Source organism: Mus caroli, unplaced genomic scaffold (assembly GCF_978045245.1).
Source record: "Mus caroli unplaced genomic scaffold, Mus_caroli_1 scaffold_3, whole genome shotgun sequence".
In the NCBI taxonomy this organism is placed as follows: domain Eukaryota; kingdom Metazoa; phylum Chordata; class Mammalia; order Rodentia; family Muridae; genus Mus; species Mus caroli.
In genome coordinates, this window is record NW_028227258.1 from 27,224,516 (window position 1) to 27,512,873 (window position 288,358).

Sequence of the window (288,358 nt, forward strand, 5' to 3'; positions counted from 1 at the left end):
TCTAAAACCCATTAGTTCTGCTTGTGTCCTCTTCGCTGGTCATGCTCTCCAGGTTTAGGTCTGCATAGGATGGAAGAATAAAGGGAGATAGATTCATGGCTTCAACAACACAAACTCCCCCCCCCCCTGCACTCCCCCCCCCCCCCACATCAGTTTCCATCCTGAGGATGCTTCATGAAGAGACCTTGTTTGTAGAACTCAGGGTCCCAGCCAACAGCCTCAGATGAATCTTCAAGTCCAGTGGAGGCTGTTTCAGTTCTCCTTTCAGAGTCTTCTAGCATCCTATCTTCTACTATGAAAGGCCAAAGAACTATCTGGTCACACACACACACACACACACACACACACACACAAAGTGATTATTACTATGTTAGTTTGTTTTAAACGACTGTTTCCTCCTCTTTCGTCCACTATCATTTTTGCGCATGGGTCTGCCATTAGGCAGTGCAGGACATCCTATTTCGTTCCACGTTTGCAACATGTCAAGTGCTAAGATAAGGCTGAGGAGTCCAGAAAGAAAAAGTCTCTCTTTTTTTTTTTTTAATATTTTTATTACATATTTTCCTCAATTACATTTCCAATACTATCCCAAAAGTCCCCCATAGCGCCCCCCACTTCCCTACCCACCCATTCCCATTCTTTTGGCCCTGGCATTCCCCTATATTGGGGCCTATAAAGTTTGCAAGTCCAATGGGCCTCTCTTTCCATTGATGGCCGACTAGGCCATCTTTCGATACATATGCAGCTAGAGACAAGAGCTCCAGGGTTCTGGTTAGTACATCATGTTGTTCCAACAATAGGGTTGCAGATCCCTTTAGCTCCTTGGGTACTTTCTCTAGCTTCTCCATTGGAAGCCCTGTGATACATCCAATAGCTGACTGTGAACATCCACTCCTGTGTTTGCTAGGCCCCGGCATCGTCTCACAAGAGACAGCTATATTTGGGTCCTTTCAGCAAAATCTTGCTAGTGTATGCAATGGTGTCAGCTTTTAGAAGCTGATTATGGGACGGATCCCTGGATACAGCAGTCTCTAAATGGTCCATCCTTTCATCACCGCTACAAACTTTGTCTCTGTAACTCCTTCCCTGGGTGTTTTGTTCCCAATTCTAAGAAGGTGCACAGTGTCCACACTTTGGTCTTCATTCTTCTTGAGTTTCATGCGTTTATCAAATTGTATCTTATATCTTGGGTATCCTAAGTTTTGGGCTAATATCCACTTATCAATGAATACATATTGTGTGAGTTCTTTTGTGATTGTGTTACTTCACTCAAGATGATGCCCTCCAGGTCCATCCATTTGGCTAGGAATTTCATAAATTCATTCTTTTTAATAGCTGAGTAGTACTCCATTGTGTAAATGTACCATAATTTCTGTATCCATTCCTCTGTTGAGGGACATCTGGGTTCTTTCCAGCTTCTGGCTATTATAAATAGGGCTGCTATGAACATAGTGGAGCATGTGTCCTTTTTACCGGTTGGGACATCTTCTGGATATATGCCCAGGAGAGGTATTGCTGGATCCTCCGGTAGTACTATGTCCAATTTTCTGAGGAACCGCCAGACTGATTTCCAGAGTGACTCTAACTAAGGAAGTGAAAGATCTGTATAATAAAAACTTCAAGTCTCTGAAGAAAGAAATTATAGAAGATCTCAGAAGATGGAAAGATCTCCCATGCTCATGGATTGGCAGGATCAACATTGTAAAAATGGCTATCTTGCCAAAAGCAATCTACAGATTCAATGCAATCCCCATCAAAATTCCAAATCAATTCTTCAACGAATTAGAAAGTGCAATCTGCAAATTCATCTGGAATAACAAAAAACCTAGGATAGCAAAAACTCTTCTCAAGGATAAAAGAACCTCTGGTGGAATCACCATGCCGGACCTAAAGCTCTACTACAGAGCAATTGTGATAAAAACTGCATGGTACTGGTATAGTGACAGACAAATAGACCAATGGAATAGAATTGAAGACCCAGAAATGAACCCACACACCTATGGTCACTTGATCTTCGACAAGGGAGCTAAAAACATCCAGTGGAAGAAAGACAGCATTTTCAACAAATGGTGCTGGCACAACTGGTTGTTAACATGTAGAAGAATGCGAATCGATCCATTCCTATCTCCTTGTACTAAGGTCAAGTCTAAGTGGATCAAGGAACTTCACATAAAACCAGAGACACTGAAACTTATAGAGGAGAAAGTGGGGAAAAGCCTTGAAGATATGGGCACAGGGGAAAAATTCCTGAATAGAACAGTAATGGCTTGTGCTGTAAGATCGAGAATTGACAAGTGGGACCTCATGAAACTACAAAGCTTCTGCAAGGCTAAAGACACCATCAATAAGACAAAAAAACCACCAACAGATTGGGAAAGGATCTTCACCTATCCTAAATCAGATAAGGGACTAATATCCAATATATATAAAGAATTCAAGAAGGTGGACTCCAGAAAGTCAAATAACCCCATTAAAAAATGGGGCTCAGAACTGAACAAAGAATTCTCACCTGAGGAATACCGAATGGCAGAGAAGCACCTGAAAAAATGTTCAACATCCTTAATCATCAGGGAAATGCAAATCAAAACAACCCTGAGATTCCACCTCACACCAGTCAGAATGGCTAAGATCAAAAATTCAGGTGACAGCAGATGCTGGCGAGGATGTGGAGAAAGAGGAACACTCCTCCATTGTTGGTGGGATTGCAAGCTTGTACAACCACTCTGGAAAAGTCTCTCTTTTACAGCCTGCTTTCTAGTCAGCCCTCTTCCCTATCCCAAGCCAGGGAATCTAAAACTTCATTGTTTCCTTCGAGTCAGCCTCAGCAACCCTCCTCCTCAAGTTACAGAGAAACCAGAGACTAGAATTTATTCAAGTGGATGCCACGCCCCCATCTTTCTGCCATTGGCCAGGTTGTTCCCATCCTTCCTCAAATCATGTTCTGGGACCTTTGATTTTTTTCTTGCTACAAATGTGCAAATCTCATTATTTCTACAAGCTAACAAACTATTGTAATCTTCCTCACCCCTAAATTCTCTCTGTGGCTTCTACTTCCTTTCATTTAACCTTCATAATTACATCTCTAGACTGCCTGTTTTCACTCCCAATGTACACCTCGATCCATTGCAACCTGGCTTCCACGCCAGTGAAATCACGCCCATCAAAGTCTGGGCATCTAGTGCAGTGCCAGTGCCACGCACTGGGCTAAGCAGCTAAGATGCAGAGGGGCCATGGTACTCCCAGCACCCCTGTAATTTACAGTCTAGTTGGAGAGGCAGTTTTTGAAGCAAATTAACTCGGATACCGATACACAGTTGGAAATGAAGCTATTGTGAAGGAGAATAGAAAATAGATATTGACTTTTAAGTGTCCACAGACAGGGAGTCTGGGGGTGGGGGAGAAGAGGGGAGTGATGCTTGAGTTGATAGAATAACCAACCACTTCTAATCCCTTGAACCTTCTGCTGCTTTTAGTACTTCTGACCGCCTTGTGCTAAACTCTAGACTCTTGTCTAGGTTTCTTGCTTCATCATCTCCCAACTCATTGGTGTCGTTCCTGACCTCCTCATTTGGCACTGTTTGTGACTTTGTCATTAGCTTCTTGTCTCACTCAAGTCAGTCTCAAAGCATCCACAGCTTCAGGCTCCTTTAGGCTCTGAGCCGTCCTTCACATTAGATGCCCTTCCCAGGTGGTTTCCTCTAAGCCTTGGCCTTTATCTAAGCTGCCTTCTGGCAGTTCCATGTGGATTTCTACTAATCGTTGAAGTCTAGAGTGTAAGAGAATCTATCTGCCTCTTCCTAGTCCACATCACAGGTGCTGAAGCTTCCATCCTGTCGTAACCAATCAGACTCCACCCTCTTCCAGTTTGTGTTCTCACCCATGTACAGAGCGTTTTAAAGATGCTGCTGAGCATGGTAGATCCCACGTTCTGAAGAGCATGGCTTCTCTGCTTTCACGTGTAGCCCCATATTGCAAATGACAGCCCAACCCAGGACAATAACCACTCAGTGCCCTCTTAGCCCCACTCCCTCATCTTTTGAATGCTCTATTCCACCATCGGACGGAAGCTAATGTTTAAATAGTGGTGCTGCTCAGAGTTCTCCAGTGCAGTCTGTTTAGGTCCTGCTTAGTTCTATCCCTGCCGCTTGCTCACCCAGTCTTCTTTTGGGGTAGGAGGGTATGTCCAAACTGAGCCTTTATCTCTGCCCCTCCACAGCCACCCAAATCCAGGCACCTGTAAACTTGGGTTCCCTTGCTCACAGGCTGAAGGGTTATGGAATTCTTGCACAGCCCAGGCCAGCTTCTCAGTGCATTTCTTCATGTTGCTCATCTGCAGCTGGGGTTTCTTGCTTCTAGTTGCAGTCCTCTTTTACAGAGCAGAGTAAAACCCGTAATCCTAATTAAGTCTCAGGAAAAGTCTCCCATCTGTTCCCTGACTCTTCAAGGACTTCACTGGTATCCTCCCCGCTTTCCTTGAATTTCATAGCCCATCATTACCATTTAGACACCAATAAAGGAGGTGACCTCTACAAGCCAGAGAAACATATGTCTCACTTGTGACTGCAGCCATGGCTTGCACTTTGATGGCGGCAGGAGACTCCAGGAGCAACTCAGCCCAGACGTGGGGATGCAGAGGATGACCAGGGTCAGCCAATTCTTCCCTCTGTGACAGTTACCTGTGAAGCAAAGTCATTAAAGCAATAGCACAGAAGTGAACACTGATGTTCAGCCAGATTAAATTACATGCCTCAAGCCACAAGACCAGGAAGAGACAAGCCAAAGTCCCCATCTAATGGCTGGTGCATAGGCTTTTCAACTGCATGCTGCAGTAGAGTCAGCTATCTGTGTGAAAGGTATAATCAAACCTCTTTCCAACCACTGCAATGCATAAACAAACAAACGAACAATTTAGAAGGCCAGGCATGGCCATATGTCTTTAATCCTAGCATTGAGAAGCAGAAGCAGGCAGATCTTTTGTTGTTACAGGCTAGCCTGGTCTAGACACCAAATTCCAGGCTTGCCAAGGCTGGGGAACAAAAGGAAAGTAAAAGAAAGAGAACGAGAGAGAGAGAGAGAGAGAGAGAGAGAGAGAGAGAGAGAGCTAGAGAGAGAGAGAGAGCGAGAGAGAGAGAGAGGAGGAAGGAAGGAAGGAAGGAAGGAAGGAAGAAAGGAAGGAAGGAAGAAAGGAAGGAAGGAAGGAAAGAAGGAAGGAAGAAAAAGAAATAACCCAGAAGTGCTCTTGGAGCAAATGCCATTAGTCCTTAAGATATTTAGAAAATATCTGAAGTAGCATTATAGATAAACAACTATCCTACCAGATTTAACTTCTAGTTTTAGCTAGTATAAGCATTTGTAATAATACACATGTTTAAAGTAGTTTTAAAATTGGAAGCTCAAATGGAAAACTTGTTATCTTAAGACATTGTTTTGGTTTTGGTGTTGGTTCTTGGTTCGGGTTCCTTCCAGGAAGGATTGCCACCACTGTGATGTAGACCGATAAGCTTGTGAATTCTCAGATACAGCAACTCATTCATTACTAGCAGCAATACTGGAGCAGCAAGGGAAAGACTTATTTGTGCTTAGTGGCAGGAAAATAACTTTATTATCTTTGCATTAAGGTGGAGCTTTTGCTGAGGCTGAGGGTCCCCGAAGACATCACCGCCGCCGATAGCCGTGTTGACTGTGGCATAGGAAACATGCAAAAGGACGAAGCACCCTCTGAGGCAGGGCAGGAGAGAGTGCTGACGAGAGGCAGGCGTTGAAAGGGATTTCAGCTGGCATCTCCATAAAGTAACTCAAAACAGGACTCAAAAGGAGGTGGTGCGGGTCTGCAGCCATCACGTCGCGGCTCTTTGCAGTAGCAGGGTAGAATGTTGCGCACAGAGTTGGAGGAGCTACAGCAGCTGGCCAGAGTCCCGCAGCTGTCAGGATATCTGGCAAATAACCCCGGCAATGAGGTGCCATTTCCTAACTGTTCAGCAAGGATCAGACAGGATTACACAGTGCCCACCCCACTAGCGTTTCTGTGCCTGGCAGCCTGGATTCAGGGCCAGCATCAGAAAGGATGGGCCCAGTTTCCTTCTTTCTGGCTCCTCAGACGCCTGCTGTGAGCCTGTGCCCTTCTGCTTCAGCTGGTTAACTTCTACTTTAATGGGTGGAAAAAGACCTGAAGCGTCGAGAAGTTATGAGGTTTACTGGGCCTTTAAGGGTGAGCCAATAATTAGGTGAAAAGCTCTCCTCTGGGAGGTTAGTTATACATAACACAAAAACAGCTCTTTTTTTCCCCCCTGTCATTACTAGTGCGTTCCACAGTGTGCCTCTAACCTAGTTTCTCCCTTAGACTTCATGCCAACCCTGCAAAGCAGGCCTGAATCAATCCCATTCAACCCGAAAGAAAACTGAGGCTGACTGGGACAGAGCAACTTGTTTGTCCTCCTAAGAAGTGGTCCCATTAGGAGCAGCCTTGGCCCACAGCTTCTGTTTGTCTGTGTAGATTTAAACAACATCCACAGGCCTCACTATCCTCTACCAGGGGTCCGGCCTAATGCCTACTACATTCAAATAACTTCCCCAGGGTCCAGTTAGACAGTGTTATCAACACGCAGTCTGTCCCTTATGACAAGTGCAGAGGTAGATTTCATTTTGAATTTTTAATATGATCACACTTGATAGCATTTTAACTTTATATATCAAATATTAGGACCTCTGTAAAATACTGGTTATTATATCTGTATCTGGATGTGTTCTACCCCTTTAGAATAGATATCATTGTTTCTGGATTATGCCTTCTTTGTACATAATTGATCCTCTAACTCCTCCCCTCCAGTTCTAACTCCCCCCGCCCCACATACACCTTTGTTCTAACTTACCCTCTCCTGTCTGCCTCACCTCCCCCTACCTGCTCTGTGCAGAGTGACCTTCAGCAGGTGGAGATAAAGACAGCTGCCTTTCATCTCCCATTGATTTCTCCAAGGGGAGCCACAAAGCTGCTTTGAAGTGCAGGGGGGAGCTTCCAGGTGGATAAAACTGAAGGAAGGAGTGGATTTGACATAGAGTTTATCTCTGTCATGGAGGTGTAGATGTTTATGGGGGGTGGGGAATAAAAATGGCCAGATTTTATTAGGGCATCAGAGATTGTAAAGAGATCATGTTTTAAGTTTGGAAACTTGGGTCTAGGTTGGTGGTGTGAGTTTGAAAGGATCTTAGGTCAAGCATCAGTTTAGCATGCGCACTGCAGCAAGCAAGTGGGGCAGGATCGCCGCTCCACCCTCCCGGGCAGCCTTCCCTTGGGTGTATGCTGCAGAGGATGAGCAAGTCCATGAGTTGTGAGAGGATTTATCTGGGGTGTCTATATTTATTGTTTAGAACTTATACAGTTGGTGTTAGACTGTTTGGCTTTACAGTTTGTCAGAACAGTATCATATTTGTATAACCTTTTCCAATTAAGAAATGCTTTCTATGAGTTTCCACATTGTATCAGGAGATGGGTTGGATAAATGCCATCACCCACTTCTGGGCCATGAGGACCCCCTGAAAACTACCCAGGAACAGACAGGAGAGCAGCACAGAGGCAGTAGAGGAATCTAGACTCAGTGGGGGCTTTCTTTCCCTACAGGCAACCTCCTGTGTCCCCCTCTCTCCCTCTCTCTGTCCTGATGCATGTATCGTTTTGTTTTGTTTTGTTTTGTTTTGTTTTGTGTGTGAGGGTGGCAGTTTTCACATCAGGACCCTGAAGCAAAATCATTTGCAAGGAAGGTGTTTGAAGGTACAGTGCTAGAAGCCTGGAGGCCTGGTTATGCACTGAGGGTTGTAGCTTAAGGAGAGATGGTCTGCCACAGTTTCAGAGAGCTGCCCTGAAATGAAAGATCCTTGAGAAATGTCAGCCCTTCTCTCAGGCATGAGAGCTAATCAAATGGCAGTCAGAAACCCCGGGCTAGAGTCCATCCCAATTCCAGCCCCACTCCCAGATATAGATGGAACAGAAGACACCCATGCCCTTAAGGGCCATGGCTTCAGGATGGGTGAAGCTGAATTGGCACATGATCCCAGAGAACATGGCAAATGTGAGGGCCTGGAGTCAAGGCAGATCAGGAGGAGGCCCCTTTACATTTCTCTAGTTTCATTCCCTCCTTCCAATAATATATACCAGTTGTATTTAATTTAGCCCTTTGTTCAAATCTTTAGAGCGATCATTTTGTTTTAGGTGTTGATAAAGTATATACCCAGTGTTATGTGCTTATAAAACCCAGCCAGGTTCACAGGAAATGCCTAGTGGCCTCCCTTTTCATTTTCCTTTTTCTAAAGGTTTAGTCAATAAGAGTGGATCAGTGAGCAAAGACACCTCCTGCCAAGAATGACAATTGGAGTTGGATCTCTGGGACCAACTCACCCTGACATCCACACGCCCTTGGTGGCATATTTGCTGCCAAACCCCATACAATGAATCTCTGTAATTTTAAAATGGGCTAAATAATTATAATAATTAATATCCTCATTAATTTATTCTTTTTGATTTAGCTGAATTTGCCTGGCAATTAAATTTAATGTCTGTTTTTGATAGTGTTTCACTTAATCAAGAGGAACAAATTTAAAATCCATTGCAGAAAGCCATGTGCTTGATTATTTACAGAAAACAGCTTGTGCCTGGATCTGGTGCTGTCTGATGAGATGGCTTCAGTGTGAAGATTTGCTCACTAAATCCCACAAGTCTGAAATGTTGGAGTTGCTACCATTGTAAAGGATTCAGATTAAAACAACAGGTCCAGATTTGTAATGAGACGGACGGGCTAACGTACCAAAACCATTCCTTTTAATTTCACTTACATATATACATGAGTTTTACAGGCAAATGCTTGGAAAATGCTTGCTCACTGGTTTTATAAAGTATTAACTACCAATAGAAGCTTCCCATTTTCTGTCTTTTGAGAGATAATGGCAAACATCTTTATATACATCTCTGTCTGTGCCTCTGTCATCTCAGATGCTGTGGGACTCATCTGCTTGGAGTTCTTGTTAAGGAACTTAATGGAGGAGAGGCAGGGGCCTTGGATATTTTCCTGGCCACTATGGAAGTACCCCTCTCACGCCACTGATTTGTGACTGACTGATTAGCACAAACCAAGTAACTATCAGACAATGATGCCATTTTGGTATAAAAGCAAAACAACTTTTTTTATAAGCAGACAGACTACCAGCTAGGAGGACTATACCAGTGTGCTGCTTGATGTGGGATTCCAGCAGCTCAAAGTGGAATGGAAACTGTTGAACAGCGGTCAGCATCTACAGTCTAATTTAGTAAGTTAATTAGATTTTCCCTCCTCACTCTGATTTAGTACTTGTGGTATTTCTTCTGTGAAGACACAGTGGATGAATCCCTGGAAGGATTCAGTACTGGTATGGGTTGCACAGGGTGGCCCCTTGTCTGGCCCCTGGAAGGATTCAGTACTGGTATGGGTTGCACAGGGTGGCCCCTTGTCTTCTAGACCTTCATGCAGGGCCGATGAGGGCTAGTGAGGAACAATCCAGGGAGGAGAACTTCTGGTGTGTCAGAAAAGGTGGAACAGGTTCACAGTAAGGAGATTAAATGCTCACACTGGAAAGAATACTTAGTAAGGTTTCTCCAAGTCAAAAATGGTGATTGCATAAAATAACTAGATCATGGTGACATTCCTTCTAACGCAGCTCAGGCCTCACCCTGTTCTCATCTTCCTTTACCCCTGCCCCAACCTGTTAGCCTTTTTCCTTTTCTTTTTTTTCCTTTTTCCTTTAATGGTTTTCCATAAATTTTTTATTAAGGGAAAAATCGTGGTATTTGTTCAAGGTTGGCTCACTTTATGTAAATAACATAATGACTTTCATTTCCATCATTTTTCTGCAAATGATGAAATATTTTGTGGATGGCCATATTTTCTTTTTCCTCATCTGTTGATGGGTACCTAGGCTCATTCTATAATGTGGTTATTGTGAACAATTATACAACAAACACAGGCATCCAGGTATTGTATCCTGTTATTACTGTAGATGACTTAGAATCCTTTGGGTATATACACAGGAGTGGAAAAGTTGGACCAGATGGCAGCTATTTTTTATTCTGAGGGAGACTCTTTAGGCTGATTTCCATAGGCTGTGAAAATATACATTTTTCATCCTGTCATGTTGTCATACTTACAAATAACTCATGATTACCAAAAAATCATCTTAAAAACAACCCCCTACTAGCCATTCACAATGGTTTGAATGGGAAATCCCCCATAGGCTCACATACTTGAATCCATTGTCCTTGTCTGGTGGCACTATTTAGGGAGATTTTTGGAGCCTTGAGCTGGTAGAGCATTGCTAAAGAACGTCACTGGGGGATGTCTTTGAGATTTTTATAGCCTTGTCCCAGGTGCAGCTCATTCTCTGCTTGTATTTGTGGTTAAAGCTAGGATCTCTCAGCTTCTTGCTCTGTTCACCTGCTGCTGCCATGCCTTCCTTGCCATTGTGGACTCTCCCTCTGGAATCATAATCCAAAATGAACTCTTCCTTCATGCGTGGCTCTTGGTCACTGTGTCCTATCACAACAACAGAGAAGTAACGAGTGCACCCCTGAAAGCCGAGATTTGCTTCCTGATGTGCATCACTCTCCAAAGCATCCTTTGCCATCTGCCCTTAAGAAAGGGACATATTTCTTTCTAATCTTCAATGATTGTAAATAGAGATCATGGTATGGATGCAATCTATATGCATTTATTAATGATCTGATAATGATTTCAGAAGAAATATGGCATCTCACAAGTAATACATTATCTAGATAGCTTATCTCTGAGCATAGAGACATCTTTAAGCCATCAAATTACCTAAATTGTGACTATTTCTTCCATGATTAATAGACCCAGCAACTAGCCTCCCTCTCCACCAGTCTCCTTTCATATCTGACTGGAGACTTTCCAATCCCTTGAACCTGGTCCATGGGCAAGATACAAAGAATGACTATGGGCCAACTTTTGTGCTAGACATAAAGGATTTAATTGCTGACAGTTTTCTGGAAAATACTCTCTTGAAATTGAAGGAAGAACCGGAAGAATCTCCTTTTAGACTGGCATATCAGTTACACTCCACACATACATTCTGTTTGACAAATATCCACTTTAATTATGTAGGGGGAGAGACATGGGCACCCTCTCTAAGATGATAATGAATGGCATCACCATGTCATAGAGTGGGGAGCCAGATCAATTTTCAGTGCTTCAATTTTGTAACCAATATAGTATATAACATTGATGCTGTCCCTAAGTTGACTAGACATAATAGAGTGTCATTTTCTTTGTCTATCTGTATATGATAAACAGAAACTAGGCTAGGATTCAGGGAGGTAGAGCAATAACTTTGCATCTGTTCCCACCAGCTCCATGATCTCTGTTTATAGTCATCTTTAAAATTCCCTTCTATTTTTACTTTAATGATTTAGAATTTATAAATAATATGACCCAAGGATGGTTGAAATCGATGTGCTGGTAAATGTTACTGAGTGGCTCGCAAAAAAGAGAAAGCTCCAAATTGTGACAGTTGTCCATTTTCATGATGTGAATAGTCATGAGATGGCTGATTCTGGGCTACCAATGTGAGATCCCTACCAAAGGCATTTGGAAGAGATTGACACAGGTATCTTCACCTACTAGTAACTAGTTCCTGCATAGTGTAGAACTTAAGTTACTAAGGTTTTCTTCCCCAAATGACTGAGATGTATGTTGATATAATTGAGAAAAAAATAGTAGTCAAAAAAGTATTCAAATATAATGAAAAAAAAAGTCACTTTTGCATCCTTTTCTTAGGACTTCATGTTATGGTCACACTAATTTGCTGCTTGAAAGGCTGGTAGTCCATACTCTGTCTTTTAAAGAAAGCTTTATCCATATGGTAATATTTTTAAATGGTAACTCCCCTTTGTCTGAAACAGTATTTATAATCTGACCTAATACTTTAAATGCTTTTGTTGTAGTTCCAACAGCAATTTTGAGCCAAGATAGGGCAGCAGTTTTAACCCCACCACCCAGAGGATTAATGTGTATATCCTGGAAAGTTGGCAGTGTAATGCCTGGTACCCATCCATGCTGTTTGTCATCAACAGTGGGCAGTAGAGCAGAATTATTGCAATGCTGCAGACAATGCCAGCTAAAAGTATACTGACCTAAAGGGATGTGACATTAAGCAATTAATCATCTGAGGTACATCTGCATTATTCACAATTGAGAGGTAGTGGGTGGCCAACGGCATATACTGTGCATGGCAACCATAGGACAGGTAAGGGTTGCAAGTCTTCTACATAAAACCCAAGTGCTTGTAAAGCGTCTTTAGTCTCCATGGTGAACCTCTAAACAGAAAGAAATATTAAATGCCATCTTGTTTCTCTTCTTTATACAAGTCTTTATCAAGAAAAATGACAAGTTTGAGTAATGGTAGATACATTTAGAGGCAGCAAACATAGCTGTGGGATTGCTGCTCATGACTGACAGGAGTACAGAGCCAATCCTGTGGGGGCAATGCAAAGGTCTTCTTGCCTTAGTGAATTCCAGGGCAAAAGACCACCGTAGAAACTCCTCAGGGAAAACTCTCAGTAGAAACCTTAAAAGAGGTATCATTTTTATTATTATTTGGAAGAGGAAAAGGGATGGGCCAAAAAGAGGTTTGGAACTGTATTGCCTGTTCTAAATCTATCAGACTACAATGGGTTGATTTCTCCACTTTGAGAATCTCAATGTCAGTCTCCTCTGTAGCTTCTCTCTTCAGTGGACAATTCTTTCTAATCAGTGCATGAAGCAGAGTTTTATGAAGTTGTCACTTTAAAGTCTTAAATGAACTCCCTTTCAGGACAATCAAGGTGATGTCATGTGCTACACATCAATTACTGCATACATACTCTGCTGGTACCTGCTACACAATGAACCTCTTAGGTTTCCCTCCCTCTAGTTCTCCCTCCTTCCTTCCTTCCTTTCTTCCTTCCTTCCTTCTTTCCTTCCTTCCTTCCCTTATATAAAGTGGCATCTTCTTAATTTTGCATACTTTTAATTTCAAAGTAAAAATAAACACCCTCACAATACATAAGACCCAACCCTGCTATTTTGTGGGAGGGTAATTTTCTGTCTTAGACACAAGGACAGGACAGAAGAGATCCTATAGACATGAGCAGAGCCAGGTGGGTAAAGGCTCGTCAAGGCTTCTGGGGAAGTCTAGTCTAGTCTACTTTTTTGATGCAAGAGGCATCCTTTTATTTTTATTTTTTATGTGAGTACACTGGCACTGTCTTCAGACATACCAGAAGAGGGTATTGAATCCTATTACAGATGGTTGTGAACCACCATGTGGATGCTGGGAATTGAATGCAGGACCTTTGGAAGAGCAGTCAGTGTTCTTAACCACTCTCCAGCCCTGGCAAGAGGCATCCTTATCACCCTCAAGTGGGGAGAGGAACTGGGCTCCTCTGCTGTCACCCCATATTCATCACTGCCCAGGACTAGTGTGATCATGAGGCAGATGGAGTTGGAGTGGGTTTGGGGATCCTCATGTGAGTAACGGGGGGGGGAGAGGGGGAGGGAGGGAGGGAGGGAGGGAGGGAGGGAGAGAGAGAGAGAGAGAGAGAGAGAGAGAGAGAGAGAGAGAGAGAGCGAGAGAGAGCGAGAGAGAGCAGAATAGTTTCAAACAGCAGCACCACGAGGTCCTTGACAGCTTTGTCATTTTGGTCCACCTCAGCCTTCTGAGGGTCTCCACAATTGGGTAATCAGGATTTGTCTCTAGGTCCTCTTTGTTCATCATGTAGCCCATTGTAGAGTTGTCTTGAAGTGCCTGAATCTTCATGATCTGCTCCACGTTTGCTGTCCTGCCACAGGTTCTCATCACAATGCAGCAGGGTAAAGACATAAGCCTCATGGAGATTGTCCCCTTCTTAATCTTATCCAAGATCTCCTTCATGAGTTTGCAGAGATTCTCAAATGTTTCCTTGCTCTCCTCCATTTTCTTCTACTTTTCCTCATTTTCTGGAAGCTCCAGGCCCCCCATAGTCATTGAGACCAGGGTCTTTCTAATTTCTTGAGCTACTGCATACAGTACTTGCCAATAGGATCAGTTAGATACACCACTTTAAGGCCCAATCTCTGCACATACTCCTCAGGGTTGGCCACCTACTCCTTGCTCTCATCAATGATATAGCAGATGGACTTCTGTGTCTCTTTCATATGAGGCACATACTTTGATAGGGAAGTTATCTTATCTCCAGACTGAGAGGTGTAATAGTGGGGGAGCTCAGAGAAGGGCTGATGGTTAATAGAATCATCATGGACTCTGAGCTTTAAATTCTTCAATAATGCCTCATAAACTTTCTTGAAGATCTGTTTTCAACCAAACACTTCAGTGTTTTTGTGGATGGCTTGCAGGATCTTGCTCTGCTAGAATATATCTTGGGAGATATTCAGGGGCAAGTCCTTGAAATCAACCATAATATGCATAAAGTTGAGGTATTCAGGAATCAGCTCCTCACAGCTACCCATAATGAACACACAAAAGTCATACAGTTTGATGTCATTTTTGTTCTCAAAAAGGTCACAGGGAGCTCAATAAGGAATGAAGAGCAACACCCTGAACTCCAGTTGGCCTACAGAGAAGTACTTGACTGCCCAGTGGTCTTTCCAATCATTGGTAAGGCTCTTAATAGAATTTACCACATTTCTCTTGAGTGATTCATCGGTGTTTCTTGACCAAATCGACAGTCTTATTAAACTCTACCTGATCAATATGTTCTCCTTAATCTTGTTTGTTTTCCTTTTTTTTATTTTTGCCACTGCCATCCTCATCTGATCCTACATTTTCACTCTTAGGCTTCTCCACATCATCCTTATCTTCCTCCTCTTTCTCACCTTTCTCTTCCTCTGCCTCATCATCACTGACTTTCTCTTGTTCCTTTTCCAAATAGAGTTGATGGAACAGCCTATGGACCACGAGTGTTTCTTCACCACTTCCTTGGTTCTCCTCTCCTCTAAGTACTCTGGTCTTCTTTGAGATAAAGGATCACTTTGGTGCCCCCAGCCAACGGGCTGACTATGGTCTGTACAAACTGAAGGATCCACCAGCAGAAGACGCCCAGGCATACTGCTTATCATCATTGTTCTCTGTGATCACAACTACTCTACCACTAGATAGACTGAATAGAATCCAATACCCAGCTACCAATCATGGAGATGCCTGCACCAACCTGGAGAGCCTCCATGAATGCGTTTGTGCCAGACTTCGCAATAATTTCTAAGTTATGAACGAGGTCAGCCACAATCATGCCAATGCCTGTGTCCACCAATGTCAGTGTGTATTCCTAAGGATTGGGCATGGTGTCGATTTTCAGCTTTAACTCTGTCTAACTTGCAAGGGTCTGTGAGGCTCTCAAAGTGAATTTTGTCTAAAGCATCAGAAACATTAGAGATCAACTCCTGAAGGAAAATTCCGTTGTTTGAATAGAATGTCTTGATGATGAGGGACATGAGCGGAACAGTTTCTACCTGAAAGGCAAAGGTCTCCACCTCTTCCTCTCCATGGCGCACTTCCTCAGGCATCCTGACAGGAAAGCTAAGTAGTAATACAGAGCAGGGTAGACCTGGACTGCATCGGACTTCATGCCACGCCTAGGCTGCACAGGGTTTACTCAGGAGCTTGTTTTCATTTCTGGCATGCATATTTCTTTGTCAATCTTAAGTATTAGGTATTTTATAAATTAAAGATGTCATGTGATTCTGTGTTTTGGAAAGTGGATGGAACTCATTTAACTCACCATGTTGGAGGTTACCTGTTCCAACTTACAGAATTATCAAAGAGCTGAGTGGAAACTCATACTTAGTAAAATGAGATGCCAATTTAGTCATATGCCATTGGGCTCTAGATCAGTTTAGAAGGAAAACACACTTACTATGGGGTGGTTTTTCTCCTTCGATATACATTTTTTAAAAAGCCCCAAAAGTTGAGCTCAGTGCTATCCTGCCGGAGTGTCTCTAAGGCGCTGTGGTGCTAAAGCTCATTATCACTGACCTGAAAGGAGCTCCTGTTTTACCATGGAACTCAAATGTGAACAGGTAAGAGCAAAACGGTGCAATGTCTGTCTCTAGAAACATGAAAAGAATATCTGGTCAGACTCTAGGCTATTAATAAATCACAGAGGGCTGAAGAGACACCACTATTGTTGGATCATGAAGAATAAATAAATGTGTGGCTGCTGATGGTGGTAAGGGCACCGTGGATAGACGAGACTACAGGTACCAGAAGTGGCTTTAATAGTGACAGAGTAGGGGTCAATAATATACCATAAAGGACTCCTACACACCACAGGTTTACTTTAAGAAACACTTGCTAAGGTCCACTTTATTGAGATGATCTGCCACAGGTCAGCATGCTGTATTACTTGTTCTGTTTCTGGGATAAAATACCCTGACAGAAACAGCATAGGATAGGGGGTATTTTTGCTCACAGTTTTAGAATACAGAATATCACAGAAAGTTGTAATAACAGAAGCTTAGGCTTGTTGGTCACATTACATCCTCAGTCAGGACACAGGGAGATGAATGATGGTGCACAGCGTTCTTTCTCTCTTTATTCCATTCTGAACCCCAGCTACTGGAATAGGACCACTCATAGTTAGGATGGGGCATCCCATTTCAATCAACCCAATCTGGCAACTCCCCCATAGAAATGCCTAAGAGGAGTGTCTCCTAGGTAAGTGTAGACCCTGTCAAGTTGACAATATTAACCATCATAGACACCTTGAATGTTGTAGTTGAGAATATTAAATATTACTTAAAATTTATATGTTAAAACATTTCCCCATCATTTAGAACAAGCCTAAATGTGTTGTTTTAAGAAAAAAAAATCACATGAAAGATCCTGATGGAGGTGAACCACATCTCTCCCTTATAGTTTTCTTTACAACGCTCATGTCTTCACCCTCTTCCATCTGTCACTCTGACCAGTCACACCTGGGCCACTCTGAGAAAGGTAAGAGGGGGAGCAATTCTGAGTTGATTATCAGTGCTACAGTCTTCCTGTGGAGACAGTCAAACCACCAAAGACCGAAGAAAACCAGGAGCACTGACGAGGTTCATGTTGGTCAGAAAATGGGGTTAGACAATGGTAGTCATTTTTTTTCCTAATCCTCTTTGTTTTCCTTTACAAACTATGTAAAAATCACAAAATGATAGTTATTGGTCACATTAGTATCTTGCACAGTAACTAATTCAAAAGATATTTGGTGAATAACCAAGTATAATTTAATTGACCTGGTTATCTTTACGCAAAAGTGAAGTTAGGTCCTTGTTTTACTCCAGGCACAAAAATGAAATCAAAGACCAAGTAGAGGCAAAATGGCTGCAAATAAATACAATATTTTGGTTTGGGGTCATGAAAATGTTCTGGAATTAACTACTACCAGGAACTACAGTACAATGTTATGAATATAACAAGTCACTGAATCACCTAGGATAAAAAGGCGAATTTTATGGTTTGCAAAGTATAGTTTTACATAGATGTAAGCTGAGGAGATGGCTCAGTGGGTAGAGTGCTTGTCTTTCAAGTATGGAAACCTGAGTTCAGATGCCCAGAACCCAACTAAGTAGTTGGGCGCGGCAGTGGTGTGTAATCCTAGTGTGGAAGGTTGGATACAGCACGACCCCAGGAGCTTGCTGGCCTACTGCTGAGCTATTAACATTCTAGTCTACAGCCCCAAACAAAAATAACAAAGAAAAGTTGGAGAATAAGTAGGTGACACCATAGGTGTACCACCATAGGGTACCTGCACCCACACCTGTGTACTCATAAGATTAAAAACAGATCCAAGTAAAATAAAGGCAGCAACAGTTGCAGAATGAAGTCCAGGCCCAGACGCTTGAGGTTTTTGTACAGATGTTCAGAGTAGACAATCTTCACACTGACGGAGAATGGAAGGTACCAAGAGTGGACACTTTTGAAACAACATCCAAAATAGTCAAAGGATGTATTTCAGAAATATGTTCCCATTTCAGAAATCTGAAAAAAAAATGTTCCTCTTACAAATGATGAATGTCTTTGTCTTTCTGACTCCATATTGTGGTCTCACACAATTGTGGAGTTTTAGATTCGGAAGAGCTCAGGACCTAACTTTTCCAACCCTGGGGCCGAGGCTGCTGCTGGCTCTCCGTACACGTTCTCGTTCTCTTCTCCTCACACTGCAGTCAGGCTTTCAGAGCTGGGGAGCTCTGGCAACCCAGAGGCTGCCATCCCAGCTTCCTTCAGCATTCCCTGGGTGCCGCCATGCGAGTCCAGGCTGGTCACTGGTGAGGCAGTGGAGGGAGTGTGCAGCATCAGCTTGTGCCTTTGAAGGGAATGCAATGCCTCTTCCTTCTCTTTCCTGCTCACCTTTTCTTCCTGATTTCTTCCTACTTCTGCCTTCCCTGTCTTGCCTTCCCACTTTCATTTCTTTCCTTCTAGACTGCGGATATAATGATGGAAGCGGAGGAGCCTTTTTTTTTAAATTGAAAATAACTTCTCATTTAATATGCTCTGCTCAGTTTCCCTACCTACCTGTCTCCCAGCTCTTTCCCACCCTTCCAACGCCACCCTTTTTCATCATTTAGAAAACTTACCAGAACAAAACAAACAAAAACAGCACAAAGAAATACACACATATACATATACACACAAATAAAACCAATAAAACCACAACATCAGAAACAATACCACGTAAGAAAAAAATAAAGGTAAAAAATGCCAAACAAAGCAATATCAAACAGAAAAAAAATCTAAAAATACAACTGAGTTCCTATTTTGTTGGCCATCAACTGCTGGGCATGGGGTCCAACTCTGTGTGGTTTGTATCCCCAGGGAGATTGCTCTGCAGAAACTCATTTTTCTTTGTGAGTGGTTACCAACTGGCTTCTTGGTGAGGGACGGGCTTGTGTCCATTTCCCCACTCAGCACTGGGAAACCACCTGGCTTAGGCCTCTGTGTGCTGCCACAGTCTAAGGAGCTTTCGTGTTCACAAGAAGAAAAGCGTTCTGTGGTCAAGCAGCAGAAGCTATCAGCTCTGTACCACTGTGCAGGCAAGGAAGCAGTCGCTGTCCGTGAAGACTTGAGTGTGTTAGATCAGAAAAGCTGTTTGAGTCATTCTTTGAGTTTCTTGCTATAGAAGTGGACAAATATGTTACCAAATATGACCGGTCTCTGAAGGTCCATTCTCTGAGATTGCTGCTACCACAATGGTCTAAACACATACACACACATGCACATATACACATGTACACATACACATGTACACACACACACACACACACACACACACACACACACACCTTGTTTGTGAGTTAACAAATGCCACATTTACTGTGACTAGCTTTCTACTTTCTGCCATAAGGAAGAGGTGGTGAAACACATATTTTCTAAACACCTTTGTTAAGACAGTCTGCTCAGTGCACTGGACGGCAGCTTTCTCAGTTCATTGTGGATTCTTGAGAGTGCTAAATTTGCCCTGTCAGCTGAATTCCTCTGGCTTTATATGGCATGATCGGATTTCACTATTAAGGAAAGTCTTTTAGCAATCAATAGATGAGCAATCAAATTTCTTGCCTAGATATGCGATGATTTGAGTCATGATTTCCAAAAGCATCTCATGAGAAAACTTCGAAATGCAGTGGTCTGATGTCCACTTGTGTCTCAGTGTGACAGGCTGTGAGGGGGTGATGGCACTCTGTCTTGTCAGCCATGTACTTGGTCCTTCATATCTGAGGAGAGGGGACGGTGAGGAGGCCTGTTGGCCTGATCTTGTTAATGCCGCCGTCTAGAATGCAGACTCTTGGGTATTTCATCTTCACCAGATGAGCTGCAAACTGCCAAGAGAGGACAGACAGTGTTACAGGGATCACCCAGAGTATTGCTTTCACGTCCTGTGTGTATCAGGCGGGGAGAGACAAAGGCATTTTTATAGCAGTAGTTTATTGCTGTCACTTTTGCATAGCTCATTCATTTGTCTTTTAGTATAAATTAAATCATATATTTATTTCTAACAAAAAAGCTTTGTTATGAAGATAAACATGTCTCTTTGTTACCTTATGTGCTTTAATAAGTAGCCACTGTAAATAATTTCCATGCAGTGTAAAGGCTGTAGAGATTAAGCTCTTCCTAGTTGGTTAGCCTCTCTCCCAGGGATTTACTGCTATTCCTTTCTGTTGTTACTCTGAAACCTTCCATGAAATCTAAGCAGTACCAAATATATTTTGAAGAAGTTTTGATTATATATATATATATATATATATATATATATATATATACATATATATATGTGTGTATATATATATATATACATATACATACACACACACACACACACACACACAAACACAAACACACATACCTTAAACCTCTCTAAATGAGTCTAAGGCAGGCAATTCAGGGACAATTGTACAAAATAGTGTCTTAAGACAAAAGGCTAAAGGTGTCAGTGTGTAGGCAAAGTATATGCTGATGGACTGCGATTGCAGCGTTCCTTACTGCAAAGAGACACAGATAAATGGATGTCAGTACTGCTGGCCATGCCTCTTTCTCCACCATGCTCTGTAGGCCCCCAACAGTCAAGTGGCCATTTACAGATGGGGATCTTTAGTCCTAAGCAGTGCTGGAGAAATTGTGCTACTGCACGTTGGAAGCTGTCAGGCATCTCCCTGCCCTGCTGGCTCACTAATCTTTGGAACTTGGTCCTCAAGAACAGTGGCAGCAGACTCATCCACCTGAATGCACAGGCAGCACTGCCTCTTACCGTATGATTACTGACACAGCTGCATTTCCCACATGCAGCTGTACAATTACCATGGAGCTTGGAAATCCAAGACAACATAGCATTACCAAAAGGGCCTTGTGGGTAAGCCCTCAGCTTTCAGCACTCAAGAACACTCTGGAAGTAAGAAAATGAGTGAGTAGAGAAGGACCACTGCACCCTTGACTAATCTCTTAACGAGTGCTGTCAAGCTGGAAAGACGTCTATTGTAGATGACAAACACGGGGTTGCTATAAAGCTGAGACACTGGGATGGCAAAAGAGGCAGAGGGGAAATCTCAAACAGGTCTGAAAAGGCAAGCAGAATGGTGAGCTCCAGGAGACAGAGCAGTTCAGATTGCCATGACAGGATGCAAGCTGAATTTCAGTAGAAGGGGGAAAAAAAAATAAAGCAGCCGTTGGATTTCCATGTGAGGTTGGGAGTTCTGCTCTGAATCTTTGTGGTTCCAATCATTCATGTTTAATACTGGTCCTGTAGCAGAACCATAGTGATATTCCTCCATCTTTTCCAACTCTAGCTTTCTTTTCCATCTGCTCATTTACTTGTTCATCTACTAGTTATACATTTCCCTGAGTGTCTAGTCAATACTCTACACTGTTCTAGGCTTGGGGTGTTTATGAACGGAGGAAATGGTAAGGAAACAATTAATGGAATGCAGTATGGGATTACAAGAGCAGCTGTTTAGGGCACTTAAGAGTTTCTGAATTTAACAGGTGTTGGGGAAGCTGTCTCATCCCCCTTCATACTTCATCACTCTTTCATTACTGACTCCTGAAGTGAGTAGGAATTCAAATTTGACGGTGAAAATTGCTACACTGATGATACAATATTTTGGTGATTGCTTGAGGTAAGAGAGAAAAGAAAGGGCTTTGAAGCTGCTGGGTGTGGCTCTCAGTTTGATACAAAGTCAAACCCCCACGAGGATCTGTAGTGAGACAGAAAAACCACACAAGTAGGCAAATGTTTCTATTCTTCCCTCTTCTCTGGGCAGACCTTCAGCAGCATCAGCAAATGCTGGAGGGACTGGGCACTGGAGGTGAAGTCTGGAGATTGCAGACTTCACAGGAGAACAACACAGCTGGACATATTGAGCAGTACCCTCGATGGAAGTTCAGGGTTCTCCAGTGGGTTGAGGATAACAACAGCCCAACTGTCTGGGTGCTGTCAGTAAGTAGCAGTATCTAGGTCCATGCCAGACTAATAATAAGTTTCTGAGGCTGAACTTCAACAGCAGTTGTTTGCTTAGAGCCTACCCTAGCTGATGCCAATGACAGCCAGTATTGAGAAACCAGTACTGAATAATGGGATCCATTAAGGTTGGTTAGTCTGGGACCCAAAGCTCCAATACTTAAGAGTACAGTCCTAGATGGAAGAATGGGGCTGTACAGCCAAGGTCTGTTATGCAAGACAGATCTGGACATGCTGGGAGAAGGTTTAGAGACGTTTAGACTGCATGGATGAAGGTCTTGTGTTTTTATCCTAACTCTTGTGGGTACTCCTGGGTACTGGTATGCACTTCTAGAGCTTGGGTAAGCACACTTCAAACCATACTGTGTGCACAGAGCAGGCTTTTGTAGGTACCATTCTATTTTGTTATCCTTTTTTATCTTGCATCTTAGCTTGGATTAAGAGATAGGCATGTTTGTCCAAAGGAAATCAAGTTCTATGAGCAGGAAAATGAGTGAAATGAAAGTTTTGAGTAGCCAGAGTACTTGAGGTTAACTAAGGCCAGGGCATGCTGAGCTGAGGACAGATAAGGTGCAAGAGAAGCACTGAATTCCCACTTCCTGCAGAGAGCTGAATGGCAAGCGAATGAGCAGAGCAAGCAAACAGAAAGCCCAGGTTCAGCAAGATTTAGGCGAGGAAAAGATGGGGGCCATGCTCATTCACACCACCACAGCAGGACAACTACGCTGCCTGATTTAACCTTTGGCTTTATGAGTTCCAAGTTCATACTGGAGACAGGCCAACTAACACACTGCTCAAAACCAGAGAAACCTTGTCTTATCCACTTGACCTGCCCCATCCTGACTTCCCCAACAATGCTACTTCTGGATAGACATGGTACTGAGCTCAGAAGAACACTGTAGTGAAGAGCTGGGTTATGTACACATTTGAGTGGAGGCTGAAGCTGTGTTAGTCGTATGAGTCCTCCTGGCACTCTGAAACGCTGAAAATATGGCACACATTCAGTATTGCAATATGAGGTCATGGTACATTGGTAATGCATGCGAATTGTTTAACCAATTTTGAAGAATTTGTCAAGATCCTAAGTCATGCAAGTCTGAGATGAGAAAAAGATTTCTCTGGGTCAGTTGTGGTATTGGCTAGAGATAATTTATAGCAGCATGCTGTGGCCATGAGTCCTGCCTATGAGCCTATGACACTGAGAATCACCTCGATTAAACACATTTCTGCTTGTGTCCACGAGGGTACTTCCGTAGATGACTGAGGAGTGGACCTGTCCTGAAAGTGGCCAGCAGTACCCACAGACTGAGGGTCCAGGAGTAAAAGGGAACACTGACATTCCTTCTCTCTGCTCACTGGACTCTGTGCTGAGTGGCTCTGTTCAGCCAATGCCCTTTCATGATAGACCCACTCCTGCATCTATGAGCACAGCTAAGGAATTCACCCTTTCTCTCAAGTCTTCATCACAGCAGCAGCAATTCTGACTAGCACCATGTTGTCTTGCCTGGATCATTGAAGACATTTCTGGGACAGTTCCTGAAGGTCTTGGTCAGTAGACCTGGACATCTTATGAACAACAATGAGAAGCATATGAGATCTGATAAGGGTCAGAGCAACACACTGGAATGACGCATCAAATACGGCACTGACTTCTTCCCATCACCACACAGCCAATGCAATTCTGAATGCGATTCTTCAGTCAAATCCTTCCTACGTTCTTCCTGTAACGGAGGCTAATATTCTCTCCCTGTTATTTTTGTATTCGTGTATTTCATTTTACTTACTGAAGTTCAATTGTACTTTATAAAATGTGAAGTGAGTTTTGCAGAAATGATGCATAGTGACAACTAAGAGGTGGCTACTTGTTCTTCCTTTGAAAGTTACTCAGAGGGCTGGAGAGATGGCTCAGCAGTTAAGAGCATTGACTGCTCTTCTGAAGGTCCTGAGTTCAAATCCCAGCAACCACATGGTGGCTCACACCCATCCTTAATGAGATCTGATGCCCTCTTCTGGTGTGTCTGAAGACAGAGACAGTGTACTCACATACATAAAATAAATAAATAAAACTTAAAAAAAAAAAAAAAGAAAGAAAGAAACTCAGAGCTGAAAGCAGTGACTGCAAAGCCAGGACTGGGAGGCTATGGCCTGGGAGTCACATCATACCCTGCCACAGACATCTGTGAAAGGCACAGGACATAGCAGGGACCCCAGGAGTGGTCCTTCTGCTGCTATGTCACAGTACCACAGATGAGGTACTTTGTGATAAGATTACTTTTAAACAGTTCTGGAATAGGGGAAGTTCAGTAGTCAGTTCAATACTGAGGAATAGGGAAAGCTCCACATCAGGTGAGAACCTCTTGTGCATCTTAACACGGCAGAAAGTCCAACTTCCCTTCTCTCAGGAGCCTTCTGTCATGATACCCAACCCAACACTAGTGCACTTTCTCATGATGAGCACCTCCACACACATACCAATCTGTCTTAGATTAAAGCCATTTAACTCTCCACCGTCTTTCCTGCTTTGACCCCATCCATCCCTTATGGTCTAATCCCCATATGCTGGGGGTAACCTTAAAGGTTCTACATGTCATAATGTTAATAACAAGTGATTTTCAACAGGAATTTGGGCAAGGATGCTGAAACCACAGTTAACAGAAAATTATAATTCTTCATTTAAAAAGGTGAAAGTTTATAAGAAACTTTATTACACAGTTTTATAGACAACTATTCTAATAGTGTCTACGAGATTCCAAATCCTTAATATGGTATACATTAGGGTGACAGCAAACTTTTAGGCATTGTTTCTGGCTTTTAACAATTACTTTTGGGAGCAGAAAAATCTGATAGTACTAGGAGTCTGTCTTAAATAGTTTTTAACATGTTGACTTACATAGAGAGTTACATGACTAACTATAATGAATTAAATCTAAATATTTCTATATTTTAACTTTCTTTTTCTATAGTTGCTACCTTGACTTAATTTCTTCTCATTTCTCATGGTAAACATGTAAGAACAGACCAGAATGGCAAAATTCATTAATCCATAGCTCGGCTTAATGATAATAACTTACACTGGATTTATTTCATTATTGCTCCCATATACTATTGTCCCACTTTTATCTCTTTGATGCAAATTCTGGACAGTGTAATATTTAACACATAAACTATTTAAAAATAAAAAGACTTATAATATATAGAATGACAGTAGTCTTATTACACTTGAAAACTTCAATGGCCAGGTTTGGAGGGTCATCCCTGGAGGTTACAGCTGGAGACTGTTACAAGTTTGAGCCAGCTTGGGCTACACACAGGTTATCTTTAAAAATAAAGAGTGCACCCTCCACACACACACACAGACACACACAGACACACACACCCCAATCTGTCTTAGATAACAGCCATTTAACTCTCCACTGTCTTTCCTGCTTCTGCCCCGCCTCTTACAGTCTAATCCCCCAGTATAATACAATTATACATATAATTAACAAGCCTCTTTTTCAAGATTGCTTTCATTGCTCTGGTCTATAGAAATTCTGGAACCAAATAGTTTCTTTCCTCTTCCCTTTCCTTATTTACTTTCTAGATAGAAGAATTTACATTTACAACATATACAATTCAGATTTAAGAAGCAGACAAATGAGATAGAAGACTGTACTTGGTAAACGCCTGGAAGCACCCATGATCTAGGCCCATAGCCAGTGAGTCTTAATACTTACTAGGTCATAAATACCCTTTTGCCAATCATAGGATAACTGTATTTCTCTCAGGGATAGCATACATGTAAACATATTTTTGTATATTAAATATTACATTAATATTAAATTAAATACCACATCTTAAAAGATTTAAGTCCCACCAGTGATCTCTGTAGAGCAAAAATTTAAAAAGCAAATATGATAGCGGAGTTATTTGAAATAGTTCTTATTTCTAAGAAAATGCACACTGGCTCGTGTTAGAGAATAGCATTTCTGATAAAATTCCATCATCTAATAACACTGTGTGTCAGGAGGCCCAAGGAGTCTTCTGGTCTATTTCCCTTTGATCTGTATATTTGGGAAGTGAATTTCAGCAATAATCATTTTTCATCTTTTGTTTATACTAGACAACTGACAATGGTAAACCCACACTGTGTGCCAGCCCTGGCCCTATCGTGTGGTGTGGACTATGCATAGAATGTATATGGTAAAAACTCAGATTCAAAAGATTTAGGGCTGTGATGGAGCACAGCCAAGTTCCAACCTCTGCAGGTCAGGCGAGAGGGCCCCTGTGCTTGTTGAGCCGCACACATCCCTGTGGGGAGGAGTAATTACGTGGTGGGAGGCAGAGCAGGCAGGTAGAATAACATACTGGGACAAGATAACTTTTCTTCTTAGCAGGGCAAGCAAGTAAGTGCCCAGAGGATGGATTGACATTTGTTATGGAAAACAGATATGAGCTGGCTGTAGAGCTGACCATACCTTAAAGAGAATAATACTTCTAGTAAACATGGTAAGTAAATGGTTGAACTCTAGACTAGTGGGTCAGGGTCTCCTTTACTACATTCCTATATAGATGTGATGACGTGTTACTCGATAGGACTTTGAGGATGGAAAAGCTATGAGGATAAGTGGCTCCTGAATAGGACAGGGCAGTTTTCAGTTCATAGGTCTATCAAAGTAAGCACTGCTCACCATTCAGTCAGCCAGAAGAAGAGTTTTCACTGTTAACATTTATGCAGTGTTCAACACTACACAGTGTTCAAGATGCAATATTAAAACCTTCCTTCTCATATGATATAAACCCACAGACTGAAATGTTCAGTGACAGGAACAGCATGGGGAGACAGGAGGAGTCCAAGGCTGGCCACAGTAAGGGCAAACAGGCTGACAAAGTGGGAAGGGAGTACCTGCAAGCCAACAAAGGATGCTGCCCATTCTCTATCTACAGGTTTGAAAGCAATGATAAAGACATATACTCCACTTTCTAAAAATATAAAAGACTGCATAGGAATTATGATAAAATATATGAATTTGAAGAATTAAGTAGCTATTATCTTGAATTACAGTGGTTTCTATAGAGACAATCTGTATGCTCAATTGGCTTTAAGTATTTTAGGAATCATTTATTCTTTTGAGCATGCAGGTGTAGTAGGATAATCTCCTCAAGACTAGTAGGAAGAGCTTGAGCAAAGGAGGAAGACAGTACTAATAAGAGAAGAGTGCAACGGCCTGGGTCTCTATTGTTCTTATTAAATTCACATTTCGATAGCCATAGTAATAACATTATGAGGACAGGCTTAGGATAGGTGATAGGAGTCTGAGGGTAGAACCCTTATAAATGAACGGTCTGTCTGCTCACATGCCCACCCATCCTTCATCTCCCCCAACCCCATCCTAGACATTGAACACAGGGCCTCATTCACACTTGGCAAGGGGTCTGCCACTAAGTTATATCCCTAGCCTTGGTGCCCTTATAAAACAGTCTCTGGAGAGTTTCCTTACCTCTTTGCCATGGGAAGGCATAGCGAAAAGATGGCTATCTATGAACCAGGAAGCAGGGCCTCTCTAGACACTGAATCCACAGAATCTTGGGAACTGTTTAATTTGGCGAGCCAAACCAGAACTGAGAAAATAAATCAATTTCAATCTCTCTCTGCCTGTCTCTGTCTCTGTTTCTGTGTGTGTATGGGTGTTTCTGTCTGTATCACCCTGGCTGTTCTGTGTAGACCAGGCTGGCCTCAAACTCACAAGAAATCTGTTTGCCTCTGCCTCCCAAGTCCTTTGATTAAAGCATGTGACCCCACCACCTGGTGAAAAATCTCTATTTTTAAAGCCCTACTACTCAATATTTTGTTATAATGGATGGAGTGTGCAGTTTTCACCATTTCTCAAATCATTAATTCCTTGTCATTGTTTTCCAAAGTAAATATTTTAAATGAGTTTTAATCCATATATAAAAACAAAGCATGAATATATTAATGAACAGTGTCTCAACATTTGTAAAGATTGTGTAGTGTTTAGATCTGATTATAATATCTAGTTCATTACACATTTATTATCTCTTTATGATAAGAAAATCTTCAAATCGTTTCTTCTAGTGTTTGGACTCTATATGATGCTATCTACATTCACAGCACACTTCACCTTGATGTGTAACTGTCAGTATATTCACTTCAACTTCTGGCAACCACTATTATACATTCTACTTCATACAGTCCAAGGTTTTTAGATTCCAATCTGAGGGAGATCACAATATTTGGCATTCTATGCCTAGCACATTACGCCTAACATAATAAACTCCAGTTTAACCACACTGTCAGCAATGGCAGGATTTCATTGTTCTTGTGGCTAAATCTACTGTAGGTATTTAGCACATATGGTTCACCCATTCATCAGCTGGTGGGCATTGAGGCAGTTTCTACTTCTTGACTATAACGAACAGGGGTGTGTTTCCTTGGCATATTGATTTCATGTTTTTTGATGTGCACATGTGTGAATATGTGTATGGAGGGCAGATTTGACAGAGGGTATCTTCCTCAGACACCTCTGATTTATTTTTTGAGACACGGTCTTTCTCTGAACCTGGAGAACTAATTTAGCTAGAATGTCTGGTAAGCCAGAAGCAGATTCTCCCATCTCTGAATCACCAGTGCTGGGCTTAGAGAACACTACTGTATCCAGCTTTCTTTACATATGATCTGTGGGGAATTGAACTCAGGTCCTCAGGCTTTAGCAGCAATTACCAACTGGAGTATCTCCCCAACCCTGATTTCATTTCTTTGGCTATAATAGATTGCATGCTTGATTTCTACTTCATATTATTTGCTATTGACAAACAGCATTACTACTGATTTTGTGTCTGTAACTGATGATTTCAGTAGTTATGGTACATTCTTTTGTAGGTTGGGTGTTTTCTGTACAAATCACGTCAATGTCAAGCAGTAATAATTTGGCTTCTTTCTTTTGTGATTTTGACACTTCCAGCATAAGGTTGAATAAGTGTGGGCAACGTAGTCTTGTGCCAGGTCTTAGAAAAAGCCCTCAGATGTGCACTGCTCAATATACTGCTAGCTGCCTTCTTAGCTGCCGTCTCTATTATCTTTATACCTAGTTTGCTCAGCACCTCTGTTACACAGAAGATGCTGCCTGCTGTCAAATGCTCCCTGTGCAGCAGCAGTGAGGTGATCATATGGTTCGGCACTTCATTCTGTTGTGTGGTCTTATCATATTTGTTGATTTGCATACACTCAATCATTCTTGCATCAATTCAGTGAAGTACACCTAGTCCTATATGCTTTGGTATATTGTAGTACCACGTTCATTTATTTCAAGAATTTAAAACTTTCTTAACATCATTAATCCATTGGTTATTCAAAAATAAGTTAACTCATAGGCATTTGTGGTTTATAAAACTTTTTTCTAGTATTGATTTTTATTTTTTGAACTGTTAACAAAAATATGTGATATTACAGTTTTTAAATTTTTGTTGAGAATAATTTGTTGCTTATTACATACTCTATGTTGGAGAATGTTCTATGTTGGGTTAAGAGGAATGTATATTGGGCAGCTGTTTGATGAATTGTTCTGCAGAAATCTTAAGTCCACTTGGTCTAGGGTATAATTTAATTCCACTGTTTATTTCTTTACATTGTTTTGTACTCTGGTATTGAGGACCATACATACACACATAAGATTGTCATTCTGTTTTTAGTTGACTCCTTTATCATCCAATGACTGTGCTTGTTTCTTTAGACTGATCTGTGGGGGAATGGTTGCCTTATCAGTCTACGGCCACACCACCCTGAGCACAGTGCATTGTCTGAGCTCTGAAGCTGGGCAGGGCTGGGCTAGTTAGTACCTGTTTTGTTGCTATGCTCCTAAACTCAAACTCCAGATCTTCTACAAAACTCATGTATAAATATAGTGAGCACTATTATTAGGTTCCTCAAGAACTTTACATATCTTGTTAAAAACCTTTACATTAATTCTGAAGTTGAAACTGTTTTATTCATTTTGTAATTGAACAAATGGTGACTTGAAGAGGTAAATACTTATCCAAATTAACACAGCTAGTAAAGTTAGCATAGCATCAAAGCTAGGCTTACAAATTCACATATTTTAAATACTGTCCTATGACAGCTTGGGTTCTAACATGTCCTCAGCATAATCTGAGGTAGAGAGAATTACAGAGCAATGGGGGAGTGTGTATTGGAGAATTATCATTGGCAGTGCTAACCAAGGCTGGCAGAAGAAAATTTACCATTCCTGGAGACAAAGAACCCAGGGGCTCATAAGAGATTCATGGCGAGAAGCCTTCCAGGAGAGAAGGCTTCATGCCCTTTAACCCATAACTTCTCAGAGCTTCTCACTGGATAAACAACTAGGATTTAGAAGCCACAGGCATTTTCTTTTGTGGGCTAGAAAGAAGTGTGAAGACGGGCAGAGAATGGATCTGCAATGGGCAGTAGAGTGAGGAGAAGATATTCAGCGCAAACAGACACGCAGTGGAATTTCAATGCTTCAAAATGACATGCATTTAATTCAGTGGCTATGAGGGAAGCACCTATACTGCTGTGCAGGTCTGGGTAGCAGAGGAAAATACGAAACAGTACCAATAAGTGTCTGAAGTTGTCTTTGACCTTTGCTGGGAAACATCATTAAAGATATATCTTTATCCCAATTTAAAACTATCACAAATGAGCTACTGGTTACTGGACTGAAGCATTGGTAGCTGTGCGTATAATTTGTTTAATCTTTACTGCCTATAAATGATACGGCAAAAGGGATGTAAAAGGAAATTAATAGTACATGACTTCTACTAACCATGATGCTAATTTAGAATAAGATGGTTCATTGGTTACCGATCCTATACCACATGTGAGTACGCATTTTTTCTGTATTTCCTTAATATTTTGAACTTAGATTTATTGGTTTGTACATAACAGATTATTGATGTCTTAACAGAAATAATCTATGTATTGACAGATATGTTTTACCTTATGGCAAAATTAGATAAATGACACAGATTAATATGATCAGGATGTTTGGAAGCAGTTGGCAGTTTAAAGAGTTTTTTTAAACCTATTAGAAACTGTTGAATGGTGGTGACTACTTAATGAAAATGGGACCATAATCTGCTAAAGTGTACTTAAGGTTTTGGTTTGGTGCACTGGGATGAACTGCTGTGCTGTGCATGAAGTCAGAATGAGCTAGTTTTAAAGCCTGGGCACATGGCAGCATTCAGACGCACAAGGCTCTCGAGCTGAGCTAAAGGCAGCACTTCAGAGTGAGAAGACGTATCGTGATTGGTTGGGGCTCTGCGTAGGCGCATTAGGTAAACTGAACCCAAATTTCTCTCAGTTGAAATGGATAGAATAATTCTACCTTGTCTTAGCTACTTTTGCTTTTGCTATGATTTTATCTATCTATCTATCTATCTATCTATCTATCTATTTATTTATTTTTTATTAGATATTTTCTTTATATACATTTCAAATGCTAACCCGAAAGTTCCCTATACCCTCCCTCCGCCCTGCTCCCCTACCCACCTACTCCCGCTTCTTGGCCCTGGCATTCCCCTGTACTGGGGCATATAAAGTTTGCAAGACCAAGGGGCCTCTCTTTCCAGTGATGGTCGAGTAGGCCATCTTCTGCTACATATGCAGCTAGAGACACGAGCTCTGGGGGTACTGGTTAGTTCATATTGTTGTTCCACCTATAGGGTTGCAGATCTCATTAGCTCCTTGGGTACTTTCTCTAGCTCCTCTATTGGGGGCCCTGTGTTCCATCCAATACCTGACTGTGAGCATCCACTTCTGTGCTTTCGCTATGATTAAAAAAACTTGACAAAAGCAACGAAGAAGGGATTTTATTTTACTCACAGTGCAAAGGTATATAGCCTATCATGTCACGGTGGCAGGAGCTGGAAGCAGCTGTTAATACAGGATGCTCAGCTTCTTTTGTCCATTTTCATAATCTAGGTGTGGTACCACGCAGTGGATGGGCCTTGTCCGGTACAGACAAGACAATGCTGAAAAGGCATACACACATTCCACACACACACAGACACACACAGACACACAGACACACAGACACACACACACACACACACACATACGGAAGTCAGAGAACAACCTGTGGCAGTCCTTTGCCCACTATGTAGATCTCAGAGACTAGATTCACCTCGTCAGACTTGGAGGAAGTACCTTTACCCACTGAGCCATCTTTACCACCAAGTTTTGGATAAAGACTATGACCAAAATTCTTCACATTCTCATATTGCCCACATTAAAAAACAAACAAACAAACAAACAAAAGCCCAACAAATTTAAAGTTTGTCCCTTTAACAGAGACATAAAGGAAATTGAATGGGAATACTTTTAACTCCACTCCCAATTTTCCAACAAATGTTGCTCTTCCTTGACTCTTCCTTGGTCTCCTTATTCATTCTGCCCTAGCACCATGGGGTTTGTTTGATTGGTAAATCTGGGACAGCTCAGCCTGTCTTCCCTAGCACCTAGTAACTGCTACTTTCCTGGGGAAGATTCTTTTACACCTTCTGGAGAGGCTTGGATGGGTCAGGCTCTGCACCAGCACAACAGTTATGTTCTCTACTGACTCTGAAGATGTCGTCTGCAACCCTGCCCTGCTTGGCTTTTGTATGCTGTAGTCTCTAATGTCTTTTTTTTTTTTTAAAGTATAGAATAGAGTTTATTCAGGGCATGGGGAGGGGGAATTGAGAGGGTAGTAGAGAAAGGGAGAGAGAGAGAGTGAGAGAGGGAGTGGAGGCGGGAGAGGGAGAGAGAGAGAGAAATGGAGCAAGCAAGCAGAGGCCGGCCATAAGCACATGGAGACAGAGAGAGTAAAGGGAAAAAGAGAATAGTTAGAGCAAGAAACCAAGAGCCATCTCTGATGTCTTGTCTTGTCTTTCCTTCCTTTCTTTTTCTCTTTCTTTTGAGGCAGGGACTCTCTACATAGCCCTGGCACTTGCTGTTTAGACCAGGCTGTCCTTGACCTCAAAGAGATCCACTTGTTTCTGACTCACAAGTGTTTGGATTAAAGGTCTGCCTCACCAATCACAGCAGGCTCCATTCTCATTCTCTCTCTCTCTTCTCATTCATATTCTCTCTCTCTTCCTCCCTCCCTCCCCCCCCCCCTCTGATGGTGGCAGTTTTGGTCATCACATGTACTTTTTATTTGCCAGTTTGCTTAGAATTATTCAGCAGTTCCTCTCTCAATATGCTCAACTCTTGTTTCACGGTCTGACGGACACTTGGCCCTTGAGTTTCTGGGTAAAGAAGTCTCCCAAGCCCAACAGGCCCCACCAAGGTGGCTTCAGAGCCTGCGCTCAGCCTTGCTGCTCTCACAGAAGTTCTCTCTGTGCTTCTGAAATGTCAAAAACCAGTTAGGAAAAAAAAAAAACCCGAAAACCTATGCCGTCATATTAATTTATATTTCATATAACATAATACTGTTGGTAATGGAGGCAGCTAATTTTATAAATAAAGGAGGTGTAATTGCTCATAGTTGCAAAGGCAGGGAGCCCAAAGGCCTACAGTCAGTGCCCACTGCGGATGGTAGTACTGTAGAAGTCCCACTGGTGTTCACACTGGGTCCCACAGGCACTTACATAGGCAGACCTCCACTGACCACAGGACTTCCCACTGGGGCTCACTCTTAAGTCCCACCTTTAAGTATTACCCAACTTACAACTAAGGTCTTAACATGCAGACTTTTGACAAACAACATCAGAAGCTACCATTGGGGTTTCCTAAGCTTCCTACTATTCATCCTGATGCTGAAAACTGGAGGCAGGAGTGTGTGTGTGTGTGTGGGGGGGGGGGGGGAAGGCTTCCATAAGAGGCCTGCTCCTCTTGGTAAGAATGCAGACAGATCCATACAGTTAGACTTATCTATGACTAACTCTGAAGAAACACATTTTCGACAACCTAGACAGTAGGCAAGAACAGTTGAGGACATCTCTGGGGACACTTACCTCAGTTGTTTGCTTAGCCACGTGGCCCACAACCACAATGACTTTCCCCTTGAAGTTGTGCAGCATGGTGGTGTAAGGGCTCTGGCTGAGCTCTCCTTCTGCCGTGAATGCTGCGCTGAACGGGATGTTGATGCTGCCTGCAATGTGCCCACGAAGGAAGCTGACAGGGAGCTTAAGGAAAACTGTTTTTCTAAAAATTTCCATGTTCACCTGAGTATTTTATTTGAACAAAGTGAGATTCTCTAAGGAGGAAGAAAATTAAATTTCAAAATAAAGTGGAACAGAGAAAGGAAGAGACGTACTCATCAGTGGAAACTGAAAGCAACCCTGACCCAGTTAAGCCATGGTCCTCAACTGGCTACAGCCTGTGTGCTATCAAGTTCACCAGCACAACCGGGCATAGTTCAAAGTCCACTGTCTCAGGGCAAATTTGATACTGAAAAATATTTGCAAAGTAGATGCTAACTCAGACTCCATTTAGAACTGTTAGAGGTCACCAGCCCCAGCTGGAAACTGTTCTGTTGCAGGTTAATGTGTCCAACAAACTCAGCTGACATATCCATTATTCTGAGTTTATATCCTCCAGAAGGCGCCATATCTTATGCTTCTTATACTTTATAATTCTGATGCTCTAAGTGACTATCACTGTTAGTTTAGGAAATAAAGTCATCCATTAAGCAGGAACTTACACACACATTCACACACACACGCGCGCTTTACTAATTAGAGTATGATCAGATGAATTAATTAAAAATAGAACTTTGGAAATTAAAAGGACATGGTTATACCCAGAAAACTGTAAAAGAGATGTATGAGCTGCTGCTGTGATAGATTACATTGGTTTGAGAGGATGGGGTGGGGGGGTTGCTGAGGGAGTGAAATCCTGAAGAATGGATAAAAGTTAGGACAAAGAAGTGGAAGGAAGTGGAGGAGGGATGGAGAGCTGAGGTGGAGATTTTGTAGTCACAGTGGGGAGGAGGGAGCATATACCCAGCTAAGGCAGGGAAGGACAACACCGTGGAATTTAAGTCTGAGATAAAGGGAGGTGGAGGCTGGACTGTGCCTGTGCTGTTTATGAGAACGATATTTTTTCTGCCAGTAAGGAAAACCCATGTATTCTAAGCAGAAAAGCAGCATACTGGATTTGCATTTGGGTGCTGTTGTGGGGAAAAGCACAAAGGAAACTGTGCACCTAGTTAATGAGAAATTTGGGTTATAGCTCCTTTCTTAATAATCACTGTTGACTACCATGAAAGGCCATCTCTGTATTCAATAGAGCCCCCTCCCCTAAGTGTCACATAAGGGACTAAGATAAGTGATAGTTTAAAAGGCTATGATCCGAGCAAGTACTGTTTCCCCTCTGCATGTCTCAGTGTGGGAGGGAAACATCCATGTTGAAACAGTAGTTATCAATGAGCTCAGGCTGCAGGCTTCCCCGCTCCTCACTCAAGGAGAGAGGACAGATCCTGGCTCCTCCTTTCTAGAAGGTAGCAGGCACAAGAAAACATTTAATACGAATATTAAAAGAAATAATCAAATGCATCCTGAGAAAATGATGAGAGATACAATTCATGTTGGAATCTCAGTGGACTTGCTTAGAGAAGTGTAGAATGGGGAGACTCTTTATAAACACAGGTCGAGGACCCTTAACCTTCAGGTGTGCATCACCACTGCCCGGGTGGTATTAGTCTCTCAAAAACAATTATCCTAGATCTCAATGGTGGTCTTCAGGAACAATGGGCTCTTTAAAAATAAGAACCCTGAAAATACTTAAAAATATTTAAGCGCTTTTGTTTTCAGTAGATACCTTAAAAGTGGTATTTAAAATGCCAACCAGGAGCTCATTTCTTCTCAGCAGGCCTGCAGCAGCTGCCAGTAAGAACTTGTGTTTTTCAGCCAGCGCTTCTGGACTGTAATCCACCTGACTTTTAGCAGGTTTACAGCAGCAAAATCAATGCAGATCTATCCTAGCTAAGCGCAGGGACAGGCATGTCCACACAGCCCACCTGTTCCTTCTTTCCTGTTTGAACAGCCTCAGACATGCCCTTAGGGAAAGGGTGCCCCTTGGCCATGATGTTTGTGTTAGATAATCCTACTACTTTATGCTATAGCTGGCAGAGAAGATGGTGTGGAGGGCAGAGCTAGGTACTTGATGAAAACTTGGATTAATCTTATTTTCTTTCTCAAAAACGAGAAAAGACAATGCTTAGAAGTGTTTAGAACATAAAAATCACATTTGAATGCCTCTATATAGAATAATACAATACCATATAATAAAAAAACTAGAATCATCTACTTTAGAAGAAAAACTGCTCAAAGTTAAATTCTGTGAATATATGGTTTTAAAAGTAATTCATCTGCATATAAATGTTCAACATCATTATCTAAAATCAAAGACACATAGGAATAATTTTTATATGATATTTAGTATATACTTTTCAAGGAGACTTGTCTATATTGCCTTTTAGTCACTAAAATTATGTTATAAACTTGTTATTTCCAGAATTTTCTGTTGTTATGCTTTATGGTTTGATTTTTTAAAATGGGGATTAAATGTCAAAATGCTTGACAAAATATGATGAGTTTTGGAGAAGAGGAAAGTTCTGTCCAAACCCCAAAATACTTCAAGTCTTTCTTCCCATCATGCTTTAGGAGACAAAACACAAAGGAGCAGAGCCTTAGACCACAGTTTCCTCATGTAGTGCAGTCCTGGAAACCATCTAAGGACACCCTTCCCAGAACACTGTCAAGAGGCAGACACTGAGTGAGCACAGATGTTTGGACACACAGGACTGTCGAGCCTCCCCATCTCCCACCCATAACTGCATTACTGGCAAACAGCAGAGGAGAAAGAGCCAGGCCTAGTTACAGTCACTGCAATTACAACAAGCAGTCTCTTTTGTCTTAGTATGTTTGACAAGGAAGAAAACAATTTTGGTTACTTACGTTGGTCCTCGGTAATTATGTTCATTGTTCACAACACAAATCCTTATCTGGGTGGCAGTAAGATGTATTGGAACTTCTGGACACCGTAGAGGTGATCACATACTGTAACAGGATGTAGCTGAATGTGTTTTGTAAAAACTGTAGATTCAAAATCACAAATACTGAGTATCTTAGTTTTTTGTTTGGTTGTTTGTTTTGTTGTTGTTGTTGCTGTGGCAAAATATACTGGGGAAAAAGCAGCACAAGAAAGAATGGGCTTGTTTACCTCCTAGTTCAATCTACCATGACAGAAAATCAAGGCAGCAAGACGTTGAAGCAGCAGGTCATACTGCACCAAGATCAGGAAACAGTCATGTGAACGCCCATGCTCAGTGCTCAGATAACGTCTTCTTTTTCATGTAGCCCAGGACCCAAGCCCGAGAAATGGTACCACCCACTTTTAGCCTCGTTCCCTCTCAATGTGATGTCATACAGGCATGCCTAGAAACGAATCTCTTACAGATCTGTCTGGAGCTTCGTTTCCTAGCTGATTCTGGATAAGCTGACAACAATATCATACTGAACACATTTTGTATTGTGAAGATACAAATACAAGAATATACTTAAGTGTATATGTACACATACACACACATAAATATATGTACACACATATATGTAAGCTTTTTTGTTTGTTTGTTTTGTTGTTGTCAAGTGTGCTGAGATAAACTCTCTAATGCTTTAAGCACTCTGGATTTTCTGCTGTGAAAGATGAGTTTGTATGGGATTCTCTAGCACTGTGGTCTTGGAGCTGAACATACATACTTCTGTATGTAGTTAGGAAAATAATGAGATGCACTGCTTTCCTAATATAGGCAAATACCTATATTTTCTGCATTTAACTATTAAGGTTAAGAATGCCACTGCATGTCAGCTAACTCACAAATATGGGGTAAGTGATTTTCACATTCAGAGATGTGTTATAGTGAGTGTACCACCCCACAGGCAGCTGTCTTCCCTTTAAGTTGCTTCTTGTCAGGTATTGGGTCACAGCAAGGATGAGGGTAGCTAACATTGCCTATACAACAATATACAAAAGTAGTTAAAAAGGATAGAAAAAAAATGAGTCCCGTGTATTATGCGATTATATCATATAGGTAAATATGTGAGTGCTCATAGTAACAGTGTTTTATTAGGCACTGCACTCAGGGGTACTAAGCCTCTCCATCAGACCATACCAACTTCACCGCTTATAAAATCATAGATATCTCTGTGCTGGCCTGTTTTCTGTGCTAACTAGTTTAGAATTATTTATTTTTAAAATGTATATAAGTACACTGTAGTTGTCTTCAGACACACAAGAAGAGGGCATCAGATCCTGTTATAGATGACTGTAGGTACTGTGTGGTTGATGGGAATTGAACTCAGGACCTCTGGAAGAGCAATCAGTGCTCTTAACCACTGAGCCATCATCTCCCCAGCCCATGCTAACCAATTTAAATAATGTAAAAAATGAGCTCCTTAAGCTCATTTGAAGGCTGTACCTATCTATACCAATAGCCAAAATTGAAAACATAGCTAAGCTGTGGTTTCTCCATCTATAACTGAGTAGTATTAACTGAAATGAAAAATGCTGTTATCACTTTTTTTTAGAACTCTCTTATTACATGAACTGGGATCATGAGTGCCCTGTAATCCAAAGTTAACATCTCACTTTTAGCACCTCCTTAGTGGCCTCCACTGACGCAGTGTCCATTTCAGTGATTCTCATCCTCCTATCTCTCCTGTAACAATCCGCCAAGACACCAGTTACCTTGAGCTCATAGTATTGCTGAGGAAGCTTTCTAAACGTTTCCATTTTTTCCCACCAAGAAATCCAGTCTATTCACATTCTTCCAAGTTAAAAATCTAAACAAGTAACAAAGTGGCCAGGTGACCATATTCCTGCTGAGGAATCTGCCATGGTCCAGAGTGCTCAGTATAGCCTCATGACCCAGGACCTAATAACCTCCATTCCAGGTGGAATCATTCAGCTGCCTCTGCTCGGGTCCCTGTAACTGTTCTCTGCCTAAACACTTCCTTTCCGTAGACAGGGCCTCGGCACCTGCGAGCTCCTTGTGCCTGCTTCCCGAGTACTAAGGTTACAAGTCAGGAGCTACCTGTTACTTGTACTTCAGTGCTCATTCACTTCCTCTGGGAAGCTATTTCCCACAGTAGACATCTGTGTATGGCTCATGACAGCAATGTGACCTTGTACTAAACATACTGAGCATGATTTCCATCAAAACTCTAAACAGCTTAGAGGAAGGACACATACTTCTTTCTTGTGTTTAATACAGCATGCATGCATAGTAAAGTATACTATTTACTAAGGAACTTAATCTCAGAACTGCGCCAAGCCTAGAGTAACCAGTGTCAGCGTACATATGTAAGGGCCTCTGGCCGCTCCAGCCAGGGACCCAGCTATAGCAGTGCTCACAAGCACCAATGCATTGAGCACCCTTTCCTCAGGGCACATTTGTAGAAAAGAAGAGCGAAGCTCACGTCTCTAGATGTTCTCCAGCATGGGTATTTACCTAGGGTGACAGCAAAGCTGTTTTATTAAGAAAAAGCTCGTGACCTCACTCTATGCCAGCAAGTAAAAAGTCATGTTTATACATTGTGAATCAGAGGAACCCCCATCCTTCCAGCTTTACCTGTACCATTAACCCCCATCTAGCCTCCGCCCACCACTACCAACATTATCACCATCATCACCATTATTATCATCATCATCAGCAGCAGTACCACCACCACCAACCATTTTCTTTCTTTCTTTCTTTCTTTCTTTCTTTCTTTCTTTCTTTCTTTCTTTCTTTCTTTCTCTTTCTTTCTTTCTTTCTTTCTTTCTTTCTTTCTTTCTTTCTTTCTTTCTTTCTTTCTTTCTTTCTTTCTTCCTTCCTTCCTTCCTTCCTTCCTTCCTTCCTTTCTTTCTTTCTTTCTTTCTTTCTTTCTTTCTTTCTTTCTTTCTTTCTTTCTTTTGGCATACTGGGGAGGGAGCACTAGGCCTTTCTCTACAGCCCTCTGGTAGCTTTCCTCAAAATATAAAACTGAATCTTCTATTCCTCTAACTGAAATTCTCCCAGGAAGTCAACTCTAATCTCATTTCTAACCTTCATGTAGTTCAATGATGACCCTCTCATTTTATTGTAATCTCTTCAATGTGTCCTTAACCTCTCTGGATCTGATCCTCTATGGAGTGTATTCTCATTCTCAAATGCTCGCATATATATTTGCACTGCTTACCAAATCTACTTGTGATGTAAGTAGCCACCATCTGAGACAGACGTATTGGGTGTGACTCACATCACAGTGAGATGTGATAATTTATTTAAAAGTCTGTTCTAGCTACGTGACTATATAGCTCTGGTTTAACTTTGTATCCCTGTTGCCTAGCAAATGTCTTTAAACAGGACCAACTGGTTTGGATCTAGGACTAAATCAGCAAATGGTATCAACTGCTAATGTAACGCTAACAACTATTAATCCAACTAGTAGAGCTATTCCTCTGCAGTAACTACTGTACACCCACATCACAGAAGATCCATTCAGATATGAGACTCCAAATGAAGGAATGCTTAGTTTAGACAGACCGGATACAAACTTACATGGGACGAACACAATATTGCAGAGCCTGCTTATGAGCCAGCTTCCTCTGACCACAGGTATCCTCTCTGCAGCACTTTGATCATAACGTCAGAAACACATTCTAAGACCATAGTAGAAGGAACGGTATTAGCATCCACTAAGAATAAGGATGGGGTAGTAACGCAGACTGTGGGGTTGATTTTAAAGGAAGTGTAAGCCTGCACCTGGATTGCCTATTTTCCCTTTCCTCCCTTTTTTTGTCCATCTTTCCCTCCCTCCTTCCTTCCCCTTTTTTCTTCCCAAGAGCATTAGAAATAAAGTTGTAAAACTCACTCTTTATGTGAAGCAAATGAGATTAACACTCCTTCAAAGTCTTCCTGTTTACAGATAACATCAGTTGGACCCACATTTGCATGACTAAGGCCACCTTTAATGCAAACTTCAGGAAATTTGAAACTCCAAATATTTATAGCTACCAAACAACAGTTGGGCTGGGTATTACCTTTGAAGCCATTAACATTACTCATAAAGTTTATGGCACTACACAGAAATATTTTCTATTGCCTTTCTCCACAATTTCCATGCTACACTAAAGAAAGCTTTACCTAGAAGAATTTCAAGCTTCTAATAGAAAGAGAAGTAAAATATGATTTCAGCAAAAGCGTTGCTGTTTCCTTCTCTGTTGCCTCTGTGAGGGCTTTAGGAGGTATTTCTAGTCTGGGTGGAGTTTTACTGCCCAGTGCATGCAGTCTGGCTGCAGCCTTCAGCTTTCTTGGTCTGCAGTCTACTGTTTGGCTTTGCTGTCCCCAGACACAGTCAGAGGGCACTTCATGCTGGTTTTATAATGCACTTCTCTTTACCAGTAACCAAAATGGACAATAACTAAATGACTGCAGCATCTATAGAATCCCAGGCAGCTGCCCTAAGCAGTCTGCAAAGGCATTTCCTTAAATTGGCACAAAGTTCCTTCAACAGAGGAATGGATATAGAAAATGTGGTACATTTACAAAATGGAGTACTACTCAGCTATTAAAAATGATGAGTTCGTGAAATTCTTAGGCAAATGAATAGAACTAGAAAATATCATCCTGACTGAGATAACCCAATTGCAAAAGAACACACATGGTATGCACTCACTGGTAAGTGGATATTAGCCCCAAAGCTCCAAATAATCAGGATAGAATTCACAGACCACAGGAATATGAAGGAAAGCCAAAGTGTGGGTGCTTTGGTACTTCTTAGAAGGAGAAAAAAATACTCACAGGAGCAATTTGGAGATAAAGTGTAGAGCTAAAGGAAAGGCCACCCAAAGACTGTCTCACCTGGGGATTTATCCCACATACAGTTACCAAACCCAGACACTATTGTGGATGCCAAGAAGTGCATGCTGAAAGGAGCCTGATATGGCTGTCTCCTGCCAGAGCCTTACAAATACAGAGGTGGATGTTAGCAGCCAACCATCGTACTGAGCGTGGGTTCCCTAATAGAGGAGTTACAAAAGGGACTGAAGGAGTTGAATGGGTTTGTAAAGCTGCAGTAAGAGGAACAACAATATCAATCAACCAGACCCCCCAAAGCTCCCAGGGACTAAGCCATCAACAAAGGAGTACACATGGCTCCAGCTGAATACACTGCAGAGGATGGCCTTGTCATGCACCAGTGGGAGAGGAGGTCCTTGGTCCTATGAAGGCCTGACAGATGCCCCAGTGTAGGGGAATGGGGGTGGGAGGTGGGAGTGGGTGGGTGGGTGGAGGAACACCCTCATAGAAGCAGGCGTGTTTCTGGGAGGGGGGGAAACTGGGAAAGGGGATAACATTGGAAATATAAATAAAGAAAATATGCAATTAAAAAAAAAGAAAATAAACAAAAAAGATTAAGAGTTCCACCTTCTTTTCACAATTTTCAATTATTTTACATAGGTTAGAAAAATGAGATTAAAATGTAATTTTAGAAATTCATTATCCCTAAAACACAAATGAAGAAAGATTTTACCCAAGGAGACTTATGTTAGCCTTTCATTTTACTGGCTTTATAAAACAAAGCAGACAGCAGACCTGGTGGGTCCCAGCACTGGGGAGGGAGAGGCAGTTTTAGTTCTGGTCCCGTGTGCCCCTCTACAGCAAGTTAGAGACTAGCGTGCGCTCAGGAGACCTTGCTTCCAAACCAGAACAGAAGCATAAGGCGGAACAAGATGTGGAGATGCATCAATACTTCAAAAATACTTTTCTTTAGAGAAGGAACTCACAGAATGTTCCTTTTTCCCTGTTTTGTGGTAAGGAAGAGATGAAATTATTTTAAAAGTATCTTGGTAGAGTAATACTAGACCTATATTCACTGTAAAGTTTTACCTCCATATGAACCGAGTTATCCATCATACAGTAATACTTCATAGGTCCTATAAGGATTTCAATAGCTTTACATTTTGTTTATTATTTAAGATTTATTTATTTTATGTGTTTGCTTTCATTTTATTTATATACTGCATAAGTGCCTGGTACCAAGGAGGTCAGACATGTTATCAGATCCTAGCCCATTGCTGTAAGTTTGAAGCCATCACTGCTGGGTTGCTGAAATGGCTTAGTGAGTAAGTCATGCTTGCTGCCAAGCAGATGACCCAAGTTTTATTCCCAGGACCCACATGGTGGAAGAGGAAAGCCAGCTTTACAAGTTGTCCTCTGATCTCCCATGCACACTGTGGCATGTGCCCTTCCCCAATAAATACATATAATAGAGATTTAAAACAAAAGAACTACTATTTTAGTAGCTTTAAGAAATATTCAATGTCTGATTGGATTAAATCTTACCAATTAAGTCATAAAAAGAAAGGACTTTTCCAATACTCCTTTTCCTTCAAAGTACATTATTACATTTCAATAGTTATTAAATAGTTAAAAATATTAAAATAGTTTTTCTTAATTTTGGTGGCAGTACTTATTAAACAGTTCTGCAGGCAGAGATTTTCTGCTGCTGACCAGGTCGTGCGTACATATGGGTACTGAGGGTAGCAGTAGAATGTGAAGGACTGTGGATAGCTTCTCAATGAATACATACGCTGAGAATCAAAACACATGACATTTGGTCATTGATTTGTGTTAACTGGCTCAGCTCAGTTTTGTATGTTTAACAGCCTATGCAGGGTCTAATAGGAACCTGGCAAACACAACAAAGCTTAGCAGCTTGAGGTCAGCTTTACCAGCTGCCAATTAGATGGACATTACATGGTTCTTTAGCCTCTTGAAGCTTCGTTTTTTTCACCAACCAAAGTTGCTGAAGACTCAACGTCTTAGGACTACTAGCACTACACTTGGGGTGGTGCAACCTGTAAACAGCAGCTATTATTAAAACTTAGCTCACTGAAATGTACTTGTTCTTGGCATCCCTTATTCTAAAGCAAGACATGCATTTAAGTCCTCAAGTCAACTGAGTCCAACGATGGACTCAGGAATTGGTATTACCTGGGAAAGTGAGGGCATGTTAATAAATCCTAAACCACATTGTAGATTTCTAACTTACTTACTTCTGACAGTGTTAGTACCTCTTTATTTCCTGACTCCATCTCTTATTTTGCTGGTCTCCTTGATGGTTCAAACTGCCAAGCATGCTAATATGCTAAGGTCTTTGGCCTTGCTCTTTCTTCTGCTTAGAATGTTCCCTCTAGGCCGGGTCTGGTGGAGTACCCCTTTAATTGCAGCCCCTGGGAAGCAGAGGCAGGAGGATCACTAACAGGCCCTATTTACTTACAACAGCTCTAATTGCTATGTAAAAACAACTTTCTATCTTTCCAATTAAATTGCAATTGCTATAAGTGCAAAGAATTTGTCATTTTATTTAAAAAAAATAGCTCTCTTATATCTGGTATACTGATTGGCACACAAAGACAATAAAATAATTGCTGAATGAAAGACTGTTACATGAGGAAATGTGTTTAGTTTAAAATCCTTATTGTCGTGCCTTCTTCTGAGTACAGGCTTGCTTGAGGGCTTAAATGGAAAGAGCATGAGATCAACTGTAGAATGTACAGGGCTCACACACTGCCAACTGTCTCTTAAATGTTTTTACTTTGGAGGGTGGGGAGGCAGTGGGGCTGTGGACAGCTATCTTGCTCTCTTCTCCTTCTATAAATATGTTCTGGCCATTTTCTAAAGCCTGGGGCTGGGCTACACACATTATAAGGATACTAGTCTGTCTTGTCTTATCCTGAGACAATGTGGGTAATGCTCTTTGCTTGTTTCTATCTTTTCTCTTACTGTCTTTCCTATTCCTTTGTTTTCAGTATAAAATATTTTGATGTTTTACATTCCTATCAAACAACTGTATTATATCTTTTTAAAAGTTATGTAGAGCACCTTAGAGAATTACAGTTTCCGAGTTGATATTAATGATGACAACTAAAAATTTACATTCTAACATGGTTCTAAGCACTAAATTTGTGCATCTTTAATTACTGTACAGACTCCCCCTTGCCTTTACTTACTTGTAAGTAGGATTCAATTTGAAGAGTTAGGAGAAAATATTAGTTGTTTTATAATGAGATGAAGTAGTCCACAATGTGGATTATTTTTAAAAGGCAGTTTTCTAGCTTGAAAGGCACTAGGCAGCTTCAACACCTCAACCACAGGGTATTTTAGGACACCATGCACTCCCCATGGTATTCATGACACTTACTGATACCCAGTGATTCTGGGAACAGAGTTGAACTTGTATTTCTTTCACAGCACTATGAAATAAAGGTGTCAACATTTGGTATTTGGAGGTAGAAATGAAGTATGTAATACAATAAGAGGGCACAGAAAAGAAATTTTGTGATGATAAATGAACTACCTTTAAAATGTCTTAGAGACAGACATGGTGGTGTATGCCCTATCAAGTACAAGTATCCTGTACTTGAGGGGCTCAGAAGGAAGAAGACCATGAGTTCTGTGTCAGCCTTGGCTACCTAACAGCCCTGTTCCATAAAAACAAAGCAAAATTTTTGTTTTAAAGCAATCTTTCAAAAAGGAATTTAAAATAATTCACAAGGGGGAAAAAGATGGCCTCGCAGTTAAGAGCCTACACTGTTCCCACAGAAGGACTGGGTGTGGTTTGCAGCATCACACTGGGCTGCTCATAACTGCGTTCAACTCCAGCTCTAGGAGACCCAATGTCTCTGACATCTGTGGGTAATTGCATTCACACACAGTTACCCTGGCCTACCAAATATACATAATTCAAATAGTAATAATAATAATAGTAGTAGTCGTAGTAAATATGATGATGATGATAATAATAATAGATCTTAAACACTGAGAAGTGCCACCAAAACTGGCAAGATTAAGTATATTATAAAAGAGAGTAATTCACAAGGTGAGTCCTTTGGGATGGTTGAGAAAGACAGGTGATCGCATATTCCTGTCCTCATTGCCTTGAGCCAACCCTACTCTCAAGTGGCATAGAGCACTACTAACTCTTTTCCTTTAGTGTTCAATTATAGATAGTGAACATTTCAAGTCAGGTCGCTAAGTCTCTCTCTCTCTCTCTCTCTCTCTCTCTCTCTCTCTCTCTCTCTCTCTCTCTCAGTGTGTGTGTGTCTCTCTCTCTCTCTCTCAGTGTGTATGTGTCTGTCTCTCTCTCTAGTGTGTGTGTGTGTCTCTTTCTCTGTGTGTGTGTGTGTGTGTGCGCGCGTGCACGCGTGTGCACGTGTGTGCATGCACGTCTGTAGAGGTCAGAGGTTGATGTTGGGTATCGTCTATCATTCTCTACCTTGTTGTTGGGAAAGGGTCTTTGGTGACTGGCTCACTGATTTGGTTGGATGGCCTGACCAGGAAGCTTCAGGGACCTTCCGGTCTCTGCAACCTACAGTGCTGAGATTGTAGACATGGGCACATGCCACAGCTCTCAGCTTTTTATCTGACTTCTGTGGATCCAAACTCAGATCCCCAGGCACTGGACTAAGCCACATTCCCAGCCTTTTTCTGATGGCTTAAGAGACAATGATTTTAATTAAAGGCTCAAGCAAAATATAAAATAAGATGTTAAAAAGAGTAAAGTGATTTCAAATTCTTGAAGCACCAGATCAGAACTTCTGGCTAGTCAACTGGAATTCCTCCTCTGAGAATCCACATGCCCACTCCCTAAGGAGCTTTCTGTAACTCAGAGCCTTAAACCCAGGCACACCACGTCTTTCCTTTCTCTAAACTCAGGGTCCTGTAGTCCTACAGAGATAATAAAAGGAACATTTTGAGAAAATATTGGGTTCTGAGCTGAGTGGTGATGTATATATTCCCTCCCAGCATTCAAAAGGCAGAAGCAGGCAGGTATCTGTGAGTCAAGGCTAGCCTGATCTACAGAGTGCACTTCAGGCTGCTCAGGGCTATATAGTGAGAGTCTGTTTCAAAAAAACAAAATGAAGCAACACTACAAATATAAAATTCGAGCTATATTTGAAACTGTGGGCTTTAGAATTGTACTGTAAGTAACCTAAAATTTTTCACACTGCTTTTGCAATTCTGGGAAAGCATGGTTTGAATTTCATTAAAAAAACAAAAAAACAAAAAAAACAAAAAAAACCCCCCCAAAACACTAAAATATTCACATGAAATGCAGATTTTGGCATGTAAGATTCCAGCAGTTGGCTACCCCTAATTTATTGTTGTTATACTTAGAACAAGATATAAATGTGAAAATTTAAAGTTATTAAAGTCTTCATTTATATTTCATATACTTTAAAAAAAAAAAGTTCTGGTTAGGAATTGCTCTGTTAAGAAAAAGTATAGGGCTGGAGAGATGGCTCCAAAGTTAAGAGCACTGGGTACTCTTTCAGGAGACTAGATTCAGTTCCCTGTACCTTACCTGGTAGGTCACAAGTGTCCATAACTCCAGTTCCACTTATAGACTTTTGGGTATATGCTCATACACACAAAATGAAACTAAGTAAATATTTAAAAAGGTATGAGGGTTACAGACAGAGCTCAGTGGTAGAGAGCTTTGTAGCACAGTCAGTCCGAGCTCTGGCTTTGGTCTGCAACATATGCACATGCACACACACACACACACACACACAGACACACAAACACACACACACAACACAACACACACACACACACAACACACACACACACACACACATATGCATGCACATGCACAACCCTGCCCCCGCAATGTCTGGGTAGAGTTTGGAAAACATTTTTATAACTTTGATTTGGTTCTTAATGTGCAAGGCCATTTTGCATGCAGTTTCAGGGTTAATTCGCTATTCAAGTTCAAAGGCATCCCAGAAATGTTCTTTGCTTTCACCACACACTCTGTATAAGGAAAGGAAGACCCAGGAGTAGGGCCCTGCCACCCTTTCAAACCACAGTCAAGGATACTCCTCAGTGTTTCGGATGTCCACCACCAGGAGCTTTGGTTTACTGGACTTGGTTTTCTTGGTGGGGGTTTTGAAGTGGCCTGTCACTGTGAGCTCACACAGATCGATCAGGTCCTCTGCTGAGATCCGGGGTGATACTTCTGATTTCAGGTCACTTAAAGGGATGGATTCTCTCGACTGAAAAAGAAAAAGGTACAAGGAAAAAATATTGAAAATTTTATAGAGATAAACTACAGGCAGTTTATATCTTCAGTATAGTCCAAGGAGAAGATGACTCTAGCTTAATTTGGGAAATTATTGTATAGCTGTACTCCTTACTCAACAGATCCCAGACCATCAAACTAGGTCTCATCTTTTTACCTGTTATATGGTGTGTGGCTAATTGAGACCAAGGATATTAGCAGTCATTCTCAGTGTTATTTAGAAGTGAGAAGTATCCCCCCACCCCCCATAGCTCCACAGTAAGCAATGCGATAAATTCAACCCAGCAAAAGCTAACTGAACAGTACTATCAATTTTGAAACCTTCTGTTATGTAACTTGAGAATTTAAGAGCTTTCAGAGGTTGGAAATGTAGCTCAGTAGAAGTGTCTGCCCTGTACGCATGAGGCCCTAGTCCCAATACAACAACAAACAAACAAAGAAACCCACAAAGAGCTCTTAACATTTCCTTGATTGACAGTAAGGCAATCAAGGAGAAAGTATTTATATGCTTAGTCACTATCAAAATTGAGCCTAACTGTTCTCTCATTTTTCTGAGTTTCATTCTGTAATTCTACTCTGGAGGTGCAGCTTAGTATTTCTAGGAAAAGAAATAAACCATAAAAATCATTCACCGGACAAATTTATTCTGAAAACAAAACCAAAAATGTGTTCAACTGGAATCTGATGTCAGCTTTCATCTCTGGGGTTTCTCTGACTGTGTCCTAAAATCTTTAGTGGTAAAACACTTATCCATTTACCTTGTTAACATTTGAACAGAAATGGACATGACTAAGTTTTATGAGTTTAATTTTTAATATTAAGAATTAGCGTGGTGGCGCACGCCTTTAATCCCAGCACTCGGGAGACAGAGGCAGGCGGATTTCTGAGTTCGAGGCCAGCCTGGTCTACAAAGTGAGTTCCAGGACAGCCAGAGCTATACAGAGAAACCCTGTCTCGAAAAACCAAAAAAAAAAAAAAAAAAAAAAAAAAAGAATTAAAGCTACTTAAATATTTTGAAATTAAAAGATTGAAAAGCTTTAAAATCAGAGTCTGCCTATGCTTTTTTGTTAGACTGCAATCTTGCAGGTGTTTCCCACTGTCTGCATATGAAGCTCTGCATATCTTTGGAGATGAAATGAAGAGCTTTGATTGGCCTAGTTCTGCCCGCAGTCACTTGGTGATGAATGTGGCATTTTGAACCGAAGTGTCATCTGAGTGAAGGACATTCCCTGGCTGGTAAGAAAGAGTACTTTATAGGAGTGTTCTCTCTGAAGAGAGAGTTCCCTGAGCTCTGTTCTATCCAAATGTGTACTGGAGGAGTTTTTAGGGAAGAACATTGCTGCACAGGTTTTTAAAAAACTCCTTTTATTGATTCTTGTGAATTTCACATTATGGACCCCAATCCCACTCATCTCCCTGTTTCCCCATATCCACCCTTTCCTCTTGCAACCTCCCCCCAAAACAAAACAAACAACAAAGCAAACACCCCAAACTCTGACTGTGAAAGCTATGCATCTCACCATACACCCTTTTCCTGAACAGCTCTACTTGCAAATGCTCATTGCAATGAGTCACTGTCTGCTTCAAAGCCTCTGGTGTCTGTGACACTATCCATCCATACTGGATCCTCAGTACAAGGCCTCTGGTGTCTGTGACACCATCCATCCATACTGGATCCTCAGTACAAGGCCTCTGGTCTCTGTGACACTATCCATTCATACTGGATCCTCAGTACAAGGCCTCTGGTCTCTGTGACACTATCCATTCATACTGGATCCTCAGTACAAGGCCTCTGGTCTCTGTGACACTATCCATCTGTACTGGATCCTCAGTACAAGGCCTCTGGTGTCTGTGACACTACCCATCCATACTGGATCCTCAGTACAAGGCCTCTGGTGTCTGTGACACTACCCATCCATACTGGATCCTTAGTACAAGGCCTCTGGTGTCTGTGACACTACCCATCCATACTGGATCCTCAGTACAAGGCCTCTGGTCTCTGTGACACTATCCATTCATACTGGATCCTCAGTACAAGGCCTCTAGTCTCTGTGACACTATCCATTCATACTGGATCCTTAGTACAAGGCCTCTGGTCTCTGTGACACTATCCATTCATACTGGATCCTCAGTACAAGGCCTCTGGTCTCTGTGACACTATCCATCTGTACTGGATCCTCAGTACAAGGCCTCTGGTGTCTGTGACACTATCCATTCATACTGGATCCTCAGTACAAGGCCTCTAGTCTCTGTGACACTACCCATCCATACTGGATCCTTAGTACAAGGCCTCTGGTCTCTGTGACACTATCCATTCATACTGGATCCTCAGTACAAGGCCTCTAGTCTCTGTGACACTATCCATTCATACTGGATCCTTAGTACAAGGCCTCTGGTCTCTGTGACACTATCCATTCATACTGGATCCTCAGTACAAGGCCTCTGGTCTCTGTGACACTATCCATCTGTACTGGATCCTCAGTACAAGGCCTCTAGTCTCTGTGACACTATCCATTCATACTGGATCCTCAGTACAAGGCCTCTAGTCTCTGTGACACTATCCATTCATACTGGATCCTTAGTACAAGGCCTCTAGTCTCTGTGACACTATCCATTCATACTGGATCCTTAGTACAAGGCCTCTGGTCTCTGTGACACTATCCATCCGTACTGGCTCCTCAGGAGGATTCTCCTCAGCTAGCCTCCTGTTGCCCCAGGTCATGGAGATCCTGCAGCTTTGGTTCTGGGGGATGAGCCCCTTCATGCTCCCTATCAGTTCACAGATGGGGTAGATGCTAGGGTGGCCCAATTCATGGCCCTGAGTCTGGGCCTGGGTGGTATCTGAGTTGATCAGCCTGCTAGTTCTCCCACACTCATAAGTTACATGGGGCCAGGACTTCAGTACCCATGCCACTTGGGTCAGCTCCCAAGCACTGCCTGGCGAGGTGCAGGGCCTTCTCCTAGTGCTGCTGCCTGTTTGGGGTAGACAGCTTTCCCTGCTCCATAATTCTTTATTTGTTTTGTTTGTTTGAGACAAGGTTTCTCTGTGCCCTGGATATACTGAACTCATTCTGTAGACCAGGCTGGCCTTGAACTCATGGAGATCCACTTGTCTCTGCCTCTTGAGTGCTGGGACTACAGGCATGCACCACCATGCTTGATCAAATTTTAAGAGCAGGAGAGGAATCACAGACAAAGCATAACTTTTCAGCCTTCTCTGAATGTATTTAAAAAAAGGATTTTAATATGATATATGCAACTGCCTCTGTAGATTAACTAAAAAATGAAGCTATTAGGACAAATTACACTAAGAAGAGAACAGTAAAATTATTATGAAATACATATCTTGGTATTTTTTTTAGTTTCCTAAGCAGTTTTATTATTTATTATAAACTCTGTTCTAAGAGGAAAACAGAGCCTCTTCCACATACTGTCTGCCTCACTGCCATACTGTTTTCCTCCTGTGATGGGAGCCTCTAGCTCACGGCCTTTGCTACAGGTGATGCAGAGGGATTTATATTAACTACATAGAACTCAGGTTTTATCACAAGAATTTGGGTGTTTAATATTACATGAGCTTGTGAGCAAAGAATTATTTATTTGGTACTTTTTGATTTGAATTCTCAACAATTTAAACTTTATCTTTTTTCTCCTTTCTTACTTTGTGTATATGAGCCTTGGGGTACATGAATATATGGGTGTACATGTGTATGTGGGCTCATGTGTGCTTGCAGGTGTGTGTTTAGGACAGAGGTCACTCCTTGAGAGCCATTCACCTTGTCTTTTAAAACAGTTTCTGTCATTGGTCTGGAGATGGTTGAGTACACAAGGCTGGCTGGCCAGAGCTGGGCACTGACACTTCATCCTGGGGATTGAGTTCAGGTCCTTATGCCTGCACAACTGTCACATTATGGACAGGGGCCTTCCCTCAGCCTCTTCTCTACTTTGTAATATGCAACTGCCATGCTGCTCAGATTGACCTTGGACTTGTGATCCCCAGCTTCAGCCTTTAAGTGTTAAGATTAGCCTGGTTTATCACCATATCTAGGAGAGAGCAAGCTTACATAGTAAAAGTCCAAAATGTAACCTATCTAAGAACTAAAAAAAGTCATATTGTTTTGTTTAGCCAGAATCAGAATTTACTTGACAGATTACTGATGAAAGCCCTGTAGTAGTCCAGACCTTTGAAATGGCTACCTGCATGGATTTATAGTAATTCCTATCAAGTCCCAAGCATCTACATATGAAAACAAGATGTGCATTTTGCTATTTGTAAGCACAGCATTTTGACACTGTGGGAAGGGAGGGCCCGGGCTTCTACTTCTAACGCTGTATCAGTTCTACCTTTAGAGATATGCTGCGTAATGTATGTGTATATGTATGTATGTATGTGTATATATATATATATATATATATATATATATATACTCTTTCAATGCATATAATGTATACACACACACACTTTCTATTCCTCGTCCCACTTTAATGAAACAGGGATTTTAGTAAGAATCTTGTTCGAAATGCCACCCCCGCCCCCCAGTTCAATTCCCCAGTATCTAATCAATGCCTTGGGTCACCGACCCTGCTCTGTGACTCACAACAGAGGTCTTGCAGTGCAGTAGGAGTTCTCTCAAAGACTTTTGCATCTCATAAAGTACCAGAAAGTCAAGATGACATAGCAGCTAAGGGAAACTGAGTGAATGAATTAAAAGTAAAGGAAGAAAGGAAAGACATATGAAATAAGACAGATGAAAATAGGTCCGGGAACATATCATGATGAACACATCTTGGCCCTAAAGTTTAAACATGAGACTGGGAAAAAGACAGCGAGTAGAGAAAAGGTACATTCACATGTACACATGTGAAACTCAGCTTCACAGAGTACATCACACTAAAAGTATTAAGAATATAGCTAGTGATAGGAACAGAAATTTGTGAGAAGTCACTGCTGGAGGACCATATTTAGGTATCAGCAGAGAACTGTAAGTAAATTCATAAGAAAAAACTAATTAAAAAATTGATTTTGGCAGGCATAGTTATATACTGATGAGACAACCTTAAATTTTGTAGTATTAGAAGCAGAGTTGAAATGTTTTGTAAAAAATTTCAACCAGTTCTCATTTTTCTGCACGTCATTACTAAGATGACTTAAAGTGCTCGGTATTTCAAGTGCATGTGCAAAGGACAGCCCTATGCAAAAGGCATAGACATAAACCATCATGCTCAAGCTTTCAGAGAAAAGCCACTTTAAAAACACCACTCTGCAAAGCCCCATCTTCTACAGACAGTTCTCTGTACATTTCAGACGCTCTATTGCTCCAATAGCACTTTTAAAGTTTATCTTTCTTATTTTTAAGGACTGGAGGCTCCTAGGATTCAGAAGGAGCATCCTCATCAGAGTTGGAGAGAGCTGCTATGCTCTGGGGGCTGCACAATGCATTTTCCACACAGGAGACGCTTTGTTCCCCTAAATAGAGGAGAGATAATGTACGTGAGTATGAAATAACGGAGAGGAGAGGCAGAATTCTTTTCAGTGATTGAGGATTTTATGCTAAAAATGTCACAGATGTGCTCTATAAAAACTGAGTGCGGGCTAAATTTCCTCAAAGACAGTAATTTTCCCTTTGATTTAGAGTATCAGCTTGGGGATATTTCATCCTCTGGGCCTCAGTTTTATGATGAATAATTGAAGAAAGAAGACTAAATGACACTATTATTCATTTTAACTCTAGTGTTCTGTGACTTCATTTCTGATAGGCAGCAATACACTTCCAAACTCCCACTCCCTTCCTTGGACAAGTATGGAACTTGTTTAGTAGTCTGTTATTTGAGGTTTCCTTAAAAAGACACAGTGGTGATCACTGCAGGCCTCCTCATAAGCAGGACACACACAGACTACCAACCGGTGAAAAGTCAGCCCCAAACCAAGTACAAGCCATACTCCACCCAGTTAAAGCTGTTTCTGTGAGGATGGACGAGAGGGAGGCGGTGGTAAGTGAAGAATGTATCAGTGTGGTATCGGTGTGGGTGGGGTACTGAGACAGGGGCAAGGGGTTCTACTTGCTTACTTGTGTAGAAGTCTCTGGAAGTAATTTTCAAATAAAAGCAGAAACTGAAAAGGATGAGGCTCAACTCAACCCTGGAGGCCGAGTGTCTTGACTTCCTGGAAGGGACACTTAGAGCTGCTGCTCTACAGAGCATAGGCATAGCCCGTTTCCTCTGGCAGCCTCAGATAGATCTTCAGAACAAAGACAGTGATTTGAGGCCACGTGAGTGAATCAGAGTTATAGTTTTAGCCCTCCAAGGCACAGCTGTTACTTCAGTTGGACTTGTGACCTCACTAGTCCTCGCTCTCACCCTTTCCCTGTATGCTGAAGTGCTTAGCAACAATATATTTGTTAAGCTGTTCCTTGCTGCTCAGAATATTTTTCATCAGTATGTAACCAAAGGATATCAAATAAATGGTCCAAATGGTCTCTGATTAGAAGCGTTGGCACATGCTCGAGAAGAAAATCTGTAGTTCTATCTATTCATTCTTATGACCACATCAAGAACAAGGTGTCAAGTGAGGTCAATACTGTTTTATTTTACTCTTAATTTCTGGTGAAATGTTTGCTGGTTAGTTTTTTTGTCATCTGGAAAGAAGGAACTTCACTTGAGAAAATGCTTCTGTCAGATTGATCTCTAAGCAAATCTGTGGGCATTTTCTTGACTAATGATAGACGCGTGAGGGCTCATCCACTGTGGGTGGTAGTACTCCTGAGTTGATGGTCCTTGTTTGTATAAGACAGCAGACTGAGTAAGCCATGGGGAACATGACAGTAAGCAGAGTCCCTTCATGGTCCCCACTTCGGTTCCTGCCTCCAGTGCTTGTGCGGACTCCACGCCCCCCCCCCCCCCATGATGGATTGTGGTCTTTATCACAGCAATGGAAAGTAAACTAGGACACAATGTTTATTTTCTACCATGGCAGCCAACCATTTATATCAAGTGAAAAGCCTCCAGAGTTTCAGCAGAGGAGACAGAAAGCAAAGGAGGGATACTCAGCTGTTTTTAATAACTAATTGCTTATTTGAATGCACTATAAGCCAAGCCAGACAATGCTCATGGGAATTTGGGTTCAGAAGCATCAAAGTCCATAATGTATTTAGCTGCATTTCTCACTTCTTTCAAATATGTGAAGGCATTTTAATTATAATGAGATCAGCAAGGATATTCATGTCACAGCCAAGCCCCAAACCAGAGACCATGAAGATGTACCTTGAATTTATAACATAACAATGCATATTATGGAATGGAACTGACAAATCTGAAGGCTGCCTTTCAATTAAGTTAAATTAGCTCTCATGTTTAATATTTTCTTATTGAAGATAAAAGAATCTCAGATGTAATTTTACAATTCATTTAATCTCTGAATCACAAAATTGAGAATAAACAAATACTATATTTTTAGAAGAAAAATAGACAAAAGTGTAGCCAGTATGGTAAAACAGGTGTTTGTTGTGGAACAAAGGAAAATCTGTATTTTGAGGAGAGGGAGGGAAACCTGGAAACCAGCAAGGAAGCTGGGCAGCTGAAGACTGAGTCAGAAAGGTGACCCAGGTAACAGCAACACAGATGGCAAGCTCTGCAGTCTCCCTGCAGAGGCACCCTCATGGTATGTATGCAGTCTCCCTGCTGAGACTCCCTCATGGTATGCAGGTACCTGCAGCACACACTTTAGCATCTAACCAGCAGTCCCAGCACAGACTCCACAGTTTTAGAACACTTAAATCCAGTCTGGGTGGTGGCTGCTTGGAGGGACCTCTCTGTTCCAAAGAAGGAATTACCTGATGCCATCTTGCCTAACCCAGCCAGCAGCTTTCTCCAGTGGCCTTCCCTGGACTAAGGACGCCATCTCAGCATCCTGCAGTTTTAGCATAAGGGGATGCCTCTACTACATGTCCAAGTCCAACATGAGCGGGACCTGCAGGTATTAGGAAAGGTTTCTTTCATACCTCAAGACTGTAGCTCCTAATGCAAAATCCCAGCATTACCTATACATTTCAGAGATTGGAAAGATACAGCTCTATTCTAAAACTTTGGTAAATTGGCTATCAGAGGCCCAGTCAGCCCTTGGCACCATCAGAACACACAATGGGGAATGGGAAAGCTTTCTGTCCTAGTCTATGCCCTGCAGATTAAACTTAGTACAGAGAGGCTTGACTCAAGATTGTCCATTGGAACAAGGGGAAGGTCCCTTTTATCTATAGCAGATCCTGGACTGCATCAACAAATGCCACATATCTTATTCTTACTGAAATTTCCTGAGGATATTCCCATCCATACAGAAGGCATATACCACAGCTACAAGCCCGATCACCACTTATACTAACCTACACAAAATAGAAAAAGTCTCCTCTACATTCTATAATTCAAGGAGGATGGAGACCAGTGCCACAAATTCAAATGTTCCATGCCCCTTCCTCTACAGTACACAGAATTGAGACCATTTATGCTGATCTTTTGGGATCTGGTGAAAGCATCAGCTATGGTTCTCATCTCTATAAAACCAGTTAACAGTGCTGTGAGACCAAGCGCCAAATGGGGATTGCCTCATGGGACCCAAGTATCACAGAGTTTAGGTTCCACAATATTGAGTTCAAGGTTACCATTACCACAGAACTCAGCATGACCTGTACTCATCCTAGATGACAGAGAGAAAGTTCTACACTGTCCTCTAAGGATATGGCTCTAAGGAGTGGCTGCTGATGTCAGAGGCCCAGGTATCTCCTGCATTTATCCTGAAGGTCCTGGAGAATGCCTTCACTTTCTATACATCAGGAACTATGGTAGATGTTACTAGAAACTATAGCATTGCTCTTCTTGTACTGAGGGACCAAGGGATAGTTCTCTCCATATTCTGCATCATCAACATTACAAATACAACTGCAAGCTCTGGTGCCACCAGGGCTCAAGTATGTATAGCTAATGGACATGTCACTTTGCTTATGTCCACTGAAAACTTATGACAATTTTGGGATCATTGCATTCTAGACACTGGACACCAATGCTGAAGAAACTGAGAGATGTGCTGGTGAGCTGCCTATAACTGAACCTGGTGCACCTACCAACTGATAGATCCATACAAACAAAACCTTTCGTACAAAAGCTACTTCATAAAATAGTCAGAGTACGTAATACACCAAATATGTAGACATCAGTTCAAGGAGAGAGCATCAGAGGACGCCTAATGTCCTTAACGAAAACAATCTTTCAGAAAAAGATCTCAGAGAAAAAGCTAAGGATGCCTGAAAAAAATGTGAAGCAATGATTTGAACTTAGTGACACACAAAGCAAAACACATGAATGATACAAAGAAACGAGAAAAACAATTCAAGGTACAAGTGAGAAATTTGCCAAAGACACAGAACCTGTACAACAAACAAACAAAAAACAAAGACCGGTCTTGGAACTAAAACCCTGAATAAATAAAATAAAAAAAAAATAGCTTCCACAACAGACTACAACAAGTGGAAGAGTTTATGATGTGGAGGACACGCCTTCCGAGTTAACCTCAGACGTAGCAGTAGTCAGATAGGAAAAGGAGGGAGAATGAAAAGAACAGAGAATTTATGGAAATGATGTGGACAAATGGGCAACTTTCACACTACAGGAATTCCAGCAGATGAACAGGGAATGTATTGAGAACAACTCTCAGTGATTTCTCACAGATCCAACTATATGGATGACTATGTATAAGAAATCCAAAGGACCACCTGCAAGCAACCAACATGGAGCTTTGATGAAGTGTTTTCCTCTTTTCTGCTCTCCTGCTGTCACATGTGAATGTGGTCCCATGTGTGACGTCAGAGGATAAGTGCAGGCAGTGGTCCTTACCTTCCATCTTGTTTCAGACAGGGTCTCTTAATTTTCACTGTGTGTACCAGGCCTGCTGGCTAATGAGTCTCTGGGGTTCTCCTGTCTCTGCCTCCTGTTCCTCCATGTATAAATCTTTTACCAGCAGCAATAGGACACATTTTTTTTTTTTTCTCATCCAACAGCAGTAGGACACGTTTTCCCTCACTTATCAATGCATGGAACAATCTTTAGGGCACATCATCAAATGTGGTGGCTAGTACAAACATCAAATAAACATCTAAGTGATTAGTAGAACACATTTCTGGGTGTGCTTGAAAGGAATTTCCACTGAACGTCTGCTTATGACGGTACTGACCTAGTGTAGAGATTGGTTGATGATTCATACTATGATGGTATTCTTAGGATGTGGTTATGTCAGGAGGTCGGGCCCAGTTAGACACTCCTACTGTCATTATATTCTGCTCAAGCTGATGGGTCAAGAAATCAATAAAGCCAGGAGCCAAATAAATACTTCTACCCTTAAGATGTTCTGTCAGGCAATATATATAAAAACACAGACTTTTTTTTTTTTTTTTTCAAAAGACAGGGTTCCCTGGGTATACTGGAACTTACTCTGTAGACCCAGTAGGCCTCCAACTCACAGAGATGTACCTGCCTCTGTCTCCCGAGTGCTGGGATTAAAAGTGTATGCCACCACTGCCTAGCTAAGTCTTAGTAAACTTTTAAAAGCAGAAATTATGGGAAATTTTAGAGAGGCCTCAATGGTTAAGAGCACTGACTGCTCTTCCAGAGGTCCTGAGTTCAATTCACAACAACCACATAGTGGCTCACAACTATTTGTAATGGGATCTGATGTGTGTCTGAAGACAGCTATAGTGTACTCATATAAATAAAATAAATACATCTTTAAACCAAACCAAACCAAACCAAACCAAACCAAACCAAACCAAACCAAACTGAAACCATGACATTTTCTCATAATGGGAGAGAAGCATAGAGTAGCTATAGTAGAAAGTATGCACATAGAGGGGAATTCAGTAACACACTCTTAAAAGACCAATGGCTAACTGGAGAAGTTAAAAAAGAAATACAAAATGCTATAAGCAAATGAAAATGACCCTAACATACCAGAATCTATGAAGTCTGGGTAAAGAAGCACATTACAGAGAAGCATGCAGTAGTACATGGGCAAATCAAAGGGGCTGCCCCACAGACTCCGCAGCACACTAACAATCCGGAGTGAGAGCAAAGAAAATCCAAACGAGAGAAAGGACTGACAACCAGAATGGAAAATTTAAAAACTACAATCAATCAAATCTTGTTGTTGTTTATAAGACAGGCTTTGCCTTTGCAGCCCAGGTGACCTAGATCTCCCTGTCTGTCTCCACAGTGGGGAGATGACAGACATGGGCCACCATGCCCCGTGACCAGCATGCTGAGTGATGGAGCTGTGGGTTTTGAAAAGGTAAATGAGAACGACTAAATGTTCTGCTTTAACAAGGAAGATGGAGAAGACTCAAATTCAGAGATGAAACAAGGTTTCTCACAGCACAGAAATGCAAAGGACCATGAGAGACCCATATTAGATACTAACAATGTGGACGGCCTACAAGAAATGGATACGTTTCTGAATACACACTATCAAATTGGAAATTTCAATATGCAAATAGTGAGCAGCAACACTGAAACAATAACTAAAATCTCCCATCTGAGGAAAGCCTCAAGAACATGAGAGCTTTGTTGCTGAACTACACAAAATATTTAAACGACTTATTCAAATTCCTCTTAAACTTCTTCTCTAACTGAAATAAGAAGAACTGCCAAATTCTTCTTCTGAAGCCAGCATTACCTTAGCATCAGAACCATATAAAGATCTCCCACACAGGAAAACTAAAAACATTTACCCTGATGACCATACATGCCAATGTTCTCTACAAAGCAGTAGCGTGAAAAATTCAGCATCACATTAAAAAGACCAAAGACCAGGGTCCAGTGTGACTCACCGCAGGGATGGCGTAATGGTTCAAAAATAACATATTACAAAGTTATTATAACCAAACAGTGAGGTACTGTTATACTATACACACAGACAGACAGACAGACAGACAGACAGACACACACACACAGGGAAAAACACAATAAAAATTTAAATTAATTTACAATCATATGGCCAAATATATATATATATTTTAGCAAAGATACCAGTATACAGTAGAGAGAAGATGGTCTTATTCAATAAATGTCCAGTCTTATAATGATCAGGGAAAGCAAATCAAAAGCTTGCGAAAGTGGTGGGTGTCACAAGTCTGTATTCTCAGCACTGGTGAGGGAGGCAGGCACGTTGTGAGTACCTCAGGTGTACAAGAGTACATAGTGAGATTCTATCTTTCTCAAAATAACAATGGCAATAAACCACTAAGATATATCATCCACTGCCAATTAGAAAGGCTGTTATCAAAAAGACAAAAACAGCAAATGAGGATACAGATGGGGAGAAAGGGCTGTGGGAATGTGAATTGGATAGGCTTTATGGAATACCATATAGTATTCCTCAGAAAACCACACTGGATATGCTCTAATGATATGGTAATTTTACCACTGGGAACACATGCAAAGGAGACAAAATCTTTGTACCACAAAGATGCATGTGGGGCTGGAGAGATGGCTCAGTGGTTAAGAGCACCAACTGCTCTTCCAAAGGTCCTGAGTTCAAATCCCAGCAACCACATGGTGGCTTACAACCATCCGTAATGAGATCTGACGCCCTCTCCTGGTGCATCTGAAGACAGCTACTGTGGGGAATTGCAGGCTGGTATCCAGTTGAGCTGAGGTCTGGACCCTGATGGTCATAATTCACCTTCATGACATGATAGGCATTCCCTCATGCTCCTGGAACTCTGCCCCCTACCTAAGTTACTGCCCCCACAGCCCCCACAAGAGAGGCAAGGTCAGTAGTCACGTAGGCAATGGCCCAAGTGTCTGACCTTCAGGCTAAACTCCTCCCCAGTTACCTAGCAACAGTGAAGACCTTAAAAAAGGGTGTTCAGATCCACCTTGCTCTCTTACTCTCTTATGCTCTTATTTGTCTCCTTCTTACCCCTGTCTCTCATACCCTCTCTCCTCTCTCTTACTCTCTAGCCTTTCCTCCCTCTCCCTCTCCCTCCCTTCCTCTCTCTTTTTACCTTCTCTCTTTCTCCCTGCATTTCTATAATAAAGCTCTTAAACCACAGAGAGTCTCTGCTTCATTAAGATCCGCTGGCACTCTGGTCAGTGTTGGGAACCTCTTCCCTCACCCCTCTCTTCCATAACCCCGGGCTTTAGCAAGGTAGCTCCGGGGTCCCCAGGTAGGGCTGCCCCTTGGCCACCCCTTGAAGAGTGGATAGAGGAATGCCCACCCAGGGATGAGTGGAAAGGGTAGGTAGCAGCTCTCCCACGCCTGACTGACCAGAGAATAGGGAAACTCTGGCGGGACGTGGGCCTTTTCCCTCCCCCCTCCCCAGGGCTCCCCTTTTAGATCCTACAAGCTACAGTGTACTTAGATATAATAATAAATAAATCTAAAAAAAAAAAGATGCACGCACTCCTATGTTCACTGCAGTGCTGTTCATACAACTAGGATATGGAGTCTACCTAAATGCTCTGGGTAGATGAGTCAGTAAAGAAAGTGTGCACATAAACATGATAGAGCATGACTCAGCCATAAAGTATGAAACTGCCATTTTGGGCAACACGGATAGAATTAGTTTCATTATGCTAAGAGAAGAAAGTCAGACAGAGATACCTCATGTTGTCATCTCTGTAAACTTGGAAGTCAGTGTCGTGAGGAATGGAATGGGACTGTGGTCAATGGAGACTTGGAAAGGCCTGAGAGAAAGTGAATCAAAAGAAGTTCTCAGAACCACAGCTGGGAAGAAGAATTAGTTCTGGGTTCTCTATTACATATACAGAAGGGTAAGTATAGGTTCAAACAATCAATGACATATTTCAATGTGACCATGAAAGTATGAAATTCCAACATATGAAGATGGTTAGTGTTTGGGAGGAATGGAAATTCTTATTACCCTGATTGCATTACTATACATTACATACATGTACTTAATTGCTAAAATGCATTGCATAAACATACTACAAACATTGTCCCAATAAAGAGAAAACTCAATAAACTATTTTATATGCAAAAGTCTACCAATCAGAACAGAAATTCTAATTAAAATGATCAGTTATTATGTATAGGTGAATTACTACAATATTTAGATGAGATACAGTTAACTTTAAAACTGTTAAACTAAAGATCTTCATATCTCCTTTCTGGTGTAATGTAGCTTAAAAGGTGATAATAAACTCCTAGAGGTATGGGCGTGAATCAGTAGATGGCAGAGAAGAAAGAGGCTATGTCTACACTCAGTATTCTGACCTACGACCAGATGAATAATTAGTAGTCTAACATTCCCTGAAAAAAAGCAAGTCTGGTACCTGGGGGCTCACACTGGGAGCTAGCCTAAGACAATCATCAGTCCAGCACAACACAGGCCTGGAAGGGCTCCCAGGGCAGGAAGCAAGCAAGAGACTAGAAGAACCCTTATCTAGGACCATGGGCCCCTGGCAGAAGTGAGCCTGAGACAGCCCATCCTCAAATGGGGCCACTTGGGTAGGCCTCAGCAAGGAGTGAGCCTGAGATGTCCACCAGACGGGCACCATGGGGTCTGGATAGGGAGCTAGGCTGAAATGACCAAAGTTGGGCACTGGGCAGGCTGGGGTTGGGGGTAGAGCGTGTCTGGAATTACCCCTCCCCAGTGTCATAATGAACCAAAGGGCACAACACTCCTGAGACCATTCCTGAGATGACTCCAGGCACTCAGTGACTCTGGGCACCACTAAGGGGAGCAAGTAAGTGGTGGAGAAATGGAAGAGAAAGAGAACCAGAAGGATGTGGGCACAATGAAGAGAGGCAGACCTGGAGACTGGAGGGTAGTGAGGAACAGCTGATGTGAGTAGCTGGTGATGCCTCCTGGGACCACAGTCCCAGGGGTCCTGGCCTATATTGCCACTAGGCCCATGTCTGGGCCAGTAGTCCTGCAGCAGCAGATGTCTGTTACCACCTGAGGCCAGGTGGATGTCCCTGGTTTCAGCTGTTGCCCAGGGATATGCTGATCTAAGGGCTATGCAGAACTAGCCCAATCCCTTGCCTGGGCATCATGGGAAATCTGGCCCTGGGGCCATGAGAGCAAGAGAGGTGCCTCCATCCCTAGCCAACTGCAGTACTTGGGAGAACAGGCCTCTGTGGGAGTTGAGGGTGAGCTGGCCTCAGGGTGTGAGCACAGGAGAGGGGTCCCAGCAATCTGTCTGCCTTGCAGCAGCATAGGCAAGAGAGAGATTCCTTTCCTTTCCCCTCCCCTCTTACCACCTACAGCAGGAAGGAGAGCTGGCGCTGGGGTTGAGAGCAGGAGAGCTGGCTCTTCCCCTTACTTGCTGCAGTACTTGGGACAGGGTGCTCTGTGCCTCACCTGGAAAGCACAGTAGAACTGGCCCTGGATGTGTGGGTTGAAGGTGAGCCAGCCCAATGGTGTGAGTGCAGGAGAGTCATCAGGCTGACCAGCTCAGATAACTCTCAGGTCCAGACTCAGAACTTTGAGTTGGCATACCCCATCATCTATTCCATTGATGATGAATTGTTGGAGTTCATGAAGAGGCTGCTCTTATAGATCCAAAACTACAGGATCTCCATGACACAGAGCAACAACAGGATAGCTGAGAGGAATCCCAGTGAGAATCTAGTATTGATAAAGCAGCAAAAGCCAGAGGCCTTGTACCAGACCAATGACTCATGCCAAAGAATATTTGCAAGCAAATAAGTATGGACAAAAGGGTGTACTATGGGGCACACTACAGCTTCCAGACTAAGATTTTTTTTTCCTCTGTTGGGGGTTAGGTTGCAAGAGTGGAGGGCAGGTATGAGTGGAGGGAGAGATGAGTGGGACTGGGGAGTATGATGTGAAATTCACAACCAATAAAAAGTTGAAAGTGTAATAATAAGCAATCCAAGACAAGGAAATATTGCTAAAAGTTATAGGCAATCTTTTTGTGATGAAGTAAATCTCTAAGATACTATATTGTCTATAGAATGTAAACATGTAATTTGATACATATATCCCATTAATATTTAAAAATTATTCTTTGCAAATTATGACATACTTAAGTGTTCACAAATTTTACTTATAGAAATAAAATCACTACTCTATTTTAAAAGCAATGAGTAATTAATTGGTTAAAATGCACAGGGCAGGACAGAAATCACATGGTGTCCTACATAAGCAGATACAGAAAAGCCACTTGACAAACTCCAACATCCCTTTATGATGAAGGTCCTGGAAAAACTAGGGATTATGTGAACACATTCAATGCAATACAGGTAATCTATGACAAAACTGGGTTCTATCAAAAGCCTGCTGAGCAAGGCCTAAGGAGCAGGCAGGACTCCTTCATGGCTTCTGTTTCAGCTCTTGCGTCTAGGTTCCGGCCTTAAGTTCCTTTGATGATGGACTATGATATGGAAGTGTAGGAAAATAAATCCTTTCCTCCCACTCCCCAAACAAAAGAAAAAACCTGCACAGTATTGGCAGAAAACCAGATACAAACAGAGTGGAGCAGCCTAGAGGACCAAGATGTAAGTACACATGGCTATAGCCACCTAGGTTTTGACAAAAAAAAAAAAAAAAAAAAAAAAAAGGAAAATGGAACGTGTACACACAGGGAGAGCAAAGTTAAAGCTCGAGACACTGAACCTGCTATAAACATCTCAAGATGAGGGTGCATCTCAATAACCAGCTAGAGAAATAAATGACTCAGTGGATGAAGGTGACTGGTGCTGCGCCTGGCTACCGCTGAGACCTGGAACATAGCTATGGTGGAAGGCAATGAGCCCCTGGAGCTGTCTTCTGATCTCAGCATGTTCATGTGGTGGATGCGCCCAGACAGACTCATGCAGACACTAGACAAATACATGCAATGCAAGAGGGTTAAAGCTCTATCATGCTACAAGTAACTTAAAAGGATGCTAAGAGACAAAAAGACATACTTTGTTTTTTTCAAAAAATAACATATCAAAATTTCCTATCTGTAAACTTATTTGTAGCACAATTTGGACTTTAATAGCTTCTTGGTATGGAAAAAGAAACTCTAAAAGATAATGTAATTGAAAAATAACAAACATATGAGTATAAATCTGGTTTACTATAAAGGGATATTTAGAATCAAAAGGAGTAATTTAGTTTGTTCAAAAAAAATAAACATCTTCATATTAAACTAGCCATTTGATAAATAAAAAAGTTTAATAGAGGGGCTGGAGAGATGGCTCAGTGGTTAAGAAGAGCACTGACTGCTCTTCCGAAGGTCCTGAGTTCAATTCCCAGCAACCATATGGTGGCTCACAACCATCTGTAATGAGATCTGACGCCCTCTTCTGGTGTGTCTGAAGACAGCTACAGTGTACTTACATATAATAAATAAATAAATATTTTTAAAAAAGTTTAATAGTTTGTTAGCTTGACTTGATTGTCCGTTGGTAAGTGGTCATTTTGCTTGATTAATATAGGACTTCTGAATGATAACTCCTCTCTCTCTCTCACACACACACACACACACACACACAAACACACAAATAACAATGTTAGCTAAACTTTACTCATTTGTGCTTGAGAGAAGAGGAACCCCCTCCTTGCTAGAACTCTCTCAGGTGTGTGAGTTGCAGGTAAAGCTCTAGTTTCACTTTTCTTATGGCCTCAGTCTGTGTTAGTATGTGTACAAAACAGGCTAAAAACACATCAAAATTAAAATTGTATACCTAGGTTTAACTGTGGTTTCTGAACCCATGTCACAGAAATTGTTTGTTTACTTATCCTATATGGGTATCTTATATGAATATACTTACACTGAGCGCCTGAATAAACGGGATACTTTGAACATCATTAGGCTTCCTGGATCCTGTGTATAGTGGTGTCTCTCGTTGCTACCCTGTCTGTAGAATTGTGCTCGAATCTATTTCCCTTTAAATGTCACAGAATGCCAGTGATTCATGAAATGACATCTCTGAACTTTGAGGTGGTGTAAGGAACATCTCTGTGCAAGACCCCAGATCTTCATTAGCGAGCTGGAGTCAGGCTGCTGTGCCCATCACTCTCCATGGAGAAATGTATTCTGTAGACTCACTGGTGGAGAAACATTGCTAGAAGATCTGTGTCAAATCAACACTGAATTAAATCAGGCTGCTCAGGAAAACTGTCACCACTGCAGCCTTCCCGGCAACTTCATGTGGGAATGCTAATTGTGCTTTGAGAACTGCCTGCTGCCTGTGGAGACATGCCCCTGTCTCACATCAGCTCAGCTGCCAGTCTGGACCAAACCCTCTTCGGATACTCTACCGTATATCATGCCAATGTTACTTTCGCCAAAAAGAAACTAATTAATATTTTCTTTTATTTTCTATTAAGAACTCTATCATGACTCTGATTCTATCACCCCCAATCCTCATCAACACAATGCATTCATAATTCTCCTGGTACATGTTTTGTCTGACCATGGACACACTTTCTGTGCTCATTTCACTGTGGCATTTACAGGACATGGTTGTATCCAGAAGATCCTTGCATACAGTGGGAAGGGAGAGCTGTGTTTACAGGGTGATGAGTTAGAGTGACCACACTGAGGGTTATAGCCCAGACAGCAAGCACTTTGATATGCCACTACACATTCTCATTTCTCCAAGATGATTTCACAAAATGATAAAAAAGCACATGTTTTAAAAGATAGTGAAAAGTACCAACTATAATTTCTAAGTTTTAGATGGCTGCAGGGAAACAATTCGATGTTTTTAAAAATGAGGAGCACATGAAGGTTCACCGGGAAAAGCAATACTGGACATGCACCCCTAATTTACAGCTCCTTGACCTGGAAAGTGAGGCGTATTCTCAAGCTATTTGGTTACAATATTTACTTAAATGTCTTATTTCACAAAGCATTTGAGCTAACTTTTAGTTCAACTTACACTCTAATAAATGCTTTATCGTTTATCCCGTTCTGATCATTATTTTCATCTGCCAAAATAGTTTTCTGGTGCACTGAATTAAGTGATATCCCAAATCTGGAACTGATACTGAGAGAAAGGATGTTTATATAAAATGATAAAAATCTTGCTAACTCTAGACTTGAGGAGCTCAGCTTTAAATAACAACTGGGATCAGAAAATGAAGAACACAGTTGTAAATGAGGCATGACAGACACGGCAGGTTTTCTTCCTCTTTGTTCTCCTGATTCCAAACCAACTTTCTTCATGTCCATGTATTTACTAAGGTACTTGGAACACATACAGTCCACATTAACGTGAAATGAATCAGGTACTGAGCATGTGCTCAATGAATATCTGCTAAAAGAATAAATACTATCCAAAAGTCACTTTAATGATGAGAGATAGAGAAAAGAAAAAGAATATTCCCCTCTTAGAACAAAACAAAAACCTTTGGAACATGGTGGACTAGGAGCCCTGTCAGAGGGAGTAGTGGATAACAGTTTAGGAAATAAAGGGAACAAGAATAATTGACAATCAATCAGCTACTTCTCCAGGGTCAGGCTCTACTGGTCAACAAACCTCTGCTATAATTAAACATGGACTTTCTCTACCACCAGACTGGCCTTGCTTGCTGCATTTTATTCCACATTAACTGGGCTAAAAAAAAAATGGCAAAAGTAGTGCTAGCATCGATTTGAAAGAAGGGGCTCCCTACTACTCTGGAGGGCTTCCACCAACTTCACCACAGGGCAAAGCAGGAACTAAACACAAACATCAACCAATCAGTGTGCTTTGGGAGTCATACAACCAGCCATTCCTGACCCTGTGGGGCCTCAGCAACCACAGTGGGGCAGAATTTGTCTTAGTTGTTCACAGCCCACAGTCCACAACCAACAGAAAAGAACCAAGAAAATCTACATTCGAAAGAAGCTGGAAACTCCCTTTAAAAGCAGATGCAGCCCAGCTTAGACCAGGATCAGAGAGAAAAACAAACAAACAAACAATCCAATGGATCCATGAAGAAACAAAAGGCATTCTCATTTTCTAAACATCTCTGTCCAGCTCTCCTCCCCTACTACAGCTATTCTTCATCTCACTGAGAGTCCATTATCTTCTACCTCCACCCAGCAGCCTCTCTCTACAGGTAAGTCTTATCTATACAGTACAGTAGGGCATAGGAAGCCAACACTATTTCCTACTGTTAGTGCCTTTCTCCTTTTCTTCCTTCTCTCTCTCATACCCCTTCCTCTTACTGTCATATTTCCCAAAGGCCAGATGCTGACCTGGTTTACAATATCTGGGCACATATCCTTACCTCTCTTTAGAAGTCTAATGCTAACCAAAGCTCCCACACATCTACCCACTTTTTCTTCTGTCTCAATTATTTTAATTCCTATGAATGTCTCTCCTCTACTTCCCTCTAACAACCCAACATTTCTCACCAGCCTTACTGTGATTGCTCACCCTTTCCTTCCCTTTCTCTCATACTCATGCATTAGCCCAGGCAGTACTAATGGAATCCTTCACTCCTTAAACTAACCTGTACTCAGCAAGTGCCTTCTTCCAGTTACCCAGTACTCTGTTTAGTCATACTGGGTTAACTACTGGTAGTAACTGTTGCTGTGAAAGCTCTCTCCACACCTGCAGACTGGAGACAGTCTGTGGACAGGAACACCAGCCTACCAAATGAAAATGTCACCACAACTGTCCAATGACCCAGTCTCTGTTTAACACTAGAAGCACATCCACTGAAAGAAGAGATGCATTCTGAATTAAAGGAAAAAGATCAACAGCAACAAATCTTAAGCAATAACTTAACTGAGATCCCATAACAAAACCACAAGAAACATGAAAAAAAAAAAAACAACAAAACTTATTTCCTTCAAAAGCTGTCAACCACAAACTACTAAACATTGATCAAAATGACTTAGAGAAAATTCCAGGTAAATTCAAAATAATGATTATAAATATGATAGGACAGATCCAAGATTCCAATATTTTCCAGGAGAATATAAACAGCTGAATAAAAAAAATGAAGTCAGTCTATAATATGTTATAGTTTTATTGTAATTTAACACAATAGAATACACCGTAGAAAAGAAAGGTCACACTACAGATTAAGAAGAGCCCATCAGAATAACAATAGACTTTCAATTTAAACCACAAAAGCAAGGGCTTAGACAGATGTATTTCCAATTTTGAAAGATCACAAGTGCAAGCCCACTCTAATATACCCAACCAAACTGTCATAAAAATGTTTTTTTTTTTTTTTTTTTTTTTAAAGCATAGTATAGGAATTCATGACCATCAAGTTAGCCCTGTAGAGGACACTGGCTTGTAGTCCATAAGAAACATGAAATCTGTGTAGTATCCTAGATTTGGAAAAAGAGTCTCATATGTCATACATTCAACACCTAAGGTGCTACAGTCAGGGACCATCTTGAGATGTGACCTGATGTCTGATTTTGAACTCTTCTAGGAGTTATAAACTCCTAAATATTTCCATTGTTGGGACTCCACAGACATTATGCTGCATTGACTTCTAGGACACGAACAGACACTTTGTGAAGTCCACCTGAACAATGAGTGAGCTGCACTGTAGGAGATAACAACCTTTATACAGGGGGGACGGAAGGTATCACTGTGACTACAGCTCTCTGCTTTTAAGCCCCAGGTTTTGCATAGCTCTCTGTGAACTCATGTTAGTGGCAGGATCAAAGCCAAGTACAGCTGTTTCTTGTTGTCTCTCACTTACTATACTATGCTACAGACAAAGTGTAGAGGTAATCCTACAGTTACTACTGCCACCTGGTTTACAGGCCCCTGAACAACTCAAGCCCCAACCATTACCCTACAGCAGCAAACACTGCTTCTAAAGAAGGAAATCCCCCTAGATCCAGTTGTCACTCCAAACTTGGGTGCTCATACCAGGCAAGACAAGACCCTTGACAAGCACTGCTGCCAGCAAAGAGTAGCATGGTGGTTTTTGTTTGCCACCCCTTCTGTAAAACTATCATCTCTATACTTTGTCTAATGGTCTACTAAAGTTATGAAGTGAGTATGAGCACCACAGGGGTACTGCCATGGGTTGTTACCAATGAAATCTGGACCCAGGTCACTGCCAGACTGAAGAGCAAGCATGCTAGGTTTCTTACCACTGCTAGGGCTGCTGGCAGGGGGCCTTGCACAGCTAGACCCAACAGCATTTGATGAACTGTGGTCACCTGCTAGGGTCCACTCTTCCCACGTGTGAGTAAATACACAGTGAGTGCCTCGCAGCCAGGGCTATCAGCTCTATACCTGCTTGAGCTCATGTTCCCCACTTGTGGGGCTTATGGGATAGTGAGTTTCTGATTCCACCTCAGTCTGCACTGTACTCAGAGTCATTAATCATGGCCCAAGGAGCTACAGGGAAACTACACTATCGTCCCAATTTAGAAATATAGCAAGAATTGCATTCAGTCTGATCCAGCTGATAGAAAAAAATCTCAATACAGGAGCACAGGAAATATGAAAACTCAAGGTACCATGCCTATAAAGGCACACATCAAACTCTTTAATAACTGATTTCACACTTGCACAGATGAAATACACCATAAAGAATATTTTAAATAGTCATTTAAAAACTGAATGAAATCCATGAGAAAGAATAACCCATTAAATGAAATTAGAAAGATAATTGGGATATTAATGAGAAATTCAAGAAAGAAAAATTTGAAATTCTTACAAGTGAAGAACTAAATAAGTCACCTATATGTATACATGCATACATATACACACACATCTATGCACATGCACACATAAACACACACACACACACACACAGAGAAAGAGAGAGAGAGAGCAAGCAAGCATTACCAAACCACAAAAATGAGTAGGAAAAGATAAAAGAAGAAAGAGAATCTCAAAAAAAGATAACGACAGGAGTGAGTTCTTACATATCAATAATAATGAATGAAAATGAACTGAATTCCTCCCTTAAAGGACTCATTAGAGTGGTCATTTTCCCTCTTCCCCCAAGGGCTGAGAAGTAGAGTATGTAGAGAACACACACAGTCAGGAGGACAGATGCAAGTGCAAAGGCTCTGTGTCCCTGCTGATATGAGCATTCTCATCAAATGTTTAGTTGGACTTATGTTAATATTTTACACTTGGTACTATTAGCAAGAAGAAAGCACATATTTGTGGTTTTCCTTGCACTGCACCGTGAAGCAATCCACTTTCTTCAGGAGTATACAAGTAACTGTACTTGCTGATGTACACCTAGTAAAACTGGAACGAAACAGTGAGATCCCGAGGAGCTTTGACTGTAGAGCACTGTGTGGAATAGATTAGCACATACACTTGAATTATCCAGGGCACAAAACATTTTACAGTAAATTTGCTAAAATCGCCGTTTGTAAGTTATACTGAATTAATTAGCTTGTTTTAACTCTTAAATGGAAATAATACACAAAATGTTAGAGATTAGTTTAAGGGAAGAAAATGTTCCTGAAAACCTGCAAACTGTAAAGCTCAGTGAGACTATTTTTTTAATTGTTCAAATTATATGAAGTTTAGAGTGAGATTAAATTTTATATCTAGTGTTTATATTGACTTTTAGAAGTGATTCCATCATGAAGTATAAAATGTTTAAAAGACCAATCAGCATGTAAAGCATTGCTTATAAGTTGAACGTTCTGTTTTGCTCATGACAATAGCAAGTAGTTACCATTATGCAAGTGAAACCAAACTCGTTTTTTTTAAATCCTGGGCTACTATATGTGTTCCTAATCAGGTTATGAAAAACAAGAATAATTCTTGCTTCTTCAAAGACTGCATATAACTAAGTTATACTACTTACAAGTAAATGAATATGCTGATCAAATTTGTCAAAGAGATTTAAAAAATCTAAAAGTTAACTACTATCTTTTTCTAAAAAGTGCATTCAGTTTAAAAAACCAAAAAACCAAAACCCACCCATTTCACCCTTGTGGCCTGGAATGTGCAGTTGGCTAATGCTTCCTGTGCAAACCGAAGGAGCCAATGCCAGCAGGAGATCTGAAGAGGCAGCACGCGTGGTGCATGTGTGATCCCAGCACCACCGGCAATGTGGATGCAGGAGGTCAGTTCGTTTGGGCTAAACTTGAAGCTCCAATCCCACCCAAAATATGATGGAACACTAACCCAAGCCGATCTCTGATCTCTACATTCACACACCCCCAAATGAAAATCCACTTCATCATATTCATCAAAATTTCATACCTTTACTTACTGTTTTCTTCAATTAGAAAACTACGACCCAAATTCTCAAGGAGACTTTTTTTTTTACTATTTAAGGAAAAACTGGATGGGAGAGATCTTGGCAGGACATGAAATAATTCTTTTGGCAATTCTTTAGTGGCTTGAAAGTCAGAATGGTATTAAAACTAAGAAGTAAAGGTCAAAGTGAAATTTTAAACTAAAATTACTAGGGTAAAACTGCCAGGAAGATTCCTTCTTTAGAAAGCAGCTTCCAACTCTCCCCGCTGCCTCACTGTTTGTGCGTTTTGAACATACAGTGGTGGTACTACAGCCAACAGTGGGAAGACAGAGGACCCAGGAACATGGCCTGTGTCACACAGCAACTCGGATTCAGAAGATTGGTGTCACAAAGTTCTATAGTTTACAAGGTTGAAATTTTTTAGCCTTTCATTACCAAGCACGTAAAAGAAATTGTTACTAGTTTAAATTCTTGGTATATATCATACACTGAGTTGGATACTGTGTATATTATTTATAAAATGACTTTGGTAAGCCTAAGTATTATGATGTGATAATCTTGCCAACTTGCCTGGACTAAGAAATGCCTAGAAGAGAGTAAAGTGTACTGCTTGGTGTGTCTGTGACACTTGTAGAGATGAGTGAATTACTCCATGGGTGGGTTCATATGCTGGCATTACTGAGAGGTGGGAAGGACAGCAGTAGGGCCAAGCTGGAGGAAGCGAGTCACTTGGGCCGTGTCTTGCCTAACCTCTCTCTTTACCCGCTTTTCCTGCTTCCTGGCTCATCATATGAACCTACTCTGTTCTACTGCACAACCCCTGAGATAACGGACCAACACCTCTGAAACTGCAAGACAAAAATCATCTTCCTTCTTCGAGTGTCTCTGTATTTTGTCACAAAACAAGGCCAGTTACACGTGTGTTTGCACTTACAAATAGGTAAGTGCAGAGACTGTGGATTATTCAATGTTACATGACAAAAAATCAGGCAGGGTCAAAATTTGAGGCCAACTCTATTAAATAGTGAACATGTTTTTCCTACTGTAAAAGAATTTTAAAGAATCAGACACAAGCTGGCCATGGTAGTTTAGAGGATCACACACATACTTCTGACCTCTGGGGCATGAGACACATATGTGGTACACATACATACAAGCAGGCAAAACATTGACACATACAAAATATTCATATATATGAAATTAAAAAAATAGTTTTAGAATAACACTAAATATTTACGTTTTATCCCAGTGAATGCCAGTTCTCCCCTTGGGAGGCCATCCAACCTTTGGGAGCCTGGTGAAAGTATTTACTTCTTAGTGCAGGTCCTTATTCCTCTCTCTTAGATCCCTTACTAGCTTATCACGACCTTTCTCATATGTACCCACGGAGCTGCTGCCTCTTCCTCACCCAGATCTTTGTCTGTTGTTAAGAAATACAAATTGGCTGCAATTGGAAATGGCAAAACATAGATGCATCCAGGTTTTTGGAACATAAAAAAAAATCATAGAAATTATCAAGAGTAAAAAGGTGGATTCATAGGCCGGGCGTGGTGGCGCACGCCTTTAATCCCAGCACTCGGGAGGCAGAGGCAGGCGGATTTCTGAGTTCGAGGCCAGCCTGGTCTACAAAGTGAGTTCCAGGACAGCCAGGGCTATACAGAGAAACCCTGTCTCGAAAAACCAAAAAAAAAAAAAAAAAAAAAAAAAGGTGGATTCATGCAAAAATATTCAACTACAAACAAATCTAATTGTGAAAAATACTGTTTAACAAGTCAAAGTCTGAAATGTCTCATCATTACAGCGCTCCTTTTTACTCCTACTACTCTATCAGGACACCTGACTACCACTAAGACAATGCATGCATAGTAACTGAAAGCCAATCTCATGAAAATCATTAAGATAATATAAAAGTGGGATCTTGGGAACACTGAAGTTATAAATAAAAGTTAGGCTGAACATATTTTGTAAATTTGATTAATAAGAAGGCCAATATCGAAAACATAATGGGATAGTTTTCTCAACATCATTTCCTTGGTTATGAACGAATATGTTCCTATTATATCAACAACTCAATATTGATGTGTTTTAAGAAATCTTCCTTTGCTTCTATGATCTCATATAACAAGCTGATGTATTACTAGCTGGTATGCTTATGTAGAAAATAAAACGAAATTTGTCATTGGAGAAACATGTCCAAACAACCTTCATTACTGTACATGAAAGGAGCCAGAGGTCTTCTGAATTAACATTGTGAACACAGTCACAGTTGTATACTAGGAGATAACTACACTGAAAGAACACGAGTGACAGTATTATGATCACCAATGACGGTAGGATTTGTAACTCGTGTTCGCTAATACGCACCAGGTCTGTCTTTGGAGGATCTGGACACTCAGCAGAGAAGTAAGGCGCTGAGCTTCGCACTGCACTGCTCTCCGAGGCCGGCTTTGGAGGCTGAGCATGCTGTCTGTATGTAGCACTTTTAGGAGTCCAGCAAAACAGATTGACCGACTCGCGTACGCAGCGTTCAATGTCAATTTCTAGGTTGAAAATATGAAGAGAGAAAAATCTGTAGAACTTAGACTGTATTGTTAATGTAATTTTTTTTCTAAATTTGTATGGGATGAAAACTAAGTAGAAAGGAACCCAACAAAAACAATGTAGATATTAATGTGCATATAAGTGATTGGAAGTATAAGGGTTATTTGGTTATTATTACATCATCATAACTGTAACTAAATATATCCATCTCATCTTGTGTGGGATTTGACATTATTTATATATGCTAGCATTTTATTCATTCCTAAAGCCAAGAAATGGAGCTAGTCTCACTTTGTCCGCAGTTCCATCATGGTTTAGATAAGCAATAGATTAAAAACATGCATTTAAAAATCCAAAGACATAAGTTTCCTGCTCTCTTAAGGAGAAGTGGAGACAGGCATGAACTAGATTTGGTAGATGCTGTGTGGTTACTGACCTGATTGGACATAGACAAACTTAAATGACAAAGCACACTTCTGACTGGGGCTAGCAGAAGGTGGTTGGCAGGGCTGGAAGGCTATTGAATTCCCATCCCCTCTTCTTGCTCTCTTTTGCTATTTTCTTGGTATGTGTTTCCTGCCACCAATGTTCAACCTCCACACACAGACCCAAAGGCAGGAGAGCCAGGACTCATAACCATAGACTCAAAGCTCTGAATCTGTGAGCCGACAACACAGTCTTTCTTTCTTTTTTTTTAGCTGTGTGTCTCAAGTATTTTGTTGTAGAAATAGACCGCTAACAAGTGCATGCCATATGGATCTGGGATTGTTTGCCATCACAAAGTGGAGAATCTTTGGAGAAGAGAAAACAGCATTTACTGGGTCCCTATTTCCTGGCAGAGCTTTCTATTGTATGTTCTTGGTCCATTTAGTTCTCACAATGACCCCGACGTCAGGTCATCCTACTCCAGCCATTTCTTTTGCAAAAATGAGCTAAGACACTAGGAAGCAACATGACTGTTGGGTGTGTTGCCCAGGTAGGAGTGTGAGCTACTAAAGGATCACACAGGCATCCTGATTCATTAGGTTTGGAATATAAGCAGCAGTTCCGAAAGACCAGACTCACTAGGCAATACTTTATCTGCTCTTGGAGACTTTTGCCAACTTCACAGCTGGTTAGTTCCACGGCTGCACAAAAAGGTCAGATTTTAGATCCACATTCTACATGTTATTCCTGACATACAATTATATAACAAGTTAAACAAGATTTGAGACATAAATGAATTTATTTCAACATGATGCCAGTACAGTGTTTTTAAAAATTTCTACCATTACCAACCTGAAAACCAACAGCATCTACAAGAAAAATAAGATGTTAAGAGTTGTCCCTACATGTCTACAACAAACTATGAACAATTTATTTTAGAAAATTTTCAATTATAATAACTGAGGCTAAATACTGAATAGCTAAGAGAAGAAATGATCAGTTATATAAGTTTTGTATATTTAATACTAGGGAGTCCCTAAAGAAAAAGAATTTCAGTCCGTACATTTTTTATTTCCAGCCTTCAAATCAGTTTGACACATCTGCCATCCAGAAAAGCTTCAATCAAGTCAGTGATCCGTATCAGCAGCACGGTTCCACCCCACCACTGGCAAAGGAAAATGCCAGTCTCCATCTGATTCCCGAGCTCTGCAGCTTGGTGTGGTGTGCGGTGAACCCTGAAAGGCTGCGGAGGCTTCACCTAATTCAACTGTGGCTGTCCCTTTCTCCATTCATCTAACCTGTCCGTCTCCCAATCTCCCCATAATTAAAGCATAATGCAATTGTATCTTATAAACCATTAGCTGTGCAATCATTTTTATAGACCAATCTCTCATCCACAGAACCAGCATTAAAAAAAAATCTTACATTTGTAAATAAAGCCTGAATCCCTATGCTGAGGTCATCAGGTTTGAATGAAGACTAGAAGGCTTTTGTGTGTGTGTGACTGAGTGAAATAATTTTTTCTAACTCCCACTTTCTCCATCCTCACTGATCAGTATCATATCTCTTAGAAAAACTGAAATATCTTTAACATGATAAACACACATCTCATGTTTCCTATGTGAGCAAAGTCAGATTTAAAAGGCTGTCTCTCTTGAAGCCCTTTTGTCTTCATAGGAATGATGGTGGCTTAGGTCTACTGAATTCCCAATGTTTGAACATCCCTTCACTATTATGCAAGGTCTTTTTTTTTTTTTTTTTTTTTTTTTTGGCTCTCCTCTATATTAACTCTTTTTGGAACGGGGGTAAGACATTCATTTTCTTGATTTACTTCATCTTGATAATAGGAGTCTCCTCACTTCCCAGGAGCCCTCATGAGAGAGTACACAGACGGCAACACACCTTTTATATCTCGATTCTGCTTGGAGGTGACTTCACTGACCACAGTGCCTCAGGGTCGCATCTTCTTCCTCCTGAGCTAGGAAGGGATCTACTGTCTTCTCTCAGAAGTCAGGTCAAAACTGAATTTGAGAAAACTGGCATGACTTACTCCTTTTATGTGCTCTCAGGATCTTGGTACTTTCAAATTTCATAATGATATAATAATAATAATATCCATTTAACAAAGAAGTGCTTTTGTTAGACAAAGTTTCAAAAGTGTTAAACTTAAAACTGTTTTAAAGTTGTCAGAAGTAGAGAATTCCCACAGGGCCAATGTTTTCTGTTCCCGACGACTGTGAAGAGAAGAGTGTTAATGACGCCTAAGTGTGGATGTAAGTCCGAACACTATTTCTCCATGCTAATAGAAAAGGTTACCTATATCCATTTACTGAGTTCTTGCACTATTCAAGGTAAATTACTAGTCTTTACAAAGATAATTAATGGCTCAGAAATTATGAAGTTTGCTTAACATTTGGAGTGAGTGTCCTAATTAGATCTAGAGAGCTACATTCTTGAACGAAGTTTTAAAAATTTTAAACCAGACACACATTAATAAAGAATGAATCCAAATTAAAAAAATAAGACCCATCAGATATTAACACTCTGTAATAAGGCCAAGCTCTTTAAAGAAAAATGATAAAAGCTAGACTATAATTTATGTTTATCAATATCAACTATATACTTAACAATAATTTGAAAAGCAGAAAATATAATATTTGTTTCTTGTGATAGAGAAACAAAAAGGAATGGAGCAACAATTATCTAGATATTAGACTTGACAGGTAAGGGTAGTAATGTAATTGTGACTATGTCAAGGGTTAAAAGGAGAATGTCCTCAAGGTAACTGGATAGGTGTGAAACAGAAGAAAGGAAGAGCAGCAGCTGTGAGAAGGCTTTGCTGTGGCTTTTCTAGTGTGTTCACAGACAAAGGTGAACACTAACAGAAACTACACTGTGGGTTAGAACCAGCGTAGTTGCCCTCTTCATCAGCAAAACTGCGAGTTATGGAAGGCAAGGGAAATGATGAGATTACAAAACTCTTACATTTGCCTCAATTCTGTAAACCGTAGTTAGACACTACAGACCCAGAGAAATGACCAGCGCATAATTCAAAAGGTAAATGGGAAGCCAATAAAGTACTAGGATGATTAAAACTTTATTAGCTAACTGTTTTGTGAATGCTGGCCACACTCCTGTACATGTCTGCATTCTCAGTCCAGGCTCCTTTACTTGGGATCCTCTCACTAACAGAGACCTTTTTAGGACAAGTCTGAGGTTACCTATGTAGAAGAATGGAGGCTCCCTTCCACTCTGACCCAGTGCATTTCCATTTTTAGCCCTTTCTATTAAACCCCTGTCTGTCCTTCAAGTTCCTAACATCAAGAGGGTCCATTTGCTAAGTGACAGCTCTTGGCAGCATCTGAAGCCCATGGCTCTGCTCATCCATCCACCCCTTGCCTGGTACTTCTCCATATGGAAGCACTCAACATGGGTGAGACGCTATTTCAGTAATGATTAAAGGTTGACATCATTTTCAGATAGTGCTGTTGCTAGAATTCACAATCTCAACACCAGCTCTTGCACTCACCTGAGTTCAGTTCATCTCATTAAAATAAAACGAAAAATCAAAACAAACAACTCAAGAAATAAAAGCCCCAGCCACTAAAGCTCTTGTAGGTTGACAGAATGAGGTAAGGAAGACATAAGTTGCTATGGAAGAAGAGCATATCTATTAGAAGGTAGAAAGAAAAAGTTTTCTGGGCTGATAAGACTATTCTGTATCTGGGGTGAGATTTACATATATGCTGACAACTGTCACAATGCATTGAGTTAGATAATGCAAATCTACACATTTTATGAAAATATGTCTAAATAGAAGAAATAAAAAAAACAATTTTTACATATTTTCCTTTAAGGTTTCTTTATGTTTGAAATTTATAGATACTTGATTTAGAATTGCATATTAACTGTTAACTGCACAAACCTTCACAAACTTTCAGGTTTTTTTTTTTCAAAAACCTTATTTTGTGTAAGAAAATGTTTTACCCACATGTATGTATGTGTGCCAAGTGTGTGCATGCCTTCTGCTAATGGAGGCCAGAAGAGAGTACTGGATGCCCAGGTACTAGTGGGGAGCTGCCATGATGGTGCTGGGAATGGAAGCCAGGTCTTCTGTAAGAGCAGCCAGTGCTGAGCCTTCTCCCTAGTCCTAGAGCTTCATGTCTCAGACTACAAAAATGTTAGAATACTGATGATTTTCAATCGAATAATTGACTGTTTTCAACAACTATTTTTTATTTTTAATGTTTTATTTATTTTTGAGAATTTCATACAATATATTATTTTGATTATATTCTTTTTCCATCCCTAACTCTTTTCAGATCCCACTCCAACTCCCAACTCACCAAATTCCTTCTTAGAAATCTTAGAAAGCAACCAACCCAAAGCAAACCAAACCAAAGCAAACCAAACCAAAGCACAAACATACATACAGTTCATTTTGTGTTGACCCTGGGGCATGAGGCCAGGCACTGAGTGGACTGGTATTATACCTGGTATCACATCCCCGCCCCCGAGGAACACTGCTTCTCTCTCTCCCAGCAGCTATCAATTGCAAACAGCTTCTTGGTTTGGAGTGGGACTCTGTGTTCAACCCCTTCTCCTTGCTGGGATTCTATCTGACTTGAACTTGTACAGGTTTTTGCATATTGTCACAGTCTCTGTATGTTCATATATGCAGCAGTCCTTCAACAATTAACATTTTGGAATGTAAAATTTGTTTGGAAAAAGAAGGTAAGATGAACTCTAAGTACTGATGCCTAGAGACATGAAAACTTTCCAAAACTACTACAATGGGACTCGGAACTCCAGAAGATAGACTAGAACAGGCTTAACTTATCAGCAGAGACCATGACAAACAAAACAAACACTGCACACCATGAAGAACCCTTTACACAGAAAACTGCGCCGGACCCTCAGGTTGGTAGTATCTTTATCATCATCTAATGTCTTTAGATCAGCAGTTCTCAGCATGTGGGTGGAAAGCCCTCTGGGTGTCAAATGACCTTTTCACAGGGTCACCTAAGACCATCAGGAACTACATATACTTATGTGATTCATAACAGTAGCAAAATTACAGTCATGAAGAAGCAACAAAAATAATTTTGAAGTTGGGGTCACTACAGTTATATTAAAGGGTTTCATCATTAGAAAGGTTGATTACTATTGCTTTAAATAAAGAATAATTAAAATTAATATTTACAATATGATATAGATTCTAGGTCTTCCAAAGACCCAGGACCTGCCAGGAGCCCAGCGTCCCATATTTAAGGACTGTGCGTAAGGAGGATGTGTGCAATACAAGGTGCATGAGCAAGGAAGAGACCCAGTATTAGAGAAAGCGGTCATCTTAAGGCACTCAAGACTTTGCCATGAAGTGTATTTTTGTAAAGAGCTCTTCAATAAAAACTCTTTTACTATATTTCTGAATATATTCTTGGATAACTCTCTTCTCATTTCTCAGTGAACAGAATTTTGAAGGTTCACCATAGCTTGAATGATTTTCCTAGAATGCACATACTATACTATACCCTTCCTTTTTACCACTTTCAGATTATATACAAAGCATGGCCAAGTTCCTCAGCACCCCATGCAATGCCCCTAACCAGCACAGGGCCAGTGTCCCCACCACTACCACCACACAAGGACCTCAGCCCTTTTGTCTCCTCACTTTATCTGCCTCCTTCCTGTATTAGGGCAGTGTGAGGTTTCAAATCCTGTGCTCTTTTCTCAGTTCCATGCTTTCTAACTATGCTGTACACAGTGGTAAGGCATCTTATTTATTTCTATGTCCCAACTGCATGATACGATGCCTGCCAGAGAGGAAAGTTTGCTAAGCATGTGTTAAATGAATAAGCACAGGTATCTCAGATAGGGAGCAAGGTGTCCTTACAGCCCATTTCCATGCTTTGGATGCTTCCCTGCTTGAAAATGCTGAAACAAAGCAGGTGAGTTTTCTCAGCGCTAAGCATTCCCGGATGTTTTACAGACAGAACTCCTAGCTCTCGCCTTGTTGTTTTGTTCTAGATGTTGGTGACACTTTTGGTGGTGCATATAAGGTTTTTGCATTACTTATCCCCATCATACTCCTCTTCAGATCCACAGATCATGTCTAAATTGAACAACTCGAAGGGAGCAACAAGCTTTCATGTTTTGGGAAAAGGAAGAACTACTTAATATTTAGAGCATTATATTCTCTTTAATTAGGTTGTTTTCAGCGGAGGCTGTTGTAACCAAGCCTAACCAATTCCAGGTCATCTGCACTCCAATCTTCAAACTATGCTGATCATTTTATCACTTAAAAATCTCTACTAGTCCCCAATTACACACACACACACACACACACACACACACACACACACACACTCCTAAATCTTATCTCACTACCTTTCTTATACCATAAGCATCCTTAGCCTGTTTCCCCCTAGCAGCCTGGGCTAATCTGGGCTAATGTAAAGGAATCCACCCAATCCCTTAGCGCTGCTACATTTCCAATCCTGTTGATTACACACAGCAGTTCCTTGAGGGAAGTTGATTTTCCTAACTGAAAAAAAAAAAATTACAGAACCAATGACCTGTTCAAACAACACAGTTACAACATATATAATTAAGATAACTTGAAAGTGTCAGTCACTTTAAATAATGATTCATGAATGCTTTCTGACAAATAGCAAAGAACAGAATCTAGCTACAAGACTAGTTATGCACACATACACTTATGTCATTAGACATGCACACATTCTTTGTAGGAAGTCTGCAGTATCTGTGGAATGGATGGATGGATAGGTACATAAATGCAGCCTTGGCAATGTCTAGGAGGAAAGAAGGTAGAATATTCTCGGGAAATTGGCTCTAATTCACTCCCTTTGCAAAGACCCTATGCACGTGTAATTGCTGGTGCAGTTGCTAAAGCACTTACCATTCCTGCAATGAAGAGATACATAATTAAAAATGCAATGATCCATGTGCACTGTTTCTCTACCCTTAGTGTATCTTTCTTGATCAGTTGCAATGGAGTAGACAGACATCATAGTGCAAATCAGCAGGTGGTGCTAAACGGCAAGCCTCACACCTCAGAAGGAACAAAGGGGCAGCTGGGAAGACAGCTCAGGGCAGCCGCAGAGCAGACATTTTCTCCCTTTAATACCTTATGGGGAATCAGAAATAAAACAGGAACTTTGGATTTTTTGTGGCAACTAGAACAAATCTGATAAGCACTTCCCAGGCAATTGGAAATAAGTGAAATATTTTCAATTAGATATAGTTTCTTATGAGAATAAGAATGTTCCCTCTAACAAGGTTCTGAGGACATAGGCACTCCAGCCCTCGTCCCCCTCGGCTCTGGCACACTGCTATAAAGTGCTTTTGCTGAGATCCGACTCAGCAGATTCACTGCATTCTGCACCCACAGGGTGAAGTTATTTCTATTTTGTTGAAGACCACAGTTTAAAGAGGCAGCACATCAGAGTACTTTCAATCTGTGTGTGTGTGTGTGAGTGTGTGTGTGTGTGTGCACCATAAATGTAAACAGATAGAGAGGTCAGGAGGAGGGCAGAAATAAAACAAACCCACAAGTGTTACTGTTTTACTAAAATACAAATCATATTCAGAAAATACATGAACTATATTACTTTAAATTATAAAGCAGTTTGGTCTTTAAATTCTTCCTTGTGGTATTAGCAGCAAATGTGAGGAATTTCAAAGTTAGTTTCTGATTTTAAAAAAAGGTTCATTTCATTTTGTGAGGGTTTTCCCTGCATGTGTCTGCATACCACTTGCATGCCTGATGCCCACAGAAGTCAGAAGAGGGTGCTGGGCCCCTTGAGACAGAAGAGAGATGTGGCTAGGAGCTACAGTGTAGGTGGTAGAAGAGAACCCTGTTTGCTACAAGAGCAACAAGTGCTCTTGAAAGCTGAGCCTTCTCTCCAGCCCTAGTGTCTCATTTTAAGTATTTTACAGTTGGCTTTAATATGTATATACACACTTTGAGTGATTTGAAAACCAAGATAGTCGACAATAAGGAAGGCCAATAAAACTAATTTCATTGGTAGTATGATGAAGGAAATATGTTAACAACGATATAAATGATCAGATAATTTTTGAACTGCTCATAAATTCTCAGAGTTACAAGATAACTACTCTTTCCACCACGGTGAAGACCTTCTTACTGGGCGTTTGAAAACGTGGGACTGGTTCTAAGATGGATGACTTCAGTTCACTCTCTGTTTTCAAGGTAATTACAAAACACTGACCGACCCTGACTTCAATTTTCTTTTGTTGCTAATGTATAGAAGTGTTTCTTTTCTTCATATGTATGTGTACCTGTATACGCCCACCTGAGAAGACTTGACATTGGTGGTGGGGGTCATCCTCTACTGTGCCTCCATGTGACCTGCAGAGCCCAGAGCTTACCACTTGTAGCAGTGTGACTAGCCAGCCTGTGCAGGGTCCCATCTCTGCCTCTGAGCATTAGCAGTGTGACTAGCCAGCCATGCAGGGTCCCGTCTCTGCCTCCTGAGCATTAGCAGTGGTTAGGAATCTCCACGGCTTTTCCATGGGTTTGGAGGATCTGAATTCCAGTCTTCATTCTTGTGGGACAAATGCTTTATCCACGGAACCATCTCCACAGTCCCCAGTTTTATGTTTTAAGAGTACTTCATAGGTCAGTGTTATGAAAAATCTCTGGCTTCCTGGAGTCACGTAACATATGATAGCCTTTATGGGCTCTGTTTTTGGATTTGTATTTCCACAAATTATTTATTTTAGCTTAGAAATAATGCATTTTAAGATTTTCAAAAATAATGAAGTAGCTATACCCTGTTGTCTCACTAACAAGGCTGAATGTAAATTGAAATTTCACGAAAATGAATTTTCATGACTTTTTTTTAGGCAGCCACACAATCATACCCTACACCCTGAAAAACTCCTCAAAGTAACTATTTTTTAAATTTATGCTTAATAACTTTTCAGCTCAAAATAAGTTAATATTCCATCTAAGTATACTTAACAATGTTTGAGCTCAAAAAAATTTAATTGGCATCTAGAATGGATCCTTAAGGTAATGTGTAACTTAGGATTGACTGGAAGTGAAGGGACAAAGATAAAGGCTCCATAGGCAGCTTCTTCTATGCCCATCCCACAGGAACTCTGAGACATCCACAGCCATAGACACAGGCGTGTGCAGGCCGTGATGATGCCCCAGCCTGAGGAGAACGTGGGTAGTTACCAGATCCAAAGTGTTGGGTAGAGCAGCATGGGCTTTACAGGCAGAGCTGGCCCTGAACCGCCATGCGAATGAGCTGCTTCCCCTGGATCCGAGATTCCCTGTGAGGACGCTCTGCTCTCCACAAGCTGGAGCGTCTGGAGGAGAAGGCAGAGGAACACGGCTGCTCCATGAGTATCAACATATTATTCCCATTTTTGGTATCCGACAATGCTTTTGACAATATTTTTTATTTTTCAAAGACACTTAAAAGAAGATATATTTAGAAAATTTTAAAAACACCCCCCACACAGCCCACAATGATGCTTTTCAGTCTATATTTTCTCTTTTCTTTTCTTGCTAGTGTCCTATTGGTTCTGAGTACAAGACATTTACAAATAGTTCCTCTGTTCAGTACTTTCTTTCTCCTATCGAGAAAGCTTTTCTCTTTACATTTTGTATCCCTCAGTTACTTAAAGTAACAAAGAGGTCATACATTAGCAGTCTTTTAGCTATAATCATTAATATTTGCCCTAAGTCTTATAGGGCTTAAAATTGTGTGGTATTAGTACTTCCTGGAGTATAAAAGTACTGTTGTAACCTGCTGTGGAGATATAGCTCACTTAAGAGAATACCTGCCTAGCATGTTGGAAATTCTGGGTTTGACCACAGTAGTCTAGGCATGGAAGCCTACACTTTAATCCTAGCACTGGGGGGTGGAGACAGGAAGATCAGGAATTCACTGTCACCTTTGGCTAAATTTCAAGTTCCTGGCTAGTAGGGAAAAATGAGATCCTGTCTTATAAAAAATATATCATTATAACTTATTTTATTTATATTTATATTTATTCCTAGATGACAGAATCTATTAATTGAATACAGACCACTTTTTATTTGTATAGTTAAAAATCCCTAAAATTCTTTGAAACTTGCCATATAATTGCACAAGTCTATATTTACTTGGCAAAGGCTTTAGAGCGCCTATAATTACTTGATAGTTCTTTTGCTATATTAGGTACCAAACAATGGAAACATCAGAGCTGGGGACTGTTTATTCCAGTGATGGCTGTCCTAAGTCACAGCAATAATACCATGTTACCTTTTCATTGGCTAAGCATTTATGTTTATATTTCTAATACCTCTGATTCATAAATGAAAATGTTTTAGCTAAAATGACAAAATTGGTCTGTGCTTTTGAGCAAATGAGTGTTTGTTTTTGTATCCAAAGCCTTCTGTTCTCAGAGAATGCATTCCCTCAAACTCTGCATCACATAAGGTCGTGAAGTGTGAAACTGAGAATTCAGATAACTGAGCACATTACTATTAAACACGCATATTATTGTATTCTATTTCTAATCTACTGCATTTCTTGTTCTAAAATGAACAAAGAGGAAATAGCAGCAGTACACATACAAACCTGAGCCAACAACAGCACAGACTGAATTCTAAGCCTGTGCACACTAGCAAGTGCTCTATCTCTGAGCAACACACCCAGACATTCAAAAACACCTTTAGCAGGTAAAATATCCATGGTAGGGGATGAATCTACTCAAAAGAAACTAAGTTCAACAGAGTGTTCTCAGTAACACGAGTGCTTAATTAGTGTGGCAGGTAGAATGAGATGTCCCTCGCAGTCACAGGCTATGAAGATTTGGTCCCCAGTTGGTGGTGCTGTTTGGGAGGCTAGGAGGTGTGCCTGGCTGCAGAAAGTAAGTCACTGGGGGTAAGCTTTGACAATTTAGTGACTGGAGCCATTCTTAGGTTGCTCTCACTGCTTTGTGCTTGCAGGTCAAGATGTGAGTCCTGAGCTGCTGTACCAGACACCATGTCTACTGCCTGATGCCTCCACCCTGCCATCAGGGACTGCAATGCTTTGGAGCTATAAGCACAAATATATTCTTCTATGTGTTACCTTGGTCTTTTCTTTTTTTTTTTTTTTTTTTTTTGGTTTTTCGAGACAGGGTTTCTCTGTGTAGCCCTGGCTGTCCTGGAACTCACTCTGTAGACCAGGCTGGCCTCGAACTCAGAAATCCACCTGCCTCTGCCTCCCGAGTGCTGGGATTAAAGGCGTGCGCCACCACGCCCGGCTACCTTGGTCATTTTTTTTTTAACAGTAATAGAAAAGAAACTAATCCAATTAAGTTGACCAACAGTGATAGAAATGAGAAAACTGTCTAAGATTTCTTTTTTTGTGAGGCTTAAAATAAACAGGTAATGTCTACTGGATGTTAATTATTCATAATGCTCTACTATCATGGTTTCAAATTGAAAAATTTTAAACCTTATTCTATGTATAAAGTAAACACACAGCAGCCTTTTTAGTGCTATGATGCATTAAGTTGTTTTTTCTATATAGTATGTAACAAGATAAAAATATGCCACGTGACGAAAAATAACATCATCTTGCTATCATGAAATGTTTAATAGCGATTCTATTAATAGTTATTATAACTGGACATTTTGGAATTCAGTTCTGCTAGGCAACAACTTTGAGAGGATGCAATTAATAAATATTGAAAAACAATTAGTAAGTAAGAAATTATTTAACTTATCTTTGTTCACCTCATACCTGAATCAACTATAATTAGTAATTCCTAAATATAACCTATATATTTTTGATTAGTAGTGCCTGCCTGCAATTATGTTAGAAAATGAACTTAAGAAGAATCTAGCATGGGCCTGTATGCATCTGACCTGTTTCTTGGTTCCTGCCAATCATACTCCCCTGTTCTGACAGGCATGCCATCAACTGTATGCATACACTTAGAAGCTATCTCACAGAAACACACAAAAGCCAAATGTTTAGAATTTCCCAAGTGGGGAGCCTAAATAACAATTTAGCATTCCATTATACTATTGGGAAAGAAATTACCATATCATTCCAGAGTTAAGAGGCCTTCTTCTTCTATCTAAACATTATTTACTGAGGCTTAAAACAAGGAGGGAACAGCTACTAAATGTTCATTATTCATAAATGTTATACATTCATGGTTTCAAACTGAGAAATTTTAACCTTGTATAATGAATAAAGTAAATTCAAAGTAACCTTTTTAATGCTATGCTACATAAAGTTGTTTTTCCTGTATGATATGTAATGATAAAAATATGCCACTTGACTATACTCTACAATAAAGATTATATATACATATATAGGATATATAGTGTGTATATATTATATATATATATATGTATGTGTATATATATATATGAATGAAAATGCCATAATGAAACCCATTACATTTTATTCTAATTTGAAAAACAAAAGCTGGCAAACGAAACATACACATGTAGTACTTGATTCCTTATTTTCCCATATCTTCCTCCCATTCTTAAAAATAATTTTATTATTTTAACAAATATGTGTGTGTGTGTGTGTGTGTGTGTAAGCATGAGTGCACAGATGTGAATCCACAGTGCACCTGAGGAGATCAAAGGACAACTTGTAGGAGTGTGCTCTCTCCTTCCACCATGTGGGTCCTAGGGATAGAGCTTAGGGTGTTGGGCTTGGCAGGAAACGTTTTTTTGTGGCTGAGTCATCTTCCAGTTTCTTTAAAGGCATATTTTATATATCTACACTTAAGACTTCCAGGTTTAGAAAAACAAATGTAAGATATCCAGTCTCAACCAATGACTATTTGGGTCATATTTACATTAAGGTATTTATTTTATTTACTATTTGAAATTCAAATTTAATGAGGCATACTGATTGTGACATGTCAGCTCATACTGTGATTTATGCTGTAACAGCATGCTATATATAAAGGAAAGCTTGGATCATATCAGTGTAAAAAATTATAAATTAGAACACAGCTTAATATTGTTTTTTGATTTAAAGGCATGTGAGAAAATAGATCAACTTTCGACTTTATCAAAAACATGTTACAGGTTTACAAGAACTTGAAATCAAAAGAATGTGCCCTGCCCTTCTCTTTGCTACACTAGACATCACCAAATTGCCTTGAGATGTATGTAGTTCTAAAACAGAAACCAAAGGTTCTTTATTTTCTCATTCTCATTGTTCATTTCCATATTGGGTGTAAAAAGGACAATAATGAGACAGAGTACTAAGGAGTTTCCCTAGCTGAACAATTAATTCCCTCTTAGTTTTAGTAACTTGACTTTTAGTCCCTAAATATTTCTATGGCTTTCTCATCTATAGAGCATAGACAATGTGATATTTAAGTGAATTGCTTAAAAATATGCTATGGGGTTTGGTGAGAGGGCTAAGTGGGAAGAGGCACTTGCTGCCAGCCTCAAGCCTCAGTTTCACACTCAGAACTTTCACAGTGGAAGAAGAGAACTTGAGGGCTGGGGAGATGCCTCAGTGGTTAAGAGCACTGACCACTCTTCCAGGTCCTGAGTTCAACTCCTAGCAACAACATGGTGGCTCATAACCATCTATAATAGAATCCCATGCCCTCTTCTGGTGTGTCTGAAGACAGCTACAGTGTACACATATACATAAAATAAATAAATAAATTTAAAAAAGAATTTACTTGAAACACATAAAATAGTATTATTGCAGAAGATTCTATAAAAGAGAATAACAACAGAATAAAAAAATAAACATCTCAAGTTACAGAAATCCACTGTAAAATTACTGCCACACTGGCCTTATTCAGGTCTACTCATCCTTGAGACTGCTTATACATACCTTTATCCCCTTAGTGACAAATGGATGCTACAGCAGCCTGGAAAGGGGCAAAGCAGAAGACAGCCTGACAGACCTTATCATGTTCCTTTGCCAAAGATCAAGTGACCATAGCTGTGTGGGTTAATTTCTGGGTCTTCAATTCCATTCCATTAATCTTCCTGCCTGTCTCTGTACCAATACCATGCAGTTTTTATCACTGTTGCTCTGTAGTAGAGGTCAGGGATGGTGACTCCCACAGAATTTCTCTTATTGTTGAGATCAGTTTTCATTATCCTGGGATTTTTGTTATTCCAAATAAATTTGAGAATTGCTCTTTTTATCTCTGTGAAGAATTGAGTTGGAATTTTGATGGGGATTGCATTGAATCTGTAGATTGCATTTGGTAAGATGCCCATTTTTACTACGTTAATCCCGCCGATCCATGAGCATGGGAGATCTTTCCATCTTCTGAAGTCTTCTTCAATTTCTTTCTTCAGTGACTTGAAGTTCTTGTCATACAGATCTTTCACTTGCTTGGCTAGACTCACACCAAGATACTTTATATTATTTGTGAGTATTGTGAAGGGTGTTATTTCCCTAATAACCCATAATTGCTCCTGTCTAAAGGAAATACTGGGACAAAGAGTGGAGCAGAGTCTGAAGGAAAGGCCATCTACAGACTGCCCCACTTGGGGATCCATCCCATATAAAGACACCAAACGCAGACACCATTGCTGATGCCAAGAAGCGCTTGCTGACAGGAGCCTGATAGAGCTGTCTTCTGAGAGGCTCTGCCAGAACCTGACCAATATAGATGTGGATTCTCACAGCCAACCATCGGACTGAGCATGGGGACCCCAATGGAGGAGTTAGAGGAAGGACTGAAGGACTGAAGGGGTTTGCAGTCCCATAGGAAGAACAACAGTATCAATCAATCAGACCTGACCCCCCACCACCCAGAGTTTCCAGGGACTAAACCACCAACCAAAGACTACAGATGGAGGGACCCATGTTTCCAAGCTGCATATTTAGCAGAAGATATCCTTGTTGGACATCAGTGTCTTCTCCTGCTCTAAGTTCTTTATCTGTACTAATTTAACACAGTGATCTATTGACAGGAAATACTGTCATTATCAGAGTTAGAGATGAGGAAATGGATACAGAGATTAAACCACTTCTCTACGGTTCCCATGACCTAGTTGGTTAAACCTTCAGTGGGATTTTACTTCAACACAATGTATTTACTTAGGTAAACTCAATGCTGATCCTGGCCTTAAAATTAGAAGTACAATATAGTTAGCCTATCTATTCTTTGACACTATTATTGTCTAATACTCTGAACATGTTAGTTTGTGTATGTGTTGGTCTGCATTTACATTTTAGGGTTGTCAATGGCTACTTCCAAAGTTCTTCAAGCAACTTTCAAGTTGGGAACTTAGCATGCTAAAAAATGAAATTCTTTAAATCTACTTGAGAAAAATATCCCACCCAAGTACAATATCATTAAAAATGAAACATGGGTCACTTAAGGGTAAACGCATTTCTCATGAGCTTTTCTCAGTAAGGGGAATCACATCCAGTGAGTAAAACCTGCTGAGCAGGCAGAACAGCGCAGTGGGTCAGGGCGCTGCCCATCAGTAGATGCATCCTACTTTCAAAGGTGAAGAGAGGGCTGCACTTCAACTACTTAGTTCATGCTAGGGCTCTGCCTTCAGAGGTCTCTATTACAAACTGCGCTAGCTGAGTTAGCACTGGTCACAAATTTGCCTTTAAGCCATCATCATGGATGTTTTCACCAGCATTTGTGGGACACTTACGCTTGGAAGGAAAGCAACCAAGTTTACTAGATTTGAAAATACACAATCAACATTTCCAACATACTTATTTTTATAACTGACCGAAAAATTCCTTTAATCCCGATCAATCCTCCTCTGGTTCCTTTGACAAAGCTGGGATGGCAGGGAAACAGCTGTGGGGCACAGACTGCTTCCGGGTTTGTGAAACTGGCTTCTGTGTTTTTACTCACTACCTTCCAGAAAAAACTGAAAAATAAAGTCCAGAACTATCATTGCTTAATGTAAGAAATAACTTATTTTAATTAAATTTGATAAATTGGATGACATTTTAATTTGTGAAAAAATGAGAAAGAAAAGTTTTAAATTATTCCAACACATTTTCGTTATTATTTTCCCTCAAAGGATGAAGACTTTTAAAAGATGGTAGAGTAGAAAATATTCACCAAATATAAACAAAGGTAGGTGGCAGATTCCTTATTTCTCTTAAAAGTGTTTAGTAAATATATAATCTCAAACCTCACTAGTCTTTTGTTTGGTGTTCAGTGGGCTCTCTCGGATGGTTTAATGCATTTACTACCATTACTTGTGCCTGTGAGAATACTGGCATCATCAGTGGAACCAGGAAAAAACACAGAACCAGAAAATTGTGAGAAAATGTAAAATTTTTGTATTAAAAAAAAAAGAAACACTTAAAGAAATGTTCAATGTTCTAAGTCATCAGGGAAATTAAAATCAAAATGCCTCTAGATTCCATCTTACATCAACTAGAATGACTAAGATAAAAAACTAAGTTGACAGCACATGCTGGGGAGGACTGGAGCAAGGCCACACTGCTCCACTGCTGGCAGGAGTGCAGACCTGTACAGCCACGCTAGAAACCATTGGAGCAAGGGGCACACTGCTCCACTGCTGGCAGGAGTGTAGACCTGTACAGCCACGCTAGAAACCAATTTGGAGGTTTCTCAGAAAATTGGGAATAGGTCTATCATAAGACCCAGCTGTATCACTCCTGTGCATATAACCAAAAGGTGCCCCACTATACCACAAGGACACCTATGTTCATAGCATCTTTATTTGAAAAAGACAGAAAGAAACTGGAAGCAACCTAGATGTCCCTCTGCTGAAGAATGGATACAGAAAATGTGGTTCATTTATACAGTGGAATAGTATTTAGCAGTAAAATCAAGGACATCATGAAATTTTCAGGCAAATGGATGGAACTAGAAAATATCATGCTGAGGGAGGTAATCCAGGCCCAGAAAGACAAACATGTTATGTATTCACTTATAAGTGGACATTAGCCATGAAGTACAGGATAACCATGCTATAGTCTACAGACCCAAAGAAGCTAAGTAATAAGGCCCAAGGGAGGATGCATGAATCTCACTCAGAAGGGGGAACAAAATAATCAAGGGGTTAGATGAAGAGGGAACAGGGTAGGAGAGGTGGTGAGGAGCAGGAACAGGGATAGGTATCAGGTGTGTGTGGGGGGCAGGAGAGGGCTGGGAGTGAGAACGGAAATCAGTGGGGAGCAAGGCTACAGGAGTCTATGAGGGTGACCCTAGCTGATTCCTATCAGAGAGGATATGGAGACGGAAGTGCCCAACTCCTGTAGTCAAGCAGGACTTCCAGTGGAGGAAGGGGAACACCAATCCACCCCCAAAACCTTCAACCTAAAACTTGTCCTGCCTACAAGATGCACAGCAGCTTGTACACATCCTATGTAAAGAGAGCCAACCCTGACGCTCTGCTACACTTGCAGACAGGAACCTAGCACAATTGTCTCCTGAGAGGCTTTGTCCAGCAGTAGATGCAAACAGCTCTAGAGACACATGGCCAAACATCAGGCAGAGCTTGGAGAGGCTTGTGGGGATAGAACTGAGTGAGCTGGAGGGCCAAGGACACCACAAGAAGACCTTCAGAGGCCCAAGGAGGCTCACAGAGCCTGGACCACCAAAGAGCATGCGTGGGCTGGACCCAGGCACCCTCATATTTGGAGCAGATGTGCAGCTTGGGCTTCATGTGGGCCCCATAACAACTGGAGAGGGAACTGTCTTTGAGTCTGTTGCCTGCCATTGCATCCCCTTCCCCTAACTGGATACTGCCTGGTTGGGCCTCAGTGGGAGAGGAGGTGATTAGTCCTGCTGGGACTGAATGTCCCCGGGGAAGGAGGTACTAAAGGGGGGCTTCCCCTTCTCTGAGGAGAAGGGAAGGGGTAATGGGGGGAGGTAATTGTTAAGGTGGGAGGAGAGGAGGGTGGGGAACTGATCAGGATGTAAAGTGAATGAATAAATGAATGAAAAAAGGTTTATTTTTATTCTATGTTTATTCTATATTTATGAATGTTTCCTGCATGTATGTACCACATATGTGCTTCATGCCCACAGAGGCAGGAGGGCACTGGATCCTTTAGAATTAGAGTTATGGATGGTTGTTAGCCACCATGTGAGTGCTGCGAACCAAACCTGGGTGGGTTACAAGAACAGCAAGGACTCTTAAGGGCTGAGTCTCTTTTTCAGTTCAAATGTTGTATCTTAAAAACACTTAGCTTCTTCCATATTTTGTAAATGCATTCTACCTTAGGTAACCACATACACCTTATCTTTCCAACCCCAAGAACGAAACCTTAGCTGTCTTCTGTATTTCTGCATTGGAATAGCCTTCCCAAGGCTTTCAAACTTCTTGTAATACCGCATACAGCGTAGTCGCTATCTTATATTACATAACATATTTCTATAAAGCTTGGGTTATTTTCCTTTTAGGACAGTGCTTCCTCCTCTTAAACTTGTTAAGTTGTTACCAAGCAGCTGTGGCCAGAGGGAGCAAAGTTCCATGTGAATTAGCCTCCTCATATAAACATATTTTCAAACACCTTCCTGAGTGGCCGTTGTTTACTCTCTATCAGCTGAAGATAAATGGATGGGTCCTAAGCAAAGGGTAAATATGTTACTCCCACAGCCATGACCTTTTACCCTTCTGGTGGCAGTACTGTGATGGAAATAATCCATAGTGGCTTAGTATGACCCAAGTTAGCCTCTCATTCCCAGGCTAGCACAAAGCACTGATTATCCTGACCATCGAAATAGGGTGTAAGTGGAATGATTTTCTCACATGGCTGAAAGAGCACATCATTTTATAGTCAAAATTGCATTCGGTGATTCCTTCATTTAGACACATACCTGGTAAGTCAGAGAAGAGAAGGATGCATTCATTGAAGCCATTGGCCAAAAGACGGTCCCGCAGCTGCTGGAGGATGGCTACTCCAATGCAGAATGGGAAAGAGGAATTTCCGAGCAGTAATGTATCCCAGAGGTGGAAAATTTTGTGCAGTGGAAATACATCTGTAGGAAGTTTTATAAAACATACTTAAACAAAATCCAAATTTGTCAAAAATAATAGGAGCTGGATTACTAAGTAAATGATCATTATTACTTTAAGATCAAGGTTATTACTTAAGAACTAATATGTTAAACTGTGCTGATAAAATGCTTGACAGTGTGTGTGCGTGCACCTTTCGAGCCTTAGTTACAGATATCTATCTGTGCACTACCCATATGGGTAACAGGAACCAAGTTCTGGTTCTCTATAAAAGCAGTAAGTTATTTCTTAACTGTTCAGTCAACGCTCTAACCCTGACTTCATTAATTCACAGCTTCCTAAAGTGCTTCAAATTGATATCAAGTTAGTCAAAGATTACATTTTTTGAATTCCATTAATAATTGGTATATTTCATTCAGAATTTTCCCCAGAATTTTTCGTAACTATTTACACATGTTTATATCTGCAGATGAACTTTGGGATTGCTCTATATACAATAGATAACATTTCCATTGTGTATCATATACAATTACTTTATCAAATTCCTACCAAAAATCTATTAATTAAAAAAAATACAGCTTTATTCTCACTTAATAACACTGTGACTATCTTTCTAGGCGAAAGCACGTAGGCTACCTCACCTGCCATTCCACTCATCATGTGCATTGCAGTTAAAAGTATGGCTCTTCATTACATAGCCATACCTGATTAAATCATTACATACTCATAAAATAGGATTAATTTCTAGAGAACTCCCAGTTTAGGAAGTAGAACCAGGTGTTAACAGAGAACACCTAGAAAGCAAGACAATTTAGTAGAAAACTGTCCTCAGAAAGTTGTCAAATTCTCTTCTTAAAAAGTTGTATGCCACATGCAAAATAGATTTTAGTTTTCTGCAACATTTTCTTAATATTTAAGGTCAGAATGCTTGATAATTCTTGTCTATAAACTATATCATGTAAGAATTTTATCGAGATGTATACTGCACTTATTTAATATTCTATACTTTTTTCATTTTTTTATTAGATATTTTCTACATTTACATTTCAAATGCTATCCCGAAAGTTCCCTATACCCTCTCCCCACCCTGCTCCCCTCCCCACCGACTCCCATTTCTTGGCTCTGGCATTCCTCTGTACAGGGGCATATAAAGTTTATCAGACCAAGGGGCCTCTCTTCCCATTGATGGCCTACTAGGCCATCTTCTGCTACATATGCAGCTAGAGACACAAGCTCTGGGATATTTTAAAATTCTGAGGAAGAATGAGGCTACACTTTTGCTGCCACCAAGGAGGATGGTACTTACGAGTAAACATGGTGAGAAACCAAGGGATGGCGTAGAGCTGTGAGCAGAACAGGAAGAAGCCGGGAACATGGGCGTGGAGAAAGTAAAAGGCATAATTAGGGTGCTTATCACCAAACTAAATGGTTTAAAAGTTCTCTGTTTTGTTCTACTCCAGTGACGAGATATGAAAGAATGGAGCTAACTACAGTTATTATCACAATACATTTTATATAGGGTTATCTATCTTACAAATGAAGGTGATCCTTTTGCCAGGGATTACCCAAGGTGTATCTTCATTTTACCAACAAGTATGCACAAGACCATGGCCAAATCAAATGCAGTAATAGCACATAAATTTAGGTGCATAGCTTATAGATTTTAAAGGTCCTTATGATAGTTAATGCTCTGCGTTAAACTGATAGACTGGTAGGATTGCTCAGTGAACTGAATACATACTATTTTGGGATGCACCCTTAAGCATGTTTTCAGGTGGAGCTACCTTTTAAAAAGGTGCTAGGTAAGCGGACTGCCCTAGTTTGTATACGGCACCATCCAGCCCACTGAAGAGCCACAGAGTGGAAGAGGGAAGAAGAAGAAGAAGAAGAAGAAGAAGAAGAAGAAGAAGAAGAAGAAGAAGAAGAAGAAGAAGAAGAAGAAGAAGAAGAAGAAGAAGAAGGCGGCTTCCGGTCAGAAAAGCACCTGGGCAGCTGGGGCGCAGGGTCTGCTGACACTCACCAGCTACCCACAACACCCACCACAGGATCTTAAGACTTCTGGTGAGTGGAGCACAGCTTCTGCTCCAATCCAATTGAGCGGGACCTGAGACTGCATTAGTTAGGGAAGCAGAAACCGGCCTGAGTAGGACCACAGGCCTCATCCGGCTGGATCAGCGCCGGGGTAGCGGGAGCGCAGGGTTGCCTGACACCCGCCAGCTACCCACGACCCCCGCCGCAGGATTTTGGGACTGCTGGTGAGTGGAACACAGCTTCTGCTCCAATCCAATTGAGCGGGACCTGAGACTGCATTAGTTAGGGAAGCAGAAACCGGCCTGAGTAGGGCCACAGGCCTCACCTGGCCGGATCAGCACCAGGGTAGCGGGAGCGCAGGGTTGCCTGACACCCGCCAGCTACCCACGACCCCCGCCGCAGGATTTTGGGACTGCTGGTGAGTGGAACACAGCTTCTGCTCCAGTCCAATTGCGCGGGACCTGAGACTGCATTAGTTAGGGAAGCAGAAAACCGGCCTGAGTAGGACCACAGGCCTCATCCGGCCGGATCAGCGCCAGGGTAGCGGGAGCGCAGGGTTGCCTGACACCCGCCAGCTACCCACGACCTCCTCCGCAGGATTTTGGGACTGCTGGTGAGTGGAACACAGCTTCTGCTCCAATCCAATCACGCGGGACCTGAGACTGCTCTGGTTGGGGAGAGAGAAATCCGGCCTACATAGGGCCACAACCCTCTTCCGGTCAGAAAAGCACCGGGGTAGCTAGGGCGCAGGGTCTGCTGACACTCGCCAGCTACCCACAACACCCGCCACAGGATCTTAAGACTTCTGGTGAGTGGAGCACAGCTTCTGCTCCAATCCAATTGCGCGGGACCTGAGACTGCATTAGTTAGGGAAGCAGAAACCGGCCTGAGTAGGACCACAGGCCTCATCCGGCTGGATCAGCGCCGGGGTAGCGGGAGCGCAGGGTTGCCTGACACCCGCCAGCTACCCATGACCCCCCCCGCAGGATTTTGGGACTGCTGGTGAGTGGAACACAGCTTCTGCTCCAATCCAATTGCGCGGGACCTGAGACTGCATTAGTTAGGGAAGCAGAAACCAGCCTGAGTAGGGCCACAGGCCTCACCCGGCCAGATCAGCGCCAGGGTAGCGGGAGCGCAGGGTTGCCTGACACCCGCCAGCTACCCACGACCCCCGCCGCAGGATTTTGGGACTGCTGGTGAGTGGAACACAGCTTCTGCTCCAGTCCAATCACGCGGGACCTGAGACTGCTCTGGTTGGGGAGAGAGAAATCCGGCCTACATTGGGCCACAACCCTCTTCCGGTCAGAAAAGCACCGGGGCAGCTGGGGCGCAGGGTCGGCTGACACTCACCAGCTACCCACAACACCCACCACAGGATCTTAAGACTTCTGGAGAGTGGAACACAGCTTCTGCTCCAATCCAATTGCACGCGGGACCAGAGACTGCATTAGTTAGGGAAGCAGAAAAACGGCCTGAGTAGGACCACAGGCCTCTTCTGGCTGGACCAGCACCGGGGTACCGTCAGCTACCCACGACCCCCGCCTCAGGATTTAGAGACTGCTGGTGAGTGGAACACAGCTTCTGCTCCAATCTTTAAATAGTGACAACGATAACAACTAACCCCAGAGATTACCAGATGGCGAAAGGTAAACGTAATAATCTTACTAACAGAAACCAAGACCACTCACCATCATCAGAACCCAGCACCCCCACTTCGCCCAGTCCAGGGCACCCCAACACACCGGAAAAGCTAGACACGGATTTAAAAGCATATCTCCTGATGATGATAGAGGACTTCAAGAAGGACTTTAATAACACACTTAAAGAAATGCAGGAGAACACTGATAAAAAGGCAGAAGACAATAAAGAGGAAGCACAAAAATCCCTTAAAGAATTGCAGGAGAACACTGCTAAAGAGTTACAAATCCTTAAAGAAAAACATGATAACATAATCAAACATGTAGAAGTCCTTACAGAAAAACAGGAAAACACATCCAAACAGATGATGGAAATGAACAAAACCATACTAGACCTAAAAAGGGAAGTAGACACAATAAAGAAAACCCAAAATGAGGCAACACTGGAGATAGAAACCCTAGGAAAGAAATCTGGAACCATAGATACGAGCATCAGCAACAGAATACAAGAGATGGAAGAGAGAATCTCAGGTGCAGAAGATTCCATAGAGAACATCGGCACAACAATCAAGGAAAATGTAAAATGCAAAAAGATCCTGACTCAAAACATCCAAGAAATACAGGACATAATGAGAAGACCAAACCTACGGATAATAGGAGTGGATGAGAATGAAGATTTTCAACTCAAAGGACCAGCAAACATCTTCAACAAAATTATAGAAGAAAACTTCCCAAATCTAAAGAAAGAGATGCCCATGAACATACAAGAAGCCTACAGAACTCCAAATAGGCTGGACCAGAAAAGAAATACCTCCCGACACATAATAATCAGAGCAACAAATGCTCTAAATAAAGATAGAATACTAAAAGCAGTAAGAGAAAAAGGCCAAGTAACATATAAAGGCAAGCCTATCAGAATTACACCAGACTTTTCACCAGAGACTATGAAAGCCAGAAGATCCTGGACAGATGTTATACAGACACTAAAAGAACACAAATTCCAGCCCAGGCTACTATACCCAGCCAAACTCTCAATTAACATAGATGGAGAAACCAAAGTATTCCACGACAAAACCAAATTCACACATTATCTCTCCACGAATCCAGCCCTTCAAAGGATAATAACAGAAAAAAACCAATACAAGGACAGGAACCACGCCCTAGAAACAACAAGAAGGTAATCCCTCAACAAACCTAAAAGAAGACAGCCACAAGAACAAAATGCCAACTTTAACATCAAAAATAACAGGAAACAACAATTACTTTTCCTTAATATCTCTTAATATCAATGGACTCAACTCCCCGATAAAAAGACATAGACTAACAAACTGGCTACACAAACAAGACCCAACATTTTGCTGCTTACAGGAAACTCATCTCAGAGAAAAGGATAGACACTACCTCAGAATGAAAGGCTGGAAAACAATTTTCCAAGCAAATGGCATGAAGAAACAAGCTGGAGTAGCCATTCTAATATCTGATAAGATTGACTTCCAACCCAAAGTCATTAAAAAAGACAGGGAGGGACACTTCATACTCATCAAAGGTAAAATCCTCCAAGAGGAACTATCAATCCTGAATATCTATGCTCCAAATACAAAGGCAGCCACATTCATTAAAGAAACTTTAGTAAAGCTCAAAGCACACATTGCACCTCATACAATAATAGTGGGAGACTTCAACACACCACTTTCACCAATGGATAGATCATGGAAACAGAAACTAAACAGGGACACAGTGAAACTAAGAGAAATTATGAATCAAATGGATCTGGCAGATATCTACAGAACATTCTATCCTAAAACAAAAGTATATACCTTCTTCTCAGCACCTCATGGTACCTTCTCCAAAATTGACCACATAATTGGTCACAAAACAGGCCTCAACAGATATAAAAATATGGAAATTGTCCCATGCATCCTATCAGATCACCATGGACTAAGGCTGATCTTCAATAACAAAATAAATAATAGAAAGCCAACCTTCACGTGGAAACTGAACAACACTCTTCTCAATGATACCTTGGTCAAGGAAGGAATAAAGAAAGAAATTAAGGACTTTTTAGAGTTCAATGAAAATGAAGCCACAACATACCCAAACTTATGGGACGCAATGAAAGCATTTTTAAGAGGAAAACTCATAGCTCTGAGTGCCTCCAAAAGGAAACTAGAGAGAGCACACATTAGCAGCTTGACAACACACCTAAAAGCACTAGAACAAAAGGAAGCAAATTCACCCAAGAGGAGTAGACGGCAGGAAATAATCAAACTCAGGGATGAAATCAACCAAGTGGAAACAAGAAAAACTATTCAAAGAATCAACCAATCAAGGAGCTGGTTCTTTGAGAAAATCAACAAGATAGATAAACCCTTAGCCAGACTCACTAGAGGGCACAGGGAAAGCATCCTAATTAACAAAATCAGAAATGAAAAAGGAGACATAACAACAGATCCTGAAGACATCCAAAACACCATCAGATCCTTCTACCAAAGGCTATACTCAACAAAACTGGAGAACCTGGATGAAATGGAGAAGTTCCTAGACAGATACCAGGTACCAAAGTTGAATCAAGATCAGGTTAATGATCTAAACAGCCCTATATCCCCCAAAGAAATAGAAGCAGTCATTAATAGTCTCCCAACCAAAAAAAGCCCAGGACCAGATGGGTTTAGTGCAGAGTTCTATCAGACCTTCAAAGAAGATCTAATCCCAGTTCTTCACAAACTATTCCACAAAATAGAAACAGAAGGTACTCTACCCAACTCATTCTATGAAGCCACAATTACTCTGATACCTAAACCACAAAAAGACCCAACAAAGATAGAAAACTTCAGACCAATATCCCTTATGAATATTGATGCAAAAATCCTCAATAAAGTTCTTGCTAACCGAATCCAAGAACACATCAAAACAATCATCCATCCTGACCAAGTAGGTTTCATCCCAGGGATGCAGGGATGGTTCAATATACGGAAATCCATCAACGTAATCCAGTATATAAACAAACTCAAAGACAAAAACCACATGGTCATCTCGTTAGATGCGGAAAAAGCATTTGACAAGATCCAACACCCATTCATGATAAAAGTCTTGGAAAGATCAGGAATTCAAGGCCCATACCTAAACATGATAAAAGCAATCTACAGCAAACCAGTAGCCAACATCAAAGTAAATGGTGAGAAGCTTGAAGCAATCCCTCTAAAATCAGGGACTAGACAAGGCTGTCCACTTTCTCCATACCTATTCAACATTGTACTTGAAGTCCTAGCCAGAGCAATTCGACAACAAAAGGAGATCAAAGGGATACAAATTGGAAAAGATGAAGTCAAAATATCACTCTTTGCAGATGATATGATAGTATATATAAGTGACCCTAAAAATTCCACCAGAGAACTCCTAAGCCTGATAAACAGCTTCGGTGAAGTAGCTGGATATAAAATTAACTCAAACAAATCAATGGCCTTTCTCTACACAAAGAATAAACAGGCTGAGAAAGAAATTAGGGAAACAACACCCTTCTCAATAGTCACAAATAATATAAAATATCTTGGCGTGACTCTAACGAAGGAAGTGAAAGATCTGTATAATAAAAACTTCAAGTCTCTGAAGAAAGAAATTATAGAAGATCTCAGAAGATGGAAAGATCTCCCATGCTCATGGATTGGCAGGATCAACATTGTAAAAATGGCTATCTTGCCAAAAGCAATCTACAGATTCAATGCAATCCCCATCAAAATTCCAAATCAATTCTTCAACGAATTAGAAAGTGCAATCTGCAAATTCATCTGGAATAACAAAAAACCTAGGATAGCAAAAACTCTTCTCAAGGATAAAAGAACCTCTGGTGGAATCACCATGCCGGACCTAAAGCTCTACTACAGAGCAATTGTGATAAAAACTGCATGGTACTGGTATAGTGACAGACAAATAGACCAATGGAATAGAATTGAAGACCCAGAAATGAACCCACACACCTATGGTCACTTGATCTTCGACAAGGGAGCTAAAAACATCCAGTGGAAGAAAGACAGCATTTTCAACAAATGGTGCTGGCACAACTGGTTGTTAACATGTAGAAGAATGCGAATCGATCCATTCCTATCTCCTTGTACTAAGGTCAAGTCTAAGTGGATCAAGGAACTTCACATAAAACCAGAGACACTGAAACTTATAGTGGAGAAAGTGGGGAAAAGCCTTGAAGATATGGGCACAGGGGAAAAATTCCTGAATAGAACAGTAATGGCTTGTGCTGTAAGATCGAGAATTGACAAGTGGGACCTCATGAAACTACAAAGCTTCTGCAAGGCTAAAGACACCATCAATAAGACAAAAAAACCACCAACAGATTGGGAAAGGATCTTCACCTATCCTAAATCAGATAAGGGACTAATATCCAATATATATAAAGAACTCAAGAAGGTGGACTCCAGAAAGTCAAATAACCCCATTAAAAAATGGGGCTCAGAACTGAACAAAGAATTCTCACCTGAGGAATACCGAATGGCAGAGAAGCACCTGAAAAAATGTTCAACATCCTTAATCATCAGGGAAATGCAAATCAAAACAACCCTGAGATTCCACCTCACACCAGTCAGAATGGCTAAGATCAAAAATTCAGGTGACAGCAGATGCTGGCGAGGATGTGGAGAAAGAGGAACACTCCTCCATTGTTGGTGGGGTTGCAAGCTTGTACAACCACTCTGGAAATCAGTCTGGCGGTTCCTCAGAAAATTGGACATAGTACTACCGGAGGATCCAGCAATACCTCTCCTGGGCATATATCCAGAAGATGTCCCAACCGGTAAAAAGGACACATGCTCCACTATGTTCATAGCAGCCCTATTTATAATAGCCAGAAGCTGGAAAGAACCCAGATGTCCCTCAACAGAGGAATGGATACAGAAATTATGGTACATTTACACAATGGAGTACTACTCAGCTATTAAAAAGAATGAATTTATGAAATTCCTAACCAAATGGATGGACCTGGAGGGCATCATCTTGAGTGAAGTAACACAATCACAAAAGAACTCACACAATATGTATTCACTGATAAGTGGATATTAGCCCAAAACTTAGGATACCCAAGATATAAGATACAATTTGATAAACGCATGAAACTCAAGAAGAATGAAGACCAAAGTGTGGACACTGTGCACCTTCTTAGAATTGGGAACAAAACACCCAGGGAAGGAGTTACAGAGACAAAGTTCGTAGCTGTGATGAAAGAATGGACCATTTAGAGACTGCTGTATCCAGGGATCCATCCCATAATCAGCTTCTAAACGCTGACACCATTGCATACACTAGCAAGATCTTGCTGAAAGGACCCAAATATAGCTGTCTCTTGTGAGACGATGCCGGGGCCTAGCAAACACAGGAGTGGATGTTCACAGTCAGCTATTGGATGTATCACAGGGCTCCCAATGGAGAAGCTAGAGAAAGTACCCAAGGAGCTAAAGGGATCTGCAACCCTATTGTTGGAACAACATGATGTACTAAACAGAACCCTGGAGCTCTTGTCTCTAGCTGCATATGTATCGAAAGATGGCCTAGTCGGCCATCAATGGAAAGAGAGGCCCATTGGACTTGCAAACTTTATATGCCCCAATATAGGGGAATGCCAGGGCCAAAAGAATGGGAATGGGTGGGTAGGGAAGTGGGGGGTGCTATGGGGGACTTTTGGGATAGTATTGGAAATGTAATTGAGGAAAATATGTAATAAAAATATTAAAAAAAAAAAAAAAGAAGAAGAAGAAGAAGAAGAAGAAGTAGAAGAAGAAGAAGAAGTAGTAGTAGTAGTAGTAGTAGTAGTAGTAGTAATAGAAGAAATCTCCCTTTTCTTTTTTGCCCATTTGCTTGATCTACAATATTTCATTTCATTCACCCCTGTTCTTGGACTGGGACTGTTAACAACAAGTCTTCAAGTTAAGACTACTTTGTGAGTGACTCCAGGCTACAGTTAAACAAAGACTTACATTGCCAACTTAGACACGCATCCTTTCAACACCTATCAATTACAGATTTATGAGGTGAGAAGCATACTGTCTTTGTATTGTATACAAGAGAGTATGTGTTCTATCCAAAGGCTAATCAAGAACTGAAAGTAAAGATATATACTTCATTAAAATATAAATACTATAGTAAAACAATCAACATTGACTTCCACATCACCCTCCCTAAGCAGACAAGCAGATAATCGTCTCTAGGGATGTTGCAAATGCACAAAAGGAAGCTTGGGATATTTAGCTTCAATGTAACCAGTGTGCATTGTACAAATTAAAAAATATATAACTAAGTATAAGTTCTATACCTTAACTTAAATCTAAAAATATGAGGTCAATTTTATCACATTATCTGACCTTTATTTTAAAGATATAACACCAATTACATTACTTGTGACCATTTTGGTGTAGGTCAGTTGTCATTAAGAATATTTTGTCAAATTTTATTAATGCGACTATGTGTTGTATAATTCATTCTGAGCATTTTCATTCATTCACTCAACATACAATGTTTTGTTCTCAATGTGGATAAACCAGATGTGTTACAGAGACTTACATGCTTGGTAGCTATGTGGTAAAACCTCAAATACTGGCTAGGGCATTCATGGCAAAGATGCAGAAACTTACAGCCTCTTTTACTATGGCGGTAACATTCTTGTGGCTTAATACATGCCAAGACCGCTCGCAGGCACTCAGGACAGGCAGTGACCAGGTAGGTCATAGTTCCAATGCCCACTGATTGTTTCTATGCTGCAAATTCCCTCTGCTCATTTTTCATACCACTCAGTAACGCCAGACATTGCTGACCAGTCGCACTTTATGAGAACACTCTTTTGTCTTACTTGGCTCTAGACAACATAAAGTCCAAGCTCACATTTTAAAATGCCAATTTATATTTTAACACATATAAGAAACATTTCTGTCTGTTTGTCTTTCTGCCTGTCTATAGTCTTTTTATCAATCAACTACCGTTAATTGACCCCGAGACTTCCTCCATACTCTGTAACTCCAAGCATACATCTCTACATCGGGTTAAGAACCCCTTATCCTTCCACTTGCTGGTTTGCAGTTGTTCCTGAGTGCCCTCTTCTTAAACACCATGTATCTGTCACCAGCAGTCTTGCTCATCTACCTTCAAAGTACTAATCTGTGAACAGTGAAAACTTCTCCTGCCTCTACTGCTAAATCCAGATTGAAGCCACCCCATCACACACCCACTTACTCCATAGCTAGGACTAATTTACGGCACTCTATCCTTATCTGTTCTTGAATTTCAGCCTACGAGAAGTCAGAGTGATCTTGTTATGTTACAAGCATCTTGTTTCTTTGTGATGATGAAATAAAGCCAGTGGTGATAATATATGTATAAGACTCAAAATGCTCTCCCCTCCAGTTCCTGCTATGTGGCCTCACCATGCTCCACCCAAAGTGGCTATTCCCTTAACATCTCTAGTGTATCCCTCCCACCCAGGCTGGAGCTTGCTGTTGCTTGCTTGTTATTTCATTTTTGTAAGGAACTGATTTCAAACCACCTTTCCTGAGAGCTTTTCCTGGCAATCTCATTTAAAAATTCATTTCATTCAAACACTTCCTTCATTCAAACACTTAACACATATGTCCAAATTCAGTTTTTTTATTTCTCTAGAATTTACCAATATATACTGAATATATCACATCGTCTATTTTTATATCTTTTTTCACGACATCTGCTTATTTATTTATTTACTATGGCTTTTATTAGCAAATGGGCATTGTAAAAGATTTTTTTATTTACTTGCCTTTTAACTTTTTATATTTTTATTAAGAAGGATGAATGATATGCACCACAGGAGGGAGGCCGGAGGGATCAGATTCCCTGGTACTGGAGTTGACAGGCTTTGAGTCACCATGTGAGAACTGGGAAGAGAACTTGAGTCCTCTGCAGGAGTTCTCAACTGCCAAACCACCTCTCCAGCCCCATCACTTTTTATCATATACTTCCACAAAAATATGAGGGAAAACGTTTTTGTCTTTACCCCCCTCTCCTTTAATGTATTCAGGGGATAGAGGCAACCAAATATCTGTTTGAACAATGAAGGAAGCACACAATGGAGCTATCAGATTACAGAGGCAAATGCTCCTGAGATCATGCCCTCCTAGAAGTCTTCAAAGAAGCAAGAAAGGATGAGGAAAGGACTTCATGCCGACTACTCCGTCGTCCGGAAGAACATTCTCACACTAAGCAGCAGGAAGCACAGGAAGTGTCTCCACCGCGAGCTCTACAGACGCACGCGTTGATGACAGGTGCTTTAAAGAGTTTCCGTGAGTAGCGGGAAGCATGTGCAGTGATAAGGCAGAGACTTGGAGGCACTGTTACCAGCATTCCTCGCACGAGATGCTTCTTAGCGACACAACTGAGACCAGAGACACTGCAGAAATCATGATACGTGAGACAGAATTCCTCTATTCTTTCTATATCCTTTTCCCATCTTAAATTCCTTCCTTCCTTCCTTCCTTCCTTCCTGAGAGAGGGAAGGGGAAGCTTGGACTTAGGGATTGACCCCAAGGCCTGTGTCTTTCAAGAGCATCCTCAGCCTTCCTTTACCTTTTAGTTTCAGCCAGGCTCTTACTAAGTTGTCTAGGCCCAAAGCCCTCTGTAACAAAGGAAAGTCCTGAACTTTTGAATCTTTTGCCTCAACCTCCCAAGTAGCTGTATGACAAGACTTGTTCTGTGAGGCCCAGATTACTTTATATATATTGCCTTACATAATTTCTCAAGCTGTTTTACAGTTTTAAGAATATGAACTAATACTGAAATAATTTTGAACAATAGAAAGATTTTATTTTTTAATAGTTCTAAGTGTTTAAATATTAGACTATAAATATAAAAATACACATAGTTTCTGTTACTTTTCAGTTCCAAGTTAGATGCTAAAACCAATAAAAAGTTATACATTTTCTGAGTATTCGTCCAATCGCAAATGTTAGCCTGACCTGACAATGTACTTGTCTGTAGCTGTCAGCTTAGTAAATGCTGCCCCCTAGCAACAGCAAGCAAGAACTGGCAAGCGCTCACTAGAGCTCTCTGCACTGTAGAATGCTGGAGAAACAGCAGCAGGTTGGGTCCTAAGGACTTTACTACATTGTTGATTATCTGAAAACGATAGCTGTTTCTTCTTTGACATCAGAGAAATACAAATATAAATATAAATCTGTATTTTCTTAAAATATTAATGATCTCAGTAGAATTATGTTGTGTTTATTTTAGTCCCATAGGAATTATTTTATCATTACCAATAAGCTATTTGCAATTGTATTTAAAAACACAAGAGTAACAGACAACACAGGAACAACAGATTTGTTATTCTGAGGTTGCCTTGCAAGCAGCAAGGCTGAGAACCAGATGCACCTGGATAGGAACTTCCTTGTGCCCTGACACACGGTGGAAGCAGGAAGTGTGGAGGAGACAAAAAAGAGAATGCCAGGATAATTCATAATGACTCTCCCAGTCTGTAAGTCTGTCTCACATGTATGATATATAAATTCTCAAAAGTGTGAGCATGGTACCCTTAGGCTCTAGTCACTGTCTTCACTGGATGATGTTTATGTTAATAGTGCAAAGGCATGAGTGGGTAACACTGCAGAAATCATGACAATGGCTCAAGGTGAACAGTTATGTTTTTAAGGGGTAGAATTATGGGTCCTTTACAGTTCTTTCCTAACAATTTGTGAGACGACTTAGGAGGCAGGAAACCATGCTCTGATCTACACTGTGAGGGGAGCTATGAGACTACAAGGCGCTTTCTTCAAGAGACACTATTTTTACTTGAAAGAATGACAGGCAAATAATGCTTTAAAGCTTGGATATTTGATCGATATTTTTTTAAAAAAATGAGCAAAATAAGCTTGTTACTTCAAGAAACATCTTGAGCTGAGATGAAAATTATAATATTACAAAAGGGGCTAGAGAGATAGGCTAACACTTAAGAGCTTGTTGCCCATCCAGCGGGGCTGAATTTGATTTCCAGCACCACCTTCAGCAGCTCAAAGCTACCTGTAACTCCAGTTCCAGGGAATCCAACAACTCTGGCCTCCATAAGAACCTGCACACACACACGTACGTACCCTTCCACAGAGAAATATAACTAAAAATGAAATAAAACTCAAAAGAACACTACAGGACTGCTTTCTGGCACACGCATGACTGTAGGGGTCAAGTCTGTGATAGATATGCATGTGAAGGCTCCTGCTTGGCACTGGTCTTTTCCTCAGTTGGTCTCTACCTTATATCCTGAGGCAGGCTTCCCACTTGAGGCCAGAGCTTGCTCGTTAGATTACTATAGGATGTCCTGTCTCTGCCCCCCTCCACACTGCAATCGCAGAGGGGTCACCATGCCCAGCTAACAGTTGAGTGAGTGTTTGATAAACTTGGGTCTTCTCGGTTGCACACTCTGAGCTACCTCCCTGTTTAAACTTGTTACAGTGTTTAAACAGTGATGACATTAACAAATGTGATTTCTTTTGGATTTTGTATAATAAAATGTTTCATTCTCACTTAATAAATATTTTGCAAATTACTGACATATAACATTACAATATCATGCATGGGTGAAAAAGACATTAGAAATGCAAAGCAGACTAATGGACTGCAATGGAATACAGGATCAAAAATTCACTGATATGGTTTCAGATTGCACATTCCAAGTAAGCTTAAAACACTTGTAACTGAAACAATGAGCGGCAACAAACTGAACACAGAAGTGGATACAAGAATCCCACCATTTTAATTTAGAGACAAAAAATATAAAACAGATGCACTCTCCTGTTTTGAGGGAAACAGGTTTTTTTTTTCAAATATATGATTTTAGCTAACTTTATTAAATTTTTCTGTATGTGTGTGTGTGTGTGTGTGTGTGTGCGCGCGCGCGTGCGCATGCACTCGTGTGACATTGCCTCTCTATAGTGCCCAGGCTGGCCTTGAACTCCAAATCATGCTTTCTGAGACCCCTGGAACTTGTGCCACCATGTATAGATAGTTGTTATCAGACTATACATGCCACAAAAGCTACTGATCAATGAAATACAAACACAAAACTCCCGGGTTCTCATTAACTCTAAGAACATACAGTGACCCTGAGTTATGGATAGTTGTGAAAAACTATATTCTTTTCTTTTACTTGCCCACCAGCAGGATGAGGCTATATTAGATCAGAAACATTATAGATATGGGGATTCACTGAGAATTTACTGAATAGCTATTGTTGAATACTCAAATTATAAATGATTCTTTTCAACAAGTTACTAAACTATTTGTTTTGTCCTTTCTGGTTAGAATAAACCTTTGGTTTATAAGGTCTGCACTTTCTACAAGACAAAAACCAAGCTTTCCTATGAATTAATGCTAGGACGGTCTCTGTATTCAAAGGTTATGGGAAAGTAAAGTCAGGCTCTACACAGACAAACACACACCCTTCAGGACTGCAGATGGACCACAACAGGAATCTTACTTTGTGACAATCTAAATACAGTATTTTCCTAGGTTTTGTTCTGCAACATATTTTGATATGAAATCAAAACGCCATTGTCTTAGGGCTAAAATCTAAAACTTCTTAAAGGCCAGAAACAAAACAAAAAAAACAAAGAAGAAACTACAAAACAAAAATGTCTAAGCAGTCCCTCTGTACTATCTGTCTGCATATATAAACCCAGCCGAAGATGACAGGAAAAGCTTTTAAGAGGGAGAGGATAGTGTAAGCATGTTTCACCACCTGCAGTTATGTGACGGGGCTAGCCACTGTACCCCTGAATTTGTTAGTGTTATCTTCAGCTCAGACAGTAGGGTCAAAAGGATACCAACTACTGAGAGAGCCAGTATCATTTCTCTTAATGGCCACCTGACTACTGTTCATAGGAGGCAAGCTGAATGTTATTCTGAACATTTTAGAAAAAAACCTGCTCTCTTAAGAATGAGGAAGCACAATTTGTTATTTTCATTTTTAAGTTCCTAGTACATTTCCAGAAGCAGAAATGCATCAAGAAAGAATGATAAAAATCACTCTGCCCCCAACCTCTTCAAATACGCATTTCTTACTCCATTTATATGTAAATCACATAACTGCCGTGACTTAGATAATCTAGGCATCACATCAGTGCACAATATCCCAAGCTACTTAAGCTTCAGCACTGCTTGGTGCCCAGAGTTCTGTGACCCACAGCAAATGGAAGGGAGCCAGAAATCACAATCTCCCCTGCAACAGGAGCCCGCATTTCAAAGATGGGGGATTATGAAGGCTGCTTTGATAGGATTAGTTCTTGAGTGGGGACTCAGTCTGGGATCTGATTATCACTGGACCCACTCTTTGTTTGAATGAATCCTAGCTCACAGTATTATAAGAGGCACAGTCACAGCCTTCTCAAAGGTAATTTTACAGGAAGAACATGGAAGTAACAATTGAAGGGGACAGTAAGAGAAGACTTGCACACATGCTGATGAAGTGCACTAAGAAATATGAGCCCAAGAGTGTCAGAAAGCCCCACATCCACTCTGTCCACAGCTATTCACTGTCAAAGGCTACAAGAGTATATTTGTTCTCTAAAAGAGCCAATTTATTTATCCAAAAAATTAAATTACATATCTGTATTTACAATAGTTTTTCCTTCCCTCCAACTTCTCCTACTCCTACCCGGCCCCTCTCAAATTCATGGCCTCTTCTTTCAATTGCTACATATATACTTATGAATTAATATATAAACACCAAACTGCTGAATCCATTCATTGTTGTTATGCTTTTAGGGTTGACCAACAACATACTGGATGACCAACCAGGGGCTCGGCAGTGGGGAAGACTCATTTATCTTCTCTCAGAAGTCACTATTTTGCCTGTAGCTCTTCCAATTGTTTCTAGAATACCCAGCTAATTGTTTAGTAAAAAAGCTTCATTTCTGCTCTCTTCCTATGGCAAGGAAAAGTTGTAGGTGGGACTTTCCTACGGGTTACGATGAGGTCACTTTTACCCTCAGATTATCAGAGAGACCATTACCTAAATGGCGTGAAACCAGATGTAGGATAAGTCTCCAGAAATGCATGGAGAAGCATGACTAATCAGCATCAGAGGGGGTGTTAGGGATGTCAGGAGTTTGCCCTGAACTGTATGCTACTTCAAAGGGCACCATTCTATCAAAACAAAAAAAAAAAAAAAATCAGGTCAAGGTGAAAACCCTTTAGAGAACAATTTAATAAAACACTTTTTTTTTCTAGTAAGCTGACCATGCCCCCCACACAAAGGATTTAGACAGCACAAACTGGACTCGATGAATTTAGAGACAAGAGAGGAAGTGGCCAAGACTGCTCACACGAAGTTGGACGGTTAGGGAGGGAGACTTGAATCTGGTAGGAGAGGGGAGAGGGGTAAATATGATCAAAACACACTGCACCAAAGTTTGAAGAATACAAATATTTTTTAAATCCACTTTTCAATGTGTTTTAAACAACAACTAGTTAATAGTGAACAAGTGAAGGAACACGAAACCTTCTTTTATGTGAGGACACTGAAGGTAACCACACAAACACAAAGCTTTAATTGCAACTTGTGCAGACATCTTATGACCAATTATTTAAAAATACCATTTTTTATTCTGTCATTTCTGCTCAACCTTACCGCGTCTAACTCACACTCTGCATCGCAGCAGGCACACCCACGTAGGGGATGAAGCCAACGCCCAGGTATACTCACATCGGGAATGAAGCCGATCTCGTTGAGGTGATTGCTCAGCTCTGGGTCGTGGAAGGCGATCATCTGGGAGAACACAGTCAGGTACTCTGAAAGGACAACAGTGCTCAAGACAACCACTGCCTCCAACCTCTCAAAGCCTTAAGTATGGGAACCACAGCTTACGCTGGGTGAGAATCTAACCTGCTCCACAGGTTATGATTATGTATGTTGACATAATTTTCCATTCTGTTAGTACTTGAATCACAGTGCTAAGTATTTAAACAAATACACCAGTAAACAATATCACAATTTACTTTCAGAGCTATCTGTTATTTCGAGTCAGAAATTAAGCACAGGATAACTGATATTTTCCAACGAACATATACAAATACATTTGCTCTAGTAATAGTAAATATGTTTCTCATTAATAGAATGTTTAGAAGGTGGAACAGACCTATAAGTTAGGAACAGTAAAAGCTAAGCAGGCACAGGAGAGTAACTGTGCCTCAAACTGCTTTCTATATACAAGTTTCAGCATCTTTTCTAGTTGTAAATTTTTTCATATGTATAATTCTGTTTGGCATATGTAGAAATATGAACTTAATTGGTTAACAAAAATTAATAGAAAGTAAGTAAATGGTAGGCAATTGAAAATAATCTTCTGTTGGGACCGAAAGCTGGCCTGGTGTGTAAATGCCTGCTGCTGTAAATGTGAGGAGCTGAATTCAGATCCCTAGTCCCCCACACAGAAGCTGGGCATCTGTAATCTGAAATAAGAGCCAGACAGATTCCAGGAGGTTGTTAGGGAACTGCTTCACTGAGAGACCCTGTTGCAAGAGATAAAGTGGAGAGTGATTTAGAAGACACCTAACTTCACCTTGCAGTATCCTCATGCATATGCATCAAGTACCTGCACATACACACACACACACACACACACACACACACACACACACACACAAACACACACACACACACAGTAGAGGGTAAAAGTCCTTGTGCACACAGAAAAGCACTGGAGAAGCCAGAAAAGTTAAACACTCAGGCTTATCTCTTCAAAGCAAGGACATGTTTACCTGTCTCCTTTCCTGAACACTGAGAAAGGGAGTTTATAGCCTGATGATCCTTTGCTATCTGTAGGGCCAGGCTTCACTGGAATTCCCAGAATGTTATGTTGTTTATCCAAGACTTGTACCCTAAATCTTGAGCATGGCTTCTTGGTCCACTTCTTGTGAGAAGTGTCACCTGTACTTTACAACAGACTAAGTAACTTCTGTTATCTCAGGCTGGCCCATCCTGACTCATCAGCACCTTGCTTACTTCAGTCAAGCACCCTAGTCCTTATTTTCAACACTGTTTCTCAGTCAACAGAACCCATTTTTATGGAGAAACACATATCTGCTTTGTAAAAGTTTCAGTGTAAACATGTCTTAAGCTTTGTGGAACCCAAGGGACAAAGTTAATTGTCAGCAGAAAACTTTTTTTCAAAATTGTGCTGTTAGACTTGCTTGTTTAAGCTGGTGATGGCTATCTACATTGAGCTGAACTGAATTTCATTCTTGTCTCCACAGATTGTCTCACTGTTGGCTGCAGAGCTTGCAGGGACCCTCCCAAATACACACACACACACACACACACACACACACACACACACACACACCTTTTTGATTATCCTACTTCTATTACAAGTTGTAGGGTTCAGTATGAAGAATATAGTCTCACTTTCCCCACTGCTTTAATTTGTGCCAATTTATTGATTACATACCTAAATAAGACTGTGTGGTAGCTTGTGTTCTAAATCAATAACTTTGTTAAAACAGAACCCAACACCAAAATTAAAAGGCTGTGGCTGGGCTCGGTGGTGCACACCTTTGATCCCAGTACTTGGGAGGCAGAGGCATGCGAATTTCTGAGTTCAAGGCCAGCCTGGTCTACAAAGTGAGTTCCAGGACAGCCAGGGCTACACAGAGAAACCCTGTCTCGAAAAACCAAAAAAAAAAAAAAAAAAAAAAGTTCAAAGGCTGTAACGCAGCCCTTTGTGAGGAGCTGGAGGAGGACTGTAACATCCACCACAGCCTGGGCGACAGACAAGGCAAAGCTAAACAAAGCACAGCAAGACAAATGAGCTGTTTCTTTTTTTAAATTGAAATCATAACAATAGAAATTAAAAACTTTCCTTTGATAATCTAAATTTTCTCTGACAAAATAACTGATTTTTAAATGACTTATTTGGTGAAAAATAATGTTCCCTTGCTTTATCAGTTTATGTAAGTATCTGTGTTATTTCAAGAGATATTAATAAGTAAAAGTAACCTATTACTTTTTCTCAACTAATGCTATTCCTAATTATTCCTTGTATTTTACAGTTACTTGCTTATAAATACTGTGTGTACTTTTAATAAGCAGATTCAAGACAAGCAAAGGAAATGTCAGAGCTGTACTCGATTCAATGACATCAACAAGTCCCACCAATGCCCTAACGTGAGCACTGTTTACTCATTCTAGATAACGAAGGAGATGTTCAATTAACACCTTTCTTGATTTACTTCATTCAATCTGCGCTCCCTCACTTTAGAACAAAATCATGTAACTTCAATGAATTCAAGAGTTTCAAATCAAGCTGAAATCCCCAGGTAACTTGATCTTTATCTTTTCTTTCACTGCTTTCCCACCATCGCATATGCTATATCTATAATTTCAACTTACCCAGAAGCCAGCAGTATGCACCATGAGCCACCACAGTGATCAATTGTATATTGATAAGCTATAGTTATTAACTTTCAACGTCTAAAAAGCATGTTTCAATTTAAAGCAGAAATTCATGCCTCGGGCAATTCTCCACAGCTACAATAGGGTTTCTTAAAAATCATTCCTACATAAGCCTGCTAAACTTAGTATGTGGACTTACCCAACTAATTAAGGATTTACCAAAGAAACCCAACCCATATTTTCCTTGTGTTCTGCCAAATGTGAATGGCTAGATTTATGCCAGCATGCACATACTCACATAAATAGATATATACTAATACACTCTTTATTATTATTGTATTCAATGTAACTTCACATATGTAAATATAACTTAAAGAATGGCAAAGTTTGGGCTGTGGAAAACAAGCTTTTAAATGAATCTCAGTGTGAGCTCTGTATTTCAAGGAGGGCCTGAGAGAAGGTACATGAAAACTATATATTACATATTCTCCCCGAATAGAATATAAAATTCATAAAACTAACAAAAATTCAATTGCAAATATTCTTTGATTTGAGATAAAACCAAAGGAAATTAATGGTAGTTACAAAGAAAGGTGTTAGATTAAAATAAAAGATTCCACACACGTTAACACTATTGAGTCTTTAAGTATATCTATCTTACATGCATGGGTGTTTTGTCTGGATGAATGTCTGCATTCTGTGCTCATGACTGGGGTCTAAAGCAATCAGAGGGCGTTTGTTCCTCTGGAGCTGGAGTCAGACAGTCCTGAGCTGCCGCACAGATGCTGGGCGCTACATCCCAGCGCTCTGAAGGAACAGTGCTCTTCATTACTGAGCCTTGTCTCCAGTCCCTAACAACCCAGTTTAAAGGGATATTAAAATGCTAAAGCACTATAATTATTAATTATAAAAATTGTTAAGAAATGAATCAAGGTTCTTAGAACAGTCTCAAAGGCAGTATTTTCTAAAGGTGAACCCTATTCAGTTTTTTTTATGAAGATATTTATAAAATCACCCTAAAACGTCAAGTGTAGTTTCAATACAATTCCATAAAACCAAGTATAACTTCCTATATTTTAATAAGAAAAACATGTATTTTTATTTCTTGAAATAAGGTATATAATGATAATGAACTATGATTTCTAATTTCTGTATATTAAATTTTATTGTCCTCTTTTATTTATTACATACATTTTAATTACAATCCCAATGAAATTGATGTAAGAATTTCACCTGATAATACCATAATTTTATGGCTCTTTATAAATTATCTGTATTTGTTTTTAAAGCATGCATAAAATACATTGATGAATGAACTTTTAAAATCTCCACACAAGCATGGGTGCTGGTCTCCTCTCTGATAAGCATTTCAGCACTGACTCCCTCAGCAGGAAAAAGCAGAGGTGAAGGATGCAGATGACAGATTCAAAGCAAATGAGTTTCTGCTTTCTGTTCAGAAATGACCCTCATTTGCTAACTGTTATCTCCCACAGGTTTGTAGTTTATCCTGAAACTGATGGTTGCACCAACAGGCAGAGATGCTGCTGGGGTCATGCTTGCCTCCAGCTCCAGCATGCCAGAGCAGGAGGAACTAAGCCTGCTTAAGCTACACACAAGTTTTAGGTCAGAGGCCTACAGAGCCAAAACCCCAGCCAGTCAAACAAAACAGATACAAGGTATGCTGACTCCAAAGATGCACTCCAAAGATGCAAAGAGATAAAGTTATTTCCCACTAAGAAAGTTGCAACAAAGGCTTGACCTCCTTACTTAAAGCCGAAGAACAAGCATAAATCCTTCTAATGAATGGGAAGAGGGGGCTCAAGAGAAGAGAAAAATGATTTCTCAAACGTGGTGGAACTGGGGCTGAAGCAGCCCTCACACATGCTAGGCAAGCACTCTACCACTCAGCCTGGACTGAGGGTGACATGGAAACCATTCCTTCTAAGTAAGCAAGCACGCTCATCTAGTAGTCTTGCTAGTTAAGACAAAACATTTTCTATACTGGAAAAAAAAAAAATCTGAGCCCTGTATTTTTTCCATTTAGCCTTATCTTTCCATGTGAATATACCTCAATCTTACAAAACAATTATGCTGTTGCCAAATTTCATTGGCCAGCATATGCATATATTGTAAGCTATAAAAACTATTTTCAGTATCACTAACCTCTAATTAATAGACTCTTCCAAAATGCTTGTATTCCTTTTAACTGGTAGAGACAAACTCTAGTTCTCAAAGTAACATCTCTGCAACTGAATTGTGAGCAGATATTAAATAGTCATCAGAAAAGGACCACAATTCCTTGAAAAATTATAAGGAAAAAAATCCTGACACTTCTTCCTGGGTTTCAGTGGTGAACCATCAACATATGTTACTGGGTCAAAACCATTATCCTGAAGATTGGTGTCTTCTGATAGAAATGTGTTCCTATATGAAGGCAGGAAAAAGCATTTTCTTACCTTGTATTACATGTGAGTTGTCCTTCAAGAAGAAGTTATACAGGTATTTGGGAATAAAAGCAGACATGCACGCATATGCCAAGGCTAAGAAAGAACAAAGCAAAGCCACAATCAGTTAACAGAGTAGTGAGAGCTCTTACCCACCCAGCACACACTCTGTGAGTCTACTATTAAACACAATTATGATCTAAATGCTGGAAACACAAAATGATAGGTAGAAAAACTTCTGATATTTAAAAAGGAGACACTGAAAGATAAACACTCTAGTAATTTCAATTTCAAATTGCTGTGGCAATCATTATCCTACAATAATAAAATCTTAATTGCCTGGACTTTATTTTTTTAAATTTCTAAGCACTCATTATTAACAAGGTGCAGGAACCTCATTACTTTCAACCTTAATTACTGCTGATACAAGCACGATTCCTGGGCTTTGGAGTACTAGTTATAACCTGTACTTTCAGATACAGTCTTTTATTACTCCTGACTCTGTAACTAATAATTGCATATACCTGAGTAAGTCCAGAAAAAACCAGATCAGACTAGTGAGTGAGCTTATCAGAAGAGAGCACTATAAAGTCATTCAAAGAAAGAAATATAAAAATTTCAAGATTATTGCATTTCTACTCAATTCTATATGACAGTATATGTAAAATGAAAATTCAGAGATAAGATGTCTATGTATTAAGGTAATATAGGATATCATACTACACAAGTGATGTAATTCAGAATTCTAAATTAACTTGTCTTTTTTTTTCAGGGTTGAGGAGCAAACCCAGGGAGTTTTAGCAAGTGTTCTCCTCTTCACTGAACTAAATCCCCAACCCCTGATATTTTCGTCTTTTCTCTCTTTCTAAATTTGAGTGTATCAAATCTAACATAGTAGTTTAAAAATCTACTATGTGAGGTTCTAAAACAGAGTGATAGAAACCAAAAATCCTGCCATTAACAAACAGCCGGACAAAGAAAGGCTGGCAGCCCTGGCAAACGGGCCATGAGAACAAAACAGACCCAGGATCAACTCCCTGATCCACAGAGTGTTGCCTAAGACCACAAAAGGCATGAAGAAGTTTCCATTAAGCAAGTATGTTTGTTATAATATGTGTTGGATATATAATAAGGGAAAAACCTAAGCAATATTGATTGGTTTGTAAACTATTTAGAAAATATATTTAACAGTAATTTTAAGAAAGTCAGAATCTTCTCCTGGATCATAAAAATGTCCATCAGAGTGGGTGAGGTGACTGAGCAGAATGAGAACAACTCTCACCACACTGTCAGGCGTGGTCTCGTGACAAGGAATACCCTCTAATACTCAACTAATTACTTTCACCCTCTAAAAGAAATTAACACAATTTCACAATGTTTTATGACATATGCAAGGTAAAATATAAGAATTTTAAGATAAAACTTCTGGTTTTGAGCCTGATATTTAAGAATAATATGCATAGTGATTTCTCAGTGATAGAAAGCTTACCTTCATTGTTGAAATTTAGGTACAGGAATGGAGCACAGAGTGAGTCAAGACCTGATGCGGGGGAGTTGAGAGGAAAGAGAGAAATGAGTGCATTGCAGAAGAGCTGCAGAGCCCTCCCTCCATTCCTACTCTCCAATACATCAGCATTGTGTGCACACCAGCACAGATGTGCATTCTGTATGTGTGCACACCAGCACAGATGTGCATTCTGTAAGCAGTTACCTCCCTCCATTCCTACTCTCCAATACATCAGCGTTGTGTGCACACCAGCACAGATGTGCATTCTGTAAGCAGTTACCTCCCTCCATTCCTTCATCTCTCCAAATACATCAGCATTGTGTGCACACCAGCACAGATGTGCATTCTGTAAGCAGTTACCTCCCTCCATTCCTGTATCTCTCCAAATACATCAGCATTGTGTGCACACCAGCACAGATGTGCGTCCTGTCAGTAGTTACTATGCAGAATAAACAGGAGGGTCTGACAGATCAGCGTCGCACACAAGGCGAAGAGCAGCACAGCAATAGTGACATAGATATGATGGATTCAGTCCCAAGTCTGACCCAAACCATGTGTGAATTTGGTAATTATTGGCCTCTTCAGGTATGTTTTCTCATGTAGGAGATGCATCTTTGTGATGTAAGCCACATTTATCTATTGATAATAGTGCTTTTAATCTGTTACCACACTGAAAGAACACACAGAATGGACCTGTAATGGGTTAGGAGGAAATGTACTCTGCGGTGTGCTGGGCAAAATAACCATACCTTCATGAATGGTCGGCGAGCAGTACAACACTCAAAACCAACACCACTGCTCAGAACAAAGCACTCAGAAATAGGGTTGGGTTGAATAGGTTTCTTATTTATGAATTAATGATCATAAAGATAATAATGGCAAATGAAGAAATCCAGGAAATTAGAGACATTAATGATAGTAGAGAGAAAAAGGAAAAAAATGAAATGAGCAATTTAAGGTGATATTCGATTCCTAATAACTACCATTATCTATTAGGAATACTCCAGTGGTAACATTCTCAGTAGCCCAACATCTCATCTGTCATGAGTTATTCACTACTGTGATATGATTAAAACTGTTTGCACAGATTAGACTCTGTTTTCCTGTCCATGGCACTGAAATCTGTGGACTTTTAAATATCACATAAAATGATATCTTCAATGCATTTGGACCAAGTTTGTTTGATAATTTATTTAAAGTTAACATCTTCAAAATGCACTAGAATTTTAGAAGCTTTTTCACCTCTTCAAGATGAAAGAGGAAAGACCTGAAGAAAAATTCTAATAACTGAAATGTTACCTTGCCAGTACACAAGATCAGGATGAGAAACCACCCAGGCTTTCAGTACACGCCGGAACTTTGCATGGCCTTCTGGTGATGACAACAGCTCATCATACTGATGACAGCGAGGGATGTCCACCTCAATCTGTAAGCAGCAGAGCAGGAAGGAGCAACTGTAAGAGATGATCCCACACACTTCCAGCCCTCGCTTCTTCAGCACGTGGAAGAAGAGACTGCTTGAGAATATTTCACCTTTAGAATCCATTGATAAAGTGCATGGGTGTTTAAACTCATCTCTGCAAGCATCACAGATTAGTTTCCAAGTACAAGAGAAACTCTTTTTCTAACTACACGGACTTCGGGCAGTGGAAGAATATTCATAATGAAGGGAAGAGGTATCGTCAAACCTTCTAGCATTTAAAGAATTGGGAGAATTGTCTGAGAACACCTTACTTGTCTATCTGTAGGAATCGGAGTGTCTTTGTCAATGGCGTCATACTTGGCATGAATAGCTCCCTGCAAAAAATAAAATAACACATACATTCCTTACATCCTTGATAAAAGTGGAAGTACACATTAATATGCTGGGATCATAAGTATTTTAATTTTATAGCTTTTTTTTTTTAGATTTGGAATACTTGCATAAAATTTACTGGTACAATGTCTCTAATCTAAAAATGCAAAATCCTTTTTTTTTCAGCAAGATGTCAATACTCAGAGCTTTCATATTTGAAAATTTTGAATTAGTGATGCTTTAAAGGAAAAACCTGTTTCTTACAAAAAATCTAATTTTGAAGACCTACCTAAATATGAGTAGTTATATTTAAACTAAAGTTTAGAAATTCTCTACATCTTTGATCATCCATGTCTGATGAAGGTCCACTGAGGTGAGGTGGATCTTTCCCTGGTGTGTTGATACACACCTGTAATCCCAACACTCAAGAGAAAGAAGCAGGTAGACGCTGTGACAACACAGTGAGACCTTACGTCAAAAAGAAACAAGAACAACAACCAAAGAACTGCTTTGAATTATACGTACCAAGTGGAAAATGACCTTAGCGGTCACTTAGCTATAAAATACACCAAAATGCCATTTTCTCTGCATTACTAACTCATAAATCAACATTTTCACGAAAAAGATATTATTTTAGAGAGAGGATTATCTTATCAGAAGATTTTCTGCTAAAGCAGGTGAGGCAAATAAAGCTGTTGAGAAGAATGATAGGACCAGGAGCATCGGGTGAATATGCTGTGAGCAGAGAACATTAGGCTCATTGACAGTTCTTACTTGCAGGGCCACACAAAGAATATCTGAGTACACTAATACACTATTTTAAACTTCAATCATGTTCTATAGAATCACTTGTGTAAAGTTCTTATTTTTATGACTTACTAGAGTGGTAGAGAAAGCCAAGAATTCAGGAAAATTATTTACTGCATATATTTTTTGGGATATCTATTAATAACCGGTTTGGAAAACCTGACAATGTGAGTCTTTCTAGACTGGAGTATAGTACAGTTCTATTGCACTAATTATGACCATGTGGTAAAAAGCAACAGGCAATCTTGTAAAGTAACCAAACACATTTACAGAAATTTGTAGAATCTCATTAAGAGAATCAAGAATAGAAAAAAAAAATTGTGCCAACAGAGGTCTATAAAGGTTAAAAATAACTAAGGCCACACTATAGGATGGGCCCCACACTCAGCAACAGTTGGCTAAGACAAATGCACTCCATGATTTTGTTAGTCTGTTTTAATTTGAGAGAGAGAGAGAGAGGGAGGGAGGAGGGCGGGGGGAAATTGGGTGGGTAGGGAGGTAGAGAGGATCTGGGAGGAGATGGATGGAGTAGGAGAAACAATACGAAAAATACATTGTATAAAATAAATAAAAAACTTTAAAAAGATTAAAAATGGTTGAGGGAACTAAAATGGTGCATTTATCTATGTGAGAGCACAAGCAGACAGAATGAAAAGGAAATTGGTAGGAAATGAAACAATATGTCAAGGACTATGATCATGACTTGTCACCAGCCTCTTCTGAGAACACACTGTGAATAACTCGAGGCAGCGTGCTTTCCTTCACTGCTGCAGATCAGGAATAGAAGACAAAGCGGCTACTTCTCTTGGCAGGTTGGCCAAGTGGAACAGCTATGTGAAAAGCCACTAAATTACATTCATAATTTTGACAAGCCACAACTGAATTAAAATATTAATCAATTTGGAACCACTTATAAATTAAAGTTATATTTTAAAAGGAGCATACTTCATAAGCAGGATGGTACTTATAACTGATATGTATTCACTAGATAACTAGTTTAAAATAATGATATTTCCCATGGGCACTAATAAGTACAATATTAAAATAAAATATTAAAATAATTATATTTTATATTCTATTATTTTCAAATACTTTTCTACTTAAAATTGTTAAATATTTTAATATATAATTTTCTATTCGTAGAAGTAAAGTTATATGTGAAGCATTATAGTGTTTTTGAGATGCGATTCTTCCATGTACTCCTGACCTTAAACTCATAATCTACTGCAACAGCCTCCCACACATTGGAAGATAACTATGAATCCCTACACCCGGTGGTACTGTACATTTCATACTCTTTCTATACACTACTTACCCATTTCCACGCTTTTTCCTTTCTTACCTCAACTCCCAGAAGAGCAGCCCAGGTTAATCCTCTCATAAGTGGAGGGATATCAACTCTTGCTTCTTTCCAGATTTGATTTTTTTTGTATGGGTAAGCCTATGATAAGATAAAAATAGTCAAAATTAAAATCATATCATGCATATTTACCAAAAAGAATACAATAAAACTAGAAATCAATCACCAAAAAACATTTGAAAATGGCACAGATACATAGGAGGTCAACGGTATACTTCTGTACGATCAATGGATCCAATTGTGAAGGAAATTAAAATATTTTTTGACACAAGTAATAATGGAAACAACATACCAAAAACCTATGGGATACAGTAAAATTAGCTCTTTGAGGAAAATTCACACAAATCAGTAACTACATCAAACAAGCAAAATCATTTTACAATGACAATCTAGAGGAACTAAAAAAGAGAGCATGCCAATCTCAAAGTTAGAAGAATGTCAATTATACACATTAAAGCAAGAATAAATGAAATAAAGTCCACAAAACAGTAAAAAAGTAAATACAATGGCTTTAAAAATAAACAAAATTAATAAGCCCTCAGCTATACTTTAAAGTAAGAAAGAGAAAAGAGGAGTCTGGAGATGGCTCGGTGGTAAAGAGCTTTTTCTGCTTTCTCTAAGGACCAGAGTCTGGTCCCCAGCACTTGCATGGTGAGTCACAACTGTTTATAACTCCAGTTCCAGGGTATCCAATACTCTCTCCTAACCTCTGTGGACACTGTACACACATTGTGCACATACATACATTCATTCAGGTGCTCTCTCTCCCTCTCCCTCCCTCTCTCCACCTCTCACTCCTCCTCTTTCTCCAATAAATAAAAATAAATTCGTTAAAATAGAGAAAAGACTAAAATATAATCAGAGAGAAAAAGAAACACATATGACTGATACCACAGAAATATAAAGGATTGTCAGAGATTAGGAACAACTATAATCAGTAATTTTGATAAGCTGGAAGGGATGGACAAAATCCAAACTGGGCAGCACATACCCTTTCAAGACTGAATGATGAGCAAGTTGAAAGTAGGTTATCAGAACTGAATCCAGAGTAAAAAGATTCCCATTTCAGTGTAAACTCTAGGACTAGACATTTCAATATCACAAAATGTTTAGAGAGAACTAATTATCAATTCTCAAATTATTTTAAAAAATAGGAAGAATTTGTTTAAACTCATTTTAGAGCACAGCATTACCCTATATCAAACCCAGACAAGAAAACTATAGGCCTGCATCCCTAGTGACTACAAAGCACAAATTTTTAACATAATACTATAAACTGAGTCCCATAGCCCATGAAAAACTCAGTATAATCCAGTGGGATTCATATGATGGCTTGCCATACACAAAGCAAAAATGGAATACACAATATTAACACCATGAAGAACAATAATATATTATCTTATCAATAAATATAAAAAATTTAACAAGATCCATCACCTTGTCCAGGAAAAGAATATTTACAAACAGGATGGAAAAGAATGTATCACAGTACATGAACAAGCCCACAGCTAACAGTATTCCAAACGGAGAAAAGCTGAACACATTCGTTCTAAGATGTGGAGTAAGAGAGAGATGTTCACTCTCTCTCTTTTTATCCAGAATGTTACAGAACTCCTAGTCTGCCATCAGGGAGGACAAAGAAGTAACATGACCTATGTATACAAACCCCTAAAGATTCCTCCAAAAATGTATTCAAACTACTGAACAAACTTAGTGAAGTTGTAGTATATGAAATCAACAGACAAAAGTCAGTTTCATTATATCAATAATGAAATATCTGTAAAAGAAATCAAGAAAGGAACTCTACAATAGAGTTTAGAAACTTTATTTTATACACTCATTTATAAAATAGTACCTAAATTTATAAAATAAATTTAATAAAAATATGAAAAAATCTCTAAATTGATTCTACAAAATGATTTTAAAAACTGAATGGCTGAGAATGGTGTCATGTGTCTACAATCCCAGCACTCAGAATGATGATGCAGGAGGATGATGAGTTTGAAGTCAGCCTAGGCTATATAGTAAGACTGTCACAAACAAAAACTAAACCATAAAATTCAAAACCCAGGAAGGATATGAAGAAGATGCATAAAAATGGGGAAAATGTCTCAGATTTCTGGAATGATCATTAAATATTGTTAGAATGAACATACTATCCAAAGCAATCTACAGATTCAATGTAATCTCTTTCAAAACATACATGATATTCTTCAAAGTATAAGATCAAACAATCCTAAATAGGAATAAAAACAAAAGCAAACCCATTTTGAACACAGTACATTGTATTCTCTGGTTTTATATATAGTATACTATATTAAACTATACTACAAAGGTAATAAAAGAAAACAACCCTGGTGCCAGACTGAAAACTGACACACAACAATAGAGCAGAGTAATCACTGGGCATAAACTCAGGCACCCACAAACCATTGTTCAGCACATGGGTTAGAAAAATTAGGTATCCACAAGAAAACAAGCAAGCAAACAAACAAAAAATAACCTGTAAAAAAACAAGTAAACAAAACCCCTGAAAACAGACTCTTCTCTCAATGATTACAAAATCAACTCAAAGTAGGCACTCACTTAAATGTAAAGCCATGAAATGTAAAACGGCTAGAAGAAATATGTAGCAGTGTGTGTGGGGGGGTGGGGGGGGTGGGGAACTGGGGATAGCCACTAGAAAGTTCCAGACACCAGGGAAGCAAGAGGTTCCCAGGACCCAACAGGAATGACATTAGCCTAAATCCCCATCAAAGGGGAGCTAGAACCTGAAGAGTCCACCTCCAGTAGCTAGGCATGGCCCCCAATTGAGGGATGGGGCCATCCACTCATCTCAAAATGTTAACCAAGAATTGTTTCTGTCTAAAGGAAATGCAAGGACAAAAGTGGAACAGAGACTGAAGGGAAGACCATCCAAAGACCACCCCACCTGGGGATCCATCCCATCTGCAGACACCAAACCCAGACACTACTGCTGATGCCAAGAAGTGCTTGCTGGCAGGAGCCTGGTATAGCTATTCCCAGAGAGGCTCTGCCAGAGCCTGACAAATGCAGACACAGATGCTTACAACCAACCATCGGACTGAACACAGGGTCCCCAATGGAGGAGTTAGGGGAAGGACTGAAGGAGTTTGCAACCCCATAGGAAGAACAATATCAATTCACCAGACCACCCACAGCTCCCAGGGGGAAAAAAAAACCCTACACACCAAAGAGTATACAGGGAGGGACTCATGGCTCCATACATATGTAGCAAAGGATGGCCTTGTAGGACATCAATGGGAGGAGAGGTCCTTGGTCCTGTGCAGTCTTGATGCCCCAGGATAGGGGGATGGTAGAGCGGTGAGGCAGGAGTGGGTGAATGAATGGAGGAGCACCCTCATAGAGGCAAAGAGGAGGGGGAATAGGATGGGGGGGCCTGCTGAGGGGAGACTGGGAAGTAGGACACATTTGAAATGTAAATAAATAAAATAACCAATAAAAAATAAAAAACAAATAAAAAAAGACAGAAGAAGATATGTAAGGATGTTGGCCTGATTTTTTTAAGGAATTATTTTAAAGGTATGAAACAGAAGGAAAAAATGGATATATCAAGTTAAAAGTTAAAAGCTAATTAAACAATCAGTAGAGTAAGAAATTGTCTACAGAATTGTAGAAAATATTGGCAAGCTTTACAACTGATAAGGAATTGATATTCAGAGCACAGTAAAGAAACCAAAACCTTGACAGTTAAAAAAAATTAAATAACTCCCAGTAGGTCTACATAGACATTTCTCAAAAGAATATCTGCAAATAGGCACTGGCCAGTGAAAACACTACCAGCATTACCAACCCCTGGGGAAATGCAAAGCAGAAAGCACTAGAAGCTTCTTGCCTCCTTAAGGCTACCATGACCTCTACTAAGGTACTGAGGTACACTGGGGGCAACATCAATTCATACTGCTCTTGTGGGAAACAGCATGGAATTTCCTCAAAAATTACAAATAGACCTGTCTGATTGTATTAGTTATTTTTCTCATCCCTGACTCATGGCTGGGCAGTACCATCCATCACAGTTATGTGGTACCAATATGGAAGCAAAGAGATTTAAGCCAGAATCAGAGATGTGCTATAAACATCAAAGTCTATTGGAAGGACTCATGGTACCCAGCTATACTGCACCGTCTAACATCCTAAAACAGAGTGACCAAGTGTTCACAGACAGAAGCCTGTGAAGGATATTTTATACTAAACCTGTAACACTTATTATGATCTACAATTTCCAGCTCTGGTTATGAATGCAGAGGAAATGGAGTCATGATGTCCAGAGGACATCTGCAGTGACATGTTTACTAAACTACCACGATTCCTAATATGCAACGAATAGAATTAGCTTATGTCCACCAATGATGGGTAGATAAAGGAAATGCAGTGTATATTGTAAGTGGAATATCATTTTGTTCCCAAACACGAATTCCTATAATATGTGAGAACATGAATAAGACATGAAGATACTATGTTAAAATCAAATAAGCCAAGCACAGAGAAGGCAAATACATACGGTCACTCATATGTGAATTAGAAGAAGAAAAACAATTAGAAAAGTGGTCTCCTACAAGTTCCAAGTTGCAAGTTAGCAAAGTACTTTGTACTCAGCAGGAGCTGGAGAGCACAGCCGTGAGAGAAGGATGGAAAAAGTTACTTAATATGAGAGGTAGGTCAATGAAATAAATAGTAGCGTGCTAGTGCACAAAAGAGCAGCTACCCATAAAGTAATAATAGCGCATTGTATCTCATGAGGATGTCACAAAAATTGATAACTATTTTGTCACAAATAAATGGTAAATATTTGAAGAAGTAGATAAGCTTATTTTGACTTGAAAATTGTATTTTGCAAAACATGGATTAAATATACCAGTGGTACCTCATAAATATGTACTGCCATATAGATCATATACCTCATGAATATAACTGACATATACATGACTGGAAGGGAGTCAGAGAAACTGCTCAGCAGGTAAAGGTACTCGCTGCACTAGCTTGATAATTGATCTGAGCTTGAATCCACGGTCCACAAAGTCGCCCACTGGTTTCCACAGGTACACTCTGGCACAGGTGCCCACACATACATTGTGTGTGCACACATACACACCACCACCACCACCACCACCACCATCATTGTAATAATCATGATAAATAAAATTTAAAAATAATAATTAAAAGGAAAAAAGTATCAAGGCAAGAAAAAGAAAACGTCTCAAATTACCAGGTTCATATTCTAATCTGGACACTGTAATATGTATTGGTGATAGAATTGAGGAGAGCTTTAATCCATTTTTAAGATTATTAACCACTGGGACTGGTTTTATCTATATAAATAAACAGATGAATCCACCTCAACATCTCCAAAAGCTGTGCAATAAAGTTAAAAACAAGGGCTTGCTCTACCTGTTCTTAATCAGGGTGGTTTATAAGTGATTGAAAACCAGGGTTCTTGTGTTCTATGATCAAAGAAGACAAAACCCTTGTAAAATTCTGGTATAGAAGGTATGTGCTGAGCATAAGGTATGCAACTTCTCGTATGTCTAGCACATTTAGCCTTCTATAAATCTGCCATTTGAAGGGATTTCTAGAACACAATTATCAGCACACAGGATATTTATGTCTTAGTTACTTGATGTTTATCTTAAAACTGCTTTGCAAACTCTGAAAGGAGAAGCGCAGTTTTCACAAGTCTGTGCTGCTCATGTCAGTGATGTGCAAGAATATCCCACTGAAACTGTGTAATTCCTAGTAAAGATGAGGTTAATATAGTTGTTGACTAGTTTATATTCATATTTCTATCAACACTGGTACCTTTTCCTATCGACTTTTATGCCTTCTTTAAAAATTGTGTTAATTCTTTGCCTGAGGTGATCTTTCATATATTGTTGTTTTGGAACTTCTATTAATTTTAAAAGTTAGAGAAGTTAATTGCAGAAGATTATATAAATTACTATACTCATAATTTTGAGCTATAAGAATAGCATTAAAGGAAGGCTCATCTGGATCATCATTAACACTTGATATGTTAGATATATCACAATATGTTCCTACCTTCAACAGCCTGTCAAAGAGAATAATCCTGTTTAGCTGATATTCTGTATCCCTCTCTCTGATGATTAAAGGCAGGGTAGCAGCTGCAGACAACTCATTATTGCTGTTTGAATGTGGCAAATTTGACTGGCTGTAAAGGAACAACCAAAGGAAAACCAGGGACAAAGACAATACTTTTTTTGCTTCTGATTTTTTTTTTATTAGATATCTTCTTTATTTACATTTCAAATGTTATCCCCTTTCCTAGTTTCCTCTCTGAAAACCCCCTCTCCCCTCTCCCCTCTCCCCCCTCCCTCTGCTCCCCAACCCACCCACTCCCGCTTCCTGGCCCTGGCATTCCCCTATACTGGGTCATAGAACCTTCGCAAGACCAAGGGCCAACAAAGCAAAATTAAAGCCCAACTTTATAACTGTTCTATTTACAATCTACACATTTCTTGTTATCTAACAGAGTCAGGAAAAGCATCAGGAGGGGCATCTACTCACTCATCCTCCAGCAATGGGTAAAACGCTTCTCCACCAACATCTTTTAATCTCTGCCAATTTAAAAACAAAGTGCTTATAAATCACTACGTTGGGTAGTAAGAGTAATATCTACTTAAAAAGAATAATTACGTAAAAATTATAAACTCACAACAGCACAAAGAAGTGAAAAATAGGATCTAAAGATTAGTTTGTCTCATGAACATTCAAACATACCATACTTCTGACAAGGGTTATGTACGAGCAAAGACTTCTCTTTTCCCCCCATAAGCAGTGTTTCTAACATTTCCTCACACATAACACCAAATTACTAACATTAATACAAAAGTTAATGCATAAAATATTTTAAATTATATAATGATGATTAGAAAAAGGTATTTTAAAATATATTCATTTATTAAAAGATTAGTAAAAAGATATGCTCTTTCATATATTCTTCAAAGATATTTGCATGAAATATAATTGGGGAAGCCGCAGTTTCTGGAGAATCCTTTCTAAAGTTTTTAAATGACAACTGATGAGCTTGTATATGCTCGTGTAATGTACAGAGCAGCTAAACACACAGCTGAAACTCACAACTGCACTGTAACCAGGCAACTGTAATTAGTATTATACATTTTAAAACATCAGAATCTCATCAACTATTTAAATTTTAATTTTTTGTTTTTATTTAAACATTTAAAATGTTTAAAATCACTTAAAATGTACTATGTTTACTAAATGGAGAAATAGGAAGACTTAGTCAATGAAGATGAAAAGATGACCTTGTTGTGAGTATCTGGCAGTGTACTTACAGTGTACGTACAGGCTGAACTTACAGTTTACACAGATAGTTTCTGACAGTTCTACTCCAGACATACACTACAGATGATCTCTCATGTATCACAAATGCAAAGTATTGTGTGTTATCTTTAAATGAGCCATATTTATTAAGCTTTCATCCTTACATTTCTGAGCTGGCACAGAGACAACGTGACAGTGGTGTCATCTAAGAGTGAGCTTCTATCTCGACCTTGTCCAAAACTTTCTCCATCTTCAAAGAGAAAACTAAGATTTAAAGAAAAAGAAAAAAGGAGAAAAACCAGTTGTTACAGTCATAAAAAATAATTTATTTCTTCTAAAACATTCCCTATCACACTCTCATCATCAAGAAGAAATAAGCTTCAGACTAGACAGTGGATTTTAAAATCGAGCATGGTGTGGAACACATGCCTACATCCCAGTGCTCAGAAGGCGGAGGTAGGAGGTTCAGGAGTTTGAGAATAGCCAGTGAGTTCAAGACTAGCATGGTCTACAGGAGACCTTGTCTTTAAAAACGTATTTTTTGAAATAAAACGGTAACTGCTAGTTGAAGTGTCTCCTGACAAGTTTGACTTTTATATATTTCTCGATTTGTTATAATTCTGGCATATGCTGTCCTGGTTAGCTTTGTCACTGGTATTACTAGAGTAGTGGTTCTCAGCCTGAATTGTGACCCCTTTGGGGCTAGAACAACCTGTTACCAGGGGTTTCCTAAGACCATCAGAAAACACAAATACTTAAATTATGATTCATAACAGTAGCAAAATTACAGTTGTGAAGAAGCAACAAAACACTTTTATGGTGGGGTCACCACAGCATGAGATACTAGAGAGTCACAGCCTTAGGAAGGCTGAGGGTCACTGCTTTAGAGAGAAAATGCTGCAACTACAAATTCTAACCCATCCAACAAGTGTGGATCTAACTGCTTCCATGTTCATGTATTAGAATATTTAGAAAAAAAATGAAATAAAAAAAAAACAACCAAAAATTTAATCTGTTATTACCTAGATTTTCTTTACTTACTTTGGGAGTGTGCAGACAGGTGGCTTGGAGCGAATAATTTCCTTGTTTATAAGCTCCTTTTCCAGGTCCCCTCCAGCCAAACACCAAAGGTAGTAAACTTCCTCAATAGATCTCTCTGCCAGGTAATCATTGTCTATATCTATTAATGGTAAAATTTTCAAAATTACTATTACCATTTGTGTCTGTATTAATAGCTGATAGTAATAACAGCTGACATTCTAATAAAAGTAGCTGAAGAACAGGTTATCAGTTCTGTGTGTAAGGACTTTGCAAGTTGCTACTCTAGCTAACAATCTAACAGATGAGAGTAAAAATCTTATGTAAGAATCACAAGAAAGGTAACAGAACAGAGGCAAACGACTACCCACACGATTGGAAAAGCAGATGGGAGAATGTGCAAGAACAGCAAAAAAAGCCTCAGGAACCAGAACTAGAACAGTAAAAGCAGAACTATAATTGATGAATTGCTGTAAGCTCAATGCAGACAAGTATGAGTTTGAAGTCCCAGGATATGCAGTTATATGGGAACACTGGCACATCAGTAAAATTTATCACTGGGATCCTGGCCAGTTCCTCACAGTAAATACTGGAGTAAACTGGCCTGCGCTTTAGGCCATGGGAGGAGAAAACAGAATCAATTTGCTACTACCACCAGAGGACTCCTTTCTTCCTTATATGGCTTGTGGCAGGAGAAGTTCTAAATGACCTGAGAGGAGGGAATACTTTTTATGATGTTGGTGGCAAGGAGGAAGGACAGCATCCTGTGGTCCTATAAGCAGGTCACATGGTTTAGTAAGCTTATGCCTCTGGACCATGATGGTCACACAAGCTTCCTGCCCATAGTGAAACTGGAAGGCTTAGGGTGCAGTTGAGTAGGGTGTCTTGGTGCAGGTGTGCCACAATCCGTACATTTTGATTCATCTTGTAACAGGCTGAACTCCTCCTAAAAGTGGCTCATGCATAAAAGCCAGTGAAGGGCCAGAGATTGTCAAAATCTTGACATACTGCCTGCACTCACAACAGAAGAAAAACTGCTACTTCAGTACTTTTCGTGCCCCAAGATGAAGCTCACATTAAGTTGATGTGCACAGTGATCCTATTAGGCAACTTTAGTCACAGCCTGCTTCCTAAGTCTAGAGAAGCTAAAAAAGGTAAAATCTAGAAAATGTATGCCCCATGTTAGAGGGTCAGAACAGGAATTTGTGTACTCTGCAAAAAGGACTGTGGTAGAAAAACCCTCTCGTCAACAAAGCATTGCTTTCCTCATGCTTCATGGGACAATATAATGGCACAGGCTTCCTACTGATGACCAATTTTAGACCACTTTGTGGCATGTAATATTAAAAAACAATCCACTATTGTCAGCTATGCTCTAGTAACATGGTCTCTCCACCCCCATGGTCACCATGAGGTGGCCCTCCCAACTCTCTTGTTTTCCTTGCTGTGGAACCTGCTCACACTCCCAGTCATCCACCCCCTGCGGCTAGCTGTCACAATTCCTCCCCCTGCACCCCCGCAACCCAGTAAAATCAAAATTCTAGAGGCTTATAATTTATTTATAACAGTACATTCTCAACTCACAAAATACCCACACAATGAACTCAGAGCCAACTGACACTAGTACAAGGTGCCCACCTAGATTGGATAGACTGTCCTATATTAATTACCCATCCCTTCTATGCTATTAGCAGCTACCTGTGGCTATTTAAAGCCATGAATCAGGTTGGTCCTCTCCTTCCTCCATCTTCTCTGAACCTCTTCCCTCTCTGTCCCCTGTCCTCTGTCTCTAAAACTCTCAGCCCGCCTTATTTTTTCACTGCTCAATCACAGACTCCAGTTTTATGTTAAACCTGCCCTCACCTGCATATCAACAGCAGTCTACACCACGTTATATGGAATAGTGGTAATTTAGAGTCTAGAATTTGACTTCTATTTGACACACTGTAGAACCACCTCCTAATTCCCTGGTGTTTTCCCACAAAAGCCTATGACTATAACACCTGTTATGAATTCAAAAGTAAACAGGCTAGGGAACTTCTTTTGAAAACACGGTTCATCTATCACCTATGTTTTATTCACCTTTACCTTTACACAAGTCACTGATATCCTCAGGCAGAGTTAGATCAGCGCATCTCAGAGAAGATGAAAACAGACTGGCAGGCCTGATAAAGGGGGTGTATAAAGGTGACACTTCACTGAACACCTGGTCCTTCATTAACTCATCTGGGGTTGGCCTTGAGAAAGACAATTGAAAATACTGAGCACAGATAAAAGTCATAAAAATTGTCCTACAAAATATAACACATTCAAGGTGGGAGTTAAAAGTCTTAGATACCTCCTTAACACAGATGACCATGATTTGACTTCTTTTATTCACAAAAAGCTAACTTTAAATCACACTTACAATACAGGTATCAACTATGTACTACAACACATGCAGCTATCATCCATTAGTCCATCACTGTCATACCAAATACTAAATCAACTCTCTATAGAAAGAATCCTGGGATAAACCTGAAGCCTTAAGGAATCACCTCTTAGAAGGATGGAAGGTGAGGCACTTCTTCAAAATATTTATCACATTTTCAGGAAGCTCCTGGTGAATAAAGATAAAAAAATAGACAATCAATTATACAAATATATTTTACTAAAATATTTAAAATCTCATAAGTTTTGATTTTAAAACATATACAGAGACAAAGTTGGAAGCAGAGACTGAAGGAAAGGCCATCCAGAGTCTGCCCTACCTGGGAATCCATCCCATATACATTCACCAAACCCAGACACTATTGCAGATGCCAAGAAGTGCATGCTGACAGGAGCTTGGTATAGCTGTCTCCTGAGAGGCTCTGCCAGAGCCTGACAAATACAGAGGCGGATCCTCGAAGCCAACCATTGGACTGAGCACAGGGTCCCCAATGGAGGAGTTAGAGAAAGGACTAAAGGAGCTGAAAGGGTTTGCAGCCCCATAAGAAGAACAATAATATCAACCAGCCAGACTCCCCAGAGCTCCCAGGGACTAAACCACCAACCAAAGAGTACACATGGCCTCCATGCTCCATCCGCTTATGTAGCAGAGGATGGCCTTGTTGGTCATCAATGGGAGAAGAAGCCCTTGGTCCTGTGAAGGCTTGATGACCCAGTGTAGGGGAATGCCAGGGTGGGGAGGTGGGAGTGGGTGGGTGGGTGGGTGGGTGAGCTCGCTCACAGAATCAGGGAGAAGGGAGGTGGGATAGGTGGGTTCTGGAGGGAAGACCGGGAAAGGAGATAACATTTGAAATGTAAATAAAGAAAATATACAATTAAAGAAAAGATTTTATTTAGACTTTATTTAAATTTATACTAATTTGTCACTCTCTGTGAAGAAGCCAGCATTTGCAGAGAGATAAGTACAGCTTTAATAACTTGTTATTGTATCCTAATGTGAAAATGAACTTTCCTAAACAGATTGCTCTTGTTTGACTATGCCCCTTCCTACATTCAGGTCCTGAAACTTAAGGGCAAGTAGATGCCATTAAGAGATAAGCTGCCAGCATGAACCTGCTACTATTACTCTACTAAATGTCCTTAGTACCATACAGCTCTCTAAGTTCACCTCTCTCTCCTTATAGGTTATCCAATTCTCAGACGTCATCAGAGAAGAAGTTTCTTTGTACAGGGAATGGTTTAGGCAGAAAATCACAATGGTTAAAGTGTGGAAAGTGTGTGACTATGGTGTGCTCAGCCATATCTATATCACACCCCCTCTGCAAGGCTCAAAGACCATCATGGAACACTGGGTAGAGACCCATAGAGCCCGAGGTGGGGGAGCTATTGACAGCCAGTGATATCTAGTGAAGGCAGAATCAGTTATGAGTAAGGGTGTGGCTCCTGGTTAATAGACCATGGAGCAGTGGACACCCACACCGAAGAGCATATCGGCCACACTGGACTTAATGTGTTATTAAATGGGGGGTGAATTTGAGAGCTAGGGGTTGATATGAGAGGAGCTTGGGAAAAGAATTGGGGTGAAACAAACAAAAAAGAGGTAGCCCATGAGAGGTGATGGGGTCCCACAGGCCTTCATCTTGGGAATGGGATCTCATCCTTCCCGTATCCACTGCAGTGAAGAGCTTGCTTCTCTGCTGTGAGTGTCCTTCCCTCATCAGAAACCTGAGCCTCCGGGCACCTCTATCAGGACATATCCAGCCTTGGAAACTGTGAGATGATTACTTTTGTTCTTTAAGAATGACCCAGGCTCAGATAGTCTGTTGGAATAGCACACGTGCACAACGAACCTTGATAATGTCCAGACCCCCATGCTCCTCAGCGAGAACTGTTATAGTATCATCTACACAGCCTAAGAGAAAAGGAAAGCCGGATGAGTAAACACTGGTTTTTAATCTATCACAATAACCGGAGAGAATACAATGACAAAAATTTCCAAATATCATGATATAGTTTTGGTCTCTAAGCTACTAAAACTTGTTTTTATTTAAAGAATTAACTTTCCTTATATGCTTTGACAAAAGCAGAGGCTTAACCACTCAGTTCAGTTCCACACAGGCACTAAATTATAGTAACTTACACAAAGATATAAAAAAAAAAAATCCAAGGAATTTTTGAAGGTGCTGTGTTACTTCATGGTTACAAAATTAATTTGTTTTAATTACATAAGGTCTGGAGAATGACCTCACATATCTCTGGAGATAAAAAGTATAAATTCAGTCTTCAGATACACTTAACACTGCCCCAAATTCCTTGATAGCTGTAGTGTATGGTCTTGGTAAGGAATTAATGAATCAGATAAAATTTTATGCCACTTAGTTAATTCATTGCCTCCTCCCACAGGTTTTATCCTTTGTAACCTGTTACTGGAATTCTGACACGTCACTGCTTCATATGAAATAGTCCTATCAGTTCTCTCTCTTTCGTTAGCATACATTTAACTTCTCTCACTCTGAATTAGATTACACATTTCCTACTACACGTTTCAAATAATACATATGCAAGTTTTAAAGAGAACTGAACATTCTTCCTAGACTGATTTTCATAGACAACCAGTAACATTAGAAAGGCAGCTCAAGGTTTAGATGTGGTTGTGGAAGTACAGTTTCGTATTCTATTAGTTTGATTATAGAAAATAGTTTACTTGGCTAAATCATGAAACTAAGAATTCTTTCCATGGAGGTTCAAGTTCCTTAATGAAGAAAGAAAACTGTTGCATGTTTTAAAAGGCTCTCGTGGGGCTGGTGAGATGGCTCAGTGGGTAAGAGCACCCGACCGCTCTTCTGAAGGTCCAGAGTTCAAATCCCAGCAACCACATGGTGGCTCACAACCATCCATAATGAGATCTGGTGCCCTCTTCTGCAGTGTCTGAAGACAGCTACAGTGTACTTACATATAATAAATAAATCTTTAAAAAAAAAAATAACTACATAGCACGACTGTCTCCAAAATACAAAAATAAAAATTAAAAACAAACAAACAAAAAAAAAAACTTAAAAAAAAAAAAGGCTCTCGTCATGATCTTTTCTAATGCTTACCTCATCACAGCAACTTAAAGACAGAGCACGCCATGCACACGACAGCTATTTCTATACACTGTATTTGGTGGAAAGATAACGAAATGTATGAAACTTACCCAAAGTAAGCAAAAATTTTACTCTTTCAGAAACATCCAAGCTCTGAAACAATTTTCTCCCCTAAATAAAATGGGAAAATAAATTCTTATTAATATTTAGAATTTTCTCCCTGCTCCAGGTATCTTTTGTACCTTAATTGGAGATGATTTTATTGGCACTGCTATTTATTATCAGATTTTACTGATTTTTTAAAATGATCAGCTTGACTGTTGACTATTGTTAACATTCTTAAAAGAGCTGTGTAATATTTATTGCTTGTGGCACTAACATCTAACAATCATTATATCCAAATGTGATTCCAAGCACTGATTACTTTTGAGAACCCCACATCATTGCTAAGTTTTCCTGATCACCAACAGTATTGTTTAGTAAAATACAGAGATGGCCCTGGAAGTCTACCCCTGAAATCCTTACTATGTCTCTTGCTCAAGTAATCCCTTCTCTGCACTGATAACCAGTCACAGCAGTTCCTCCTCTCAAGCAACTTCAGATCGGCATTCCACATCTTCCAATAGAGCTGAGTTTCTGTGTTGTCTTTGTTGCTTTTGGAGCTGGGAACTGAGTCCAGGACTCAAGTTGCTACATCAGGACAGTTGCTAGAACAGTGCAGCATCACGGTATTCCATCCGCAGCCCTTCCTATATGCTTAACTTGAGGCAGTCTTTCTAGGCTGGCCTCAAACTCGGTTCTCCCTAGCTCAGAGTAGCTGGTATTACAGGCTGCTTTAAAGATACACATTGCATTTTAGTTATTTCCTTATCAGTTTGCCTCTAAAACCCCTTAACATGGATTTGGGAGTCAAAATTTTCATCTCCAAAAAATCATGTGTTGAGCAATTGTATGCACAACAAGTTGAATTTTTCTATCACCAGATAATTAAATAACATTGATAAATTACCTTAATCCCTTTACACCACGTCTCTCCTTTTAAAACTGTTGAAGAAACTGAACAGTTCTGAAAATATTTTTAATATTTCAAGATCAAAATTACCATGAGAGAGAGAGCACTGGGGGAAAACCCAGTTGCTGCGTTTCTTTCCTGGTTTTACGTTCTATCACTTGCCTGAAGCATGGGCTGGCCTACGGTAACGCTTTCAGCCGGCCCACAACTTATATAACCAAATACAAACATCTCCATTTAGCACTTAAAATCTTCAAGGATATTGTTCCCATGTATATTTTCAGCTGGCTGCTACTTTTCTGCCACTGTGAACACACACAGATACCACTGTGCACTTAAATTAGAATATATTCCCTTCTACATGCAACATTGAGCTACTTTGGCCTATAATTTGGCCTAGTATTTTTCCCTCAGAACTGTAATTTTAGTCCTGTGCTTCTCACAGTTCTGCATATTCTTCATTTCACTGTCATTCTTGAATGTTGATTTTGTAAATTTAATAATTTAAAATTCATTTATTTGGAATTATGTTTGAATCGGTCGCTCCTGTATATTCACTCCTTGAAAAAATAGGCACTGTCCATCTCACTGTGATTTTAGTGAGAAAAATTCACTTCTGACAACTGTGGGTTTTAAGATTCTTCTCTACAGGGCTGGTGAGATGGCTCAGTGGGTAAGAGCACCCGACTACTCTTCCAAAGGTCTTAAGTTCAAATCCCAGCAACCACATGGTGGCTCACAACCATCTGTAATGAGATCTGACTCCCTCCTCTGGAGTGTCTGAAGACAGCTACAATACAGTGTACTTACATATAATAAAAATAAATAAATCTTTAAAAAAAAAAAAGATTCTTCTCTACAAAAGCGATGAAGTTTACCAAAGGACTTGAAATGCTTTAGCTTTCAGAACGCTGAGCAGGCATGAATTTGCAGAACTCTTTGCTACACTATAGCTTAGAGAGCTTGACCTCTATGTACTATAGTTTTCCAACTTTTAGAAATATAAATTTGTTGGGCGTGGTGGTGCAAGTCTTTAATCCCAGCACTCGGGAGGCAGAGGCAGGCAGATTTCTGAGTTCGAGGCCAGCCTGGTCTACAGAGTGAGTTCCAGGACAGCCAGGGCTATAAAGAGAAAGTCTGTCTTGAAAAACCAAAAAGAATAAAAAGAAAAAAAAAAAGGAAATATAAACTTTAGAAGCCTGCTGCAAAAATCGATAGACAGAGCCAATATGAAGTTGTTATAAACCTCCTTATTTTTTGATAAGTACCCTATCAATATCATCAGCTATTTTTATTATTTGCTATCTTCTGCAGGTTTACCATACCATTTCCAGGTATTTGTATTTTTGTTGGTTTATTAGTTTTTATTTTTTCCACTTAAAAGACCCTGTACTTCCAAAAGGAGGGCTTTGTTTTCTACTTTTGATATTTCCATTATACAGATGTTAGAACATCTGGGTACATCTTCCTTTTCTTTTAACTTTTAATATTTGCAATCTCTTTATCCTTGTGTACAAATGCTTTTGGGAGGATTTCTACTTTTAGTTTTTCCAGTTTCCTAGAATTTATTACATTCTTTGTTTTAGTAATTGCATATATTTCATTAAAACTTTGTTTTCTTGATAGTTTATATAATTGCTTAATGAGCTTAATTACCTTGGGTTTTAGAAAATGTGGTTTTATTTTAAAGTTTTAATGCTATAATTCCTCTATTAGCTGTTCCTTTCTTACTGTGGATATTACTGTTTATGTTTTTTCCTCATGTTCTCATCAGTACCACACCCCTCTCCCACACACTGCAGCAGTGGGAACGTCTCATGGCAGCATGGCTTTGCCACGATCTTAGTGACAGAGTAAACACTTCCTTGCAGTATGATTTTGATACAGCTTTCCACTCATTTTTTTAAAAATATTCCTACTACACAAAAAGTTCCATTTGCTAGGTGCTGGTATGATATTCACTTGTATCTTAATATTGTTTATAAAATTCTAAGTGTTGAATTACACAGACTATTTAGACTTATCTATAGCCTGTCATACTTGCACTGGATGCCCAAACTAAGGACATAACCAAGTGACATAAAACTCATAGAAAAACGAAACTTTCCTTTTATTGAATTCGTTCAACACTGTACCCTTCAAATGTTATAGACTGAAATATAATTATGAGCTCTGATATAATAGTCTATTTATATCTATTCAATTTGCACAACAAAATATTTTATTACTATGTAAACTTCCTCTCTAAAAAGCAAATGCTAATGATCACACAATTTATTTTATTAGTTTAATATTTCTTTATACATACCACACAAAGCTCAAATAAAATTATCCCAAGAGACCATACATCTGATTTGGGGCCAGAAGGCAATGGTTTTTCACTTGGCACATGATCAGTAGTTTTGGGAATTCCTTGTGCAATTACCTCAGGTGCCAGGTATGAGGGATACCTGCAACATGTGTGAAAAGAACAAAGAATTACATGTGCTACAATGATGACAGAAACAGCAGCACATTCTTATAACTACTGCATGAAATGTAAAATTCCCACATGACTAACCCCATAGTCTATATTTATGTATTTAGGAATACACACATTGTACATACACAAACACATATACATATGTAGCAAAACAATTAAAGAAAAAAAGGTTGAGATTTTGAAAGAATTGGGTTGGGAGTACATAGGAGGGTTTGGAGGGAGGAAAGGGAAAGGGAAAATAATTATAATCATAAACTTTTTAAAAATTTTTAGAAATTCTAATATTTTAATAGTTCAGTCTCTTAAAAAAATCAAACCAGGTCATAGTCATAATCAGATTCAAGCAAATCAGAATTCACATTATAAATATCTAGCTATCCAAGAATATTATGAATCCAGAATGGAATTATTAGGCACAACATGAACGCAATTTCTATTTTAGTGTCACATGTATGTGTGTGTGTGTTTCTCAAGTTTACTCATGAGCACCATAATCTCAACCTTTTCCCTTCATTAACATTATTTTACAACAATAACAACTTTAGGCAAAATATATGCAAATACATGTAACATTCCCTCATACTATCATTGTCAAAGTTCATAGTCATGTAAAATACAATTCATTCAAGTCTGGATATTTACCTTGAATAAAACTAGATCATTAAATTATAAAATATTCATTGTGATGATATAAATACTCTTTCAATATTCTCATGTATTATATATACACCTGTAATAACATTTGTCCTCAGGTGGTAATACTGTTTTATAAGGGAATACGTGGAGTCTGTAGAAATAGCGACAGCCTAATGAAAAAGCACCAGATGTAATGGTCTACCTAGCATTTCTGTTCCACTCTGTGACACACTCTGTGCGTCTTTATGTCATGGCACCAGAGATGGCCTTGTACATGCCATGCAATTGCTCTGCCCAACAGACCTGTATTTCATTTCAGTACAATATCCCTGGGCTTTCTCCTTCAGCAGGAAGGAATAGCGATGCCCCCACCCCGACACTTGTGAATACTAATACATAACCATTGACTTCCCATACATTGATTCAAAACCACAGTACACGTAATGGAAAGCTAAGGAAAGCTACAATTAAATTGGTAGGTCAAAAAATTTTGGACAGAAGCAAAGAACTAACTTTTGCTCTAAATATTCAGGTCCTCTTTAACCAGACAGAAATTCACAAAGAGCCTTTAATGAAACCGGCTCTTTAATGGAGGGCATCATCTTTCAGGGGCTTTCTCTTCAGTGTTTCATTTAACACTCAACAGAAACTACTAGAACTTTACTTTGAATGTGGCTGCTCAGTACTGCAGGTGGCTTTCATCATCTGCAGTTTTCACAGGGCATTAAGCTACTGTCCAGTCACAGTGAATGCCCACTTTCTAATTCTGTCCGAGTTTTGAAGCAGATGGTAACACTTATGTGCCTTAGTATCTGTCACTGGACTCAGCTGTGCACCTCCTCGGATGGAAAGGCTCTTCCTGGCCCGGCTGCTTGATCACTTATTTTATTTTTCCTGGCTAATGTTTCACACTTTGCTCTTTATATTTTCCAGTAAGATCCTTTGAAACTCAGACTTCAAAGCAAGCTGCACTGAGTGCTAAAACAAGACCACGTCTACCAAAGTGTTTTAAATTCAAAATAATTGATAGGCTTTAAGAAAACTCACTTCTATTTCACCAGAAACTAATGTAACCTTAAATGTAAGTCAAAAACTTAAAATAACTTCTTTTTTTTTTTTTTTGGTTTTCTGAGACAGGGTTTCTTTGTGTAGTCCTGGCTGTCCTGGAACTCACTCTGTAGACCAGACTGACCTCAAACTCAAAAATACGTGTGCCTATTAAAATAACTTTTGTGTTATGTTTTTGGTTTTCTTTCATGGAAATTAAAGAAGTCAAAATATGATGATTTGCAGATGATATGACAGTATACTTAAGTGACCCCAAAAATTCCACCAGAGAACTCCTAAACCTGATAAACATCAGGGCGAGAAGAAGTTAGGGAAGCAACACCCTTCTCAATAGTCACAAATAATATAAAACACCTTGGTGTGACTCTAACTAAGCAAGTGAAAGATCTGTATGATAAGAACTTCAAGTCTCTGAAGAAAGAAACCGAAGAAGATCTCAGAAGATGGAAAGATCTCCCATACTCATGGATTGGCAGGATTAATATAGTAAAAATGGCCATCTTTAAAAATTTTTTTTAATTTTTAAAAATTTTTATTAGATATCTTCTTTATATACATTTCAAATGCTATCCCAAAAGTTCCCCATACCCCTCACCCCCCACCCCGCCACGCTCCTCCACCCACCTACTCCCACACCCTGGCCCTGGCATTCCCCTGCACTGGGGCACATGAAGTCTGCAATACCAAGGGGCCTCTCTTCCCAGTGATGGCTGACTACGCCATCTTCTGCTACATATGCAGCCAGAGACACAAGCTCTAGGGGTACTGGCCAGTTCACATTGTTGTTCCACCTATAGGGTTGCAGACCCCCTCAACTCCCTGGGTGCTTTCTCTAGCTTCTCCATTGGGGGCCCTGTGTTCCATGTTATAGATGACTGTGAGAATCCACTTCTGTATTTGCCAGGCACTGGCATAGCCTCATACAAGACAGCTATACCAGGGTCCCTTCAGCAAAGTCTTGCTGACATATGCAACAGTGTCTGGGCTTGGTGGCTGATTATGGGATGGATCCCCGGGTGGGGCAGTCTCTGGATAGTCCATCCTTTTGTCTTAGCTCCAAACTTTGTCTCTGTAACTCCTTTCATGGATATTTTGTTCCCTATTCTAAGGAGGATTGAAGTATCCACACGTTTATCTTCCCTTTTCTTGATTTTCTTGTGTTTTGCAAATTATATCTTGGGTATTCTAAGTTTTTGGGCTAATATCCACTTTTCAGTGAGTGCCTATTTAATGACTTCTTTTGTGATTGGGTTACCTCACTAAGGATGATACCCTCCAGATACATCCATTTGTCCAAGAATTTCATAAATTCATTGTTTTTAATAGCTGAGTAGTACTCCATTGTGTAAATGTACCACATTTTCTGTATCCATTCTTCTGTTGAGGAACATCTGGGTTCTTTCCAGCTTCTGGCTATTATAAATAAGGCTGCTATCAACATAGTGAAGGATGTGTTCTTATTACCGGTTGTAACATCTTCTGGGTATATGCCCAGGAGAGGTATTGCTAGAACCACCGGCAGCACCACGTCCAATTTTCTGAGGAACCGCCAGACCGACCTCCAGAGTGGCTGTAAAAGCCTGCAATCCCACCAGCAATGGAGGAGTGTTCCTCTTTCTGCACATCCTCGCCAGCATCTGCTGACTGAATTTTTGATCTTAGCCATTCTGACTGGTATGAGGTGGAATCTCAGGGTTGTTTTGATTTGCATTTCCCTGATGATTAAGGATGTTGGACATTTTTTTCAGGTGCTTCTCAGCCATTCGGTATTCTTCAGGTGAGAATTCTTTGTTTAGCTCTGTACCCTATTTTTTAATGGGGTTATTTGAATTTCTGGAGCCCAACTTCTTGAGCTCTTTGAATATTGGATATTAGTCTCCTATCAGATTCAGGATTGGTAAAAATTCTTTCCCAATCTGGTGGTGGCCTTTTTGTCTTATTGACAGTGTCTTTTGCCTTACAGAAGCTTTGCAAATTTTATGAGGTCCCATTTGTCAATTCTTGATCTTACAGCACAAGCCATTGCTGTTCTGTTTAGGAATTTTTCCCCTGTGCCCATATCTTCGAGGCTTTTCCCCACTTTCTCCTCTATTAATTTCAGTGTCTCTGGTTTTATGTAGAGGTCTTTGATCCACTTAGACTTGAGCTTTGTATAAGGAGATAAGAATGGGTCAATAGCAATTGTGATAAAAACTGGATAGTACAAAAAAACCACCAACAGATTGGGAAAGGATCTTTACCTATCCTAAATCAGATAAGGGACTAATATCCAATATATATAAAGAACTCAAGAAGGTGGACTCCAGAAAGTCAAATAACCCCATTAAAAAATGGGGCTCAGAACTGAACAAAGAATTCTCACCTGAGGAATACCGAATGGCAGAGAAGCACCTGAAAAAATGTTCAACATCCTTAATCATCAGGGAAATGCAAATCAAAACAACCCTGAGATTCTACCTCACACCAGTCAGAATGGCTAAGATCAAAAATTCAGGTGACAACAGATCCTGGTGAGGATGTGGAGAAAGAGGAACACTCCTCCATTGTTGGTGGGATTGCAAGCTTGTACAACCACTCTGGAAATCAGTCTGGCGGTTCCTCAGAAAATTGGACATAGTACTACCGGAGGATCCAGCAATACCTCTCCTGGGCATATATCCAGAAGATGTCCCAACCGGTAAGAAGGACACAAGCTCCACTATGTTCATAGCAGCCCTATTTATAATAGCCAGAAGCTGGAAAGAACCCAGATATCCCTCAACAGAGGAATGGATATAGAAATTATGGTACATTTACACAATGGAGTACTACTCAGCTATTAAAAAGAATGAATTTATGAAATTCATAGCCAAATGGATGGACCTGGAGGGCATCATCTTCAGTGAGGTAACACAATCACAAAGGAACTCACACAATATGTATTCACTGATAAGTGGATATTAGCCCAAAACTTAGGATACCCAAGATATAAGATACAATTTGCTAAACGCATGAAACTCAAGAAGAATGAAGACCAAAGTGTGGACACTGTGCCTCTTCTTAGAATTGGGAACAAAACACCCATGGAAGGAGTTACAGAGACAAAGTTTGGAGCTGTGATGAAAGGATGGACCATCTAGAGACTGCCGTATCCAGGGATCCATCCCATAATCAGCTTCTAAACGCTGACACCATTGCATACACTAGCAAGATTTTGCTGAAAGGACCCAAATATAGCTGTCTCTTGTGAGACGATGCCGGGGCCTAGCAAACACAGGAGTGGATGCTCACAGTCAGCTATTGGATGTATCACAGGGCTCCCAATGGAGAAGCTAGAGAAAGTACCCAAGGAGCTAAAGGGATCTGCAACCCTATAGTTGGAACAACATGATGAACTAACCAGTACCCCGGAGCTCTTGTCTCTAGCTGCATATGTATCGAAAGATGGCCTAGTCGGCCATCACTGGAAAGAGAGGCCCATTGGACTTGCAAACTTTATATGCCCCAATATAGGGGAATGCCAGGGCCAAAAGAATGGGAATGGGTGGGTAGGGAAGTGGGGGGCGCTATGGGGGACTTTTGGGATAGCATTGGAAATGTAATTGAGGAAAATATGTAATAAAAAATATTAAAAATTAAAAAAAACTGGATAGTACTGGTACAGTGACAGACAGGTAGATCAATGGATTAGAATCTAAGACCCAGAAATGAACCCACACACCTATGGTCATTTGATCCTTGACAAAGGAGCTAAAACCATCCAGTGGAAAAAAGACAGCATTTTCAACAAATGATGCTGGCTCAACTGGAGGTTAGCATGCAGAAGAATGCAAATTAATTCATTCTTATGCAAAATTGATTATTCTTAAACAAAGCTTCTGTAAGGCAAAGGTCACTGTCAATAAGACAAAAAGGCAACCAACAAATTGGGAAAAGATCTTTACCAATCCTAAATCCGATAGAGGGCTAATATAAGTTAGACTCCAGAGAAACAAATTACCCCATTTAAAAATGGGGTAAAGAGCTAAACAAAGAATTCTCAAGTGAGGAATACCAAATGGCTGAGAAGCACCTTAAAAAAATTGTCAGCCGGGCGTGGTGGCTCACGCCATTAATGCCAGCACTTGAAAGGCAGAGGCAGGCGGATTTCTGAGTTCGAGGCCAGCCTGGTCTACAAAGTGAGTTCCAGGACAGTCAGGGCTATACAGAGAAACCCTGTCTCGAAAATTCAGGTCACAGCAGATACTGTCGAGGATGTGGAGAAAGAGGAATACTCCTCCATTGCTGGTGGAATTGCAAGCTTGTACAACCACTCTGGAAATCAGTTTGGTGGTTCCTCACAAGGTTGGACATAGTACTACCTAAGGACTCAGCAATATCACTCCTGGGCATATACCCAGAAGATGCTCCAACAGGTAAGAAGGACACATGCTCCACTATGTTCATAGCAGCTTTATTTATAGTAGCCAGAAGCTGGAAAGAACCCAGATGTCAGTCAACAGATGAATGGATACAGAAAACGTGGTACTTTTACACAATGGAGTACTACTCAGCTATTAAAAACAATGGATTTATGAAATTCTTAGGCAAATGGATGGATCTGGAGGATATCATCCTGAGTGAGGTAATCCAATCACAAAAAACACACATGATATGCACTCACTGATAAGTGGATATTAGCCCAGAAGCTTGGATTACCCAAGATACAATTCACAAACCACATGAAACTCAAGCAGAAGGAAGACCAAAATGTAGATACTTCCATCCTTCCTAGAAGGGGGAACAAAATACCCATGGAAGGAGTTACAGTGAGAAAGTGTGGAGCAGAGACTAAGGGAATGACCAGCCAGAGACTCCCCCACCTGGGGATCCATTCCATATACCATCACCAAACCCAGACACTACTGTGGATGTCAACAAGTGCTTGCTGACAGGAGCCGATATAGCTGTCCCCTGAGAGGCTCTGCCAGTGCCTGACAAATACAGAGGTTGATGTTCACAGCCATCCATTGGATAGAGCACAGGGTCCTCAATGAAGGAGCTACAGAAAGTACCCAAGGAGTTGAAGCGGTTTACAGCTCCATAGGAAGAATAACAATATGAACCAACCACTACCCCCAGAGCTCCCAGGAACTAAAACCATCATCCAAAGTGTACACATGGTGGGACTCATGGCTCCAGCTACATATGTAGCAGAGGATGGCCTAGTCAGTCATCAATGGGGGGAGAGGCTCTTGGTCCTGTGAAGGCTCTATGCCCCAGTGTAGGGGAATGCCAGGGTCAGGAAGCGGGAATGGGTGGGTTGGTGAGCAGGGGGAGGGGGGAGAAGTTAAGGGGAGGGAGTTTTCGAAGGGAGACCAGGAAAGGGGACAACATTTGAAATGTAAATAAAAGAAAATATCTAATAAAATTAAAAAAAAAAAAGAAATTGATTTAGACCAAATGCAGAAGTAATAGTCACACCTCACACTGCTCTTATGGCAAGTGGTAACAATCACTCAAGGAAGCAGCTTGAGCTTAACTAAGATCTTTAATAATAATAAAAAAAAAGTGTTAGCTATTAGTATAACATTTTTATGTTTATGAATAAAATTGTATTCAACCATTGAACTTCTGTGAAATATTAAGATTATGAATTTGCATAACTTAATAAATAAACCATCCATACAGAAAAGCCACCCATTTAAGAATGAGTTGCTGGAGGACAAGAACTCATAATAGATTTGTGCATAAAATAGGCAGAGCAGAACGTGCTCAATAAGGTTTCCTTACTAACTAAAGTCTCAACAGCCTGGACTATACAGTGAGTTCAAGGCCAGCTTGAGGCATTGGTACTAAGGAACAAACAACTAAAACAGAGAAGAAAGCTAGAGGCCAGGCATGATGGAGCACACCTTTGATCCTAGCACTCTGGAAGCAGAAGCAGGTGAATGGATCTCTGTGAGTTTGAGGCCAGTCTGTTCTACACAGTGAGTCCCATGGCACTCAGGGCTATATTGAGCAAACCTATTTCAAAAACCAAAAGGAAAAAAAAAAAAGGAAAAAAATCTACAATCTAAGTTTTTAGAATAAAGGAGAATTTTTTTCAAATCTAAAAAGTTTTAAGTAATATTCTGCTTTGACATTGTCTTCATGCCTGCCTATCATGACTCACAGTGCTAGCATGGTAGAACTGAATCTGGGTGCCCAAGGAGAAAACCCTCGGGAATGCTATTAAAAACAGTCTGCCGCAGGTGAGAGAATGTGATGACCAGTTCTAGGGTAGGGAACAATGTGCCAACTGTGGTTTGCCCATGTTCATCATGGTTCTGAAGTTAAGTAAGAAAAGTCCTGATTGTGAAATATAAGCTTAAGTCTTAGGAATAAAGATCCAAGAGGTCTACTCTTAGACTACTACAAAAATATCAGACATAACAAACTCAGTCACACTAAATGAAAGACAGCATACATAAATAGACAGTAAAATGTTAACATGGAGAAGCTGAAGGACAATCAGCAATTCTTTTCCTTACTTGTGAGGAATAATGTAATTTAAGGAAAAGAGTTACACTAGAGGAATGTCTTAGAGGAAGGAACCATACAATAATAATACAACAGCCTCTATCAGAAACATATCTAAATATAGCATGAAATAAAGTTCCATTCATTTCATGGAGGGCACCGTACATAACAAACAGTTAAATAAATAGACTTCTTTAAACATACTTCTCTCTATAGAGAATTTACCCCATTACCTCCAATGTTCATAATGAGTTAACTTGAATTTAAAAAAACAATTTAATCTTAGAGAATAAGAAATTAAATAAACGTAAAACATTAAATTGAAAGTACAACAAGCACTGTTTTTCAGTCTATAGATGAACACACAGTATCATTAAGAATCTGGTCAACTTTCTTACCATAAGCCACTTAATTCTAAATAAAATGCAACTAATTAAGGAATATCAAAAGGTAAACGTGGCCAATGACTTGTGACTCTTTATGCCTGTTATATTAAAAATCAATTCAGCAATTTCAGGGACACTGGGAAAATAGCCATTGTTTACTTGTCAACAAAGTATCTAAAAATTAAGATGTAGTAAGTAAAGAGGAGCTGTTTTCATGTCAAAAATAACTAACCAGACACACATAATCAAAGTTCACCGAGGTTAAAATAGAATTAAAAATAGAGATAAATAGCCCTTACCCTATTGGGAAATCGACATCATCACCATGGGCTGTCATGTGATAAAGTCCAAATTTAGCCAGTTTAATATGGCCCTACAATGAAAAGAGAAAGTCAGTAAGAAATACCTTAATACAATTGCCTAATAAACTTGTTCATATGTTTTATAAATAAGAGAAATATCATGCAATCCAATATAATGTTTTTAAGGATTTACTTTATGTATATATATGCATGTCTGAGTGTATATCGCAGGATACCCAAAGATATCAGAAGTGTGCATCAGATTCATTGGAAGCGCAGTTGGCGGCAGTCATGTGAGCGGCCTGATGTGGATGCAGGAAACTGGACTAAGGTCCTCTGGACAACAGCACGTATTCTTAACCACAGAGCTGTCTCTCCAGGCACACACATATAATCTGACAGTGTGTAAATACTTGTGGGCACAGACGTCCACATATACTAATATATGTTCAAGTGTCTAGTCAGAGGTTGGACAGCACTTGCTGCTCTTGCACAGGAGCCAGGTTCAGTTACCAGGATTCTCATGGCTGCAAGCAACTCTCCGTAACTCAGTTCCCCAACCCCTGATGCCCTCTTTTGGTCTCTGAGGGCATCACGCTTGAGCGTGGGGCACAAGTAAATGTGCAGGCAAAAACACCCAGAAAGTTTTACAGAAAGGAAAAATAAATGTTTTTTTTTTTAAAGTGTCAAATCAAAATTTCCTTGAACACCTTTGTCATTCACATTAGCAAAGCATCAAGACTTTAAGAAGAAAAAAAAGGTTAAAGTTATCATTTCTTTGAATCTTTGATTATAGCGTTTAATAGAAATTTTGCTAAGGATTTTTTCAAGGGGCTTGAAAAGATCATTAGCTAAAACAGCACTTCTCTTATATTTATGGTTGTGAGCCCAGCTTTTAATGGCCGAGCCATCTCTCCAGTCTGTGAAACAGTAATTCTTAGTGTGAAAATTTTACAGGTAATAAAAGTGAAGGTTTTCAAAAATTTGTTAGATTTCTAGTTATCTTTTTTATTGTCTAAGAACAACAATAACAGTCATTAATGTGAGCTCAATAAAAAGGTAAGCATAAGTTTTATGTCTCCTAAAATGTTCCTTTCAGACTTAGGTTTTCTTTTTGTAAAGCTTATTTGAAATGTAATGTGGTTTGTCTGCTCAGGCATCGCTCTGCATTACAAACTGTACTGAAAACATCCTCGCTGGTTGTGGCAAGGATGCTTCACTGCTATGAATCAGACATTAGTGAGTGTTGCTTTCTCCTTCTGATTTTTTTTTTTTTTTTAATTTTCAAGGCAGGGTTTCTCTGTGTAGCCCTGGCTGTCCTGGAACTCACTCTGTAGACCAGGCTGGCCTCGAACTCAGAAATTCACCTGCCTCTGCCTCCCAAATGCTGGGATTAAAGGTGTGCGCCACCACTGCCCGGCTTCTTTGTGATTTTTTAATCCCATAGAGTAGCCACATTAAATTTTGAGATTCAGAAAATAATTATATAGAAATAATTGTCCCCAAATTACCCAGAAGCTATTCCTATATTTATGGGAAAATTAAATTATGATTATTCCATTTTGCTATCCATTAGTGTAGGGGGTTACTACATCAGATTTCTAGTAGGAAAGAAGTAATCCCACAGAAAGGGGCTAGGTGTGCAGATGGCAGATGAGATCTGTGAAACGGGAAAGGAAGAGTGAAGATATAAAACAACATGGCTGTGCTTATAATAACAGCATTCCACATGAATGGCTGACACTGTTGTCTAAAGGTGTAAGAACTGATGGGCAGGAACAAGCGGGGAGGCTCTCTCTCCATCCTTCCTGTGATCTGTCATGTAGTGGGGATCAGCTCAGTTCACACAAGACACAGCCCGTTGAAAGATAAGTAAACTAAAGCACACAGCTAGAAACTAAGCTGGGGAATAGTAGAGAATAATCCATCAATAGAATTTAAAAATTGTTCTTTCTATCTGCTACATCTATCACTTTCACAGTCTACAAATATTCTGAAAACACATTGTTAGTCTACGTCTGATCAATGCAGAATTTTAGTAGTTTTCATTCTTAGCAATATAAAAGTATCTATCATGAAGTGAAAATTACCTTCCGATCCAACAGGATGTTATGAGGAGACAACGCCCGGTGTACTATGCCATGCTTGTTCAAGTACTGCAAGCCCTCAAGTACTTCATATGCTATGCACAAAACTGTTGAATGACTAAAAAGAAAGCAAACATCAAAGATCAGTTACCAAGCAAATACAGAGTCTGTTTTAAGGAATAAAGTGAGACATAATAAAAAATTCAGACAGTGATGTTTTTACTGTACCTCTTCCACCCGAAGGAAGGGGAACAGGCACAGCTCAAAAACATTCTACATATTTTGGGATTTCCAGATTATAACAAAACAGATGTCATATAGTCTAGGCTACAATAAAGAAAGGCTTTGTTTTCCCTGGGAAAGACTTGAAGTTTGGGTGACTTATAGCAAAATGAGATGCACTTGCCACTGACAGGCTTGGTGTTTTAACAAATTACCAGTTTATTTAAAAACATTTGGGACAAATCAATAAAAGCCATGTACTCTGTACAAACAAAAACAAAACAACTAAGTCCATGAAAATATGATGTATTTTATACTATATAGACATTATATATTTCCATATCACCTTGTGAATCATTCCAGTAATTCATGACTTATCAAACACAAGTTTTAAATCTTCCCCACCCTCTCTATGTCAAGTCTCATAGAGATGCCCATTTTCCTCATCATTTCTCCTACCTCTCTCACCCTGTTTGTCCCTGAGTTTCTTTAATATATACTGAGAAGAACAACAACAACAACAACAAAAAATCATTCAATCCAACCTTCCAATATTATCAGTTAATATTTTAATATGAGGGTTTTTTCTAGCCATGTTTTATTTTTTAAAATTAATATCTGAAAGCAGCCACAAAAAGTATATTTTAAAAGAATTATAAATCTTGAGGCAATAGTAAAGATTAGATGTAATCACTGTTTATTGTTGTTGTTGGTGGTGGTGGATTTTTTTTGAGACTGGGTTTCTCTGTGTAACAAATGGCTCTGTCTGTCCTGGAATTCACTTTGTAAACCAGGCTGATCTTGAACTCAATGCAATCTGCCTACCTCTGGGCGCTGGAATTAAAGACCTGTAAAATCATTAAGAGGTTATAAACAGGACAAAAAGAAATCAAAGGGGAAACAGCAAGCAACTGATGATGACTACTGCACAGCAATTATGTTAAATGCCAAGGCCCAGCCTTGGCCTGAGAGGGGTTCTGAGAGAGCAGTGAGACAAAGGACTCTGGTCAAATCCTGGGTCCACCTCAAGACAGCTTTCCAGACTGCTTTTTCTTTGTTCTGCTCCAGACAGTTCTCCAAGCAGTTTTCTCTTGCTAGTCTAAAAATTCTCTGAATAGCTCATCTCTTGCAGATAAGCCCAGCACATTTTTTTTTTAAACATTGCAAAAGAATTCTGAGATTTTCCTGCCCCAGGTAAGCACAGATGATAACTGGCTGGGACCCCTGAAATGACCATTTCTACCACAGCTGGGCCTAACTTTGCTCTGGGGAAGGTGGACCCTGAATTTAGGAATCTGCCTGCCCTTGTATGCTTAAACAAAACCTTACCTGGGTGAGGTCTCCAAATGTTTTCATCTCCTTCCTTAGTATCATTCTGACAGGCTGGCCCACCAAGCAGCTGCTTTTACTCCTTTAGATTTGTGAAGCCCTCATACGATTCATATTTCATCCTTCGATTTTGCACTATTGATAAATTATGTACATATCTATATATATACATAGATACATATTTTAAAGATTTATTTATTTTATGTATGTGAGTATGCTGTTGCTGTCTTCAAATACACAAGGGCATTGGATCCCATTACAGATGGTTGTGAGCCACCATGTAGTTGCTGGGAATTTAACTCCAGACCTCTAGAAAAGTAGTCAGTGCTCTTAACCTCTGAGACATCTCTCTAGCCCCTGAAATTATATATTTTGGACTCTTGTTTGTTGAGTTCTTTTCCATAGCTTTAGGGGCTGTCCCAAGGTCCCAGCATTTACAATTTTGCTGAGACATTAGACACATCTTCATCTCCCAGACTTGTGCTGTCTCTATCATGGAGTCATTTACATTAATAGGGAGGATATTCCATGAAGGATGAATGTAAACATATGTACATTATTATACAAACAAGTCTTACACCCACAACAGCCATCAATACTCATGGTGGCCCATGCCCTATTGGCCCTGTCTTAGGGCCAGGAGCCATTTCGTTCCACCCCCACAAAGGCCATTCCAGACTCTGAAGTTAGATGTTAGTGGTACTACTTAACCATTCAAAGATAACACTTGTCAGATCTGATAAGCATTAAGATTCAAGTATACTTGGCAAGGGAAAACACTAAAAAAGACATAGGTAATAGGAAAAAGATTGATTAACAAATCAGTGGTTACCATAGGTTTGGGGGACTACACAGGAATATAAGGAGACCTTGAGGCTATTGGAATTGTTCTATATCTTAGTTTTGATGAGACCTTGCTTATCATACTAATATAACTATACATTTACATGGTAAGTGGTAAGATATTAGAATTAGACCTCAATAAAACTTACTTTAAAATAGTAAATGAAATACATTTTCTTTAAAAAATTATTACTAAAACTTGATCCTCTTTCCTAAATCTAAAGTACAAGAAAGAGCAAAAGGTGAAAAAGTTTTAGTCCTCTTTTCTCTTGTCACTGGGTTGACAACCCTCCCCACAAGGCCCATGGGCTAACAGACCCTCATGCCAGGCATGAGCCCTTCCCTGCTGTTGGTGCTGGTAGGTAGTCCTAGGGACCCCCAAGCAACATAGGCTTCATTGTTTCCCTTGATTACTTCTCAGCAGTTGCAGGGAAGCCCCCAGTGCTGAAGAAACAGCACCCTTGGATTGCAGGACTTGGATCATCAAAACTGACCAAACATGAATGTCTCCTTCCTGGGATCTAGCTTTCTTACTACCAGAGAGTCCTATGTCACCTTCCAAAGAAGGGACACAACTAAGGTTCTACCCCAATGTGACACTCCCATGAACCGTAGCAACCTGGGGTACAAGGTCCATGTAAAGGTGCAACTCTGGAGGGCAGTCAACAGCTGTCCAAGTGGACATGAGGACCACTCAATGGGAGGAGAGCCATGTCTAGTGCTGAAACCGTAGCCAAGCTCTAGGACTAGTGAGGCTCTTAGAAGAGAGCCTCCTGCCTCCACCTTGCTACACCAGCCTAGCTCCTCAACCACATTCTAAGCGTTGTCTTTGCACGGAGACATGAGTGTGCTTCTCACTCCACGTAAAAAGATTCTTCTCTCGACAGCAAATGGAAACCATTGCAGAAACTGGATAAAATTCAGAGATGGATGGATTGTGGGAAACTTTTGCCCAATGAACACTTCTACAGCACAGCTCCTGCATCTAGGGCTCAGGGAAGACTACTAAGAAAGGAGATGAAAAGATTCAGAATACCAAGAAAGCTGCTGTAGGACTGACTTAGAAAGGGCTGCATGAATAAGACTTGAACAATGACAATATCAACAGACATGCTAACAAGAAAGGGGGAAATCTCACAGGGTCCCACCCTAGACAAAGAACTACAGGCTGAGAGAAGGAGGTTTAGCCTCTCCCAGAGACTTAGTTACCTAATCTAACACAGCTAGCCCTGAAATCTTATATGCACACATAACAAGAGTGCACTCAGCAGGCTGGATTTACATATTGTGCATATATTTATATGTAACTATAATATTTTTTAAAGAGGCTATCAGTTTTATAGTAGGGGATATGGTAGGGGCTGAAGGGAAGAAAGAAAAGGTAAGAAGTGATGTATAAATATATTTTAATTAAAATGCTCAAAAATTCTAAGTGGAACAAACTTCATTTAAGCATCTCATTTGGTTCTATAAGTTAACTTTAGCTCTTCTTTTTATTCTTGCTCTCTCTCTCTCTCTCTCTCTCTCTCTCTCTCTCACACACACACACACACACACACACACACACACACCTTTACAGTACCTTTACAAATTAATGCCATATTCAGCAGTGACACTAGAGGTCCTCAGCTGCATTGTATTTCAACACAGACTGCTCATGGAATTGGAATCAAATGTTTACAGTGACTGTTTTCATTAAACCAATTTTGAAACAGTTGAATACAGAAGACTTGTTCTACTTTTCATAGTGTGCTTTTATAAATTGACATGATATTGGATTTGTATGTCAAAAATGCATTCATGTTAAAATGAAGGGGTGTGTATATCAAAATAAATTTTCTTAATATGGTAAATTAGTTTGATGATGAAATCTTTTTAAGTAAAGTAATTATAACGGATAAAAATATCTAATAGTTAACATATTACAGTTCACTTGACCATGTACAGTAAAAAGCAGGAGATGGCTCAGCAAGTAAAAGCACTTGTTGCCAACCCTGGTGGCCTGAGTTTGATCCCTAGAACCCAAACAGTTGAAGGAGCGAACCAACTCCAGCAAATTGCTCGCTGACCTCTCCACTTGTGTGCATCCCCTCCCCCAATAAACACACAGCATTAAGGCTTTGTCTAAACCACACAACTCCAAAGTCAGAATCTTGTAAATAACTAACATTAAGTACCACGTTTGAGTCAGTAAATTTTAGATTCTGTGCTTTGGTTTAAAGTGATACGCTCCACATAGCCTCAGGCACTTGAATCATTGGTTCCCACTGTCTTGGAAGTACAAGGACCTTTTGGATATCATGTCTAGTTGGGACACACAAGGAACCTGGGACTGAGATTTATAGGTTGACCACATGACTTCCCAATTTGCCAAGATGTAGGCAAGTACCCTCAAGCTCCCAATAACAAATCTTTCCCATAATGATGGATAATGTCTCCTGATCCATCAGGCAGAACAAATCCTTTCTCCCCTGAGTTACTGTGCCAGACATTCTGTTAAAGCAAAAAACAGAACTAACACAGAACATAGTAACAAGAACTTGAGTCTCTCTAAGAAGTCTCACCCCATGTTTCTAAGCCTTTGTTTGTAGGAGGAATTTGTAAGTTTGGAGTTACAGGCTAAAGAAGTCTGAGAATGATATATGGAAAACTTAACAGATGATTCTGATAGAACTGTAAAAGACCAGAATGCTGATAGAGATGTGACCATAAAGGTCCTGCTCATCAAATTTCAGAGGGAACAAGCAGTTTATTAGGAATTAGTCTAGAGCAGTGGGTTTCAACCTGTGGGTCATGACCCCTTTGGGGGTCAATCCACCCTTTCACAGGGATCACCTAAGGCAGTCAGAAAACACAGATATTTATATTACAATGCATAACATCAGCACACTTACAGTTGTAAAGTAGCAATGAAAATAATGTTACGGTTGGGGTCACCACAGCATGAGGAACTGTATTAAAGGGTCACAGCATTGGGAAGGCTGAGAGCCACAGCTCTAGAGCCCACTCCTCTCTGACAAATCATCTGGATGCATGCTTGCCTGTGCTGAGGACCTGTGTGAAGCTAGATGAAGAGAACTGGACTCCATGTTTGGAGACTAGATAGCATTTGGGCTGTGGTGTGGTTACACTCACTGCCATTTAGCCAGATTTACAGACACAGCAAATTTAGAAAGTAGAGCTGAAGGAGGAGCCCAAAGATGCCAAACATGTGCAGTCTGGTGAAGACAGGAACGTGAACCAAGTTAAAGCCACAGACAAGATGAGTATGGACAGAGCAGCTGTAATGTTAAAGTCCCATTAATGAGAACCCATGCACTTTCTTTACACTTTGCATGGAGAAAACTGGAAAGGTTCCTTGAGAATAAGATCTCACCCATGTACAGATCTGGGATATAAAACACAACACCCACGTAAAGAACATTCGTGTAAAAGGACAGTACCTGAAAACACAGAGCTTCCATGATTGACTACTAGAAAACAATTGCCTAGCAAAGTATTTTCTAAGATGTGCACAGACCACAGCAATGGTCTAAAGGGGCCAGACTACATCTTCAGCAGCAGCAACATTTACTGTCATCCTATGGTGTAACTTGCGTAGGCATATAGAATGCAAGAGTGAGGGAGTCATGAGGCTTGTACTGAGGATCTAGAAGAAAAGCTGGTGACACCAGATAATGACAGGTAGAGTTATACTCCTCACAACAAGGCCCTGAGAGGCTACTGTGGAAAGCTATGAAGACCAAGCTTGTGGTGCTATGCAGACAAGCTGCTAAACATGCCAGTAATGTGGGACATTTCAAAAGAACGTTCTAGGAGTCAAGTAAAGTCAATGCAAGAGAATACATGCACGTTGCTGGTGGGAAGACCAGGGTGCACAGCAAGAGTCTACTGGCCTCTGATTAATGTTACAAGGGAGGCTTCAATGACTATGGTTCCAGGTGAGCTACCTAGGCTGTCATGCTTGTCCTGCTGTGCTTCAGTCTTGCTTTAGTCTAAGGTTTTCTTGTTATTTTCTTATCTTTTCTCTTTGAAACAGGTTTGTTTACTCTGTGATAGTTTATAGAAGTAAGTAATTTAGAAATATTTTTTGGATGGAGCTCACAGTTTGGAGTCTCAGAAGAGATTTTGTTTGAACAGAAAACTGGTATTTTTGAAGTTGGAATGAATTCATTTTGTAATAGAAGATACTCGTTAGTTTAAACACTTGGTAACCAGCTGGTATAACTATTTCTTGGAGGCAGTAGAAATAAGTACTGGCATAATGATTAATACGTAATCCTGCAATACTTGGGTAAATTGTAAATTAGAATGAGCTAGGGAAGAGACTCTTAGTTTCACTCCTGATACAGGGATAAAATACTCTGAAGTCGCAGAGACAGAGCCTGAGAGAGCTGGTCATGCTACAACCATAACCAAAAGCAGCGAGCATGTGTGCTAGAACTCTACAGCCCAGGTCCCCATGCCCAGGGAATGGTGCCACTCACAGGGAGTGTGTCCTCCTACATCCATGGTCAGAATTAAGATAAACACACACAGACTTTTTCAGAGTCCCAGGTGATTTTAAATTCTGTTAACTTGACAAATAAACCACCAATTTCCTCAGCTATCTGCAATGTTTCCAAGAAGAGATTCTATCAGCTTGCAAGAAATGGAGGCAAGGCAAGAGAACCAGAGGTCAGGGCTGCTGAGATAGATTTGGGAATCATTCATATAGAAGTGTTAACTAAAACCACACATGCTATTTCCTCAAATCAAGGATCCGTGATATTTCTAAAGGTCACTGCATAAGCCAAAACACACATACCGTCAACAAACCAAGGAGGAAACAATTCTAGACTGTATAAATTCAACATGTTTTTTCACCTTATAAAATTCCTAATCCTTTCCATATACATTTTCCTTTGGTTACATTTTCTTGGTATCAGCCTGAGGTAAAAAGTTAATGGAGAGGAAATGGATGAATTATAGTTAGCTACTGTATGATATGAGAGAGAGAGAGAGAGATCATTGAAGATTAATGCTTAAATAATATTGCAAAGATATGTTTGTATTTAAAGAATCCCTCCTATACTTTCAAGATAAAAATGTCCTTCAATATACAACTTTTCAATATTTATTAGTTTTATAAATTCAGAATCAGAGGATAAGGTGTTTTTAATGATATGCTAATAAATTTGGAAGTTAAGATTAATTTTTAAAAATTATGTGATATGTGTTTACCTATACGTTGGTATGTTTCCATATGAACACAGGTGCCTGGGATGTCCAGAGAAGGGTCGCCCTGGAGCTAGAGTAATAGGTAGTCGTGAGCCACCAACAAAGGGTACTGGAGACTGATCATGTACCCCTGGCAAAGGCAGTACTGTTTTTTTTTTTTTTTTAAAGATTTATTTATTATTATATGTAAGTACACTGTAGCTGACTTCAGACACACCAGAAGAGGGCATCAGATCTCATTACGGATGGTTGTGAGCCACCATGTGGTTGCTGGGATTTGAACTCAGGACCTTTGGAAGAGCAGTCCATGCTCTTAACCACTGAGCTATCTCTCCAGCCCCAGCAGTACTGTTTTTAACCAGTGACTCACCTCTAAATCCCAGAGAAAATAGTTTCTAAAACTGAAAGATAAAAACTTCTTTGACTATTGAACTCAGGTATTTATGCTAAATTAAGCAACTCCTTTTTCCTCAGTTTCACATTTTGAAATGAAACTTGGACAAATTAACTATCAAAGAGTATTTGTAGAAGGTATGAAAAAATACATCCTCTGTGTCTAAGTTGTTAGGTTGGACATATTTTACAACTCAGCTTTTATTTTAAAATAACTGTAGCTGAATGCTGTAAATTTTGAATGTTACTAATCAGCAATAAGAAAGAAACAATAAGAAATCAACTTTCCAAGCTGAGCACTAGGTAGCTTTTCTCTTCAACAAATAATGAATTTGCTAAGCTCATTTGTGTATTTTACACAGGGAAAACACGATCTGCTTTGACAACAGTAGGCTCCAGAATTGATTTGCTACACTTGGAGAATGTTCCAAATGAATCTTGCTTCACTCTGTTAATTCACAAGGTGATAAATATATACTAAACAGCAACTAATGAGCAGTGATCAGATAATGACCACTGCCTGATTGCAATGAGCGCACCGGATCCATTTCTCCTTCAAAGACTTCAGTGCCTTTGAGGAACACGTAATACCATCCTGTTACAGTAAATGTGAACATTTTTATAAATGAAGAATTTTATAATTCTTATACTACTTTTTGTAATTATAAATTTTTTAAAATCTGTATTCCCCAACTTTCCTGACATAAAATAATCTGCAAAACAGTGCTTTAACATATCTCTGAGAATAAAGAAAAACACCGGTGCACGCCTTTAATCCCAGCACCCGGGAGGCAGAGGCAGAGGCAGGGGGATTTCTGAGTTCGAGACCAGCCTGGTCTACAAAGTGAGTTACAGGACAGCCAGGGCTATACAGAGAAACCCTGTCTCGGGGCAAAAAAAAAAAAAAAAAAAAAAAAAAAAAAAACCCACCCATTCAATAAGCATGGGTATTTTTGTCATTTTTAAATAATTTATTATCATGGCACAAACACACTAAAATTTTTATTTTGTCATAGAAAATCATAAAAACAGCATCTATGAAAACATTATTGCAAATACCATACATAATAGTTCAATATTGAACAGTCAATATCTAAAACCAATGAAACATGACCATAAATATTTATATTACAATAATACAAATACATACTAGCAAAAGTTCAATTTTGTGAAACCAAATCAAGATCAAGAAAAAAAAACTATAATGACTTTTTAGAAAAGACTATAAACATATTTTAGTTAATGATAATATGGTTGCTTAATTAAAAAATCTTATGGAATCTGCAAAGGAACTATTTGAACAATGAACTTTCTTTAGTAAGGCCATAGAAAGAAAGCCTTTATTGAAAAGTATTCACTTATATTGTTTGATATTAGCAACAAAAAATGGAAGATAAAATGCAATTTCATATATACTCAATATCAAAACAAAATATTAGTCCTGCATTTAACCACAGGAGTTGTTAATATTTTCTGTCAATGTTTAAACCAGTTAAGAACAGGCACAGGCCTGTGTGACAGTCTTGTCTCGTGGTGGCATGCTTGAATGGGTAATCTCAGCCAAGCAGTCCATCTCATACAAAGGCTGGATAGCTCTCATGGCAACCTTGCTAATTTGGATACTTTGTCATCACTCTGAGGACATCCCCGCAGGTAGCTGCAGAGGCCTACTATAACCAAGGCTGAATTGAAGCTCCAGACAGGACCACTCCAGACATCCATGAGCCTGGGAAAGTAGAAGTCTAGAGAAGACAAGTGTCAGTGAACTTAAATACCCTACAGCCGTTTTCACCCACTTCAGAAGGAAGCAGCTTTTCTAGTGGCCTAGCAAAAGGCCTGTAATTGCTAGAAGTACAATCTTTTATTTGCATAAAGGACTGTACCATGAGTAATACAAACACCTTTGCCATATCACACTGATTCTGGTGATAAGTCAGCTTGGCTCAGCTCTGGAATCAGCTAGGGGACGGACACCTCCTGCCTGGCTCCTAGTAACACAACATTAAGCCCAATAAAAGGCTTATCTCAATTTTGTTTCTTTGCTTTTGGTTTTTTTTACTTTGCCTACTTTTGATTGCTATAAGCAAACTGAGCTGGGAACATGGGGATGAGAGAGCTAACAGACCAAATAAAAGCAGCAGCACCAAGAGGAAGACTAAAGAGATCCAGAGAGCTGCTGAGGCAGAGACATCAGGGGACAAAGGTGGCAGAGATGGAATACAGGGAAGACTATGAAGGACCACAAACAAGAGTGTGGCCCCAGTGGCTGGTAGAACCAACCGAGAGAGCAGCCAAGCCTTGCTAGGCACTGGAGATCTGTAACTGATCCCTATACCTAGGCCAAGAGCTCCAACGTTATTCATGAGAGGAGCTTCAGAGTCCAACATATGAGGTCCAGCCAGGAGCTCCACACCCCCCACCTCTTTCTCCTCCTCCTGCTGTTGCTGCTGTTGCTGCTGTTTAGAGCTGAGCTTTTCACGGTCTGCTAAGCGCCAGGCCGCTGGCAATCAGAACACAGAGCAGGAAGTGCCTAACCTGAGCACCTAGAACTACGCACTCTCTGCTGCAGCACTCTGAGCACGTCCACTAAAAGAAACTTCAGGTTGACCACCTTGGTATTTGGTGTTTCTTTCTTTGAAATAATAAGTGACCTTGACCTCAGGATAGTTTGGAGTTTTTCGTTGTGTACCCTCCTCTGTCCCTTGCCATTAAGTTTGAGAACTCCACAGGTTCAGAGAGCTGAAGTAGAAAATTCCAAAGTCATAAAGGCTCATGGTAAGTAATTTTTGTTAGTTTAATATAAGTTTACTTAAACATTAAATATCTTATGATTTAAAAATAATCTTGAGTAAATGCATGAAAACTTATTTAATAGCATACTTGTAATAAAAACTAGGTAACACTATTCTGGCTAAGCCAACATAAATTGATTGAGTTGCTGAAATAGTGAATTATACTTTATCATTAAGTTCTACCCGACGCATGATTACTAACGCTGTCTCATCCTTAACATGGAATTACTTGACAACGTTCACTGTTCACCTTGGACTACCACTGTACACTGAGGAGCTACCATGGTCCCTTTCAGGAAAATACTCCGGGCTAGAGGAATAAGTTCTTAGAACTAAGTTGTCAAAGTTCTCATATCTGTACACTCACTCCATTGAGGAATTTCCTCAAGTGCTTTGTCAAATGTTACCATTGAATTCCTATGAACCAGGTGAATTAAAGTTCTTAAGACTGAATGGTCTCATTATAGACTATTAAGAGGAATCAGGGCCCTTCAGGCTCCAGTCAGGTGCTTCTTGGGTTGCCGATCCCCACTTTCCATCTTTGTTCACACTCTACAGTACCTCACAGGCTTCCTTTCTCGTAGAAGGTCTTCCAAACTCCGCTCACAGTGCTCCGCCACCACCACCAGTCTTTCTGAGAAAAACAAAGCAAACCTACTTTATAATTAACATACTTTAATAACAAGTACATATATCCCTCTAAAGTTACTAACATGCAGTACAAAAACAATATTTTAAGTACTATCTGTTTTCACCGTGTGCATGTGTGACCAGTCTTCCTAACTTCTATCTGGCTCCTCCTCTCAGTCTCTCCTCTATGTCAGCACCCCATCCACCCAAACTGAAATGCTACCCATCTTCTGCCTGTAATTTATTAGTCTTCTTTTGTATTTTCTCCTCATCTACTACTTAGTGCTAGAGATGAAAAGCTCCTACATTTTACCAAGCCTGGGACTCTCCTGGATGGCAGACCTCTAGAGCCCACCTTTGCCTTCAGGAGAGAATTCCCTAGCCAGCTGGCCTTGGAGTTCAGATGCCTTCCTAAAATGTACAACACCCTGCATTGAGTCACCTGCACTTCCTAAACCAGTGTGGTGGCAATCATGCCTGAATTCCATCCAGCACAGAAAGGTTGAAGCAGAGACAAGGACTTTCAAGGCTACTCTTAAGGATATAGCAAGTTAGAAGCCAATCTGGAATATACTAGACCCTTGTCTATGCAAACAAACTAAAACTGTCACTTGCAACTCAAGAGAAACAAACAACACATACATTTTCCCTTTCTTAAAGCAACATATAGAGTCCTGCTATTTCCATCTTCCAATTGCTTCCAGAACTCTAGGGTTTATTCCATCCACTGCAATCTGGGGCTAAGCCAGCATTATCTCTTTAGTTTCCACACAATCTCTTAACTGTTCTTTTCACCTAATTAGGGTCCCCCTTCCTCCCACATATTTTCACTCTAAAGCCCGAGTGAAAAGATAATAAATCAGAATAAGGAAGTCCTTCTCTAGTTTCCACGATATGTTTATTTAATTAGCTTTTGCGCATTTCCATCCTTTGTGGAATTACACTTGGGGTCCCATGTCTGAGAATGTTCATCTAAACCTTTTTTGTTGGTGGTGATTTTGGCTTTTGTTGTTGTCTGTTTTGTTTCGAGACACGGGTTTCTCTGTGTATCCCTGGCTGACCTGCAACTCGATCAGTAGAGCAGGCTGTCCTTAAATTTATAGTGATCAGCCTGCCTCTGTCTCCCGAGTGCTAGGATTAAAGGCATGTGCCATCACTGCCCAGCTCATCTTAACCTTTTAAAAGAACTTTTGCATTACGTTTATTTAGTGCTGTGTGTGCGTGTGTGTGTGTGTGTGTGTGTGTGTGTGTCTGTGTGTGTGTGTGTGTGCCCACACTTGCTCATGGTACTGTGTACAGATGGAGGTCAGAGGAACTTGCAGGAATCAGTTTTTTCCTTTCATCCTATGGGTCCTAAGAATCAAATTAAGGGTGCCAGGCTTGGTGGCAAATGCTTTTACTGTTGAGCTAGCTTAATAGCCATTTTTTAAACAGGACATATTTTATGCCCAATTGTCTCTATAAATTGGATAAGTTTTGGAAGCTATGTTAGGCTTCCTATATATTTTCAGGAAAGAACCCAGATGTCCCTCAACAGAGGAATGGATACAGAAATTATGGTACATTTACACAATGGAGTACTACTCAGCTATTAAAAAGAATGAATTTATGAAATTCCTAGCCAAATGGATGGACCTGGAGGGCATCATCTTGAGTGAAGTAACACAATCACAAAAGAACTCACACAATATGTATTCACTGATAAGTGGATATTAGCCCAAAACTTAGGATACCCAAGATATAAGATACAATTTACTAAACGCATGAAACTCAAGAAGAATGAAGACCAAAGTGTGAACACTGTGCCCCTTCTTAGAATTGGGAACAAAACACCCAGGGAAGGAGTTACAGAGACAAAGTTCGTAGCTGTGATGAAAGGATGGACCATTTAGAGACTGCCGTATCCAGGGATCCTTCCCATAAGCAGCTTCTAAACGCTGACACCATTGCATACACTAGCAAGATTTTGCTGAAAGGACCCAAATATAGCTGTCTCTTGTGAGACGATGCCGGGGCCTAGCAAACACAGGAGTGGATGTTCACAGTCAGCTATTGGATGTATCACAGGGCTCCCAATGGAGAAGCTAGAGAAAGTACCCAAGGAGCTAAAGGGATCTGCAACCCTATTGTTGGAACAACATGATGTACTAACCAGAACCCCGGAGCTCTTGTCTCTAGCTGCATATGTATCGAAAGATGGCCTAGTCGGCCATCATTGGAAAGAGAGGCCCATTGGACTTGCAAAATTTATATGCCCCAATATAGGGGAATGCCAGGGTCAAAAGAATGGGAATGGGTGGGTAGGGAAGTGGGGGGCGCTATGGGGGACTTTTGGGATAGCATTGGAAATGTAACTGAGGAAAATATGTAATAAAAATATTAAAAATTAAAAAAAAAGAAAGAAAATGGCTCAAGATATTAACTTCAATTTTAAAGATGGCAAAGAAAAAGAAAAAGAAATAGTGCCCATAGTTACCCAGAAGTACAGGAGTTTTGTATAACTTTTATTTTTCTTTGATATTCAATCATTCTGTTTTATATACTTATGAATACTTAAACCTTAATAAAAGAAGATTATACAAGCAAAAAAAAATAGTCTTTTAATTGGACAGAGAAGGAGAAATGTTGAGGATAGCCCTGGGGCTAATTATATTTGAGGTTAATTCCATTCTCCAGTGAGGGGCTGCATACAAGGAATGAGTCAGCACTCTGGTGATTTGCTGTAAACCTGCTTCCTACCTTAATTTGTAACATAAAGGAGAGCTGATGATTGGGCAGATAAAGGGAAGGTGGAGCTGAAGATGGGGAGGAGGAAGAGGAGGCAGAGCAGGAGGAAGAGGAAGAAGAAAAGCAGAGCAGAAGCACATGGCCTGAAGAAACGGAAGTTCTAAGGGGTCTCATCGATGTGGAAGATGTAGCAGTGGATCTGCCCAACCTAGGCGCACAGCATGTGTTCATATTAATTGAGTCGTGTTTTCATTGCCCGGGCATATTTGGGTTGGAGATGTGTTCTGTGTTGAGAAGTACATGCTTATGTCCTAGCTAGATACGATACCTTAGGAGTATTGAAATTCATATGCAACAAACATCAGGATTTATTAAAATATACATACTTCACTAAGCAGTCACTTACAAGTGGATAAGCGTGAGTCTTTTTGTCTATAAGTGACCTGTAGAGCATCTGGTATCAGGCTTCCTCTGTCAACACCTTCAGTGTCTATCAAGGCTTCAAAGTGCTTTATTAGTTTAAACCATGTTAGTAATGTAGAGCCATAACCCATGGCATAACCATCAGCATTTTCCCCAAAAGTAAACGAGTATATACTGAAGGAATCTTTCCATTATTAATGTCTTTTTTTTTCCTAGAACTCATTAGAAGTACACATTCTAAAATTCTGGATGTGTTTGAAAATAGACTTTCTTTGTTATAAAAACAATTAGACTGTACAGAGTAAACTGTCTGGGAATCATTATGTACCAAATAAAAGTCAGCAATACAGTGGCATTATTTATAAATAACAAATATGTAAGGCTGGAGAGATGGCTCACTGAATAAGAATGAATGCCCTCTTCTAGAGTGCCCAGGTTAGGTTCCAACTGCCCACACCTAGTGTTTCACAGCTGCCTATTGCTCCAGCTCCAGGGGTCTGAAGGCAACTATACTGACATGCACATACTCCACCCGCCGCACACATGTAATTAAAAGTAATAAAAATATTCAAAATTAAAACCAACAAATGTGACATCAAGAAATGTCTGAAAAGCACAAAATCTTTTTCTCTAACAAAATTTCTAACAAATTTCACACTCTACATCTATCTAGAGCTATGTGTTTTCAGTCACTGATGGTTAATCAGGAAAGATAACAGAGCAGTTGAATAAATAAAGGCAGTAAAGGAGAGACTTGGGGTCCACAGGGACGGCTCTGAGACTAGAGATGCTTGCCATGTTAGCCTGATCAGCTGAAACTCACATAAGTGTGAAAGAGATAACAAACTCTGAAGTACTGACCTGTGACATTCCACATGCATGCCAGAACATGTTTGTATCCCAGTTCATAATGCATAACGCGCACAGTCACAGAAAAATATAAAAGTTTAAGACAAATTTAAATTTTATAAAAGTATAAATTTTTTAATACAAAGGCAATGAATTATGAATGTCTTGTAATATTGTCTGTTATCATCATACAGTCCCTGCATCATTCTTGTTATTCACAGTAAAACCTAGCTCACCATAGACTAACTCATCACCTTTAAAATGTGATTATTTAAGTAAATCTCTAAACAGTAACACCAACAAAGAAAAACTGATTTACAAATACAGGTGGTACCAGGATTCTGCAGTGGCCAGTTTTGAAAGTCAGCTACAGTCCCCGGGTATTCAGGCAAACATTCGTCTACATAACTCTAGGAAGAAACTGTCTGGATGACTTGGGTTTCTAACCAGGGCCACTAAGAAAGCTTATCCTAAATAACCTAGGTGATCCTGATTCACAGGTTGAATCAATCGGAAGACAGAACTGAGGGTTCCCTGAAAACACAAGTCACAGCTCCTGCCCAAAAATTCAGTGTCTCCTTGAAAACATGACCTGTGGTTTGGGCTGGACTAGCAAGAATCATGGATTCCTGCTCCTAGCACATAATCAATCAGTCTCAGTCTCTCTCTCTCCCTCTCCCTGTAAGGAGCCGTCCTCACATTCGCCATTATAAGATGGCACTGACACCTGTGTTCTAAGTAATAAACAAACCATCTGCACATGCGCTGGGGTAGTTTCCCACCCCATGTGCTCTGCCTTTCCCGTGACGACATTTCTGGCTGATGGGCTGCAGCCAATCAGGGAGTGACACGTCCGAGGCGGAGGACAGTCCTCCATAAAAGGGAGGGGGCTCCGCCACCTCTCTCTCTCTCTCTGGCTCTCTTCCCCACTGGCTCCTGATGGGGTAAGCAATAAAGCTTGTGCCGCAGAAGATTCCGGTTGCCCTGAGTGTGTTCTTACCAGGGGGAACAAAAGCGGCGGGCAATATCTCCCTCTCTCCCTCTCCCACTCTCTCCCCTCCCTCTTTCCCTCCCTCCCTCTGACTCTCACTCACTCTCATTGTCCCTCTCTAGTTTTTTTGTGACATGGTTTTCCTGTGTAACTCTGGCCGTCCTAGAACTTGCTCTGTATTCCAGGCTGGCCTCGAACTCAGATATCAGCCTGCCTCTGCCCCGAGTCCCAAGTACTAGGATCAAAGGTGTATGCCATCACTGCCTGGCTACATGATCTCTTCATACACATAAACTCTACAAGTACATTTCTGTGATATAACCCTGACCCATGCATGCATTTAGGTTTTAATTTATAGGTTATAAGTACAGAATAAATAATACTATGTTCTTAATAATGCTGTTTATTCCATATTTAAATTTCAAATCTCTGTAGTAAAATAATTTTCCTTGATTCATCTCAATGGTAATCACAGAAACATTTCTAAATATCCAATAGCAATCAAAATGGGACACACTACCACTTTAAATCTTCACTGTACTTCTAAACTCTGCTGATATTTCAACTCAAAAAGATTAATCTCCATAAAAATCAGAATATTCAAGCTTTATTGGTTTCATTTAAGTATGTTTCTTTGGATTTTAAAAAATGAATCATGCTTGAAGCCCTGGTCTGGCTTATAAGGTATATAAGGGATCCATTGCTATGTGATACTGATAGCCAAATGAGGTTCAAAGGCAGGCAAGGTTAGTAAGAGTGGTCTTCCCAAGGATGCTCTTTTGTGACAGCCCTATTTCAGTGCTGATGGGGCCCTTTGGTTAGAGGAAGTAAACCTGGAGTGAGGTGGACATGGGGGCCAGAGCTCATGAATTAACCGTCAGACGAAAGGAAGCATATGGGGAATCAAGTCAGAGATGAAGACCACGTCATAGGTTGTGACGCTCCAAGGAGTTTCCCATATGGTGGGAAGAATCTGAAGTTATTAGGAAAGAAGAAAGAAGTCCTAGGAACTAAGTACTTTATTGAAGGTGGCAAGGGTGTGAGAGTGTCCTACTCAGTATGGTCACCAGCTGCAGCAGGATCTCGGCAGGGTTTGCTTGGAGTGGCCTGGGACTGGGAAATCTCGCCATTGCAAGGTGTTTCCTTGGATGCTCTAACTGAAGTGCAAGGGAGTGTGAAGGGTAACAGGAAAACATGCAGGGGTTAGAGTATCGGTTCATTGTTGGGTGGTGTAAAAATCTCTAAAATTCCCCAAATTTTCCAACATCAATATTGTTGAAACCATTTAACACATAAAAATAGTGAGCAAACATTAATTTTAACAATTAAAAAAAGTTGTTAGAGGTGCCTTACTGGGCTTTGTACCAGTGTTGTTAATTATGGACTATGCGGATAGTTACCATTAGCCTTTTGGTTATCATTAAGCCAATTATAATGAAAAATGGCCTTTTCCAGGATTAGTCAGAATTAGGGTTAGCACTCACACACTGCATTAGCTCAAGCTTTCATGCAATAGACACATGGAACACATACAGTAGCCCTGACTCTAGGTCTCTTAATTATTATATTTGTCATATGGTATCACAGTACTTTCTGGTTAAATCACACACAAATTAGCTAATTAAAGAGACACGGTTTAGAGTAGATACTTTGATATCCTTTATGGAGAAAGGAAGCAGAATGCGATATATAGTAAGCAATATTGATAGAGTTAACAGTTTCTTGAGGCGGACTATAAATGTGTAGACTCGTCATAGGTCACAGCAGAGATGTACTTCCCTGACTGTACATGGACAAGACATCCGCAGAAATGTGGAAGTGCAGCTGCTGTGGGCTTCACAGGGTTATACTGCCACACAAAGCGAAGGACATCGAATGCTATCTGTTTACTTAAAGACAAACATCCTTAGGTTGGAAACTAGGTTTTACTCTAAGTCTATACTGTTTCAAAGCCAGTGTTCTTTCGGTTCTTCCCTCCAAATATATTCCCCACAGAAAAAACCTCTTAGTCTTCACCAGAAAGATTAAGCCTGACCAGATCACAGTAATTCTAATAATATTTGCTAAATCAATAAATTAAAGACAACTTTATATTATACAAAGCTCTAATAAAGTAACACATTGTGATGGTTTGTATATGCTCAGCCGAGGGAGTGGCACTATTAGAAGGTGTGGCCCTGTTGGAGTAGGTGTGGCCCAGATTAAAGAAGTGCACCACAGAGCCTGGATCAGGGACTCCTTTTGTTCCAGACTGACTTTGAACTCAAGAGATCTCATTGCCTTAGTCTCCTGGGATTAAGGCATGTACTACCTTTGCTGGGCCTAAGCTTTTCCTAGCCACTATGCTTCAAGATCTCTGCAACAAGAGCCAGGTCAGAAACTTGTGTCTTCCAGCCTCAAGATCAGGATCACAGGTGAGCCCTCCACGTCTGGATTATAGATCATTCTAGATATAGTCAAACTGACAACTAGCATTAGCCAGTACACATATATTTCAATATCTCTAGGTATATTTATATTATATACATATCTACACCTGTGCACACGCATATACATGTGAGTATGAAATACTAATTATAATTATCTACTAGAACTGCTATTTTTATCACTCTTTTCCCCATGTCTCTCACTAAGTTTTCTACAAGCACCTAAATTTTCAGCAAGTATATGGTCAAGCTTTATCGTCTTAAAGGGACCAAACAGCCTGAATGGCGTGGCTATGGCATCATTATATAATTACAGTGACTTCTAGAGGCGTTTATCAAGTAACAATTCATTATTGTAATGTCTTAGTATTCTACTGTTTTGTATTTTCCTCTACGGGATCATGCTCTGCCTCAATTTCCTTATCTATAAAACAACACTGTAACTGTTCCTACCGCACAGTAATATGATAAAGATTATTCATTGCTACAAGTCAATGATTCTCAACCAGTGGGTTGTGGCTTCTTTGGCAAATCTCTATCTCCAAAAATATTTACATTATGTTTCATAATAGTAGCAAAACTACAGTTATTAAGTAGCAACAAAAATAATTTTATGGTTGAAAATTAGTCAACCATTGTAATGAGAGATATCATTACAAAAGATTATTCTGCTCATAGCCTATAAAAACCAAATATTCTCAGAGCAAATACTTTTTCAAAACTGAACTATCCAATTTCAAGTATCGCTTAGTATGCTTTTTCAGAAAAACAAAGAAAAAGTAAATATTTATGAAGGTCGTCTTCACCATTAGGTAGAAATATATGAAACCTATTTTATAGAAAACATGGCTGAATATCAGAAAGCACAAAGGGTTGACTTTCATGTACTTTTTTATCTCCACATGCTCAGTCCAGTACGAAGAACTCAGCGGCACTCAACACTGCTGTCTCAAGGCACACACTTTTCCACTACTTTAGTTCTGTAAAGGCAACTGCAACAATGGACGGTAAGACTCATTTTCACATCAAGTCAGTCAAGTGTACTCTAAAGCACAGAACGCAAAGTCCTGACTGCTTGCCAACAGATACTGATGCAGTATTTTCAAACTGCATCTTGAATTGAAGCAGTGAACACAAAATTCAAAAGAAAAGATCTTACCATGCTTTCCCCTAGAAATATCCACATATTGGCACAGTCTGGGGTGGGTGATGGTCTTAAGGATTTGAAAGCGACCTAAGATTTTGATGGAATTTGGTGTGAGAGGAAGTCCATTGCTTCCACAAACATCATGTGGGAGAGCAGAGGCAAAGAAGGTAAAGGCGCCCATCTCAGCATCCTTCAGAGGAAACATTTTGTAGTCTTGGATCCTTTAAGACGATCTACAAAACGAGAGAATTTTATGACACAATGAGCTAACATTAATCCAGTACTTTCTCACTTTAAAATTAAAAGTCAACTTGGAAAAACAATACAAAACAACCATGATACTCTGAGAGCAAATATTAAAAAAAAAAGCCAAAGTTTAAAAATTTAAAGACAATATTTTAAATAAAAACACCCAAGCACATGTTTATATTGCAGCTCAAAATCAATTTCAAAGGTTTTCAATAGCGTGAAAAAGAGAAGAGTTAGAAGATTTCATCTTCACATTCAATATCCCTGCAACTGAGGAGGGATGTGTTGTTGCTTTGCTGTTTTGCTTTGTACAGGGTCCTCACCTAGCCCAGGCTGACCTTCAACTCCTAACCCCCTGCCTTCACCTCCCAGGGACTTGCTTACACACATGCACCACCTCGCATGGCCACGTCTGTAACTTGTAAATCTTGAGGAAATCTGATACCGTATGCTCATGTTAGTGAAGTTCCTCTCTTACCTAAAGCTTGACTAACCTACTGTCCTCCTAGTTCAATGAGTTTAAGAAGTGACTACACAGTACGTACAAAAGAGCGACATCACCAAATCAGAAACAAGTATGCAAGTGTGTAGCAGGAAATGGTTGACGTGGCCTCTTCAGATTCAGGGACTTCACCTTAAAGAACCTGCACAATGCTAAGCCGAAGTCAGAAGAGAGCTTTAAGTTAGAATGGTGATGTGAAATGCTGAAGTACTAAAGAGTCAGTTTGCCCCAATAGATATGGACAGTCATTTATTTTTCAAATATAAGAGAAAAACAGATAAGGAAGGGAGGAGAAAGGAAAAAAGGGAAAGTGGGAAGGAAAAAGGAAGATGGAAGAGGAAGGAAAGGCAAGTGAGTAAAGTGACCGTAAATTCTAATAACTGCTCTAAACACTGGGAAAGAGAGATGCTGGGAGGGCAAGAGAGGAAAGGGAAGCTGGGAAGGAAGTCCTCAATGTCAGAACTGTTAGTAATCTAGGTAAGTTGGAGCTGTCCTAAAACAGGCATCTGGGCAACAAGCTTCTCCATGTGCAGGAAACACCAAACAACCGTGCTTTGTTCTTTGTGGTGCGCATGTGTAAGCAAGTACCTGGGAGGTGACGGCAGGAGGATTAGGAACTCAGGGACACTGAGTCAAGGCCAGCCTGGGCTAGATGAGAACCCTGTACCAAAGCTGGACAAAACAAAACTTGGCTTCTAAACACTGATCTAATGAGAATCATTGGGTAGTTTAGAAGCAACTATAGTATAAAGAGCAAAAATGAAGATTAACTCGCATACATAATACATACATACATACACACAGCTCTGATGGCATCTGAGATAATTTGTGTGAAATGAAAATTCCAACTATATCTATAGAGAGATTTGAGAAAATATTACACCTATTATATAATGATATAAAGAAAATAGAAAGTAACACGTCCCAAGAGTAAAGATTAATGACCAATAGATTCGTGAGAAAATAAACAGATTCCTCAGAAATCAAGGAATCACACGTTAGTCACACTAGAATTTATTGCTACAATATAGTAAAAGTCATAAAAGTCAACATCATATCATCACATGCTATTAAAAAGAAAATCCACATCAAACAGTTCAAGTTGCCATATAAGAAGGACCATGCTCACACCTATTATAAGCACATTTCTCTAGGATGTAATTTAATACAACAGAGGGGATAGACAATAAACGTAAAGAAACAATAAAATTTATATGAGTCCTGTAGGAATAAACACAAAATAGAAGCTATCCAGAAGAACTAAAACACCATTTGCTTAGCAAAAAAGCCATTGACTTCTAAGTCAAATATGTTCAAGGAGAGGAGAATGGAATGGGGGCTTCCAGGTATGCCATAGAAGGGGATGCATATTTTCTCCAAAGAGAAACCAAAAGGCAAAAAACAGAGGAAGGGGGTTTGAAAAGGAGAAAGGTTAAAAATATGTCTAAACATACAATCTACTAAGTCAAGCACACTTACCATTGGAGGGAAAGAACGAACTTGAATTATCTTTGATATTACAAAAAGGTCCATGGTCATGACATTGAGGGAAGGAAAAAAATGTGACCTAGCACACTGTGTGGGTTTGCAGAGAAATAATTATAAATCCCTAGTACTATGAACATTTGTTTTTCTGCACATAGATTAAACAATACACTTAGGAACTATGACTAATTTTGACAATGTGTAAGTAAAAGTCCTGCTAAGGAAAAAATGCAGGTGTCGCTAGACTACACTAGGAATTAATGATAGCACTATTTGCTAGACTTCATCAGCTAATTAGTCATAACTTTTTGTTTAAAGATACTACTTGCTTTCAAAACATAAAAAGCCAAGTACTAATAGCCATATGCATTTGATGACTGACCAGGAGAGAAACCCTAGACTGCCTCAATCTGGTTTGACAATTGAAATTAATGTGTGCTCTTTATAATAAAAAGGATATACCCATTAGTGCCACCACAGATCGGCTATGCCCATCCAGTTTTTACGAAAAGTTCTGATGCAAACCACTTCATATCCAATCCACACCTCAGACTTGCTCTACAAGAAGCCGTTAGAGCGCAAGGCTCCTCTGTTCATTGGGAGCCAAATAAAATCTCCCATAGGTTTTCAGAATTAATGGACCTGAAAACTTGGTAACACGGGCGAATTTGTTTTCTGTGGTGATAAATGGAGAGAGCCAGTGCTATTCTCATCATAAGAGAGGAGTCAAAACACATACTCAAAAGTTCATGTGAAAATAGTTATGACCACTATTCTGAATCTTGTCGATACTGTGAGCTAGCTTAAGTCTACTTGAATCTTAATTTCTTATTCAATGAGTAGATGCAAAAATTACAGAAAGTTATATCTACATACCAGGCTTGAAGTCATAGGAAAGGTGAGACATAACCTCGACATTTTAATATTTAGCTTTTACAATGATATATTAGATTTTCCGTTATAGACATTAAATAACATACAACTGAAAAAATCAGACAATGTTTATGATTCAAAAAGATAAACCACAAGCAAGAAAACAAATTTCAGTATCAGTCTACCTCTCTGGTGTGCATGAAGCTCACAAACAAAAAATAGACACACACATACACAGGTGCTCACACTCGGTAACTAGAAGAGAGTGAAAAATGAAAACGATGAAGAGATTACAAGAGAAAGCCATGTAGGCAGGTAGTTGGCTTGGAAAATTTACTCAGGGAATACTTTGAAACTTCTACGTTAAGTCTGACGTTTCTGTAGCTAGAACACTGAAAACCACAAACATGGCCTGCACCTACAATGAACAAGACACAATGTAAACTCTGAAAGAGATTGGAGATGACTCACGTGAGTCGAAAATGTTAAAAAGAAGGAGGAGGAGGAGGAGAAAAGAAAGAGAAAAAAGAGGGGTAGTGGGGAGACGTGTATTTTATCCAGAGTAAAATGGTATTTGCATTTCTAAGACACGGTGAACTTAGGCTACAGAGAGAAGGAAGTTTGGAGACAAACACAGCAGCAAGCAGCTCCACAGGTTGGTTCTACGGGTTCCTGCAGAATGGCCGGGTCACTCCCCAGCACCTGATTGTCCCACAAGCCCCACCCACTACCGCCAGGCACGCTGAACACCAGAATACCTGCCTGAATCTGGGGGCGCAGAGATTGGGGTGGGGGATGAGCTCCTAAGCGCGGAAGCTATGCCTGGCAGTGCTTAGTGGGCCGTATCCTGCATTTCAGGCGCGTCTACAAGAGGCCGCCTAGGGAAGGTGACAGCCAGAGCGACACGCCTCCGTCGCGCGGGCCTCCCGGGTCCCTGGCTCAGAACCCGAGGGTGAGCGCGTGCCTCGCTCCACTGACAGCGCCCAGCACCCCCTCCCCCGCCGCCGCCTCGGGTCGGCCACTGCTCATGACGTCACATCTCCGAGACGCAACCCAGGGGGAAGACCCCAAAACTTCCGGCCGCCTGTCCCTTGCCCAGACAGACAGCCAAATGTAGCGAGTGAGAAAGAGGTGAGGGGAGATCGGAGGGAGGGAGGAAGGAAGTGGGAGATGGGAGCTCAGTGTGGTACAGGGAGAGAGCTGGCGCAGGCAGCGGACGGCCGATGAGCGGTGAAACTGTGAAACGCTCAGGCATTTATCCGGGACAGCCTCCTGGGTCCTTTCTCGCTGCCGGGGACTGCGGGAGGCTGGCCCTTCCTTCTCCCGGCTGGAGGCTGCTCAAGAGCTGCGGTTGGGTCACCGCTTCATGTGAGTGTCCCGATCCAGAGTTCTTCCCTTTCTCACCCGGGAAAAAGAACCTGACCTTCTGTGTAGTAGTGGAAAGCGCGGTCATAACCTCCACCCACGTGCGGTGAGAAGCAGAAAAAGCTTGGCCCCCTTTTGATTCAACTTAGTTTGGGGAATGAATACGTGGCCGAGGGAGAGCATGCTACTGGAGGCAGGGGATGAATGCATTACCTTGTTTCCTTTTAAGTGAGAGTGCAAAGGATTTCCAGTGTTTGTACGTGAGGACGGGTTGAAGAAGGAGATTCCTTGATTTCAACAGATATTAGAAACACCAGCTACCACTATACTCCCGGCAACAGTTTAGTTATTGGATAAAGATCCATAAACAAAGTAGAAATGACTGTCAACGAAACGGACAAAAATCCCAGTCGTTGCCTCTCGGCTAGAGCTTATTGTTGAAGTACCGCATTAAAAGTAAGGTGAACACTCCGTATTTTAATATTGATATGTTTTGCTTATGGGTATGTGTGCATGCCCAAATGAGTTTTTGTGCAAAACTTGTGTGGAGGTAACCGCGGAGGCTAGAAAGCATCAGACTCCTGGGACCTGGAGTTACCTGTGATTGTGTGCTCCTGTGTAAGTGCTGGGGCCTGAGCTTGGGTTCCCTGCAACAAGCACTAAACACTTTTTAGTGTTGGCATTTTATACTTAAACATTTTAGATTATAAGTACTGCACAGAAAAGGTATTAAGCCATAAAGAAAGGTAGATTATTTGACATGGTTGCCAGAGAAGGTTCTCAAGGAAAAGATGGCTTTCTAGGAAGGAGGTGACACAAATGGAATTAACGATAGAGAAAACCTTCAAGAAGTACAGTCAGTCATAAGGCCAAGCCATTGCGAAGGCCATGCAACGGAGGAAAGAGGTGAGGGGAGATCGGAGGGAGGGAGGAAGGAAGTGGGAGATGGGAGCTCAGTGTGGTACAGGGAGAGAGCTGGCGCAGGCAGCGGACGGCCGATGAGCGGTGAAACTGTGAAACGCTCAGGCATTTATCAGGGACAGCCTCCTTTGGTCCTTACCAAAGTATGAATGGGTCTGACCAATGCCTGTGGGCTCAGAACTGAGAGAAGGGATTCATGATGGAGACAGAGTGTGGGCTAATCGTGGGGAGTGAAAGCCATAGAAGGTTTTCCAAGGCCAAGTAATGTTACCCAGCTTCGTTTTAAGAGGGTTACTCCCTAACCCTCTTAGACTGGGTGCAGAAGTGAGGAAGGAGATCAGTTAGGAGGCTTTTGTTTTTACCTCAAAGGGAACATACCAGTGGCTTCAATAAAGGTTCTAAGTGACCAGTCAGGTCTTGAGTGTCCCCAGTGCACATACAAAGTGTTTCCCAAATAATGAAAGCAATTAGGCTTTGGGAAACATTTTGAGTGAATTGTGTGAATTTCAGAATGACAAACATAAGTTAAAGTCATGGTTTTGCCATATAATAATTGGATGAATCCAGTCAATACATGTACTTCCTCCTGGTGTATAAAATGATATCTTACATGGTGGAGAGTCAATGTCAAGTGTCATCCATTAGTTATTGTTCTTATTTGCATTCTTGAATTGGAAGTAGGCGTGATGGTGTGGTTGAAGCGATTGGTTAACTTATTTTAAAAATGAAACGATAAAAGATTGTTCACTGTGATCACAGGAGGCCTAGCCAAGCCTTTTGCATTTTATGTCTGTATTCTACGGGGAGAAAAGGTTTTGAATTAAGTCATAATATTATAAAAGCATGGATTATCCCTTCATAGTAATCAGTCTTACCTTCTCCCCTCATTGTCATCATTTAATATGGCTAGAACTTCCTGTGTCCTCATCAGAAAAAAAGAAAAAAAGAGAAAAAAAGGCTCTTTGGTAAAGGGATAAGAATCTAGAATAAATAGGAGCTTCCACCAGAAACAGTCTCAGGTCTTCTATGGGTTTCAGCAAGGCTTGGTTTAAAAACTTACCAGTGGGATTAATGTCAGTGAGTGGTTCTGGAGTACATTGCTCTCACATCTAATCGCAGTATTTACTTGTCCTTACCTTCTGACTTGTGACATGTGTGTTAAATGCCAACAGGAATTTAAAGTGGTCTAAGGTACCATGTTGCTGTAGAATATCTTGGCAATTAGATTGTGAAGCAACTGGGGAAATGTTTAGAAGGCAAGATTGGGAATGAAGGGAAGAAGAGAAAAAAACATGATTGCTATTAATTCTCACATTTATATCTCTGAAACTGGGATGTATTTTTAAATTATCTACATCTTCAGACCACTCTAGATTACCCTCTGGTGACATAGTTTTCATTGTGTCAGTTATGAAAGTCCTCATAAATGTTAATGTTATTCCGTTGTGTGCCATGTTGGTATTTAGCTTATTAAGTATAATTCCTATTTTATGTATACTTTTAGTGATTGTGACTTAGAGTCAAAATGAAGTTACTGTGTATTCAGAAATACAAGAAAACAAAGTAGTAATATAAAGCAACAATCTAAGTCTAAATTTAAAAAGGTTTTCAGTGAACATAATATATGAAAAATATTAAAGTGGTTTACAGGTTGTGACCCAGCTAGCCCATCAGTGGCTGTCCACTACCCGAATGTCCAAGAAGGAAGCTCGGAGTTGTTCAGCCCATGAGACTGGACGTTTCAGATGGTCTTAAATATGCACCAGCCTTCCAAAGGAGTAGGTTCTAATGCCAGGGAAGGGATGGATTTGCCGGTGAGAGTTAGCGCAAGCAGGCTAAAGGAGTGAGCTGCCATCTTCTATGTTCTTTATATGGGCTGACAACAGGCATGGCCCAAATTAAAGGTGGGTCTTCCCACCTCAAATGATTTAATTAAGAAAGAAAAAAATCCTTTATAGGTGTGCTTAGCCTCTTGGGTTTTTTAATTGCAGATATAGTCAAATTGACAACCACAAATAGCTTCAAAATGTGTCTAATGGATCAAGAGCATTGGAGCAAATGAATCTACAGTGTGTAGAGGAAGTTCAATTATATATGCTATATGTATGAATGAAATTAAAATAGTAAACTGTTTTTGGAGTAGTTTTATTCTTGATGGCATCATAGATTTGATGAAGTTGAGTGTTGGGAAGTATTATATTTAAGAAAAGTACATTTTTTTTTTTTTTTTACATAATTGTGATTCTGAAGTAGTGCAATTAGGGATCCAGCGAATAGAAGGGCATTTCCAAATTTCTGTAGAATTCTTGTGCTAAAAAGTAAAATGAAAACTGCACATGAAAATTTGGTTTTCAGTAACTTTTGAAAAAAAGTAAAAGTTTTCTAACTTTCAGAACCTGGTGCCAGAATGGTTGGTAGTTAAAAGAAATCACAGGCAATTTGAATGAAGTAGGAATTTCAACTAAGGAGATTACTGAAATAACAAAGCAATCCAGGAAAGATAGGAATCTCAGAAAGTCGTATCTTAAGTCATGTCTTACTCTTTGATGTGTACTCTAAATTCATGCATTTGGTATTGTGTGTACTTAACCATGTAATGCATTGCTCTCTGTGTGTTTCATGAAACATCACAAATTGAGTCAAAAATCTTGTGTAACAATTTCATGCCTTTCCAATGTTTTTATCATAATTTTTTTATTAGTACTAGAGAAAGCATCAGTAATGTACAGGAATTATGTTTGATGTGTTGCCTTCCTACCTTTTTCGTGCTCTCCATAAAGTTCTTTTATGAGCAGGTACTGTACATACAATGAAGCATTAAATCTATTTTCATCTCGTTTTTTTAACAAGTTACCATAGAAACCAAATAAACATCTCAGATCATCCAGACAATGCAGCCCCAGTCAATGCTGATGGGTGCTGTGTGCTTCAGGTTCCGGCTGTAATTAGATTGGAAAATGCCTGATGATTAATTATGTGTGGAGAAACTACAACATGCTCATTACAAGAACTAGCTCGAGCATCAGATAGACTTGAGTTTCAATCCTCATTTACTGCCTCTACTACCTGGGAAAATTAATTTCAGTTGTCTTCTGTTATAATGTCTTCTGTTGAAATTTTCATAAATGATTCATGTACTTAGGCAGCAAGTAATAAATATTTTACAAGTATTATATGTTATTTCTATTATCATGTATGAGAAGTGTGTATATCAGAATAATAAAGGCTCTGAGTTCAATAAGGAGACTTTTTAAAAAGATATTTTTATCTTAATGTGCATGTGTGTGTGTGTGCGCATGCATGCCTGCATTTGTGTGCATGCACCATTACGTGCATACCTAGAGCCTGCAGAGGCTAGAAGAGGGGTTCAGCCTGGAGCTGAGGCTACAGGTGGTTGTTGAGTGTCCATGTAGATGCTCGGAATTAAACCTGGGTTCTCCAGTCCCAAGGAGACTAAATACTTTCAGAGTAAGCCTGCACTTTGTACTACAGTAAAATAAAACCACTGTGGAGTAACTAACATAAAATAGTAAGATGAGCTCTAGATTACCAGGCAAAGGTTTAAGTTTTCAGTGTTGTTAAAGTAGCACCATTTCCCTAAACAGAACCATATTTATTTTCCTTCCAGTCTTCTGTGTTTCCCTCTTTTGTTTGAAAGTTTAGTGAGTGCTTATTTTCTCTCTCTACTGTGAACACAACATGAGACAAATTCAGGGGTTGTAAGAGATCATGGACATAAATTACTTTTAGGAACCTGACACTCAAATGAAATTTAATAGTGTCAAGTTGGCATATGTCATTCTATTATTAACCCTGGGTGGCAAGGGTGACCCTAAACTGCGTGGTGATGATTTGTGATTGCAAGAAGACATAGAGATCAAGCTCTGAACAGCAGTATCCAGGCAACATGTGAAGGAAAGGCCCTATGGAGGGGTGGGAGAGCAGGTGAGAGCATCCTAATAGAAATTCAGACAGTGAAGCAAGAAGTTGTTCACACAGCCCACACACACAGCCTCTTAAGTGTTTTTCACTTAAGGTTGGTTGACTGTGACCGCCTTTTCTAAAGAACTGTATTCTTCTACCATTAGTTGCATATTGCTAAAAACATTAAGAAAAACATAGGTGTCTGTTAGCTTCCTCTTTGCTGCTGTGATTAAAATGCTGACCAAAAGCAACTTGGCTGAGGAGCCGTTTTGTATTTCTCCGTTTAGTTAGCAATGAAGTTGGAGCAGGAGGAAGGGTGCTTACAGGCTAGCTCTCCTGCTCTCCTTGAGCAAGCATTCTTGTGATAGGTCAGGACTCCCTGCCCAGTGACACACCACGCGCTTCTTCAGGGGGACTTCAGACTACTGGACTCCCTTTCCTTCTGTCGACTGTACTTCCTCCTCCAGGAGTCTGCTCAATATCCCAAGTCTTTAGTTTCCGCAGTCATGTGGCAGTTTCTGTTTGCAGGTAAAGATGCAAGCTTTTCAAATGCCTTCCGTGTAGTCCTAAGGCCAGGACAACTCACATACAGTAAGCTCCCTGTTAAAAACACAAAGTTCTGAACTAATGTAGTGATACTTGATGGTCTGTGTGCAAGTTACATTTTTATTTATGCCCTTAAGTGTTCAGAAAATCATGAAAATAGTAAATAGAGACCAACAACAACAATATCATGCCACCAAGCAGCCCACTGTGTTCCAAGCGTCTTGAAGATAAAGATTGTATGGGTTCCTTTTTGTGTTTGAATGGCTAAAGTACGAGTTTGTGGAGAGCATGTGCTTAGCTGCTTCCTGGGGCTTTTCTCGACTGGATTGCTGTTTATGCGCCCCATGCTATTAGCAACTTGTTACATGGTGCTTTGCTTGGGCATCTACATATCCCATCATGCATTGTGAAGTTGAGAGTATTTTGAAGGTGGTTGTTCTTGTGAAAAATGTAACCGCTTTTAAACATTTATAATGTAGGGCTGGTATTAAATAGCCTTTTCAAATAACAAAACAGTTGTGTTATTTGTTAAACACTTGAAGTCTTGCAGTGAGTGCCTTTACTCCTTGAAAATTGGTATTTCTGCAACACTTTTGTCTTATTTATCATTATTTGTTTTATTTTTAGCTATAAATTGGTAGTAAATCAGGAAAATATGAATATTTCATATTGTTAATAATTTTTAATTTTGGTTTTTGAGTGTGTTTATCTTTGCAGCAGCCAGTTTAACGCAGTGAGTTAATCTCTGATGTTTGCTTATATGCATTTTACTGTACCTTAACAATACTTTTCCTTTAGATTTATTATAAAAATTCTAAAAATTATTACAAAGGTTATTGTTAGATCTCAGGTAGTCCATAATGAGCTCAGACTGGACTGGAGAAGGAATTCTGCATTTAGATAAAAGCCAGCATTCCTATGGAACTTGGAAAGAGTTGCCATTCTGCCATTTCTCAACCTCTGGCAGAAGGGACATGTGGCTATCTGTGGTGTTTATCAGCATATCAAGTGCATGCTGGCCTCTGGGCTGCCTCAGTATCAACAATTACCTGTTACACATTTCAAAGTCCAACTAGCATCCTGCCCTTCCCTCTCCTCCTTGTAATCCTCTAAGGCTTTAAAGTTTTCCAGCCTTAAATCTAGTTAAATAGCATTTATTTTCTGCACTTAAGAACAAAGTAGATTTTCTCTTCTAAACAAATACAGAAATTTGTTCTTTTAACATTTCTGCCCAACTTGCTTTTCTTTATCTTCTTTGTGTGTGTGTGTGTGTGTGTGTGTGTGTGTGTGTGTGTGTGTGGTTTGTGTGCATGTGGGTGCTTGCTATCAAAGGTAGTGCTGGCCTGCTTTCTAAGGGTATCTTCTGTCTCCTTCCAAGATGACAGTCCTGGCTACAAGGCATATACATAGGTTATGTGACAAGCACTTCACCCACTGAACCATCTTCTCAGACCCTGCTTGCTTCTCTGTTCTCTAATGAAAAGCATTTAAGGTATTGCTCAGTTGTAGGAGAAAGTGTTTCTTCCTCAGGTTGCTTTCTCAACATCCTGTAAAAAGCTCGTTTTCTTTCCATTTCCATAGTACGGTCATTGCTTTCCTTTTTTACTTAGGTTTCTCTGTCGATTCTGGGGAAAGATGGCAACTAATGATGCTGTTCTGAAGAGGCTGGAGCAGAAGGGTGCAGAGGCGGATCGGATCATCGAACATCTCAAGCAGCAGGTTGCTCTTCTTAAGGAGAAAGCAAGTAAGGATGTTTAAACGGTCTAAGGAAATACTGACCGGAAGATGTTTACTGTATAAATTATAACTTGATTATTTTAATTATGGCTTTTAGAGTCCCTTAATTTTCAGTATAAAAGTACTCTAGGATTATGATAACTTAGAATTGATCTATAGTGAATGTCGTATTTGCGTTTTGATATGATAAAATACCAAAAACAACTTGAAGAGGAATGGGTTTATTTCAATTTATAGCATAGTCTATGTTATGGGAAGTCAAAGCAGGAACTTGGAGGTGGGGACTAAAGCATAGGCCGTGGAGGAACGCTGGTTACTGGCTTGCTTAGATGCTTTCTTATACACATAGGAACTCCTGCCCTGGGGAGCCATCACCCACAGCGTTAGGCTCTTCCATATTAATCATTAGTCAAGAAAGTCCCGTATAGACCAGTGTGGTAAGGCTTTTCTCAATTGAAATTCATTCTTTTTAAAAGACTCTTAATTTGTGTAAAGTTGACAAAAACTAACCAGGGCAGTAAATAATAATTAGAGAAAATAATAATATTGTTTTAGGACTGATAAAAGAAGAGTCTATCATTTAAGAATAGTTCTTATATTATTAGAGGTTTATAAGATGAATTAGGGAAATATAATGAAATCAAGTAATACTCTAAGTTTTAAAGGCTAAGATGTATAATTTTCATATTCTTTGTTCTTTGAGGTTTTTGAGAAATTGCTACAGTGTATAAAAAGAATCTGCTATATTTCTTAGGAACTTGATCTCATTGATTTATTTATTTCTCAGTAGCCATTGTTGGTACTAAAATCAAAATTATAGATTTACTCTAAGAATAAGGAATGTGGGCTAGGGTGTGACTTGATGGTGGCCTCCTATCGTGTGTTTGGGGCCTTCGGATTGATCCTGGCACTGAACAAGACAGAGGTGGTGAATGAGCTGTGAATGCAAGAAAACACAGTGGACACTGAGTATTAAAATTTTCAGATGTGATAAAAACACTTTAAAATGCATTGCATTTGTATATGTAGTAGCTAAGGTTCCAGTGAAATTAACTATTTATATGGTTTACACTCAGAATTATACAATTGTATACTAGAAAGTCCTGCTGAACATCTGGAATCCTTGGCTCCTGCCTAATAAATTCCAGAAATAACTTAATTGTGACTACCCAGAATAATCCTTTCTAGAGGATACTGCCTTCTCTGCAAAGAATCATCACCGTGTGCTATATTGTTTATTAGGTTTTTACAGAGGACAGAGAAATGATATTAAGGAGAATAACTACAGAAGATACCTCCTTTGACCTCCGGGCTCTACATACCCATACATGGGGTGTGTGTGTGTGTGTGTGTGTCCCACTGTCCCACTTTCTATTTTATAAATTTTTATCAAATTAACTGATTATGGATCAAATATATACATGGTGGTGAGAATATGTTCACTAAATATATAGATTGATTTCCTTGTTTTGAATCTCTAAATCACTATATTATTTACATCTTCAGAGATTAGGTTCTGTGAGAGTCCTATACCCAATGTCCCAATGACTACCAATAGATTGCTAATACTATTAACAAATAGTAAATTGTTATCAAGCAACTGGCCAAATATTCGTTTCTGTCACTACTTCAGCTGTAGCGGTACTTTCTATGCCTTTTTCAGATAATATCCCAACAGGACATTTGAAAAACACTTTCTAACTGAATTGTCTTGATTCTAGTTTTGCAGGCAACATTGAGAGAAGAAAAGAAACTTCGAGTTGAAAATGCTAAACTGAAGAAAGAAATAGAAGAGCTAAAGCAAGAGCTGATTCTGGCAGAAATTCATAATGGAGGTGAGTATGAGGTGTAGGGTGCTCGCTTTACAATCTTATTATTTATGTTTTTTCGTCTTTCTCATCCTCAAAAAGTATAAGAAAAAAATTGTCTTCAGTCATCTTTATTTTATACCTTAAGACAATGAAACTTAGAGGTGCAAATTACTTGTTTAAAAAAAAAAATCAAAGAACTTTTGTTACCCAAGCCACCCAAATAATTACCAGGTGAGCTACAAATCATAAATAAAGTTAAAATGTTATTGACTTGTTTAAGAAAGCTTCCTCTCTCTCCTCTTGTTTGTGCTGGAGTTGGGAGGGCTGGATGTGTGCATATTTGCATGTGTGGCTCATGGTTTCTCATGCGTGTGGAGGCCAGCGATTCATGATGAGGTGAACTTTTGTTTTTCCACTTTTTTTTTTTTTTTTTTTTTTGGTTTTTCGAGACAGGGTTTCTCTGTATAGCCCTGGCTGTCCTGGAACTCACTTTGTAGACCAGGCTGGCCTCGAACTCAGAAATCCGCCTGCCTCTGCCTCCCGAGTGCTGGGATTAAAGGCGTGCGCCACCATGCCCGGCTTGTTTTTCCACTTTATTCTTACTGTAGTTGCTTACTAATGGATGAATGGAAATCAAATCTTGTGACCTTAGTTAATTGTTTAAAAAGGTTTAATTTTTTGATAGATATGTATAGCATCAGAGAATGTATACTTGATGAGCATATATTTAAATGTTTCTCTTTAGAAGGGTTCACATATGTCATGTACAAACATATTGTTCCACTTTTAGTTTAATATGGGTGACACTGTTCATTTTCTGTGATTCAGTGGAGCAAGTGCGTGTTCGATTGAGTACTCCACTGCAGACGAACTGTACTGCTTCTGAAAGTGTGGTGCAGTCTCCGTCAGTAACACCCACTGCCTCTTCTGCTACAAAAGAACAGGTCAAAGGGGGAGAAGAAAAGAAGGTAAAAGAGAAGACTGAGAAGAAAGGTACATTTCATCAAGAGCTTGTTTGACTTTTGACTTTTATCTGGTAATGTTAATTTTTTTTTTTTTTTACAATAAAAAAGGTGTATTTCCATTTACCTGTGATGTCATAGACAGTAGACAAGAGCATGTCTAATGACCTACCAAATTGTATTATTCTTTTTTTTTTTTTAATTTTTAATATTTTTATTACATATTTTCCTCAGTTACATTTCCAATGCTATCCCAAAAGTCCCCCATAGCGCCCCCCACTTCCCTACCCACCCATTCCCATTCTTTTGGCCCTGGCATTCCCCTATATTGGGGCATATAAAGTTTGCAAGTCCAATGGGCCTCTCTTTCCAATGATGGCCGACTAGGCCATCTTTCGATACATATGCAGCTAGAGACAAGAGCTCCGGGGTTCTGGTTAGTACATCATGTTGTTCCAACAATAGGGTTGCAGATCCCTTTAGCTCCTTGGGTACTTTCTCTAGCTTCTCCATTGGGAGCCCTGTGATACATCCAATAGCTGACTGTGAACATCCACTCCTGTGTTTGCTAGGCCCCGGCATCGTCTCACAAGAGACAGCTATATTTGGGTCCTTTCAGCAAAATCTTGCTAGTGTATGCAATGGTGTCAGCGTTTAGAAGCTGCTTATGGGAAGGATCCCTGGATACGGCAGTCTCTAAATGGTCCATCCTTTCATCACAGCTACGAACTTTGTCTCTGTAACTCCTTCCCTGGGTGTTTTGTTCCCAGTTCTAAGAAGGGGGACAGTGTCCACACTTTGGTCTTCATTCTTCTTGAGTTTCATGCGTTTAGTAAATTGTATCTTATATCTTGGGTATCCTAAGTTTTGGGCTAATATCCACTTATCAGTGAATACATATTGTGTGAGTTCTTTTGTGATTGTGTTATTTCACTCAAGATGATGCCCTCCAGGTCCATCCATTTGGCTAGGAATTTCATAAATTCATTCTTTTTAATAGCTGAGTAGTACTCCATTGTGTAAATGTACCATAATTTCTGTATCCATTCCTCTGTTGAGGGACATCTGGGTTCTTTCCAGCTTCTGGCTATTATAAATAGGGCTGCTATGAACATAGTGGAGCATGTGTCCTTCTTACCGGTTGGGACATCTTCTGGATATATGCCCAGGAGAGGTATTGCTGGATCCTCCGGTAGTACTATGTCCAATTTTCTGAGGAACCGCCAGACTGATTTCTAGAGTGGTTGTACAAGCTTGCAATCCCACCAACAATGGAGGAGTGTTCCTCTTTCTCCACATCCTCGCCAGCATCTGCTGTCACCTGAATTTTTGATCTTCGCCATTCTGACTGGTGTGAGGTGGAATCTCAGGGTTGTTTTGATTTGCATTTCCCTGATGATTAAGGATGTTGAACATTTTTTCAGGTGCTTCTCTGCCATTCGGTATTCCTCAGGTGAGAATTCTTTGTTCAGTTCTGAGCCCCATTTTTTAATGGGGTTATTTGACTTTCTGGAGTCCACCTTCTTGAGTTCTTTATATATATTGGATATTAGTCCCTTATCTGATTTAGGATAGGTGAAGATCCTTTCCCAATCTGTTGGTGGTTTTTTTGTCTTATTGATGGTGTCTTTAGCCTTGCAGAAGCTTTGCAGTTTCATGAGGTCCCACTTGTCAATTCTCAATCTTACAGCACAAGCCATTACTGTTCTATTCAGGAATTTTTCCCCTGTGCCCATATCTTCAAGGCTTTTCCCCACTTTCTCCTCTATAAGTTTCAGTGTCTCTGGTTTTATGTGGAGGTCCTTGATCCACTTAGACTTGACCTTAGTACAAGGAGATAGGAATGGATCGATTCGCATTCTTCTACATGTTAACAACCAGTTGTGCCAGCACCATTTGTTGAAAATGCTGTCTTTCTTCCACTGGATGTTTTTAGCTCCCTTGTCGAAGATCAAGTGACCGTAGGTGTTAATATTTTTGTGATGAATAATGGTATCAGAAAGAAAGTTCAATCACTTAAAAGCCGAGATGAAGTTAACACTTTCATTGGGGTTGAATACTGACAGATATGTGGATGTTGACGCCATTGAGAGGGTGAAGTAAGTTATCTTACGCAGAGAGATCAGCATAAATAAAAGCAAAAGGTGCAAGACGTGTGAGTAGACTTGGCTGTGTATCTGGAACTCCATTCCAAAGAAGTCACAGGTTAGCTGGCACTGGCTGGCTTATAGTTATTTAGGAAATAGGACAGTGACATCCTGTCAAAACAGAATTTCGGCACTGAGGCATGCAATGTTAAGGAACTGGTCAAAAACAGCATGGCAAAAGGTCTCACAGTATGCTCAGGCAGCCACCGAAACACTGCAGTCGGCCCCATATGTCCCTTTCCTTCAGTCTTCATAGCTAGGTAACCAACAAGTTCTGAAATTCTTGTCTCCAGCTATGTCTAGGTTCAAGTGCGCTGTTGACTTGTGAGAGGCCATATTTGTTCAAGTGCGCTGTTGACTTGTGAGAGGCCATATTTGTTCAAGTGCGCTGTTGACTTGTGAGAGGCCATATTTGTTCAAGTGCACTGTTGACTTGTGAGAGGCCATATTTGTTCATGTTCTTAAGGTTCTTTGTTTCACCATTACCTGTTATTGAAGTAGTTTTTCAAGTAAGCATCTAACTTCATTCAAGAGATTTTTCTTTTAAATCTGTTTTTATAAGTCCTTCTTAAATATACCTCCTATTTATACTTATAGTCATTTACATTTTTTTTTTCCTTTGGTTTCTCAAGACAGGGTTTCTCTGTGTGCCCTTGGCAGTTCTGGAACTCACTCTGTAGACCAGGCTGGCCTCGAACTCAGAAATCCGCCTGCCTCTGCCTCCCAAGTGCTGGCATTAAAGGTGTGCGCCACCACTGCCTGGCTCATTTATAATTTTTTGGAAAATGCAAAATGTCTGCAGGCTTTATGAACAGATATAAGTAATTTTAGCACCCAGTTCTTGTTAGTCCTTTTGCAAATAAATATCATGAGGCTTTCGAAATACAAAATAATCCCGTGGTTTGATCTTACAAATTTTGTCTGATCTCTATTCTGTCTGTGTGACTGGCAATCTAGTCACTTCTAGAGAACAAGAACACAAAACTTAACTGGATTCTGTGAGGGTGCTTATATGCTATACACACATTGTTCAGCAGGGTAGCCAGAATCTAAATATGGCTATTGAATATTAAAATAAAATTATGCATATAAATATATTTTTATGGTTTATAATGCAGGATAGTGAATTGTATAATTTATAATACAAAGGCAAGATGATTTTGTTATTTTCTAGTATTTATGTTTGTTGTAGAAATCTTTGCTAATCTATGTATGATGGAGAGCATGAGATTAAATGCTGTCCATATTTAAGCAGCTCTGTCCCTCCATAAACGTCCCTGCATAATGGTTGCATCCTCTACAGGCCCTCTCTTCCACCACACAGGAGTAGTTGTAGTGCCTCTGTATTTCCTTGTGTGTCTGATGCTAACACACAGTCACTATTCAGTAGTTCCCTTTACCCACCGGTTAGCTTAGGAATTTGACATCATAAGAGATTAACAGTGATGATAATAAGAAAATAGAATGATCAAAACAATAAGCTACCTTTTTTTTTTTTTTTTTTTTTTGATTCAGTTCTTTTAGAGAAATAGGTTTTAGGACTTGAGTGGTTTTTTTTTTTGATTCCTGAACTCTTTAGCACCGGTAGCAGAGGCTTCTAGTGTTGTTTTTTTGTTTGTTTGTTTTATGTGTAATGCTTTCATATTCTTAATCCCTAGGAGAGAAAAAGGAGAAGCAGCAGTCGGCAGCAGCAGCAAGTGCTGACTCCAAGCCTATGGATGTGTCGCGCCTGGATCTTCGAATTGGTTGCATTGTTACTGCCAAGAAACACCCTGATGCAGATTCACTGTATGTCGAGGAAGTAGATGTGGGAGAGGCAGCCCCGCGCACAGTCGTCAGCGGGCTGGTGAATCATGTTCCTCTAGAACAGGTGCTGTCCCACTAGAGACACTGCCTACATGTGCCACTTAACGGGATCTGCTCATGTGCTGCTGCCAATGTCACGTGAATTTCAGGATTAGTTAGTAGGGAGCGTGAGTGATGGGGGCGGGGGAGCACTTACTGCTATGGAGAGGACCCCGGTTGGACTCATAAAAAGTTAAAAAATAAATAAAAAAATAAAGGTTTAAGATGAGTTTCAGAAAAAGGTATATAAAACTACCACAGAGTTGAAAGGCCTGTAATATAAAATGAACCAGCCAGGTGTGGTTGCACACGCCTTTAATCCCAGCACTCGGGAGGCAGAGGCAGGCGGATTTCTGAGTTCCAGGACAGCCAGGGCTATACAGAGAAACCCTGCCTTGAAAAACCAAAAAAAAAAAAAACAAGAAAAAAAGAAGCCAGTAGGACAGAAGTGTTTATGTCTCTGTTCATGTGTTAATTAATATATGTGAGTGTGGTGGTGTATGTTCTTAGGGTGAGCGTGGAGGTCACAGAACGATCTTGGAGAGCCCTTGCCTTCCACCTTTTAAAAGATAGTCTCTTGTTTATTTCTACATGCATATAGAAGGGTGATGCCAGAATGTTAGGTTATCTTTCATAGTGTTTAGTTATGTGAAATTTCCCATGAAAATATAAATATTGTAATTTTAATTATTTAGGAATTGGGGTTCTTTTCCACTCTTCACTGCTTTCTCTTATATTTTTGGTTGCAAGCCTACTCTTTAACAGCTGACCCATCTCTCCAGCCCCACTGCTTTCTCAGTGCAGAACTGACAACAGTCCTTAGTGTGTGAGTAGCAGATACTCAGTCTACAGCTTCAGCCTGGGTGCAGGTGAGGTGGAGGGGTGTCAGCTCTGGCTGGGATCTAACATTACAGTGCTTGTAGCATTGCACGGTTAGGCTGATAGTGAATAGTTTCTTGTGCTAGGTCCTAGTAAAGAAAGAGAGACTCCATTTCTGCCTAGAGCATCATTTCTTTTATGCTCTTGGTGATGTGATCTGGGCTGTTATGTACTACTCATTTCGCACTACCTTAACACGAGGCAGTTCAAGGACGGAATCTTCGCTTTCAGCTTCACACACTCCTTTTTTGAAACTTTAGTACCTGATTATCTGAGCCAGAAAAGATTGAGTTTTGACTATTCCATGAAAGAAATTTAATTGTGAGGAGGAAGTCATAGTTTAAAATTCCAACATTTCCTCTGCTCCTGTAATTTTGGCACTCAGAATGTGCATGTGTTTTTGAGAAAGCATAGCTACAATTTCTACTACTCTGTATTCGGGTGTTAATTATTATTCTGTAAACACAGAGCTGGGCATTTAGAATATGTAAAGGAATTACAGTTCGTTCTGAGAACTGCCTTGCAGGACAACCATGTTAAGATCAGATTCATGCTGTGATGCCACCCTTCAGAGCAGTGCTGCCTCACTGGCGGTTCTGCCCCCGTGCTCCTCAGCTCTAAAGCCCTCATCTCGACAATCTGGTTCTTATTTCTAGTCCTTCACTTTTGAATACAACACTCTTGAAAAGTTAAAGATTCACTTTACGTCTGTAATAGCAGCGGTAAGAATCAGGGCGGTGTTGAGTTTGCTCTTTCTGAATGTCATGGGCCACAGTGAGCTGGTGGCATGTGCTCCTCCTGTCGCTTCAGGGCCCTTGCAAAGGCTGCAGATTCAGCATCAAGATGGCTGGCTCTACCTCTCTGTTTATATTCACTCTTCGACCTAGGATACCTCCATACCACTCATTCATATTTCTAGATACAGTATATATTGGCTTCCTGGTGTGAGCCAAGCACTGTTGCATGCAGAAGATGAGGGAGCAGAGTAAAGTAGTAGGTCAGTAGGGGGAAAGGTAGGTTTCTTTGGAAGGGGGGAAAAGGAAAGAAAAAACTATTCATAAGAAATCTGCTTTTTAAAGTGAAATTTGCTTTTGTTTGTTTGTTTGTTTTTCGAGACAGGGTTTCTCTCTGTAGCCCTGGCTGTCCTGGAACTCACTTTGTAGACCAGGCTGGCCTCAAACTCAAAAATCCACCTGCCTCTGCCTCCCAAGTGCTGGGATTAAAGGCGTGCGCCACCACCGCCCGGTGGAATTTGCATGGAATTTGCTTTTTTATGAAGGTATCAAAATATCAACTTATAAGTGAATTGATTATATTAAATAGAGATAAATACCAGGAGGGAATTAGCAAAGACTGTACGCTGAATTAGGCTGATTATGATATTGCCACTTTATACAAAGCAGTCAGGTAAAAGTACTTCATGGAGAAAGTGACATTTGAATAGGATGTTCGGAGGTGAAACAATCAAGTCACATGTCCTGTGTCAGGCGTCTGGGGCAGCCTGGTGCCAGTGAGAAGAGCACGGTGAAGAGTGGGGAGTTGTGGGAGAAAAGATGGAGGTGCTAGGTGACAGGGTCTTAGAGATCACTGTAAAGAGCTCAGGTGTGAGCAAGGTGAGGGCCATTGGTGGGGTTTTGACCAAAGAAGTTATAAGCCTTATGCTTTGGTAGGATTGCTCTTGTGGCTTTCTTGGAGGGTGGGTACTTGATAGATCAATGAAGATTTCCCCATTCTTAAAAAGTGATTAATTTGACACATGTATGTGTACTCCCCACATCTACTTTTTAAGACAGGGTTTCTTTATGTAATTTTGGCTGACCTTACCCTCAAAATGATCTTCCCGCCTCTGCCTCCTTCGTGCTGGGAGTGAAAGTGTGTGGCACTGCACCGAGCTTTCCGTTATAAGTCTTTATAGAGTTAGTCTTTGTATTTTGGTTTTGTTCTCATGCCAGGGTTTCTCTGTGTACCTGTGCATGTCCTGCAACTCACTCTGTAGACCAGTCTGGTGTTGAATTCATGAGACTTCTTGCCTCCACCTTTCAGTTGCTGGGATTAAAAACATGCAGGACAACAGGCAGGTTTAGACTCTCCTTTGACATCTGAGACATTTCTGTATCTTAAGTTAGATTCTTAGAAGACACCAAGAAAGAAGCAGCAGCTACTCTTGAACTGACTCATGGAAAAGCTGCACATAAGGGTTTCTTCTGCTCTCAGAACTGCGGTTTCCACAGCCATTGAGCAAGGCTGTTTATGTAAACATCTGTCTAAACCGTGAGTTCAAGACAGGACTAGAAAGCATTCTGAAAGGCAGGAACACTTGGCCTGTAAACGTGCCATTTGTCTGTTAGGTTTTCCTAGAGGAAATGAGCAGCTACCATCAGATCCTGGAAAGACTGCATTACTTTATTTCACATACTGTTCTTACATAGATTTGGTTTTTATAAATTGTTATGATGTGATATTTTCAAGTCCTTGAAGGGAGGCATTAATTTATGAAGAGTATTCAAGCCAAGTGTGCCTGTAGTATTCGAGACATGATTATTCTAAATCTCTGCATATCTTTAGTCATTACTTTTGTTCTACACAGATGCAAAATCGGATGGTGGTTTTACTCTGTAATCTGAAGCCTGCAAAGATGCGGGGAGTTCTGTCTCAAGCCATGGTGATGTGTGCCAGTTCACCAGAGAAAGTGGAGATTTTGGCCCCTCCCAACGGGTCCGTTCCTGGGGACAGAATTACTTTTGATGCTTTTCCTGGTAAGTACTAATTATTTAAATGGTTTGGAATCAGCTTTTAAAGTAGTGTTTATAAAGCTTAGAGGTTAAAACCAGTCCTGTGTGTGTATCCCACAGTGAGCATAACTCCACGTGTTACTTGAAGTACTACAGAGGTTCTGTCTTATGTAAAACACTCATATTTGCCCCTACAGAACACTGTGACAGAGATGTGGATCCAATTGATGTGCTGTAAAATTATTTAAGCTGTAGATGATAACACAGAGGGAGGCCAGCGATGGAAAGTAACATTTCATTTTATACAGTTTGCTCTTTTGAGTATAAATAATCCTGAGACAGCTGAAGTATCGTAATACAGGAGAAATAAGGAGGGTTTCTTGTCTTGTTTTATTACATTTGGAGATAATATCTCATCTATAAGCCAGGCCATCCTCCCAAGTGTTGGAATTCCAGGCATGAGGCACCATGTCTAGCTTAAAAAAATAGATCTTTGAAGCAGAATAAAATAAAAAATGCCTGCCAGATGTAGAAGATGTTTATAAGAACAGGAGTCAGGCTAGCTAATCTCATCTCAGTAGAAGCCATCTGTATGTAAGGGAGCAGCCTTCACGCCATGGCCACAGACATCCTGGAGGAAAAAGGTGCTGGGGATACTTTCTGCTCACACTGTCAGTATCTATCCTTGGGAAACACCCGCATCCTCAGCCCCAGAAGGTTTTGCCTTCCCTTGGAGCTTCTGGGGAAGGCTTTGGCACTCCATGGGACTGTGGCTTTGGGGTCCTTGAGATGGCTACGCCCATGTCAGCAGCAGCACAGACTCACCTGGGACCTCTACTCGGGGCTTCCTGCGCTCCCATACATGCATGTGTCTCGACATAGTCACAATATATATTTATCTAACATTAAATCATTTAGGAATTCAATAATTTTTTTCTTTTAACATTTACAATCTGTTGAGAAAAAGATAAATAAACCCAGTTGACCTTTTTGTATTAGCATTAGCCTCATTTATTATTTGAACACCTAAGAATTAAACTGGGTGGAGTGTGTAAAAAGTAATCCCAGGGCTTGAAAGGCAGACTGAATTTATTTATTTATTTATTTATTTATTTATCCATCCATATATTTTTATTTTATTTTATTTCTTGGTATCATAAATCAAATATTTAAAAGCAGAAGAAATCCACCTTAGTCATCCTATTTACACAGTTGAAAACTGGGCCCAGTGGCTGGCTTATGAATTCTTTCAGCTCCTGTATTATCATGATAACCTGTCATTTCCTTATCTCGAGTTAACAGGTGAATACCTCTAGATTTTGAATCCATTTGTATTGTGTGCTTGTTACTAGGTGGGAAAGGCAGTCTTCCTTGAGTTTCTCACTGGCCTGGCGTTTGGGCTAACAGCCCAGCACGAATGTCTTGCTTTCTCCATGTTCTTGAATTCTGTGCATTGACTTGGCTGTCTTCTCATGCTTCATGATCTTCAGTCTGGCATTTCATCCTAATTCTCTTATGAGGCATTTAATGTCCCGGAAAAGTTAATATTTATAAAGAAAAACCTAAATTTTAATATATGAGATTACTTAAATAGCTTTATCACTTAGAGTGTGCCTAACCACACTGAACACAAATAACTGCTCAGATTTGGTCTGAGTACTCATCTTATATAGGCTTCCATACCAACTACTGCTTCGGAAGCAGCAAATCGCATAAGGAACAGCAATTTAAACCACATGCGTCAGCTGGTCTTGGAGTGTTTTGTCTTGTTTGGGGTTTTCCTTAAGATGCTGTCCTACTTGGGGTTTTACTGCTGTGAACAGACACCATGACCAAGGCAACACTTATAAGGACAACATTTAATTGGGGCTGGCTTACAGGTTCAGAGATGCAATCCATTATCATCAAGGCAGAAGCATGGCAGCATCTAGACAGGCATGGTGTAGGAGGAGCTGAGAGTTCTACATCTTTATCTGTAGGCTGCTAGCACAATACTGTCTCCCAGGTAGCTAGGATTAGGGTATTAAAGCCCACGCCCACAGTGACACACCTACTTCAACAAGGCCATACTTCCCAACAGTGCCACTCCTTGGGCCAAGCATATACACACCATCATAGATGCCATGTCTAGCAGTTGGTTTATATCTTTGTGGGTTTTTTAGGTTGTAAAGCAGAAGGTATCCTTTGGAAAAAGTTTCCTCCTTAACTATTTTTTCCTATTACACAGCCAGAAACTCGCGTAGACTTTAGAAGATGCTGCATACCATGTATAGTATAGGAAGAACTAAAAGTCACCTAACATTTTTAAAAATAAAATTGAGGGCAGATATAAATTTTAGTATTTAAATATACTGACTGGTCCCTAAAGCTCGAAGTGGAAATAATTTTAAGGCAATTCTGTAGCCAGAAGACAAGGGTCATGATAGGTTTTTAGATTGGTTTGAGTTTTTGTTTTTCTGACATTGCACTATTCATGGTCTTAATAATAAATGGAAATTTACATTTAGACGTTTAAACTCCAAGGTCATGCTTAAATCCATTTATAATGAGCCTTAGCAATAATAAAAATTAATCTTTTTTTTTAAAGTCAAACTTAACTATGTTCAATTTCTCTTCTAAAATCCACTTGATGCAGATTTCCTTCTCTACTAATTCTCTGCTATGGATAAGGAGATCCCCATTACTTGGTGGAATACCATGGCTGGTTTTCATTCTCTTTAACTCACTTGGATCTGGGCACCATACTCTGTGGTCTTCTTTCTCTGCTGGTGGCCCCCTTACATCCTCTTTGGTGGCTGATCCACTGTGAGTTCTCACTGAGAGCCTCAGACCTTGATCTTTAGGCCTTTGCCTTTCCTTCACAAAGCCTTGCTCATTTCATCAGTTATGTGACCAGATACCTAGTAGACCTCTTTGCTTTCATTTCTCACAAAAGAATATATGTCCCTATCTTTTAAAAAAAGATTGACTTATTTTGCATGTGTGTATGTGACTGTACATATATATGTGTGTACCATGTGCATGCCATTGGCCACAGCAGCATCCCCAGGACCTGGAGTTACAGGCAGTTTAAGCCACCTTAATGGAAATTGAACTTGGATCCTCTGTCAGAGCAGCAGGTGCCATCTCCAGTGCTCCATGTCCTAATCTAGCCCCTTTCCACAGCAGTTTCTCTTATAGTGTAGCCTAACATAATGTCCGAATTAGCCCTCCTACAGCAGGCATGACCATGTGCTGGTCTTTGTGCTGATCTTTGACATATGTTTAGCAAGCTCAAAGGATTTGCGGTTTTTAGTTTAAGAACTTGTATTGTCAACATCTAATTTTTTGGTAGCTATGACTGATGAAAAAGGAAAAGAAGGTTAGGAAAATACTGTCCGGGTGATGACATAACAAAATGAGAATAGACTTCTGTAAGACAGTTTATTTTTAAAAGATATTTGAAATATGTTTCCATTTTTTACATTTTAAAGTGTGTGTGCTGGTTTGTGTGCATGTGTTTGTGCAAGTACGTGTGCATGAGTATACCAGTGGTGTGATATGGACATGATAGAACTATTAGTAGTCAATTCTCTCTTTCTGCCTACGGGTCCTGAGGTTCAAGCCTAGATTGCCGGGTGTTTCACCTGATGAGCCAGTAATATGGCTCAAAATCTATTTTTCTTCTCATTTCCAACTAGTCTAACACCCCATTGAATACTACATTATTGAGAGACATTTTTGGTAAAGCTAAAAATTAACACCAAAATCAAGACTTTTTCAACAGTTAAGGTCCAGTGTTCGTATGTAAAAGGTAAATTTTCAAAGGACAAATGTACAAGATACTCAGATTTGGCTCTAGAGCATACCCATAGAGTGAGTATTGTTTCCATGAAGTAGATCACATGTTGTTGGCAAACTTTGATCCCAGCAGATTAAAGCTGGGAGGCAGAGACAGCTCATCTCTGTCTGCACAGTAAGTTTCATGCCAGCCAAGGCTGTATAGTGAGTCCCTGTCTTTTAAAAGAAAGTTATGTTTATACTATAGCATCATGTGTAAGAAGGAATGCAGCACACCTGACCTAAAAAACCACCGTGCTAAGAACCTTCTGACAACTGCTGAGCCTTTATCATGACATCATTGTGCTGGTGCAGGATGCCTTGCTGCTGGCGGCTTCTGGTTAGTGAGGATAGTGGTTAGCAAAGGTTGACAGTCTTTTAAAACTATGTGGTGAAGTTGGCCACATGCTAGTCATTTCTCATTCCATTGCTTATCTTGAGGGCTGTGTACACGAGCAGCACCTTGGCCCGGCTGTTCCACATGAAACTGGCTCAGTTTGGCCTTGGCTTCAGGCTCTACCTATAGTTTCTCATTCCTTCTCCCACAGCGGCAGCCTCCTCTACTGACGCTTTCTGACCTCAGAGTCACCTATAGGGTTGGCGGTGCCTTTTTCTAAACCTGTTTGTGTTGCTCGCTTCATTGCACAAGGGTTCTTTGGGGCATCTAGAATAGTGAATTCACATCTTTCTCAGCTTTGCCCACACCCATCGGGCAATCACTGCTTGGGACAGCTAAGACCCTATAGCATGTATTTCTTAAATGATAAAACTTGAAACTCAAAAGTAACTCCCTGACACATGGGCTACAAAATTGGAGCTAAGTTAGGTATAAAGAAATCATATTATCTCCACTACAGCCCTTTTGGTGCCCAGAAATGATATTTTGGAAGAAATTGTTTTACTGAGCTGTAGTCACAACAGTGGGCCTAATGTATTCTGTAAGCCTTAGCTGTAAGCAGGTCTGCTATCGTAGGCATCCCTTTTATAGAGTACGGGTGGAAAAGATTCAGTGTAGCTCTATCATAGTTCTCTCCAGTTTTGGAATGGTGGATGAACAGCTCTTTAACTTAAAATCACTAGCTGCATTAGCCCTCATTAGTAGTCAGCCTGTCCTTTGATGCTCTGAAGTTGCTGTTGACTTCAACTATGAACACTGTATATAGGGTCTTCTAATGTAATATTTGATCTATACTGAAGATAAGTTTGTTGATATAACCACCTATGGCACTTCATCTCAGCTGGGCCTCCTAGATGGTCTACTGTAATTTCTACATCAGCTTTTGTGGCTTCACCTTAAAGCTGGTGTGAATCTGGGTCTCTGCTTTCTGAACACATTATCAGTTTGACGGGGTCTTGGTGGAGGGGTGTGAAATTCAGTGCATACGCCTTGCTAAACAGTTTCTTTGTTCTAGTGTCCAGGATTCTGAAATACCTGAATACTTTACAAGATTAACCTTTTAGAATGACTTAGAAGCAAGAGAGTTCTAGCCTTGCAGATCTAAAGGGAAGCGGGATTGCATTTTGTTGATGGCTCCCCTCACCTATTAGTCTCTTTACTGTCAGATGGTCTGAAACGAGGAAGATCCCTTTCTTTGACTTGAATCTGCTTTTCAGTTATACTTTCATAGTGTGTTCTACTAGACGTATATCATTTATTGAGCTATTTGGTATGTATTATATACATAAGCATGGTTTTGCTTTTTCTTCTTAGTTTTTTAGTCACCAAAAGGCACCAGAGCCAAAAAATTCCTCCACTTGTATGTGTGTGTGTGTGTGTGTGTGTGTGTGTGTATACAGTGAGTTAATTACATGCAGTAATGGGATAGTTCTGGTTCCCTGTCAGTAGATAGAAGAATTATTTGATCTGTTACTTATCTTAAAACTGAGACCACAGATACTTCACTTCTAATTTGTCTTCTGTTGATTATAAAGTACACATTATCAGTTATCGCAAATAGAGGGATTAGGAGTGATAACAACTTATTTGAGGGCCATTTGTTTTCTTTGTGAGCAACAGCATGGCATATCAGGAGGCCAGGTGCTAGCTGTCCCATAGAAATGGGCTCTGATGGCATATCCTCCTCTGCCTGCTGCTGGTGTGACTGGGCAGTTTATCTTCTCTCCTTCAGTTTCTCTATGGGTAATATTAGAATCAAGATTGTTGTATATATTTCAGGCAACAACATATGTTCCTAGTGTTTGGAAAATGCTGCTCTTGCATTCTTACTGCTTTTATTCCGTCATGCAGGGTGTGTGTCATGCATGTCTTACACCCTGCCGGGGGTAAAAGGTCAACCTATCTAAATGGGCTCCCATGTTCCTAGACTTTATTTACACGATGAACTGGAGATCTTACAACTTCCCTGAGTAACTTGGGGCTGGAGATGGAGCTTAGATGCTAGTGTACTTGCTTAGCAGTTAGGAAGCCTTGGTCAGTTCCCAGCACAGCAGTAATAAAAATGAGGATAACTTGAAACAAATTATTAAGCTGTATTGTCTAAAAAAATATTTAGAGTTCCTAAGGAAACGATAGTAACAGTTACTAGTCACGAGTATGCACTGCTGGTGTGAGAATACGGTTAAATGTAAGGATGCTGATTCAGGCTAAAGGTCAAGCACTATCAGAACCACAAGAAGCCTGATTCTAGATCGTGTGAACGAGCCTGGGTGTTAGTCATGTAACTTTCTGGTTTTTCTCTGAACAGGCGAGCCTGACAAGGAGCTAAACCCTAAGAAGAAGATCTGGGAGCAGATCCAGCCTGACCTGCACACCAATGCTGAGTGTGTGGCCACATACAAAGGAGCTCCCTTTGAGGTGAAGGGGAAGGGAGTTTGCAGGGCCCAAACCATGGCCAATAGTGGAATTAAATAAGTGCTCTGTAACTGAAAGACATTGGTGAAACCTTAATAACAATAAAGAGAAGTGTGTTTATCACTTACATATAAAATGTGTCTTGCTCATTTTTTGTGGGCTTTTGATTCGTCTTTCTCAATTTTTGCTTCAAGTCTGTTTTTTCGGATACTTTCTCACAACAACAGAAAACAGAAGCTTGCTACCCCAGAGCTAGAGTCACTGCTATGAATATACCTGACCGTGTGCTTTGGAAGCCTTTGGAACTGGTTTGTTCAAGAGTTTAAAAGATGCAGTTTATGCCAGTTTGAGAAAGCCTAAACTGATAGGGGGAAGGTAAAAAGAAAGGGGGTTCTGCTGGGATCCCAGCAGACCGTGAATGCTGATCAGAACACGGACAGTAAAGACTGCTAACCAGGATTCAGACAGGAACTTGATTTGGACTGGGGGTCATTCCTGTCATATAGGACAAAGAGTTTGTTAACATCCTGTCCACACCCTGAGATTTTGTGTAAAGCTGAGTTTAAAGATCAACACACCATGGATGTGGTCTGGATAAAGCTGGCTACATTTATAGTAGAAACCACAAAGTTCAATTGCTAAAAGTAAGAAGATTTGAATAAATTTCAGGTTGACCAGGAAAGATGTTTGAGGTCGTGGAGGGTATTATGAAGAGTTCCCAGTCATTAAAAGATGCTGAGAACTCTGTACTAGAAGGTTCCTTGAGGCCTGTCTCTGGAGCTGCTCAGGCCTTGTTGCAGGCTGGAAGATAAAAGGCATTAATTACTCTTTTGAAAATGGTTTGAGAATAGAATCTGCTGTACAGAACCACCTAGGCCAGTGGGTGTCAGTCTGGTCCAGGATCCATTGGGGGTTGTGTGAGTTTAAAATTGGGATTATTTGCTTTTAAGATGGATTTATGTCTGAATCACGTGGGGAATTTTGCCGGTGGTTCAGAACTAGGATAGGGAAAATTAGTCACTGGCTCCAGAATAGAGAGGCAGTGATAATATTGCCTGCTATGTGCAGGTATTATTCAATATTGTCTGTGGCTCAGATGTTAATTCCACTCTCCTGGGAGAGGTTGTGGATAAGGAGTGAGTCACGAATTGGAGGGAGGAAGAGGAGGCTACGATTAAAGGCTTTTAGAACAGGTATAGCAGAAGGGCAAGATGTAGCTGCTAGAGTTTCTCGGTATCATGGCAGATCCATCAGGATTTGCCACCAGAGGAATCAGATTAAGGCTTACAAGACTGGGTTTTAGTTGTGGCATCCAGAGATTCAGTTACCATTGCTTCTGAGCTAAGTTTGTTTGGTGTTTTTCTTCTCACTGTGATTCGACTGGGTTCCAGAGAGAAAGGTACAGTGGCAAAGCAAAGCGTGGGTTTGCCTGATGGGCACCACAAAGGCCATTGGAGGATTTGAATCAGGGGGCCGGCATGGTAGCGACCTACCAGTGGGAACCTAGCGAGCTGGGTGGAGAGATTGTGAGTTCTGAGTCAGAGTCTCCATGAGATAATAACAGGTAGGCCATTGCCCACCAGTACATGGCTGGCCAGGCTGCTGGGACAGAGTTGCTGGCATGAGCACAGGAACGTGCCAGTTCATTTTTTTAATATTTCCTGCAACAAGTTGTCTTAAGTCAGTGAAGAAACTTGGTACCTTTAACCATGATGGAAATGTTATGATTTTTAAAGGCTTGGAGATGAACTTGGTGTTGTTATAAGATGAACATAACCTTCAAGTGTGGAATGTCATGGTTTGGGTCTGGATTATCCCTTAAACATTCAGATCTTAAAGGCTTGGTCCCTAATGCAACATCACTCAGAGGCTAGGCTTTGAAAGAGTGGTTATCCTGAGAGCTTTGACTAATGTATTGATGAGTTTATGCTAAATGAATCTTGGATATGATGGGAACTAATGGGTCTAGTTGAAAGAATTTTACAGGGGACATGCCTTTGAAAGTATATCTTGTCCCTGGCACCTTGATAGCTCCTTCCCTCCCCACACATACAAGCACATGCACATACACAGATGTGCATTCTTTGTGAGCACCAAGAGGTTCAATTTGCTCTGTTATGCCCATCTGCCCAAATGTTATAACTCATCACAAAACTCCAGAACCATTTGGATGTGAATTGAACCCCCTGAAACTGAGCCAAAATAAATCTTCCCTCCCTTCCTTGGAGAAGGCCTTCTCTGGGGATTTTAGAGTTTCAGATCTTTTAGATGAAAGTCAGTGAAACAGCTCCCTTAGAGGATCTTCAGTGAAACAGCTGGTGAGCATACACTTTATTGGGATGCACAAGAGTTATATATATATCTATATATAGATAGATAGATAGATATATGAACATTGGAGAGTGGGAGGAAATTTTCAAGGTGAATGTAAAATTATTGGCTGGAGTTTAAAATCCTCACAGGTGTATGGAGAGGCATTCCAGGAATCTCAGATAATTACTGGTCGGGTTCTTACCAGGAAAGAAAGTTGAACTTGTAGGTTTGTTAAGGACTATGTGATAATCTTTGGGTAGAAGATTGGGAGTCGGCCTCCCCAAATCAGACATAGGAGGAAGCCCCTTTAAAAAAAAAAATGGAGTCCTCCACCTTGTGCTAAGCTTAGAGGAGCTATCTTGCTATTTTGTCACAGCAATCAAACGTAGGCTCAGGCATGCTGTTTCCTTTATTTTATGCTTTTAAAAACATATATCATTTTAAAAAATTATGTCTTTCTGCTTCTAAGTGTATGTGCTCAGCTTCAGGTGACCATGGAGACCAGAGAGTGTCAGATCCCCTGGAACTGGAGTTAAAGGAGGCTGTGAGCTGTCCGACAAGTGTTGGGAACCCACCTTGCAGTAGCCTTGTGAACTCTTAACATCTCTCCAGTCCTCCATACTTTTTAAATGTTCCTTCTGCTTACACTGTAAAGAAATATAGTGAAAAACCAAAATAACAACAAAATACCCTTAAAATCGGGGTCACGTAAGGACACATGAGAAACTCATTTAATGTAGTATTTAATATATTCTAAAGAGATAAGTGAGTACTCCTTAGGAGTTATGAGAAATTTATCTTTTTTTTTTTTTTTTTTTTTTTGGTTTTTCGAGACAGGGTTTCTCTGTATAGCCCTGGCTGTCCTGGAACTCACTTTGTAGACCAGGCTGGCCTCGAACTCAGAAATCCGCCTGCCTCTGCCTCCCAAGTGCTGGGATTAAAGGCGTGCACCACCACCACCCGGTGGGACAACTACAAAGGACAGCAGTAGTTAAGGAGTGGAGCCAACCAGAGCCTACTCCTAACCCCTGAGACACACTGTGTGTGCTGCAGATGGAAGCCTGGAGAGGTGGAGCTGCCCAGGCCATTTGGAGCCCAGAGGATCATGAGTAGGTAGGAGATGCCAGGCATTGTACTTTTTACACTGTTGAATTTTGGGTTTTACTTTGATTTGATTGTGTCTGTGCTCTGGTTCTTCTCTCTTGGAGTACGAAAAGTATGTGCCTTAATTTTGATTTGACAGGAACCCACAATTGTGACTTTTAAAGACATATTAGATATTTTGTAGAGACCGAATTTACTGAAGTATTTGAATTCCTAAAACACTGGGAATTTTATGGTTATTTATGTTTTATATTGTGATATTAATGTGGGATCTTGGCGATAAACAAGAAAGGAAGGATGTAGTGATTTAAATGAGAATGTCCTCCATAGGCTCATATATTTGGATATTTGGTTCCTAGTTAGTGGAACTATTAGTTAGTGGGATGGATTAGGAATTGTGGCCTTGTTAGAGGAGGTATGTCACTAGGGGTGGGCTTTGAGGTTTCAAAAGCCTGTGCCAGGCCCAGTGTCTTTCTCCACCTGCTGCCTGCAGACCAGTACCATGCATAACTCTCTGGAACTATAAACAAGCCCACAATTAAATGTCTTTTTAAATAGTTTGTCTTGGCCGGGCGTGGTGGCGCATGCCTTTAATCCCAGCACTCAGGAGGCTGAGGCAGGAGGATTTCTGAGTTCGAGGCCAGCCTGGTCTACAGAGTGAGTTCCAGGACAGCCAGGGCTATATAGAGAAACCCTGTCTCGAAAAACCAAAAAAAAAAAAAAAAAAAACCCAAATAACATGGCATCTCTTCACAGCAACAGAACAGTAAATAAGTAAGTAACAGACAGAAGTTGGTACCTGGAGTGGGGTTTTGTTATGACAGGCCTGAGCATGTTGTTGTTTAAAGGAATATGGAAGACTTTTGGGAGTTTGGAGTAGAAAAGTCATTGAAATCTTTAAATGGGACTTAGTGGATCACCCTATTAGAAGTGTGGAAGGCAGTACTGCTAATGGAGATTTGGAATACGTAGGCTCTGCTCAAGGATTTAGAGGGGAACAATATTACTATTAGTAGCGGGACTCTAGACCACTCTTGTAATATTTGAACAAATAATCTAGCTGCATGTTGCCCCCTGTCTTAAATATCTTGTGGAGCTAAATTAAAGCAACTTTCACTAAGGTTATTGGTAGAGGAGATTTCCAGACAGCCTAGTATTGACTGTCATATGGTTATTATATCTTAAACAGATCTACAGATGAGCAAGCAGGACAAATAGATGTAGTAAACATACAGTTTTGAGGAGAAAAGTAACACCAGGGAATGTAATATTGGAACTAAGTCCTGTGCTCAGGGAAATAAAAGGTTTAAAGAAAGGCCCGATTCAAAAAGGAATACAAGCAGTGGTGCCCCTAGGGCAAGAGGCCACCCAGTTAAGCATCCAACTGAAAAGGAAAACTTAAGCAGCAAAGGAAGCCATCAACAACAGAAAGTTTATGCAAATATGATTCAAAGAGTAGGCCAGATTCCAGCCCCAACGAGCAGAAGAAGTTGTCAGGTTTGACTGGCTATGAGGTTCTGGCTGTAGAGATAAGAAGATACAAAAACTGGGTAATAGAATCTTCCTCTAAGATTACAGGAAGCTGCCAAGACCAGAAGTGTGTGGCTGGAAAGTGGAGGCCTTGAGAGGCCATTGCATGAAGCTATGGAGGTGAAGTTGGGTTTACACTGGAGACGCAAAGATGTTGGAGATCCCAGTACCATGGGATGCCTGCCAAGGAGAGCTGCTAATGGGGTGTGTTGCAATCAGCAAAGCAAACTCTGGAGTTTTCCCTGCTGGGTTACAGATTTGCTTTTGGTACAGTTGTTCCTTACAGTGCTCCCTTTTCTCTGTTTTGGAATGGTAATGTGTATTCTGTGCCTTTGTATATTGGAAGTATATGATCTACTTTCTGCTTTTGCTTTTACATAGAGCTACAGTTATGGTATTGCCTTGTCTCAGAGGAGACTCTGAAACTGTCTTAAGACTGAAAGAGTATGAGAACTTACGAAGTTGGAGGAATGCTTTTTACATTTATCATATGGATATAAACCTATGGGGACCAGGGAGTGAAGTGTGGTGTCTTGAACAAAAATGACCACCTTGAAACTCAGTGGAACTCTTTGGAAAGGGTTAGGAAGCATGGCCTTGTTGGAGGTTTCAAAAGTTCATGCTAGACCCAGTCTCTCTGTCCTTCCCTCCCTCGCTCCCTCCCTCCCTTCCTCTGTACCTGTAGATCAGAATATAAGGCCCCAGCACCATGCCTATTTTCCACCATGATCATGGACTGAAAATCTAAACTGTAGAAATACTGTCCTTTATAAGTTGCTTTGGTCATCATGTCTTTTGACAGCTATAGAACAGTATCTAGGACAAAGGGTTATAGTTTAATAGTAATGTATTGGTGTATTGAGTTGGCAAATAGTCAATTACTCTCTTTGTTTTTATGTCAATTTATCACACACTACACTTATCTAGGAAGAGGAATCTGGATTGAGAAAATATCTCTTATTGCCTGCACGCAAATCTATAGGGCATTTCTCTAGTAATGACTGATGTGGGAAGTTCCAGCCATGAGGAGGAAGCCAGTAGGCAACATTCTTCACTGGCCCCTGCTTCAGTTCCAGCCTCTAGGTTCTTGTGGGTCTGTTTCCAAGAAAGTTAAACGATCTCTCCCCTAATATAACAATAGGGGAAAACATTACGTTTCCTCATCCCAATTTGGCCAAACTTAGCGATTTCTGTTTTCCTATTTCTTTTGGAATATAAGGAAAGTAAGGGAGTGGATTATGACCCTGAGTAGCTGGTAACAATGTCACTGTGTTCAAGAGAGATAGATGGTTAAGATGGATAGATGACTTGTAATAGGAACAACTCCTTTGGGGTACGCCCAATCACAGATGAAACCTAGTTGATAACCCTAAATGTTTTAACAGTGAAATGGAAAAATAATCTCCATAGAGCTGCATGTTCAGGCACTAGCTCATTGGGACAGGATGGAACAGCATGCTCTCATCTGTTTGTTGTACTTTAGAGTTGTGGATTTTCTTCTGAATATGTCTTGGCAGTGATGACTTGTAGGAGTTAACTCTATAAGTATCTGGAACCTGGAACAATGAAATAATTACGGATTTGAAAGCAAGCCATCTGGCTATTTTTCAGAGTGTGAGTTAATTAGGGAGCTTGTATGTTTCACTCCAATGTATCCCTTGTTTGTATTTTGTCCTTTCATCCCTTGCTTCTACCCTACCCTCCTCCTGACAGGCTCTAGTCCCAGGTCTCCAGATCTCATGCGAAGTGTTCTTTTTCGCCTCCATCATCATCATTTACTATCTGGTGAGCTATTGTCCTTAGCAACAAGAGCCAAACAACCCTGGGGCTCAGGAATCACAAGGAAAATGAATAATCCTCTTTGATGAGGGGTCACTAGTCTTCTTGCTCTCCCTTGCTCTACAGTGCCCACAAAATTATCCAAATATCAGTTATTGTTTGTTCATCTGCTTTCAGGGCCTTTCTGGCAAAGCCACTCTGGACTGAGTGTTACATTTGTCTTTGTAAATTGCCTCATTAGAATATTATGCATCCCCATAGAGAAATGTTCTTGATATATATATCCCCTTACAATTTTAGCCCTAAGATTACATATTTTCTGATCCTGGTTCATTAAAACCCTCTCAGATTTTCACACCTGGGAAATTTGGAAAGAGCAAAGAAGAGTCATCCAAAATCAACACCGTGCCTGAATTCCTCTTTGAAAAGACCGATGGAAAAGGCAAACTAAAAGCCGCTTTCAGTAAGTTAGCAGAAGAATAATTGTGGTTGAAATAACTTCTTCCTCCAGCCTTCATCCTTCATGTGAAAAGATAACATTGTATCTGTAAATAGCAGGTATATTAAAAACGGAAAGCTTGTGAAAGGAAGCTTATTCTTAAAACATAGTTGAACATAGCAATACTGTTATCATGGCCTGGCTAGCCTACTACCAGCTGTTTGTATCAAAACAAACCAGGAGGGAGAGAGCAATTGCAAGAGGAGATACTTTTGTTCCAGCCCTAATTTGAGAAAATGGAATAGAGACTATATGCCCATTTTTAAAGGGGGAGGTGGTTCAAGGACTCTTTATGCTACAATAGGTGGAGTAATTCCTGCTTAAAGCTCTCTGCTCTCCATGAGGAGTTCCTTGAAGGGCAGGGATGGTCTGATTCTTTTCCCCAGTTTTCCAGGCCCTTGTACAGTCTGAATCCCTACTAATATACTAAAGGGTAAAAGAAGGCTGTCCCATCCACTGAGGGCACAAGTATAAAGGGTTAGTTTATAAGTGAGCAATGGAAACTGGTAAGTCTTCTAGGGCTTTGGTTACTTCCTGGTTCTCTCTCAACTGAGGGGAATTATGTCTTCCTAATATGGGCCCTCTCTCCTTTATAGATTTATTTTCACCTTTTCTCCAATCTTTAGTCTGTTCTTTTATGGTAATGCTTGAAAATCTTAGATTTTTCTTTTCCATTGAAAACAAAATATGATGCATCTAAAAGCTGCTAGACTGGTAAAAGGAAGCAGTTCTTTAAGATAGAAGGCAGAGTGCCCATAACACGCTCTGGGCCTGGAGAGATGGCTCAGTGGTTAAGAACATGAGTTGCTCTACCAGAGTTCCTGTGTTCAATATCCAGCACACACATGGCTGCTCACAAGTATCTGTAACTCCTGTCCCAGAGGATCCAACACACTCTTCTGCCCTCTGAGGGCACTGCATGGATGTTGTGCATGAACATACATGTAGGAGAATCATCCATATACATAAAATAAAAATAAAATCTCAAAACAAAAATTAAAAAAAAAGAACAGTGTGAAGGAAAGTCTCTAAAATGACCTCCAGCTTCCACTGAACCTTCTGCATGGCTGATAAACTGCTTAGAACTTGAATGATGTGAAGAGGTTGGAATGATGAAAGCCCAAAGCCAAACTGGGTCATCCCTATCTCACTTCAGAACCCATTTATTTTCCTCCTCAGTACCAGGCTTAACATCTTAGTGACCATTAGGTAAATCTTTTGGAATATAGAAACAGTCCTTGTTTTCAACCAACCAATGGGCTAAGAGTGCTGTCAGTAGCATCTGAGTCTCATGGAAGAGTTCCCTCCCCCCTCTGCTTTGCTGTAACTTATCTGCCTAGTGCCTCCACCATGGTATCCGAAAGTGCCTTGATTTATGATATTCTTTGTTCTCTTACCATAAACATGTCATTGAACTGTTAAATCATCTTAGAACATGGCATTTGGGGTATGAAATCTGCTCTTGGGCTAAGACCACTCACATTAGGCTTCATAATAGAATATCTCTCAGGAATACACTTTGAGGTGATAGTTCTGGAGGTTTTGCATCCATAGTAGATTATAAAAGAAAAAAGGAAAAATAGGCATTGAGTCAGAAAATATTCACTGAGGCATTATATCCAGGAAAATTAAGTATTTAAGCTGGAGGGTTTGATTGCTAAAGTCCCCCCAAAAATATAAGATAACGTGTCTCTGACGCCAGATTTTCTCTTTTATCCTGATTTGATCATTACATATTATATAATAAGCAGTGAATTACCACAATACACTATAGAGATGTACAAATATTATGTATCAATTAAGCATCCATTATAATTAAGTCTGTCTGGTGTTAACAGCAATATAATAAAACAATGGGAGAGAATTAAGGCTAAGTCTGTCACTGTCCATCCGAAGCTGTCTACCTAACAAACAGGAAGTTGATGACTGATAAATATTATCTGTGGTAGGGTTCAGATAATAGTAGCACTTTGAGAACAGCTTTTGGAAGAAACTCATTAGTTATAATCCTATTTCTAATGGAAACAACTACAGGTTATTCACAGTAAGCAAAATAAAGTAAAATAAACCACAAATTTACTTTATGAAAATGGTTGATGAATTAGCTGCTGCCTGGGAAGATTCACATTTAATCACATGTGAAAGGGATATGATTCTGCCTTTGTGATGGACATGGCTCTTGATAACTACAATTGCTTTCTTTTCATTATCACCATCTCATTAAAACCACCCTGAAGAGCTCTCTCAAGTGGCCAAATCATTCCGGTACTTACAGCAATGCAAACACACAAGAGTCACCACTTTGTAGTCCAGACTGCAGTTATAGCCTGCTCTGAGAACTATTATAGGGGTTTGCTGAAGGATTTGCTCTGAGTTTTTCTTAATATTTACAAATCAAAGTGGGGCTAGCAGGTAAGGCAGAAAAGAAAGCTAACATCCAGTCTCTCTCTCATGGCAATCCATTTAATCATTGCAGTAACTATGGAGAACATATTTAAGTGCCCATTGTATACACGGTATACATGAGGACACAAACTCTGGCTTGGCTACACAATCTTTCTTTTCTTCCATCAAGTAAGCAATGACATAAATCTCTTAAAAAGGATATAAGTTTATTCTTTCACAGTTATACTCACAGATACAGTTATGAGCTCATACATTACAGGAAATTTTGTTCCATTTTCACAGGGTACACATCCAGTAAAACCAGCTTCCAGATCAGGAACTAGCCTTACGAACATCTCTGCCGCTCCCCCACAGCATCCTTTGCTTTGCTGATACCCAGCACTTCTTCACACCAGAGTAGTTGGGTTGCATTAGTCTTTGACTGCTGCTGACCTTTCTACAAATGGAGTCATTGAGCGCATTTTATGTCTGGTGTCTTTCTCTTAGTGTTGTACTTAGATGGTTGATCACTGCTATTACAGCTGATTGAGCTTGTTCATCCTCACACTGTATATCTCAGTGGGTTAGTATACCACAATTTGAATATTATTCTATTAATGAAAATCTAGATAGTTTTCAGTCTTTGACTATGTGAATGGTACCACTGTGAGCATTCTTGTATATGCATGTTTCTAGTTGCACAAATGAACACTTTTCTGTTGGATAAATACTTATGAGTATAATTCTGATATCACAAAAGCTTGTATCCTTGATATTAGTTTTTATTTACTTTTTTTCCCCAAAACGGCTCAATAGCCATACAGGGAATTCTCATGCCCCATATTCATGTGAAGAAAGGCAGGTTATAAAATTGGATTTCTGACCCTGATTAACACCTGGAGCTCTCTTTTCCTCACTTAAATTTTATGTCAAACTAAGAACTTGAAAATGATTTTCTTTTATAAACTCCATGATTCTTTCTAAGATTTTGATTCTTTGTTCATTGCACAAGTTTCCTCTTCCGGACAGGAAGATATATCTGTGCTGAACGGAATCGAGCAGGGTTAAGAGTGTGTCAGAAGCCTCACGCAAATATTCCTCTTCACTCAACCCTGCCTCTTCGAGTTCTTCTGCATGGGTAAAAAGGACAGCCATGTAATTCTTCCAGGAATCTCCCAGAAGTTCCTGAAAGAGAGAGAAGTTAAATGACTATTTGCCTTGGACTGTATTCCTCAAAAAAAAAAAAAAAATGCACAAAGCCGTTACCAAAGTCCAATGTTAGCCAACAGATCCATGTGTCATGATATTTCTGAAAACTGATATCTGAAATGGGAAGCGACTATGAGCTCAAGTGTTGTTAACACATTGAAGAAGATGGATGGGGTTTCTGAACAACAGCAGCAAAAAGGCTTTGGTTCTCTGCTTTACTTTGCTGTTATAATTGATATGCAAAGGCTTAATGCTGCAGAGCATCTGGCTACCATGAATGTGGTATGGCCAGCACTCAGTGATCGCTTATACTTTCTCCACAACGAGAGACCCTGTTGGAGTCACCCAATTCCTTTTATATTGGTGGTACCTTGAGCAAGGCATTGCTACAGAATCTCCTTATTATTTATCTTTTGGGATGTTATATTATCACCCCTAAAATATCTACTAAGGGAATAAAATGACATAATCTGGCTATGCTTTATTGATTAACCAGATGACAAGTAACAGAAAAGCTAAGATCATAATCTATTTGGTGAGTTGGAACAGCTACACAAGATTATTGTAATCCTCATGTTCCTCTTGCCACATGCCAGGAGTCAGAGGCAATTTATCAAGTAGCTTCTTCTAATGTGCTTGAAAAGCACTGAAGACGGTTGTCCCTTTGTTTAGTGATATGTGCAAGTTGGTTGTGCAATAAATTCTTGCTTGATGAGTGAAAATTAGCTGATGATAGAAAGCAGAAGCCACAGCATGTGGCACACTGCTCATGCAATGCAAAAGGCATCTAGGGGTAACCATGTAACTCTTGGATGTTTCCGAACCGTACAGGAAATCATAACCAAGTGACAGCAAGTAACATTTTCTTCCTTCTAGATGTGTCTGGGACCGAAATACTTACAAAGGTGTTGCCGGTTCGTAACACTGTTTTTAAAATACAGAATGTCTATGAATGAATATAGCAAGAGTTAGCAAGGACTTCTAGCACTCAGAAGCAAACAAGCAAAAATAAAGAACTGGTGTTAGATATAAAGCTCTTATAAGTTGGCAATCTCTTTTCATTGCCCACCTCCTCTCCCACTCCCTCATTTCAGTCTGATGTGTTTTAGTTTGAGTCCTTTGAGAAAGATTCTTACTATGTTCCCCTAGCTGATCTCAAACATATCAACCCTGGTTTGGTCTCCTTAGTGCTGGGTTAGAGGCAGGCACCCACCATGCTTGGCCATGCATAACTTTTTGATGTTCAACATGAATCGTTGCCATACTCTTCTCATTGTGGCATCGAAAATTGACACATGAGGATATTGAACCATATTATGGTCATGTTTTTATTAAAATAGTCTAGAAAGCTATGTCTTAATATATATAGCAAATATATGGTTGTTATTTATTGTGTAAGGAGAAGAAAAGAGTGGGAGGGAAGGAGTAAAGGAGGAGAAGAAAGAAAAGCATCAGACATGTATGTCTAATATGGAAATACTCACAAGAACTCTGAGACATGGATTTTAAGTCAGAGATAGCAGTGGCCATGACTACCATGAGTGCAGCCAGGCTCTCACCAGAGCCATTTATTTAGGCAAATGATACTGAAACTTAGCACTGACTTCATTGAAGGTACATTCTCTGTGTCTACATTATCATGAGGTTTCAAATGAACATTGGGAATTCTCAACAATACTTGCTAAATATTTCTGGAATTATGACCATCCCGATTAAATCAAAGAGCAGGCTCAGTTAGCTTGGTTCAGTTCTGAATATTATTCTCTGGGAAACAATCCTGTACTTCTGGGTTCAACAGCTCACTGTGACAGATTTCCCACAGACTGGGCTTTCCCTCTGCATTCGGAGCAAATCTCTGTAGGGCTGAGTCCACCTGTTCACCCTTTCCTAATCAGAATCTGTCTACCTATACCACAGACTTACGAGTTCCCCTAAAAAGTCCTGCTTCAAGAATACATGAGCTGACTTTCCAAAATCAGTATATCAGAAAACATTATCTCAACGGTAAATATACAAGTAAACTTATCAGAGAACTCACAAAATGATGTGTCATTTCTCACATTCTTATGTGTTTTTAAGTCCAAGTCCATTAGAGAACTTGTGTTTGCACAGCTATTAAACGTCATAACTCTATAAATCTAAGTATCCTTATGATGCCAACAGCCCACTGTAGATGATGGTAGCATGTCAAAATAAATGACATTTTTGGGAAGTCTGTTGTGCTTGTAGTGTGTTGTACATATCTCTAGTAGAGAAAAGGCATAGGCTGCAATGTGAATTATGAGATTATGATTGAACTGTGTCCTTCTCCTAATTCATATGCCAAGTCCTGATCCCCCATTCCTTGGAATTTACCGTATTTGTAAAGAGTGTCATAAAGATATGATTAACTTAAAGTCATTAAGTTTACTCCTGATCTAAAAGTATTAATGTCCATGTAAAACAAAAATTTGAACAGATTCAAAAATATAAGGAGGCGGTGCGGGCCCTGAAAATAGGAGAAGACTGGGACACAGTGTGTGCTCTCAGAAGAAACCAACCTTGCCAATTCTGTGATTCCCAGACTTCTTATCTCAAGCACCAAAAGACAATAAATAGCTATTATTTGCTACAAAGGGGTTAACATGACCCTGCAAGATGGCCTAGGGGATAAAAGTGCTTACAGTTAGAGCCTGTATGTCTGAGTAACAGAAAAGGCACATTAGGAGAAACTGTGTTCTCATCAAAGAGAGCAAGCTTTCTAGCCTGGGCAGAGAGCTGATGTCCCAGCTTGGCCATTCCAAGGGACTACCTCTTGGAAGGTAGAGTCACCTAAGACATGCAAAACAAAAAACAAACAAACAAACAAACAAAAATAGATGCAACCAATCATTTTCCCTTTAATGAGACACTGTGCCTTTCCTTCCCAGAATCCCCCAGAATCTTTCTATCTCTTTGAAAAAGTATGCTTTCCCTAACACGTTGAGTTTCCCCAGCATTTGGGGCTCTCTTACTCTTCCTTTAAAGGATCCCTCCCTATCACGTGTCTGCTTTCCCACCCTGTGTCTGACTTGCACATCTGTGGAAAGAGCAAAGGGTGTGGCTTTTCTCTCCTTCGTTGCTCTCCCCTAAGCAGCTGCTGAGATTTTCAGCTTACTCACTCTATCTAATAAAATTGTCCTTGAGCTTTCATTTGAGTTTATCCTTAAACTATTTTTTCTGAGACTAAGAACCCCACGAAAGGATCTGTATTCCTCCTGTATCATCAGACGACCGTGAAGGAGTTCCCCAAGTCCCAGTATCATGATGACCTAAATTAGGTCCTTAGAACCCACATGAACGCCAACCCTTGTCATCCTCTGACCTTCACACTTAAGCTGTGGATGCACCTGTGTGTGTGTGTGCATGCACACACATACCACACACATGAATGTAGGCACGCCTGTACAATGGTGATAGATCATATGATACTGGGGTTTTATTTCCACCCAGGTTCAGCTTCTGATCTTTGATCACAGTCTTTTTTTTTTAATTAGGTATTTTCTTCATTTACATTTCCAATGCTATCCCAAAAGTCCCCCATACCCTCCACACCCACTCCCCTACCCACCCTCTCCCACTTCTTGGCCCTGGCATTCCCCTGTACTGAGGCATATAAAATTTGCAAGACCAATGGGCCTCTCTTTCCACTGATAGCCAACTAGGCCATCTTCTGATACATATGAAGCTAGAGACACGAGCTCCAGGGGTACTGGTTAGTTCATATTGTTGTTCCACCTATAGGGTTGCAGATCCCTTTAGCTCCCTGGGTAATTTCTCTAGCTCCTCCATTGGGGGCCCTGTGATCCATCCACTAGCTGACTGTGAGCATCCACTTCTGTGTTTACTAGACCCACGAATAGCCTCACAAGAGACAGCTATATCAGGGTCCTTTCAGCAAAATCTTGCTAGTGTATGCAGTGGTGTCAGTGTTTGGAGGCTGATTATGGGATGGATCCCTGGGTATGGCAGTCTCTAGATCTTTTCGTCTCAGCTCCAAACAGTCTTATCTGAGAGCTTCTCACTTAAGTGCCTCAACCTACCTCGCCTGGGCCACATTAAAATCATACTAAAATATTTATGTGCAGGCTGGTAAAGAACTGGTGCTCTTAGCCCTTGTGCACCACCAAACCCATCATCCTGATGGCTCTTGTTAGATCAAACTTGCCATTAAGTATTTCTGAGTCATCATCAAAATAAAGGTCCATGTTAAAATATTGTTTTGTACAATATTGCTTAGCAGAATGCTTTTCTTACTAAGCTAATACTTTAAAAAGTAAGTAGTGTAACTCTCTTAGTTCCTGGTTTTCTGTAAATAGCGTGCTCCCTTCTTTCCTTTCGCTCTTCAGGTGGCTCTTATACTCCAGAGTTATCTCATGCCAGATAAATGAGGGAATCACTAAGTGCCCTTCCACTCCCAGGCCCATGCGTTCAGCCACTGGGAAGTTTTTACCGACTGATAACTTTTTACGAAAGGATACTTACCGCTTAAACCGGGAGAGAAATTGCACTTTGAATTACTGCCCAAACCAGCCAAGAATGGCTGATTTACTTTATAATCTTTAAATTGGTCTTTGGCAAGGAAATAGTTGAATGTTTGAACACAATGTCACTTGGTGATAGTCACCATGTCAGAGGCCAAACATGTTCTCCGCAGACCCAGAGACTGAACAATCACAGTGGATCAATATCTCCAAAGAAGTTAAAATAAAAGAGCAAAATGAGTAAAAGTAATTTATCCGGTGATAATAATTTAAATATAGTACTAAGCCGGCTGGAAACGCTACAACCACGGATTGTCTGGTTTCACGGTGCTAGTGGGTAGGAGGCCATCCTTTAGGGACAGGCAGTTAGGATATACACTTTGTTTTCCAGGAATTGTTCATTTTCTCAGGACCTCACCAGCCCTGCCCCATTTGTTTGTGGTTGATGAGATCATAGCATCTGGACCTTTTAGGGGGAAACTTTAGAAAAAAGCCAACAATTACATCAGCTGAGAAAAAACTTATCAAGGAACAGGAGAATAATAAGGATCATACGTGTGTGTGTGTGTGTGTGTGTGTGTATGTGTGTGTGTGTGTGTGTGTGTAAGGTATTCCCTTACTCTTGTTCCACTTAAAATGCCAGTTTTTCTTTCCAGAGAATCAAAATTTAGAGATATTCATATTCAGGGAATAGTCAACATTAGAAAGCATCTATCTAAATTGCCTCATTTTAAAGATGAGAGTATTAAGGCTTTGAGGCTTAATTAAGTGGCTCATTTGGAAGTTACATGGCTGAGTACCAGCAGGCCTGGGCCTTTAAGAAAGCTTCTCTGACTGCCAGAGCCTTGGCTAATAGTAATATAAAATGATAATCCCCATGGCTAAACACTTATGTTGTACTTATGGTGTGCCAGTGTCTCAAAGGATTTACTACTGCCAGGATCATGCCAAAATCCGAAAAGAAATTTGAGTTAAGGAGATACTTTCAACACCTATTGCTTTCTGATGAGGTTTAGAAAAGTTCCATGCCAAAGCTTATGGTGCAAGCAAGTAGGTAAGAAGGAGTCTGAACCCAGGTGTGTATAACAGACACCATGTTCTTCACCTCTGTATAAGCCATGCCTTGCTGTGGTTCATGTGAATGAAAGAGAATGAACCTCAGCGCAGAAGAGTGGAGTTAGAACAGGGCCACTTTCCCAATTTCAGTGGCTCTCCTATAAAGTGATGTCCTGGCTGGTTTTGTGTGTCAACTTGACACAGCTGGAGTTATCACAGAGAAAGGAGCTTCAGGTGAGGAAATGCCTCCATGAGATCCAGCTGCAAGGCATTTTCTCAATTAGTGATCAAGTGGGGTGGGGGTGGGCTTGTGGGTGGTACCATCCCTGGGCTGGTAGTCTTGGATTCTACAAGAAAGCAAGCTGAGCAAGCCAGGGGAAGCAAGCCAGTAAGGAACATCCTTCCATATCCTCTGCATCAGCTCCTGCTTCCTGACCTGCTTGAGTTCCAGTCCTGACTTCCGTTGGTGATGAACAGCAATGTGGAAGAGTAAGCTGAATAAACCCTTTCCTCCCCAACTTGCTTCTTGGTCATGATGTTTGCGCAGGAATAGAAACCCTGACTAAGACAGGTGAGCTCAGTGCTAAACATGTCAGATTTACTACCACTAGTGTGTAGAAGTCTTTAATACCAGTAAAATCAGCATTCTTTGTGGCTGTGAATTGAAAACCAAGAAAGGCTAGTAACATTAGGCTGTCCTGAGTAAGTTCTAACTGCTAAATAGGCCCATGAGGTTTGTCTAGTACATGCAGACGCATAACTGGCCTGTGTGAGCCTACTGTATTCTGAGCGCCCACCTAAAAGTATCAACAGCTGAGTTGTTGACTCTAAGCCAAAAAATATTTCTTATTTCCTTAAACTTGCTCAGTCACAGTAATTATACTGTCTATGATTGACTGTACAAAAGAATATCAATTCTACTCAGTTCATAGTTTCAGTTCTTAGAGCTACCTTGTCTCCCCCATGCTGGTTCTTTATTGGAGCAGGAGTCTGTATTATGCCTTCTCTGATATATTTATGGATTTTCTTTTTAAAATTCAAATAATATTCCCAACATCACTCACATGAAGCAATTCTTTCCTTTCCCATTTTGGAGGGTACAACTCACATCTCTAAATTATTATGGACCTAGTATAAATAAAGAAGAATATCATTTGAAGGAATGCTTCAAATGTCATAGCTGGCAGCCTATGACTCCTCCACAGAGTAAAAAGCACAAACCAGGAGACAATAGAAAAGCACGGGAAAGATGAGGCCAATCCTTCCCTGCCAGGACTCCTCCCTTCCCCAGAAAGGAAAGGAAAAGAAATTCAGGATAAGCCTGGAATCCATGAACCCTAGACCCTTAGACATCTGCTCTTGGTCCTGTCAAATATGAAGACATCTGGCAGCTGCTCCTGATCTGGGAGCATACACCTGGCTGCCGTGAGTGATGGAGGCACCTTCAGGAAGAAAGCCATAAGCATCATGCCTGTGCCTCAAAGTCCATCATTGGAAGATAAGAGGCACTCCAAACAGGTCTGCAATCATTCCCGGCACTCATAGGGCTGTTAAGAGGAGTGATAAGCTTTGTTTGCTGATATTCAGAAATAAAAGACAAATTATTCTATTAAAAAAAAACAAAAACAAACAGGATCTGAACTTTGTTTCTGCCCCTCTCATGTTGGTCTTCAATCCCTGAGTCATAGACAATGACTTAAAGAAGTCAGCTGCTGGAGAAAGCTATGCAGAGACCATCTCGAAAGGCAAGAAACAAGTATGAATTAAATTGCACTGTCAGAATATAGTGGATTATACGGTTTTGTATGCTAACACTAGAAGAGTCTATTTTAAAAATATATAGTATTGAAATCCTGTTGGGCATGGCATGGTGTACTACAGGGAAGCATAATGACGGCTATGAAGAGAGTCTAGATGGCTTCTGAGAAGCAGTTGTTTGTGAATTTATTAAATGTATGTGTAAAGCAGCCTTACAGAACATTAAATCTGTTCTGAAAATTATCCCGATATTTGGGTAAAGGTTTCCTGACAATTTCTAACAGAAATGCTTGGAAATACAAGTTTTATAGTGTGGGGAACTGCATGGTGGCCTTAGATTTCACATTGTATCTTAATTGCAACCATCTTGTTTACTGTTGACAACATGACTTGACTCTTTTAGGAGTTTCATGATGAAGTTTTTGCTCTCGCTGCCCTAACTTTTCCACTGTTTTCTTCTAATTGCACACATGGTTTTCCCCTAAACTTTTAAAAACATTCATAACCCTTGAGAAACGAACCTTGTGTCTTCCATTTAGGCCAATCTTTTGTCTTCACTAGTGACAGGGGGACATTCATCATCTGAACTTAGTGACTTCTACTCGTGAGGCCCAGCAGTTAAACTTGGGTGACCCCTGTCTAGAGAATCAAGAGCTTGGCCAGAACGTAGCAGATCAATGAATGATGTCCAGGAATTGAATGTGATAGTCTACATGGGCCCCTCTACTATACTTTTCTGGCAGTATAAACACATCCACTCTTTACTCCTCCTAGCTGTGGACATGCCAAGATCCCCTTCCCTTCCCTAGACCCTTTGCTGGACTGTCTAATGAATGAAACCCCCAACTTAGTGACTGATGATAAGTGAACAAATAAACTGTGTAAGCAAACACAGCATATGCCGTCTAGGTTCTGCCTACATGCTGTGGCAAGGAAACACGAGAAATCACTGGTTTCTTTCCCATGAATCATGCACAGCTTTCCTGTGACATTTGTCGCAATGCTAAGTCTTGTGTTGCTCCTCTTACACATTATACTGCTTGGGCAGTTGACACATTGTCCTTTCTAACATTTATTGGCCTCTTCCGCATTAAGAGCTTTTGGGCTTCCTGTGCCTGAAAGTGCCCAGAGCTACACGGGAGAATCATCAGTGGACAGATACGCCTTTGTTGATAAATAATAACAAGCTGTCCTCTTGATGTTGCATGTGTGGGGGCATTTAAGCTGGTGGTTTTGAACCTCACCTTGTTTTCATACACCTATATAAAAACATGGAGATGCAGATGTACAGGGCTCCCTCTTGAGATGCTATGTCAATAGTCATGGATGAGTCTGCATTTTCAACAAGTTGCCCAACAGATCCTGGTGCGGATGGTACAGGGGTTACACTGTACAAACTTTCTCAAGTTCAAGGTTCTTAAGAATTTAAGGCTTCTCCTGCAAGGTAGTGTCTAAAAATTTCTGTCTATGTAGATTGTAGACTGTAGAATACTGGACTGGATTCCTCCAAAATAGTGGTTCTTGAGTAGTGAGTTGCAACTCCTCAGGATCACATATCAGATATTTTGCATATCAGACTTACATTAAAATCCATAACAGTAGCAAAATTACAGTTATGAAGTAGTGATGGAATAATTTTATGTTTAAGGGGGTCACCACAGCATAAGGAACTTATTATAAGGGAACAGCATTAGGAAGGTAGAGAACCACTGGTCTAAAAGTAATTACAAAATAGAACTCCTGGCAGAAAAATCCCTTGTACTAACTACTGCTATATGGCTAGCACCTTATAGTTCAAGTATATTTTGAACCAGTTTCTTCCAAAGTCTTGCCCATGAAGATAACGCCCCCAGGTGAGATGGTGCCAGCATAACGACATCTTTGTGTTACCTGCATCAGTTGGACTGAGTTAGACGCTTCCTGTCCGAAGAAAGGCACATCAGCTCTCTGGACCAGCAGAGCAAGATGGAGACCCTCTTGTCCAAAATGATGCACCAAGGCCTTCTGCACTTCCTGTTTTACACATCTCGTGCTCAGCTTGCTGTGTGGATACCCTGGAGTGTCCAGCACCTGTATCTGCAGGCTAATCTCTTGTCCCCCTCGACGCATGAAGCCATGGAGGTGACAACTGCGGCCCAGGCTGCACTCTTTGGTTATGGAGCCTGGAGCAAAGGTACTGTAGAAGTCAGCACTTCCCAAAAGAACATTCCCAGCAGAGCTTTTCCCACTCTGAGTCCTGCCAAAGACAGCCAAGTTGATGATCATCTTGTTGGTGTCTGTCATAGCTATGGGTAAACAGAGGCACCACAAGGAGAGTTAGATATCTATACTTACCCAATGTAAAGCCTCTGGCCGGGCCGGGATATTTTGTGTACAGTTGTCCCTCAGTGTCTATGTGGGATGACTTACTGCTCCAGAATTTATCAAAACCTGTTCATATTCAACCTACTTATATAAAATGGTATAGTATTTTTATAACTTATGCACATTACCCTTTATAATACTCTAAACCAGTGCTTCTCAGCCTTCCTAATTCTGTAACCCATTATGGTGACCCTCAACCATAAAATTATTTTGTTGCTACTTCACAACTATCATTTTGCTACTGTCATAAAATGTATTGGAAACAACTGATAATACAGGATATCTGATATGTGACCCTTGTGAAAGGGTCTTAGAACCCCAAAGGGATCAAGACCTACAGGATGAGACCACTGCTCTAAATGATCTCTAGATTATATTTAGTATAATTCTAACAGTAAAATATAAGCACCATCATACTTTACTGTTTGAGGAACAATGACAAAGACAAAGGAAGTCTGTATATGACCAATATAGACATAATTTTCTCTGAATATTCTCAGCCTATGATTGGGTAAATCTACTGATGAAGCATCCACGGATGAAGAGAGCTTCCTGTGCTGCCTGAAATGCGCTTCCTCCTCCTTCAAAGTAACTGAAGCAGGGCCATGTGGTCACTACTGATGTGTCAGGACAGAGTGGGGATTGGGACAGTAGTAACTGATAGTGGGGACATGAAAGGAAACCAAGTAGAAGAGAGGAAGATCTGAGGAAGGACTCATTGCAGGAAAAGGAGGGAAGGGCCAAATCCCATGAAAACAAGTTCACTTAGTGGGAACATCTTGTTGCCCTGGTATGGGGGAGGAGAGAATTCAGGACTGAGATTACCGAGTTCAGGAATCTATGGAAAGGATTTAAAATCTGCTTACTGTGGAAGATGTAGAAACAGAACAGGGTAAGAAACAGCTAGTTCAGCCTTCTTCCTTTTCTCTTTTTATTGAATTTTCAGTTTATCTATTTTTATATCTATGAGTATTTTGCCTGGATTAATGTGTATGTACCACATGCATGCCTGATGCCTATAGAGGCCAGAAGATGGGTGTTGGATCCTTTGGAACTGGAATTAAGGATGGTGGTGAGCTACCAAGTATGAATGCCAGGAATCATATGCTGGCCCTCTGGAAGAACAGCCAGTTCTCTTAGCCACTGCATTCTCTCTCCAGCATCCCCTAATCTTTTGGAAAAAGAGCCTCACTCTTGCTCAGGCTGTCCTTGAACTCCTCACTATGTGGCTTGGCCTGACTTCAAACGATTCATCTGTACCCACCTGTCTCAAACGCAGAGATTGCAGATATGAAGCATCATGGCCCATTCAGCTTTACTTAATTTAATTTTAAATACAAGACTTAGAATTAAAAGAGATTTTAGCATAGTTAAAGTTGTCACTTGTGTTTTTAATCTTAGCCATTCTGACAGGTGTAAGATGGATTGTCAAAGTCATTTCAGTTTTCAGTTCCCTGATTGCCAAGGATGCTAAACATTTCTTTAAGTGTTTCGTAGTCATTTGAGATTCCTCTGTTGAGAATTCTCTGTTTAGATCTGTACCTCATTTTAAAATAGTTTGTTGAGGTTTAGTTTCTTGAGTTCTTTATATATTTTGGGTATCAGCCCTCTGTTAGATGTGGACTTAGTTGGTAAAGAGCATTCCCAAATCTGTGGGCTGCTGTTTGTCCTACTGACAGTGTCTTTTGCTTTACAGAAGCTTTTTAGTATTAATTGTGTGCCTGCACTATTGATGTTCTGTTCAGGATGTTGTCTCCTGTGCCAATGGGTTCAAGAGTATGCCCCACTTTCTCTTCAGTGCATCTGCTGTTATGTTGATGTCTTTTCTCCACTTGGGCTTGAATTTTGTGCAGGGTGATAGATGTGGATCTATTCACATTCTTCTATATAACAACATCCAGTTAGACCAACACCTTTGGCTGAAGATGTCTCCCCCCATTGTATAGTTCTGGTTTTTTTGTCAAAAATTAGGTGACCCTAGGTGTTTAGATTTACATCTAGGTCTTCAATTTGATTCCTTGGATCAGCATGTCTGTTTTTATGCCAATATCATGTGGTTTATATTACTGCAGCTATGAAGTACAACTTAAGGTCAGGGATGGTGATACCTCCATATGTTCTTTTATTGAATAGGATTGATTGAGCTGTCCTGGATTTTTTTTTGTTTTTCCATATGAAGTTGAGTATTGTTCTGTCAAGGTCTGTAAAGAATTCTATTAGAATTTTGGAGGGGAGTGTGTTGAATTTATAGATTGCTTTTGGTGGGATGGCCATTTTTACTATGTTAATCCAACTGATTCATGACCCAACAAAGAATCTGGTATAGCTATTCTAATATCTAAAAAATAGATGTTCAAACCAAAAATTTTCAAAAGTGATAGAAAAAGATACTTCATATACATCAGAGGGAAAATCCACCAAGGTGATATTTCAATTTTTAAAATTTATGCCCCTAAGGCAAGGGAATTCATATTTGTAAACATCACTAAAGCTTAAATCACACATTGAATTTCACACATTTATAGTGACAGACTTTTATACTCCACTCTCACCAATGGATAGGTCATTCAGATAAAAACTAAACAAAGAAATAATGGAATTAATAGATGTTATGAATCAAAATGACCTAACAGATATCTACAGAACATTTTAACCCCAAAACAGAATATACCATCTTCTCAGCATCTTATAGAACATTCTCAAAAGACCACATACCCAGTCACAAGGCAAGTCTCAACAGACACAAAAAAATTGAAATAACCTCCTGTATCCTATCAGACTACCACAAATTAAAGCTGAATATTAACAAGAACAGAAATAACAGAAAACCTGTAGATTCATATAAACCGAACAACTCACTACTGAATGACTATGGGATCAAGGTAGAAACAAAGAAAGAAATTAATGACATTGTAGAACTCAATGAAAATGAATGCATAACATAGCCAAACTTAGCAGACACAATGAAAGTGTCAATAAGGGGAATGTTCAAAGCACTATGTGCATTCCTAAAGAAATTGGAGAGATCTCATGTTAGCACCTTAACAGCACACATGAAAGCTCTAGGACAAAAGGAAGCAGACATGCCCAATAGATGACAGGAAATAATCAAACTGAGGGCTGACATCAAAAAAATAGAAACAAAGAAAACAATACAAAGAATCAATGAAACAAAGAGTTGGTTCTTCTTGAGCATTAAAAAGATAGACAAACATTTATCCAAACTTACTAAAAGACGCAGAGAGAATATCCAAATTAACAAAATCAGACATGAAATGGGGAACATAACAATAGAAACCAAGGCAACTGAAAGAATCTTTAGGTCATACTTCCTAAGCCTGTATTCCACAAAGTTGGAAAATCTAGAGAAAATGGGCATTTGTCTCAATTAATATCACAAAGCAGTCATTAAAATTCTCTCGGCCAATAAAAACCCAGGGCCAGATGGGTTTAAGCACTGAATTGTACTAGACTTTCAAAGAAGAGCTTATACCAATACTCATTAAATAGTTCGACAAAATAGAACAGAAGGAACATAGCCAAGCCAAACTCATTCTGTGAGGCCACAGTCATCCTGATACCTAACCCTCACAAAGATTCAACAAAGAAAACTTCAGACCAATTCCCCCATGAACATTCATACAAAAATACTCTGTAAAATACTTGCAAACCAAATCCAAGAACACATCAAAAAGTCATCACCATGATCAAGTAGGCTTCATGCCAGAAATGCTGGAATGGTTTAATATATAAAAATCTGTCAGTGTAAACATATAAACAATATATAAAAACAGTGTAAACCATATAAACAAACTGAAAAAGAAAAGTCACATGATCATCGCATTAGATCCCGAAACAGCCTTTGACAAAATCCAATGCCCCTTCAAGTTAAAGTTATTAGAGAAATCAGGGACATAGGGCACGTACCTAAACATAATCAAGCAAATACAGCAAGCCAATGGCCAACATCAAACTAAATGGAGAGAAACCTAAAACAGTTCCATTAAAATCAGGGACAAGACAAGGCTGCCCACTGTTTCCTATCTATTCCATATAGGACTTAAAGTTCCAGTTAGAGCAATAAGACAACAAACAGAGATCAAGGGGATACAAATTGGAAAGGAAGAAATCAAAGTATCACTGTTTGCAGATGATAGACACTATACATAAGCAACCAACCCCCCAAAATTCTAACAGAGAAGTCCTACAGCTGATAAACGCCTTCAGTGAAGTGGATGGACACAAGATTAATTAAAACAAAAGTCAATAGCCTTCCTGTATACGAATGGCAAAGAGGCTGAGAAAGAAATTAGAGAAACAGCACGCTTCACAATATCCACAAAAAGAATAACCAAGCAAGAGGAAGACATGCATGATAAACATTTCAAGACTTTGAAGAAGGAGAGTGAAGAAAATATCAGGAGACAGAAAGCTCTCCCGTGTTCACTCACCTTTTTCATTGATTTGTAAGCAAAGCTACTGGCAAACTGGCACGTGACCTCAGTAACACTTTAATTGGTAATAGCTGTTATTTTGCTTGTGATTTATAATTCTGTTACATGGTGTTAAGTAATCCAGGTTTCTCTTGTTCTCTAAGGTTTCTCACCCCAGGATTTCCAGGTCTTATCACAAACACCTTCCAGAAACCACACAGTTGAACAATACGTAGGTAGCCACCCATGCAGCTCATTCGATTGTGCCACGGCATCAAGTGGCCGTTCATTTCTGTTTAGTTCCAATCACATATACGATACATTTTCAATCCACTTACCTCTTTTAATGCTAGAAATGTATTCTTTACAGATATCCTTGGAACCAGTACAGTTTATTCTTTGAAATGGACTTTGGTCTCCTGACTGTGTGGTACTAGCCGGGGACTGGTACTGCATCGGTTTGTTTAGTTAATCTGTCACCAAATATCCTCTTTGTAAGTGATTAGCTGTCTTCTAATCAGAGCCTACATATATTATCTCACAGGACTCTCCTTTAAATCAATACTTCCTGAAACCTCTATTTCCAGAATTAAGCTCTGAGTGTGTTTTTATTAAGTTACAAGGTACCCAAGCTAAAGTATGAAACATTCTTAGTGACAGTTAAGACTTTTCCATTTTAATGGATAAACCCTGCATCACTTCGTGAGGAATGCCAGTGAATATATGCGTGTGTATAATAATTTACAGACTATGTAACAGTAGTAAATTCACATATTCAACTTGTTCTAGAAAAATTCCCTAGGTTATTTGCACATACTTGAAACATATCACCTTAAGCGGTTAAAATCTCTTGTGTGCTCGAGGACATGCAAACTCATAAGCACTGATGGCGTATTTAAGGCGCACCAGGAGCTGTAAGTCGTTTTTCTTTAAAATTAGTTTTGTTTTGATATTTAAAATCTCTGATTTGTCTTCCTCCTCTGGTTATTTGATAGTCCACACCTCCCCAAACTCATTCACATCACGTGTGAGATACAGGATGTCTTTGTAGCTACATTCTGGTCCTTTCTTATAGCTCTCAAGAAGCCTACTGAGTAGCACTTCTGAGAAGGCAATCTGGAGACAGCTGGTAGTTCCCCTTCCTGTGTGGGTCTGACAAGGCAGATGGGAATAGGATCTATCCTTCATGAGCACTAACTAGTTCTCTTGAATGAAGCAGAAAAGAGCCTCCCCCAGGTGGCAGTAGCAGCGTGTTCCCTCAGAAGGAATTTTCAACCAGAATTTAAGTTGCTGCCTCCAAGTGTAAACTGATATCCAGCAATCTACAACAACATGTATTCGTTGTAGGGTGAAATTCTTTTTTTTTTAAGAGTGGGAGCTAGCAGGCCTTAGTTTCTGTGTTCCTTTATGGAATGCAGCCAGCACACGCAGACCCAGTTTTTCAACCTCTCAGTTTTGAGATGAGCATTTAGGTTATTTGGTGAATACAAAAGGAAGGGTTATAAAAGGAAATTTGATGTTTATAAAAGGAAGTCGACCGTTCACAAGCATAGTTATAAATGACACTGGATATGCAGATGTTTAGCCACATTGTCTAATGCTATATTAGATTTGAGACTATTTTATAGATTTATAGGAGGAAAATGACAAATATTAAACAAATTATGTGACAATATTATCATTTCTCTTGGTGTTTGCATTGGTAAATCAAGGCAAAAGAACAACTTTAAAAAGTACTTTTCCACTGACATTACTAACTATGCTGTCACAGGGCTAAAAAGGCTTCATCCTTAATTAGATGGTTTCAGTATGCGTGTTAGAAAGCAGAAATTAAGCTGGGCGTGGTGACGCACGCCTTTAATCCCAGCACTTGGGAGGCAGAGGCAGGTGGATTTCTGAGTTCGAAGCCAGCCTGGTCTACAAAGTGAGTTCCAGGACAGCCAGGGCTACACAGAGAAACCCTGTCTCGAAAAAAAAAAAAAAAAGAAAGCAGAAATTAGCTACTTTAAGTTTTAAAAAAATTAAAGCAGATCCTGAAAAAAATTAGATAAAATCACAAAAAGGAATTCCAGTCTGCTGGAATTGGCAGAAAGGGGAGAGCCAAGCAAACAGATTAATACCAGGAGAAGAAGGGCCTGTGGCCTGGGATAGGGATTTCAGCATTACAACCTGGGAGAATCTCCTAAATTGGAAGATGGAAAGAACTCAGGGACAGCTTCAGAGTCAAAAGGGCTAATGCTCCACTTTTAGACCTCTGCATCTATGGGATGCAAAGCTACTTGTTTTCATAGTTTCCTTCTGTGGTGGCTTTCCATTTTCATCTTAGTTTTGGTTTTTATTTCATTTTACTTGGTAGAAATTAAAGAAAGGGTTCAGCTCTAAGTGAATATTAGCTCAGGATAAGGACCACACAAGTCGGAGGACATATAAGGACAAGTAAGTCACAAACGGGAGGTCTGTGCTGTAAGAATGTGAGTTCCCAGGAACTTGTAGGAACCATCCAGAGGATATCAGACCTTCCGTCATCCATGAAATCATATATTTTCAGATGACAAAACCCGAGCTGCTGAGGATTTGACTTCAAACTTGTATATAGTATATAGCAACCTTTCTCAACCTGTGGGTCTCCACTCCTTAGGGGAGTTGAATGACCCTTTCCCAGGGGTCACCTAAGACCATCAGAAAACACAGATATTTATGTGCAATTTGTAATAGCAGCAAAATTACAGTTATACAATAGCAACAAAAGTAAATTTATGGTTTGAGGTCACCACAACATGAGAAAGTGTGTTAGGAGAAGGTGGCCGTGTTAGGAATAGAGTCAATATTTACACACATGCACATATGCATATATTTCTGTGTGCTCATGTGTATATGCACATATGAACAAAGTTTATAACTTGTCTGCAGATTCAATAAAATCCCACAGCTTTATCAAATGAATTCTGTTATAAGCAGATCTTGCCAGACAGCAATTTGATTAATGAATGAGCTTACACTCTAATGAATCTTCATTCTCATTGGTTCAAGCTGAACCCTGTGCTCTGATTATATTTCTTTTTGTAGTAAATAAGATCCATAGCATATAGGTAGGCCAGGTTTCTATGGTGGCCTATGCTTTAATCTTGGCCGGTACGACACAAATTTGAGCTTCCTCTCAGCTGACCAGACGGTGGAGGCTGATTGTGATTTGGATGACATAGTCCAAGTTAGTTTTGGAATAAGGAAAAAGATCTCACTTTTATTGAGACACTGGTCAGAAGTTCAAATATACTAGACAAATAATCTTAATTTGAATATTGTTGGAGCAATGAAGAATGTTCAGGTTTGAACAGGACTAGGGGAATGAAGCCTTCAGTCCAAAACATGTTTTGTATTTTGTAGCTTCTGACACTCACATACCCATGCAGAACAGTCATGATGTTTGGATTTAGTTCTGTTATTTGTTTGCTTATTTTTATTCCGAATGGTTGTACATCTTTTCAAACTATAAATGTACTGTGCATTTTCAGATCATTAAATACAGAAAGAAAAATTACTAATCTATAGGGAAATAGAATTACTTTTGGATATTAATTGCTAGGGGACCATGAGATATTGGCTCCTTTGGGGACATTTCTAACCGTGCCCTCATTCCATTTACTTCTCTTAAGAATCTCTTTTGCAATGAAAAGCATCCAGGAAGGAAGAAGCCTTGGTTTTTCAACTGTGTGGAGGCAAAAACAGTTTTTGGCAATCACTTAAGTCACACTACTTTTTAATATACTACCACATTCAATTTTATAATATTCAATATTTATAAAGTTTATTAATAATCAGATTTATTTATAGCATCACATATTTAAAATGTTTACTATTTTATGTTTGTGGTGTACATGTGTGTACGCATATGTGTGCATATATCTATAAGAAGGCTACAAGTTGATGTTGCTCACTACATTTTCTTTGAAAGGAAATCTCTGTCATGGGACCTTGGGCTCACCATTTCAGCTAGAATGGCTGGCTTGCAATACACTCCTACCACTGGGATTGCAGGGTCACACCGCCACATCTTGCTTTTATGTGTATATTTGGAACCTAATGAAGTCCTCATGCATACACAGCAAGTGGTTTTCCCAGGAAATGATCTTTCTATTCTCTGCAACTCTACTCATTTTGCATTTGTCCTGTTTTATGATCAGGAATACACCACCTTCTTAAAAGAAATTAGGAAAATTTCTCTCTTGTGTGGAGCTTTGTGATCATTTATAATCTATACCACATATCCTCAAAAGACTTATAAAACTCTCAAGAAGATAGTGGAATTGAACAGCGTTCTAGAACTGATTCTTGGACAACTTAAAAATTTCTCCCACAGTAATTTGACCCTTCTTGCATACATTTCAGTGATTTGTGGTATACACTTATTTTACCCACATCGTAGTATTTTTTAATGTTTAGTTACCTTTGTTTCTAGAATTAGTTCTCCACTTTTGTTCAAAAGTGGCTAATGTGTTAAAGTTATGTTAATATGTTGAGAGATTCTATTTACTTAAGAAGAAATGCTTCCTTTGTGTGTAAACACAATTAACTTTAGTACCTTTAAGGTTGAAATGGATCTTTAGGGAAAAAAAAACATATATTAAATTTACAACCTGGTTGAGAGAAAGAGAGAGAGAGAGAGAGAGAGAGAGAGAGAGAGAGAGCAACTTATCTGTATATATAAAAAAGTTATTCTTTTTGTTCCTCTTTCCTTAGAACTATTTTGAGGGAATGAGTAAAGCAAAAAATCATGGAACTATAGAGTTTTGTAAAGAGAAGTTGTCCAAAGATATTTCAATGTTGACAATAATGTGCTTAGTGTCTGTTTGGTACCCATCTTGTTAATCTCAGTTTTTGTAATCATATAGGCCCAACACACAAACAATCACAGCAACAATATTAATAACAGTAATAACAAAAATAGACTTTATGGGACAATTACCACGAGGCAGGCATGGGATAAGGACTTTATGAGCATTTTCTTTCATTCTTTTTTTTTTTTTTAAAACTTCAAATAACAAGTGTGTGTTGTGGGCACAATTGTCATTCCAGATGAAGAATCTCTGGAAATGACTCCTTCCCATATCACAGCTTAGCAGTAGAGAGGGATTCAGGACATAACCCTAAACTATTATAAACGAATCCATTGCTAAACTCCACCCCCTGCTGATTTGGTACTAAAGCTCTGTAATCAGGGCCTACACAGTTCATCACATCCTGCTTGTCCGCCAAGACGCCACAGAAATTAGGAAGTGTGATTTACAACTCAGAGGCAGAGCTGGCCAGAGAGTGGGTGGGAAGTTTTAAGGATGGTTTTCAGGCACTTGCCACATGAGCTAAGCACAAGGAGACAAATGCTAAGGTTGATGCGTTGTGTGGTCTGTGAGAGATGAGGTCAGTATGTAACAATGAAGTGGTAAGTTTTGAAAAGAGACACATGATATTTACATAATTCCTAAAAGGTGAAACGGAATAGGTCTGGATAAGAGCTGCTATCTGTGCCAAGCATGATTATATGAAATTGAAGTCATCGCTTTACAATAATACTATAAAATTGCTGGGCTAGAAAAGAAACCGTGGCCCATCATATTTGGGGAAACGCATCTGAAACATATTGTTGCTTCAGATGCAGTGGAAGAGTTGAATTTCACCTTCCAGCCAGATGGGGAAGGTATACAGGATATTAGAAAATGGAATAAAGACCGTGTTCAGACAGCTTGATAGCAAGCTTAACTTGGCCAACTGAACAGTGAGAAACAGGTTACACATGTCAAGGAGAAACAGCTTCCCGGCCCATGGTGGTCATTTGTCTGATGCTAATTTTATCTTCAGTCCTTGGTTATACTGCTTCTTCTTTAGGACTAAGTAAGGTATTCTTCAGAGCTATTTCTAAATTCTGTGGTGTACATAAAATTACATGATAATCACAGAATAAAGGATGATATTTAGAGTTGTCATGTTAAAATAACTACATAGATGGATTTACATCCTGGAACCATAATTAAGTATCATGACCAGTATTCACAGCACACATGTGAAAGAATACACTTTTTTTTTCTTTTACACTTGTATTCCTTAAGGACAGTAAAATAAATCTCACTGCTATTTAAAGTGGATATATTCTTGAAATAATTTTATTTGAAAAGTAAAACAAGATACAAATGTTTGTTACAGCTTATGTAGGAACTATAGATATCAAACAAGCTCTGGAGTTTCTTTAGTCAGAGTACAGACAGACAACTAATTAATAAATATAAATCAAGATGCTGAGTGGCTGCTGTGCTGTGGGTGTGTGATTTATTTTCTGGAAATCAAAATGTAAGGCAGAGTGAATTACCCAGAGTTTATTTGTAAATCTGTGTTCCCAGTCTTGTGTGCATTTCATAAGATAAAAAGTCTTTTTTAAGAAAGATTTGTTTATTTATTTATTGAATGTACACGAGAGTACACTGTAGCTGTCTTCAGACACGCCAGAAGAAGGCATCGGATCCCATTACAGATGGTTGTAAGCCACCATGTGGTTGCTGGGAATTGAACTTGGGACCTTTGGAAGAGCAGCCAGTGCCCTTCACCACTGAGCCATTTCTCCAGCCCCAAGATAAAAATTCTTCTTGAAACGAACACGAAACACACTCAAGTTTAAGATCATTTTTATCACTCAGTGGGTAAAGGTGTCTGCTGGCCTGGGCACTTACATTGTAAAAGTTGAGAACTGACTCCTCTGATCTTTTCCTCCCCACAATGAAATAAAATAAAATGTAAAACAAGACAAGACAAAATAAAATAAAACAACAATAACAAATGAACAAAATCCCAAAGGTTTCATTGCCTTGTTTCTTCCCCTTTTTACCATGTACAAGCAGAATCAGTCACTTAAATAAATAAGTGGATACTTCTTTGTGGAGGTATAGTAGGAACATAAGTAGAAAATTAGTTAAAGAAACCAAGAACACTTCTAAGCCTGTCTTACTTCTGTAGTTAAGGAGAAACAACGATTCACTCCACAGGGCTGCTGTAGGTCAGGGTAGTGAACTGAAAATGTGTTTTAGATGCAAGGATTGGATTTGGCTTTGTTTCCATCAAGGCTCATGATGAAGTCTGGCCTCAGCTTCACAGTGGCATGATCAGTCTGGGTGAAGAGACCTCCTCAGAGAAATGAGGCTTTTCTTGAGTGAGTTTTCATGCTTGTGGGATGGGATTAGCTACGGTCAAATGGTAACGCAGAGCTGGCCTTCTTCCTTCTCCTCTGCAGGTGCTTATGCCCCCCTCAACCCCCCTTTTCCGTACTAAAAAAATGAAGGCAAAATTCCCATTATCCTGGCTGTGGACTGAAAACTTATGAGCTCAAATAAAGCTCAGGGATTCTGTTATAGGAAAAGAACAGGAGGAGGAGGAGGAAGAGAGGAGGAGGAGGAGGAAAAAAGTAGTGCAAGTTTAGTATATACCTGTTAAATTCATCTTTACAATATGATGCTTTAAACCCAATTCTTTTCTAGTCTTAAGGTCATTCCAACCTATATATTCATGTGTCCTTACAAGTGAGACCATCATAAAAACTGTAATGGAGAGGAATAAAGAGAAGATAAAACTGGCTAGATTTTATATATTGGATTTATATATGATTTACATCTCTACAATAATTTTCTTGAACTAAATATAGTTGAAAACATTATCTAAGTTTATTTAAAATTTACAGATATTGGTTTAAATTTCCCCTGTAATATGGACTGCCTATATGATATGGATATGCTTTTTATTATTTTCTCTCCCAACATGGAATCAGTAAGACTTTATGGGACTAGTCAACTACATGTATACAAGAACTGAATTACTGATGTCAAACCAGTGGCACAATGCTTAATGCAGAGAAAGCATATGTAAACATTCACTTGGAATAATTGTATTTTTGTTCTACTTCTTCCACCCCCATTTACTACTTGGTGACCAGTATACTTTCACGAAACCAGGCATGTGCAAAAATCTTCACGAGCTGTGTGTTTCTGTAGGGCAGAGCTCTGACTCCTTAGTCCTAAGTCTGATTTCTGTCCGCCAATTCCTGTTGTTTCCCAGCCTCTTTGCACTGACCAACCCTGACTTCCTGTTCTTGCCCACTGGCTGTAAAACTCAAAAAAATATTTAGTGGCATATAAAAGACATATAAATCTGTGATTAAAACTGAAAGTATAAGAATAAACCATCATTTTGTTCTGGGATTCCCAGACAACTCAATGGGAGAAACAACAACAACAACAACAACATCCAAGTAAATCTCGGGGTGTCTTGACATATGACTTTATTCCTAGCACTAGGGAGTCAGATAGCAAACATGGATGAATTTGTGGCCATTATGGTCTACATGGTAAGTTCCAGGTAAGGTAGGACTACATAGTGAGACCTTGTTTCAAAAACAAAAAATGAAAAACTAAACCAAACCAACCAACCAACCAAACTAACAAACAAAAATAAAACCAACCAACCAACCAACCAACCAACCAACCAACCAACCAACCAGGTTGTAGCTTTATCAGCAAAATTAACTGGATATTCATGTACACATAGATGTGAACAAACTTTGACTTGTATTCTATATCACACACAAAGTTGACAAATATTAGATCAAAGACCTAAATGAAAAACAAAACTATGTAACTCCCTGAAGAAAATACGGGAATGCATCCTTACAACTTCTGCCTGGCCAGTGGTGTTTTGGATGAAATAACAAGCACATGAGTGAAGAGGGAAATAACAGATCAGACATCATAAAAGTTAAAGATACTTTGCTTCAAAGACGTCACCTATAGAGGGAGAGGGTAACTCACAGAGTGTGAGAAAACTATGTAGCTCAGATCTAATAAAATAATTAAATACAGGATACAAAAAGAATTATTATAACTCAATGACAAAAATTTGATTAGAGCAAAGAATGTGAACAGATATTTGCTGGAAATGAGATATAAAATACTGACAAGGACATGAATGGATGTTCAACATCATTGCACTATGTAAGTGCAAATCAAATCCAAAACAGGGTACTAGCCAATCTCCCCAAGATGTCAATAAAAAAAAAAGATAATAGCAAGTGTTGTTAGTGATACAGAGATATTTAAACCCTCCTATATTGTTAATGCTGCTGAAGCCAGTTTGGTAGCAAATTTATGACTTCACAAACTGCTAAGTTCAGGGTTACTGTATAACCTAGTAGACCACTCTTGATACATATTCAATAAAGATGAAAATATTTGCTCATGCAGACCATTCTACATGAATATTTACAGTTGCAGTACTCATTGTATGCCCAAAGTAGAAACCAGCTAAATGCCCATCGATTAGGTTGATTAGTTAATCGATAAAGTGAGGTGCTCTTTGGGATTTGGCATATTTGTCAACAGCAAAACAAATAGAACACTGATACAATATGGCCACACAGATGAGTCTTGGGAACAGTATCCTACGGCAGTCAGGAAGCTTCACATGTTTGACTGTCTCACTTATATGAAATATCCAGAATGAGCTAATCCACAAAAAGAAAGGTTTAGACGTTTTCTAAAGCAGGGATAGGAAGGGACTGGTCAGTGGGTATATGCTTCCTTGTAGGATAATGGAAATATCCTAACCTCAGATAGAGGTTATGTTTCTATGACCTTGAATGCACTAAAGTCTATGGACATGTACAAGCAAAATTTATGATTTTAAATCGTGGATGAGCTCATCTACCAATAAAACTGTTATTAATAAAGAAGAAAAGCTTTAAGGGACATCATTTATTTTCCTTATTTGTTTCAAGACTCTACTGCGGTTACATCTTCAGTGGAGACTTTCTCATCTGTCTCCCAGGCTTTTGTCAGTATTTTAATGATAATTTGTATGTGCAGCCGCTATGCTTGGTAAGACGTTTATAATTTCCTTTGGCAGTAGCCTATGGCAGTTATTTATATACCAGTGTTTTCTGTCTGATGTTAACATATTCAAAAGCAGGGTTGGGAGCCAGAGGGGACAGATGACACCAAAGAGACTGTCTTCCAGACACAACAGCACAGACACACTATGAACTCAGGAAAAGTGTGGTAGTATGCACAGGGCATGCACAGGTGTAAGTCAGACAGGATTCCAGCCCCAAGATGGAGAAGTGGACCCAAGCTCCCAACGCCAGCTATCTCCAACTGACATCTGCTTACAGAGGAAAACTTGGTTTTCTCCAATGGAGTCTCACTGGGAATATTAACCACATTGAGAGAAGGTCCATGCCCAGCAGTTGATAGCCAACACAAAGTGAACTCAATGGTATTTTTGTAGACTTTTTGTCTCATATTGCTTTGTTTGTGGATTTTTTTATCTTACTGGACTTTTGCTTTATATTATGATTTGTGATGTTATAGTCCCATAGGTTTTGTTGTTGTGTATTTATATGTCTATGTGTGTATTTATGTCTCCTGTGCTCTCTCCTTGTTATTTTGTTGTTGTTGTTTAAATTGTTTTGTTTGCCTGTCTGATAGTTTTCTAGGGAGAGAGAGAGAGAGACAGAGAGACAGAGAGAGAGAGAGGCAGAGAGACAGAGAGAGAGAGAAAGAAGAAGAAGAAGAAGAAGAAGAAGAAGAAGAAGGAGAAGGAGAAGGAGAAGGAGAAGGAGAAGGAGAAGGAGAAGGAGAAGGAGAAGGAGAAGGAGAAGGAGAAGGAGAAGGAGAAGGAGAAGGAGAAGGAGAAGAAGGAGGAGGAGGAGGAGGAGGAGGAGGAGAAGGAGAAGGAGGAGGAGGAGGAGGAAGAGGAGGAGGAGAAGGAGAAGAAGAAGAAGGAGGAGGAGGAGGAGGAGAAGGGAGAGGAAGAGGAGGAGGAGGTGAAGAAGAAGGAGGGGGAGGAGGAGAAGGAGGAGGAGGAGAGAAGAGGCATGGAGTTGGTGGATAGGTGGGGAAAGATCTAGACGAAGCTGAGAGAGGATATGCCATGAGTATAATTTGTTGTATGAAAACAATTATTTTCAGTAAAAAAATGCAAACTCAGGGTTGATATGTTATAGTGTTTTTTTAACTTTCATTTTATTTTTCATAACTATGTTCTGCACATGTCAAGGCAATTGAATATACTATCCCAACACATGCATATAGCAATGGGTTGAGTTTGTAACCCCGTGAAGTGAGCGAATAAATGTTTTCCATATCAAAGAAAATATAATTTACTCCTATGATTCATTCTCCCTTTTATCAATTATTAGTTAATACTTTCCCTTTGTGACTATGAATATACTTAGTATTAACTATTGTCCTACATTAAATAACTTTTAATGCTCTTGTCACTATTGAACATTTATTGATATGGCTTTAGGGGATACTATAAGACATAATGTGCATATGGGAAAGTATAATAACTTTTAAATAGCGTTAACTACTGAAGCGAGACCTGTGTCTGTGAGATATTTGGCCTCATTCAACCTCTTGGGCTTTGGACTAATTTACACACCATTGGACCTTGACATTTTTATTTATAAAATAGAAATAAAAATATATTGTGTCTAAATTATGATACAGCAGTTGAATTTGGTTAGTTGGGCACGATGACTATGTATATTCCATAACCGTTATGCAATATTCTATTACATATACTATAGAGCTATACATATCTATGTATGATAATATTTTTTAAATACGGGAGGGTAGATATAAGCACACATATACGCACACATTAATCAGGTCATTTTGCAGTTCACTTATAGGCTAGGAAACATATCATTGCAGTTTTATATTGGCACACCCACGTTTTGTATTTCTTTTCTTTATACCAGTTAAATTATGAGTTGTAAGAGTGTTATTCACAGTATTCTTTCTGTTTTGGAATTTATTTGGGAAAACTGAAGATTCGGCTGCTATTAGTGTAGCAGTTGTGTATGACAGAGAACAAAGTGATGAGTGAAGACAGGGCAAAGCTACCTGAATGAGCTCTACATTTTCAACCTTGAAAGTAGTGCTTAGACCTGTGGGAAATCAGTGCCCTTAGAACCAACTGATTCTAATCCAGAAATTGTGGGAGGCAAGCTGGAGTGGCAAGACTGGGAAAGAGGCTTGTGTATTTATTAAGCATCTCTTATGCAGATTTAATCTTCAAATTTAATCTTCACAATAACCTGTTGTAGCAGATATTATTATCTTATCTATAAAATTACAGAATTCTTATATTACTTGTCCAGGTTATTGAGCCAGTAAGCTTGTATTCGAACTCCCAGTTTATCCTAACCTTATCTTTTTTTTTTTTTAAACTGGGTTATATTGAAATGGCAGCAGATGTCACATATACATGAGGTGAATGACGAGTGTTAACAAAAGACTCTCTATAGAAGCCTAGGCAGAGACTAGAGGAACCTACAGAAGAAGCTATGGTGGCATGGAGATAGCTAAAGTAGGACGCAAAGTTGCTGGAGGTGTCACGGAAGAAGTAGTCATTTGCTCTGAGAGTAGTCAGACAATTGGCAGTGGTTTTCAACAGCTAAAATGAAGGTAATTCTAGTCCAAACTTCTCTTCAGTCGTTGTAAAACCACGAGAGCCTTGAGCAGCCAACGTCCAGACTTTCTGTAGGTGCGTGAGTAACCCTAGTCAAGATATGCAGACCTTTGTAGTTCACTGCCTCAGATGCAAGACAATAAATTAAATGCCCCCATGGTTGTGTGGGTTTTGTTACATAGCATTATTGTAGCAATAGATAACTAATATACCAAGTTTCTTCCCCAAAATACACCTGACACATACAAACGTTGTAAATGCTTATTAAAACAGAACCTTTGTATGATAAGTTATTTCTTGAATTGGACATCAGTATAGTTTTGTGTTATAGTTTTAATTGAACATCAAATTTCTAGATACGAATATTTAGCAAGTGGTTTCAGATGTGGAACCACAGTGTACTCTGGGGAAAAGAAGGTTTGGAGATAAAATTTAGAAGCTGTCTTCATAAAAGCAAAGCCAGGAAAACAAATTATAACAACATTTATTGAGTACATATCTCATGTCTGGCACAATATGGAAAGTTGGAATGGAATAACAAACAACACGGACATGTTCTTTCTCCTCAGGCAAGACCTACAAAACATCGCTACAAAACAAATAAAGACCTCCACATTGCAATCGGTGGCACAGAGCAAAGGGCTGAGCCATTGGGTCAACAGATGATGCAAGGATATAATCTGGATTTGGTGGTCAGAGAAAGCTTTTTCAAATAGAAACAGGAATAAGAAGGCAAGTCATACTGCAATAGAGATATGCCCCATATAAAGGTTTCAGGAGAGGCCAAGTTTGAGTGTGAAGAGGCCATAAAAAAATAATTCTCTATGAGGGGGTACATGGAATTTGTAAGGATGACGGTGTAAAGGTAGACAGTGTTCATACCATTGGGTGAACAAAGGGGTTTGGATTGAGATTCTCAGCCCAGTTTAGGGATTTAAGAAAAGATACAGTAAGATACAATGTAGCAGTTACATTTGAAGGTTATGTTAGGTAGGGATATTATCTACACATAACCAGGGTTGCAAGAACACTAAAGTCGGTTTCTGCTGCATTGCACTGAACCTCCTATTTCCACCAGCTATGGTCACGAGCAATGGGTGACCAGATCCTGTGTCTTTCTGATGGGGAGGTTGGGAAGGCTGGGGTGGGTATTCAGGCTGTTCCATATTTCTTATGAAGCAGTTGGGTTAGGGCCACCAATACTTAGTGGCATATTGGTACTCAATGAAAGTGGGCCTGCACTGCCTTTTATTGTCATTCTTGATCCCCAGCAACTCAACAACACTAGGAAAACATGACTCTGTGACACAAACTTCACACATAAAAGCTCTGAGGTGGAGCAAGTTGTCCGGTGCTAAGTGAGTAGTAGCCAGAATCACGAGTCTCAACTTTACACATTTTCAGGAACTTTTTCTCTTCAGATCATGAAGACTCTCCTAACATCCAATCCCTTCCAAACACACGGTGCTCCTCGCTCTTGAGAAACAGTGTCATTCTCTCGGTGCCAGGACACACCCGCATCTGTCTTTCTGGAAACCATGTTCTGCATGCCCTAATTTGAAGAACTCATTAAGAAGAAAAGAAATTGTAAGAACTGATTGTAGTCAACATTCTCATAATTTGTAAGGTCTTAGTTTCTAATCCCACTGAAGAAGAAAACTGCTCTCTGTTTCAAATTTGGATAATTGAATAGTGAGTTATGTGCAAATTGACAGTGGTTGTCGGAAAGATTTCCATCGGACGGATGATTAAAGCAGTAAGAGTTGATTTTCTTCTAATTTAATCTCTCCTCTATGTGCTTTGTCAATCACGGCAGCTTTTATTGATTTCCTCTGAAATACGGAAATAGGTGGGGAAGCTTTTGTCAAACTCCTTCCATTGTTTGGTAAGTAAGTTTTGTTGTGGCAATAGTTTTAAGAAGAGGTCTTTGTTTGTGTTTTTGTTTTTGTTTGACTTTGTATAATGTGTCATGATTAAAGTTCAGATATGTTTTTCGTTCCTGCTTTTTTTATGATATTTCCACGTATTAGATTTGTTTTTTGAGATGTGTGTTATTATGCAGCTTGCACTGCTGATCTTGGACCTGTGATCCTCCTGTCTCAGCCTCCCGGGTGCTGGGATGACAGGCAAATGCCATCAGGCCCAGCATCACAGAGCGGGTGAAGACAATACAATAAGAAAGTGCTGTTAGCATGCTCATTGGCTTGCTTGCATTCAAGTCTTGAACCAGTTAGTTCATTTTCTTCCATTCCATCCTATAATGTGTGCCAGAAGTAATAGCTGCAGAGTTGCTGCTCACAGGCTGTGTAAGCTGAAGCAAATCACCTGCCTTTTCTGGGCTTTGGCTTTCCCCACTAGAGAACTTAAGAGCCAAAGACTAGATATTTCTAAGGTTATTTCAAGTTCAGAATTTAAGTTGCAGTATTATGGAAAAGTGAACACCCCAGGCCAGGCTCAGGCATTACTGGAGTTTGGCAGGTGTTAGCTGTACAAAATTGCAGTGTCTAATGAGCATTCATAGACACAGGACATAAAGTCTGACTTCCACCAGGATGCAAGACCCTAAGTCGGAGCTGATATTGGTACCTAAGAATCTGACAAGGGAATGAAGCCACTTGTTTCTGTGTTCAGAAATGATGGAGGAGGAGAAAGGGTCTATAACCATTTCTTGGGTTTTACTCCCTTTTTTCCCTATCCTCCCAGTCTCCCGTTTCCTGCCCACAGCCCATCAGCATCCCCACTGATGTAGGAGAACTGTCAGCTGCCGGGAGTTAGTGGCAAAGCGGGGGTTTTGCAAATGACCTCACCTTGTTTTGAGTTTCTGTTTTCCATCTGCTTTTGGCAAACATTGCTGCATTTTTAATAAGTCAATCCACTTTTTAATATAATTGATGAGCATTCCATTCTCTTTCCAGTTCAATACAGAGATTGTTTTGTATTGAGGAACAAGGACGGCTGGCTTCTTTCCCCATAAGGTCCCAATGGTCCCTATTGCCATTCATAACAACGTTGCAATTTAGTTTCTCCTTTATCCCTACTAGGAGCGTTTTCTGTGGACTGTTTCTATTGCTTCTCTCTCTCCTTCTCTCCTTCCCTCCTCCCCCCTCTCGTGTGTGTGTGTGTGTGTGTGTGTGTGTGTGTGTTGTGTGTATGGGTGCGTTCTTTTCTGTAGGGGTGAAGATGGGAACTGTGGGTAAATCACCAGCTCTCAAGTACGTCCAGGGGCCAAGGAAGTCACCTCTCCCATCTTGAAATCCTTTTTACTTCCTTGATGCTCTGCGTCTTTCTCTAGCAAGGAGGACAGAGTGCTTAGTTTTAGCTAATCTCGAGTTTCTACATTTATTTACCGACTTTCGATTTCCCACCACTTTCTCCCCTCCAGCCTTAAAACCTAGCTTTTTAAGATAGACAGCACAAAGGTGACGGGCTGACTCATATCTGCCGGAGTCTGCCTAGAAACACTGCAAAGTAAATCAGAGCTTAGCAAGAATAATTCCGGAATGTCTAAAACTAGTAGAAGAGAAGGTAACTTGTTTCAGCTGATTTACTAGTCCCACCTCTTCGTATCCAGCAGGAGTCCTCTCTCCTCTACATCTTTACTGTTTGAGTCTGAGTCCTGCCGTTCATATCTGTGCTTGCTTATAAACTCTGTCTACCGGGTTTACATTCCCAAAGTCCCACTGCCACGGGGCTTTCAGTTTTTAAAACTTTGACAAGGAGCTAAGTTTCTCTCCTTTATCCCTGGTATGTGATCTGGAAGTGCAGGCTTATTTTCTGATGGTCCTTACGTTGTCCTATACGTCTCATCGCCTGGACGACTTCCTTGTCCTTTCCCCTCCGCTATGGTAAAACTTACCCTTCAGGTAACCTCTGCTGAAATAGTTTTGTAAAACTTTTCACCTTACTCCACGCCAATATTAAATGCCTCTTCTGAGTGCTTCCGCCTAAAGCCAGATCAGACCTCACGAAGTGTTTAAATATGTTGCTTTAGTGTCTTTGGTTTTCCCATCCAGCTTTCTCCCAATCATGAGCACCTTGAAGTCAGAAGTATGGTATTTGGCAATATATAACCAATGGACTCTGGACGAGTGAATAGCATTATTGTATCTGTAAAGAGGTGCCAAATTCAGTTACTTTATTTCTCAAAGTGCATCCAAGACTAAATTTTTATTTATATTGTTTATGTGCTAAAACAATGTATGGTCATGACAGTTCCTTAGACAATGTTTTCAGCGTAAGGAGATGCTTCTGAAGACAAGCATCCCTGGGCTCGATTGCTTCGAGTGAGGTTCCTTGTCAATCTTTTCTTCATGGAGAAAGGTCAGCGAGCATGCGCTGAGCAGCTTCACAGTGAGCATGTGCTGAGCCGCTTTACACTGAGCATGCGCGCTGAGCAGCTTCATAGTGAGCATGCACTGAGCAGCTTCATGTTGTCTTCACAAACTCACCGCTGATAGAAATTTGTTTCGAAGTTCAAGGCTGAGGCCGAGAATTTCAAAACTCCAGGGATAAAATGAACATTCTGGATTTCTGAGTTCTCACTGATCTCTCCTGCTCCAAAGAAAACAGCTCTGCTATTCCGAGTGGCAAGTCACTGTGAAGTCACTAGGGTAGAAAGAATAGAAAACACAAGCCAAAATAAACAAGCAAAAAACCCCAACAACAACAACAACACAACCTACATACACCCCTGCGTTCTCTGTTTTAATCAGTCTTCACAAAAGCTTAATTTCCACATGATTTTATTTTATTTTGATGATTTTTTTCCTTACTCAATGTTGTATTTAAAGACAAAAAACATATGCCGGAGAAACAGAAAACAATTTTCTGTGCGTGTTCCCACGTTTTGTTTTTCTCTATTGTAAAGTGAGCATATGAAACCATTTGGGAAAATGGAAAGGAAAAGAAGATACAAAATCTGAGTCTGTGCTGTGTGCTTCATAGGGTATTCTTGCATTTTTGTCCTCCTTAATTAAGCTCAGATTTAAAACAAACGGAGCTTTTCACAAACAACAACAATAGCATTGCAGGCACATGCAGATACACAGAGACATACACAGAGAGATGGGATAATTTACATGTTCTTGCTTTTTCTTTTGCTCCCTCCCCATGTCTGTCTAAAGGGAATAAAAATAATCATGTTGTGAATTTATGTTTCACATAATATAAAAGTGACTTTTAACCTCGCATGTTGAGTTATTTTAAAGCAGCTTCCGGACTGCATTTATTACACCCTCAAATGAAAACTAGCATAGTACTTGCTTTATTGTGGCTCGGATTTTGTTGTTGTTCAAATTCAGAGGCTAATTAATCAGATGTTTCATAGAAGAATCTTTGCTAGTTAAATCTTTGAATTGATCTTCCTTCAATTTTTTTATTAGATATTTTCTTTATTTACATTTCAAATGTTATCCCCTTTCCTGGTTTCACGCACATACAGCTTAACCATGCATCTTCCTCATGTTCTATGTGTGTGGTGAGTGATATGCATGTAACACACAGACAGCTTAACCATGCATCTTACTTGTGTTTTCTGTGTGTGGTGAGTGTTATGCACATGCACATTGTTATGCAAACATTGTCACCATCCATTCATTCCTATATCAGTTTAGCAATAACTATTCCATTATCCTGATCTCTCCCTCCTATTTTTTTCATCTCTTTGCTTTTGACTATTTTAAGATGCTGTGTAACTTAAGCACAATTTCTCTATCTTTGACTGGCTTGCTTCACTTAGTCTAATATAATTGAGTATATGTCACAGAGTACTATTTCAAGTACTGTCTCATTATATATGCATACTACACTTGTTTCTGTTTTGTTTTTCTGTTTTGTTTTTTTGCTTATTCACTCAGCTGCTGAAATATACTTGGGTTGCTCCCATGTTTCATCTATGGCGACAACGCTACAATGACCACAAGATACTCAAATATCCTTTCAAAGCCCCGCTTTACTCTCTCATCTCTTTCTTGGTAGATTTTTTTCTATTGTTAGTGGGTTTTTTGTTGCCTGTTTGTTTGTTTTGAATGAAATATTGTTATGGGAAATTCTTTGGGGGAGGATTAGGGCTGGGCCTCCTTAAGCAATAGCTGAGAATCCAGTTGTGTGTTAACTAAAGAGGCTTTTCTTTATCTCTGAGTGTTGAGGATTTTTTTTTTTTTTTTTTTTTTTTTTTTTTTTTTTTTTTTTGGGAAGGATGAGCTCTGCTTAACATCATCAGGTTTTGAAATTTAGACTTTTTTTTTCTTTCAAGTATTCCTTCTGCGTCTTTGTTCTAGTCTTCTAAGAGTCCCATTTGATGGTGTTCCATATGCCACTGGACACTTCACTTTTATGTAATCTTTTTTTTTTCTTTCTGTTTCTCACGTGGTAATTTTGCTGCTTTTCTTCTGTCTATTCTGTTCTACCCTTGAACACCATGAGCAGCATTTTCTGAGAGGAGACAGCTGCTCACAGGCCTGAGCACTCTAATTTGTTTTCCTATGGCTGTTTTACCCCATCACTTTCTCCTGAGTCACTCTTTTCTGGAGGTACTTTAGATTTATGACCGTACCTAGCATCTTGATGCTTGTTATAGAACAATTCCCTCCATGATTAAACCTTCTGTCTTGGAAGGAAACTCATTAAGACACTGGATGTTACAAGATATTCTAAGAGGAGGTGGATCATCCCCTGATAAGGATGTACCTTAAATTTAGAACGTAACATCTTAAAGGTTTCAGGAAGTCCCTGAAACGGAACAGATTCACTAGGGTCTTCGCTCTCCAAGCGTATATAAACTGCAACAACAGCTGAGAGACACTCTCAGACCACCTGAGCTGTCGAGAAAAGACTCAGACCAGCTAAGTCAGTTAAGTTGCCTGTAAGAAGCAGAGACCAAATGTGCCACATCAAAGAAGAGATTAGCTGAGCTACCAGTAGAGACAAGAGCACTTGAATTAACTGAAAGAGACACTTTCCAATCTTATAAGAGCCTGCAAGTTGTGCAGTGTACCCCAGGTTGTCACTCATGTTGGAGTAACATCCAGTGCAGCCGTCTTGAGTCATTTCTGCTCCAGTAAATAAACCTGTATCCACATTCTGCTAACTAATATCAATAACACAATTGGTTCACCACATTGGACTTTAGTGGTATTCCTACTTGCTCTTTTACTGGCTCCTTCTCTGAGGTGAGTAGGTGTTTGCTCCCTTCTTCCTAGAAATAGTGTCACATAACAATGGTAAGAGGTCAAAACTACTTCCAACCTCCAACAACGACAAGATCACTGTACTACTGAGGACCATGTCCTAAGATGGGAATGGAGGCCACACCCTGGAACAGGTACCATCATCTCATGAGAATGGTCCATTGAGTGGATACAGACATGATGCCTTCTCCATAATACCTTACAGAGTGAGATAATGATAAGCCAGATCACTGGCCTGATCAAGATAACTCGTTAGACCACAGTGGAAAACCTAACCCTCTACCTACTTTCTCTCTTCTACAAAATCACTCTGTGCAGGCTAGTTTTATATCAGCTGGGCACAAACTAGTTACCTGAAAGGACGGAACCTCAATTTAGAAAATGCCTCCATGAGATTCAGCTGTAGAGCATTTTCTTAATCAGTGATTGATGGAGGAGGGCCTAAACCATTATAGATGATGCCATTCACAGTCCTGTGGTCCTGGGTTCTATAAGAAAGCAGGCTGAACGAGCCACGACTAACAAACCAGTTAGCAGCACTCCTCATTGCTTCTGTCTTAGCTCCTGCCTCCAGGTTCCTGTCCTGACTTCCTTCAGTGATGAACAGTGATATGGAAACTCAAGCTGAATGAACCTCTCCGCCCCAGTTGCTTTGCTCATGGTGTTTCATCACAGACAGAGTAACCCTAACAATGATAGTAGGGTATTACTGTGCCATACCTGACCGTGGTATTTTCAAGAGGATTGGGAAGAAGTTTAGGTCTTGGGGATGGAAAGGGTTTTGAGTGTTGAGAGTTTGTTGGCTGAACTGTGGGAGCTTGGAAGATGAGACTGTTGAGAGCAGTGCCGACCATGGAGGCCTGGCTTGTGAAGTTTCAGACGGAAGCAAAGACTCTACTGGACATTCTATGTGAAGAATCTGGGGTGTCTGTGTGAAGAATCTGGGGTGTCTGTGTGAAGAATCTGGGGTGTCTGGTGATCTGGGGCTGAAGAATCAGTTGTGATTAATAAGAAACAGAACCTCTAAATTATGTCCTTTGCTTAGCTGGCCAATGTATTTTCCAGTTAAATATTTTCTTTGGTTTTGAGACGAGATCTTACTGTTTAATCTGGGGTGGCTTGGAATTATGTACATGCTGGCCTTGAACCTGTGACAAACTTTCTATCTCAGCCATCCATGTGCTGAGATCATAGGCCTAAGTCACTATGCCAAGCTAATTGCTTTTATTTTTTATTTTATTTTTTTGGATTTCCTAGCTTCTAATGGATAGTTTCATTTTGCTCCTGCACAATCATTTTCTTCATTTTATGGCTCCCTTTAGCTCACTGGAACTGTAAAGGAGTTGTTCTAAAGCCTGTCGATTAGGTGTGCCATGTAGTCGTTCCTAGAGACTGGCTAATGATCTCCCCTTCATTGAATGGGTCTCACTTTCCTCTTTCATTGTAAGCACCATGGTGTCTTCTTGTTAATAACTGGACATTTGAGCCTGTGTTGTATCTGTGAGTATTAGATTTTCTTCCTTTCCAGGATATCCTTTTGTCTTGCTTCTTATTGTTATGGGTTGTCTCCGTACCATCAAGAATGGACACGAAGTTTACACTTAAGGCCAACATAAGCCTTTAGCAAATCTGTACTTTTCCAAATTGAGAAAAGGTAGCACTTTTTTTTTCTTTGTTTATAAAGATGCTTCCAAGAACTCTGACCTTAATGTCTGCTTCCCCAAAGTGTTTAAAGGAGAAAGGGAAGGTGGTCCTTGAAAGACCCTGCACATCACTTGAACTAGGGAATGGAGGGTGATACAGCACGTGGGAAGAAGCTAGTGTAACTATGGCTGCCTGCCTCTGTGCCTGCCTTTCAGTGAGACAGACACAGCAGCAATCAGAGGTCAGAATACAGATCTCAGCACTTGCACTACAGACTCTTACTGCAACTCTGGTTTCCACAGCCGCCCGTGAGGTTTTCAGGGAGCACATGCAGAGTCACCTGCCTCTGTGGGTGGAGAGTGAGCAACCATTGTGAGAAAAGCTAAAGTAACTCCGTCACAATTCACTCTAAATCTTATTTTGGAATTCTCCTCTTTATGGTGCATGTGAACACACACACACACACACACACACACACACACACACACACACACCTGTGTGTGTTTATGTATGCATGTGAATATCAGAATATAATATTGAATTTTATTCCTCAAGCCTTCCTCATCCCCATCCCTTCCTCTTCTTCCTTCTTCTCCCAGGGCCAGGGTCTTGCTGACCTCACACTCACCTTGTAGAGTAAGCTGGCTGTCCATCAAACCCTAGGGTTCCACCTGTGTCCACCTCCCAACACTGGGATTACAAGCATGCTACTATGTCAGGTTTATTTATTTATTTGTTTATATGTGGGCCCTGTGGCTTAAACTCAGACCGTCATATTTGCAAGTCAAACATGTTTATTGACTTAGCCATGTCTCCAGCTTACATTTGGAAGTTCCAAGCCTTCAATAGACTTGAGTTGAAAATGTTTTTTTCTTTTTTGGACCCTCTGCTAGAAAATAAGATTCAAACCATGAATTGTATCCTCTAGAATATAGATGTAGCGCAACACTGCATCATACCTCTGAGAATAAAAATATCTTGTTCCTGTTCTTTGATATGGAGCAGTGACTATGGCCCATCAGAAACACTTATTTAAAATATATTATTCTCCTGCACTTGGGAGGCAGAGGCAGGTGGATTTCTGAGTTCGAGGCCAGCCTGGTCCACACACAGCAGAGCTACACAGAGAAACCCTGTCTCCAAAAAAAAATATATATATATATTCTCATATATTACATCTGGACAGCAGTTTCCGTTTCTCCTACCTGTCCCTCCAATCTACTCTTCCATTTCCCTTCAGAAAAAGGCAGGCCTATCCAGGGATATCAGTCAAACATAGCATATCAAGTTGCAGTAAGTCCAGGTTATCTTCCCTCATATTAAGGCTGAACAAAATAGCCCAGTAGGAGAAAAAGGGTCCCAAAAGCAGACCACAGAGTCCGAGACAGCCACATTCCCCTTGTTATGAGTTCCACAAGAAAACTATGCTACATAACCATAACATATGCAAAGGGACCTGGGTCAGACACTCGCATCCTTCTAAATAATATTATTCAGAATATCTTCTTTCTAGATGGTGACCGAGAAGCTAATAAAAAACATCGTACCAGTGACGACAATAGCAACAGAAAGGAAGGAAATGCTTATAGCAGACAGGTTCCAGTGGTATCATCATCGTTATAAAAGAACATAGTTAGGCCTCGAATTCCTCTGCTCCTTGTCTTGCCCTGCAAACTCTTTCCCTTGCACTTGCTGCCTCAGTAATGGCATCTGCCATGTCATGATAGCCAGGAGACCCTCACCAGAGCTGAGCTGGTGCAGGCTTCCCACTGACACAGCGCTAGCTGTGCAGGGCACCTTGTGAGCTCTCTATGCATTCTGTCCCTTGACTCAGCTTTTTCACTGGCGTTCTATACCAAGTACCAAATTCGCTTTATGCAAATCATAGGCCACGAATAAAGAACACTTTTCAACCTTTCTTACTGAGCCATTTGGGTCACTAAGCAATTGGCTGAAGAGCATCAATTCTGAGCACTGTACCAAACACTGTGCTTAACAGAGTATAGTTGAAAGATGTCATTTAGGGAACTGAAGTTATGTAAGGAAAGCAAGAGTAAACAGTGGGTCTAGGCGAATGAAAGAGAGTATTCGGTTTCCTTTTAGACATGTTCTCCAATATCCCAGACTTTGATTCAGTTAGGTGAGGATGACCTTGAACCTTTGATATTTCTGCTTCCACCTTCCTAGTGCTGGGACTACAGCCAGGTGCCACCATGCTCGGGACTCTGTCTAAAGTGGAGACAAAAGGTACGGGTATAATGGATGCGTTATTTTAAAAGTGGTGTGCGTGTGCGTGCGTATATGTGTGTGTGTGTGCGCATGTGTGTGTGTAGAAATACTAACAAAGTGCTTTGGGAATCACAGAGAAAGGAGAGTGTAGCTCTGCAGTTCTGGCTATGAGAAAGATAGAACCAGGGTTGAGGTACAAACCAATAATCTGTACACTCAGAGCCCAAGGTAGCAATGTTACTGTAAGTCTGAGAATACATTGGGCTACAAAGTGAGCTTCCGACTAGTCAGGGACTACATAGTGAGATTCTGTCTCAACAAACAAACAAACAAAGATGGATTGTGTGCAAGGAAGCCCCTTGGAAGGAATAGGTTGCTTGCAGAGCAGAGCAGGGCTCTAACGATACTTTCTTGGTTGAAGCACTGCCTGATTTGAAATACATTTTTTTCAATTAAGTGTAATTAAAAAAAGATTATTTTTATTTTATGTATATGAATGTTTCTCTTGTACTGTGCTCATAGAGACTACTAGAGGGCATCAAATCCCCAGGAATTAAAGTTAGCTACCTTGTGAGTGCAGAGACCTGAATCCAGGCTCTCTTCTAGACCAACAAGTCCTGAGAACTACTGAGCTATCTCTCCATCCCTCAGCTGTAATCTTTTCTTAAAAACCCAATTAATTTTTTAATTTAAAATTTCACATATTTTTAAAAAATTAATTACTTTTTTTACACTCCATATTTTATTCACATGCCTCCCCTGCTCCGTTCACCCTCCGACTTTCCACATCACATACCTCCTCCCCACCCCCTTGTCTCCACATGGAGGTCCCCACCCTCTGCCTCACCTGACCTCCCTGTGGCCTTCAGTCTCTTGAGGGTTAGGTGCATCATTGCTGAATGAACACAAACCCGGCAGTCCTCTACTGTATGTGTGTTAGGGGCCTCATATCAGCTGGTGTATGCTGTCTGTTTGTTGGTTGAATGTTGAGAGATTTGGGGGGTTCAGATTACTTGAGATTGCTGGTCCTCCTACAGAGTCACCTTCTCCTCAGCTTCTTTCAGCCTTCCCTAATTCAACCACAGGGGCCCACTACTTCTGTCCATTGGTTTGGTGCAAATATCTGCATCGGACTCTTTCAGCTGCTTGTTGGGTCTTCCAGAGTGTGGTCATGCTAGGTCCCTGTTTGTGAGCGCTCAATAGCCTCGATAATAGTGTCAGGCTTTAGGACCTCCCCTTGAGCTGGATCCCACTTTGGTCCTGTTACTAGATCTTCTTTTCCTCAGGCTCCTCTCCATTTCCATTCCTGTAATTCTCTCAGACAGGATCAATTAGGGGTCAGAGTTGTGACTGTGGGATAGCCCCCCTCTTCCTTATTTGGTGCCCTGTCTTATTGCTGGAGGTGGGCTCTGTAAGATTCCTCTCCCCACTGTCTGGCATTTCATCTAAGGTCCCTCCCTTTGAGTTCTGAGAGTCTCTTGCCTCCCATGTCTCTGGTGCATTCTGGAGGGTCCCCCCAACCTTCTATCTCCAGAGGTTACCTGTTTCCATTCTTTCTGCTGGTCCTCAGGGCTTTAGTTCTTTTCCCTTACCCAATACCAGATCAGATTCCCCTCTCCCAACTCCATCCCCTTCCTATACACTTTCCCTCCCAGGATTCTCCCTCCCTCCCCAGTTTTGATTGCTTTCTTCTCCATCCCAACTGGGACTGAGGCATCCTCACTTGGGTATTTCAGCTTGTTGACCTTTTGAGTTCAGTGGACAGTATTTTCGGTATTCTGTACTTTTTTTTTTTTTTGGCTAATATCCACTTATTAGTGAGTACATACTATGCACATCCTTTTGGGTCTAACATACCTCACTCAGGATAATATTTTCTTTTTTCTTTTTCTTTCTTTCTTTTTTTTTTTTTTTTTTTTTTTTTGGTTTTTTGAGACAGGGTTTCTCTGTATAGCCCTGGCTGTCCTGGAGCTCACTTTGTAGACCAGGCTGGCCTCGAACTCAGAAATCCACCTGTCTCTGCCTCCCAAATGCTAGGATTAAAGGTGTGTGCCACCGCTTCCTGGCCAAGATAATATTTTCTAGTTCCATCCATTTGCCTGCAAAGTTCAGGATGTCCTCGTTCTTAATAACTGAGTAGTATTCCATTATGTAAATGAACCACATTTTCTGTATCCTTTCTTCTGTCATGGGACATCTAGGTTGTTTTCAGCTTCTGGCTATCACAAATAAGGCCACTATGAATACAGTGGAACACGTGCCCCTGTGGCATGGTGGGGCATCTTTTGGGTATAGTCCTAAGAGTGGTATAGCTGGGTCTTCAGGTAGATCTATTTCCAATTTTCTGAGGAATCTCCAGATTGATTTCCAGAATGGTTGTACCAGTTTGCAATCCCACCAGCAATGGAGGAGTGTTTCTCTTTCTCCACATCCTCACCAATATGTGTTGTCACCTGAGGTTTTGATTTTAGCCATTCTGATTGGTGTAAGGTGAAATCTCAGGGTCCTTTTGATTTGCATCTTTCTGATCACTAAGGACTTTGAACATTTCTTTAGTGCTTCTCAGCCATTTGAGATTCCTCAGTTATAAAATCTTGGTTTAGTTTTGTACCCCATTTTTTGATTGGTTATTTTTTTTGTTTTTGTTTTTGTGACTAGCTTTTTAAGTTCTTTATATATTTTGGATATTAGCCCTCTATTGGATGTGGGGTGAGTGAAGATTTTTTTTCCCAATCTGTAGGTTCCCGATTTGTCTTATTGACCATGTCATTTATCCTTCTCATCTCTCTACCCACCCAACTTCATGTTCTTTTTATTCTTTCTCTGTTTATCAGTCCCTGAACAATAATCAAAAGAAACAATCAAGCAAGCAAACCAACAAACTAAAAAGAAAGACAAATTGAGACAATACAAAATGTGCACATAAAACCATGGAGTATGTTTTTTATTGGCCAACTACTTCAGGACTTGGGGCCTGTCTTAAAGTGTGGTAGGTAAAGCCACTGACAGTTCATTGGACAAGCTGAGCTTTCTTTTCTCAGCAGGTATCAATTGCAAATAACCTCAGGGTTAGAATGAAACCCATATCCAGTTCTCCCCTTAGTGCTGGAACTTGTATTGTCACAGGGTCTGTGGGTTAGTATGGATATCATACTTGTTGCATCTGGGAGAAGCTGTTTTCTTGGCATTTCTATTTCAGTCTTTTTATCATCACCTTTTCTTTTTAATAGCTCCCTAAGCTTCTAGGGATGGATATGATTAAAAGCCCTCAGTGCTTCAAAGTTTCTCATCTCTGAACATTGTCTACTTGTGGGGGTCTATATTAATTACCATTCACTGCAAAGGAGCATCTCTAATGTTGAGCAGTGTTCTGATCTATGAGTATAGCAATATATCATTACAACAAGAACCATTTTATCTATGTTTATTTAGCAGAAAAATTGTAGTAGGTTTTTCAATAGGGCCCTGATCCATCTACTCTGTCCTTCATGGTTAGTTTAGCACTTTCAATATGGGTTCCATCTCATGGAATGGACCTATATCTAGCTTAAAGAGTGGGCTAGTTGTGGGCTGGGGAGATTGCTCAGTGGTTAGCAGCACTGTCTACCCTTCTGAAGGTCATGAGTTCGATCCTGGCCATCGTCAAAATACCCTTTTCATTTATCATAGGATCAGAGGTGAGGAGGACTCAACACTTGCCCCAACACCAGAAGTAATGGGGACCAGTGGGACCCAGGCATCCAGTAACTCTACCCTACCAGTGGCATGGGTTCCCTCTTGTCTGGACCTGTGCCCTGAGCAGACCTTGGGTGCAAACTCCACAGCCAGTCCCATAACACACAGAAGAAGCTCCACTCCCAGGCACTCTAACACTCCAAGGATCACAGGATCTCAGGATCCCAGGATCCCAGGAGCTTGGTCACACCAGTATCTCAGGGTCTCAGAGGCAATTTGACTCCCAGGAGCTCTGACACACCCAGAATCTCAGGATCACAGGATCACAGAATCATAAGATCAGAGAGACTGTTGAACTCTGAGGAGTTCTGACACAACCAGGATTATAGGAAGGACAGGCTCCAGTCAGATACAGCAAAGGCAGGTAGCACTAGAGATAATCAGATGGTAGGAGGCAAGAATAAGAACATAAGCTACAGAAACCAAGTTTACTTGATATCATCAGAACCCAATTCTTCCACCATAGCAAATCCTGGATACACCATCACAGCAAAAAGAGCAAGATTTGGATCTAAAAATCACTTCTCATGATGGTGATGGAGGACTTTAAGAAGGAACTAAATAACTCTTTTAAAGAAATACAGGAGAGCACAAGTAAACAGATAGAAGCCCTTAAGAAGGAAACACAAAAATACCTTAAAGATCTACAGGAAAACACAATAAACAGGCAAAGAAAATGAACAAAACCATCCAAGATCTAAAAATGGAAATAGAAACAATAAAGAAATTACAAAGGGAGACAACCCTGGAGTTAGAAAACTTAGAGATCAGGAGTCATAGATACAAGAACCACAAACAGATGACAAGAGATAGAATTGAGAATCTCAGGTGCAGAAAATACCATAGAAAACATTGACATATCAGTCAAAGAAAATGCAAAAAGCAAAAAACTCCTAACCCAACACATCCAAGAAATCCAGGACACAATGAAAAGACCAAACCTAAGGATAATCGGTATAGAAGAGAGTGATGATTCCCAAATTAAAGGGAATCATCCACTCAACCTGGATGTTTTGAGTTAGGGTCTTTTTGCATTTTGCATTTTCTTTGATTGTTGTGCAGATGTTCTCTATGGAATCTTCTGCACCTGAGATTCTCTCTTCCATCTCTTGTATTCTGTTGCTGATGCTCGCTCGCATCTATGGTTCCAGATTTCTTTCCTAGGGTTTCTATCTCCAGCGTTGCCTCACTTTGGGTTTTCTTTATTGTGTCTACTTCCCTTTTTAGGTCTAGTATGGTTTTGTTCATTTCCATCACCTGTTTGGATGTGTTTTCCTGTTTTTCTTTAAGGACTTGCAACTCTTTAGCAGTGTTCTCCTGTATTTCTTTAAGTGAGTTTTTAAAGTCTGTCTTGATGTCATCTACCATCATCATGAGATATGCCTTTAATTCTGGATCTAGGTTTTCGGGTGTGTTGGGGTGCCCAGGACTGGCTGAGGTGGGAGTGCTGGGTTCTGATGATGGTGAGTGGTCTTGGTTTCTGTTAGTAAGATTCTTACATTTACCTTTCACCATCTGGTAATCTCTGGAGTCAGTTGTTATAGTTGTATCTGGTTAGAGCTTGTTCCTCTCATGATTCTGATTACCGTCTATCAGCAGACCTGGGAGACAGGCTCTCTCCTCTGAGTTTCAGTGGTTGGAGCACTCTCTGCAGGCAGGCTTTCCTCTTTCAGGGAAGGTGCACAGATATCTGGTGTTCAGACTTGCCTCCTGACAGAAGATGAAGGCCTGAAACAGGACCTGTCCCAGAAGCTGTTATCTTCTTTAGTCCACACTTGCACCTGTGCAGACTAGTCTCAGCGGGATCCAGGGACCAAGATGGCTCCTTCAGGTACTCCAGCAAAGCCCTCCCGGGCCGGGTGAACACCTCTCATCTGGCAGGGAAGGTACGCAGATGTCTGGAGCCTGAATCAGGGACTGTCTCAGAAGCTCTGAGGCTCCCACCTGTCCCTGAAGCTGTTAGCTTCTGTAGTCCAGTCTCACCTGCGCAGGCTAGTCTCAGCGGAATCCCGGAACCACGATGTCTCCTGCAGATGCTCTGGCAACTCCCTCGATAATCTTTTTAAAGTAAACTCACAGTAGACAATGTACACAGATGTATAATGCATTTTAAATACTCTCTTACTAGGTCATGTAGTATCATATAAGGGCTTTTGAATATATTTCTTAATGATTCAATTTAATATTTACTCTTTTACTAGGCTTAATTCCCAAAGAGTATTCTGTATGTTTTGACACAATTTAATGTTCAACATTAGATTTAGGATCCTCAATTATGGATAGTATTTAATGTTCATTAATGGCATTTTTAGGGTATGAGAGGATATGAATATTAAAGTTGAACAAATTTTTTATCTATTATTTGATTCTCAAAATACTCAATATTATTAATATGTTTGATATATAAAATTCATTTAAATAATAAAAATATTTAAGAAAAGAGTGGTTGTGGTAACCCCTGTAACATCTGTGCTATGATTGTATTAATCTATCTTGCAGGAAGGTTGCTGCTTTTGGTCACACGTTTTATAGCTGAGTGATATTGATGAATACTTTTCTTTTCTTTTTTTTTTTTAATTTTTAATATTTTTTTCTTTTTTTTTAATTTTTAATATTTTTATTACATATTTTCCTCAATTACATTTCCAATGCTATCCCAAAAGTCCCCCATAGCGCCCCCCACTTCCCTACCCACCCATTCCCACTATTTTGGCCCTGGCATTCCCCTATATTGGGGCATATAAAGTTTGCAAGTCCAATGGGCCTCTCTTTCCATTGATGGCCGACTAGGTCATCTTTCGATACATATGCAGCTAGAGACAAGAGCTCCGGGGTTCTGGTTAGTACATCATGTTGTTCCAACAATAGGGTTGCAGATCCCTTTAGCTCCTTGGGTACTTTCTCTAGCTTCTCCATTGGGAGCCCTGTGATACATCCAATAGCTGACTGTGAACATCCACTCCTGTGTTTGCTAGGCCCCGGCATCATCTCACAAGAGACAGCTATATTTGGGTCCTTTCAGCAAAATCTTGCTAGTGTATGCAATGGTGTCAGCGTTTAGAAGCTGATTATGGGATGAATCCCTGGATACAGCAGTCTCTAAATGGTCCATCCTTTCATCACAGTTACGAACTTTGTCTCTGTAACTCCTTCCCTGGGTGTTTTGTTCCCAATTCTAAGAAGGGGCACAGTGTCCACACTTTGGTCTTCATTCTTCTTGAGTTTCATGCGTTTAGCAAATTGTATCTTATATCTTGGGTATCCTAAGTTTTGGGCTAATATCCACTTATCAGTGAATACATATTGTGTGAGTTCTTTTGTGATTGTGTTACTTCACTCAAGATGATGCCCTCCAGGTCCATCCATTTGGCTAGGAATTTCATAAATTCATTCTTTTTAATAGCTGAGTAGTACTCCATTGTGTAAATGTACCATAATTTCTGTATCCATTCCTCTGTTGAGGGACATCTGGGTTCTTTCCAGCTTCTGGCTATTATAAATAGGGCTGCTATGAACATAGTGGAGCATGTGTCCTTTTTACCGGTTGGGACATCTTCTGGATATATGCCCAGGAGAGGTATTGCTGGATCCTCCGGTAGTACTATGTCCAATTTTCTGAGGAACCGCCAGACTGATTTCCAGAGTGGTTGTACAAGCTTGCAATCCCACCAACAATGGAGGAGCGTTCCTCTTTCTCCACATCCTCGCCAGCATCTGCTGTCACCTGAATTTTTGATCTTAGCCATGCTGACTGGTGTGAGGTGGAATCTCAGGGTTGTTTTGATTTGCATTTCCCTGATGATTAAGGATGTTGAACATTTTTTCAGGTGCTTCGCTGCCATTCGGTATTCCTCAGGTGAGAATTCTTTGTTCAGTTCTGAGCCCCATTTTTTAATGGGGTTATTTGACTTTCTGGAGTCCACCTTCTTGAGTTCTTTATATATATTGGGTATTAGTCCCTTATCTGATTTAGGATAGGTGAAGATCCTTTCCCAATCTGTTGGTGGTTTTTTTGTCTTATTGATGGTGTCTTTAGCCTTGCAGAAGCTTTGTAGTTTCATGAGGTCCCACTTGTCAATTCTCGATCTTACAGCACAAGCCATTACTGTTCTATTCAGGAATTTTTCCCCTGTGCCCATATCTTCAAGGCTTTTCCCCACTTTCTCCTCTATAAGTTTCAGTGTCTCTGGTTTTATGTGAAGTTCCTTGATCCATTTAGACTTGACCTTAGTACAAGGAGATAGGAATGGATCGATTCGCATTCTTCTACATGTTAAGAACCAGTTGTGCCAGCACCATTTGTTGAAAATGCTGTCTTTCTTCCACTGGATATTTTTAGCTCCCTTGTCGAAGATCAAGTGACCGTAGGTGTGTGGGTTCATTTTTGGGTCTTCAATTCTATTCCATTGGTCTATTTGTCTGTCACTATACCAGTACCATGCAGTTTTTATCACAATTGCTCTGTAGTAGAGCTTTAGGTCCGGCATGGTGATTCCACCAGAGGTTCTTTTATCCTTGAGAAGAGTTTTTGCTATCCTAGGTTTTTTGTTATTCCAGATGAATTTGCAGATTGCCCTTTCTAATTCGTTGAAGAATTGATTTGGAATTTTGATGGGGATTGCATTGAATCTGTAGATTGCTTTTGGCAAGATAGCCATTTTTACAATGTTGATCCTGCCAATCCATGAGCATGGGAGATCTTTCCATCTTCTGAGATCTTCTATAATTTCTTTCTTCAGAGACTTGAAGTTCTTATTATACAGATCTTTCATTTCCTTAGTTAGAGTCACGCCAAGATATTTAATATTATTTGTGACTATTGAGAAGGGTGTTGTTTCCCTAATTTCTTTCTCAGCCTGTTTATTCTTTGTGTAGAGAAAGGCCATTGATTTGTTTGAGTTAATTTTATATCCAGCTACTTCACCGAAGCTGTTTATCAGGCTTAGGAGTTCTCTGGTGGAATTTTTAGGGTCACTTATATATACTATCATATCATCTGCAAAGAGTGATATTTTGACTTCATCTTTTCCAATTTGTATCCCTTTGATCTCCTTTTGTTGTCGAATTGCTCTGGCTAGGACTTCAAGTACAATGTTGAATAGGTATGGAGAAAGTGGACAGCCTTGTCTAGTCCCTGATTTTAGAGGGATTGCTTCAAGCTTCTCACCATTTACTTTGATGTTGGCTACTGGTTTGCTGTAGATTGCTTTTATCATGTTTAGGTATGGGCCTTGAATTCCTGATCTTTCCAAGACTTTTATCATGAATGGGTGTTGGATCTTGTCAAATGCTTTTTCCACATCTAACGAGATGACCATGTGGTTTTTGTCTTTGAGTTTGTTTATATACTGGATTACGTTGATGGATTTCCGTATATTGAACCATCCCTGCATCCCTGGGATGAAACCTACTTGGTCAGGATGGATGATTGTTTTGATGTGTTCTTGGATTCGGTTAGCAAGAACTTTATTGAGGATTTTTGCATCAATATTCATAAGGGATATTGGTCTGAAGTTTTCTATCTTTGTTGGGTCTTTTTGTGGTTTAGGTATCAGAGTAATTGTGGCTTCATAGAAGGAGTTGGGTAGAGTACCTTCTGTTTCTATTTTGTGGAATAGTTTGTGAAGAACTGGGATTAGATCTTCTTTGAAGGTCTGATAGAACTCTGCACTAAACCCATCTGGTCCTGGGCTTTTTTTAGTTGGGAGACTATTAATGACTGCTTCTATTTCTTTGGGGGATATAGGGCTGTTTAGATCATTAACCTGGTCTTGATACAACTTTGGTACCTGGTATCTGTCTAGGAATTTCTCCATTTCATCCAGGTTCTCCAGTTTTGTTGAGTATAGCCTTTGGTAGAAGGATCTGATGGTGTTTTGGATGTCTTCAGGATCTGTTGTTATGTCTCCTTTTTCATTTCTGATTTTGTTAATTAGGATGCTTTCCCTGTGCCCTCTAGTGAGTCTGGCTAAGGGTTTATCTATTTTGTTGATTTTCTCAAAGAACCAGCTCCTTGATTGGTTGATTCTTTGAATAGTTTTTCTTGTTTCCACTTGGTTGATTTCGCCCCTAAGTTTGATTATTTCCTGCCGTCTACTCCTCTTGGGTGAATTTGCTTCCTTTTGTTCTAGTGCTTTTAGGTATGTTGTCAAGCTGCTAATGTGTGCTCTCTCTAGTTTCCTTTTAGAGACACTCAGAGCTATGAGTTTTCCTCTTAGAAATGCTTTCATTGCGTCCCATAAGTTTGGGTATGTTGTGGCTTCATTTTCATTGAACTCTAAAAAGTCCTTAATTTCTTTCTTTATTCCTTCCTTGACCAAGGTATCATTGAGAAGAGTGTTGTTCAGTTTCCACGTGAAGGTTGGGTTTCTATTATCTATTTTGTTATTGAAGATCAGCCTTAGTCCATGGTGATCTGATAGGATGCATGGGACAATTTCAATATTTTTGTATCTGTTGAGGCCTGTTTTTTGACCAATTATGTGGTCAATTTTGGAGAAGGTACCATGAGGTGCTGAGAAGAAGGTATATCCTTTTGTTTTAGGATAGAATGTTCTGTAGATATCTGCCAGATCCATTTGATTCATAATTTCTCTTAGTTTCTCTGTGTCCCTGTTTAGTTTCTGTTTCCATGATCTGTCCATTGGTGAAAGTGGTGTGTTGAAGTCTCCCACTATTATTGTATGAGGTGCAATGTGTGCTTTGAGATTTACTAAAGTTTCTTTAATGAATGTGGCTGCCTTTGTATTTGGAGCATAGATATTCAGGATTGATAGTTCCTCTTGGAGGATTTTACCTTTGATGAGTATGAAGTGTCCCTCCCTGTCTTTTTTAATGACTTTGGGTTGGAAGTCAATCTTATCAGATATTAGAATGGCTACTCCAGCTTGTTTCTTCATACCATTTGCTTGGAAAATTGTTTTCCAGCCTTTCATTCTGAGGTAGTGTCTATCTTTTTCTCTGAGATGAGTTTCCAGTAAGCAGCAAAATGTTGGGTCTTGTTTGTGTAGCCAGTTTGTTAGTCTATGTCTTTTTATCGGGGAGTTGAGTCCATTGATATGAAGAGATATTAAGGAAAAGTAATTGTTGTTTCCTGTTATTTTTGTTGTTAAAGTTGGCATTCTGTTCTTGTGGCTGTCTTCTTTTAGGTTTGTTGAGGGATTACCTTCTTGTTGTTTCTAGGGGGTGGTTCCTGTCCTTGTATTGGTTTTTTTCTGTTATTATCCTTTGAAGGGCTGGATTCGTAAGAGATATTGTGTGAATGTGGTTTTGTCGTGGAATACTTTGGTTTCTCCATCTATGTTAATTGAGAGTTTGGCTGGGTATAGTAGCCTGGGCTGGAATTTGTGTTCTTTTAGTGTCTGTATAACATCCGTCCAGGATCTTCTGGCTTTCATAGTCTCTGGTGAAAAATCTGGTGTAATTCTGATAGGCTTGCCTTTATATGTTACTTGGCCTTTTTCTCTTACTGCTTTTAGTATTCTATCTTTATTTAGAGCATTTATTGTTCTGATTATTATGTGTCGAGAGGTATTTCTTTTCTGGTCCAGTCTATTTGGAGTTCTATAGGCTTCTTGTATGTTCATGGGCATCTCTTTCTTTAGATTTGGGAAGTTTTCTTCTATAATTTTGTTGAAGATGTTTGCTGGTCCTTTGAGTTGAAAATCTTCATTCTCATCCACTCCTATTATCCGTAGGTTTGGTCTTCTCATTGTGTCCTGTATTTCTTGGATGTTTTGAGTTAGGATCTTTTTGCATTTTACATTTTCCTTGATTGTTGTGCCGATGTTCTCTATGGAATCTTCTGCACCTGAGATTCTCTCTTCCATCTCTTGTATTCTGTTGCTGATGCTGGTATCTATGGTTCCAGATTTCTTTCCTAGGGTTTCTATCTCCAGTCTTGCCTCATTTTGGGTTTTCTTTATTGTGTCTACTTCCCTTTTTAGGTCTAGTATGGTTTTGTTCATTTCCATCATCTGTTTGGATGTGTTTTCCTGTTTTTCATTAAGGACTTCTACCTGTTTGATTAGGTTATCCCGTTTTTCGTTAAGGATTTGTAACTCTTTAGCAGTGTTCTCCTGCAATTCTTTAAAAAATTTTTGTGCTTCCTCTTTATTGTCTTCTACCTGTTTACCAGTGTTCCTTTGTATTTCTTTAAGTGTGTTATTAAAGTCCTTCTTGAAGTCCTCTACCATCATCAGGAGATATGCTTTTAGATCCGTGTCTATCTTTTCCGGTGTGTTGGGGTGTCCTGGACTGGGCAAAGTGGGAGTGCTGGGTTGTGATGATGGTGAGTGGTCTTGGTTTCTGTTAGTAAGATTATTACGTTTACCTTTCGCCATCTGGTAATCTCTGGGGTTAGTTGTTGTCGTTGTCACTGTTTAAAGATTGGAGCAGAAGCTGTGTTCCACTCACCAGAAGTCTCAAAATCCTGTGGCGGGGGTCGTGGGTCGCTGGCAGTACCCCGGTGCTGGTCCAGCCGGAAGAGGCCTGTGGTCCTACTCAGGCCGGTTTCTGCTTCCCTAACTAATGCAGTCTCAGGTCCCGCGCGCAATTGGTTTGGAGCAGAAGCTGTGTTCCACTCACCAGAAGTCTTAAGATCCTGTGGCGGGTGTTGTGGGTAGCTGGCGAGTGTCAGCCGACCCTGCGCCCTCGCTACCCAGGTGCTTTTCTGACCAGAAGAGGCTTGTGGCCCTATGTAGGCCGGATTTCTCTCTTCCCAACCAGAGCAGTCTCAGGTCCCGTGTGACTGGACTGGAGCAGAAGCTGTGTTCCACTCACCAGCAGTCTCAAAATCCTGTGGCGGGGGTCGTGGGTAGCTGGCGGGTGTCAGCCGACCCTGTGCTCTAGCTACCCAGGTGCTGATCCGGCAGGATGAGGCCTGTGGCCCTACTCTGGCCGGTTTCTGCTTCCCTAACTAATGCAGTCTCAGGTCCCGCGCGCAATTGGTTTGGACTACTTTTCTTTTCTACTGGTCAGGCTACAAAGAAACATCCAGCACCATGATTTCTCCACTTTCTATAACTTAGTAAGTAGTGTCTCAAGTAATAGGTGCTTACCATCAGGTTATAAATAACAATCAATAGCCTTGGAAACAGTCTGTGATGTTTGGGGGTGTCTTGAGACCCCTTTTAGCCAGTGACTCAATATGATGTAACTCATTCCTGGCTCTGGAGATTTTACTTGGCTGCATGAGATGTGTAATTGGGGTATTGTCTCCCCATTATACAGGAACTTCATTTGAATTCCTTTCATATGTGTATTTATTTTTAGGAGTTTCTGCAGTACGTGGTTTGCATTTGGCTTTTTTTAAATTAGGTATTTTCCTCAATTACATTTCCAATGCTATCCAAAAAGTCCCCAATACACCCCCCCCAGTCCCTCACCCACCCACCCCCATCCCTTGGCCTGGCATTCCCCTGTACTGGGGCATATAAAGTTGGCAAGTCCAATGGGCCTCTCTTTCCAGTGATGGCCTACTAGGCCATCTTTTGATACATATGCAGCTAGAGTCAAGAGCTCCGGGGTACTGGTTAGTTCATAATAATGTTCCACCTATGGGGTTGCAGTTCCCTTTAGCTCCTTGGGTACTTTCTCTAGCTCCTCCATTGGGGGCCCTGTGATCCATCCAATAGCTGACTGTGAGCATCCACTTCTGTGTTTAATAGGCCCCGGCATTGTCTCACAAGAGACAGCTATATCTGGGTCTTTTCAGCAAAATCTTGCTAGTGTATGCAATGGTGTCAGCGTTTGGAAGCTGACTATGGGATGGATCCCTGGATATGGCAGTCTTTAGATGGTCCATCCTTTCTTCACAGCTCCAAACTTTATCTCTGTAACTCTTTCCATGGGTTTTTTTTTGTTCCCAATTCCAAGAAGGGGCACAGTGTCCACACTTTGGTCTTCGTTCTTCTTGAGTTTCATGCGTTTAACAAATTGTATCTTATATCTTGGGTATCCTAAGGTTTTGGGCTAGTATCCACTTATCAGTGAGTACATATTGTGTGAGTTCCTTTGTGAATATGTTACCTTACTCAGGATGATGCCCTCCAGATCCATCCATTTGCCTAGGAATTTCATAAATTCATTCCTTTTAATAGCTGAGTAGTACTCCATTGTGTAAATGTACCACATTTTCTGTATCCATTTCTCTGTTGAGGGGCATCTGGGTTCTATCCAGCTTCTGGCTATTATAAATAAGGCTGCTATGAACATAGTGGAGCATGTGTCCTTCTTACCGGTTGGGACATCTTCTGGATATATGCCCAGGAGAGGTATTGCTGGATCCTCCGGTAGTACTATATCCAATTTTCTGAGGAACCGCCAAATTGATTTCCAGAGTGGTTGTACCAGCTTGCAATCCCACCAACAATGAAGGAGTGTTCCTCTTTCTCCACATCCTCGCCAGCATCTGCTGTCACCTGAATTTTTGATCTTAGCCATTCTGACTGGTGTGAGGTGGAATCTCAGGGTTGTTTTGAGTTGCATTTCCCTGATGATTAAGGATGTTGAACACTTTTTCAGGTGCTTCTCTGTGCCATTCGGTATTCCTCAGGTGGGAATTCTTTGTTCAGTTCTGAGCCCCATTTTTTAACGGGCTTATTTGATTTTCTGGAGTCCACCTTCTTGAGTTCTTTATATATATTGGATATTAGTCCCCTATCTGATTTAGGATAAGTAAAGATCCTTTCGCAATCTGTTGGTGGTCTTTTTATCTTATTGACGGTGTCTTTTGCCTTGCAGAAGCTTTGCAACTTTATGAGGTCCCATTTATCGATTCTCGATCTTACAGCGCAAGCCTTTGCTCTTCTATTCAGGAATTTTTCCCCTGTACCCATATCTTCGAGGCTTTTCCCTACTTTCTCCTCTATAAGTTTCAGTGTCTCTGGTTTTATGTGGAGTTCCTTAATCCACTTAGATTTGACCTTGGTACAAGGAGATAGGAATGGATCAATTCGCATTCTTCTACATGATAACCGCCAGTTGTGTGGTCTGAAGTTCTCTATGTTTGTTGGGTCTTTATGTGGTTTAGGTATCAGAGTAATTGTGGCTTCATAGAATGAGTTGGGTAGAGTACCTTCTGATTCTATTTTGTGGAATAGTTTGTGAAGAACTGGGATTAGTTCTTCTTTGAAGGTTTGATAGAACTCTGCACTAAACCCATCTGGTCCTGGGCTTTTTTTGGTTGAGAGACTATTAATGACTGCTTCTATTTCTTTAGGGGATATGGGACTGTTTAGATCATTAACCTGATCTTGATTTAACTTTGGTACCTGGTATCTGTCTAGAAACTTGTCCATTTCATCCAGGTTCTCCAGTTTTGTTGAGTATAGCCTTTGGTAGAAGGATCTGATGGTGTTTTGGATTTCTTCAGGGTCTGTTGTTATGTCTCCCTTTTCATTTCTGATTTTGTTAATTAGAATACTTTCCCTATGCCCTCTAGTAAGTCTGGCTAAGGGTTTATCTATCTTGTTGATTTTCTCAAAGAACCAGCTCCTCGATTGTTTGATTCTTTGAATTGTTCTTCTTGTTTCCACTTGGTTGATTTCACCCCTGAGTTTGATTATTTCTTGCTGTCTACTCCTCTTGGGTGAATTTTCTTCCTTTCGTTCTAGAGCTTTTAGGTGTGTTGTCAAGCTGCTAATGTGTGCTCTCTCTAGTTTCTTTTTGGAGGCACTCAGAGCTATGAGTTTTCCTCTTAGAAATGCTTTCAATGTGTCCCATAAGTTTGGGTATGTTGTGGCTTCATTTTCATTAAACTCCAGAAAGTCCTTAATTTCTTTCTTTACTCCTTCCTTGACCAAGATATCATTGAGAAGAGTGTTGTTTAGTTTCCACATGTGTGTTGGCTTTCTATTATTTATTTTGTTATTGAAGATCAGTCTTAGTCCATGGTGATCTGATAGGATGCATGGGACAATTTCAATATTTTTGTATATGTTGAGGCTTGTTTTGTGACCAATTATGTGGTCAATTTTTGAGAAGGTACCGTGAGGTGCTGAGAAGAAGGTATATCATTTTGTTTTAGGATAAAATGTTCTGTAGATATCTGTCAGATCCATTTGTTTCATAACCTCTGTTAGTTTCACTGTGTCCCTGTTTAGTTTCTGCTTCCATGATCTGTCCATTGGTGAAAGTGGTGTGTTGAAGTCTCCCACTATTATTGTATGAGGTGCAATGTGTACTTTGAGCTTTACTAAAGTATCTTTAATGAATGAGGCTGCCCTTGTATTTGGAGCATAGATATTCAGAATTGATAGTTCCTCTTGGAGGATTTTACCTTTGATGAGAATGAAGTGCCCTTCCTTGTCTTTTTTGATGACTTTGGGTTGGAAGTCAATCTTATCAGATATTATAATGGCTACTCCAGCTTGTTTCTTCCTACCATTTGCTTGGAAAATTGTTTTCCAGCCTTTCATTCTGAGGTAGTGTCTATCTTTTTCTCTGCGATGAGTTTCCTGTAAGCAGCAAAATGTTTGGTCCTGTTTCTGTAGCCATTCTGTTAGTCTATGTCTTTTTATTGGGGAGTTGAGTCCATTGATATTAAGAGATATTAGGGAGAAGTAATTGTTGCTTCCTTTTATTTTTGTTGTTAGAGTTGGGGTTCTGTTCTTGTGGCTGTCTTCTTTTAGGTTTGTTGAGGGATTACCTTCTTGCTTTTTCTATGACGTGGTTTCTGTCCTTGTATTGGTTTTTTTCTGTTATTATCCTTTGAAGGGCTGGATTCGTGGAAAGATAATGTGTGAATTTGGTTTTGTCGTGGAATACTTTGGTTTCTCCATCTATGGTAATTGAGAGTTTGGCTGGGTATAGTAGCCTGGGCTGGAGTTTGTGTTCTTTTAGTGTCTGAATAACATCCGTCCAGGATCTTCTGGCTTTCATAGTCTCTGGTGAAAAATCTGGTGTAATTCTGATAGGCCTGCCTTTATATGTTACTTGACCTTTTTCCCTTACTGCTTTTAGTATTCTATCTTTATTTAGAGCATTTGTTGTTCTGATTATTATGTGTCGGAAGGAATTTCTTTTCTGGTCCAGTCTATTTGGAGTTCTGTAAGCTTCTTGTATGTTCATGGCATCTCTTTCTTTAGGTTTGGGAAGTTTTCTTCTATAATTTTGTTGAAGATATTTGCTAGTCCTTTGAGTTGAAAATCTTCATTCTCATCTACTCCTATTATCCGTAGGTTTGGTCTTCTCATTTTGTCCTGGATTTCCTGGATGTTTTGAGTTAGGATCTTTTTGGATTTTGTATTTTCTTTTATTGTCGTGCCGATGTTCTCTATGGAGTCTTCTGCACCTGAGATTCTCTCTTCCATCTCTTGTATTCTGTTGCTGATGCTCCTATCTATGGTTCCAGATTTCTTTCCTAGGGTTTCTATCTCCAGCGTTTCCTCAATTTGGGTTTTCTTCATTGTCTCTACTTCCCTTTTTAGGTCTTGGATGGTTTTATTCAATTCCATCACCTGTTTGGTCTGGTTTTCCTGCAATTCTTTAAGGGATTTTTGTGCTTCCTCTTTAATGTCTTCTACCTGTTTAGCAGTGTTCTCCTGCAATTCTTTAAGAGATTTTTGTGCTTCCTCTTTAATGTCTTCTACCTGTTTAGCAGTGTTGTCCTGTATTTCTTTAAGTGTGTTACTAAAGTCCTTCTTGATGTCCTCTACCATCATCATGAGATATGCTTTTAGATCCGGGTCTAGCTTCTCTGGTGTGTTGGGGTGGTTCGCCCTGGACTGGGCGAAGTGGGAGTGCTGGGTTCTGATGATGGTGAGCGGTCTTGGTTTCTGTTAGTAAGATTATTACGTTTACCTTTCGCCATCTGGTAATCTCTGGGGTTAGTTGTTATCATTGTCACTGTTTAAAGATTGGAGCAGATGCTGTGTTCCACTCACCAGAAGTCTTAAGATCCTGTGGCGGGTGTCCTGGGTAGCTGGCGGGTGTCAGCTGACCCTGCGCCCTAGCTACTCCGGTGCTGGTCAGACCGGAAGAGGCTTGTGGCCCTACTCAGGCCGGCTTTCTGCTTCCCTAACTCGCATATGGCTTTTTAAATGGCCTTTTTGGTATTAGTTAACTATTCCCATATTCCTTCCTTTATTCCTCTTTTCCATTCCTCCCTATGTAACCTGCTGCCTCCACTCCTGTTTTCCAATTGTCTCTCCATAGCACATATTCTACTATTCTATTTCCCCTTCCTTGGAAGATTCCCTGCTCCCACCCTGGTCCCTCACTAGTACCTAACTTCTGTGGTTATGTAGACTGAAAGACTCCCTTAACAGAAAGTATAGAGTAGGTGTGAGCTCACTGGCATAGGAAAGGTCTTTCTGAACAGGACACCAGTAGCACGGTTATTAAGATCAGCACTAAAGTGAGATCTCATGAGATGGAAAAGCTTCTCTCCAGCCAAGGACAGCATCCTTTGGGGAAAGTGGCAGCTAATAGGAAAAACTTTAGCCAGTACTCACCTGATGGAGCGTTATCTATAATGTATACTGAACTAAAAAAAATGAACATCAAGAAAAATTAACCCAATTGAAATGGGGTTCAGAACTAGGCAGAGTTCTCTGAAGATTAAACACAAATAGTTGAAAAACACTTAAACATGTTCATTTAAAAATGGTCAACATCCTTAACCACCAGGAACATGCAAATTAAAACTACTTCTAGATTTCATTTTATCCAGTTATGATGGCCAAGATCAAGGAACAAACGACAACATATGCTGGCAAAGATGTGGAGAAAGGGGGACAGTTATGGATTGCTGGTGGGAGTCAGACTGGTACAGCCACTAATCACTGTTGGTTGGAAGTTGGGAATCAATCTACCTCAAGATGCAGCCATACAACTCTAAGGTATACACCCAAAGGCCTCTACATCCTACTACAGCGGCTCTTGCTCATCTATGTTCATTGCTGTTCTATTCATAAGACCCAGGAACTGGGAACAGAGTAGATGTTACCAACTGATGAGAGCACAATTAAAAAGTGAGCACAATGGGATATCATTCAACTGTTAGAAAAACGGAAATTATGAAATTTGCAGGTAAGTGCGTGGAGTTTGAAAGATTCATCCTGCCTGAAGTAACCCAGGCCCCAAAAGACAAATTTAATGTTTTCTATTATTTGTGGATATAAAATTAATATTAAATATTAAATTAGATATGTCTGTTTAAATGTAAGCTTAAATTATAGTCAGAAATAACTCAAAAAGGGAGAAACCTATATTCTTTATTAAAACCAACTATATAACTGGTCAATAATTATAAGCATATTATGTACAACTACTCCAGTTTGTTAAAATTTTGAGAACTTATTTTATAAGAAGACTTTCTTTTTTACATTAGAACAAAATATTCAAGTGGTATAAAATATTTTCTAAAGATAATTTTTCTTTTGTCTTATCACACTAATGAGTAACTTTATTTTTAGGCATAGCTTACTGGCTGACAGGCTGGTGATAGGGCCCAGCTTGTAAGGAGCTTGCTGCCAAGACTGATCATGTGAGTTCAATTCTTGGGACCCACATAGTAAAAGGAGATAACTGACTCCTTTAAATTATTTTCTGACCTCCATACTCATGCTTGTAGCATGCAACTCCTCTGCACACACAAAATAAGTAAATAAAATATAGTTATTTTTATAAACTATGAACTAATATAAAAACTTCATTAAGTGCTTTGAAATATCCATTTCAATAGTGACTGGTACACTAGAATAATGGTGACAATATTGGTTTGGATTTCTGATTAAAGTGGAGTATTTGTTGACGAATTATGTAAACAAAAGGTATAAATTTCTGTTCTTTACAATGACAATTGAATCAGGAGAAAATATATGATTTAAAATTTGGTATAAATAGATAATTTCAACATACTATAAAACTTCAATATGCAAATTTTAGTATGTGAAAAATAAGGCAGGACAATGTATTCAGAAGAACTTTTTAATGAATGTTTGGTTCCTACGTAATATATGTTTAAAAGAATTCATGTGACTCAGTGGCATAGCGCTTGCCTAGCATACTCAAGAGCCTGGGTTAACTTTGAATAGCGATTGTGTTCTATTATGTAGTCAAACTGCATTAAATTAATGAGCTCATGTTTGGTGGAGGGAATGATTATCCTAGATCTCTGAGCCACTTGAGAAAACTGTTGTATATTAGTTATTTTGACATTGGTGTTATCAAAATCACCCAACATAGCTACTTTAAGTGAAGGAAGGCTTATTTTGTTTTATGGAGTCTGGGGGATTTCAGTTCATCACAGAAAGGAAGCCATGGTGGTGAAGGTGTGTTCTTTTGCAGCAGTAGCTTCATGAGACAAAGCTTTCTCATCTTGGTGGACAGAGAGGCAGAGAAAGTAGGTTGGAACCAAGACAGGTATGACCTTCAATGTCTGCTCCCAATGATCTACTTTCAAACAAGCCCCAGGTCCCAAGAGACCCAGAGATTCTGCAAGCTGGAGACTGACCATTCAATCGTAAGCCTGTGGGGGAACTTTACAGATTCAACCTATAATCCATAGCATATTTTAAGACATTATAGCTTAATCACAGTGGCGGATAAAACTGTGGTGCTTATAAACGTAGCTACTCCCTGAACGCAGGGAGGAATCAGTATGTCAAGCCAGTAATTTAGTTCCATAATGTTCTCTAGGCTTGACTAAGTTTTTCTACCCCTTTGGTCAGTAGTGAAAATATTCTTAAGAGAGGACTCTTCACAACACTCTTCCTTTGCTCTCATACTAATTTTATTTTTATCATTTTTGCTGATACAAAAGTCCATGAGCTTGAAAGGAGTTATTATTCTCTGCTATAAACCAGGTTTAAAATCATAACTAATATCCATCTTTACTTATTGTCTCCTCCAGAAAGAATAGTGACTCAGAAGATGTTGGTATTTTGGAACGTTGGTGCCTGCCTGGGGTACAGCCACTGGCACAGGACAGACACTGCCTTGAGACCTGGGACTTCTTGGGGAGAATGTCTTTGGGTGGCAGAGGCATTTCTGTCTCTGTTGCACCCCACCCCCCATGTTGTGCTCCTTGGTTGTCATCTCATGTTCCATTGTTGGGATGCATGTTGTACCCTGAGAGAAGCCCTTCTTTGTTCTCACCCTTAGAAGAACCTTTCATTTTGCTGTCTTGTATTCCCCTGACATATTAAGCCAATTTCCTCCTGTTTGGGTCTCAAGAGGAAGAATAGCTAATTAACTGTTTCGGTGAAGTAATTCATGAGATTTCTTTTTCCATGGTACATAATAAAGCCTGTCTTTGCTTTCATTTATGTCTTGACCAATATAAATTTCCTGTCTATTTCTTAAAAATGTTGAAAGGATTCACTAACAATTACACATGAGTCTTTTTTTAAACATAATGGAAGGAAGTTACTACACATAAACACAAAATTAGAAATGAATATTTGAATGGCTACTTAAATACATTAATTTTTTTTCTGTGCTCCTAGAGTCTATTTCAGATGCCTGACTTGAAAGATTTATTTTTAATTTCTCTGTGTGGGATCTCTAGGAATAGTGGATTAAGCAAAGGAGATAAAGTCTGTAGTTTTCCATACTCCTCAAATGGTAATATTCATACTGATTTCAATGATATATAAATAATACCTAGATTTTCTTCCCTTTGGACAGAACTTAGCCTTATTTTTGAATATTATAAGAAATGTATCTCAGATACACAAAATCAGAAACATATGCTCCAAGACTAATACTATTGCAGTTTTGAGAGGTCAGCTACAAACTCTCCATAAAGTTTGCTTAATTTAAAATGAAATAGAAACAGCTGTTGTAAGGAATGCAGTATATAAGCTCTCATTTGAGGTTATATTATATTTCTCTTATTAATTTTAATTGCACATTTCAAGAGAAAAGAACTTATTAAAGAAATAAAATAAAATCTGATTTTGAACGTGTTCTATAACCAGACTAAAATAGTACATACAATCATAAAACCCAATTATACTCTTTCATTTGCCTCCCTTTGCAAAGGAGAACATAATAGTTTTTCTGCAATAGAGTTTAAAGCATGTAGGAAAACCAAGTTGTTTTTCTTACTCTATGTCCTCCCAGTCACTCAACACTCCTGACACCAGAGGAAGAAGGATTTTCCTTAAACAGCAAGCAATCCCCTGGCTGATTTTCCAGAGGTCACCAGCTGAGTGTCCTTGAATTCAACTTTCACAGTCTCCTCTTGGAAATTACAGGAGATCCCACAGGTTGACGGCTCAGTGTTGCCAGACTGTCTCCTACTCTAGATGTCAATTGTTAAGTACAGATTGTAACCAGATTTTGATGAATCAGGTATGAGATAAGGTTTTCCATGGTGCCCTTCTCTTGGGGTCTTCTTAACTAACTTCCTCTCTGGCTTTCTTTATCCTTTCATCCTTTTTTTTTTTCTTTTTGTGTGTACAATGTGCACAGCCATGTGCACATTCATGCATGTGAAACATGCATGCACCAGGACAATGTCAGGTGGTAACCCTTGCCTTCTGTTTAGTTTGAGATAGGGTCTGTCTTTGTTTCCCCCTCTACACCAGTGTAGCTAGCTTCAGATCATTCTATTGTCTCTGCCTCACATCTCTCTGTGAAAGTTCTGAGAGTACAGATGATCATGCCTATGTATGGCTGTTACATGAGTTCTTAGTATTTGAATTCAGGTCCTTTCATGCGTACAGAAGGCAACTGAGCCATCTTCCCGGCCAGGTCCTGTTACTTTTAAAAAGTGGGTCACATCACTCAAAATGACATTGTACTTGTGTGTCAGTTTATTAATTAAGGAAATAATAAAGGATTTGCATGAATATCCAGTTGCGGAAAGACACTTGGTCTGCAAGGGTCCTGAGTGGAGAATGTCTCAGCCTGTGGAGTTGAAACATATCCCTATCTATCTACACAGATGTGCTCACCATCTCAGATGTACCTTGAACCCCAAAGTCCAGGAATGTCTATGGAGGCTTTGTGTAAGCATGGCAGATTACTGACTCCACTTCTAGCTCTTTCCCTTCCTTTGCATAGATGGGACTTAAACCGAAATCTGCAAGTTTAGAATATTGGAGTTCCTGGCACCTACTTCCACACAGGAGCTCCCTAAGAGTCGGTCCTATGGTAGAGCGGAAGATGCTCTCATTATCTAGGACTCTGTAAGGAATTTCAAAGACCAGTATAGAAAGGGGCATCAAAACCCAAACAGAGCAAAGACTATCCTAGCACCACTGTGCCAGAGGAGGAAGATACTAGCAGCTCTGACACATGGACTGGGGCAGAGATTTGCCTGTCACTTCCATCCACTGGGTTCCAAGGGTTTAGAAGCTCTGGTAGCAGGGACTGGAGCAGAGACTAGTGGGGTATTTCCTATTGTTGCACAGTACGTTATTTTGGAGTTAACCTTCCTCCAAAATATATAACTGTAGTAGTTTGAATGATAATAGCCTGCACATGCTCTTACACTTGAATACTTAGTTTGTGGTTGGTAGAACTGCTTGGGAAGGGTTAGGAGGTGTGGTTTTATTGCAGAAGAGGTGCCTCTGGGGAAACAGTAGATGATATACATGCCCACTGTATAGGTATGTACATCCAGTTACAACATAGAGTTGTTTGTGCAAATCATTTACTTTTCTGGAGTCCTTGAGCACTTAACTAGTAACTCACCTGTGGTTTAAACCTGTGTGTCCTTGTGCATCTTTCAGCTGTTTTTCTCTAAGGAATCCCAATGCAATCTTCGTGGTGAATGGTCAGCTCTTATCTTCTTTCTGAAGCTTCTAGGAACGTTGGACTTAGCCGAGCATCTTTCTTCCATCCCATGTTTTCATTACTTCAAATCCCCAATGTTAGTTCTCCTCCTACATCACTTATTTATTCCACTCACACTTCTTGGTCAACTGTTTTCTTCTCTTGTTTCTTTTTTAGTTTTTATTGAAGTTAAAACATAATTTCATCATTCTTTGCCTTTCTTTCTTCCACCCCTTTCTACACCCTGCCTTGTTCTTCCTTAAATTCATGGTCTCTCTTTTATTATATATACATATATATATAATTTTTTATTTTATTCATATATAAATATATATGTTGTTGAAGTGACATTTAAAGTGAATCTCTAATCCCCATTTGATGTGGTCCAGTTTCATAACTAGAAAGGCTATCCATAACATCGAGCCACTTGTGTGTTTCTACAAGCCCCATTTTGCTCTGTAATTCCAGATTCATACATAAAATCTAATACTTGCTTTTTTAGCTACCAAGAGACATTCACAAAATTAGTGTGCTCATTACTCAACTACAGCTATTTCCTTACTAACTGGCCTCCATCCCAGCCTTACTCATTTCATACCCAACAGTCAAGCAATTGGGAAATCCTGTTGTTTCTGCCTTCTGAGTACATTCAGAACATCAGACTACGGCCACTTTAAGAATTACTTTGATAGAACAACCTTGGCTTCAGTTGTCAGCTGCTAGGATACCAGGTGACAATCCCTCAAATAAATTCATTGTTTCCAACATGTTCAATGCTATGCTTATTTTTAAAAAAAGCACAGTGATCTTTTGTTAAAGGGGCGGGGCTATATCATGTATCTTCTCTAATCAAAAATCTTCAATGATTTCACTTTTATTAAGATGTAAAGCCCATCACCTTACAATGGCCTGGATGTAATATAAGGATATTATGTCCCATAAAAAAGATGTGGTGCAGGGTCCTGTGGTCCTGTGTGATGTGGGTCTCCCCAGCTGGTTCTCTGACTGCTTCAGTTACCTTCTCTTTCATTCTGCTACTTTCTCTGATATTACCTTAGTACTGTAAGCAAGCTCTGGACCAGTTTCCGATTTCTTTTCTTTTCTTTTCTTTTTTTTATGTGTGTGAGTGTTTTGCCTGCATGTCTGAGTGTGTGTGTGTGTGTGTGTATTGCATGTGTGACTGGTACCTATGGAGGCTATAAGAGGGCATTGGATCTCTTGGAACTAGAGATATGGATGGCTGTAAGCTACCATGTGGGTTCAGGGAACCAAATCTGTGTCCACTGTGAGAACAGAAAGTGCTCTGAATCCCTGAACCATTTCCCCAGCGCCCTGACTTTGACTTTTGCACAGGCTAATCCCTCTGCCTGAAATCCCACAGGTATCCATATCAACTCCATTCTTCAAGTCTTTCTTGAAACATGAATGTCCCAGTGAACCTTTCTTCATTCTACTTAACATTAAATCTTGTTCTTTAAACTGGCTTGCCCTACTCTGGTCTTTTTCTTTTGGAGACAGGGTTTTATTTACTATGTCACCCTGGCTGAACTTGAATTCTCTGGGTAAACCAGGCTGACCTCACATTCACAGAGTTTTGCCTTTGCCTCCCAAGATCTGGGAATAAATGTATGTGCCACCATGCCTGGCTTCTTTATCATGCTCCAACTTCATTATATTTACCTATTTTCATATTATATGTCTTGTTTGTTGACATGAACTCCAAGCATGTAGTACGCAAAATCCACTTAGACAGAAGCATGGTACATACCTAAATACTACACTTCTCTATTATAATCATTTAAGCTGTTTTCTTTTTCCTTTTTGAAAGATTTGTGTATTATATATATATAAGTACACAGTTGCTGTCTTCAGACACACCAGAAGAGGGCATCAGATTCCATTGCAGATGGTTATGAGCCACCATGTGCTTGCTGGAAATTGAACTCAGGACCTCTAGAAGAACAGTCAGTGTGCTTAACTGCTGAGCCCCTATTTAAACTATATTCAAACACATTTTCTTAAGAAATGATGACTCTTGAAACTTTTATTTAGACACTAGCTTTAATCTTGAAACTTCTTTCAAGTAAGTTTATATTGTGACTTTCTTAATTGTATTTATCTTGAAAACAAATTTTATTTTATTATTTTGTGTGGGTGTTCATGCCATAATCTCTCTCTGTCTCTCTCTGTCTCTCTGTCTCTCTCTGTGTCTCTGTCTCTGTCTCTCTCTCTCTCTCTGTGAGTGTGTGTGTGTGTGTGTGTCTACCTTTATATTACTTCTTGGGATTGGGCACAGGTTTCTAAGTTTGCATGGCAAGCATCTTTCCCTGCTAAGCTACCTTGCTGGCCCTGATAAATAGCAGTCAACATCAGCCAGACATTGTGGACCACACCTTTAATCCTAGCACTGGGAGGCTAGGACAGGAGGAATGTGAGTTCGAGGCCAGCCTGGGATACACAGCAAGATTCTTTCCCCATAAATTAATGAATAAACAAGCAAAGGAAGATGCACATAGATGAAGTGAAGCAAAGGAGAATGGTACAGATGTTGGCCTTCTTTCCAAGGTTAGAGGTGAATAAAAACAGAAGTGGCTGAGGTTGCTTTCCTGACTATAGCTCAGTACTCCAGAGTACCTGTGCTGAGTAAGCAGGATAAGATCATGGTAGCTAAGTTATTTGTTGAGCTTCAATAATCACATACAAAACCCCAACTTGATCCTTTTCAATTATTTCTTGAGTACTCTGTATCTCTACATGCCTGGCGCTCATGACAACTACATAATCACTAATATAGTCTAAAAATCTAACAAAAGCTTTGAGATACACACGTTTCATATACTACACCACAGTCACATTTCAGCATTAAGTCAAAAGAGCCTGTTGAAAAATAAAGAAGAAAAACGAGAAAGGGGAAGAAAATAATAAAAGGAAGTTGGATTAAAAGGACCAGTCTGCATAAACATTCTCTTGCTAACATAGTGTAGCAAATTATATCATGAAGCAGAGGCCCAGGGGGAAATAGAATGTTTGCAGTATTCTACCACGCCTTCTGTTTAATTGACTTAGGAGCACTAATGTCCCTCTATAAATACTCTTTCTCTGTGATAAATTAAACTAATCATTGCTGTACCAGTATATCAAGCAACTCAGCCAAGCATGGCTAGATTAACCAAGAAGATAAACAGAATCATTTTAATTTTGAGGCTGTTTAAAGATCTGGAAGTTATCATGGAGGTCCATCTCCTAGAATTGAAAAGGCCAAATGGTCTCAGGAAACTATTCATCCTCAAGGGATGATTCCAGGGATTCGGATTTAACCACACGGTGATCATCTACAGACAGGAAATGGACAGTGACATTTCTTCATTTGGTGACTTGATAAGTCTAGTGAGAGCTTAATGGGAAACAAATTAAATTTGCCGGGTGCCATCAGCGGAAATATTCAAGGATATATGTTACAGCCATTCCTCCAGGATCATCAGAGATTACGTGCTTCGTTACCATATTTATTTCAATTCTCTATAAATAGAAGTCTAAGCACACACAAAGAGCAGTCATTTGTAGCAGAGGGATATAAATGGCCATATAAAATTTATCCATTTATCACATTATGGATTTTATTAGACTGTTTGCTCCTAAGACTTACTGGGTCCTGGGAACCTGACTGAGGCAATTAGGAAATGAATAACAACAGGCACACAGGCGCATTTCAGCATCCTTTAATAAGACAACTTAATGTTTATGCCTCAGCTATCTAACTTTCTTGGACACACAAAGTCTAATCCTTAACTATAATGTTAACTCAATCTCATTGAGAAGGCTCCCATAAAGATGTTAGAGCCATCAATGAAAGGCTTTAGAAGTCCATACGAGGTAGGCATCAAGGGTTGAGGCATCAAGGGTTGTAGGATCCAGCTAAAGAGATCTCCTGAGATGAAAGGCATTCTAGAGGTCTTGGTGACCAAACAAAAAAAAAAAAAAAAAAAAAAAAAAGGCAAAGGGCCAGTAAAGAAAAGGTGAGACTACTGGAAATGTTGAGGACCATAAAGAGAGGAGGAGATGGTCAAGCAAACCACATACAAAACCCAGGAGGCCCCGGAGAAGTTTCAGAGGAGTCTAGGGGAAAGGACCCAGCAGGAAGCACCAGAGTGGACAGCAGAGGATGAGGACTTTAGCAGACACAGTACACACTTTCTGAGGCCAAGGGTTCTGTTCCCCAGAGTCAGCCCCAAGGATCCTCACTGCCAGGCTGTGGGGCAGCATCAGTGAAGGCAGCAGCCGAGTCAGAGTGGCTTCATCCTTCTTGTGCTTTCTAGAAACTTTCTTCTTCATTGTATGTGCATCTTCTGCTGTGCAGTGCTATTCAAAACTGTGTACCTTCATTCAGTGACTTGATCTAAGTAAGAGGAGGAGGAAGAGGGCAATGCCTTCTGATTCCATATAGTTTTCTTTGAATGGCATTTTGTCTTGCATTATGACTGAATAATATATATTCCTGTCACCATAGTTGTACCTTATTTAATTTAAATGTTGAGAACTTCATATATGTGTACTGCATTTACATAATTTCTGCATCCTCCTTCTCATCTCCAACTCCTCCAATGTCCACCCTCTCAGATCTATTGCTTCTTTTCATGTAAGCATTATTGCTACACACACATACATGTGTGTAGTCATAGCTATGTATATCTAAAACCCACTGATTCCATTTTGTGTGGCTTGTATATATTTCTGTTTAGGGCTGACCACTTGGGATTGGATAGTTTATCAGTGAACATCTCTCTAAAGAAAATGAATTCTCTATCTCTCAGCAGCCACTGATTGCCTATAGTTCTTCATCTAGGGATGAGACCTTGTCCGTGTTGGCATGTTAAGCGGTGTTACCATTATGCAGATCTTGTTCAGGCAGCTGTGCACCTGAGATATAAGGGGTATGAGTTCCCCTGTCTGTCATGTCTGGAGGATACTACTAAGCATCAGGTGACAGAGCTGTCCTCTGGCTCTTAAAACTTTCTCTCCCCTTCCTCCAAAATGCTCTTTTAGCCTTAGGGGTAGTGGCTGCATTGTAGTTGTGTTAGTTGGGGTTAGACACCACAGTCAATTATTTTGTACCTTTTGAACAGTTGTGTATCTCTGTAACAATCTCCATCTTTTTCACAAAGAACTTGCTTTGATGAGGATGATAGCTACACTTATCTGTAGGCATAAGGATAAGTGTTAAGGATACAGTTAGAAATTATATTGGTGTAGAAAGATGGTGGTAGTGGGTTCTCCTCTTGCGTCTCCAGACGTGGGTAGTTTACTAGGTTTAAAGCACCAGGCACGAATTGCCTTAAGCCAAACTAGACAGCTGTTCATTACCCACAAGATAAAAGTACCACTATTGTCTCGTTAAGGATATCTTTCTTTATTTAAATATCTTTATTTTATGTGTACTGTTGAAACATATGAATGTTTTGCTTGCATATGTGTCTGTGTACCACTTGCATGTCTGAGATTCTCAGAAGGCAGAAGAGGGCATTAGATTTTCAGGAACTATAACTACAGGTGGTTGTGCATTGCCAAGGGGGTGCTGGGTGTTGAACGCATGTCCTTCGCAAGAGTGCTTAGTGTTCTTAACTGCTGCGCCATCTTTCCTGCCCCTCTGCGGATTGCTTGCTAGGTCAGTTGTGGCTTATAGAATGAATTTACAGCTGAGAAGACTACGGATTGCTTTCCTCCCTTGGTAGCTTGCATAGCATCTTCCAACATTATGAGAGATAGTCAGTCCTCAGGGAGGAGGCTTCCAGGTCGATTCCAGCTCCATTTTTTCCAAGTCCTATGCTCAAAGTTTGTGGTATCTTCAGCCACGTGGCTCGCCTTATCTGGAAGGCAACGGAGGGCAATGGTAATGGTCTGTATTGTTTTGGGAGTGTCTTGTGTAAGACTCCTGGGAGCCTTAGCTTAGGGGGGTGGGGGGGGGCCTGAGTGAATCATGTGGAGCTGAGAATCAATGTAAAAAGCAAGAGGAATTTATTGTTCCAATGCGTTGGGGTCCTACAAGGAGAGATGGTGCCCCGCCCCCCCCGCCCCCCTCTCCCCGCCCGCCTCCGCGGCCTGTTTGCTCAGTCTTTATACAGCTTTTCAGAGCAGCAGCCATTAGGCACAATGTGATTAGCAGAAGAGTGTGACTTTAAAATTGATTGATTGGTCTCTAGGGAATGTGGTGCCAGGGTCTGTTCTACAGAAAGTGTTTACACGCTCTAGACCTAGCCCCGCCCCCTGCAGGTGGCTGCCCTCTAGGCTTCCCCCACCTGCAGGGGGACTGTTGATCTGTCCTGTGGAATGTTAATTAGGAGGGGGTCTGGTGGAATTTTCCAAAAGGTTCTGAACTGTACTCCACTGATCACTGACTCAAGGGGAGTCATGCCTGGCACTGAGGTTTTGTTAGTCTATGGCCTTTGAGGAGAGTATTACCAACTGATGGATCACAGCTTCATGTAGTATATATATTCCCTGTGATGGTTTGAATATGTTTGGTCCAGAGAGGTTTGGCCTTGTTGGATGAAGTGTGTCCTTGTGGATGTGGGCTTTAAGACCCTCATCTTACTTTGCTTCCTGGAAGCCAGTTTTCTGTTTGCCTTCAGAACAAGATGTAGAACTCTCTGCTTCTCTTGAACCATGCCTGCCTGGATGCTGCCATGCTTCTGCCTTGATAATGGACTGAACCGCTGAACCTGTAAGACAGCTCCAAATACATGTTGTCCTCAAAAGAGTTGCCTTGGTTATGGTGTCTGTTCACAGTGGTAAAAACGCTAATTAAGACACACACACCCACACACCCACACACGCATGCACACATATATAATATGTTAAGTATGCTTCCAAAATAATGTTTCTTTGTGGCATTTTCAAAGATTAGTATAGCACATTTTCTTTACCCATTCATATGTTGATGGTCACTTAGGCAAACTTGGTGTCTTAGCTGCTGTGAATAGTGTGTAATGAACATGCTGGCTACTTCAGGGAGAGGACAGGAAGAAAAGAAAAGCAAGTGTGTGCATGAAAAGTAGAAAGCAGATCATGTCACATCTGTTAGTGCCATATTTTATAATGCTGCATAGTTTTATTTGTGCTATTATTTTTATGCTGATGTTGAAGCTGGAACGCAGGGCCCATGTATGTTAGACAAGTGCTCTATCATTGACATACGTACATACTTAGCTTTAGATGATCTTGATTAAGTGACAAACTTTTGTCCTTACCTGTCCTTTCCATGCCAGATCATTTGTCTTCTAACTGTGGGAATGTGTGACCTTAGAGAAAATAAGATGTCTGCTGAAAGACCTTGCTAGAATAGCATGCTGGGGACCTTCCCCTAGAAGGTTGTGGTGAACACTCCATTCCCGGAATGTCACAGCAAAACAAGCTTTACTAGAAAGCCCTGACCACAAGGCAGGTGCAGATAATGACCAAGAATGTTTCAGTTCCCACTTCTGCTGACTAAGACTTCATCTCACCCAGGGCCATCAATGCTGCTTAAGGAAGGTCATGAAAAGACCCTTGCCTCTCGAAAAGGGAGAGACTAATTACCATTTCTAAAGGGGGGGATGAAAAGGTCAGCTCGGGCCAACAATAGGCTCAAACCAACTCATGTTGTTATCAAGGCCTACCCTTAAACTGTATAAAGTGTGTGCTTAGGAGATTGGGGTCGCCTCTGCGATTGCAGGTTGGCCCTGACATGCCAGATCAATAAACCTCTTGCTTATTGCATCGCCCTTCGTCTCTGTGTTTCTGTGAGTGGGACATCCCCGACGTAAGGCTCATCGGGTCTTATAGAGCCAAGCCAGATCCCAAGGCTCAGTTACACTCTTCACTTTCCTGCCAGCACTTGCAGTGTTTACTTATTTTGTAATACCTATTCTAATGAGGTAAGATGGCATAGTTTAAGGTGGCTTTGAGATAAATATCCAGGCTTAATATTCTACTCCCCACTCATATTTCAGCAGTAAATAAAGAGAAATTGTTTTAAAAGTAAAGGAGGGAAATAAGAAAAGGGAAAAATAGTAAGAGGAAGTTGGATTAAAAGGACATTTCTACATTAACACTCTCTTGCTAACATAGTAATTTGTCACCACCACATCTTATTCTTCCTAGTGGCTAAATAAAATTTATATATATATATATATATATATATATATATATATATATATATATACATATACATATATATACACATATACATATATATGTATATATGCACACATATGCACAAATATGTGTGTGTTATACTTCTTTGTCCATTTAATTTTTCTTTTTCTTTCTCTCTCTCTCTCTCTCTCTCTCTCTCTCTTTCTTTTTTTGGTTTTTTGCTGTCCTAGAACTCACTCTGTAGACCAGGCTGGCCTCAAACTCAGAAATCTGCCGGCCTCTGCCTCCCAAGTGCTGGGATTAAAGGTGTGTGCTACCACTGCCAGGCCCATTTATCTTTTAATAAACGCCTAGCTGACCCCACATTTTAACTATTGTAAATAGTGTGGCAATCAAGAACACTCTTTGGTTATATATCCAGATGCAGGAATAGGATAGTATTACATGTGGTTCTATTCTTAGTATATTTTTAAAATATGTAATTCCCTGAGAATTTGTATAATACATTTTGATTATATTCACCTCTACTCCTTTCTCTAACTCCTCCTCATTCCACTCCACTCTTCCCATTTTTTCTCTCTCTCCTTTATTTGTTTATTTATTTTTAGACAGGTTCTCACTATGTAGCTCTAGATATCCTGAAACTCACCATGTAAGCCAGGCTGGCCTTGAACTCACAAGAGATCTGCCTGCTTCTGCCTCCCAAGTGCTGAGATTAAAGATGGGAGCCAACAGACCTAGACTCATTCTCTAAAAAAATAATCTCTTGACTCTAACTTATGCTGTCCACACTCTCCTGAGTATGGGGCCAGCCGCTGGAGTGTGATGACCCCCCAGGAGCTAAACTGACTCTCGTTCTCTGTTCTTCCAGAGTTCAATACCCAGCAACTACATGGTGGCTCACAACCATCTGTAAAGGGATCGGATGCCTGCCCTCTTCTGGTGTGTCACTGACAGCATACTCATATACATAAAATAAATAAACACATCTTTTAAAAGAGCTATATAAGATTCTAACATGGAGTGTGAGGAGGGAGTGTCACAAACCCCTACCTTAAAGTTAGTCACTATGTACAGTAAATGGAGCTGGAAGACTGAATGAGACTGTATAGGAAAGATGCGGACACTGATAATAAGGCATGCAAATGAGTACGGAGTCACAGCACCTTGGCTGTTGAGCAGAGCCGGAGGAGTCAGAAAAGCAGCCTTGGTAGTTTTGATAACAGATTGGGGAGGAAAGCATCAAAAACCAAGAAATAAATGTAAAGAGCACTTAGCCAATTCTTTTGAGTTCTGCTGAGAACTGATGTAACAAAAGTATATCTGGCTACTTAGAAACATTAGTGTCTATGGTAGAAACTTTCCCCAGTTCTTAAGCTTCATATGCAGTTAGATAGGACTACACAGCCTAGCTTTTCCTGGTGGAACTCACCTGCATGTATCTCCATTCCATTGCCCATCTTCCAGATGGGTGTCAGGGACTCTAAGGACCTATAGATTAGTCTTGGGCCAGAACGTCTCTGAAACAAAGGGATCCAAGAGAGATTTTGTCCAGGAACCTTTGCTCTAGACAACCTCAAGAGCAAGAATAGACAAGGTCATCATAACAATGCATCTACTGTCAAACTAGACAGACTCTAAATAAAAGGGTAATCCCAGCAGCAGCTTGATAGTCAGGGTGGACTCCGGAATCAGACTGGAGAGGATGCAGAACATCCAGAGGCATTTGTGGAGTCAGTCAGGTCTCACAGCCACAGCAGCCTTATTTATACTGTTGTTTATAACAAACCACTCTGTGCATGGGAGTGGTCAGATAAAAGAGTAGACTTACTATACCTGGTTTTCTTCCAATATTAGCTTTTCATTTTGACTAGGCTTTTGACTTTTCATTTGACCTGAAAAGTATGTAGTAACTGAAAGGTCAACATATGGGCGAATTCATAATAGTAAGCAGTATGCTCAACTGGTGAGCACTCTAGTGTATAGCCTCTCAAAAACGTCTGACTAAGCCAGCAGGAGAAAAAGCTGGTCTGGATATATAGAAAGATCTCCTCTCTCTCTCCCTCTCCCCCTCCCTCTCCCCTCCCCCTCCCTCTCCCTTTCTCCTCCCCTCCTCCTTTCTCCTGAAAGAGAAAACCAAAAAGGAGAAAACAATAGTTTTTCACATATCTTCATGAAATAAAACTCAAAAAACAGATAAACTTACTATATTTCTTTCACTATAAAACTCCAGATTTTCATATATTAACCTAAAGAAATACAAGGTGCTCCACGTTCGTCATAATTAACAATTTGCTTTAATTCATTTAGTGTCAGCAATTTTTCTCTTGTATTTAAAATAATGGTCTGACAAAAAACTGAGTGCTTCTGTTTTCTCTATTACTTGTTCCTAAAACGATGGTTGTTTTTAGTCATCAGTACACATTTATTTTTTTTTAACCAAAAATATGTTACTTAGATTCACAGAGTGAGGACCATTTGCTCTACCTTTTCTCCTGCTGTTCTGCCAAGTTTGGGTCACAGCCGGAAGCATTAGGCGCTTGTTCCCCCCAGCTCTTTCCTCTGTATTGGAAGTCCCAGCATCTCCTACAGCAGTGTATCCACTCCTGTGACTCTGAAGTAGCATCACTAGAATTGACAGTGGTGTTTCTGGCTTCCACATATGTCATCTCTATTTTAAAAATGTCTCACTCACATCCTCACCCAGACCATTTAATATTTCTCTTAAAAAAGAAACAGATTTCCCATTAGTGTTTCCCAGAGAACTCATTTTGGCATTTGACAACGCGATGATGTGACAGAAAAGGGAAGAAGTCTTCTCCAAGAGCTGGGATGGTGCTGTGAACCAGACAGCTCGAGAGTGTGCGGGCTGACTTCTTAGCATGTTGAGGGAGGATGGCACATTCTGCACAGTTCTCACCGAATTCCATGATGATTTCCGAGTCCCTGTGTTTTCACACCTGTGGGGAGAGAGGGTTTACTCACAGGAATCTGTTCATTTCAGGCTTTAGCTTTAGCTGTGCAGTTGAGGAATTGTACCAACCTGCATGGGAGGCCCACTCTAGTTAGAATGCACGGTGGGATGTAATATTTTGGTACTTATAGCACATCTGGTTTGAGGTTAAGATAAGTCCGATATTCCAAAATTTTGTGACGAACAAGAAGCAAAGCAACATAAATAAGTAGATTAAAAAGAAGGAAGGAAGGAAGGAAGGAAGGAAGGAAGGAAGGAAGGAAGGAAGGAAGGAAGAAAGGAAGGAAGGGAGGAAGGAAGGAAAGACAGGCAGAAAGAAAGAAAGAAAGAAAGAAAGAAAGAAAGAAAGAAAGAAAGAAAGAAAGAAAGAAAGAAAGGAAGAAAGAAAGGAAGGAAAGAAGAAAGACAGAGAAAGAAAACCTACCCCCCTTTCAGCATCAATACCTGCAAACCCATCTAAGCTAGAACTCAAGTGATTATCTGCAGTGTATCCTGTCTCGACCTTCCTAATTTTGGGACTTTGGATTGAAACAGTTCAGAGACACAAAAGAAAGAGAGTTAATTTTGTTGAGAAACCTCTGATGAAATGGCATTTTGGGGATCTGGTGTTTCTGAGTAGGAAGAAAAAACACAGTGGGTGGTACAGCAAAGCAGTTTACAATGCTGGTAGGAAAAAGGAGATTACAATGCTGGAAGGAAAAAGGAGATGGTAACTTAAATATTTAGGCTAGCTACGCAACCCTAACAACCCAATACTCGAGTATATAGTAAATTCATTAGACTCAGAATCGGCTTGGTGAGGGTTAGAGAGGAAAATGTCACCATCATGTTTTATGTTAGTTATGGTTTCCTTAAAATGTTTTAGAATTTTGGCAGATTAGTGTTTTTAAAAGTCTGTGGGTTTGCAAATGTTAGTAGAACAGGTCACGGGGAAGAGTGAAGAAAGACAGGAAAAAGAGGAGACAGGATATAAAAATTAAGCACACGTCTGTGCTTAATAGAATCAAGCAGATAGCACAAAGAGGACAGGGCACCAAAAAGGAAACGGCTTTGTGCCAAAAGTTTGAAAATTTAGTTCCGGATTAAAGAGTTGAAATGCGTATTGATGTAAAAATGGAATTTTGCATGACAGGGACTCTGTGTCGCTGTCTACTCGGGGAAACACAAGTTCACTTTGTCTGAAATGCGCAGTGATCACTTTGAATTAAAACAAAACGGAACACAGATTTTCATGCCGCCTAATGAGTAATTTCTCATCACAGCTCAGCCAAGCGCATTTCCTCCTTTCAGTGGATGGGTTGGATGCAAACATATTTACGGCATGTGCTACAGAAGAGCTGCAAACCTCAGCTCTGGAGCTGGGCAGTTCTTTCTGTGGTAGGCTATGATGTTCTATGGTTCTGTACACTCGATGACAACATCTGCCTCTCAAATATGTGTCCTTGTGATGCTAAATATCCCTTGAGAGAAAACAGCCACCATTGGTTGAGGGACCCTTTGCCAGAGGCAGGTCCCATGTAATATTCACTGATGACAGGGTTTGAGGAGATGAGGCAGAGAGTGTAAGAAGAGGTGCATTCAAAAAATAGATGAGAGAAAATAGAGCAAAGGAGAGTTTTCACAAGAGTCCCGGAACTGCTGAAACTTCACCCAACATCTGAATGTTTTAAAACAATAGAAATTTGCAATGTTCCTGTTTTGGAGACCAAAATCAGGGTACCAGCAAGATCATGTTATCTTTCTTCAGGGAAGAAAGAATGGAGAATCTACTCCATGACATTCTTTTCTATTTTTGTGTTGCTAGCAATCTCGGCAACTTTGTCTGTTGGTTTGTGTACGTGACATCCTAGTCACATGCTTTGGGAGAATGAAGTTCATATCCATCTGGGGAACACAACTCACCACAAGGTCTGAAGAAGAGAAGTTTGCTTCTGTATTTATTTAATCTAGAGATTAATACAGATTAGTCATGGGGAGGCTCTGGAGCACAGTGGAAGACTCAGGTTCTACTGAGGACATAACTGCTAAACAGCCAAGACAGTGCTCAAGTCTCATCTCATTATAGAACCTCTCTAGACTCCAAGCTATAGCTGAAGGAAAGGATGTGGGTGCACTTTGTGGCTTTCATGTGTGCATGTGAGCAGAGTGGGAGCCAGACTATGCTTCCCATTGATGAAGGGTTGTTAAACAGAAGGCAATTAAGATGAACCACAGGAAGAAGCCTTCCTCTGTTTGCATAAAAGTAGGATATAGACTTACAGAGACAAGGTATTCTACAGCCTTTTTTACTAGGGAGAGCAAAAGTTAGCAACTGAAGGTACCTGAGCACAGAGCTGTATGAGAGGAATGGCATTTACAAGCACTGAGAAATAGTATCTAAGCCTAGAAACTCAAACCATTTTCATTGTCTTACTAGTCCTCTAAGATTAATGTTCTAAAACTCTATTCAAAGTTACCTGTTTGACAAATACTCATTTCTTGAATGTTTTCCTATTGATATGAAATATGCATTTAATAAACTAAATTTGATTTCTCTTGTATACCTTTCTTTTATTACAGTGATCTGTCCTGTTCACTACTGGGTTTGACACTGGGAAATCATAATAAGTAACAGGTAGCAAGTGTACATTAGGGCAATTTGAACAGAATTTAAAAACAAACCCCAAATGACTACTACCACCACCACGACCGAAAGCACCAAGACTATTACAAAAGTATGGCTAGAGTGTAAGGAAATCAAAATAAGGATGTGGAAGCATGAAATTAGTAGCTAAATAGGACTTTGGTATACTCATCTTTAATTAGGAGGAGTAATTATTGACATAAAAGACATGGAGGGTGTGGAGCTCATGGTCTGTGGCATTAGAAAACTAGCATGATATTATACCCAGTGGGTGCAGCTTTTCCCATGGAACTACTACGTGGAGTAAGCTAGAGATGATAAATATTCAATATCCCCTCCATCTGAATCAATTGGTGAAACCCAACCTAAAGCTAGAAGGTAACCTCTAACTTTTTTACACAAACAGAGGAAGAGTAGCGCTTAGCCATTAGCTTGTGCTCTTCCATACCATTACCAAGCATATAAATAAAGAAGGGGAAGGGTGGATCTGAAAACCCAAATTAAATGTAGGTAGAACACATAATAAAATCTAAAAGTATATTCTTTCTCTATATTATATTATTACTAACAAGGAAAATGTAATCTTTACTAATCTGGGCAAAATTAAACTTTTTATTTAAAGATAACTACATGCTTATTTAATTCACTTTAGTAGTTCTTGAATTAAAATATCAAAAGTATTCCACAGGGGATCACACTGTCAATCCACAACAATCTCTGTCTCAGAAGCCTGGCATACTTTGTTCCAGGAGTAACAGTGACATTTCTTGCACTGCTGCAGTATGGGTGGACTGTTTCCCAACTAGGGACATAAAGTTGAAGAGAAAAAAAAATTACGCAGAAAGCCAGGGCATCATGGTTCTCATCCCAGACTTCCAGAGACCTGGAGGACTAATGTTAAGGTAAATGAATTTCTTTGTGTTTCAATTGTGAAACTGGGGATCTTGGCATTCCTTCTAGGGAGACAAATTTATACGCTCTGATTTCTTTCATTTTGAGTGTTTGTTTCACTCATCACCATGTGACCCTCATTGTATATCTGCCCTATGTATTAGTTGCTTTTATTGCCACTGACAGACGATCTGAAAGAAGCAACTTAAGGGAGGAAGGACTTCGCCTGGCTCCTGATTTTAGAGCACACCCATGCATCTTGGTGGAAAGGGACAATGGCCGTAGCTTATGGTATGGTTTGTTTAACTCTTGGTGGATCACGAAGTAAACTATTTGGCTGCCTCCAGATGTAGATACAACCTTCAAGGCTGGATTCCAGCAACTCTCATCTGCTATCTAGGCCACACATCACAAAGGTTCCATGATGGCCTAAGACAGAGCCAGCCACTAGGGACCAGCTATTCAACATGTGAAGCTCTAGGGGCCGTTTCACATACTGTTTCTATATTTCCTAAGAAAAACTATGTTGAATGAAACTGTATTGGTAGGGAGAGTTCAAAGAATGAGAAATGCAGCCATCTTCAGTGGGAGTTCCTACTGAGAATACAGGTAAAGTAATAGAGACATTCTAAAGTCTCTAAAGCCAACGCTGTGTTGGCTTAACCTTGTTCTAACCTCTGGTTTCTACGTAGACTATTCTGCCTTCTAAAAGCTTCTTAGCCCAGCTACTCCCTCTCCTTTGGGTCATAGTTTAGCTATCAAATAATGATCCCCTTGCTCACTTCTTACCAACTGTTTAAATGGGGCTCCTTCAGTTATTTTCATTCTTTTTCTTTATTGTAACTATTATAGTTTATGATTATGTATGTGCACAGATTCTGTCTCCTCTGACTGTAAAGTCCTAGTAACAGAGTTCATGTTCAAATCCACTTTCAATCTATGTCCCAGCGTTTAGTACAATGTATTTCCCATGTTAGATTTTTTTCCAAATGAATAAAAATAACAATCTTTTTACCCAGCTGTGTAAGTACTCTATCACAAAGGCTCAGACGAGTTTATGAATATTTGGATGAAATTATACCATGTGAGAGTTGTTATCTAAGAACCCAAGGAAATAACTATTAGACATTGAAATGCCAAGGAGTAAAAGGTAGACAGTCTCTCTTGCATAGGACCTCATAGATACATCCAAGAGATGAACAGGTAAAATATACTATACAAGGGGTGCCATTTTATTATGAACAACAAAGCAAGGAAACCTTATGGCAATATATTTATTAAGGGTTATCATCCTATGGTGTCACAAAACCAGAGATCTCGAGGCAGACCAATGACTCATTGCAAGGAACACTTGCAAGTGAAGATGTATAGATGGAGGGCTACGCTGTGGGACACACTGTGACACACTACAGCTTCCACAATGAGATGTTTTCTATGCTTCCATCTGTTGTTGTTGTTGTAATTGTTTGTGTGTGTTTTTATTTTGGGGGGTGGGTTGCAAGGGCAAAGGACAAATATGGAGGGTCAGGGAGATGAGTGGTACTGGAGTGCATGATGGGAAACACATAAAGAATCAATAATAAGTCAAAAAAAGATTATCATTCTAAATCGGGGCTTCACAACCCTTGTATAACTGATACTATTTTGAACAAAACAACTCCTTGTCATGAGCTGTTTTGTGTATTAGCAGGGTCCTTGGACACTGCTCTGTGGATCCCAAGAGAATTCTTCCAGTTGTCAGAACCAACATTGGTCCAGACACTGCTAAAGGATCCTTGAGAGAGAAAATATATACACTGAGAAAAGTTGCACTTCAGAATTGATAATTTTTTTATAAGGGCAAATAAATCTTAGCAACCCCCAAACAAAACAACCTAAGACGTGTACATTATTTGGTATGTCATTTTGCTATCTAAGTTACACTGCAAATCTTACAGGGGAGATGGCATTATCTCTGTTTCACATGGAAAAGAGAGCAAACAGGATGATGGGCTACCACACAGAAAATGACGGAGTGTAGAATGCTATTCTGTTCTTTCATTTCAAAGTTTTCATAATCATCATAAATCTGTTTGCTCATTGTGTCTCACAAGGAGGGCTCCAGAGCAGAGGTGAGTTGAGGACCTTGGGGGACAGTGAGGCTCTGGGAGATGGATTAGTTCAGCTTGTTAGAACCTCACTCCCAGGGCCCAGGGTTATCCAAGGGATTTCAGGGTTCCAGGACAAGCTGTTTTAGTGTTCTCAGGCCTAGAAAAAGAGTTTCCAGGTACTCGGTGGACTCGGTGGTTAAGAGCACTTGATGTTCTAGCAGAGAACATGGGTTCAGTTCTCTAACCCTTGCTTGGAGGCTCACAACCATTATAAGTTCGATTCTACGATATCTGCCACCATCCTCTGGCTTCAGTGGGTACCAGGTACAAAAGCAACACACACACACACACACACACACACACACACACACACTCAAGACACCCATAAAACAAAACTCAATAAATGTTATTTAAAGAAGAAGAATTTAATTGCTTCATTTTTTCCTGAATCCTGTGGCAAACACCTCGGGCAGTGGTTCTCAACCTTCGAAATGCTGTGGCTCTTTAATATAGTTCCTCATGCTATGGTGACCCCCAATCATAAAAGTATTTTGTTACTACTTCATAACTCTAATTTTGCTACAGTTATAAATTGTAATG

At 40.1% G+C, this 288,358-nt stretch overlaps 3 protein-coding genes and 2 pseudogenes across 8 annotated transcripts; 2 read left to right on the forward strand and 3 right to left on the reverse strand.

Annotated features, from left to right (window-relative positions):
* Positions 1 to 6,014: 6,014 nt before the first annotated feature.
* On the reverse strand, positions 6,015 to 16,274 carry LOC110291929 (heat shock protein HSP 90-beta-like; annotated as a pseudogene).
* Positions 16,275 to 16,342: 68 nt separating this feature from the next.
* On the reverse strand, positions 16,343 to 174,613 carry Tbck (TBC1 domain containing kinase). 3 transcript variants are annotated; one of them, XM_021157536.3, is made up of 26 exons: positions 174,348 to 174,613; positions 170,489 to 170,709; positions 161,845 to 161,917; positions 150,488 to 150,602; positions 148,395 to 148,468; positions 139,352 to 139,493; positions 136,142 to 136,202; positions 134,796 to 134,857; positions 133,053 to 133,114; positions 132,604 to 132,752; positions 130,519 to 130,657; positions 129,642 to 129,741; positions 128,698 to 128,747; positions 128,212 to 128,341; positions 122,116 to 122,214; positions 119,906 to 119,968; positions 119,471 to 119,597; positions 118,154 to 118,204; positions 116,677 to 116,760; positions 111,533 to 111,618; positions 95,454 to 95,490; positions 94,009 to 94,170; positions 74,596 to 74,771; positions 47,866 to 48,041; positions 33,971 to 34,130; positions 16,343 to 19,865 (listed from the first exon to the last, which is right to left on the reverse strand). In XM_021157536.3, exons 2-26 carry the CDS (start codon positions 170,679 to 170,681, stop codon positions 19,755 to 19,757), a joined length of 2,682 nt encoding a protein of 893 aa, XP_021013195.1. In that variant the 5' UTR covers positions 170,682 to 170,709; positions 174,348 to 174,613; the 3' UTR covers positions 16,343 to 19,754. The 3 variants fall into 3 exon arrangements, with proteins under 3 accessions (XP_021013195.1, XP_029330779.1, XP_029330780.1); XM_029474919.2 differs by having other exon boundaries at positions 174,344 to 174,613; XM_029474920.2 differs by lacking the exons at positions 16,343 to 19,865; positions 33,971 to 34,130; positions 47,866 to 48,041 and adding an exon at positions 69,019 to 71,306.
* Positions 62,269 to 62,376, forward strand: LOC115030786 (small nucleolar RNA SNORA17; annotated as a pseudogene).
* A 2-nt stretch (positions 174,614 to 174,615) lies between the features above and the next one.
* Aimp1 (aminoacyl tRNA synthetase complex interacting multifunctional protein 1) lies at positions 174,616 to 199,214 on the forward strand. Of its 4 annotated transcripts, none has more exons than XM_085835517.1 (7): positions 174,616 to 174,716; positions 181,952 to 182,085; positions 183,800 to 183,913; positions 184,718 to 184,882; positions 188,657 to 188,868; positions 192,310 to 192,478; positions 198,979 to 199,214. In XM_085835517.1, exons 2-7 carry the CDS (start codon positions 181,977 to 181,979, stop codon positions 199,143 to 199,145), a joined length of 936 nt encoding a protein of 311 aa, XP_085691643.1. In that variant the 5' UTR covers positions 174,616 to 174,716; positions 181,952 to 181,976; the 3' UTR covers positions 199,146 to 199,214. The 4 variants fall into 4 exon arrangements, with proteins under 4 accessions (XP_085691643.1, XP_085691641.1, XP_085691642.1 ...); XM_085835515.1 differs by lacking the exon at positions 174,616 to 174,716 and adding an exon at positions 174,872 to 175,056; XM_085835516.1 differs by lacking the exon at positions 174,616 to 174,716 and adding an exon at positions 174,878 to 174,953.
* A 9,701-nt stretch (positions 199,215 to 208,915) lies between these two features.
* On the reverse strand, positions 208,916 to 224,440 carry Gimd1 (GIMAP family P-loop NTPase domain containing 1). The gene is made up of 3 exons (XM_021158918.3): positions 224,356 to 224,440; positions 219,111 to 219,505; positions 208,916 to 209,880 (listed from the first exon to the last, which is right to left on the reverse strand). Exons 2-3 carry the CDS (start codon positions 219,501 to 219,503, stop codon positions 209,620 to 209,622), a joined length of 654 nt encoding a protein of 217 aa, XP_021014577.1. The 5' UTR covers positions 219,504 to 219,505; positions 224,356 to 224,440; the 3' UTR covers positions 208,916 to 209,619.
* Positions 224,441 to 288,358: the final 63,918 nt, after the last annotated feature.

Excerpts from the sequence above, each read along its gene's own strand:
- Tbck (XM_021157536.3), bottom strand. The coding sequence starts at position 170,681 with ATGTTTCCTCTGAAGGATGCTGAGATGGGCGCCTTTACCTTCTTTGCC. Across the intron at positions 95,491-111,532 it reads AGATCGGCTTCATTCCCGAT|CTCTACGCCATCCCTTGGTT; the intron begins GTGAGTATACCT and ends TTCTGCTCACAG. Across the intron at positions 94,171-95,453 it reads GTTTCTCACCATGTTTACTC|ATGTATTTCCACTGCACAAA; the intron begins GTAAGTACCATC and ends AACTTCCTACAG.
- Aimp1 (XM_085835516.1), top strand. Across the intron at positions 182,086-183,799 it reads TCTTCTTAAGGAGAAAGCAA|TTTTGCAGGCAACATTGAGA; the intron begins GTAAGGATGTTT and ends TCTTGATTCTAG. Across the intron at positions 183,914-184,717 it reads GGCAGAAATTCATAATGGAG|TGGAGCAAGTGCGTGTTCGA; the intron begins GTGAGTATGAGG and ends TCTGTGATTCAG.
- Gimd1 (XM_021158918.3), bottom strand. The coding sequence starts at position 219,503 with ATGACAGACACCAACAAGATGATCATCAACTTGGCTGTCTTTGGCAGG. Across the intron at positions 209,881-219,110 it reads ACTCAGTCCAACTGATGCAG|GAACTTCTGGGAGATTCCTG; the intron begins GTAACACAAAGA and ends TCTCTCTTTCAG.